Source organism: Mustela putorius, unplaced genomic scaffold (genome assembly GCF_011764305.1).
Source record: "Mustela putorius furo isolate JIRA1106 unplaced genomic scaffold, ASM1176430v1.1 tig00003845_pilon_pilon_pilon, whole genome shotgun sequence".
NCBI lineage: Eukaryota > Metazoa > Chordata > Mammalia > Carnivora > Mustelidae > Mustela > Mustela putorius.
In genome coordinates, this window is record NW_025421998.1 from 5,050,285 (window position 1) to 5,282,999 (window position 232,715).

At 40.8% G+C, this 232,715-nt stretch overlaps 3 protein-coding genes and 1 long non-coding RNA gene across 8 annotated transcripts; 3 read left to right on the top strand and 1 right to left on the bottom strand.

The window, feature by feature from the left end:
- Positions 1 to 3,153: 3,153 nt before the first annotated feature.
- LOC101684076 lies at positions 3,154 to 100,170 on the bottom strand. 3 transcript variants are annotated; one of them, XR_001180499.2, is made up of 7 exons: positions 100,023 to 100,170; positions 13,387 to 13,438; positions 11,407 to 11,499; positions 9,291 to 9,439; positions 7,289 to 7,365; positions 6,187 to 6,408; positions 3,154 to 5,069 (listed from the first exon to the last, which is right to left on the bottom strand). XR_001180499.2 is itself a non-coding variant. In XM_013059376.2 (6 exons), exons 1-6 carry the CDS (start codon positions 100,153 to 100,155, stop codon positions 6,340 to 6,342), a joined length of 573 nt encoding a protein of 190 aa, XP_012914830.1. In that variant the 5' UTR covers positions 100,156 to 100,170; the 3' UTR covers positions 5,180 to 6,339. The 3 variants fall into 3 exon arrangements, 2 of the variants coding, with proteins under 2 accessions (XP_012914830.1, XP_004739426.2); XM_013059376.2 differs by lacking the exon at positions 3,154 to 5,069 and having other exon boundaries at positions 5,180 to 6,408; XM_004739369.3 differs by lacking the exons at positions 3,154 to 5,069; positions 100,023 to 100,170 and adding an exon at positions 99,835 to 99,991 and having other exon boundaries at positions 5,180 to 6,408.
- LOC123394848 (group XIIA secretory phospholipase A2) lies at positions 33,400 to 34,234 on the top strand. Its single transcript, XM_045089536.1, has one exon. It carries the CDS (start codon positions 33,508 to 33,510, stop codon positions 34,078 to 34,080), a length of 573 nt encoding a protein of 190 aa, XP_044945471.1. The 5' UTR covers positions 33,400 to 33,507; the 3' UTR covers positions 34,081 to 34,234.
- On the top strand, positions 100,092 to 100,539 carry LOC123394849. The gene is made up of 2 exons (XR_006609562.1): positions 100,092 to 100,250; positions 100,413 to 100,539. It is a non-coding gene; the product is annotated as an uncharacterized LOC123394849 (long non-coding RNA).
- Positions 100,540 to 150,662: 50,123 nt separating this feature from the next.
- On the top strand, positions 150,663 to 188,774 carry BLVRA (biliverdin reductase A). Of its 3 annotated transcripts, none has more exons than XM_045089537.1 (8): positions 150,663 to 150,786; positions 157,620 to 157,652; positions 172,019 to 172,140; positions 173,892 to 174,011; positions 175,681 to 175,778; positions 180,325 to 180,432; positions 182,574 to 182,772; positions 188,428 to 188,774. In XM_045089537.1, exons 2-8 carry the CDS (start codon positions 157,641 to 157,643, stop codon positions 188,684 to 188,686), a joined length of 918 nt encoding a protein of 305 aa, XP_044945472.1. In that variant the 5' UTR covers positions 150,663 to 150,786; positions 157,620 to 157,640; the 3' UTR covers positions 188,687 to 188,774. The 3 variants fall into 3 exon arrangements, with proteins under 3 accessions (XP_044945472.1, XP_004739427.1, XP_044945473.1); XM_004739370.3 differs by having other exon boundaries at positions 182,601 to 182,772; XM_045089538.1 differs by lacking the exons at positions 150,663 to 150,786; positions 157,620 to 157,652 and having other exon boundaries at positions 172,051 to 172,189.
- Positions 188,775 to 232,715: the final 43,941 nt, after the last annotated feature.

Here is a 232,715-nt window from a genome sequence, read left to right on the forward strand (position 1 = left end):
GACATGCGTCTGTATTCTCTGTGCGGTGTTGCTGTGGCGTCTCTTCATGGGTCAGTGCTGCATTATTTATATTTTAATGTCTGGCAAGACAAGCCCTCCCTCCTTGACCTTGCTTTGCGGGGATTTCCTGGCTGCCTTTGCTTACTCTTCCAAACTAATTAGCTGATCTAACTTTTAAAAATCCCTAATGTTCTCTTTATTGGTATACATTAAATTGAACTCCAGGAGGACTGGCATCTTTCCGAAGAAGAATCTTGCTATCTATGAATGTGGAAATCTTTGTAGTTGTCCAGTCGTACTTTGTATCTGTTGGTAGTGTTTTAGCACTTCTCATACAAGTTTGGCAGATTTTTTGCTAAGTTTTTTTCCTAAATAATTTGTTTTCTGCTGCTGTAGATGGAGTCTGGTCTCCGTTATTTCTTCAAACTGGTTACTACTTGTATACGTGAAGATTTTTCTATATTAATCTTATACTCTCCACTAAGTACTCTGTAGTTTGCCACAGATTCTTTTGGGTTTTGCTGATACGTAGTCATATAATCTACCTAAACAGTAACTGCTTTCCTCTTCCTAGGTTTTAGGCCTCTTGCCTAACTACACTGGATATAACTCATCTTGTTTCTGACCTGAGTGGGAAAAATCTCTGGTAGTTTCCTCATTGAGTGAGCTGCTGGCTTTGGGGAATACAGGCATGTGCACACACTCCTCTCCTGTAAGGGGAACTGTGGATCCTGTATTAAAGTATCCTAATTTCGCCTCCTTAGATCTATTAATGATTGAGCCACCGAGCACTCCTGAAATAAACCTCTCTCAGTCGATGTGAACAATTACCAGAGGCTAGACTAGGCTGATGTAAAAATGGCCGCTGATCTTCGGGGCTTATTGCTGTTATTTCTCAAATGTGCTACATGGCCCATCGTGCTTCAGTGGTAAGCTCTGTCACATATCAACTTCGTTCCAGAACCTGAGTCCCCGGGGTAGCTACCATCTAGAATATTACTGATTTTAGGGAAGGGAGAAAAGAGGACATGGGGAACCAGACCTTGGTTCCCTGGCCCTTAAAACGTCTACTCAGAAGTCTTCCCTATCACTTCCACTCACAAATTCACTGGCCAAAACAAGCCACGGGGTGACACCTAAGTTCAAAGCAGGGCTATAGAGTCTTCCCATGGAGGGGGGCACTGCAAAGGAATAGGCAGCACAATATTTTGCGAAATACAATATACCACTAACTATATGTTGCTGGATTCAGTTGCTAAAATTTAGAATTTTGCAGCAACATTCATGGGAGAGATTGGTTTATAGTTTCTCACTTTATAAAACTAACTTGCAAGTAAAGTAAGACTGCAACGTAACTGACACTAACATGGTAGCTAATTTTAAAAGCTATTTTTAAAAAGTATTATGTGGTGGAGGAAAAGTAATTTCTGCCTCTAAGGCTTATTATTTAGTGATAAAAGACACTACACTGTATGTGATCTGTGATATAGACCTGTATCTGAGAGGCCTGTTTTTTTCATCTCCCACTTTCCTACCCTGGACTGTAAAATGCTATTTTTTCTTTTCCTGATTTTTTAAAATGTTATGTTAGCCACCATATAGTACATCATTAGTTTTTGATGTAGTATCCCAAGATCCATTGTTTACATATAACCCCCAGTGCTCCATGCAGTACGTGCCCTCCTCAATACCCATCACCAGGCTCACCCAAACCCCCACTCCCTCCCCTCTAAAACCCTCAGTTTGTTTCTCAGAGCCCACAGTCTCTCATGGTTCGTCTCCCCCTCTGATTTCCCTTCCTTCTCCTGTCCGCCATGCTATTCCTTATGTTCCACAAGTAAGTGAAACCATATAACTGACTTTCTCTGATTTCACTCAGCATAATCCCCTCCAGTCCCACCCAGGTTGATGCAAAAGTTGAGCATCCCTCCTTTCTGATGGCTGAGTAATATTCCATTGTATAGGTGGACCACATCTTCTTTATCCATTCATCTGTTGAAGGGCATCTTGGTTCTTTCCAGTTTGGAGACTGGGGCCATTGCTCCTATGAACATTAGGGTATATAGATGGCCCTTCTTTTCACTCCATCTGTATCTTTGGGGTAAATACCTAGTAGTGCAATTGCAGGGTCACAGGGAAGCTCTATTTGTAATTTCTTAAGGAATCTCCACACTGTTTTCCAAAGTGGCTGCACCAACTTGGCATTCCCACCAACCGTGTAGGCAGTTTCCCCTTTCTCCACATCCTCTCCAACACTTGTTTCCTGCCTGTTGATTTTGGCCATTCTAACTGGTGTAATGTGGTATCTCAGTGTGGTTTTGATTTGGGTCTCCCTAATGGCTAGTGATGAACATTTTTTCATGTGTCTGTTAGCCATTTGCATTTCTTATTTGGAGAAGTGTCTGTTCATGTCTTCTGCCCATTTTCTGATATAATTATCTGTTTTTTAAGTGTTGAGTTTGAGGAGTTCTTTACAGACAAAGGGCTGATATCCAAGATCTATAGTGTCATTTGTGAATATCTTCTCCCATTCCGTGGGTTGCCTCTTTGTCTTGTTGACTGTTTCCTTGGCTGTGCAGAAGCTTTTGATCTTGATGAAGTCCCAAAAGTTCATTTTTGTGTTTGCTTCCTTTGCCTTTGGAGACCTGTCTTGAAAGAAGCTGCTGTGGCTAGTGTTTTCTGTATATAGCTGTCCAATTCTTCCAGCACTCTTTACTGAAAAGACTCTTTTCCCATTGGATATTTTTTCTGCTTTGTTGAAGATGAGTTGACCATACAGTTGCGGGACCATATCTGGGCTCTCTACTCTGTTCCACTGGCTTGTGTGTCTGCTTTTGTCAGTACCGTGCTGTCTTGGTGATCACAGCTTTGTAATAAAGCTTGAAGTCAGGCAACATGACACTCCCAGCTTTTTTTTTTTCAACATTTCCTTGGTGATTCAGGGTCTTTTCTGGTTCCATACAAACTTTAGGACTGTTCCAGTACCTTGAAAAATGCCGATAGTATTTTGATCAGGATGGCATTGAAAGTATAGAGTGCTCTGGGCAGCACAGACATTTTACCAATATTTATTCTTCCGATCCATGAGCATGGAATGTTCTTCCATCTTTTTCTGTCATCTTCAGTTTCCTTCATGAGTGTTCTGTAGTTCTCAAGTACAGATCCTTTACCTCTTTGGTTAGGTTTATTCCTAGGTATCTTACAGTTCTTGGTGCTATTGTAAAAGGAATCAATTCTCTAATTTCCCTTTCCACAGTTTCACTGTTAGTATAAAAGAAAGCAACTGTGCATTGATTGTGCAGCCTACCACATTACTGAATTGCTGTATGGTTCTAGTCCTTTGGGGTGGAATCTTTTGGGTTTCCAAAAGATTTTGGGTTTTCCACATGAAGTATCATCGGTACATGTTCCTTACAGTACTTTCAAATGAATGACTCTGCAGTCGGCCAAAGTCAGGACCATGAGCAGGTTATTAAGGAGGTGAGAATCCTGTGGGTGGGCACTGGAGGTCTTCCCAACATCCTTCCGCCATCTCCATGACCCCTGCAGTCATCAGGTGTCCTGTGTGGACCAGCAGCTTTTGCCTAAGCAGCCTGACAAGCAGTGTAAACACTCTCACTTGTAAGGCAGGTGCTTGGGAAAGACGGAGTCCTATTTTTCATACAGACAAACTGAAAACAGCAGAGTCAAGCGGCCTAAGACCGGTTGCCTTCAGAAAATGCTGGCGCTGCTGCCTACTGAGCATTACCTCGCCCTTTCCACTACAGCGGAGGCCGCAGCTCACTATTTGCCAAGTTCTGGCTGTTTCATGTACAGAAAATTTATTTCAGCTTCACCTTTGCTGTAAGCAACTTTACCAAAACCAGGAGTAGTCACACCTTGTTTGCTCAGGTGGTGTTGAATCTCCAGACGGGGGGATGGTTGAAGGGAAGATAGGCAGAAGGAAGTCAATTCTCACACAATGGCATAAGGGACAGGACTACCAGCCCTGTCAGGACACATTCATCATGGTCGCTTAAACCTTCATTAACTGTAGAATCCAGTGCTTACGCCAAAATCTCTAATGGCCACCTGCAAAATGCCAACGCGGACACATGCTCTAGCTAGCTTACCTTTCCAGGGCTTTCTTTTACGAGGTCTTAAGCTAAGCTACACCCTGGCCAACTGGGTATCTTATTTCTGGGGCACAGTTCATACTCGTCCTGCTGAGGCCTTGCCCTGATTTGCTCTCTCCACTTGTGTGAAATCTCAGATCTCCAGGCCCATCAGAGCACCGCGCCTAGATTTCCTCCTGAACAGTAACTCACACTTTTACATCATTTTGACACCACTGCTGGAAACGCTCTTGGCACAGTATCCTAATACTCTGTAGCTCTCCAGTCCCTCCCCACACATGCAGCACGCCACCTGGTCAGCAACTTACAGGGGCGAGAACAAGCCACATCTTATAGAGGAGAGGCTCAGGGGAGTTCGTACTACCATTTGCTGGCCGTGACTTTGTTGGCTGTGTGCGCTCTCTTGCACGGTCCTTAGGATTCTTGTGATTCTAGTGAAGCCCCTTTTCCAGTCGCCAGGCTGTCCTGTCCATTACAGGGTATGCAAGGGGCACTTCCTCAAACTGCTTATGGGGAAGAGTTGCTTTTTCCTCTGATGACAATATGGATTACGAGATGTCCTCATGGGAGGCAACGGCTGAGGCACGGTGAGGACTGGATACACAGGGTGTCATGGGCTGCGGCTACACATCACTGCTCTGCTCAAAGCAAGGGAAGACAAGGTCTGTCTACTGCAAAGACCCAAGTTCTGGCCTGTTCACTATCATACAAGAAGGTAAGAAGTGCATACGTGGAAACAAACTTAACTGGGAAAAGCACCCAAGATGGTGACTTTGAATAGAAATCAAGGATCTTCTCCTGCTATGATAATATTTCCTGTCAGTTAGCTTAGAAAGTCTCTTAATTCAAGCTCTACACAAACAACAACTGGCACTTGCTTTGACTTCAGAACAGATGGTCCACCCAGGCCCGGGTTTCCTGTGATTTGGCAACAGCATGAAAAACAAGCAAACACTGAAAGGAACCAAAGTCAGAGAACAGTCAGATACTAAGCAACACACACCGACCCATAGCCAATCCACAGTATTAACTTTTAAAGAATAAAAGCAGCATAAAACTGTGTATCCAATGTTACCATTTACTTTGAAAGATTGTATAGATTGTGATGTTTATCAATAAACACAGGGCAAAAGCGCTCTCAGGGAAAGACTCACTTTTCACTCTAAAATCTATTCAAAGACTGTGTATTTTTAAAGAAACAAGCTCCAGAATAGACCTAACTTCCAACGATTAAAGGCCTCATGGTCCACCAGCGTGTTTAAGCTCAATATTCTGAAAGGCTTCCCTCAAGGAATATTAAGAATGTAGGAAAAGAGCTCATGAATGTCCTTTATTGTAGGCAATTATAACCACATTAAGCCTAACAACACCAAGGGGGTAAAACTGGCCTTTTCAAAGCAAAGGTATCAGATTTCTGGTTTTCATCAGCTCCGGTGCTCAGAGGGAAGGAAGATCTTTGACTTCCTAATACTGTTCCCTTATAAAACAAGTAAAACCTAAAGGTGTGCTTCTCGAATAGGGGGTTGTGTATGAAACAGAAGGATAAGGACCTGCTAGCTTTAAACTACCCATTCCTAACTTAGTTTTGCATGTGCTATGTACACATAAATAGTTTAAGCTTCCAAAATGTCTGGATTAAAGCAGTTATTTTGCAAATCTTCAATCAGGCACACAGTTGGTAACTAAAAGAGAAATAAGATAAAAACAACAGCAGTGAAGCCAAAAAAAAAAAAAAAAATGCCTAAGGGATTGAGAATGTTCACAAGCTACTTAGCAACATGAATTCAGGGTAGGGCATTCTAGTGTTAACAATTAAAGACCTCCTCGTTGCCAGTAAGTCCTGGTCTCACTGACGGAACTGAAAACCATGGGGGGGGGGGCGGGTGGGAGAGGAGAAAAGAGAGATGAGAACCAGCTGAAATTAACATCTTTTTAGTACAGATTCCTGGCATTCAGTACTTTGTTTTTAGACCACAAACTTTCAAACAGACTCTTACATATTTAGAGTACAATTTTCATTTCTAACTAAATTAAAAAATCCACACTACTTGTGGACGAATTAGAATCCTACCAGAATCCCAATTTGCCGGCACACACAAGCACCCCGGCGGCGGGACGCCTGGCTCACAGCCACGAGGGCACGCGGTGATGAGGTAAGACTGTCTGGAGGGAGCCAAGTCTTTTCGATCATCTCTACTCGTTTTCTACTTCATGACCCGTGTTCTCACTGAGCTTGAACACGGGAATCTGCTGCCCATCCTGAAGCTTTAAGAAGACCTCCTGAAGGCGCCACCTGAGAAAAACCAAAAGAAAAGTCTCTACTCACGCACACCAAGGCAAAAGACCTGGGCAGGAAAGGAAAAAAAAGTTTTTTGAATAATATCTTAAAAGTTTTAAACATTATTGTATACTGCAGCTATGTTACCATAACGCTTGAACATTGTCTGACGGACTCTGATTGTTTAACCAGCATCGCTGTTAAGGAAGTTCAGCAAAGAACTAATGACGGGTGAATGGAAGGGGCACACACCAGGGAAGAGATGGGGCGGCTTATTCCCCGTTTCCTAGTTCACATCCACCTTCAATGCTGCGCTGGGGCTCCGCCAGCTCCTTCATTAATCCCAGACTCAGGGGTCCATGAGCCCAGGGGGCACCAGGTGGGGGCTGCCCGAGGGCTGCCTGCTCTCTCGTCCTCGGGAATTCAAACCCATCTTGGCTCAATGGAAAGCTTCATGGAGGGAAGCTTCCCGAGGGGGAAATGAGCAAATGTAGCTACTGGCAACCAGACAAGAAAAGCCAATTAATGGGGTGGAGATTTAATATAAGGGATGGGATGAATAGTTCTGGAATAGGAACCCATGATTTTATTCATCTGCAGTGACCGAGGCTGGCGTGTGAGAAGCTATTGCACAGCAGCAATTACCAGAGATCTAGATACTGTAACTGTGAAGTTTTTCAAGGAGAGGCTCTTTGGGAGATTGTATTGGATAAAATGTCTGGACTCAGCTAAGAACCAGCACCCTGGCTTGGGGTCCAGGCTGTCAAACTTTCCAAGCTTTGAAAAACAAACTCCTATTACGGCAATCACTTTGCTACAAATGAAAATAGGAATCAGGATTGTTTCCGTCAGAAAGTTCTCCTGCTCCCCCATTCCCACCCACCTTCCCACACACCTCTGAAAGGGGCCGTCTCGGGATGAGTGGACGTGGAGAAGACCCTGGGATTTGGAGCCAGAGACCGGAATCTTCAGCTGGGGGTGAAAAATGTGAGATACAATTGGATTGTTGTCCTCTAAGGAAGTGAAAAAATGTTTTTAGAGTGAACCCTAAGAAGTCCAATGATCGTTCACAGAATCGGCTGTTTTCTGACTGAGCCTAGCTGCAGAATTTCCCCTGATTTTTCATCTGGCTCCATCCAAACATCCTACCCCTCTCCGAACAGTTTGGTGAGGTCAGTGGCAGGCCTCTCGCTGGCAAACCCAAGGCTCTGGGCACTTCCAGTGATACTCGGAAAGCCACTGCTACAAGAGAACAAACCGCAGCTCCATGCGGCAACACGGATGTCAAAGGCCCAGAAGTACGGAATGCACGATTTCCGGTTCTGGAACAGGCTAAACTATGTTGGAAAAAGTATCAGAAAAGTGACTGTCACTAGCGGGGCTGAGGGATGTGAGAGGACCTGCTGGGAAGAGCGTGCATATGCTGAAGCAAAGGGAACAGGCTACATCTAGGTGGGGGCCTGTGCTGCACAGGTGTATGCACTTATTAAAATTCATCAAATAAGACAGATTTATATCCTTTCCTAAAGGTAAGTTTTCCCTCAAAAAAAAAAAACAAAAAAAAAACACCCTCTGCTTAATGATATGTTGCTTATGAGTTTAGATGAAGCGTATGGATGTCTGAAAATAACGAGTTAATGGACAGATATCGGACTAGATGAACAGCTATGGGATAAAGCAAATCAAGTAAAATATTAACAGTTTACCCTTGAAGAAGATTTCAAAATCTGCATCTTAACTTCTGACTTCCCCAAAACTTAACGACTCATAGCCTACTGTTGCCTAGAAGCCTTACTGAGAACACGACAGTCGATTAACACATACTTTGTGTGTTACATGTATTCTACACTCTAGTCTTACAATAAAGTAAGAGGGAAAAAAAGCCAAGAAAAGCACACAGAAGAGCAAATGCATCTGCGGTGCCGCGCTGCACTGAAATGCGTGTTAAGTGGTGGGTGCCGGACAGTGTCAGGCAAGGATCAGCTCCACGCGTGGAATCCAGATAGCAGTTACCTGGGTGCCACGGTGTACATTCTTTTATCTTTTCTGTATGTTTGAAAGTTTTCATAATAAAAGAAAAAAAAAATCCCTGGTTTAAAAGGAAGAGCTATTACCAGCAAATCTTTTGGTTCACACTCTGACCTCTCAGGAGCTAAGCGATGGCACATCTCACCCGCTCCAAACTGCCACCAAGAAAGAACTGCGTGCGCTGGGCCCTGGCCCGGCAGCCCCTCCTCTGCGTGCAGCCCCCAGCCCATCAGCTGCTCCCTCCCGCACCGCCGGCCTGTGCTTCCCCATCTTCCTGGTAAATTTGACACTGTGGACCTTGAGCGCCATCGTCTCTGCATTCCGCATGCAGCTAGAATCGGTCCTTCACTCGCCGCGGACTCTAACGCGTTTGTTGGACAGACAGAGGAGCGCACTTTGCACTCAGGTGGGTTCATCAGGGGAACCAGAAAGGACGAGCCATGAAGAAAGCGGCCAGCATTCCATGGAGGCAATGCGAGAAAGGGAGAAAACTACCGTTTAAGGAGCCGCTTGGGCTCGCAGGAGCACCTACTGGCTGCGGACGCACTTCGCAACCCCAGCTGAAGCCGTGGTCCGCCACCATGGTCCCTTCCCGACAACGCTCAGTCCAAGGTGGCGACCCGAACCAGAACAACACCCTCCCCGCCCCCCTGGTCCCTCAGAAAGGAAGCCGGACATAGGACAATGAATAGATCCATATCACTCTTACAGAAGGTTCTCCACAATGCCCAGTCATGGCTAGATTTAGTGATTTTCTCACCCCGATCCCTTACTTCAGCCTTCTCCAAGACACCCCCTCCCCCCCGGCGGCAGTGGCCTCTCCTGGCCTCCCAGGTGTCCAGGCTGCAGCCCGCGGGGTAAGCCGTTACCCGGGCGCTGGTGATGTCCACGAAGTTGTCCCTGTCGGTGAGGTGGAGGTGGTGCACGCTGAGAGGAGCGCCCAGGGCTTCCAGGGCCTCGGGGCGGCTGTGCAGCTGCTCCAGGGCCAGCTGGTAATAGGAAGCCTTGGAGAAGGCCTCTAGAGGGGAAAGACAGTTGTCACATTTACTTTTCTTTTTGAGATTTGGTCACATAGACTCTCTATAGAAAGTTAGAGGATACAATTCACGTACAGCACAGAAACAGAACAAATGTGAAATTTCTGGATGGAAAAATAATGAGGGACCACTGACTCCAAGCGGTCCATTTCAGAGAAGACACCTGGGGGAACACGGCAGATGAACTTGGGCGAGGCACTGGATCCTTCTGTGCCTCCGTTTCTCCCTCTCTCATTTCCTGCCTCATGCATCACCTCGTTTCCTCATCTACAGGGTTGGCTTGGATCATCTCTAGCTTCCCTCTCGGTTCTAAAGTCCTACAACTCCATGACCTGCTCCAAGTGACATGGCTAATCTGGGGCGGAGCTGGGGCCCACATCTGTGACTCGGGACTCCTACACGCTGTCCCTTCCAATGAGATGAAGGTTCTGATCAACCAAAAAACAAGACCACAACTTCAATAGCAAAACCCTTAGGCCAAGAAACAGACACTGAAAGTGTTCATTTGTCAAAGTCTATAGGTTTAAGGCAACAGTTCCCATAGGTTAAGCTTTTAAACTTCTTTCAGTGTCAGGTGCATTCCTGGCCCAAAGGCTGCTGGTAACTCCAGGAAGCGTCGCCCTGGCGGTGCCAGGCAGACAAGCTGCCCTTGGGAAGGGGTAAAGGTCAGCCTCCCAAGCACTTCTTCAGTCTGGCACTGAGAAAGAGCTTTGCTCCTGTAGGCCCAATCCTGGTAACGGACGGGAAAGCGAGCCTGAGCCGGGAGAAGTCAGGGACAGTGCTCCTCCTGGGCCGCTTCCCAGGACTAGGCCTGCAGGGGCTGAGAGCAGAACAGGTGCCAGCCAAGGCAGGAAAAGAGGGAGCAGAAGCTGGCTCCGATTTCCGTGGTCAGACACTGTCTTCAGTATTTCAGAAAGCTTCCAATCCTCGATATCTTGTACAACGACCTCAGGCACCAGCACTTCTATCATCCCTCATCACACAGGTAACTGTGGGGAGAGACCCGTGCGGAGTCTCAGCTGTCTCTACTGGCAGACCCTGGCCTGCGAAGGGGGAAAGGCCGGCAGGCTCCCGGCCTATAAAATGCATCCATTCCTGTTGCGTCTGGCCCCATCCCTTAGGCAGGGGCAGTGGAGACTGAGGGATTCCTGTCTGACTTCTCTATCCCAGGTGGTGCTCCTCTCAGGCCACCTCGGAGACTCAGAGGCCTGAGGGCCAGCTCTGAAGGGAGGCGGGGCAGAGTGGACACCGAGGACACTGAGCTCCCTTTGCCGTCTGCTGGTGACACTCGCGTCCCGCCAGGAAGCGAAAATGGCACAGAGTCAGGGTGAGAAGCCAAGCTGGGCGGGCATAAAGGGTCTTCAAAGAAAGTCAGTCTAGAGAAAAACCGTGGCTGCTTTGCAACCAGCAGCACAGGAATGACGGTAACTGCCTTGGCCGCCAGAGTCACCACGGCCTGTCTTTACAAATTCAAATTTGGGGGCAGTGGGGCCGGAAGCGGTTTCTGTCCTGATTTTGCATCCTGGACTCTGCTTTTATTTTCTGCTCTCCCCAGAGTTCCCTCCTCCACTAAGTCAGCAGCAGAGAGGCTGATGGCACTTGAGAAACAGCCGGTTTCACCACCTGTGAACCAGCTGGTACTGCCTCTCCCTCCCTCCCCTCTTTACAGAGCCTCGGGAATCGGAAGGGCTCTCTGGCGCACGCACTTGCGAGCCGAGGGGCTGGCTTTCTCCATGGCCTCAGCTGCCCACGGTGCTGGGCCTTTATCTTCACTTGCAGGTCCAGGGAAACTGATCACGGGATGAGCAGGAAGCTACAGCCCATGGGAATGGCGGCCTGGCTTCTAAAAATAGCTCCCTCCCCCTCTCTCTGACCTGCCGGAAACTCTGAAGCTTTTCCCTCGGGTGGGAGAGGGGCAGGGAGCGGGCGGAGGCCTGGCAGTACTCACTCTGCGTCAGGTAATAGATGAGGGCGCAGCTGCCAGCGGCCAGCGCGCCCGAGGACAGGACCATTCGGCCCAACGCCCATGGCATGCTGCTTCCTGGAGACGCAAAAACAAGAGACACGGGTTTATTGTTACATTCAGGTTTATGCCAAGGCCTTCGCCTGAGTGGGGGCCCGCAGAGAAAGGAAAGCTGAAAAGGAAGTGAGGCGGCGAGGCCACCATGCCCTCTTGTGTCCTCTCAGAAAGCCCGCTGGCCCGGGAGCAAAGCTGGGGCACCCTCCCGAGAGTGGCCCGCATCCAGGCCCCAGGCCACGGGGGCGCCGCGGAGCACAGAGCAAGCATTCAGCGCCGCCGGCTCCCTGCCTGGCCAGGAAGCACAGCCGCTTTGTACCCGGCAGGGTGGTAAACAGGAAGCGGGTCCTTTTGTCCGAGAGCCGGTCTGATGAGCTTGCGAACGGGCTGGCGTGGTCACCGGCTGCTTTCTTTCATATTTTGAAAAATGTCCCACTGCCTGGATGATGCATGAGCAGATGGAGAGGGGCCTGCTCGGCCACTTCAGCGCGCACCCCCACCCTGGCCCTAGCTCCGGCTCCTGAAGCCCTGGCGGGGCCTGCTAGCGCCGCTGGCCTGCGTCCCCGCAGCCATTTAACCACTGCCCACACCTGGCCTGGGCCTTTCTGCGAGGCTGCGAGATACCCGGCCGTAAAACAGAGGAGGCCACTGGCTTCGATCCAGGCCACCACTCAATTGCCCACAGGACTACACAAGTCACACAAACGAGGACAGACACTGACAAGTGAGGCAGGCGCAGCCAAGGGACACCTTCCCCCTGGCTCCAGCCAACAAGACCCCTGTGAGTCAGATTCTCTGTGCCGGCTTCCAGTAGGCTGCGACCACGCACGCTGCAGGGGCCATATCCTCATCCTCTGTGAGATTTAGGTAAATTCCTTTATCTTGATATTTCTCCAAAAAGAAATGAGATTTTTGGACAGAGATGGAAATCCCAGTGTATATAAAGGGAAAGAGGAAAAGTGTTTATGTCCCCATTTGAAGATTTAACCTTAGAATTTACGCGCTTCTTTGGGACAAAGCCATTGATGTGACATAAAGGGGTCCAAGGCATTGTTGTGCAAGAGAACTGACCAGAATGCCAGTTCCTCCGCCGGCTGGACCTGTGAGTCAGGGTATCTATATCCTCACCACCCCTCTTTGACCTTCTAGAATACAGAGCATAGTAACAACAGTCTGCTTAACATTTCTGAAACCTGCAGGTACATGAATCCACGAAAAGGCCTGTTGGAGAAAGTTCCCCATGTGGATATTCTTTTTGGGAACCGAGAACTAAACACACCCCCAGGTAGGGCTAAAGTTGACCAGTTCAACACTAAAATAACATTAAATTGAGGTTTATATACGGAAAGGATTTTCATCAACATATCAAATTAGGGAGGAAGAAACTGTAGATCATCCTGGTATTCATTTACTTACATCCAGTTTTATTCAACTAAGAGAAAGCCACTAAAACCCCAGACCCACGTAGCAGGATTGCTGTGCCAGTACTGGCCGGTGCTGGGTAGCCTGTAAGAACATTCCCCAGAGCTGAGTGTAGGTCAGTGACAGCGATGCCATCTGGGAAAAGCCATTTAGTCTCATAATGCAAATGGTCAGAGCATCTCCGAAAAATGCATGAATCAGATCTTGCCTAATGCCAAGGGCAGTCAGGAGGGTGGGGCAGTGAGTATGAATCCCAGGGAACTCCCCACAAGGCTGTAGTTTCTAAAGCTGGCAGGAGGCCCGCGGTGGAAACCGTCCTGAAACAATGCGGAGAAGAGCCACCCATCTCTCACGGGAAGGTATGGTCCCAAGTGGACACTAGAGACCAGGAAAAACCCGCAACTCTTACGGGAGTAATTTACACATACTGTCTAACTTGACAGTACTCCACAGTTCTGATGGGGAATGCGGCCCCAGAGCGTTCATTACCTTCGCCAGTTCACAGCACAGCTTTCTTGAAGATCATCAAAGGAAAGGTGCGCTGCAATTAGATAAAGATTTTACATTAAAATCACTTTTCAAACCCAATTCTCTCTAATTTCCAGTTTTAGACAGCCAAAATTTATTACCAGTCCAAGCCTTGCAACATGAATAAGAAGTTAGGTTTAAATTTCAAAACAAGCCTGGTCTATAAAGGGCCCCAGATCCCCCCTTTCTCTTCTGCCCTACTAAGGAGAGACAACAAAACCTGCTGGTTTCCTGTGTGTGGGCTCTGTATCTCTTGCCATGATCAGAAAACCCGCGTGGGCGGGCAGGACCCGCAGCAGGTGTCTGACCACAGTTTGAGTAAGCCCGGGGCCAGGCAGCCGCCCATCAAAATGAGACGCTAGTAATGGAAGCTGTACACCGTAACTAAAGACAGTTTCTCAGGGTTAAAAAACAACAGTGTAGTGAGTGTATGCATAGGCATTAATATAATAAGTAACACATATCTCTCACTGTTAGGTGCTTGGCACCTATATTCTGAGCACTGCACACAGAATAATGCATTTAACTCTCCCAATCACCCCATGAAGCAGGAACTACTGTTATCATCCCCATTTTACAGACGAGTAACTGAGGCACAGAGAGGTGAAGCAGAGTGCCCAAAGTCACAGACATGCGTCCCTGCGGTAGCACTAGGATTCAGACCCCGGCAGGCCCAGGATCTGTGCTCTTAACCACCCTGTCACGCTGACTGTAAGATACCTGCTGATTTCAGAAATACTGAAACATTAAAAAAATAAATATGTCTGAATATAGCCATAATAATGTTCAGTGCAAGAAGGTCTTATCATATATGCCTTTCCTGCTATCTTTCGTGGTAAGAAAGTGGCAGGTACTGGGACTTCCACTCTTCTGTTTGGCGAATGGTTGCTGAGGGCCTGTTCTGGTCGGACAAGCAGCGCTGCGGATCCACAAAAGGGCCATCAAGTAAACTGCGCAGTTTGGCGCAGCACGATCCTCGCAGGCTGCTGTTTCCAGGTTACACGCCCTAGACTCCTGTTCATTAAGACGGTTTTCCAATAGTTGGAAGTGCTAGAAAGTGACGGAGGAAGGGGTGGGTGCCTTTTCCTAATTTCCACAAAGGCGCCTACAGGCCAGCCGCAGCCTGGTGAGTCAACCAGACGTGTGCACCAGGAGAGGAAGTGACACCCAGGAGCCGTGGACTCTGCCTGGAGGGCGTCAGCAGAGGTTTCACAGAGGAAATGGACTCAGCAGAGAAAGCAGCGAGACAGGCTTCCATCGGTGGGAACGGGGAGCAAAGGCCTAGCAGCAACCTCCACCCACCACCCCCAGCTACAGAAGTGCAAAAGTGAGTGTAGGGCCACAGGACAGTGGTAGGGAAACTGAGGCAGTTCCTGCTAAGGGAGGCCATCCACCCTGAGCTGCTGGGCTCTACTCCGCAGATGAGGGGCTGCAGACAGGGGGCAGGGGGGGGCAGCCACACAGCAGGACCAGTCAGATGACCTATGACAGAGAGTGAGACCAAGAGCTAACACCGAGGCAGGAAGAGTATATCAAAAAGGCAGTTTCTTAAAATATTTACTTACTAATTGGTACAAGAGCTTATTCTCAAAAGGATGACAGAGCTAAAAAGGCTGCGTATTTTTGGGGCACCTGGGTGGCTCAGTGGGTTAAGCCGCTGCCTTCGGCTCAGGTCATGATCTCAGGGTCCTGGGATTGAGTCCCGCATCGGGCTCTCTGCTCAGCAGGGAGCCTGCTTCCCTCTCTCTCTCTCTCTGCCTGCCTCTCCATCTACTTGTGATCTCTCTCTGTCAAATAAATAAATAAAATCTTTTAAAAAATAAATAAATAAAAGGCTGCATATTTTAGAAGAAAAGAAACAAACTGAAAGAAGACATGAAGCCAAACAGAAAATAATTTTAAGAAAAGAAACAGAGCTGAGGTAAAGTCAGTGCACGAAAATACATGCTCTCGTGCACTAGATATTTCTCTAAGGAAGCCAAAGATCTGACATTGAGTTTCCCATGTACTCGGCAGAAAGGGAAGTCTGGGCAGTTGCAAGCGCCAGAGTGTCCGCAGACCAGCAGCAGGGGAGGAACACACGTCCCAACACACAAAGCCCGAGAAAGCTCTCCCATACGCGCCCAGCACTGGAGTCTCTGAAGTGGCCAGCCCTGCAAATGACATCCCCAGAATTCCTTCCTAGAAGTTCACAGCTTCCGGGCGCCTGGGTGGCTCAGTTGGCTAAGCCTCTGCCTTTGGCTCAGGTCATGATCCTAGAGTCCCGGGATCGAGTCCCACGTCGGGCTCCCAGCTCCTTGGGGAGTTTGCTTCTCCCTCTGACCTTCTCCCCTCTCATGCTCTCTCTCACTCTCAAATAAATAAATACAATCTTTTTTTAAAATTTCACAACTTCCAAAGTACTTTTTTTTTTTTTTCAATATCCCAAATAAAAGCCACAATCACAGTCCACGGAAAAGCATAACCAAGTGGCCAGACAGGGAGGCCTGAGCGGGAAGCTCCGATGGGCCACCTTGACTCGAAGGAGACATGAGGTGGTTATGACTGACCTGCTCCCTGTGCGTGAAAGTGAGGGGAGGGTCTGGAAGCAGGGTTAGGGGCAGAGAACAGGGACTCAGAACCTGCTCCTTTTCAGTCCACTTCGGTTCACCTGTCTCATCAGCTGTTTTGAAGAAAGAACTCAGCAACCCCCAACCTCACACACAGAAAATAGAAAAAGCCTTGGTAGAGAACTAGAGATAGATGTTAGGCTAACCCCGGGATTGTTCATTTTAGAACTAAGCTTTTGAGAACTGAAATTTTTTTTTTCCAAAGATTTTATTTATTTATTTGACAGAGATCACAAGTAGGCAGAGAGAGAGGAGGAAGCAGGCCCCCCCGCCGAGCAGAGAGCCCGATGTGGGGCTCGATCTCAGGACCCTGAGATCATGACCTGAGCCGAAGGCAGAGGCTTTAACCCACTGAGCCACCCAGGCACCCCTTGAGAACTGAAATTTTTAAAATTTGATGTGAAAATCTGCAAGAAACTCAAATTCTGTTACTAATACACAGTTAAGGGAAGACTTTTTGCTTTACAGCTAAGTAAGAGGCAAGGCTTGCGGCACATTTTGAAAATTAAGTTGGTTAGCCACAAGGTAGAACAAAGTACAGGCAAGCTCTCTTCAGAAAGCAGTCCTAGTAGCTCTGCTCTGACACACAAAGGGTGACTTGAGTCCCTGAAGGCCAACAGCTTGCAAACTTTCTAGAAGCAAATGGCAATCTGTGAAACAGATGCTGGCAGAGCTGCTCAAGCCAGCACAGGGCTGGAGGGCGCTCCGGTCTGCCTTTCCCGAACCCCCAGCCAAATGAAGGTCTGCAGGAAGTACCATTAGAGGGATAAACAGAAGCAGCCAGAGGGTTCAAGCCACAGGCAGGATCTGACCAGGGAAGCATGAAAGCAGTCTGCTGGTACAACCTCAACCTGGGCTGCACATCATCTGAAAAGCTTCCCCCAAATCCCCCAAAATAAAAAACAGATGTCCAGGCCACCTCCCAGATCAATTAAAACAGAATCCATGGGAAAGGGTTCTAGGCACAGGCATTTTTTACCTCCTCAGAGGATGCTAATATGTAGCCACGCTTAGGAACCAGGGGTCTGCAGGACCAAAGCACAGAAAGTCAGCAATGGCCTGAAGTTCAACGGCTGGTCACGTGCTCCTGGGAAGTTAGAGACTGGAAACAGCTCTTCTCTCCAGGCCACAAACCCCGCCTACCCCCGTCACATCTTGAGAGACTTAGAGCCTACGGCAGTAAATGGAATGGACTCCTCTTGCCAAACATTCTGGCAAGACCGGACAAGAGGCAAACCAAGCTAGGGGGCCAGGTCAGATGGTGAGAACCTCAAGCAGAGATTTGCCAGTCCATGAGATAAAATCCCAAGCTTAATTAAAGTTGAGCTCAGGAGGCCCTCACATTGAGACAATCATCCCAAAACCCAGCTGAGGAAGATGGACCAATCTACAGATAAAAATCCTTGATTTTTAACAGGCATTTTTCTCACATTGTATATTTCTGAAAGTCCAGTTATGTCTTACCAACTGAATCTCTGTAGTAAAATGATTCTTTCCTCTATACCACCATCCCCAAATTGTTAAAACCATGACTACCTTAATCTGTGTGCATAACGTAAGGCAGCAGAAGTGGAGAAAGGCCAGAAGCCGACACATGAACCCAGAGTCATGTGACCTTCCCAGCAAGACTATTCACGTTCCATGGGCTCTAACTCCGGGCTTTGCTAGGGGAGCCCCACTTCAGGAATCATCTGCCTGCTCACTTACTTTCCTCCAGATCACATACGGCCGGCCTGGCTTGTCCCACATCTAGTGACTACTATGGGCCAGGCACAATGAACATTTTATACGCGCTACTAATATAATATCTGTGAAGGACAGATATTTTTGCCTTTTTGGAGCTAGACAAAAAGCCTCAGGAAAGGTTCTGAAACAGCTCATCTGTTCCACAGCAGAGCTATTACAGGCCTCTATCTGATCCCAGAGGCCACGGTTTTTTTTCCACTAAGTAATAAAACCCGTGTTACAGACCAGAGGTTTCAGAACAGTCAGTTTCCCATGTGGGTGATACATGCTGTCCAAAAGCCACTCCACAAGTTCCCAGGTGATCCCTGCAGGAAGCAAGCAAATCACCCCTATCCTGGGAAAGAGTTTAATCAATATATCCCCAAGTGATCATTTTAAGGCTCAAGACAAAACAAAGATGTAAAAGATCTATTTAGAGACAAGAGGCAGTGGAGGAGAGAGAGATCTTCCCCGTTTGTTGAATGACACTGTCCATTGCTACTACCCCCTGAGGATTACATATCCCTCAGCCTTTATAAAATCAAAACCATGAGGCATACGGGAATCAATGCCTAAGAAACGAGAGATGAAAAAAACTAAGTCAATAGGAACTTAAATTAGAATGAAAGGATAACAAACAAAAAGACAAAAATACAGAAAAAGAAAAGATTTTAAGAAAAAATAGGAATAGCAAAATTAAGAAATAAAAGAAGGTAAACTTTTAAAAAACAAACGTATTATATTTGAGATAAAGGAGACAAAATGGCTAATACCAAAGAACAAAAAGACAAAAGCACGGGAGTACATACATAAGATTAAGAAAAAATGAACTTAAATGTTCTCACACACACACACACACACACACACACACACACAAAGTGAGGTGATACATTTATTAATTAACTTGATGGAGGAATCCTTTCACAGTATATATGCATATAAAATCATAATGTACCTTGTAAGTATCTTGTAATTTTGTCAATCATACCTCAACAAAAAGAGGTCATGATGTTGACATGTGGCCGTTAGTGTAGAACACCCAATGCCCATTCCACCACGTGCCCTCCTTAATGTCCATCACCCAGTTACCCCCTCCCCCCACCCACCTCCCCTCCAGCAGCCCTGTTTGTTTCCCAGAGTTAAGAGTCTCTCATGGTTTGCCTCCTTCTCTGATTTCTTCCCATTCAGTCATCCCTCCCTTCCCCTATGGCTCTGTGCTGTTTCTTATATTCAACCTTGAGTGAAACCATATAATAATTGTCTTTCTCTGACTGACTTATTTCACTCAGCTCCAGTTCCATCCGTGTCGATATAAATGGTAAGATTTCATCATTTCTGATGGCTGAGTAATATTCCACTGTGTATATATGAACCACATCTTCTTTATCCATTCCTCTGTCAATGGATATCTGGGTTCTTTCCATCTGGCTATTGTGGACACTGCTGCTATAAACAATGGGGTACACGTGCTCCTTCAAATCACTACCTTTGTATCTTTGGGGTAAATACCTACTAGTGCAATTGCTGGGTCATAGGGTAGCTCTATTTTTAACTTTTTGAGAAACCCCCATACTGTTCCCATAACCTCTTATTTGTAACAGGCTGATCAACAGGCAAGGACCCTGGCATGAGTTAAGCATGTTAATAAGAGGCTGTCCATATTCTTTCTATCATAAGTATCTGTTAGTGATCAGAGGGAGACCATGATTACCTGGAGAGAGGGCCCAGTACCAATAAAAATAATTAACATTTGAAAAATATTAGTAAAATGTAAGATAAAAAAGACAACAACTAGTTTAAGAGAGCACCAGGTTACCACTTCCTGACCTGAATTTACAAATCCCATTTCAAACATCTGTAAAGGGGCACTTGGGTGGCTCAGTCGCTAAGCCTCTGACTTCAGCTCAGATCCCAGGGTCCTGGGATCGAGTCCCTCATTGGGCTCCCTGCTCAGTGGGAAGCCTGCTTCTCCCTCTCCCACTATCCCTGCTTGTGTTCCCTTTCCCCCTGTGTGTGTGTGTGTGTGTGTGTGTGTGTGTGCACGCGCGTGTGAAATAAATAAATAAATGAAAGAATAAAGAACTTTACAAGAGATACTATTATAAAAAAATAAAAATAAAAAGCCAAAACATCTGTAAAGAAATACAAAGGAAATGAGAGAAGGTAGAGCCTGCTTTGAGCATTAACAATTTGCTAGAGTCTGGGAGAAATTTCTAATAAGCACAATGTAAATACAGATCGAAAAACACACTCATGGCCTCTGAAGGGGAAGAACCAGGAAATATGTGGGAAGAGGTTTCAGCTCCCCACCTCTCTCCACCACTCCAGATCTGCTAGGTTGGCAGCAATCAGGAAATAGGCCAGCCTGTCTCATGCTAGGTAAGTCCTGAGCCACTCTCCTTTCCCCATTCAGAAGCTCTTTTTCTGCATCCATTTGGAGACTCCTGTCCTAGTAAGTACCACCCTGCAATAATTAGACGCAAGACTGGCAGCGGCAATAAGTGACTCCAAAAAGTAAAATAACGTGGAGAAAAATGATTTGGACAATTTCAGTTTATAGGAGACACCTCTGAAAACCGAGAGCAACGGGAATAAGGAGACATTGTTCTGAGAAAGAAATGGAAGAAATTTAGATAAGGAGAGATTTCAAGAAAACCTGAAAATGCAATAGCAGAAGTGACATGTAGCCCATGAGAAAAAGAGCAGAATTTACACGGTGGAAAAGCTGAATTCATAATAAGGAAGTTACAGTTAAGACTTGACAAGAGTGGGACAGACCAAAATGCAGGTCATGCTCCAGTTCCATTCACCAGACTTACTAGCAAAAATTTTATATTACAAGAAAGAAAAGCAAATAGAAATCAGTTCCCCAAAATTATACCTATAAAGAACAATGAATTCCCAAAGACAATGGAACAGCTACAATGACTTCGTGAGAAACAAAGACTGTGCTTCAAGAAATCCATGAACAGCCAAACTGTATAAACGCAGGAGGAGGCACTGTAAGTTTGGAGATTAAGTATTATTATATTACATGACCTACACAGCATTCCTGAAACATTATTTGAAGATACATTACACCTTATCAAAAAATAAACCCAAATTCCCTAGAAATAATGGTATATTTGGACTGACAGCATGCATGGAGATCAATTAAATTAGTTACATCTAAGTAACTATTATTTATACAGTTACCGAAAGAATGGAAACATCTAGTCTTTTTTTTTTTTTCATCTAGTCTTTTTTTAAAAGAATATATAAGGGCGCCTGGGTGGCTCAGGGGGTTAAAGCCTCTGCCTTCGGCTCAGGTCACGATCTCAGGGTCCTGGGGTCGAGCCTCGCATCGGGCTCTCTGCTCAGCAGGAGCCTGCTTCCCGCTCTCTCTCTATCTGCCTCTCTGACTACTTGTGATTTCTGTCTATCAAATAAATAAATAAAATCTTAAAAATGTGTATATATATAAAATATTTAAATTTATAATATGGACTAAAATTCCAGAAAACTAAACCTTAAATGTGTATAAAACCAAGCAGAGGGACTCACTCATCATAACTGAGGTAAAGATACTGTTTTTTGTCTTGATGTTGAGAGAAATCTGTAGAATTAAACAATCAAATTCACTAAGGAAAGTACATGCAAAAAGCCTTTGCCAAAGGAACAACAACATATCAACTAACACAATAAATGTGAAGGGTTTAGACTCTCATTGTGGTAGGCGGGCTCCAAAGATGGCCCTCAGTAAAACACCCCTCCACATTTTCACAGACATGTCCCTTGAATCCAGGCTGGCCCTGTGACACTTTTGAACCCGCCCAATGAGGCAGAACTCATGCGGGGGCAGTTACACGCCCCAGCTTTCAGTTTAGCACTCTGGGGAGCCTGATGCTGCCGAATCAGAAGTATGGTTACCCGCTGGGGAGACCTCATAAAACCACCAGGTGAAGTAACCACTCGGTGAAGGAGAGGTCTGAGACTAGATGGAGATAGACAGGGAGACAGAAAGACATAGATGCCCCATTGTCCCGACATCCCATTTGAGCCCAGCTGTCCCTACCAACACACTAGGCACGTGAATGAGCAACCACAGACCTTCTCGTCTAGGCGAGCCACCAGACGGCTGCAGTACCAGCAGAACACCATGGAGCGGAGGGACCACCCCTGAATCAAAAAGGACAATGAACGGTTCCAGTTTGAAGCCACTAGTTTGAGATGCTGTGTTATGCACCAACAGAAAACCAAAACATCCTTTAAAAAATTTTCTAAAAGTATTTTTAAAACTCTACAAAATATACCTTATTTTTAAGGACAACGATTTAAAAAGCAATAAAAGGCCTAAAAATAGAAGAAATGGCATATTCAAACAAAGACAAAGCAGAGTGGAAATATTTAAAGCGTAGATTTAAGGCAAAAAGACTTTAACGGACTCAAAGATAGACAAAAAACATAACAGCTATGATTAGTAGTAGCAAATAACCAACACTAAAATATATAAAGCCAATAACTACTAAAAAATAAAATTAAATTAAAAAGTACAATGTGAAATCAAAATGTCACTTTCCATCTTTAGCAAATCCAATGGGGAAAAAAAAGGCAATCAAGAACTGGGGCACTTGGGTGGCTCATTGGGTTAAGACACTGCCTTCGGCTCAGGTCATGATCTCAGGGTCCTGGGATCGAGCCCAACATCAGGCTCTCCCCTCAACAGGGAGTCTGCTTCCCGCTCTCTCTCTGCCTGCCTCTCTCTGTCAAATAATAAAATGTTGTGATCTCTCTGTCAAATAATAAAATGTTTAAAAAAATTTTTTTAAAAAGCCATCAAGAACCAAGAATTTTAATAACTTCTTACCTTACAAGGTTCAGGGTGTGTCCACACATATCTGTGAATACATATTTGAACATACCGATATTTTTCAGTGTCTAGCAAGTGGCATGCATTTCATAAGGCTTCATGAGACTGACATAAATGTTTTTCTGTTTCCACTGTCCAGGCCAGTGACTATCTCCTGGAGAATAAATCTGTACAACTCTTGAGAGGACAAAGCAAGTATAGATCAGCAATCATGTATCTTAAACCAATTCATATGAACCACAGCAGAAATTCACCCTACGCTATTGTAAGTGGCTATTATCCTTAATTTTGAAGACTGAGATGGTAAAATTTGAACTGGGTTTCAAATAAGATGGATGAACTTAAAATTAGCTTAATGCCATTTTTAATAAGAATAAAACTAACTGGGGGGACCTGGGTGGCTCAGTCAGTTAAGTGTCTGTCTTTGGCTCAGTTTATGATCCCACGGTCCTGGGATCAAGTGCTGCATGGGCGACCCCTGGTCGACAGGGCATCTGCTTCTTTCTTTTCCTCTGCTCTACCCCTCTGCTCCTTCTCTCTCTCTCAATAAATAAATAAAATCTTTTTTTTTTTTAAGATTTTATTTACTTATTTGACAGAGATCACAAGTAGCCAGAGAGGCAGGTGGGGGTGGGGGGAGGCTCCCTGCTGAGCAGAGAGCCTGATGCGGGACTCCATCCCAGAACCCTGAGATCATGACCTGAGCCGAAGGCAGAGGCTTAACCCACTAAGCCACCCAGGTGCTCCTAAAATCTTTTTTAAAAAGAATAAAATAAATTAAAAACGTTAGGTTGTTGTCCAATAACTTAATCAACATATATTTCCCAACTGCACTCAAAATACCAGGCACCAGGCTATGCGGATACAGCAGAGAACAACATAGAAAGGTGGTTTGTTGACTTTACATTGTAGTGGGAGGAGATAAATCATAATAATAATAATAAGATTATTTTAGTTAGTGGTAAATACATTGGGAAAAATAAGAGTGTCATGAGAATAGGAAGACAAGCCAAAGACTGGGAGAGAGTATTTGCAAAAAACATATCTGATAAAGGACTGCTACTCAAAATACACAAAGAACTCCTAAAAATCAACAATAGGAAAATAATCCTAATTAAAAGCTAGGAAAAAAATGTGAACAAATATCTCTCCAAAGAAGATGTACAGATAGCATATAAGCATATGCAAAGATAATGTCATCTGTCATCAGGGAACTACAAATGAGATAAAACAATGAGATATCATTATGCACCTACACTAACTACTAACTACAACTACAAAAATCCAAAACACGACCACCACCAAATGCTGGATGTGGAGCAACCACCAATGGTCAGAACGCAAAGTGGTACAAACACTTTGAAAAAAGCTTGGCAGTGGCTTGCAAAACTAACCCACCTAAACAAACAAACAAACAAACAAACAAACAAACAAACGTAGGTGACACGCGTGAAAAATCAGCGAAAGCTCTTCTGTCCTATCATCCTCAAATGCAAATCCAACCGGAAGTGGAGGACTTCACAGGTGGAGACTACTTTACCATCCCAGCAGGAAGAAGGTTTCCCTCACCACACCACCACCCGTCCCCGCCCACAACAGCCCAGCCAATGAGACAATCACCACTCAGCCAGTGAGGAGCCGCCGGACTTCCAGCCCCACCCACCCCCTTGCTGCAAGCACTCCTTGTTTGTAACTGCCTGCCCCAGTTCCCATCCACCGGTTCCTGCTATAAAAGAGTACACCTCTCCTTTGTTCTCCCAGCTTCCCTAAGGTTTTGACAGAGCTTACCCGGACGCAGACTTAAATACTTTGCTATTCCCCCGAAAAACTATCTATTGTTGGTAAAAAAAAAACTGGCAGTTTCTTTCTTTCTTTCTTTCTTTCTTTCTTTCTTTTAAGATTTTATTTATTTGACAGAGAGAGATCACAGTACACAGAGAGGCAGGCAGAGAGAGAGAGAGGGAAGCAGGCTCCCTGCTGAGCAGAGAGCCTGACGCGGGACTCAATCCCAGGACCCTGAGATCATGACCTGAGCCGAAGGCAGCGGCTTAACCCACTGAGCCACCCAGGCGCCCCTGGCAGTTTCTTTTTAAGATGAACACATGCTATAATATAAATGAAAGAAAGAGTAATTAATACTAGCTGTGCACTGACGGAAGGCCTGTCTGCCACGGCAACATCTGAGCTAAGACGGAAGGTGTGATGTGAACACCAGAGGAGGGACGAGTAAAGGTGGCTAAGGCCCTGAGGCAGCCACCAATTTGGTATGTTCAAGAAGCAGAAAGCAGGCTATTGTGTTAAATGAGGGCGGGCGGTCGGCAGGGTCTTCACCATATAGGTCTTTTTAGGGTATCCTAGAGAACGGATTTTGTTCCAAGTGTAGTAAGATGCTTCTAAAGACTTCAATTAGGGGATGCTATAGTCTGGCTGGCCTTTTCTTTCCTTTTTAAAGATTTCTCCAAAAGGGGTAGGAACAGAAGCATGAAACCCAGTTAAAAAGCTCCTGTGGTAGTCCGTGCTGACGATGACAGCCCCTTGGACTAGCTGTAGCAGTGATGATGCAAAGAAGTGAAAAGACACGGAAGTATGAAGCAGAACTAACAGGATTTGCTGATAAACTGGATATTGGAGGTCAGAGAAGGACAAGGCAGAGTGATTTCACAGAATTTATCACTACGATCCTTAAACCTCCTTATAAATACTTTGAGCATTCAAAATTTCCATGCAGTTAGCTTTAGAAATGATAAAGAGTCGTGGTAGAAAGCTTTAAATAGTAAACCATGATTTCTAAATTTGATTACTCATGAGGTCTCATCTGTCTGAAAAAGGAAAAAAAAAAGTTTCAAGGTCATTCTCTTACAGATTTGAAAACAAAACACAAAATAGTATTTTCTGGCAATGGACTCTGATTCATAACCATTGTGCAAGTGAATATGTAAAGCAAACCCTATTAAACGTTTACTTCAGCATTTCTATCAAAAGCCTCCATTTTAGAAAAAGAAAGTATATAGAAAACTAAAACAATTTGGTACCAGTGATTAGAAATGGAATCTGGGATAACTGTGGTTGAACGTCCTTCCCTGAAACTCTCCCATCATTTTCACAGACAACTCTCTACCTGTTTTCCTTTTACCTCCCTGGCCTGCCCTCTTAAGTTTTTTATTGAAATCTATACCCTCTATCTGTTCTATATTGTTTCTCAGTCTGTGTTATAGGACGAATTGTGTGCTCTGCCCCCCAGTCATATGTTGAAGCCCTAATGTCCAGTACCTCAGAATATAACCATATTTGAAGGTCTTTAAAGAGGTAATTATGGGGGCACCTGGGTCATTCAGTGGGTTAAGCCTCTGCCTTCAGCTCGGGTCATGCATGGTCTCAGGGTCCTGGGATCGAGCCCCGCATTGGGCTCTTTGCTTGGCAGGGAGTCTGTTTCCCTTCCACCCTCTGCCTGCATCTCTGCCTACTTGTGATCTCTGTCAAATAAATATATCTTACCAAAAAATAAAGAGGTAATTATGTTACAATAAGGTCTTTATGGTAGGCTCTAATCAGATAAGGACTCCCTTGTAAGAGGAAATTTGGGCAGACATGCAAACAGTAAATACCATGCAAAGACAAACAGAGAAGGTGTTCCATTTACAAGCAGAGAAGAGGACTCAAAGGAAACCAAACCTGATAACACCCTGATCTTGGATATCTACATATCTACCCTCTGGGATTGTGAGGGAATATATATATATATATATATATATATATATATATATATGTGTGTGTGTGTGTATACATATACACATATATATATATATATATGTTGTTGTTGCTCAAGCCATCCAGTCTCTTGCACTTTGTTATGACAGTCCTAGACTATGACTAGTCCTAATGCACTCCATATACTCTCTTCTGCCCCCACTCTGATCTTCACCTAAGATCATATACTCAAAGGCTTGAATTTGGACCAATCAAGATGATTCTCAAATCTCTATATGTTGGTCAGGCATCCCTTCTGTGCTTTAAACTAAATCTCTATTAAATACTTACATATGTGCCCAAGTAATCTCCTTCCCCCATCTTTCTCTGCTTTATGCCAGCTCTCCCCTTCCTGCATTCCCTACTGTGGTGGGTGGAACCAACCCAGGTGCCCAAGCAAGCTACCTGGGAAACATCTTTACAAAAACAAGAGGGAAAAAAAAGAAAAGACTACCATGTATTTATTAAACATGTAAGAGCTTTACATACATCTTAAAACAACTAGAACTTTTATATACTTCTGGTGGAATGTAAGTTAGTAAAAGCACCATAGACTGTTCAGCAGTCACCAGAGACTCCCAAACCCAGCGCTGCCACACACCCCTGCACTCAGCACCCCTGCACCACGAGACCCAGGTTCACAGCACACTCCAATGTGCCACCAACTGCAGGTGAAGGTCTTCCCTTCTGCAGTTAGTCCATAAAATGTGGAAGAAGTGACTGCTGCTTCAAATACACAGACAGCTACAGTGATCACAAAGAAACAAAGAAATCAGTTAAAAATGGGCAAAGGACATGAACAGACATTTTTCAAAAAAAACATACAGATGACCAACAGATACATGAACAGATGCTCAGTATCAGCCATCATCAGGGAACTACAAGTCAAAACTACAATGAGGTATCACTTCCTACCTATCAGAATGGCTAAAACTAAGAACACAGGAAACAACAGGTGTTGGCAGGGATGTGGAGAAAGGGGAACCATCTTACACTGCTGGGAACGCAAACTGCTGTGGCCACTTTAGAAAACAGCATGGAGATTCCTCAAAAAGTTAAAAATAGAACTACACTATGACCCAGAAATTACACTACTAGGTATTTACCCAAAGGATATAAAAATACTCATTTTTTTGAGAGAGAGAGCAAAAGCAAGAAAATCACAAGGGGAGAAGGAGAAGCAGACTTGCAGCTAGGAGAAGCAGACTTGCAGCTAGGAGAAGCAGACTTGTGGCTGAGCAGAGCGCCCAATACGGGGCTTGATCTCATGACCTTAAGATCATGACCTGACCTGAAGGCAGACACTTAACCAACTGAACAACCCAGGTGCCCCAAGAAACAGATTCGTAACTACAGAGAACAAACTGATGGTTACCAGAGAGGAGGTGGGGAGGGGATGGTTTAAATAGCTGATGGGAATTTAGGAGTGTATTTGTTATGAACACTAGGTGTTGTATTGAAGTGTTGAATCACTAAATTAGACTAAACTAATTTAAAATTAGTTAAAATTTAATTTAAATTAAACTAAAACTAATATTACACTGTATGTTAACTCACTGGAATTTAAATTAAAACTATTAAAATTAAAAAAAAAAAAAAGGAGACATGACACCATGATTATTGAAATCACAACTTCCAGTAACTGACCTCCTCAAAATGAAGATAAAGAAATTGTTTTACAAAACCTTTTTTAAAACTGTTATAGTCAGAGAGCTGAAAGGAGACACAGATAAACAGTTTAATAAAATCAGGAAAACAATACAAGAACAAAATGAGAACAGAGAGATGAAAAATATAAGAGAACCAAACAAAAATTTTGGAGCTTAAGAAGTGCTGAACTGACAAATTTAATACTTTCAGCAACAGACTCAGAGAGAAGAATCAGTTAACTCAATGACAAATCATTTGAAATTACTCAGAGGACTAAAAAGAAAAGGAAGTAAGAAAGAATGAAGAAAGCATGCAAAATTTATGGGACACCATTATGGTAAATAAATGATGCACAAGGGGACTCCTGGGTGGCTCAGTGTGTTAAGCACGTCCCTTTGGCTCAGGTCATGACCCCAGGGTCCCCATATCAGGCTCCCTGCTCAGCAGGGAGTCGGCTTCTCCCTCTCCCTCTCCCCTGACCCCCACTCATGCTCACATGCTGCCTCTCTCAAATAAAGACATAAATAAATGATGCATATGAAAGTTCAAAAAAGAAGAGAGGAAGAAAGGGCAGAAAGTTTTTTTTTAAAGATATAATAGCTGAAAACTTTCCAAAATGGAGAGACATTTGAACATCTAAGTTCTTAAAGCTCATAGATCTCTATACAATTCAATGCCAAGATTATCTTCTGGAAGACACTATAATACACTGTTCAAAATTTAGAGACAGAGAGAATCTTGAGGCCAGCAGAAAAAAGATGCTGATCATCAACCCCACGGGATATCAGTGGCTTTCTAAGCCGAAATTTTATAGTTTCAGCTTTGAAACTATGAGAGAGAGAATAGGATGATATATTCTAATTGTTGAAAGAAAAAAAAAACTGCCAACCAAGAACACTGTATCCAGCAAAGCCCTCCTTCAGAAATAAAGAAGAGGTAAAGATATTCTCAGACAAAAGAAAAGCTGGGGGAGTTATGCATCCAGAGATCAGAGAGAAGAATCAGTTAACTCAATGATGTTGAATAATATTTTCAAGCTAAAAAATCAGGATGCTGAGTAGTAGTAACATGAAACACAAGGTAAAGTTAAGTTCATAGTCAAATGCAGAAAACTCCCAAAGTGTAATATAGTGGTTAGTAAATCACTTAATTCCAGTATAAAAGACAGAAGTATTAAAAATAACTATAGGTATAATAATTGATATACACTATGAAAAAATAAAATGCAGGGGGAGTAAAAGGGTAGAGCTTTCTGTATGCAATTGAAATTATGTTGCAATGTTTAAAATAGACTTAAATATCTGTAAAATATTTTATGGAAGCCCAGATGTCCATCAACAGATGAATAAAGAAGAGGTTGTGTGTGTGTATACACACACACACACACACACACACACACACATATATACATACATATATATATACACACACAATGGAATATGACTCAGCCTTCCAAAAGAATGAAACCTTGACATTTACAATAATGTGGATGGAACTAGAGGGTATTACACTAAGTGAAATAAGTCAGTCAGAGAAAGACAAATACCATATGATTTCACTCATATGTGGAATTTAAGAAACAAAACAGATGAACATAGGGGAATGGAAAGAAAAATAAGATAAAAACAGGGAGGCAAACCATAAAACCCTTAACTACAGGGAAGAAACAGGGTTGCTGGAGGGGAGGGGAGTGGGGGATGGGGTAACTGGTGATGGGCTTTAAGGAGGGCATGTGATGCAATGAGCACTGGGTCTTATACACAACTGATGAATCACTAAACTCACCCCCTGAAATTAATAATACACTATATGTTAACTAAGTTCAATTTCTAAAGAATTACAGAAGGCTCATGGAAATAACAACCAAAAATCTACATAGGTACATAAAAGACTTAATAAAGGAAGCCAAGGTGTACCACTACAGAAAGTTATTACAAAAAAAAAAAAAAAACAGCAAGAAAGAAAAGAACAAAGGTACTACAAACAACCAGAAAAAAATTATAAGATGGTATTATTAAGTAGCCATCTACAAATACTACTTTAAATATAAATGGGTTAAATTCCCCAATCAAAGGAAAAGAGTGGCTATATGCATAAAAATAAGACACAACTATATGCTGCCTATAATACACTCTTTAATACTTAAAGACGCAAATGGAAACCAAAAAAGAACAGATAGCTAACCTTATTATCACACAAAATTAACTTTAAGTCAAAACTTAACAAGAAACAAAGGTCATTATATAATGATAAAGGGGTCATTTAATCAAGAGGATGTAACAATTGTAAATATATACGCACTCGACAGTGGAGTACCTAATATAGAATACATATAAAACAGATTTGAAGGATGAAGTAGACAACAGTGCAGTAATAGTAGAGGACTTTAAAATCCCACTTTACAATACACAGATGATCCAGACAGTAAATTAATTGGGAAACGGGACTCAAACTGTACTTTATACCAAATGGACCTACCAGACATACAGAACATACATTCAACAGCAGCAGCATATACCTTCTTTTCATAGGCACATAGGACATTCTCAAAAATGGATCATATATTAGATCACAAATCTTGTATTTTAAAAATATTTAAATCATACCAATCTGACCATAATGCTATGAAACTGGAAGTCAATAAAAGGAGGAAACCTAGAAAATTCACAAATGTGTGGAAATTAAATGACACACACCTGCAGAACAAATGTGTCAAAGAAATAAAAGATTAACTTGAAACAAATGAAAAAGTAAACATAACATACTAAATTTATGTAATGTAGCAAAAACAGTTGTAACATGGAGGTTTATAGCAATAAACATTATATTAAGAAAAAGCTCCCAAATAAACAACCTAACTGCATACCTCAAGGAATGACAAGAACAAAGTCCATGTTAGCAGATGGAAAGAAATAACAAAGAACAGAGCAGAAATAAATGAAACTGAAACAAATATAACAACAGAAAAGCACAAGAAAACTATAAGCTGGTTTCTCTAAGAGGTAAACAAAATTGATAAAACTTCAGCTAGAATAACCAACAAAAAGAGAAATTCAAATAATAAAATAGAAATGCAAAAAATAAAATAGAAATGCAAGAGGAAACATTACAACTGATACTACAGAAATATATATAATCATAAAGACTTCTGTTAACAGTTATATATACGAAAGAATAGATACTATAAAAGAAATAAAATTTCCTAGAAACACATATTCTACCAAGAATGAATCAGGAAAAAACAAAACTGAACTGACCCAGGCACCTCGGTGGCTCAGTCGTTAAGTGTCTGCCTTTGGTTCGGGTCATGATACCAAGGTCCTAGAATCAAGCCCCACATTGGCTCCCTGCTCAGAGCAAAGCCTGCTTCTCCCGCTCCCACTCCCTCTGCTTGTGTTCCCTCTCTCACTGTGTCTGTCAAATAAATAATTAAAATCTAAAACAACAACAACAACAACAAAAAAAAAAACTGAACAGACCCATTATGAGTAAAGAGACTGAATTAGCAATCAAATATCTCCCAACACAGAAAGCCCCAGGACCAGATGGCTTAACTGGCTAGTTCTATCAGAATGAAAGAAAATTTAATGCCAATCCCTCTCAAACACTTCCAAAAAACTGAAAAGGAGGGAACACTTCAAATCTCATTCTATAAAGCCACAGTAGTACTGTGATTCCAAAGCTATATAAGTGTACTACAAGAAAATTATAGACCAATGATCCAATGAATATAGATGCAAAAATTCTCAACAAAATATTAGCAAACTGAATTTAAGAGCACGTTAAGTGTCTTTTCTATGACGAAGAAGGATTTATTCCTGGATGCAAGGATGGTTCAGCATATGAAAAATCAGTAAGTGTAATAAATCACATTAATGGATGACAGATAAAACTCACATGATCATATCAAGAGATGCAGAAGAAGCATTTCACAAAATACAACATCCTTTCATGATTAAAAATGTTCAACAGATTGGTTATACAAAGAACACACCTCAATATAATAAAGGCCAGATACAACAAACCCACAGCTAACATCATATTCAAAAGTGAAAAATGGAAAGCTTTTCTTCTAACATCAGGAATAACACAAGGATGCCCACTATAACCAGTCATATTCCACATATTACTAGGAGACCCAGATGGACAATCAGTCAAGAAAAGTAAATAAAAAACAACCAAATCAAAAAAGAAGAAAAATTGGGCGCCTGGGTGGCTCAGTGGGTTAAGCCGCTGCCTTCGGCTCAGGTCATGATCTCAGGGTCCTGGGATCAAGTCCCACATCGGGCTCTCTGCTCAGCAGGGAGCCTGCTTCCCTCTCTCTCTCTGCCTGCCTCTCTGACTACTTGTGATTTCTGTCAAATAAATAAATAAAATCTTTAAAAAAATAAAATAAAATAAAGAAGAAAAATTATTGTTATTTTCAGGTAACATGATTTTTTTTATATAGAAAACTGCAAAGATTCAACGCTGGAACTAGTTAAAAATTCAGTAGTTTCAGGGTATAAAATCAACATAGAAAACCAGTTACATTTTGCACTAATACTGAAACAACAACAACAAAAAAGAAAGAAACCCCTATCCCATTAACAATAGCTTAAAAAAAAAAACCCAAATACCAAAAAAAAAAAAAAAAAGAAAGAAAGAAAAGAAAGGAAAAGAGCTAAAAATAAAAAGTGTAAGACTTTCTTAAAAGAAATCAAAATAGAAACAAATGGAAAGACATTCCATGTTCATGAACTAAAATAATATCATCAGCTGTCCATACTACTTAATCACTATGAAAATCCCAATGGCATTTTGCACAGAAGCAAGAAAAACAATCTTAAAATTTGTGTGGAAATGCAGAAGACCCTGAATAGCCAAAGCAATCCTGAGAAAGTACAAAAAAATGGAGAAATTGTATTTCCCGATTTCAAACTGTACTACAGATTTATAGTAACTACAACAATATGGTTTGGCATAAAAATAGACACATAGACCAAGACAACAAAATAGAGTGCCCAGAATTAATGCCCAACATATAGAATCAACTAATATACTGTAAGGGAGCCAAGAACACTCTACGGGGAAAGCAGAGTCTCTTCAATAAATGCTGCTAAGAAAACTGGATAAACACAAACAGAACAATGAAACTGGACTCCTAATTTATAAAACTCAAAAAAAAAAATTAACTCAAAATATATCAAAGACTGAAACATAAGGCTTGACACCACAAAACACCCAGAAGAAAACATAGGGAAATAGCTCCTTGGTGTGAGTCTTGGAAATGGTTTTTTGCATATGATACCAATAGCAAAGCAACAAAACCAAAAACAACAAGTTTAACAATAGCAAACTTGAAAGCTTTTGGACAGCCAAAGATACAATCAATAAAGTGAAAAGGAGAGCTCGGAAGGAGGCGTGGGCATGGAGGCGGCTGGGGACGCCGAGCCCGGGGCTGGCGCCGCTGCCTAGGGCGCCCTGTGGGTTCCGTGGGGGGCACGGCCCGGTGCTGCGCGGATGGCCCTGCTCCCGCGGCACGCGCTCGCCTTCGTCCTCCTCCTCTTCGTGCCTGCCGCTCTCAGGTGCCAGGAGCAGGCCCAGACTACCGACTGGCGGGCCACGCTGAAGACCATCCGGAACGGCGTTCACAAGATAGACACGTACCTGAACGCCGCCTTGGACCTCCTCGGAGGCGAGGATGGGCTCTGCCAGTACAAGTGCAATGACGGATCTAAGCCTTTCCCACGTTACGGTTATAAACCCTCCCCGCCGAATGGATGTGGCTCTCCACTGTTTGGTGTTCACCTTAATATTGGCATCCCTTCCCTGACAAAGTGCTGTAACCAACACGACAGGTGCTATGAGACCTGCGGCAAGAGCAAGAATGACTGCGATGAGGAATTCCAGTATTGCCTCTCTAAGATCTGCCGGGATGTGCAGAAGACACTAGGACTGGCTCAGCACGTTCAGGCCTGTGAAACCACAGTGGAGCTCTTGTTTGACAGTGTTATACATTTAGGCTGTAAACCGTATCTGGACAGCCAACGAGCCGCATGTAGGTGTCGCTACGAAGAGAAAAGTGATCTTTAAAGAAGATGCTGACAGTTGGTGACAGCAGATAAGGACAGAAGAATATAGCCCTTGACAAAGATCTACTGTTTTTATACCATAAAGCTGCCTTATTTTTGTGAAAGAATTATTTTAAGACTTTATTTTGACATTAAAAGTACAAACTAAAGAAAGATGTGGGGAGGTGATCTTCCTGGATGTTGCTGCCTTATTGTACCGTATTGTCTTGACCAGAAAGAGGTGCATGTTAAGGGGAGAATATTTTAAAAGGAGTCTGTATCTCAGTATTCACAACTGTATTTACCAAAACAATGAGGTCAAATGTAAAATTGATTACAAGGATCCAGTCTAGGATACCACAATGCATTTAGTCATCATGTCTGATAAGCCTCTGGTCTGCGATGGTTCCACAGGCTTGTTTTTCAATATCTTAACAGTTTTGAGGAGTACTGATCAGCAACAGATAAGGCTGTATTCATTTTACTGGTGGAGAAACTGAGGCACCAAGAAGCTCTAAGGAAGATAGAATTGAACTGTGAGGACAAAAGCAAATTAAACACATCTGGAGCAGGCTCTCTTTCAGTGAACCTGTAAACTATACTAATAATATTAATTAAAAGTTTTATTAGCTTCTAACTTAAAAAAAAAAAAAAAAAATAAAGTGAAAAGGAAACCTACAGAACGCTAGGATATTTTTGCAAATAGCAGAATACACATTATTCTCAAGAGCACATGGAACATTCTCAAGGACTGTATGTGAGGCCAAAATGAGTCTCAATAAATTTAAGAAGATTGATTGAAATCATATATCTTTTCCAACAATGATCTGAAACTAGAAATCAACTGCAAAGAAAAAACAAAAACATGTGGAAGCTAAACAACATGCTACAAAACAACCAACAGGTCAATGAAATCAAACAGGAAATTAAAAAAATATATTGAGACAAATGAAAATGAAAACACATTTCAAAATCTATGGAACAGAAAAAAGCAGTTCTAATGATGAAATTTATAATGATACAGGCCTTACTCAACTAAAGTAACAAGAAAATCTCTTAATAATTAAATTTATACCTAGAGAATGAAAAAAAAGGAGGGGGGAAGCACAAAGTTAGTAGAGGGAAAGAAATAATAAAGATTAGAGTGTAAATAAATTAAATAGAGACTAAAATACAACAGAGAAGATTGCTGAAACCAAGAACTGATTTTGTGAAAAGAAACAAAACTGATAACCCTTAGCCAACTCATCAAGAAAATGAGTGGTTCCAAATAAATAACATTAGAAAAGAAAATTATAATTGATACCACAGAAATACAAAGGATCAAAAGAGACTACTACGAAAAGTTATATGCCAACAATTTGGAAAACCTAGACAAAATGTCTGAATCATTAAGAATTAGAAAATATGAATACACCAGTAACTAAATTGAATCAGTAATTAAAAAACAAAACAAAACAAAAAAACCAAAAACCTCCTAGCAAACAGAAGTCTAGAACCAGACAGCTCCACAGGTAAATTCTACCAAACTTTTGAAGAAAAGTTATGACTATCCTTTTCAAACTATTCCAAAAAATTTAAGAAGGAATGCTTCTAAATACATTTAATGAGGCCAGCATTACCTTGCTACTAACACAAAGACACTACAAAAAAAGAAAATTACAGACCAATATCCCTGATGAACATAGATGCAAAAATCCTCAACTAAACATAAGCAAAATGAATTTTAAAAAATACATCAAACGGATTATACACCATGATCAAGTGGGATTTATTCCAGGGATGCAAGGATGGTTCAATATCCACAAATCAACGTGATTCACCACATTAACAAAATGAAAGACAAAAACCATACAAACATCTTAACAGATGGAGACAAAATAGAATCTGACAAAATTCCACATATATTTGTGATAAAAACTCTCCACAATGTGGGTATAGAGGAAACATGCCTCAACATAATAAAGACAATATATGTCAAACACACAGCAAACATCATACTCCTCAGTGAAAATCTAAACACTCTTCCTATAAGATGAGGTATAAGACAAGGACCCATTTTCACTTTTATTTAATAGCAATTAAGCAAAAAAAAGTTTAAAAAGAAGAAAGAGCATCCTCATTTGAAAGAAGCAAAATTTCACTATATCCAGATGACATGATACTAAGACCCTAAAGTCCCCACCAAAAAAGTGTTAAAATGAACAAATTTAGTAAAGTTGCAGGATACAAAAATTAATGTTACATTTTTATACACTAATAACAATCAGAAAGAGAAATTAAGAAAATAAAAACCATCCTAAAATTTCTATGGAGCCACAAAAGATCCCAAATAGCCAAAGCAATCTTGAGAAAGAAAACAGCTTTCGGTATCACAGTCCCTAGAGGAATCAGATTCTACTACAAAGCTACAATAATCAAAATGGTATGTTACAGGCACAAAACAGACAAATGGATCAACTAAAGTGAACAAGTAACTCAGGAATAAACCTACATATATACCATCAATTTATGCAAAAGGAGGCAAGAATATACAATGGGGAAGTCTCCTCAATAAATAGCATTAGGAAAACTGGACTGCTAAATGCGGAAGAATGAAACTGGACTGGTTTCTTACACTATATACATAAATAAACACCAAATGGATTAAAGGCCTGATGTCATAAAACTCTTAGAAGAAAATACAGGCAGTTAACTGACATTGATCTTAGGGACTATATTAAATTAAAGGGGGAGGGATTCTGTGGTGACAGACCAAATAGATAAAGAACATTAAGTGGTATAATATTCCAGTTATAAAATAAGTTAAACATAGGATGTAATGCACAGCACAGGAAATAGTTATTAGTATCATAAGAATTCTGTATAGTGACCAATGGTAATTAGACATTGTAGTGACCATTTTGTAATGTATATAAATACTGAATCACTGTTATACACTTGAACTAGTATAATATTGTACATCAACTATTCTTCAATTACAAAATCCTAAAAAATTAAATTTTAAAAAATAAGGTAAAATATTAAAAATTTAGAAGGCAAAAAAAAAAAAAAAAGATAAAATTGAGGACAGTAGTATTTCTAATGGGGAGGTAAAATTTTACCTCTGCCATCTTAGAGTGTTGGGCACAGCAAAGATGGCGCTGGCCTGCCTTCTCTTCCGGCTAGAAAAGGCGCCACCGTGGCAGTATTGGCGCCAACGTGGCGGTTTCGGTTCCACATATCTCTGATATTTCCTCCTCTCGCCCAACACACCCTACCCAGTTACTGACTACGTAACCAAACCCCATAGGCTCTCTCCCCACTGACCTCATTTCCCATCCCCTACCCAATATAAGCTGCAACCCCGCTCAATAAAGTGAGATCCTGCTTCGACAGATCCCCCGAGCCTGGTGTCGTCCGTTGGTGCGTCCGGGTTCGCGACACACGCCATCCCGCTCAGCCCCGGGAAGGGGCCTCCGGCTGGTCCGGTCGCCTCCACCCCTCCGAGGGAACCCCAACATTAGAGTATCCAGCTGGACCTGAGAACTAAACTGACTTAGGACATACTAACAGAAGAAAAGCATATAAATCTTGTTACATGTACGCAGAAGTCTTCAAAAGGAAATGAAGACCTAAAAACTGGCAAAACCCAAGTGTTTCTATAGTAGATTGAACAAGGACAATTGTGGAAAAAGTAAGATATACTGCAAACATAAAGGAAAATAGGAATTACTTTAACAAGGTCTCTTTGTACAGAATACTCAGTCTCAACTTCTGACTCTGGTGATAAGAATGTTTCCTCCCTGCATAGGGAGGGCATCTTTCACTTGGGAGGTCAGAGCACCCTCCTTTGTACCTCCTGTTTTTCAAGTGCCTTTAGCTAAAAATAATCCTTATGTCAAAGTGGCATATTCTTAGGTGACATATTCTGCTACTCTTCGATAGTATTCTAGGTTCTCATATTGTTCTTACATTAGGTGATCCATTCATAGAAATCCACAATTTACATATGTGATTCATAGGTTCTTTTGCATGTATTTTAATGTATATGAAAAAATATCTTTAAAATATAAAATAATATTAGCTCTGTGCCAAACATACAGTAAATGTCCAAGAAATATTAACTATTTTCAATGTGAGGGGAAAGTTCCTACTTAATAGTAGAATTCAATCATGGTCTCTATAAAATAGAACCTATTTTTTAAGGATAAAAAAGAACTCGATGAAATAGATAAAAATGTTCACAACTTCTAGGTGATGAGACGCAGTTAATTTTTTCTGGATCTCCGTATTTGTCTGTACTTTCAAATCTTCTCATTAAGCATGCTTAAATCACAAAGAGTACCAACAGAAATAAATGGACCAATGAATACAATGTCTCATGCACATTATGCACTTAAGTATCTGTCATAATATAAAGAAAAATATCTCATTTAAAAAAATATTATCAATAAACAATGAATCTTGGAACACTGTAAAAATAAAATAAAACCTAAAAAAATAATAAATAAATGTTATCAAACTGCTAAATGGCTTTGCTGCACCATTTTATCCTCACAAAGTCATCTGAAGACCAAGACAGGATATATTCTAAAGGAACCTTGTGCTCCCCTGCATGGCTTAATAATAGGTTAGCTAACTTCTTGGTTAGTTAGCATATCATGAAGATAGTGCAGAAACATAGCAGTGGGACTAAATATCTACTCCATTCTTCATTTAATCTCTCTGGGCCTATGAACCATAAAGCCCCTGCAGTTCTGCTGTAAAGAACAATGGAGATATTATAAAAACAATCTGTAATCTGTAAAGGTTAAGGCAATTGAGAGTTGCCTGTATCATCCTATATTTCTTCATCTTGGGGGGTATAATCAGGTTTGTAACCCCAGTGACTATCAAAGAGTTGCTGAATCAAAAAAGAGGTTCAATAATGGCTTCTTAAATAGAATTTCTTAATGTGTCTTCTTCCTCCACCACCCAATAGTAGCTCTAACACTTTTGTTTTATAGATTATAAACCTCCAATGACTAAGATGTTCTTTGATAAAAATCAAAACTATTCTTAAAATTCATCTCTGGGTAAGCTTTTCTTCTGTCCTTTGTGTGTTGTATCTTCCTAACAAATACTCTGTGTTTACCCACAAGTAGAAACTGTATGAACTTGTCTGGGTTCAGCATAATACAATGTTTGACAAATTAAGCATTTTAATACACAAAAGGGAATCTTTCTTTCTTGTTCCAAAAGTAAAATCTCAATAGCTTTCAGGAGTTGGGAGAAATTACCCTAAACACATAAAACTGCTGGTGATACTACCGTAGGCAAATCTGATGATAAGCCACTCTTTGTGTTATAAAAGAATGAACATAGCAACATGCTTTATTCATAATTTCAGCCTGATGTAATGCAAAAGTTGAAGTGCAGGATTTGTGACCAATGGACCTGAGTCAAGGACAAGATTTCCTTGATGAATAGGCTTTACTGAGTTAGTCACAGAGGCAGTAAATATACACAATTCAGTAATAGGGCTTATCTTCAGAATTTTAAGGGCAGGCTTCCCATGACCACTCTCATCCCAACCCAGTGTGTGCTTTCCATGCTGAACCATGGCATAAGGATTACGCATTTTTAAAACTGCTGATAAACTGATAGAGTTGCGTGGTTGAAGGCAATTTTAAAGGTTAAAGGTTATTAGCCAAGTTTATTTTTCAACAGATACTACACTTTGTTTTCCTTAGATACCATTAATACAAGAGTAGCCCTTCATGTTTTTTTTTCTTCTCAACACACATGCCACATGATATTTAAATTCACAAATACATGCCAGGCTATAGAATAAGTGCATTCACAGTAACACCATCTCCTTCTCCCACACTCAAGGAAATGAGTCAAAAACTATTATAAAATTAAGTGTAAGTCTACCTTAATTTGTATTGAAAAAGTAAATTAATGACAAACTTAATCCAATTCCTAGATTTAACAAATTACCTGCTGAATACCTCATGATCATTCACTACTCTGAATTATAAGGGGATGATGGCAAATAGGGAAAGTTAATTACACATTGCGGTGGGGGGCGGGAGGGGGCAGGAGTGCTACTGGTACATAGTTCAAGAGAATTTACATGAAAAATCTTATCAAGGAATCTTACAATGAATCTGAATAAAGCCAGATGCTAATCAGTGGCTCACTTGTACAACTGGAATAAAATAATGTACTGCTCTGTTGATTCCTTTACCATTAAAAGCCCTTTAACAGATTTCTAAAAATTGCTACCCATTAATATTTCATATTCATATTGGAACCTACAATTCTAAGAACAAGTTTCCAGAGCCTTTTTTGTGTGGGGGCTGGGAGGAGCCATTCAAAACAGATAGTAATTCTTTCTATCACATGTACTTTATCAAAACTTACTACTAATTCCTCTGCTGATTTCAAAGAGTTTGGAAAGACTAGAGTGGAATTGAGGGGACTAGAGAATCAGGCTAATCTAGAGACCCACCAATATTAAATCTTTCAGAATCAGCTCCTTGGCACAAAGCCAGACAAACACAAGGTGCAAAGAGACTCAGTGGACTAAACACCTCACCCTTCATTAGACACCAAGGAAGACTGATGTTTCAAAGTGGTAGAGTTATTACTTGGGTTATACACAAATACCTCCCCATTAACAGCTCCTTAGAATACTTGTAAAAACTTCTAGTTTAACCAAAGAATTTCCATTAAAACTGGTTATTTCTTGTTTAAAAAATAAATAAAATCAGTATCTTCAAAGAAGTGTTGGCTGATACGAAGGGAAATTAAGAATACTTTCTATTTTGTTTTATACACTAGGTGGAGGCATGAAAACAGAGCTATAATGTATTTATGATTTATTTAGAGAAATATTATGGTAAATTAACACAGCTAAGTGTTACTTATTTAGAAATACTGATATAATAGGGATTTTAAAAAACAAAAAATACTTTAAGAATTCAAGTCAAATTTTCATTCTGAATAAAATTTCAGTAACACAAACAACTTGGGCTAGAGTATTAAAACAACAAAACAGTATGGAGACATTTAATGAATAAACTTCCCTGTTAACACTTTGCGTAAGTAGACTTTTTCCAGAGATATTGTGTTCTGGCTACATGAGACTGGCTTTGTTCATTTCAATAAATTAGAAAAGGGAAAAAGGGGAAGGGAATGTGACAATCACACTTAATCCACACCAGGCTGCCATATGTCACTTTTTGTCCCTTGCTGGTTCATTAATTATTCATGAATTCACTACCTGAAAAGTGCTATATTTATCTTTACAGCCACAAAGCTGTCAATTCAGTTTGAAGCAAGCCTGTCTTTGTTTTCAATGAAATGCACAGTTTGCACCAAAAAAAAAAAAGGCCTTGTGTATATGACACCACTCTACACTATATACAAATATTAAATTAAAAAAAAACAAACCCACTGATATAAGTTGAGTTTCCATGTTGGTCCCAGCCTGAGTCTTATTATTATTTTTTTAAGACTGTTAAATCAAAAGAAAAATGAAGCAGTCTCAGCTTTTAGAGCCTTTGGCCTTTATGGATTTCCACAAAGGCCCTGAATCCTGCTCCCTGTATTTTGTTATCAATGGTCTTACTGTTTCCTTTTCTTTTATTCTTTTATACATGCTTGTTTCTGGCAAGTTTACTCTGCTATTAACTTACCTGCTTAAAGCTACCTGAGTTCCAAGCCCTGCTTCCCTGGGATTCATTACATCAGCTCTAGCTCAAAATCTATCCTAGCGTTTCCTTTTCCCACAGACAGTCATCTCCATGAAAGATTTCACAGGTCATTCAAATTCCAACTTGTTTGCCAGCATCTAAAGAAGACACATTTTTAAAAAGTTATATAAAGAGACACTCAGCTTTTATCACAACCCGACAAGAAGACAGGGAAAACAAGCTTGCCTAAAGATATTTTAAATGCTTCGTTGATGGCTATAAGCTTAAAACTATCACCAAGAATCCATCAAATTTTTATGGAGGGAGAAAGATCAGAGGGAGAAAATTGATTAAAAATAGATTAAAAACATACCTGCATCTTAAAAATTCCTTGACTAGCCTGAAGAATTAAAAAGCAAAGTGAATTCTACATTCCAAAATTATTATCATTTAAAAGTTTTGATAATAATGCCAAAAATGTAAATTGAATTTAATTTTCCTTAGGTGTGCTCAACAATAATTTTGACATGAAAGTTCAAAACATGTGATAAAGGTTAACAATTAGCAATGGAGGGAAAAGACCTAATCAGAAGTAAAAATAGCACTTTATAAATAGTTCCAACATATGATGCATTCCAACATGTTTTATTTCAATTTATCTTGTGAGGATACCTAAATTTAAAAATTTCTTTGTAATTCAAGAATGTGATTGAGGACTATACCTCCATTAACAAGAAAATGAAGCAGAAAGAGCCTTGATATTTCAGAACTCCACTACGATGTAGGATTAGTCATCAAATCCCTATAGTCATTAAAGCAGGAGATCAATGTTTATGCCTAAGAAAACAAAAGAAAAAAGATTCAAATACAGGATGAATGGTTTCATGATTTAAAAAAAAAATTAGGGAGAAGGTGGTTGGGTTATGGACATTGGGGAGGAGGGCATGTGCTATGGTGAGTGCTGTGAAGTATGTAAACCTGGCAATTCACAGACCCATACCCCTGGAGCTAATAATACATTATATGTTAATAAAAAATTAGAAAAGTTAAAAAAAATTTAATTGCAGAGACTTATCCATGTCAGTGTGTAATTGTTTTACAGGATTATCTATTTCCAAAAGTTCCTAGCTTATTTGTTCTTGACCCAATGCACCTCCCCCTTGTTTGGTCATCCAGGATAAAAACTTGGGCCTCTTCTAGCACCCTGCTTTCATTAGTCAGGACTAGGTACAGCTGCATATAATCATCTACAACAAGAACAAAAAGAGATATCCAGGGGCACCTGGGTGGCTCAGTGGGTTGAGCCTCTGCCTTCAGCTCAGGTCATGATCTCAGGGTTCTGGGGTCGAGCCCCACATTGGGTTCTCTGCTCAGCAGGGAGCCTGCTTCCCCCTCTCTCTGCCTGCCTCTCTGCCTACTTGAAATCTGTCAAATAAATAAATAAAATCTTAAAAAAAAAAACAGATATACAGACAAAACTAATGGCTTACATAAGATAGAAATTGACTTTATTCCTACATACACAAAAGAGAAGCCCTGATGTAGTCAGTTAAGCATATAGTAGTTCAGAGTGCTGGACTCTTTCCCATGTGATGATGTGCCATTCTCAGCATGTGCCTTCCACTTCAGGGTCCAGGACATCAAGATGGTTGGCTGCTTGAGCTCTTGCTATCACATGTACGTAATAGCCAATACGAAAGATGGGAAGCAGGAGTCAATACTAAGATTCTTCTAGAAGTTGCATACAGTACTTCTACTTTCATCTCATTACTCTGGATTTAGTGATTTAGTATATGGTCCTATCTACTTACTAACTGGAAAATGAATTCTTTACACTGAGGAAAAATATATCCAGCTAAAATTTAGGGTTCTCTTACACAAAAGAGAAAGAAACTGAAAGCTGGGACTGGCACAGTCACAGTCTCTGATACTGCTCTCAGTTCTTTATTTAGTTAAGTCAGCCTAATCAGCCTGGTTTTAATTCATCTCATCATTGCCTTTGCTTGAACTGCAACACCCTAAGTGATCTCCTTCAGCCAGGTGGAAATCAGCTATTCCATTTGGACACAGAAACTAAAGAACAATACCAACTATCATAAGTATGAGAAAAGCTCTCTGAGTGGGAGGAAGGAAGTTTACAGCAAAATAGGCCTACCCCAAGAAATAAAAATCTCAAATAAACAATCTAACCTCACACCTGAATAACTAAAAAAGAAAAAACAAAGCCCAAATTTAGTAGAAGGAAGAAAATAATAAAGATCAGAGTGGAACAGAGACTTAAAAGATCAGAGTGGAACAGAGACTTAAAAAAAAAAAACAACAGAAAAGATCAATAAGACTAAAAACAAAACTGATAAACATTTAGCCAGACTCAGCAAGAAAAAAAGACTCAATAAATAAAATCAGAAATGAAAGAGGAGAAATTACAACTGACACCAGGGACATACAAAGGATTATAAGAGATAACAATGAAAAATTACATGCCAATAAATTGGACTACCTAGAAGAAATGAATAACTTCCTAAAAACAAAAAAACTTCCAAGACGGAATCAGGAAGAAATAGAAAATCTGAACAGACCAATTACTACTAATGAAATTGAATCATTAATCAAAAAATTCCCAGGGCGTCTGGATGGCTCGATTGAGCGTCAGACTCTTGGTTTTAGCTCAGGTTGTGAGATCAGGCCCATATTGGACTCCATGCTAAGTGTGGAGCCTCCTTGTAATCTCTCTCCCCGCCCCCACTCCCCCGTCTCTTGCACATGCACTCTCTCTCAAAAAGAAAAACATTCCCAAGAAACTAAAGTCCATGAAACGGATTCACAGGTAAAGTCTACCAAACATTTAAAGAAGAGTTAATGCCTCTCTTTCAAAAATTATTCCAAAAAATTCAAGAGGCAGGAATGCTTTCCAATTCATTCTATGATACCAGCATTATGGAATACCAAAAACAAAGACACTAGCAAAAAAAGAAGAAAGCAAAGAAAGAAAAGAAGAAAGAAAGAAAAGAAAATTAAATTAAATTACAGGCCAACATCCCTGATGAACACAGATGCAAAAATCTCAACAAAATATTAGCATATTGAATTTAAAAACACATTAAATGGATCATTTGCCTCAAATAAGTGGGATTTCTTCCAGGGACACAAAGATGGTTCAATATACACAAATTAATAAATGTGAATAAATTAACAAAATGAAGGACAAAAAACATATGATCATCTCAACAGACGTAGAAGCATCTGACGAAGTTCAACATCCAATCATAATAAAAACACACAACAAAGTAGCTACAGAAGGAACATACAACATGGTGACGGCCCTATATCAAAACCACAGTTAACAGCATATGCAACAGTGAAAATTTGAAAGCTTTTCCTCCAAGATCAGGAACAAGACAAGGCAGTCCACCCTTACTTTTATTCCACATAGTACTGGAAGTCGTAGCTACAGCTATTAGACAAAAAAAGTGAATAAATAAATAAAAGGCATCTAAACTGGTAAGGAAGAAGTAAATCTGCAGATATTACCATGCACAGATGATATGTAATTATAATCAGAAAACCTTAAAGACTCTTTTCTACAGAAAAAGAAAAAGAAAAAAAAAGAACAAACGAATTCAGTAAAGTTGCAGAATACAAAACCAATATGCAGAGATACTGCATTTCTGTACACTAATAACCAGAAAGGAAAACTGAAAACAATCCAATTTACAATGGCATCAAAAAGAATAAAATACCTAGGAATAAAATTAGCCAAAGAGGTAAAAGAAGATATCTACAAATGATATATTTTATAAGGGATTAATATCCAAAATATATAAAGAACTCCTGTAACACCACCAAAATTCCAAAGAATCGGATTTTTAAATGGGCAGAGGACCTGAAAAGATACTTTTCCAAAAAAGACATCACAGATGGTCAAGAGACAAAAAGATGCTCAACCTCACTAATCACTGGAGTAATTCAAATCAAAACCATAGTAAGATGACACCTCACACCAGTCGGAATCACTATTATTGAAGAAATAACAAGTGTTGATGAGGATGTGGAGAAAAGGGAACCTTTATGCATCGTTGGTGGGGAATGTAAATTGGTACAGACACTCTGGAAAACAGTATGGAGGTTCCTCAAAAAACTAAAAATAGAAATACCATACAACCTCGTCATTCGGTTTCTGGGTATTTACTCCAAGAACACAAAAACACTAATTTGAAAAGATACATGTACCCTCATGCTTATGGAAGCATTATTTACAATAGCCAAGATAGGGAAACAACTTGAATGTCCACTAATAGATGAATGGATAAAGAAGATGTGGAGTGAGTGAGTGTGTGTGTCTACAATGGAATATTAGCCATAAAAATGGGTCAAATCTTGCCATTTGTGATAACATGGATGACCTCAAGGGTATTATGGTAATTTAAGTCAGATAGAGAAAGAAAAATACCATATGATTTCACTTATATGTGGAATCTAAAAAAAAAAAAAAAAAAAGGATAAACAAACAACAACAAAGAAAAGGAGTTTCATAGAGAACAAACTAGTGGTTACCAGAGGGGAAAGGGATGGGGATATAGGTGATAAATAAGTCAGAGATGAAAAGTACAGGATAGAAAATATAGTCAATAGTACTGTAATAATTCTGTAATGGTGACAGATAATAACCACATTATTGTGGTGAGCATATCATAATCTACATAATTGTCAAATCATACAAAGTACACCTGAAACTAATATGTTATTTCCACTTTAATTTTTAAAAAAATCTCATATCTGAATTACTGAAGAGAGTAAGAGGAACAGTTTCACTTGACCCACATTACTATTCCTCCAACATGACACAGCTCAGAGCCAGAAGACTCTCTCACCAGCAGTTTTTCCCACAAGGGGGAGAGAGAGCATTTAAGTGTGTGCCCAGCTTTCCCAACTGTATTGTAATCTTCCTAAAGGCCCACTTCTTTCTTTCCCCTCTGAGAATACGGAGATGAATTGCATAACTGAGGGGTAAGGAGGGGCTGACAGCAGAAAGAGCTAAAAATGCATTCCTCAAAAAATTAAAAATAGAGCTACCCTGTGACCCAGCAATTGCACTACTCGGTATTTACCCCAAAGATACAGATGTAGTGAAAAGAAGGGCCATATGAACCCCAATGTTCATTACAGCAATGTCCACAATTGCCAAAAATATGGAAAGAGCCAAGATGCCCTTCAACAGACAAATGGATAAAGAAGATGTGGTCCATATACACAATAGAGTATTACTCAGCCATCAGAAAGGATGAATACCCAACTTTTGCATCAACATGGATGGAACTAGAAGAGATAATGCTGAGTGAAATAAGGCAAACAGAGAAAGTCAATTAGCATATGGTTTCACTTATTTGTGGAACACAAGGAATAGCATGGAGGACAATAAGAGAAGGGAAAAACCAAAGGGGAGAAATCGGAGTGGGAGTCGAACCATGAGATTCCAGGAAACAAACTGAGGGTTTTAGAAGAGAGGGATGAAGGGATGGGTAAGCCTGGTGATGGGTATTAAGGAGGGAACAGTTTGCATGGAGCACTGGGTGTTATATGCCAACAACCATGCAACACTACATCAAAAATTAGTGATGTACTATATGGTAACTAACATAACACAATAAAAAAAAGTAAAGAGAATAAAAAGAGAGCTAAAAATGTATCAAAGACATGGATCCTACTAACCATTTCATGTACTGAATCAGGAAACCCATACCTGACGTGCTGGGGTGGCCTTGACTGCAATTCCTCCAACTGGCTCCCAACACCCCACATGCCTCACTCATACATACCCCTACCTCTGGCAGACTCCCAGCCCATCACCTGACCCACACTTAGAGTGAATGGATGGAACTGTGTTTAAAGAGATGCATCCTTAAGTATATACAATGAAATATTATTGAGCTATTTAAATGAAATGGAAATCCTCTATTTGCAAGAACATGAACAAACCTAAAGGACATTATGTTAAGTTAAAAAAGCCAGAGAAATGTGAATTCTGTATGATCTTCCTTATATCTGGAATCTTTAAAAAAAAAAAAAAAAAAAAAAGAAGGGTGCCTGGGTGACTCAGTGGGTTAAGTCACTGCCTTCAGCTCAGGTCATGATCTCAGAGTCCTGGGATCGAGCCCCACATCAAGCTTTCTGCTCATCAGGGAGCCTGCTTCCCTCTCTCTCTCTCTGCCTGCCTTTCTGTCTACCTGTGAACTCTCTCTGGCAAATAAAATCTTAAACAAGCAAACAAATAAATAAAAATAAAAGTAAAAGAAGAAGAAGAAGAAGAGGAGTAAGTCTAACTCATAGAAAAGTATAGAATGGTGGATGCCAGGGGTTTGGGTAAGGAAATGGGGAGAGACTAGCCAGAGGCTACAAGTTTTCAGTTAAAGTTTTGAGATCTACATACTCCATGGTGACTATAACATATATAGCAAAATGTATAGTATGGTGACTATATTGTATATTCCATAGCTGAAATTTACTAAGGAATATATTTTAAGGATTGTCTCACACATGCTGTGCAAAAGCTTTTTTTATCCTGATGAAGTCCCAACAGTTCATTGTTGCTTTTGTTTCCCATGCCTTTGGAGACGTGTCTAGTAAGAAATTACCGAGGTTAAAAAGGTTGCTGCCTGTGTTATCCTCTAGGATTTTTACAGTTTCCTGTCTCACATTTAGGTCTTTCATCCATTTGGAGTTTAATTTTGTGCATGGTATAAGAAAGTGCTCCAGTTTCATTCTTCTGCATGTGGTTGTCAAATAATCTCAACAGTCTTTACTGAAGAGACTTTTTTTTTTCCACTGTATAGTCTTTTCCTACTTTTTGAGGATTAGTTGACCATAACATTGAGGGTCCATTTTTGGGTCATATATTCTGTGCCATTCATCTATGTGTCTATATTTCTGCCAGTACCATACTGTCTTGATGATTACAGATTAATAAAGCTTGATGTCCAGAACTGTGAGGCCAACAGCTCTGTTTTTCTCTTTCAACATTCCTTTGGCTATTCGGGGTCTTTTTTGGTTCCATACGAATTTTAGAATTGTTTGTTCCAGTTCTGTGAAAAATGTTGATGGTTGATAGGGATTGCTTTGAATGTGCAGATTGCTTTGGGTAGCACAGTTTAAAAATATTTGTTCTTCCAATCCATAAGCATGGAATGTTTTTCCACTTCTTTGTGTCTTCCTAAATTTCTTTAAGTGTTCTATAGTCTTTAGAGTATGGATACATCACCTCTTTGGTTAGGTTTATTCCTAGGTATCTTACAGTTTGGGGTTCAATTGTAAACAGGATCAAGTCCTTAATTTTTCTTTCTTCAGTCACATTGTTAGTATATAGAAATGCAACTGATTTTTGTGAATTAATGTTATATCCTGCCACTTTGCTGAATTCCTGTTATCAATTCCAGCAATTTTTTTTTGCTGGAGTCTTTTGGACTTTCTACATTGAGTATCATGTCATCTATCAAGAGTGAAAGTTTTACTTTTTCCTTGCCAATATGGATACATTTATTTCTTTTTGTAGGCTGACTGCCAAGGGTAGAACTTCTAATACTTTGTTAAACAACAGTGGTCAAAGTGGACATCCCTGTCACGTTCCTGACCCTAGGAAAAGAGCTCTCAGTTTTTCCCCATTGAGGATGAAATTCCCTGTGGGCTTTTCATACATGGCTTTTATGGTATTGAGGGATGTTCCTTCTAGCCCTACATGGCAGAGAGTTTTTTCTTTTTTTTTTTTAAGATTTTTTTTTTTTTATTCATATGAGAGAGACAGCACAAGCACGGGGAGAGGCAGAGAGAGAGAGAGAAGCAGACTCCCCACTGAACTGGGAACCCAACATGGGGCTCGATCCCAGGACCTGGATATTGTGACCGGAGCCGAAGGCAGACACTTAACTGACTGAGCCACCCAGGCGCCCTGGCAGAGAATTTTAATCAAGAAAGGATGCTGTAGGGGCACCTGGGTGGCTCAGTGGGTTAAGCCGCTGCCTTCGGCTCGGGTCATGATCTCAGGGTCCTGGGATCAAGCCCCGCATCGGGCTCTCTGCTCAGCAGGGAGCCTGCTTCCCTCTATCTCTCTGTCTGCCTCTCCATCTACTTATGATTTCTCTCTGTCAAATAAATAAATAAAATCTTTAAAAAAAAAAAAAGGATGCTGTATTTTGTCAAATGCTTTTTCTGCATCTATTGAGAAAATCATATGGTTCTTGTTCTTCCTTTTAATAATGTTGTATAACACACTGATTTGTGAATGCTGAATCACCCTTGCAGCCCAGGAATAAATCCCACTTGGTCAAGGTGAATAATCCTTTTAATGTTGCATCCTATTAGCTAGCAACTTAGTGAGAACTTTTGCATCCATGTTCATCAGGGATAGTGGTCTGTAATTCTTTTTAGTGGGGTCTTTGTCTGGTTTGGGGATCAGGGTAATGCTGGCCTCATATAATGAGTTGGGAAGTTTTCCTTACTTCTCTGGGTTTTTGGGGGAACATTTCAGAAGAATAGGTATTAATTTTTCTTCAAATGTTTGGTAGAATTCTGCTGGTAAGTCATCTGTCTCTGGACTGTTTGCTGGGAGATTTTTGATTACTGATTCAATTTCTTTCCTGGTTATGTGTCTACTCAGGTATTCTATTATTTCCTGTTTCAATTCTGGTAGTTTGCTTTTCTAGGAATGTATCCATTTCTTCTATATTGCCTAATTTATTGACATATAATTACTCAAAATACTCTCTTATACTCTTTTCTATATTAGTGTTGATTGTGATCTCTCCACTATCATTTTTTATTTATTTGGGTCCTTTCTCTTTTCTTTTTGATAAGTCTGGCTAGTGGTTTATCAATCTTATTAATTCTTTAAAAGAATCAGGTCCAAGTTTCTTTGATCATTCTACTGTTTTTGTTTTTGTTTTTTCCCTTATTTCTCTATCACTGATTTCTGCTCTGATCTTTACTACTTCTCTTCTCCTGCTAGATTTAGGCTTTATTTGCTGTTATTTCTCCAGCTCCTTTAGGTATAGGTTAGGTTATGTATTTGACACTTTTCTTGGGTCTGGAGGAAGGCCTGTATTGCTATATATTCCCTCTTAAGACCTCCTTTGTTGCATCCCAAAGGTTTTGAACTGTTGTGATTTTATTTGCATTTGTTTCCATGTATTTTTAAAATTCTTCTTTAATGTCCTGACTGACCCATTCATTCTTCAGTAGGATGTCCTTTAACCTCCATTTATCTGTGGTCCTTCTAAATTTCTTTTTGTGGTTCACTTCGTTTTATACCACTGTAACCTGACAATATGCGTGGTATGATCTCAGTCTTGCTGTACCAGTTGAGACCCGATTTGTAACCTAGTTCATGATCTGTTCTGGAGAATGTTCTATGTGTACTCAAGGAGAATGTGTATTCTGCTGCTTCAGGATGAAATGCTCTAAATATATCTGTGAAGCCCATCTGCTCCAGTCTAGTCAAAGCCCTTGTGTTTCCTTACTGATGTTCTGCTTAGATGATCTGTCCATTGCCATGAGTGTTAAAGTCCCCTACTATTATTGTATTATTACCAGTCAGTTTAATTTTGTTATTAATTGGTTTATATATTTGACTGCTTCCAAGTCGGAGGCATAAATATTTAGTTGTTTGATCTTGTAGCATAGACCCTTTTATTGTGATATAGTGTCCTTCTTCATCTCTTATTAAATTACTCTTGGCTGCATTATTTTCCCATTCAACACACTGAATGTAACATGCCAGTCCTTTCTGGCCTGCCAGTCTCTGTGTATAGGTCTGTTGCCAGCCTTATATGTCTACCCTTGTAGATTAAGGCCCCCTTGTCCCAAGCTGCTTTCAGGATTTCTCTTTATCTTTGAAATGTGTAAGCTTCACTATTATAGTTCGAGTTGCTGACCTATTTTTATTGATTTTGAGGGGGCTTCTTTGTGCCTCCTGGACTTGAATGCCTGTTTCTTTCCCCAGAAAAAGGAAGTTCTCAGCTATCATTTTTTCAAATAAACTTTTTGCCCCTCTCACCCATGTCTCATCTTCTGGGACCCCTATTATCCACATGTTATTTTGCTTTATGGAATCGCTGGGGTCTCTATGTACCCCTTTGTGATCCAGTGATTTTCTTTCTCCCTTTTTTCAGCTTATTTTCTATCACTTTATCTTCTATATGTATGACTCGCTCTTCTGCTTCACTCATCTCTGTTTTTAAAGCCTCCACTTGGGATTGCATCTTCATAATAGCATTTCAAGTTTTGGCCTGGCTAGATTTTAGTACTTTTATTTCTCCAATAAGGGATTCTCTAGTGTCTTCTATGCTTTTTTTTTTTTTAAGCTTAGTTAGTATCTTTATACTCATTGTTCTAAAATTCTAGTTCAGAGGCACCTGAGTGGCTCAGCTGGTTAAGCATATGCCTTCAGCTCAGGTCACAATCCCAGAGTCCTGCGATCGAATACCCTGTCCGTCTCCTTGCTCAGTGGGGAGACTGCTTCTCCCTCTCCCTCTGCCTGCAGCCCACCCTGCTTGGGCATTCTGTCTATCTCTCTGTCAAAAACATAAAATCTTTAAAAATAAATAAAATTCTAGTTCAGACATCTTACTTATATCTGTATTGATTAAATCTCTGGCAGTGAATAATACATTTTGTTCTTTTTTGGGGGGGGGTGAATTTCTCCAGTTTGTTATTTTTCCAGAAACGAAAAGCGAAAAAGAGAAAGCAACAATAACAATGACAACAGAAAAAAGAAAACATAACAGAAAGAAACAAAAATCAAAACAGAACAAAACAAAAAACTGGATCCTGGGTGTGTTTTGGTCTGCTTGATAAAAGAAACTGGATCCCCGAATAAGAAAAAAAAAAAAACTTAAATATATATAAAAATAAAATAAAAATACATTGAAAGAAATAAAAAATATAGACAGAAGTATATTGTTTTAAGGCTCTTATACAAAATATTATTTAATAATAAGCTGCTAGAATTAAATATATATTGTAAACTTTAGAGTTACTGCTAAAAACTAAAATGATTGCTAATATGCCGATAATACAGATAAATGGAATCACAAAAAAATACTCTATTAATCCAAAAGAAAGCAGGAAATGGGGAATAGGGTGAAATGCAGAAAACAAAGAGCACAACGGCAGATTTAAACTTGATCATATTGATAAAAATTGTTTAAGGAATATGATTAGAAGACAAACATTACAATAACGGATTAAAAAAGAAAACAAGATTCAATGATATACCATCTGAAAAAATTAATTGGTCCATGACAATGGCTACTGTCCTTCAGGTTTACAAAAATATAGAATATCCTCCCCTCTTTCTGCCTGAGAAATGACTTCGTGCAAAAAGGAGGGCTCAGTAAGGTTCTCATTTTGCAATAGGTCAAGAAATTTTTCATCAGTTAAAAATTTCCTTGCCAATGAGTGAACAAATGCAGAAAGTCGGAATTATGAATTCTACCCTTCTGGTAGTGCTAACATAGAATGGGATTTCCTGAAAATACAGAACATTTGGGTGAATTCAAGCCTCCCAGCCACATAAAGAATTACATTAATTCGAAAAGGCTGGGGGATTCAGTTGTCCAAACTAATTCATATCACACTGACCCACTGAGGCTTTTGCAAAATTGAGCCCCCAACACCAGTTAATTTTACAACCCCCACTGGGCAATGAGAAAACCTGGTGCTGCATCAAGTCAAGGATTTTGCAGGAGTTAACACATGTGTTGGCCACATCTTGGCAAGTCAGGCTGTCAAATGTGCACTTGGATCTACTCATGTCAGCCTAATAAAACAGGTAACCAGGCTATGGCCCAGCATCTTCCTCCTCTGTCAAGTAAGAAAATATGCATCTCACTGAATCTCTTTCATATATAGCAAAGCCATAAGCAGTTTCATTTATAGCCGTAAAGGTAGTTTCACTAATAAACATCACAAGGTGACAAAATTAATCTCTTAAGAGTTAGGTCACGGTGGTTAGAAGTACTGGATCAGTATCTGACCTTGAATTCCTGAAAAGCAGCAGTCAATAGCAAAACAGTTTCACAATTTTAAATAGCCTCTTCCCACTGGTTGTGTTTTGTAAGCTAACGTTCAAATACCGAGAAGGTGTGTCCTAAGGACCTTTACAGTTGATTCAGAGTGAACAGTCTTATAACGGATTGTTTTATCCAAGTATCTAGATGGGAAACATGAAGCCAGGATGTGTAAGGGAAATCAAGGTAGCTAATGAAATAATCAGATGATGCAGGAAGAGGGAGAGCCAAAGTGAGTGACTTTTTCTAAGGAGCAGTATTAGTTATCTATGGCTGATATAACAAATTATCACAAACTTAGTGATGTAAAACAACACAAATTCATTATCTTACAGTTCTGTTAATCAGAAGTCTAACATAAATATTGCTGGGTTAAGATCAAGATATCTGTAGGATGCATTCTCTTCTGAGGGCTCTATAGGAGTTTGTTTTGCCTCATAGAGGTTGTCCACTTTCCTTGACTCATGGTCCCTTCCTCTATCTTCAAAGCTAGTGACACCAGGTCTAGTCTTTGTGCTACCATCACTGTAGTTCTCTCTTCTGCTTTCCTTTCCCAGACAACCCTGTGGTTACACTGGATTCACCAAGTTAATCCAAGATAATCTCCACATTTTACAGTCAGCAGACTAGCAACCTTAATTCCTTTTTACCATGTAACCAAACATTCAGAGGTTCCAAGGATTAGGACATGGATATCTTTGGGGAAGGAGGCATTATTCTGCATACCACAGTGCCCCTGGCAGCTTCCTTTTCTTCACTGGTTTGTAAGGATAAAGCAATATTGGTTAACAGGGGGAAACAGCACAGATTGAGGAAAATATGGGTAACCACTGTGGTTCCAAGTTCACACTTGCCAAGGAAACATCAACATTACTGCACAATGGATTGGCCCAAAATAGAGTGGCTGGGAAACATTAGCACCAGCTATCAGAAACAGAAAAGGGGGGGGGAGGGGAAGCAGAATAAGGGTCAAGGTTCAATACTAGAGTCCAAAGTCTGGAATTAGCTATAAGAACCTACTTAGACAAGCCACTTAACTTCCATGTTTTATTTTCCTCATTTATAAAATGAAAACGTTGATCTAAATTATCCTCTAAAATCTCTTTCATGTCAAAATACTATGATGTAATGAAATAGGGGAGAAAGGATAAAAAGACCAGAAGTTTACTTTCCTTAAATTTGAAACCAGGGCTGTGTAACACTTCATCTTCCACAAGGAATGAAGAATAGAAAAGTAGACTTTCAGATTTTGAGGCCAAACAAATGATACCTTGAAAACAGTAAGAATGTGGAAAAATCTGACTCTCCAAAGCACCTTTATGACTTTTCAATTTAATCCACTTAAGTAAAACAGCCAACAGATGACATATTTGGATGAGTCCGATAATCAAAATATATAAAATAATATTATGCCATTAAGAAAGGAAAGAAAATTTCAGAAGGTTAGCCATTCTTTAATGTTGGGCAGGGAGAAATGAGAAAAGTGGATAAACTAGTTTCTAGGAAGTAGAAAGTGTCATTCAGGAAGAATAACTTATGAGTAATGAAATGGTAACCAATTGATCAATAAATACCTCAGAACACAACCCTAAAAACAAACAAAATTAATCAAATGAACAGCAATTTCAAATGATCTCAGAATAATAAATTTAAAATGATAAAGTACTGAAATATATTATACAGTTAATCCTTATTACACAAGAATCTTGCCCATAATATGTGAAGTTTATTGATTGTGGCAATTTATTTAATATTACTAAATCCATAGAGATAGTACCTAGACTTTTTTTTCCAGAAAGAATTCAGTATAATTATTAACCATCCTACATAAACACTGAAAAGTATAAAAGATTACAGTCAACCTAAAAACAAAAGGAAATCCCCTCTAAAGTAATTATCTACATGTCTACTTTTGGGCCTCAATTAACACTTAAACATTAATAAAGTAGCTTTGAGAATGCAGAAATAGGTTTATCTGAGTAATTTATACATTAAGAAGAGAGCTACAGTTTTCTTATAAATGATTTTATGTTCTAAATAGTGAATATGTAAAAGAAAACTATGTGGAGCCAACACTTTAAGGACATTATAGCAAGAATTTAGGAACTGACTATTTATAGAGCGATCATGGCATAAAAGTTATGGTTCTGGTGACAGTGAATGAGACATTTAGAAACTGGAGCCCTAAATCCCCACAATCTTTGAAAGCCTAGATTTGCTCACCTGTAAAATAAAAGAGGCTAACATTTGAGAGGATGACAGTTATTTTTCATACTCATTGATGGCAAATATGAAAAAAAAGGCATATACTATCAAATAAAAGCCTTATGATGGATAAGGAAATAGATTTATGTTTAAAAGTATTGTTAAATATTATAACATCACAAAAATTCTGCAAATTATTTGTTTGTTTAGTAGTAAACTTTGTTTTTAGAGAAGTTTTAGTTTCACAGAAAAATTGAGCAAAAAGTAAAGGAAGATCCCATATGTCCCTGAATAACCCCCTCCACATATACCCTTCCCTACTATCAACATCCTGCACCACAGTGGGCCATTTATTACAATCAATACAGCTACAGTGACAAATCATCATCATCTAAAGTCCATAGTTAAACTGTTTACAATCTTGATGTTATACACTCTATGGGTTTTAACAAATGTATGACAATGTGTATCCACCATTACATTACATTTCACTACTGTAGAAGTCCTCTGAGCTTTGCCTCTTCATCCTTACTTCTCACTAACACCTGGCAAGCACTGATCTTTTTATTCAAATGACTTTTTTTTTAAAGGCCAAATGCTTACCTAGGACAGTGTAGCCCAGAGTTGGGAAGACCAGTTAACGGACCACTCAATGTCCTAGGCCATCTCCACTCACTGTCATACAACATCACAGGGCATTTGAACTGTCACTATTACAGAAGTAGTACAGGATAAAAAAACCTGAAAAGGGTAAGAAAATATTCCACCTATGAAACTTAATAAAATACTGATATATTTCTTTGTAACAATAATCTGATACTGTACTCTTCTAAACTTCAAAGAATTTTATTTTATTTTTAATATTTTATTTATTTATTTGACAGAGAGATCACAGTAGGAGAGAGGAAGGGAAGAGATCACAGAGAGAGAGGAAGGGAAGCAGGCCCCCTGCTGAGCAGAGAGCCCGATGTGGGACTCAATCCCAGGACCCTGAGATCATGACCTGAGCCGAAGGCAGCAGCTTAACCCACTGAGCCACCCAGGCGCCCCATAAACTTCAAAGAATTTTAGAGAATGTGATGCAATATAAAAATCAAGAAAGCAGTATTTTTAAACCTATTTTAAAGTAATCTCTACAGCCAGCGTGGGACTCGAACTCATAACTACAAGATCAAGAGTTACATGCTCTACCGACTGCGCCAGCCAAGCATCTCAAGCAAGGAGTATTTTGTCATCACCATTTTTTCCAGTAGTCTTTAATATTTGCAACGTTGCTTTCAATTAACTTTATTCTTCAACAGATGCTAAAGGAATAACTAAAATAAAAGAAACTGGTATTTCCTGCTCCTGGCAGTAATAAAAAGTCTTCATCATAATATCCAGCTTTTTGTTTCCTAGCTTTCTGTTAAGAAATGAAAAATTAAGTTCATTGTGTTGCAAATTCTACAGATCAAATGTCCAGTTTTTCTTCCTTTCTTCTTTCTTTCTTCTTGCAGCAAGGGTCAAAATACTGGAAATGAATAGTTGCAAATGCGAAAAGCAGATTCTGGTCATTTACATTTATTCAGTATGTTTTACAGCTAAGAAAAACCATAGTGACCACTCCTCATAGGTCTTCCCTGACTCAACCCTGACATACAGCTGTTTTGCAAACCCTGAACTCTACACTCAGAACAATCAGGTAGGTATGGAAGACCCAAACTGTCTGGGGCACCTGAGAGAGGCCCTATCACTTAGAGCATGTTTCCACTTGCCAAAACTACTCATTTCCAGTCAGAGGAAAAGAGCCGATGAAGAACCAGCACAAAAGACGATAGTATCTCCAACTACAATGCATAGCCCGGAGGTTTTCAGATGAAAAAGAGAAAGAAAATGTTTTCTTGGATTTTTGCAAGTCCTCTTCTACATATTCTCTGCACTTTAAGAAGCAAAGAGAAAAAGATCGTGGCTGGGACTATTTTGGTTTACTCTATAAACTAAGGGCAGTACACTTTTTTTTCCTAGTTTCTTTCTTTCTTTCTTTCTTTCTTTCTTTTTTTTAATTTTACTTACTTATTTGAGAGAGACAGCGAGAGAGGGAATGCAGGCAAGGGGAGTGGGACAGGCGGACTTCCCGCAGAGCAGGGGCTTGATCCCAGCCTGAGCAGAAGGCAGAAGCTTAACATCTGAGCCAAACAGGTACCCCAGGCCAGTATACTTTCATATGAAATCTTCTTTACTACTTAAGACAGGCAGCATAAGATCCTTTGTAATAAATAAATCTCCCCCAGTGGAGAGATGATTAATATAACAGGGGTAGAAGTATGGCTTCTAGATGCTAGTAATGTTCTGTTTCTTATTTGGGTGCTGGCTACTTTTCAGTATTCACGTGATACTTCAATATAAAGCTCGAACCGAAACAAAAATCAAAACATTTACCAACAGAAAAAAAGATTCCGGGTATGAACAAGTAATTCACAGAAATTCAAAGGGCCAATAAACTTTTTAAAATGCACCCCCCAAAAACACCCCTCTTGAACTCCCAAACCCTTTCCCTATGCCCTCAGAAACAGACCTATCATCCTCAATTACTCATCCTTTTCTCAGAACATTCCTGCTTAGGACACAACCCTGGCTGTACATACAATCACCTGGAAGTTAAAAAAATGTACTTAAGCCTGAGCTCCACCCCAGACTGGCTGAGTCAGGATCTCTGGGTGCTGGGACCAAGGAAATGGTATGATTATAAGCTCTCCCTGGTGATTTTAAGGCACAGTCAGGGTTTAAAGCCTCTGCCAACTGAAACCTGGCTCTCCCTGTAACCCCCTCCAGTCCTGACTGTCTATATTCTCATACTCCTCTTCCCATTATGTCTGGAGACAGTGTAGGTGTTCTTATTTCTTTTTGTTACTTCCAAATTACTCTCTCACCTGCCTCTCTAAAATTCTAGCTTTCAGTCTCAAATTATCAGACCTAATTATCATCACCATCCCTAATGCTGCCTGCAGTCATCGACAGAACACCTCTAACATCATTCCTTTTTTTTTTTTAAGATTTTATTGATTTATTTGACAGAAAGAGACACAGCGAGAAAGGGAACACAAGCAGGGAGACTGAGAGGAGAAGCTGGCTTCCTGCCTAGGAGGGAGTCTGATGTGAGCTTGATCCCAGGACCCCAGGATCATGACCTGAGCAGAAGGCAGATGCCTAACAACTGAGCAACCCAGACATCCCAACATCATTCCTTAAATATTTTAGTCCCTGGCCATGACTCTGTTCTTATCAAATGCATGATGATCTAAGAAGTCAAAAAAAATGCCTTGAGACAAATGAAAATAGAAAAATGACATGCTAAAATTTGTGGGATGCAGGGTGCCTGTGTGGCTTAGTTGGTTAAGTGTCTGACTCTTGGTTTCAGCTCATGTTATGATCTCAGAGTCCTAGAATCAAGCTTCATGCCGGGCTCCCTGCTCAGCAGGAAGTATGCTTGTCTCCCTCTCTCTTTGCCCCCCCCCCACCTGCTCATGCCCTCCCTCTCCCTCTCTCTCTCTCTCCAAAATATATAAATCTTTGAAAAAAAAATTTATGGGAAGCAGCAAAAGCAGTTCTAAGAGGGATGTTCATAGCAATAAACACTGTGCTCAAAATAAATAAATAAATAAATAAACCAATAAATAAATAAATAAATAAGCAAGCAAGTGACACACCTCAAAAAACTAGAAAAAGAAAACAAATGAATCCCAAATTTAGGAGATGGAAGGAAATGACAAAGATCCGAGCACAAATAAATGAGAAACTAAAAAGAAAATGGAAAAGACCAAGGAACTAGTAAGAGTTGGTTCTTTGAAAAGATCAACAAAACTGACAAACCTTTAGCTAAACTCATCAAGAATAAAAACAAGAGGACTCACATAAAATCAGAAACAAAAGAAACATTACAACTGATGCCACAGAAAAAACAAAGAATCGTAAGTGACTACTCTGCACAATTATATGTCAACAAATCTGACAACCTAGAAAAAATGGATAAATTCCTAGAAACAAAATGCACGATGATTTAAAGGTCCACACATAAATGATCCTTGACATCCTCTCTCCTCTCAGGGTCCACTCCTTCACTTGACCTCAGCTACTTCTTCTTAGTCATACTCTAGAATTTCTCACCAATAACTTGACCCCATGCACAATCTCAATTTCTAGCGTCCCACTACCCAGCCAACCTCTATCTTTTCAACTCACTTCTTCAAGTATCTTTAACATTTTTAAACCTCAGCTCTATAATCCATTGATCCTATCACTTTTGCACTGTCCTTCACCCAACTTAGAGTCCATGATCCACTATTATAATCTCCCTCTTTTGGATACACTCTCAACTGTCTTGCCCCACTTCCCATATCATGATCACCAGGCAAATCCCAATCCTAGATACATCCTATTCTCTACCTTATCAGCACAGTTGGTGTGGCCCTGTAATCACTGACCAGTTCTCTAGTCTCCTGAATGATTAGGTCATATATTTTCCTTCTAGATCTCCATCTCCCTCCTTGGGCTCAGCAGATAACCTTGCTTTCCAATTCATTGAAAAAATAAAAACAATCAGAATCTATCCATTTATCTACATTTGAGTCGAAGTACTCTTGCCTTCCCTTTGCCATTATGGATGAATGGTCTGTGTTCCTACTAAAACCAATTCCTCCACTGTATCCATCCATCTCCTTTAAACTACTCAATCTCATTCCAGAAATTCACCCCTCTCTCTTATGCAATGTTCCTTTATTATACTATTTTATTATACTATTCATATCAGCATCCAACACACTATAATAGCTCCTTATCTTTGAAAAAACTCTTAACCCCACATCTTCAGGCAATGGTCTCCTTTTTCTACTCCATTTAGGAAGAAATTCCTCAGCAGAGATATCTATTTTTGTTATCTTCCATTCCTGTCTTCCCATTCCTTCTTGAAAACACTCCATCCTATCCTTTACCTCCTTACTACTCCACAGAGACAGCTCCTATAAAAGTCATTAAAGCCTTCCATATTGTTAAAACCAAAAGTCAAGTCTCAGCACTTACCTTACTTGATCTGAGTATATTCAATATCACCAACCAATTCTTCTTTGAAACAGTTTCTACACTAAGCTTCCAGGACACTACTCACTCCTCCTCCTTACTGAGGTTCTCCTCCTCCTTACTGAGCACTCTCTCATTAGTAAACCTCATCCTTCCAACCTGTAAATGCTGGACTAGCCCAGGGATCTTCTTGGACTTCTATCTCTGCACTCATTTCTTTATCCAATCTCATAGCTAATACTATGCTGACATCCATACTTATTGCTTAGATTTCTTTGTATTGCAGACTCTTAGATCTACCTGCCTAGTCAACATCTTAACCAGAATGCTAAGGAAGTATCGACAACCTGCTTCTCAAAATCAAATTCCTGATTTCTCTTTCCTCCCTAAACTTGCTTCTCCCACAGTACCCTTTCAATGAATGGCAACTCTAGCCTTCCAATTGCCCGGCCCAAAACGCTGTTATTTTTTTCTCTCACACTCCACATCTAATATATCAGCATATTTCGTTCATTCTCTTTCACACTTTATATACACTGTGAACGCTCTTCACCACTTTCATTACACCCTGGACTAAGTCATCATCACCTCTTGCCTGAATTTTAGCAGCCTCCTAATTAGTCTCCTTGCTCCCTCCTTTAGCCTCTCTTAACTAGAGTGAACCTTTTAAAATCTAAATAAGACTACATCACTCCTCTATTAAAAACCTTCACTTTTCATATAGTAGTCACACTCAAGGTAAAAGACAAAGTCCTGACAATAGTCTATGAGCCTATTAATTCTCTCGCCTCATCTCGTTTTTCCCCCTTACTTGCAGCTGTCCTGGTTTCCTTGCAGTTTGTGACTGGGTATTTTATGCAACTAAAGAAACACTGAACATTACATCAAAAAACTAATGATGTACTATATGTTGGCTATTGAATTTAAAATTTAAAAAAAGATTGTTTTTAAAAATCTCAAATATGAAAACTGAGATATAATTCACAAATGCTGAAGCATAAACCCAGCTGACTGGTAAAAATGACAAACCTTTCAATGGTGTGGTTTCCTTACTTTAATACAATGGAAAAATACTTAATACTTGCCAACCACTAATATTTATATAAAAACTTTGAGAATCTCATGACAAAAAGCAATGGAAAACCTACTTTATAACCATAGCGAAGGTTAAAAGAGTTAATGCAGGAGGTAGCCATGAGCCAAAAATGATGACATCCAAATAGGAGCAGACCAATTCTATTATGCTATTTGTATAAATTGTGTTAGTGGCTGTAAGGTGTGAATCATCAGTAGTGTGTCATACTCGCACATGACCTTGGGTACCTCGTTTCCAAGGACATTAATCAATGTTTCAATGTGCTTTAAAGGCTCATTACCAGTTGTTACTGATTAAATAAACTTTACAATTAAATATGACTAGGAGGGCATACCAAGCATCTACTTCTATCACACATACGGTCCATCTGCAAAAGGACAGATATATCCACTCTTAAAAAGCATCTGCACATTTGAAAGCCACAGTCCTTACCACTACCACTTTATATTAGCATAAACAGTTTTGCGATGGTCAACCAGAAAGTTTGTAATTCCCCAGGGCTTTGTTTTAGCACTACAGAGACATCTAGAGCTTGGGAAAACCCAGAACAGGGTGGGTTAGGGAAGCTACAATTATACCTTGACTGCCTTCATCAAATTATAGGAGTGGGAGGTGAAGACATTAATGGAGAAAACTACTAAAAGAACACACCCTTAAAGGTGAATCTTGCATTCTGATAAACAAGGATCAATGCAGGAAAAAGGGATATACCCATCACTTGGCGAATTTTACAGGAAGTACAACAATGAGGAGTGCTTAGTTCATATGTCTCTAAGAAGAGAAATTCATGCTTTTGGCTATAACCAAAGTAGTTATTATGATTTAATTACAAGTTCTTATTCATTTTATTAATTACAGAGTTAATTATACCTGTTTAAAGTGAGCCACGGGATTTGCAGAGTCAATCTGTTATTTGTTTAAAAACAAACAAACAAGTGAACACTTTTTTCTAAGTACTAATCAGCATGGATGTATTTTATATTCACTCTAACACAGTCCAATCTTAAAAGACTGTCTGGACTTTCTCTTGACTCTCTTACTACAGGCACTGTCACATAGACACAAAAAAGGAAATGTTAAACAATTCTGTTAGGAAATGATTTAATTCATTCAATATGTCCTCTACCTCTATAGAAGCTTATTTGATACTTATAAATAAATAATACCACATATATTTAGAATGGTATTAATGTACCAAAGGGTAATTAGCATATCATAGACACTATCATTTCAGAATGAGAGCTACTTTAGAGGTTATAGGCACAGGTATCTGAGAAATATGTTGAAAGAAAAATTGGGCAGGAGGAGGAAAATTCTTGGGGCAAGACTAGAGTCAGCTTAACTTTTCAAATACACTACTTCCCGGGCTTGGGACTATTTTGGGTACATTTTCAGTCTCCATTTGATTTTTCACATAGTATATCTATGTTAAGTATATAAATAGAGTTAAGTATATATATAATATATATTATATATATATATATATATATTTAACACGGCTTTATAAGCATGTAAAGGACAAGGGAAGCCTTAATTTCTACCTCTTTAGTGGTCCTCATGAAACAAAAATCCAGACTATGCCAGCAAATCCAGGATGCTCTGTGATTTTGATGGATCTTATCCAAATTAGGCTCTAAATATTTAGTATCATTTGGGGGCAAATTTATCCTTTAAACTGGAGAATAAAGTATGGATCACAAAAAAATAATGTAAAACTTCAATCAGTAATAATATTCCACCATCACTACAAATTAAAGCTTTTGGTAACTGTTGAATTTGGGTCATAAATACATGGGTTTCTGTTAACCCTATGCTCTCCAATTTTCTGTATATATGAAATTTCCCATAAGGAATGAAAAAAGCAAGGCTCTGGAAGTAAGCAGATTTGTCTCACAGAAAATTCTTTAGACCCACATTTTATCTAATTTTGGACTCAATTTCTGGTAATTTATCACACACACGCACACACAAAAACTGGCAAAGCAGCACTGAACAGCTTCCTAAAAATATAGGAACATCCCTACACATATATATGTATGCATATACACATGTGTGTGTATATATATATCCGATATATATACATGTATATATGTAACTTCAACTTTAAATTTATCCTCTAATACTCAAGTTCACATTGACTTGCTGCATTTTGTAACAATAGTTCAATTTTTAAAAAAGAGATGGAAATATTCTTTACATTTACAAATAAAGTTAGTTAGGAAAAATGAAGCCATAGCAAGCCTGGCCTCTGTACCCAGACCACAGAGCTTCTTACTAGATGCTCTGGGAAAAAGTTAGGTATTCTCAGGCCATCAAAAGCTTAAATGAGTCCTTTGCCTCACAGAAATTGTAATATGGACTAAGATATCTTTTTATCGATAGCAATAATGAGTTTATGCTGACAACAGCCTATCTTGCCTGCTTTCATTCCCACGAAAGAAAGCTACAAATCCAAAAGTTTATGGAGACTTAGATCAATTATATTACTTTGAAAAACACTTTTTTATTAAAAAAAAACCCACTTCTCTAAATTATTTTTAAAGAATAAAATATAAAAAGCTCTTTTAGTAACTAATCAAAATCAAGAAGAAATTCATCTTTTATATCTTTTACTAGGGAAAAAAATCTCTTTTATAAATGCCTAGAGTATTTCAATTCAAAAGCTAAAAAGCTATGCACTATTATTAGAATCTTTGGTGATTTTCCTTTCTGGTTTATGCCTTGAATCTGTTTAAATTCTGGTTTGGGCCTTTTATTTTTTCTATGAGCTTTATTAACATTCAAAGGTTTATGCATAGTCTAGAAAAGAATGTCACTTAAATTTAGTGGAGAAAATACAGAGAAATTTTACTTATTTTTAAAAAAGTGTGTGTGTGGGCGCCTGGGTGGCTCAGTGGGTTAAGCCACTGCCTTCGGCTCGGGTCATGATCTCAGGGTCCTGGGATCGAGTCCCGCATCGGGCTCTCTGCTCTGCGGGGAGCCTGCTTCCTTCTCTCTCTCTCTCTGCCTGCCTCTCCATCTACTTGTGATTTCTCTCTGTAAATAAATAAATAAAATCTTTAAAAAAAAATGTGTGTGGAAGAAGGACTCAATAAAGATGACTTCAATCACCTTTTAATCATAACTAGGAATACTGGTTGAATCAAGTGTGGTGTAAATGATAACCATAAAAATCAACAATGCTCTTGCAAATACTTAACAATTAGAAAATATAAAATTCAAGACAATTTCCATTTGCAGTGAGAATAATATATATACTAAATTTTTTTAAATTTAACAGAGAATATATGTAACTTTTATAAAAGCATAAACCCCCTGGGTAAACTGAGGTTTAAAACAACAGGAAAAGGGCGCCTGGGTGGCTCAGTGGGTTAAGCCTCTGCCTTTGGCTCAGGTCATGATCACAGGGTCCTGGGACGGAGACCCGCATCGGGCTCTCTGCTCAGCAGGGAGCCTGCTTCCTCCTCTCTTTCTCTCTCTACCTGCATCTCTGCCTACTTGTGATCTCTGTCAAAATAAATAAATAAAATCTCTAAAAAAAAAAAAAAAGGAAAAAAGTACCCCCAAAATGATAGCTTTAACTACTTACAATTAGGACTTTCCGTCAATAAAAATTTACAACAACAAACGTGGGACAATAGTGTTTCATTACACTTCTATCATCCTTAAAAAAATTACACTGTTTAAAAAAAAAAATACTCTTTGTGTCTTCACACAAAAAGTTGGAGAAGCTGAATTTTCAAGGGCAAAGTTATCTTTTGTATGTGTGCTGGCTAACACTGCTCCTATCTAATCTTTAAAAAGAGTTTAAATTTTTTTTAATATTTTATTTTATCTTATTTTATTATTTTTTGTAATTTTTTATCTTTTAAAAACATGTATTTTTATCCCCAGGGGTAAAGGTCTGTGAATCATCAGTTTTACACACTTCACAGCACTCACTGAAGCACATACCCCTCCCCAATGTCCATAGCCCCACCCCCCTTCTCCCAACACCCCTCCCCCCAGCAACCCTCAGTTTGTTTTGTGAGATTAAGAATCACTTATGGTTAAATTTTTAAGTATAATATCAAGCCAAAAGTAATCATTAATTAAAGGACATAGGCTAGTATTCACAAATTAGATTGAGAGTTCAGAAGGAAAATCTCACAGTGAATATTTGCTGGGTATTATAAAGCTGGGTGGTTCTTTTTTCTTTTTTTTAAATATTTTATTTATTTATTTGACAGAGAGAGATCACAAGTAGGCAGAGAGGCAGGCGGGAGTTGGAGGGGGAAGCAGGCTCCCTGCAGAGCGGAGAAGCCCAATGCGGGACTAGATCCCAGGACACAGAGATCATGACCTAAGCCAAAAGCAGAGGCTTAACCCACTGAAAGCTTGGTGGTTCTTTCCTTATTTTTCTATTGAAGCTTAAGACTCAAAGAAACACAAAATATAAATATTCAGTTTACTACATTATGACAAAGCAAGTATCTATAACCAACATGAAGGGCTAGAAATAGAGCACTACCAGTACCCCAGCAGACCCTTCTTGTTTCTGCCTAATCATTAACCATTTCCTCCTCTTCAAGGGCAACTACCATGACTTCTAAACACTGGAATCATATAGTATGCATTCATTTGCACATGGGTTCTTTTGCACAACATTGTTTTTTAAATACACACATTTTGTCATAGGAATAGAGTTTGTTCATTTTCATGACAGTACAATATCCCAAGGTAGTACATATAATGACTTACTACCGATTATAATATTGATGCTCACCGCCCCCCCCCAACGGAGCTAGGCCAAATTATGCTGCCATAACATTTATATACATACCACTTGGTTATACACATATATAGCATATCTGTGGGGAGTAGAACTGCAGGGTCACAGAGTATATATACATTTAGCTTCTACAATGCCAGTTTACCAAAGTGGTACACTAATATGTATTCTACATGCTCCATATTCCCACAAATTATTATTAGTCTAGTAGATGTGTAGTAGCTGTATGCCATGATGGTTTTAGTCTGTATTCCTTTAACGACTTGTGGTCTCAAGTAACTTTTCTTATTTTTACTGGATATTTGGACATCCTTTTGGTGAAGTACCTATTCAAGCCTCTTTCTCATTTTTCTATTAGGCTGTCTTTTTCTCATCAATCTGTAGTTTTACTTATATCCTGTTCATAAGCTTCTTGTCAGAGAGTTACAAATATTTTTTCCTACTCTGTAGGAGTAGCTTGTCTTTCACTTTCTTAAGGTGACTTTGGGTAAATAGAAATCCTTCATTTTAATAAAATCCAATTTTTTATTTTTTCCTTTTAGGGTTAAAATCCTTTTTGAATCCCATTTAAGAGAACCTTTCATATTCTAATGTCACATGAATATTTAACTATATTATCTCCTAAAATATTTATTGTTTTGCCTTGTACATCCACAATAGATTGGGAATTTATCTTAGGTATGGTGTGATGTAAAACTTGATTCAGTTTGTTCCATATAAATATGATACTCTAACACCATTTGCTGAAATACCATGTTTCCACAGTTCCAACTTTCTCCTAAATCAAGTGTCTATATATACACATGTGCTTGTTTCTATAGTTATTTTGTTTGATCTACTGAACTAAGAACACCATCTTTATTAATCTACATTTATTAAAATCTTAATAGCTAGTCAAACAAACTATTCTACTTTGTCCTTGAAGAATGTCTTGACTCTTCTTACCCTTTTACATTTTCCATATAAATTCACCTATTTCAATGATTGTGACAACCCCGTGTGTAACTAAGCCTTACTAACCTACTTTAAAACTATGGTACAGCAACCCTACAAGAATTATACAACTTGTCTGAGGCTATAAAACTGCAAAGTCTAGATATGAACCCTGGAGTGTCTGTGTGAAAAGTGTACACTTTACAATACAAGATCCTTCATGCCTATAAACTCACACATACAGAAAATGTTGTCTAAAAATAAAATACATACAAACAAAAAGAACAAATTACTATTTTAATACCTACTTAACTTACTAAGGGTAATGTTAAGATAATTAGTCCTGTATGATAACAAATTTACGATGAAATTGGAACAGTACCAATTTTGCCAGTAGAAGTGAAAATTAGTACAATCCTTTTAGAATTCTGGAAAATGAATAATGTTTACTACTAACTAGGTGCAAGAGAACTTAGTGTCCTGAAAAATTTAGTTACTACCTGCTAATGTCCAATCATGGGTTATGACTAACACCCATTTGAAGGCCTATTAAGATGAAACAGATCTTTGGTAGGTAAAGGACAGAAAAGATTCATGGACGAATCTTAAATATTTGGCTCGAGCAAAGCCTGCTCACAGAACTAGTATACTATGAACAAATCTTTCTTTAGCAACTAGGCAATGTGGTAAGTGCTTGACATAAATGATCTCATTTGATATTTCTAACTCTAACAGATTATTACTGCTGCCTCAAATCACGAATGGGAAAGAAAGCACCAGATACCAGATCTTAAGACCTTCACATGCTAATAGCCTTTTCTATCATTGCAAACTGCTAATATTCATGTGGTGTTTGCTTCACAACTGAGCTGAAAGACCAGATTTTCTACTTGGGAATATGTAAGTGACACTAAAACAACAGCCAGTCAACTGTCAGGTTTTCCCTGTAAATGAATGCAGTAAGTCACACAGGAGACTTTTGACATTACTGCCCCAGCAAAGTCACCTTTGAAAACAATACTAGATTTGTTTGTTTGGTTTCCTTTGTTTCTTTATGTGTTTTGGTTTTTTGGTGGTTCCCCCTCCTAACCCACCTTGGCCTTGGTTTTAGTTTTGGGGATTTTTCGCTTTGTTTTGCTTTTTGCCTTTTTTCTCCCTTGAATTTTGGCACCTTTATGCTTAAAGGTGGGGAAAAAGATGTTTAGATCTTTAATATGTGAAGAAGACCATATAAAATCTCACAATATGCTTTTTACAATTCAATTTCAGTGACAGCAGAAACCCTGGGATTAGGTTTTTAACACGAATAGACACAAAGTAAAACTAAGTATTATAGGATCATGGAAAGATAAGGAGTTATTATGATGGTGGTGTAACTGGACAAAGAAAAACAACTTTCTTATATACATGAGAGCATGGGAACTACATTCATGGAAGACATAGATCAACTTCATTCCGTTCTCTTCAGGCCACATCAGTAATACCAGGCAATAACAACAGATCAACCAGACTAATGATTTTTTACCCATGAGTACAATTTTATTGTGAATTCCTGGAAATTACAAATTAAATGGGTTGCAGACAGGACTCTACTTTTTTACAAGTTTTTAGAGAGAGTCCAAGATGGCAGAGGAGTAGAAGACCTTAATTTCATCTGGTACCAGGAATTTGGCTAGATACCTATCAAACCATTCTGAATACCTGTGAACTCAACTGGAGATCAAAGGAATAGCTACAATTCTATGAACAGAGAAGTGGCCACTTTCTGCAAGGTAGGAGGTGTGGAGAAGTGAATCTCAGGTGACATATGGGAAGACAGACGAGGGGGAAGACGCCGGCTACCAGCAAGTGACAGAGCAGAGGAACACAAAATCAGAACTTTAAGAAGTCTGCTCCAAGGCACCTGGGTGACTCAGTGGGTTAAGCCTCCGCCTTCGGCTCAGGTCATGATCCCAGAGTCCTGGGATTGAGCCCCGAATCGGGCTCTACGCTCAGCAGGGAGCCTGCTTCCCCCTTTCTCTCTGTCTGCCTCCCTGCCTACTTGTGATCGATCTCTCTCTCTCTGTCAAATAAATAAATAAATAATCTTAAAAAGAAAAAAAAAGTCTGCTCCAGTGAGGGACATCACTCTGGCAGCTAAGTTGGGTAGAACCCTCGCTGGGACAGTGTGGTCTCAAAATCCTTGGGGTCACAGGAAGACTGGGGGTGACTTAGTGTGGCAAAGTTTCCAGGTATCAGAGCAGGGAAGCTGACTGCAAAGAGTAAGCCCAAGAGTGGGCTCTCGACTCAGGATTGCCATAAGCTATCATTCACAGCACAGTTGGGTCATTGCTCCTTGGGCAGGGGCCCAACAGGCAGCAAAACCAAGGAGACTCCCCTTCCTCCTCCAGTAAGAGCAGCAAGGGAGCACACCACAAAAATGTGCTGGGTTTGGAGACTCCAAAGGAAATCATGTGCCAGAGATAGAAACCCTTGGTCATAGGCGAGGTAAGCATGGACTATGGTGGGATAAGTGGGAGAAAGGAGTGACTGGCTGCTTTTCTCTAAGAGCTCACTGAGTAGTGGAGGCCCCCAGGCTTTTGGATCCAGGGCCAGAGACCAGGAGGTCACCATTTTCATTCTCATCCTCTAAAGCTATGCAGAAAGCCTTCAGGGAACAAATGCTAGTGAGGGCAAACTGGCACAGATTACTTAGCCTGGCCCTCAGGCAAGAGTGATGCATTTCTGCTTGGTGCAAAGACATTTGAGAATCACTGCAACAGGCCCCTCCCCAAGAAGATCAGCAAGAACATCTAGCCTAGATCAAGTTTACCAACTGATGAGAACTGCAAAACTTCAGCACTAAGGGAATACAGCACATAGAATTCATGGCTTTTCCCCCATGATTCTTTAGTCTTCCAACTTTAATTTTTAAAATTTTCTTTACTTTTTCCTTTTTTTAAAAAGTTTTCTTCTTTCCTTTTTCAAGCAACTTCTAATCATATCAATTCTTTTTTTAAAACTTTTTCATTTTCATTTTTATAGTAATATTTTATTCCTTCACCGTATTTAAACTCATTTTCTGTATATACATGTTTTTCTTTTTAAAAATTTTTTGAGATGCAGTTTCTTCTAATAGACCAAAATACAACCAAAACCTAGTATATGGCTCTATTCTATTCACCCACCTGATCATATTCTTTCTTCCCATCCCCCACTCCCCAGATTTCAGGTCTCTTCTGATTTGTTTAGTGTATATTTCTGTGGGGTCATTGTTGCCCTTTTAGTATTTTGTTCTCTTTTCACCTATTCTTCTCTGGACAGAATGACAAGATGGAAAGACTCATCTGAAAAAAAAAAAAAAAAGAACAAGAGACAGTATTGATTGCCAGAGACCTAATCAATATGGACATAAGTAGGATGTGAGAACTAGAGATCAGAATAATGATTATAAATATATTAGCTGGGCTTTTAAAAAAGCACAGAGCATACCTGAGAATACCTTTCTGAAGAAATAAAAGAACTAAAGTCTAAACAAGTCAAAATCAAAAAGGTTATTAATGAGATGCAATCAAAAGTGGAGGCTCTAACTACTAGGATAAATGAGGCAGAAGTGTGAATTAGTGATATAGAAGACCAAATAATAGAGAATAAAAGATAAACAACTACTGGATCACAAGAAGAATATGAGAGACAAGTGATAATACTAGAATTGGGATCCCAGATGAAGAGAGGGGCAAAATGTATACTGGAGCAAATTAAAGCAGAGAACTTCCCTAATTTGGCAAAGAAAATGGTCATCAAAATCCAGGAGGCACAGAGACCCCCCCCTTCAAAAATCAATAAAAAAAGGTCAACACGCCAACATCTAACAGTAAAGCTTACAAATCGCAGAGATAAAGAGAAAATCCTAAAAGCAGCTCAGAACAAGAGGTCTGTAACCTACAATGGTAGAAACATTAGATTGGAAGCAGACCTATACACAGAGACGTGGCAGGCCAGAAAGGACTTGCATGATATATTCAGAGCACTAAACAAGAAAAATCTGCAGCCAAGAATACTATATCCAGCTAGGCTGTCACTGAAAATAGAAGGAGAGATAAAAAGCTTCCAGGACAAAAACTAAAAGAATTTATGAACACCAAACCAGCCCTATAGGAAATATTGAAAGGGGTCCACTAAGCAAAGAGAGAGCCTGAAATTAACAGACCATAAAGGAACAGAGACAAGACACAGTAATAGTCGACCTATAGATTAATACAATGGCACTAAATTCATATCTTTCAATAGTTACCCTGAATGTAAATTGGCTAAATGCCCCAATCAAGAGACACAGGGTAAGGGGTACCTGGGTGGCTCAGTTATTAATTGTCTGCCTTTGGCTTGGGTCATGATCCCAAGGTCCGAGGATCGAGCCCCACATTGGACTCCCTGCTCAGCAGGAAGCCTGCTTCTCCCTCTCCCACTCTTCCTGCTTATGTTCCCTCTCTCGCTGTCAAATAATAAAATCTTTTTTTAAAAAAAGACACAGGGTATCAGACTGGATTAAAAAACAAGACCCATCGATATACTATCTGCAAGAGACTCATTTTAGGAGGGAGAGGAAAACCATTTACCATGCTAATGGACATCAAAAGAAACTGAACCAGGAAGAAATAGAAAACCTGAACAGACCCATCACTAGAAAGGAAATTGAAACAATCATCAAAAATCTCCCAACAGGGCGCCTGGGTGGTTCAGTGGGTTAAACCGCTGCCTTCGGCTCAGGTCATGATCTCAGGGTCCTGGGATCAAGTCCCACATCGGGCTCTCTCGGCTCAGCAGGGGGCCTGCTTTTCTTCCTCTCTCTCTGCCTGCTTCTCTGCCTACTTGTAATCTCTGTCAAATAAATAAATAAAATCTTTAAAAAAATCTCCCAACAAATAAGAGCCCAGGGCCAGACAGCTTCCCAGGGGAATTCTACCAAACATTTAAAGAGGAACTAATACCTATTCTTCTGAAACTGTTCCAAAAAAACAGAAATAGAAGGAAAACTTCCAAACTCGCACTATGAGGTCAGCATTACCTTGATCCCCAAACTACACAAAGACCCCATTGAAAAGGAGAATTACAGACAAATATACCTGATACACACAAATACAAATATTCTCACCAAAAATACTAGCCAATAGGATCCAACAGTACTTTAAAAGGATTATTTACCAGGACCAAGTGGGATTTATTCCTGGGCTGCAAGGTTGGTTCAACATATGCAAATCAATCAATGTGATATACTGCATTAGTAAAAGGACAAGAACCAAATTATCTTCTCAACAGATGCACAAAAATCATTTGACAAAGTACAGCATCCTTCTTTGATTAAAACTCCTCAAAATATAGGGATAGAGGGAACATACCTCAGTATCATCAAAGCTACCTATGAAAAACCCACAGAAAACATCATTCTCAATGGGGAAAAACTGAGAGCTTTTCCCTTAAGTTCAAGAACACAGTAGGCATGTTCGCTCTCACTACTGCTGTTCAACATAGTAATAGAAGTCCTAGTCTCAGCAATCAGATAGCAAAAAGAAATAAAAGACATCCAAATTGGCAAAGAAGAAGTCAAACTCTCACTCTTTGCAGATGATATGATACTTTGTGGAAAACCCAAACTGCTAGAACTCATACAGGAATTCAGTAAAGTGGCAGTATATAAAATCAATGCACAGAAATCAGTTGCATTTCTATACACCAACAATGAGACAAAAGACAGAGAAATTAAGGAGTCACTCCCATTTATAACTGTGGTAAACCATAAGACACCTAGGAATAAATTTAACCAAAGAGGCAGAGTATCTGTACTCAGAAAACTACAGAATACTCATGAAAGAAACTAAGGAAGACACAAAGATGGAAAAATGTTCCATGCTCATGGATTGGAAGAACAAATGTTAAAATGTCCATGCTATCTAGAGCAATCTACACATTCATTGCAATCCATATCAAAATATCACCAACTTTTTTCACAGAGCTGGAACAAACAATTCTAAAATTTGTATGAAACCAGAGAAGACCTGGAACAGCCAAAAGAATATTGGAAAAGAAATCCTTCTCCAGGATAAATCATATTTTAGGCCACAACCAGGTCTTTGGAAATGTAAGAAGACTGAAATCCTACCAAGCATCTTTTCCAGCCACAATGGTAAGAAGCTAAGTAGAAGTCAGTAACAAGAAAACTGCAAAATTCGCAGGTACGTAGAGAGAAAACAAGATGTTACTTAATAATCAACGTATCAGGGTGTCTGGGTGGCTCAGTTGGTTTGAGTGTCTGCCTTCGGCTTGGGTCATCATCCCGGGGTCTGGGATTGAGCCCCATATGGGGCTCCCTGCTTGGCGAGGGCCCTGCTTCTTCTCTCCCTCCGCTAATCTCCCTGCTTGTGTTCTCTCTCTCTCTCTCTCTCTCTATGTCAAGTAAATAAATAAAATCTTAAAAAAAAAATCAAAGTGTCAAAAAAAACCCAAGAGAGAATTCAAAAAATGTATGGAGACAAAAATGAAAATGGAAATACAGCTTAAATTAATGGGATGCAGCAAAAACGGTTCTAAATGGGAAATTCATAGCAATAAATGTCTGCATCAAGAAATCAGAAAAATCTCAAAAACTAAAAATTCACCTCAAACCACTAGAAAAAGAAAAAAAGGAAGCCCAAAGTTAGGAAGAAAGAAATTTTAAAAATCATAACAAAAGTAAGTGCATTAGGTATTAAAAAGTAGCAGAAATGATAAATAAAAAGCTTATCTAATAAGATATACAAATTTGATGAACATTAAACCAGACTCAAGGAAAAAGAGAGAGGAATCAAATAAAATTAAAAAATGAAAGAGAAGATGACACAATACCACAGAAATACCAAAAGGTCATAAGAGAATTCTATGAACAGTTACACACCAACGAACTGGACAACCAAGAAAAAATAGATAAATTCCAATAAATATATAATCCAGTAAGACTGAAAGATGAAGAAACAGAAAACTAAAATAAATTACTAGTCAAGAGATTAATCAGTCAACTAAAACTTCCAACAAACAGAAGAGTAGGACTTGATGGCTTCATTGGTGAATTTTACAACATGCTTAAGAAAAAAATAATACCCAAACCTTCTTAAAGTTTTCTAAAAAAACAGAAGAGGAGAGCACACTTCCAAACTCATTTTATGAGAACAAAATTGCCCTGCTGTAAAAAGCAGACAAGGATACCACAAGAAAAGAAAGAGGCCCAAATCCTTCATGAACACAGATGCATATATATTCAACAAGATATTAAAAACTGAATTCAACAATACATTAAAAATATCAGACACGGTGATCAAGTGGGATTTAGTTCAGGGATGCAAAGGGGGTTTAACATCCACAAATCAAACAATATGATACATCATATCATTTTTATCTTTCATTTTGTTGATGTAACAACAATAGATGAAGAAAAGGCATTTAACAAAATTCAGCATCCATTCATGATAAAAACTCTCAACAAAGTAGGAACAGAAAAATGTACCTCAATATAAAAAACACCATATATGGCAAGCCCACAGCTAACGTTATACTCAGTGAAACACTGAAAGTTTTCCTCCTAACATCAGGAACAAGATGAGGATATCTACCATAGCCACTTTAATTCAACATAGTATTGGAAGTACTAGCCAGAGCAATTAGGCAAAAGAAAAAAGTAAAAGGCATCCAAATGAGAAAGGAAGAACTAAAACTGTCACTATTTCGCATGATACTTGGCATGATACTATAGAAGAAAACCCTAAAAACTCTACTAAAAAAATTGTTAAAGCAAGTAAACAAATTCAGTAAAGCTGCAGGATACAAAATCAATACACAAAAATGTATTGCATATCTATATGCAAATATCAAACTATGAGGAAAAGAAAATAAAACAATCCAATTTACAATTCTATAAATAAGAATAAAATAATTAGAAGCACATTTAACCATAGGGGAGATAAACCTGTACACAAAAAACTGTAAGATATTGATGAAAGGAAGTGAAGATGACACAAATAAATGGAAAGTTATTCCATGCTCTGCGCTGGAAGAATATTGTTAAAATGTCCATACTCCCAAAGCAATCTACTGATTCAATGCAATCCCTATCAAAATACCAATGGTATTTTCACATAAAGAAAACAATCTTAAACTCTGTATGGAAACATAAAAGACTGAATAGCCAAAGCAATCTTGGGGGGGGGGGGATGAACAAAACGGAGGTTATGACAATTCCAGACCTCAAGTTATATTACACAATTATAGTAATCAAAAAAGAGTCTGGTACTGGCACAAAAACAGACACACAGATCAACAGAACAGAAAACCAGAAATAAACCCACAATCACATTTTCACTTAATTTTTGACAAAGAAGGCAAGAATACACAATGGGGAAAAGGCAAACTGTGTTGGGGAAACTTGACAGCTACATGCAAAAGAATGAAATTGGGCCACTTCCTTACATCATACACAAAAATAAATTCAAAATGGACTCATAAGGACATAAATGTGAGATCTGAAAACATAAAAGTCCTAGAAAAGAACACAGGCATTAATTTCTGATATCAGTTGTAACAAAATTTTTCAATGTGTGTCTTCTGAGGGACACAAGGAAAACAAAAGTAAAAATAAACTTATGGGACTACCTCAAAATAAAAAGCTTCTGCATAGCAAAGGAAAAAATCAACACAAGTAAAGGATAATCTATCAAATGGGAGGAAATATTGGCAAATGATATGTCTGATGAAGGATTAATATCCAAATATATAAAGATCTTATATAACTAAACACCAAAAAACCCCCAAATAATCCAATTTTTAAAAGGGCAGGGGACTTGAATAGACATTTTTCCAAAGAAAATGCACAAATAGCTAATAGGCACATGAACAGATGATCAACCTAGCAATCAAATGCAAATCAAAACCATAATGAAATAGTCACTATGGTTTCACCCTTTCTTTTCAAAAAAAGAAAAACAAGTGTCGTTGAAAATAACGATAAAGGAGAACCCTCATACACTGTTGGAATGTAATTCATGAAGCCATTATGGATCACGGTATGCGGTTTCCTCAAAAAAATTAAAAACAGAACTACCACACAATCCAGCAACTCCACTTCTGGATATTTGTTCAAAGAAAACACAACCCAAAGAAAAATAGATAGAGAAGTATACCATATATTACATATTGTGTATATTATATATGCACACATATACATAAATATGTACACATATATACACATCCTTATGGCCATTAAACATATTCTGAAATTGTCAAGATATGGAAGTAACTTAAATCCCCATTAATAAGTGGATTAAAAGTTGGAAAATATACATACAATGGAATATTACTCAGTCACAAGAAGGGACAAAATCTCGCTATTTGCGACAACATGGATGGACCTATGATACTCAGTGAAGTAGGCCAAAGACAAATACTGTATGAGTTTACACATATATAAAACCCACAACAAATGAACAGACTGATAGATAACAGAAAACATACTATTGGTAACCAGAGTAGGGAGGACAAAATAAATGAAGGCGATTAAAAAGGTACAAACTTCTAGTTATAAAATAAGCAAAGAGGATGAAAAGTATAGCATAGGGATACAGTCTATGACACTGCAATAACTTTGTACATTGACAGACAGTAACTGGGGTTTTTAGGGGAGATTTTGTAACATGAAAGTATCAAATCACTATTATGTACATGTGAAAGTAAAAGGATATTATATACTAATTGTTCTTCAATTAAAAAAAAAAAGAAGCATGTTCTCGAACTTCTGGGACTGCTTCACCTATAGATCCCTGCAACTAATCCAGGGGCATCTGCAGTGCTCCACATACCTCACATATAGAAACACACCACCATGGAGAGCACCCTGCATGCTCCCTATGGCAGTGAAAACAAGCTTTTGCAGGTGAGCATGCCAAGAAAGCCAGTCCTGGAGAAATCACAAATTTAAACATTCAACATCACCCTAGAGAAAGTAAAAGGGAACCTGTCATCTTCTAATCCAGCTTTGCAGGATTGAGAGAAGGCATAAAAGCTTAAGAATTCTGCCACAGGGCGCCTGGGTGGCTCAGTGGGTTAAGCCTCTGCTTTCGGCTCAGGTCATGATCCTAGGGTCCTGATCGAGCCCCGCATCAGGGCTCTCTGCTCAGCAGGGAGCCTGCTTCCTCCTCTCGCTCTCTCTGCCTGCCTCTGCCTACTAGTGATCTCTGTCAAATAAATAAATAAAATCTTAAAAAAAAAAAAGAATTCTGCCACAAAAGGAACAAGAAGTGTGGAGCAAATGTACTCACAGAAGAACTCTAAGAAAAACTAAATCCCTTACAGATATTTCTCTCCCCAAACCAGTGAATAAAGACTGGAGAAGCAAAGCAAGACATGAAGAAATATGAATATCAACATAAAACATAAAAACACAAAAAGAAATACACTAATTCTCCAGTACCTGAACCCAAAGAAACTGAGATCAGCAATTTACCTAATAAGAATATAGTTGTTTTGAAAGAAGCTCAGTGAACTACAAGAAAACACAATGAAACGAGGAAATGGACAAACAAATGAAAACTTTATAGAAAGGTAAAAAAGAACCAAATTAAAAAAGAACCAAATTCTGGAGCTGAAGAATACAGTAAATGCAATGAAAAGTACAACACAGAACATCAACAGGAGAATGACTCAAACAGAAGAAAGAATCCGTGAAAGAGTAAGCAGGACTTTTAAAATTATGAGTAGAAGTACAATAAATAAACAAAAAGAATGAGAGTGAGACCACCCATGTGAACTACAGGATACCAATAAGAGAAATTATCTAGGTACTACTATAGACCCAAAAGGAGATGAGAGTGGGGGAAAGGTCAGAAAGCTTAAAGAAATAATAGCTGAGAATTTCCCAAATCTGAGAAAAAAAATTAGACATCCAAATTCAATCCTAAATGACCTTCTGCAGGATACCTTAAAATAAATATCTCTCAAATTGAAGAAAAAGAACTGTAAAAGCAAAAGGAGGGGGAAAAAATCCTCACTTACAAGGGAAACTTTAAAAGGCTATCAGCAAATTTTTCAGCAGAAATCTTACAGGCCATGAAAAAGAAGTATGATGTATTCAAAGTGCTAAAAGGAAAAAACTTACAATCAAAAATATGTTATCCAGCAAAACTGTCCTTCAGAAATGGAGGAAATAAAGACATTTCCAGACAAACAAAAGCTGGGAGAGTTCAACACCACCACACCCGCCTTACAAAAATGTTGAAAGGAATTCTACAAATTGAAATGAAAGGATACTAATTAGTAAAATGAAAACATTTGCTGATAAAGTGAACATAACTCAAACTCAGAATATTGTAACGCTGTAATATGTGGATGTAATAAAGGTTAAATAAAGGCTAAAGGACAAAAATATTAAAAATAACTACAATTATAATAATTTTTAAGTTGGTTATAAATGATGACATCAGAAACAAAAGACAAAGGGATAAAATGCTAGTTTTTGTATGTGTTCGAAATTAAGTTATCAGCACAAAATAGACTGTTATAGCTATAAGATGTTTTATGTACATCTCATGGTAACCAAGAAGCAAAAACTTTTAGTAGAAAGACAAAATATAAATGGAAATCAAAGCTACAGAAAATCATCAATTCCCAAAGGAAGATAGCAAGAGAAGAATGAGAACACTGTAAAACAGCCAAAAAACAAGATCACATTAATATTCCTTACTTATTAATAATTACTTGGAATGTACTTAGATTAAATTCTCCATCCAAAAAGCATAGCATAGCAGAGCAGATAAAACAAGACCCAAATATGTGATATATACAAAAGACAGACTTCAGATTTTGGCACTTACATAGGCAAAAAATTAAGGAATAAAAAAAGATATTCCTTGCAAATAGAAATCAAGAGAGCAAGAGTAGCTATATTTATTTCAGAGAAGTGGATTTTCACTCAAAAGTTCAAACAAGAGGGGCACCTGGGTGGCTCAGTGGGTTAAGCCTCTGCCTTCGGCTCAGGTCATGATCCCAGGGTCCTGGGACCAAGCCCCACTTTGGGCTCTCTGCTCAGCAGGGAGCCTGCTTCCCCCCATCTCTCTACCCGCCTCTCCACCTACTTGTGATCTGTGTCAAATAAAATGTTAGAAAAAATAAAAGTTCAAACAAGAGACAAAAGCTTATAATAATAAAGGGATTAATTCACCAGATAATACATCAATCACAAACATGCCTATATCTGTATCTATCTATATATAGATATCTATCTATATATATAGATCTGTATCCATCTATCTATATATAGATAGATATCTATCTATCTATAGATCTGTATCTATCTATCTATATATAGATAGATAGATATGCCCAACACTGAAGCATCTACATATACCAAGCAAATACTAACACATATGAAGGGAGAATAAAAATACAGTAATAGCTGGGAACTTCAATACCTCACTTTCAAAAATGGATAGATTACTCAGAAATTGGTTAGGAAACCTTGGCTTTGAACTATACATTAGACTAAATGGACCTAACATTTATTGCCAGAACATTCCATTAAAAGGCATCAGAATACATATTATTTTCAAATACGTACAAAATATACTCCAAGCCAGATCATACAATTGGTCAAAAAGCAAGTCTTAGAAAATTTAACAAGACTGAAATCACACCAAATATCTTTTCTGACCAAAATGGCATGAAACCAGAAATCAATTACAGGAGAAAAATTGGAAAACTCACAAATGTGGGGGAATTAAACAACACATTCTTTTTTTTTTTTTTTAAGATTTTATTTATTTGACAAAGAGAGAGCACAAATAGGCAGAGAGGCAGGCGGGGAATGGGGGGATGGAAGCAGGCTCCCTGCTGAGCAGAAAGCCTGATGTTGGGCTCAATCCCAGGACCTTGAGATCATGACCTGAGCTGAAGGATGAGGTTTAACCCACTGAGCCACCCAGGTACCCCCTAAATAACACATTCCCCTAAACAACAAAAGAGTCCCAAAAGAAGTCAAAAGGGAAACCATAAAGTATCTTGAAACAAATGAAAAGGGAAACACAACATACCAAATTCATGAGATGTGATAAATGCATTTATAAATGGAGGTTATAGCAATAAAGGCCTACCTTAATAAAAAATAAAGATCTCAAAAATAAACAACCTAACCTTATACCTCAAGAAACCAGAATGAGATCAAACTAAGCCTAAAGTTGGCAGAAGGAAAGAAATAACAAAGATAAGACAGAACTGAGACCAGAGAAACAAAGAAAAGACCAACAAAACTGAGTTAGTTTTTTAAAAATATAAACAAAATCCACAATTCTTGAGCAGACTCAGGGGAAAAAAAAAAAACACCTTAAATAAAATCAGAAATTAAACGGGAGATATTAAATCTGACACCACATAAATATAAATGACCACAAGAAACTACAAAAGCAACAAAGTATACAACCAACAAATTATATGCCATCAAATTGAATAACTTGGATGAAATGGACAAATTCCTAGAACCATAAAACCTACTAAGCCTGAATCATGAGCAGAAAGAAAATCTCAACAGACTGAAAATGAGTAATAGAGATTGAATCATTAACCAAAAAACTCCTAACAAGAAGCCAGGATCAGCTGATTTCACTAATGAATTCTGCCAAACATCTGAAAAAGAATGACCACTCCTTCTTAAAGTCTTGCAAACAACAGAAAAGGCCACTTTATTTTAGGAGACCAGCATTATCCTGCTCATCTGGGGAGGCTAGCATTATCCTGACAACAAAGCCAGCTAAGGACACTTTAAGAAAAGAAGACTACAGGCCAGTATACCTGATAAATATGGATGCAAAAACTCTCAAAACAATACCAGTAAATCAAATTCAATAGCTCAGTAAAAGATCATATACCATGACCAAGTGCGAGTTATGAGATGCACGGATGGCTTAATCAATAACTGTGATTTAACAGAATGAGAGTTTAAAATCATATGATCATCATAATAAATGTAGAAAAAGCATATGACAAAAATTCCACATCCTTTCAAGACAAAAACATCTAATAAATGAGGTACAGAAGGAATGTACGCAACATAATAAAGGCTATATAAGACTATGCAAGAGCTAATAACATACTAACAGTGAAATACTGAAAGTTTTCCTCTAAGATCAGTAACAAGACAAGCAGCTCACTTTCATCATTTATATTCCATGTAATACTGGAAATCCTACCCAGAGCAATTAGGCAAGAAAAAGAAACAAAAGGTATTAAAGTCAGCAAGGAGGAAGCTAACTGACTCTCTGCAGATGATGTGATATATCTATATATCTATATATATATCCTAAAACTATACCAAAAAACTGTTAAAACTAATCAACAAATTCAGTAAAGTTACAAAATACAAAATCAACATATAGAGGTCAATTGCATGTCTACACACTCACAATGAAATATCTAAAAAAGAATTAATGAAAACAATCTCCTTTACAGGATGAAATTAAAAACTCAGAGCTACATTTAAACAAGAAGCTAAAAGATATGTATTCTAAAAACTATAAGGCTCTAATGGAGAATACAGAAGACACAAATAAATAGAAATATACCAAGTTCATGAACTGAAAGATCTATTATTGTTAAAACAACCACATTACCTAATGCCTTCTATAGTTTTAATGCAATCCCTATAAAAATTCCAATAGCATTTTGTACAGAAATGGAAAAACTTATAAAAATCGTATTAAACTGCAAAAGAACCAAAAAAATCTTCAGAACCAAAAAATTCTAAAAATCATATAAAATCACAAACCATCCTCAGAAGGAAAACCAAATCTGGAGGCATCAAATTTCCTGATGTCTAATTCTCTACAAAGTTATAGTAATCAAAACAACAGAATACTGGCATAGACCAGTGGAACAAAATAGAGAGCCCAGGAATAAACCCATGCATTTTTGGCCAATTAACATCTGACAAGGGAGCCAAGAATAAACAATGAGGAAAAGACAATCTCTTTAATAAATGTTGTTGGAAAATCATATTCATGAGCAAAAGAATGAAATCTGAACATTACCTTACATCACTCACAAAAATTAACCCAGAAATGGAGTAAAGACTTAAATGTAAGACTGTAAGCCATTTAACTCCTAGAAGAAACCATACGGCAAAAAGCTCCTTAACATTCATCTTGGCAATCACATTGAAAATATGACATCAAAAGCAACAAAAGAAAAAAAGATCACTAAATGGGGCTATATCAAACTAAAAAGCATCTGCACAGCAAACGAAACATGAAACAGAATCAAAAGGAAATCTACAGAATGGCAGAAAATATTTGCAAATGATACATCGGATAAGAATTAATATCCAAAATATATAAGGAACTCATAAAACTCAATAGCAAAAAGCAAGTAATCTGATTAAAAGCTGGGCAAAGGACCCGAATAGACATTGTTCCAAAGAAAACACAAATGGCTAACTAGTACATGAAAAGATACTCACCATCTCTAATCATAAAGAAATGGAAATCAAAACCACAATGAAATATAAGCTCACATCTGTTAGGATAGCTATTATCAAAAAATAAAAAGAGGCAAGTGCTGGGTAGGATGTGGAGAAAGGGAACCTTCAGGTACTTTCAGTAGAAATACAAACTGGTACAGAACTATGGGAAACAATATGGAGGTTCCTCAGAAAATTAAAAATAGGACTACCATACAATATAGCAATCTTACTTCTGGGTGTATACCCAATGGAAATAAAATAACCATGTCGAAGAGATACCCACACTCCCATGTTCATTAAAGTATTATTCACAATAGCCAAGACATACAAATAACTTATGTGTCTATCAAATGAATGAACGGATAAGGTGGATAAGGAAAATGTGATATATATTATACATACATGTGACATATGTGTGGTGTATACATGTGATGCTATATATATTACACATATTTCTGATGTGTCACATACCTATCATATGTATGTACCAAATTCTCAATGGACCTTGAAAGTATTATGAAGTGAAACAAGCTAGAGAAAAACACTGCACTGCATCACTAAATGTGGAATCTAAAAGAATCAAACTCATAGAAACAGAGTAGAATGTTGTTTGCCAGGGGCTGGGGAGTGGGTGAAATGGGGAGAGGTTAGTCAAGGGGTACAAACTTCCAGTTATAAATAAATTCTGGAGATCTTACGTACAGAACGGTGACTACAGTTAATAATACTGTATTATATACTTGGAAGTTGCTAAGAGAGTGGATCTCAAGTGTTCTTACCACACACCCATACATAATTGGTAATTATATTAGATGATGGAGGTATTAATCTTATCTTAGTAATCATTTCAAAATATATGTGTTCCATATCATGAACTTGATATATACCTTAAAGACATGTGTTGTATACATCACATCACATTATCTTAAACTTACAAAATGTTACCTGTCAACTATATTTCAATAAACCTTGAGGAAAAAAGTCAAAGACCTTAAAAAAGAAATAAAATAAATGCCAAATAAAAAAACCCTTGTAAAAATTGAAATACTATGAATTTTTAGAAGTTAACATTCTTCAAGTGCAATTTTAAAACATACCATGCATTACTGTCCTGTTCAGTAGTCTTTCATGATAAATATTTCAGTTGTCCAAAAAAAATTTTTTCCCAGATGCCAAAAGTTTTTCATTTTGACATTGGTGAAATTCAGAGTGTATCAAAAAGCATCAAATTGAGTGTTAGGGTACATGTTCCTAAATATAAACTCCTTCACTTTTTTAAATGATAAACTATTTTGTCTGCTTACTCTGATTTTGGTTTTGCCTTTGAAATCAATATTGCTTTTACTAATTCAGACTTTAGGTTAAGTTCTCATTTCATATTAGAGTATTCCACAAAAAATTCTTATCTCCTTTGCTTTGCAACTCCTTTGTATTTACCAAAAAAAAAAAAAAATCTATATGCTATGAATGGTCTAAAATTGAAAACACAAGCAAACATTACTAGATAATATTTATATACACAACATGGAGATTTCATAGCAAGGTTAACAGTACTACCCAGAAAAACATATTGTAACTGCCAATTTACAGATTTCTTTCGCTCCCTAACTTGTTATTCTTGGAACACTGCTCGTAGGCTTTACATGAAGTATACTATACATATAAACTTCTTAATATTTATTTTCTTGGAAGGAGTAATTGTTAGCAAGAGAGCATGAAAACATATTTATAGGATTTATACGATGAAAAAAAAGATTTATACTACGAGTAAAGCTGACAGATTAGATCATGACGCTTTCCTGCTAGAAGTTCCAGTCTCAATTCCCAGAAACACGTACCTTTACTTTGTACTCATTTTGTCACATATCCTGCTTTTCCTCTCCACTTGATATTAACAGAGCTTCTAGAATCAGTAGTATCCAATAATACTGCTTGCTGAGCTTTGATTCTCAGGCAAATCTAAAGTCTTTTCTGTTTTCCTGATTTTTTAAAGACTTCCTCAGGATCTGAGATTGAATAAATATACAAATTTCCTGACAAACATTAGAAATGCCTTCTCATATGGAAATGCTATTTTATCCAGAGGTTATCTGCTTTGAACCTCCAGAATTTGTCCCAAGGTAAACATCACCCCTTGGGAGAATTACCTCTCAGAAACAGTCACCCAATCTTCCTTATTTTGCCTCCCTTGTATTACCATTTCCAGACATACCTGGCATTACCAGTTCTTGAGGTGTCTGTGGATTTATAGGATATTTATGATAGGTTTCAGTTTTTCCTTCTGCTAACTTAGAATTCATGAGTCCTTGGTGTCTATGTTAATTTCCACCTATTCTTGGGCTTTTCACTTTTCCAAATTGTATTATTACTGCCTCCTTCCCTAATGTTCTTGTGCTTTGGGGCTTTACTACAGTTTTAGTGGGATTGTAATGAGGAACAAGATGAAAAGGTCAATCTACCATCAAAATCCCATAGAAAGCTCCATTATTAACAAGTATCTTAAGTGATTTTGAAGCACATGAACCCCAAGTCAAACTTGCAAACACTGACTTAGAGAATAATCAGTAGAAAGTGCCCAGAATAGTGAACACACTATAAATAACTGAAGAAGCAGAAGCTGTGGATGTTTTATATACATATATACACATATTTTTATATATACAGATACATATTACAGGTTCATTCACAACACTGGAGTGTTTATTCCTACCCTACATGAATGATTCAACACTGGAATGTTATGTGTATACACACACACACACACACACACACACACATTACAGGTTCATTCATAACACTGGAGTTATTCCTGCAACAAAAGACTGATGTTTAAAAAATAAAAAAAAGTTAACTCATGGGTCTCCAACTCATGACACCAAGATCAAGAGATGCATGCTCTTCTGACTGAGCCAGCTGGCACCCTGGCAGCCTGCTATTTTAAAGTTTAAATGAAAGTCACACAATTCGGGGCACCTGGGTGGCTCAGTAAGTTAAGCCTCTGCCTTCGGTTCAGGTCATGATCTCAGGGTCCTGGGATGGAGTCCCCCATTAGGCTCTCTGCTTAGCAGGGAGCCTGCTTCCCCTCTGTCTCTGCTTATTTGTGATCTCTCTGTCAAATAAATAAAATCTTTTTTCAAAAAAAATCACATTTCTACGTTGAGAACATCATGATCACTCTTCAATTTACAGTTTGCTTTGCCTCTCTTTGAGTTATACCTTGGGATTTTTTCCACCTCCTTTAAGTTACTGATAAAAATGATCTTGCTTTATATGTTCTGGATCTTGAAAGCGTCATAATTTTTGTTAAATATACGTTAGGAAATACATATAATGAAGAAGACAAGGAGGTAGAATAGTTGTAATTTTTAGGTCTGTAGATAAAGGCTTTTTTCAAGTTTGTTTCATTAATGTGAGCACGTTTCTTCTATGTACATAATCTTTCTACTTGGTATTTTGGAAAAATTCTGTTTTATTTTATTTTATTTTTGAAAGAAGGGGAAGAGTCATTTTGACTTTGAAACTCATCTTTTAAAAATGCCATTTTTTGTTTTGGTTTTTGATAATCAAGGATGATAATTTTAGGTTAAACATTCCAGATGCACTGATCTTTGGAAGGAAGACTGTCTCAAGTCCTACACTCACCATGAATATTGAAACTATATCATATTATATAGGGTTTTTTGGTTTATGTTTGATACAAATGAATCTGTTTACTATATGTTAACTTAGTAAGTATAAATCTCATGAACTGTGACAGAGCTATACTCGCTGAAATGATTTTTTTAATTAAAATTTATTCTACTTTTGAAGAAAAAATTGTGAACATAGAAATGACTGTAATTTAAATATTGACTGTTTTGGGGCGCCTGGGTGGCTCAGTGGGTTAAGCCGCTGCCTTCGGCTCAGGTCATCATCTCAGGGTCCTGGGATTGAGCCCCACATCGGGCTCTCTGCTCTGCGGGGAGCCTGCTTCCTCCTCTCTGCCTGCCTCTCTGCCTACTTGTGATCTCTGTCTGTCAAATAAATAAATAAAATCTTTTAAAAAATAAATAAATAAATAAATAAATATTGACTGTTTTAAGTGAAGACATAATTTAGACATTTTTAGTAACCTTAGAAATGTTTAATTTAATACCTTTTAAATCTGTAAAACTGAATAAAAGCTTAAATTATTTTTTAAAATTTAACTCACAACTCTGCAAACATTTTAAACATTTGAAAATAAATATACAAGTATGGAGGAATACTTTTATTCACAGACTGTTTTGCAAGGGATATTATAAGAGTAAGGTAAGTTCTAAAACCGATCCAAAAAAAATTTTTTAGAGCTAAATTTTAATTCTAAAGTTTTCCTACTTCCAAATTCATTCTATGAACCCAGCATTACCCGGATACCAAAGCCAGATAAAGAATCCACTAAAAAGGAGAACCAGAGGCCAATATCCCTGATGAACAAAGATGCAAAAATTCTCAACAAAATACTAGCAAACTGAATTAAAAAATACATTAAAAGATGTCATTATGGGGGCACCTGGGAGGCTCAGTTGGTTAAGCGTCTGCCTTCAGCTTAGGACGTGATCCCAGGGTCCTGGGATCAAGCCCCACAATGGGTTCCTTGCTCAGCGGGGAGCCTGCTTCTCCCTCTCCCTTGGGCTCCCTCTCCCTCACTCACTCTCTCTCTTAAATAAATAAATAAAAGCTTTTAAAAAATAAAGATATCATTATGCACCACGATCAAGTGGGATTTATTCCTGCCCTACAAGAATGATTCAATATAAACAAATCAATAAATGTGACATATCATATCAATAAGACAAAGGATAAGAAACATGATCATTTCAATAGACGCAGAAAAAAATTTGATAAAAAAACAACCTCCATTCATGACAAAAACTTTCAACAAAGTAGGTTTAGAGGGAACATACCTCAACATAATAAAGCCCACATATGAAAAACCTGCAGCAAACATCATCCTTAATGGGGAGTAACTAAGAGCTTTTCCTCTAAGGTTAGGAAGAAGACAAGGATGTCCACTCTCACCACTTTTATTCAACATAGTAGTGGAAATCCTTGCCACAGCAATCAAAACACAAATTAATCAATAAATAAAAGGAATTCAAATCAATAAGAAATCAAATTTCCAATCTTTGCAGATGACATGATACCATACAGAGAAAACTCTAAAGACTCTACCCACAAAAGTGCGAGAACTGATAAACGAACTCAGTAAAGCTGCAGGATACAAAATCAACGTACAGAAACCCGTTGCTTTTCTATACACCAATAATGAAACAGCAGAAGAAAAACTAACAATCTCATTTAACAATTGCATCAAAAATAATAAGATAACCTAGGAATAAACCTAGCCAAAGAGATAAAGAGATCTGTGGTCTGAAAACTATAAAATGCTGATGAAAAAATTTCAAGATGACAAAAAAAAAATGGAAAGACATTCTATGCTCATGGATTGGAAGAACAAATATTGTTAAAATGTCTATACTATCCAAAGCAATCTACATATTTAACACGATCCCTATCAAAATACCAAAAGCATTTTTCACAGAATTAGAACAAACAATCCTAAAATTTTTATGGAACCACAAAAGACCTCAAACAGCCAAAGCAAAGTAATCTTAAGAAAAACTGGAAGCATTACAACTCTGGACTTCAAGGTATACTTCAAAGCTGTAAGCAATCAAAACAGTATGGTACTGGCACACACACACAAAAAATATGCACAGATCAACAGAAAAGAAAATCCAGAAATAACCCACAAGTATATGTCAATTAATCTTCAACAATGCAGAAAAGAATGTCCAGTGGGAAAGAGTCTCTTTTGTTGTGAAAACTGGACAGCAACATGCAAAAGAATGAAACTGGACCACTTTCTTAAACCCTACACAAAAGTAGTAAATTCAAAGTGGATTAATGACCTAAAGGTGAGACCTGAAACCATAAAAATCCTAGAAGAGAACACAGTAGTGTTCACATTAGTAAATTCTTTGACACAGGTTTATAGCAATTTCTTTCTAGATAGGTCTCCTGAGGCAAGGGAAACAAAAGCAAAAATAAACTCAGCAGAGGGTCTGCTTCTCCCTCTACTCACCACTCGTGCTCTCTCTCTCCCTGTATGTCTTTCTCAAATAAACAAAACCTTAAAAAAGCATCACAATCTTTATTATTATGCCATACTATAGTACCACACTGCCACCTGTTGGAAAATATCACTAAGAAAATGTTTTTATTCCTAATAAAGTTTGTGAGAAAATTTGTGAATTTCTGAAAGAATATGAAAAGTAACCATGTTGATTTTACACTTTCTTGCCCACCACACTTGATAAAAACTATTAGTAAAGAGTCTGTTCCTTGATTTTGTATCTGACTCCCAGAGATACCTGTTGATTGCCCAGCTCCAGTGGCAATGGGAGCTTGCATTTCCTGGGTCCCATACTAATTATTATTAGTACCATAATAATTGGAAACATATCTTGGCAGGCCACCAACCCCAGGAAACTACCTAGAGAGTAAACTGAAACATGTCCCTTGCCTTTTCACAAAAGGCCTACTTGGCTTCAGATCTGGCACACATCTGAGGGCGACACAATTACTCCTTTTTTTTCTTTTTAAAGATATTATTTATTTATTTGACAGATCACAAGTAGGCAGAGAGGCAGGCAGAGAGAGAGAGAGGAAGAAGCAGGCTCCCCACTGAGCAGAGAGCCCAATGTGGGGCTCGATCCCAGAACCCTGGGATCATGACCTGAGCTGAAGGCAGAGGCTTTAACCCACTGGGCCACCCAGGCGCCCCAGTACTCTTAAGAAACAAGCTGGAGAACACCATTTCTACACTCTCCCTATGCCTTGCTACAGCTCACTAGTATTTCCCAGAAAGTTTACATTCAACTGACGCAAGGGGACACCTCCAGACTGGCTGGCTCTGGTAGCCAGCAGGGCTTAGATTAGTGGTCCCACAACTCTATGTATCTATATCTGCATACTTTTAAAGCTGTTGCCTGAAAGTCTGGCTTCAAAACAATCACCTGTCTAGGTACTAACTGAGGTCCTCCCCTTTGCCCACACTGGTCTTAGACACTCTCAACTATTGGGAGCTACTAAGAATAAAAAGGGCTACTTGGGCAATCACAATGGTTTGAGACAACTATGACCTAGGGTAAAGGCTGAACAACAAGGTTCATCTCATACACAAGGCTGACACTTCAAAACTGAGAAAAGTAGGTGGTTCACCTAATGTATAGAAACTAATCAGAGTTAAGCAAGCAGAAGGAAGAAACAGAGGAATATGCTCCAAATGAAAGAACATGACTGCAGAAAACAAAACTTAATAAAACAGATAAGTAATTCACCTGATAAAGGGTTCAAAGTAAGGCTCATAAATGTCATAAAGATGCTAATCAAATTCAGAAGAATGGACAAACAGTGAGATTTCAACTCAGAGGTAGAAAATATAGGAAAATCCCAAAAAGAAATCAAAGACTTAAAAAATACAATAATTAAACTGAAACATAACCTACAGGAGTTTAACAGCAAACTAAATGAAGCAGGAGAGAGGACCAGTCAACTTGCAGACAGGGCAGAGGAACTCACACACTAAAAGAAGCAAAAAGAAAAAAATAAATGAAAAAAAGGGATTAAGGGATTTATCAGACAACATCAAGTAGACTAGCATTTGCATTGTAAGAGTCCCAGAGAGAAAACAAAGTGAAAGGGGCAGAAAACTTACTTGAAGAAATAAGGGAAAATCTATATAAGCGGAGAAAAGAAACATTCAGATCCATGAAGCAGAGAGAGTTTCAAATAAAATAAACCCAAAGAGATACACATCAAGATATAATTAAATGTCAAAAGTTAACAAGAAGAGAATATAAAAGGAAGAAAAACAATTCATTATATAATAAGGAACACCCCCCACATAAGGTTATCAGCAGATTTTGCAGCGGGAACTTTGTAGGCCAGCAAAAAATGACACAATATGTTCAAAGTGCTAAAAGAAAAACACTTCCAATCAAGAATACTCTACCCAGCAAAGTCATCATTCAGAATTGAAGGAAAGATAAAAAGTCTTCCAGGCAAGCAAAAGCTAAAATAATCTACTGCCACTAAGCTGGCTTTACAACAAACATTAAAAAGATTTAAGTTGAAAACAAAGAGCATTAATTTAAAAAGAAAACACATGAAAGGATTAATCTCACTGAGAAAAGTAATATGTAGTAAAGGTAGAAGATTATTTATAAAGCTAGTACGAAAGCTAAAAGGAAAAATAGTAAAAATAGCCATAACTAAATAGTTAAGGAGTACACAAGATTAACAGATGTAAAATGTATAATCAAAAAAAAATAAATCACAGCAGAAAGAGTAAAAAATGTGGAGCTGTAGAATGCATTTAAACTTTTTAATCAACTTAAAATAGATGGTCATAAATAGAAATTTTTTCATGTAAGCTTCATGGTAACCACCAAGCAAAAATAGTAGACACACAGAAGATAAGCATCAAAGGGGCGCCTGGGTGGCTCAGTGGGTTACGCCGCTGCCTTCGGCTCAGGTCATGATCTCAGGGTCCTGGGATCGAGTCCCGCATCGGGCTCTCAGGTCAGCAGGGAGCCTGCTTCCTCCTCTCTCTCTCTGCCTGCCTCTCTGCCTACTTGTGGTCTCTCTCTGTCAAATAAATAAAATCTTTAAAAAAAAAAAGAAGAAGATAAGCATCAAAGCATACCACTAACAAAACTTACCAAATCATAAAAGAGAGCAGAGAAGAAAGGAGCAGAAGAACTATAAAACAGCCAGAAAACAATTAAAATAGCAAGAAGTACATACCTATCAATCATCACTTTAAATGTAAATGGTCTAAATTTTCCATTAAAACAAAGGGTGACTGAATGGATAAAAAACAAGAACCACATTTTCCAGGATAGATCATGCGTTATACCACAAAACAAACCTCAATATTTAAGAAGACTGAGATAACTCAGTATATTTCTTGACCACAACTGTATGAAAATAGAAACCAGTTATAAGAAGAAAACTGGAAAAAACACAAACACATGAAGGCTAAACATGGCATGAAACAACCAATAGGTCCTGAGGCAAATGAAAATGGAAACACAATGGTTCAAAATCTCAGGAATGCAGCAAAAGCAGTACCAAGAGGGAAGTTTATAGCAACATAGGTCTGGCCCATCTCAAGAAACAAGAAAAATTTCAACTGTACACATAAAGAACAGAAAAAAAAAGCCCAAAATTAATAAAAAGAAGGAAATAATAAAGATCAGATTGAAATAAATGAAGAAAAGAGTTTAAAAAATACTAATGAGATTGATACACCTTTAGCCAGACTCATCAAGAAAAAAGAACTAAAATAAAATCAGAAATAAAAAAAGTTATAAACCACACCACAGAAACACAAAGGATTATGAAATTACTATAAATAATAATGTGCCAAAAAACTGGACAACCTAGAAAAACATGTGTTTTTCCAAAATGGAATCAGGAAGAAATAGAAAATCTAAACAGACTGATTATTAGTAATGAAATTGAATCAGGACTCAAAAACTCCCAACAAGTGTCCCGGACAAGATGGCTTCTCTGTGAATTCCACTAAACATTTAAAGATCAAATTATTCCAAAAATTCAAAGAAATGGTTCCAAATTCATTTTTTAAGGCCAGCATTACCCTTATACCAAAACCAAAGGCAGCACAAAAAGAAAAAAAAAAGAAAGAAATTACAAATAATATCCTTAATGAACATGACAAAAACATCCTCAACAAAGTATTAGTATACTGAATTCAACAACACATTAAAAGGATTATTCACCATGATCAAATGGGATTTATGCCAGGGATTTAAGGATGGTCCAATATTCACAAATAAATCAAAAATGATAAATCACATTAAGAAAATAAGAGGCAAAAATCATACAGTCACCTCAATAGAAGCAAAAAAAAAAAAAAAAAAAAAAGAAAGAAAAAGAATGTGACATCCATTCATGATAAAAACCTAACAAAGTGGGTACAAAAGGGAACATGCCTTAACATAATAAAGTCCATTTCTACAAAACACACACCGCTAACACCATACTCCATGGTGAAAGCTGAAAGTTCTTTCTCTAAGATTGAGAACAAGACAAGGATGCCTACTCCATGGATGCCTACTCCAATGGATGCCATTTTTATATAACATAGTATTAGAAGTCCTAGCCACAGCAATTAGACAAGAAAAATCCATAAAAGGTATGCAAATTGGTAAAGAAGTAAAACTGTCACTATTTGCAATGGACATGATATTACATATAGAAAACCCTAATGACTATGCCAAAAAAAAAAAAACTATTAGAATAAAGTAATTCAGTAAAATTTCAGAACACAAAATATACAAAAATCTGTTGCATTTCTGTGCATTAATAAACAAGCACAAAGAGAAATTAAGAAAAATATCCCACTTACAATTCATCATAAAGATAAAATACCAAGGTCAAGGAATAAATTTGTCCAAAGGAGTGAAAGACCTGTATTCTATAAGAAATATACTATAAGAAACAGGTGAATGAAACTGAATATGACACAAATAAATGAAAAGATATTCCATGCTCATGGACTGGAAAAATTAATATTGTTAAAATGTCCATACTACCTAAAGCAATCCACAGATTCAACGCAATGTCATCAAAATACCAATTATATTTTTCACAGAACCAGAACAAATAATCCCAAAAGTTGTATGGAACCACAAAAGACCCTGAATATCCACAGAAATCTGGATAAAGAATAAAGCTGGAGCGGCACCTGTGTGGCTCCAGTGAGTTAACCCTCTGCCTTTGGCTCAGGTCAAGGTCTCAGGGTCCTGGGATTGAGCCCCACATTAGGCTCTCTGCTCAGTGGAAATCTGCTCCCCCCACCCCCTGCCTGCCTCTCTGCCTATTTGTGATCTCTATCAAATAAATAAATAAAATCTTTTTAAAAATCATTTATTAAGAATAAAGCAGGAGGTATCACAATCTCAGATTTCAAACTATATTACACAGCTAGAGTAATCAAAACAGTATGGTACTTGCACAAAAACAGAGACACGGGTCACTGCAACAGAAATGAGTGCAGAAATGAAGCCATACTTACATGGTAAATTAGTGTATGACAAAGGAGGCAAGAACACACCATGCAGAAAGAAGTCTCTTCAACAGAGAGGAAAGTGGTGCTGGGAAAATTGGACAGTCACATGGAAAAGAATGAAATAAATTATATGTATCAATGTACCATTATTTTTTCAAGTATTCCCCTAATGCTGAAACTGTACATTTTGTGGGTATTGAGATCCCTCTGAATAACTGGCCTCCCTGGGACCAATGGGGAAATGTAGAAAAAAAGACAACAGTATAGTTCAACCAAACCCTAGAGAACTGAAATTACCTGCTGCCTGCTAGACCCTCCCTAATATCTCCTCAATTGCAATGTCTTTCACAAACTCCTTAATATTCTCTCATCATTGTTACAGCCCATACCCCACAGTAAACAGTAACTTCCCATACTATGCTAATAAATATCATAGATACTCTTGGACATATCAAAAGCAGCAGTATTCACAGCATACCAGAGTAATTACCGAAGTATGCACCTAGAGCAACAGAGTAATAACAGAATAATCCAGATCTTTGGAACTATACAAGTACACAAAATCACCTCCATTTTAGAGTCTGACATGATGGATAACATTATGCTCCCAAACATTAAAAACAGAGTAAAGAAAAAAAAAAGAGCATGAACTATAAAGAAGTTTTGAATTTGAGAAACTGAGGTAAACCTTTCATTTAGTCTGAATTCTAATAATTTTAATAAGCTCACAGGTCCCATGTCATAAGACAAAAACTTCTATCCCTTCGATTAAGAGATGGCTCTTTGAATTTATATTTATAGAAAAGTAAACATGATCACATATGCCTAAATTATACCATTCTTTAAATTTCGTATTTTCTGTGAATGACAAAAACCACTGAAATGTGCAGTTGCTCAAAAAAACTAAACAGAGAATCATTCTATGATCCAGTAATTCCACAGATATCTATGTACCTGTGCTAATAACACCACTATTCACAAAAGCCAAAAGACAGAAACAACCCAAATGTCTATCAACTAATAGATAAACAAAATGTGATATACACATACAGTGGAACATTATTCAGCCATTAAAAGGAAGGAAATTCTGCAATATACGACAACATGGATGAACCTTAAAGACATTACACTATATGAAATAACCCAGATATAAAAGGACAAATACTGTATGATTCCATTTATATGAGGTACTTGGAATAAACTCAGACCAAAAAGTGATTGCCAACAACTGGAGAGGGGGCAATATAGAGTTATTTAATGAGAACAGGATTTCAGTTTGAAGATGAAAGTTCTGGAGAGGATGGTGGTGATGGTCGCACAATAACATAAATGTACCTAAGGTCACTGAATTGTACATGTAAAAATGTTTAGAATGCTAGATTTCATGATACGTATATATTTTCACCATTAAAAAAAAAAAAAAAAAACCTGAGGCAGGGAAATACAAATCAAAACCAAAATGAGATACCACCTCACACCAGTCAGAATGGCTAAACTTTACAAGTCAGGAAATGACAGATGCTGGCGAGGATGTGGAGAAAGGGGAACCCTCCTACACTGCTGGTGGGAATGCAAGCTTGTGCAGCCACTCTGGAAAACAGTGTGGAGGTTCCTCAAAAAGTTGAAAATACAGCTACCCTATGACCCAGCAATTGCAGTACTGGGTATTTACCCTAAAGATACAAATGTGGTGATCCAAAGGGGCACGTGCACCCAAATGTTTATAGCAGTAATGTCCTCAATAGCCAAACTATGGAAAGAACCTAGATGTCCAACAACAGATGAACAGATAAAGAAGATGTGGTATATATACCCAATGGAATACTATGCAGCCATCAAAAGAAATGAAATCTTGCCATTTGCGACAAGGTGGATGGAACTAGAGGGTATTATGCTTAGCGCAATAAGTCAGTCGGAGAAAGACAACTATCATATGATCTCCCTGATATGAGGGAAGTGGAGATGCAACGTGGGGGGCTTGAGGGGTAGGAAAAGAATAAAGGAAACAAGATGGGATCGGAAGGGAGACAAACCATAAGAGACCCTTAATCTCACAAAACAAAGGGAGGGTTGCTGGGGGGAGGGAGGGAGAGAGAGGGTTATGGACATTGGGGAGGGTATGTGCTATGGTGAGTGCTATGAAGTGTATAAACCTGGCAATTCACAGACCTATACCCCTGGGGCTAGTAATACATTATAAGTTAATAAAAAATAAATTTAAAAAAAAAAAACCTGAGGCAAACACTGAGTCAAAAAATAAAAGAGTCCTCCTAACAAATCAGGCCAAAGGTTAATAATTATGCCATGGACAGTGTATGTAAAATTGAGATACAACTTTTTCTATGGAACTTTGTTATATAGCTTTACTCAGTTTCTCAAAATGTTCAGAGATCCTAAAAATACTTTTTTACCACTACCTTTAATCCAATGAAATGAGAAAAATATGAAAACAATTTAATAGGATTTTATAAAACTACAATCACCAACATGCCCCAATCAATATAGAATCAGCATAGTTACATTCAAGCTCTGCATACACAAAATCTTTAAAAATACTTCTGCTAAGATGAAGTACCTACTATTTGATGACCAAGTGTCCAATATGGTTCTCACAAATCTAATGCAGTATTTTAACATGAATAAGAGAATATGGGAATAGCTTCTAGGAGTATGTTTGAAATACAAAATTAAATGAACGAATAAAACTAAAACAGATTATAGTGTATTTTTCATGGCAGAGAGATAGAGAGGCACCAGTGTCTAAAAGAATGAAAGTTATAACATTAAATACAGTACCAGGGGCTCAGACATCAAATTAACCAGTGTCAGTTTATAAAATCCCCATAATTTAAGAGAAGAGTATCCCAAACTGCCACCTAGAGGCCTTTTAAAGGAAAAGACTGACAATCCTGACAACACAAAAATGCAAAACATTAGTATAGTATTTGTATTAGTATTGTGATCTCTGTCTGTCAAATAAATAAAATCCTTTTAAAAAATCATTTATTAAGAATAAGAAGGTATAAAACAGAATTAACAGGCAAACAGACCAAAAACACCTGCCACATATCTAAACGTCAGTAAGAACAGTCAATTCTCTACAGAAAGAATTCCTATCAATCAATAAGGAAAAGACAAAACTCAATAAGGAATGGGCAAATTATGTAAACTGTTTCCCCCTGCTTCAGTTTTCAACTCTTAAGATGCTGCTCACAGGTTCTCGGCATCATGTTTTCCTGGGTCTGGTGTTCTACACATTAAAGTTGTTGTTCAAATGACTCTTTAATTACCCCCCACATACCTGTAACATGGTCTTCAGGAAGAGTGAAAATTAACCTCATGAACTTTTCATTTAAAGAAATTACATCGGGGCACCTGGGTGGCTCAGTGGGTTAAAGCCTCTGCCTTCGGCTCAGGTCATGATCTCAGGGTCCTGGGATTGAGCCTCACATCGGGCTTTCTGCTTAGCGGGGAGCCTGCTTCCCTTCCTCTCTGCCTACTTGTGATCTCTCTGTTGAACAAATAAATAAAATCTTAAAAAAAAAAAAATTATGTCATGACCTACAAGGCTGTTATAGGACTTGACCTGCAATATATAAAGAACTCTTACAGGGGCACCTGGCTGGCTCAGTCGTTGAAGCATGCGACTCTTCATTTTAGGGTTAGGAGTTCGAGCCTCAGCATTAGTTGTAGAGATTACTTAAAAATAAAACCTTAGGGCACCTGGGTGGCTCCGTTGATTAAGCCACTGCCTTCCGCTCAGGTCATGATCCCCGAGTCCCAGGATCAAGTTCCGCATTGGGCTCCCAGGTCCCCCGGAGTCTGCTGCTCCCTCTGACTTTCTCCCCTCTCATGCTCTCTCTCACCGTCTCTCATATAAATAAATAAAATCGTTTAAAAAAAAAATTCTCTCTCCTCTCCCTGTCTCTTCTGCTTGTACTCTACCTCTCAAATAAATAAATAAATCCTTAAAAAAAATCTTCTCTAAAAAAATTTTTTTAATCTTAAAAAAAAGGAACTCTACCAATTCCATGATGAAAAAACAAATAATCTAATTTTAAAAGTGGGCAAAGGATATGAATAGACATTTCTCCAAATATATACAAATAGCTGAGCACATGAGAAGACCTTGCTCAACATCATTACCCATCAAGAAAATGCAAATCAAAACGAGACACCATTCACACCCACTAGGAGGGCTAGAATTTTTTTCTTAACCACTGGAATTTTTTTTTTTAATTTAAACTCAATTAGCCAATATATAGTACATATTTAGTTTCAGATGTAGTGTTCAATAATTTATTAGTTGTGTACAACACCCAAGGTTATGTCACATAGGATGGCTAGAATTAAAAACAAAACAAAACAAAAAACAGGCAATGAGGGGCGCCTGGGTGGCTCAGTGGGTTAAGCCTCCACTTTCAGCCCAGGTCATGATCTCAGGGTCCTGGGATCGCGCCCCCCAACGGGCTCTCTGCTCAGTGAGGAGCCTCCTTCTCTCTCTCTCTGCCTACTTGTGATCTGTCAAAGAAATCTTTAAAAAAAAAAAAAAAAGGCAATGAAAAGTATTAGCAACGATATGAAATCAGAACCTTCATGTCCTGCTGATGGGAATATAACATGGTCCAGTTGCCTTGGGAAACAATCTGGCAGTTCCTCAAAATGGGAAACATACAATTACCCTATGACCCAGCAATTCTACTCTTAGGTATATACCTAAGCAGAGCTGACTGAGAAACTCAGCATTAGCAAGACCCTGAAAGAGCTGGAAGCCTGGCAGAAGAATTTGTATCATCGTCGCAGGTCAGGAAGCTTCTGAGCATGGGAATAACACAATCAGATCTGCGTTTCGTACGTGCAAAATTCAAGCGGACTCGTCACTTCTGTACAAAGGCGAAACGAGCAATAAAATGCCTTAAACGTATAGCAACACCCCACAGATAAGAGGGGGATTCAAGAAGAACCAAGTATTAAAATACAAGAATTTCTGTGGATTTTTACTATTATACACATCGCACCGACTGACACGCACACACGCACAGATGCCCTGTCCCTAACACGAAAAATGATTTCTACTGCCAGAGCCCTGCAGCGAGTGCAGGGGCGACGGCGACAAAAATCACGACGACCGTTATCAGGAAACCCTTTCCCAGTCGTCCTGACAGGGTCTCCCTCACGCTGGGGTAACTCAGCACCGCCCGCAAGGCGCCCAGTTCCGCCCCTCAGAGGGGACCCCCAGCTCCTCACAAACGCGCTCTTACAAACGCTGGACGCGGACGGCAGGGCAAGGTCACGGCTAGCTGCTGCCCACCGCCCCACAACCCCCGGGACGGAGGGAGGAAGCACCTCGCAGCGACCCAAGGCGCGGAACCCACCAAGGGCCCCCGACGCCAACCATACAGCGGGAAGGTCGCGACCGAGCGAAGGGGCGAGCCGCCGGGAGGTGACCCCTGAGGGCATTCCCCGGGCAGCAGCCCACAGGAAGCGCAAACGCAGCCTCCCACACCGCGGGAACAAACATTTCCAAAGAGACCGTGACGCTTGGAGCGACGCGGAACCTAACCTGCCGGGCTTCGGAGCAGCACGCAGCGGAACGCAAGCGCCCTCCTTCCGGACGCGGTAGAGAGGGCGGAAAAAGCCCCACCCCGGCACGCCGGCACGCCGGCAAAGAGCAGTCGAGACTTCCGGTGCGGCATCCTCGCAGGTGTAGAGCGTCAGGTCGCGCCGGCTGGGCTGGGCTCCGTACTCCGGTCTACCAAACACAGCCCCAGGCCGGGATTCCCAGGTGGAGGTGAGGGGAGGGGGTGCGCCTCAGCTTCTCAGACGCTCCCACTCGCACCCGCATGTCAGAACCTCTCTTTCCGCTTTCAGCGTCTCATTAGCCCTCAGCGTACATTCAGCCCGCAGCGCTAGTGGAGGGAATTTAAACCACCGGTTTATTTGCCTCCTGCAGGGTCTGGCGCTTTGGCTCACCTCCAAGGACATGAAACCACTGACCATCGGGGTCCCGCTCTGGCTGTAAAGTCCATCTTGCCCCATTCTGCTGAGAAATTTGGCAACATTAAATTTCCTTTTATTCACCAAATTTTTATTAAATGCCTACTGTGCTCCAGGGAATACAAGGGGGTAAGAAAAAACAATGTAACCTAAGTTAAGTAATAAAATGAGGGGCGCTTGGGTGGCTCAGTGGGTTAAAGCCTCTGCCTTCGGCTCAGGTCATGATCCCAGGATCCTGGGATCGAGCCCCGCATCGGGCTCTCTGCTCAGCGGAGCCTGCTTCTCTCTCTCTCTCTCTCTGCCTACTTGTGATCTCTCTCTGTGTCAAATAAATAAATAAAATTAAAAAAAATTAAGTAATAAAATGAATAATAACAATTTATCTGGTACATTTGTTATGAAGATCTAAAGTGCTTAGTTAAGTAGGGTCTGGCCCCGTGTAAGTCATCAATGAATGTTAGCTATCCTTATTTTCATTTTGATCATAACCCTGCAGTCATTGATTTAGGAAGGATGTTAGAGCTCGAAGTCAGCGGCCAAGAAAGAATTCTTGAGCGGTCTTTAGTGCAAAAAGCTGGTTTTATGAAAGTTCAGGGAGAGAACCTGTGCGCAGAAAACTGCAATGGGGTTGTTAAAGGGTGGTGATTAAATACCTTCAAGTCGGTAAGGGGTTAGGGTTAGCCTAAGTCTCTAAGGAATTTTGGAAACAAGGTTTCCAGAAGATTGAGGGAGTCACTCATTGTTGGGAAAAGGTCATTTAAAAGATCTTATAAAACCTCAGTCATGAGACCCTCCAGATGTATATCCGTGGGTCATATGCTTGGGGGATGATCGCTAACAGGTTTCTTGGGGAGTAAAGATAAAGGAGGTTTCCAAAGGAATTTCTATATGTTATAGAAGACCTACGGGGTCCTGGGGGTTAGGCTAAGATTGCATTTGGCCCTTAGCAAAGTGTCAACATCGAGGCAGCTGAGTCCCTAGAGGAATGTCACTCTGCCTGTTTTGTCAATGGGCAGCAAGCAGTAAGGAAATTTTTCTTCTGCCTTTGTTTCCCACGTCATCATCACCACTATTACTATCATTATTTACTTTTTTAATGTCAAATTTTAAGTTCAAGTACCTTTCCTCCAAAAAGTAGAGTCTCAGTATTTGTGGGTAATCTAAATTTGATATGTTCCATAACCAGACTAGTCAAGTTCAATGTCATTTCAAACCTGGAGTTCCCTGTGTTTCTGAAGGTCTTGTGGGGATATCTAATAAGTTTCCTTGTTTTCTGATAGAGCTAATATGAAGATTAAATGAGATTAGATAGCACTGATGATGTAAGTGCTCAAAAATATTGTTTATTACTTTTAAGTCTGCTTGAGACAGGGATTCTACCTCTCACCGCCACAAGTATCCTGTCTGATACTTTCTCTCTCCCCTATATATTTAAGGACAGGATCTGCTTTGCTGCCTCTTAACTTCCAAGGAGCCAGGGCAGGGGTAGGAGGTAGAGAGATGAGGAGGGGCTGACTGTAGTCCTGTCAATGAGGGGTAATAGTAAGTGGTGAAATGACAACTTCGAGAAATTCACTCAACAGCAACAGAGTCAAATCCACCAAATCTAGGGGCACCTGGGTGGCTCAGTGGGTTAAGTCTCTGCCTTCAGCCCAGGTCATGGTCTCAGGGTCCTAGGATCGAGCCCTGCATTGGGCTCTCTGCTCAGCGAGGAGCCTTTTACCCTTCTCTCTGCATGCCTCTCTGCCTACTTGTGATCTCTCTCTCTCTGTGTCAAATAAATAAATAAAGTCTTAAAAAGAAATTCCAGCATATCTAGTCTATCTCAGCAGCTGCCTAGAACTACCAAATCAGAATAGAATTACTACATATGGTAGTTGTTCATGTACATGGAAGAATCATTTTATGCATATTAATATTCTACTACTTTACTAAATTGTTTTATTGTTTGGAGCTGATTCTTTTAGATTTTCTTTTTCTTTTTTTTTTTTAAGAATTTATTTATTTGTTTGACAGACAGAGATCACAAGTAGACAGAGAGACAGGCAGAGAGAGAGGAGGAAGCAGGCTCCCTGCTGAGCAGAGAGCCCGATGTGGGGCTCGATCCCAGGACCCTGGGATCATATCCTGAGCCGAAGGCAGAGGCTTTAACCCACTGAGCCACCCAGGCACCCCTTCTTTTGGATTTTCTATGATAACGATCATGTCATTGAGATAAAGTTTTACCTTAATCCTTTCCAAATTTTATAACTCTAATTTCTCATATCTAATTGTATTGACTAGTTATTTCCAATAAAAATATTTAATAATAGTGAAGACAGTAGGCTTCTTTGTCTTATTTTACTTTTAATGGGCTTTCTCCAGAATGCTCCCATTAAGAATGCTGCTGGGGGGCACCTGCGTGGCTTAGTTGGTTGAGTGTCTGCCTTTGGTTCAGGTAATGATCCCAGAGTCCTAGGATCAAGCCCTGAGTCAGGCTCCCTGCTCGAGTTCCTTCTCTGTCTCTCTCAGTCAAATAAATAAATAAAATCTTTAAAATATAAAATAAATTTTTTCAAAAATATGCTGCTGTTTTGGGACACTGGGATAAATCTTTTATCATGTTAAGGAAGTATCCAGCTATTTAGAGAATAGGCAAAATTTTGACACAAAGCATTGAGCATCCCACTACATCTTGTCATAAAAGTACCTATAAACTAGACAATATTTGTCTCAAAGACACTAATAAAATTAACATTGGCTAAGTTGGAATCAATGTCCTTTCTTACCTAATCTTACATAATATCATCATGAAATTGAATCCTTACTAGGTTATTTACAAGTAATTCCCCTGTGACATTCTGATCTTTAACCCTGGAAAAGATATCTTTTTACAGATATCTTTTATTTTTTATTTACTCCAAAGTCTATGCTAGCTCTTCACTTTTGTTACAGGAAATTGCATGGATCTACTATAGTCTGGTTATAAAAGTTGTGTCTGTTCAAATATGCTGGTTGTAGAAAATAGGAACATTTTTACAATGATAAAGAGATTAAGTCATCAAGAGATATAACAATCCTAAATTTGCATGCACTTATAGCAAGAATTTTGATACCTGTGAAACAAACTAAACAGTGAATTAGAAAAACCAACAATAAAAAAAAAAAAGAAAAAGAAAGATCAACAATTATAGTGGGTTATTTTAACCTTCCTCTCTCAGGAATGAATAAAACAACTAGGCAAATAAAACAGTAAGTGTATAGAAGACTGGAGAACATTATCAACCAACTTGACCTATTGATATTTATAGAACACTTTGTAAAAAGCAAAATGTATCTTTAAGTGCATAGAATATTCACTTTTATGCTGATTCATAAAACAAATCTCAATAAATTTAAATAGATTGAATTCATGCAATATGTTATGTGGCTATTGTACAATTATATAATATAACAATTATATTAGAATAAAAAATTACATTTATAATATATAGAGCATATAACATAATTGAACTAGAAATTACTAACAGAAAAATATCAGGGAAAACTCCAAATATTTTGTAATTAAACAACATATTTTTAAATAGCCTATGGGTCAAAGACGAAATCATAATGACGCGATAAATATCTAAAACTGAATACAAATAAAAATGCATAGAAAAGTGTAGAACACAGAGCAATGGTACTTAGAAGGAAAAATCATTGCTTTGTATGTTTATATCAGAAAAAAAGGAAAATCTAAATTATTTAAGCTTCCACTTTAAGAAATTAAGGGAAAAGAAGAGTAGTAACAAATGAAATAAAGATACTTCTGGAAATTAATTGAATAGAAAACGTGCTTCTTTTAAGGGATAAATAAAATTAGTTAACATTTAGCTATAGATCTGATCAATCAAAAAAAGAAGTGGGGACACAAATTAACCAATATCAGGAATGAGAGAAAAGAAATCAGTGCAGATCCTGTAGATATTAGTAAAAAAAGAAGGAATTCTGCTGCTAGTAATAGCTGAGTACATCCATGGAGCAACCCTTCTACAGGTAAAAACTGCAAACTCTGGGCCAAGTAGAAAAAATAACTACTTGAAGATAATGGGAGAACAGCACAAGAAAGTATATATTGCAGAAGAGTTAATGTTTTTGTAAAAAAAAGAAAGAAAGAAAGAAAGAAAGAAAGAAAGAAAGAAAGAAAGAAAGAAAAAAGGAAGGAAGGAATGGGACACGGGAGTTTCCCATTTATATGGCTTTTTGCTTGAGGGCAAACCCTAGTTCTTCCTTTATTTTATTTTGCTTTGTTTTTTATTAAGTTCAATTAGCCAACATATAGGACATCATTAGTTTTTGACATAGTATTTAGTAATTCATTAGTTGTGTGTAACACCCGCTGCTCATCAGATCATGTGCCCTCCTTAATGCCCATCGCCCCACCCCCATCTCCCTTCTGCAATCCACAATCTGTTTCCTCGAATCCAGAGTCCCTCATTCTTTCTCTCCCTCCCTGATTTCTTCCCATTCAGTTTTCCCTTCCTTCCTCTATGACCCTCAGTGCTATTCCTTATATTCTGCGTATTAGTCAAACCATATGATAATGGCTTTCTCTGATTGACTTATTTCACTTAGCATAATTCCCTCCAGTTCCATCCATGTCAATGCAAATGGTTGGTATTCATCCCTTTTGATGGCTGAATAATATTCCATTATAGATATGAAACATATTTTCTTTTTAAGATTTTATTCATTTATTCATCAAAGAGAGAGAAAGTGAGAACAAGCAGGGAGAGCAGCAAGCAGAGGGAGAAACAGGTTCCTCGCTGAGCCAGGAGCCAGATGCAGGACCCTGGGATCAAGACCTGAGCTAAAGGCAGCTACTTAACTAACTGAGCCACCGAGGCATCCCTGAACCACATCTTCTTTATCCATTCATCTGTTGAAGGACATCTGGACTCCTTCCACAGTTTGGCTCTTATTGACATTGTTACTATGAACATTGGGGTACGGGTGTCCCTTCTTTTCACTAAATCTGTATTGTTGGGGTAAATACCCAGTAGTGCAATTGGTGGATCATAGGGTGGCTCTGTTTATAACATCCTGAGGAATATCCACAATGTTTTCCAGAGTGGCTGCACCAGCTTGCATTCCCACCAATAGGGTAAGAGTGTTCCCCTTTCCCCACATCTTCACCAACACCGTTGTTTCCTGTCTTGTTAATTTTGGCCATTCTAACTGGTGCAAGGTAGTATCTCATTGTGGTTTTGATTTGTATTTCCCTTATGGCTAATGATGTTGAACGTTTTTTCATGTGTCTGTTAGCCATTTGTATGTCTTCTGCCCATTTCTTGACTGGATTCTCTGTTTGTTGGGTGTGGAGTTTGATAAGTTCTTTATAGATCTTGGATACCAAATCCAAATCCATTATCTGTAATGTCATTTGCAAATATCTTTTCCCAGAGAATGATCCAGTTTCATACTGCATGTGGCTGTCCAATTTTCCCAGCACCATTTGGTAAAGAAACTGTCTTTTTTCCATTGCATATTCTTTCCTGATTTGTCAACAATTAGTTGACCATAGAGTTGAGGGTCCATTTCTGTGCTCTCTATTCTCTTCCATTGATCTCTGTGTTTGTTTTTGTGCCAGTACCAGGCTATCATGATGATCACAACATTGTAATATAGCTTGAAGTCAGGCATTGTGATCTTCCCGGCTTTGGTTTTCTTTTTCAACATTCCCCTGGCGATTTCGGGAGTCTTTCCCGGTTCCCTACGAATTTTAGGATTGTTTGTTTCAGTTCTATGAACTATGTTGGTAATATTTTGGGAGGGTTTTCATTGAATGTGTAGATTTCTCTGGCAGCACAGACATTTTAACAATGTTTATTCTTCTAATCCATGAGCATGGAATGTTTTTCCATCTCTTTGTGTCTTCCTCAATTTCTTTCATAAGTATTTTTTAATTTCTAAAATACAGATCCTTTACCTCTTTGGGTTGGGATTATTCCAAGGTGTCTTATGGGCTTTGGTGCAATTGTAAATGGGATCAATTACTTAATTTCTCTTTCTTCAGACACATTGTTAGTATAGAGAAAGGCAACTGATTTCTGTGCATCTATTTTATATCCTGCCACATTGCCGAATTCCTGTATGAGTTATAGCAATTTTGGGGTGGAGACTTTTGGATTTTCCACATAAAGTATCATGCCATCTGTGAAGAGGGAGAGTTTGAACTCTTCTTTGCCAATTTGAATGCCTTTTATTTTTGTTATCTGATTGCTGAGGCTAGGATTTCTGGCACTATTTGAGCAATAGTGGTGAGAGTGGGCATCCCTGTCATGTTCCTGACCTTAGGGGGAAAGCTCTCAGTTTTTTCCCATTGAGAATGATATTCTCTGTTGGCTTTTCATAGATGGCTTTTATGATATTGAGATACGTTCCCTCCAATCCAATGCTTTGAAAACTTTTAATCAAGAACGATGCTATATTTTGTCAAAGCTTTTTCTACATCAATTGAGAGGATCATATGTTTCCTATCCTTTGTTTTATTAATGTGACCTATTATGTTGATTGATTTGTGAAGGTTGAACCATCCTTGCATCCCAGGAATAAATTCCGCCTTGTCGTGGTGAATAATCTTTTTAATGTACTCTTGGATCCTATTGGTTACTATCTTGGTGAGTATTTTGGCACCCATGTTCATCAGGGATATAGGTCTGTAATTTTTTTGATGGGGTCTTTGGTCTTGGGATCAAGGTAATGCTGACCTCATAGAATGAAGTTGAAAGTTTTCCTTCCATTTCTATTTTTTGAAACAGCTTAAGTAGAATAGGTGTTATTTCTTCTTTAATGTTAGATAGAATTCCCCCTGGGAAGCCAGGTGGCCCTGGACTCTTGTTTTTTGGGAGGTTTTTGATTACTGCTTGAATTTCCTTGCAGGTTATGGGTCTATTCAGATGTTCTACCTCTTCCTGTTTCAGTCTTGGTAGTTTATAAGTTTCCAGAAATGCACCCATTTCTTCCAGATTGCCTAATTTGTTGGCATACAGTTGCTCATAATATGTTCTTAAAATTGTCTGTATTTCTTTGGTGTTTGTTGTGATCTCTCCCCTTTCATTCATGATTTTATTTAATTTGGGTCCTTTCTCTTTTCTTTTGAATAAGTCTGGCCAGAGATTTATATATATTTTTTCTTTTTTATATTTTTCTTATGTGTTTTCTTTTTTTTAAATTCTTTTCTTTTTTTTTTTCTTTTTTCTTTTTTTTTTTCTTTCTTCCTTTTTGAACCTCTTTTTATCCCCTTTCTCCCCCCTCATGATTTTGGATCTCTTCTAATTTGGTTAAAGCATATTTTCCTGAGGTTGTTGCCACCCTTTTAGTATTTTACTGGCCCCTTCATATACTCTTATCTGGACAAAATGACAAGACGGAAAAATTCAACACAAAAAAAAGAACAAGAGGCAGTACCGAAGGCTAGGGACCTAATCAATACAGACATTGGTAATATGTCAGATCTAGAGTTCAGAATGACAATTCTCAAGGTTCTAGCCGGGCTCGAAAAAGGCATGGAAGATATTAGAGAAACCCTCTCGAGAAATATAAAAGCCCTTTCTGGAGAAATAAAAGAACTAAAATCTAACCAAGTTGAAATCAAAAAAGCTATTAATGAGGTGCAATCAAAAATGGAGGCTCTCACTGCTAGGATAAATGAGGCAGAAGAAAGAATTAGTGATATAGAAGACCAAATGACAGAGAATAAAGAAGCTGAGCAAAAGAGGGACAAACAGCTACTGGACCACGAGGGGAGAATTCGAGAGATAAGTGACACCATAAGACGAAACAACATTAGAATAATTGGGATTCCAGAAGAAGAAGAAAGAGAGAGGGGAGCAGAAGGTATACTAGAGAGAATTATTGGGGAGAATTTCCCCAATATGGCAAAGGGAACGAGCATCAAAATTCAGGAGGTTCAGAGAATGCCCCTCAAAATCAATAAGAATAGGCCCACACCCCGTCACCTAATAGTAAAATTTATAAGTCTCAGTGACAAAGAGAAAATCCTGAAAGCAGCCCGGGAAAAGAAGTCTGTAACATACAATGGTAAAAATATTAGATTGGCAGCTGACTTGTCCACAGAGACCTGGCAGGCCAGAAAGAGCTGGCATGATATTTTCAGAGCACTAAATGAGAAAAACATGCAGCCCAGAATACTATATCCAGCTAGGCTATCATTGAAAATAGAAGGAGAGATTAAAAGCTTCCAGGACAAACAACAACTGAAAGAATTTGCAAACACCAAACCAGCTCTACAGGAAATCTTGAAAGGGGTCCTCTAAGCAAAGAGAGAGCCTACAAGTGGTAGATCAGAAAGGAACAGAGACCATATACAGTAACAGTCACCTTTCAGGCAATACAATGGCACTAAATTCATATCTCTCAATAGTTACCCTGAATGTTAATGGGCTAAATGCCCCTGTCAAAAGACACAGGGTATCAGAATGGATAAAAAAACAAAACCCATCTATATGTTGCCTCCAAGAAACTCATTTTAAGCCCAAAGACACCTCCAGATTTAAAGTGAGGGGGTGGAAAAGAATTTACCATGCTAATGGACATCAGAAGAAAGCAGGAGTGGCAATCCTTATATCAGATCAATTAGATTTTAAGCCAAAGACTATAATAAGAGATGAGGAAGGACACTATATCATACTCAAAGGGGTGTGTCCAACAAGAAGATTTAACAATTTTAAATATCTATGCCCCCAACGTGGGAGCAGCCAACTATATAAACCAATTAATAACAAAATCAAAGAAACACATCAACAATAATACAATAATAGTAGGGGACTTTAACACTCCCCTCACTGAAATGGACAGGTCATCCAAGCAAAAGATCAGCAAGGAAATAAAGGCCTTAAACAACACACTGGACCAGATGGACATCACAGATATATTCAGAACATTTCATCCCAAAGCAACAGAATACACATTCTTCTCTAGTGCACATGGAACATTCTCCAGAATAGATCACATCCTCGGTCCTAAATCAGGACTCAACTGGTATCAAAAGATTGGGGTCATTCCCTGCATATTTTCAGACCACAATGCTCTAAAGCTAGAACTCAACCACAAAAGGAAGTTTGAAAAGAACCAAAATACATGGAGACTAAACAGCATCCTTCTAAAGAATGAATGGGTCAACCGGGAAATTAAAGAAGAATTGAAAAAAATCATGGAAACAAATGATAATGAAAATACAACGGTTCAAAATCTGTGGGACACAACAAAGGCAGTCCTGAGAGGAAAATATATAGCGGTACAAGCCTTTCTCAAGAAACAAGAAAGGTCTCAGGTACACAATCTAACCCTACAACTAAAGGAGCTGGAGAAAGAACAAGAAAGAAACCCTAAGCCCAGCAGGAGAAGAGAAATAATAAAGATCAGAGCAGAAATCAATGAAATAGAAACCAAAAAAACAATAGAACAAATCAACGAAACTAGGAGCTGGTTCTTTGAAAGAATTAATAAAATTGATAAACCCCTGGCCCGACTTATCAAAAAGAAAAGAGAAAGGACCCAAATAAATAAAATCATGAATGAAAGAGGAGAGATCACAACTAACACCAAAGAAATACAAACTATTATAAGAACATACTATGAGCAACTCTACGCCAATAAATTTGACAGTCTGGAAGAAATGGATGCATTCCTAGAAACATATAAACTACCACAACTGAACCAGGAAGAAATAGAAAGCCTGAACAGACCCATAACCAGTAAGGAGATTGAAACAGTCATTAAAAAATCTCCAAACAAACAAAAGCCCAGGGCCAGATGGCTTCCCGGGGGAATTCTACCAAACATTTAAAGAAGAACTAATTCCTATTCTCCTAAAACTGTTCCAAAAAATAGAAATGGAAGGAAAACTTCCAAACTCATTTTATGAGGCCAGCATCACCTTGATCCCAAAACCAGACAAGGATCCCACCAAAAAAGAGAGCTATAGACCAATATCCTTGATGAACACAGATGCGAAAATACTCAACAAAATACTAGCCAATAGGATTCAACAGTACATTAAAAAGATTATTCACCACGACCAAGTGGGATTTATTCCAGGGCTGCAAGGTTGGTTCAACATCCGCAAATCAGTCAATGTGATACAACACATCAATACAAGAAAGAACAAGAACCATATGATACTCTCAATAGATGCTGAAAAAGCATTTGACAAAGTACAGCATCCCTTCCTGATCAAAACTCTTCAAAGTGTAGGGATAGAGGGCACATACCTCAATATCATCAAAGCCATCTATGAAAAACCCACCGCAAATATCATTCTCAATGGAGAAAAACTGAAAGCTTTTCCACTAAGGTCAGGGACATGGCAGGGATGTCCATTATCACCACTGCTATTCAACATAGTAGTAGAGGTCCTAGCTTCAGCAATCAGACAACAAAAGGAAATTAAAGGCATCCAAATCGGCAAAGAAGAAGTTAAATTATCACTCTTCGCAGATGATATGATACTATATGTGGAAAACCCAAAAGACTCCACTCCAAAACTGCTAGAACTTATACAGGAATTCAGTAAAGTGTCAAGATTTATTGATCTTATCAGTTCTTTCAAAGAACCGGCTTCTAGGTTTGTTGATATTTTCAGCTGTTCCAGTTTCCATTTCACTGATTTCTGCTCTAATCTTTATTATTTCTCTTCTTTGCTGGGTTTAAGCTTTATTTGCAGTTCTTTCTCCCGGTTCTTTAGATGTATGTTTAGCTTGTGTAATTGGAATTTTTCTAACTTTTTGAGGGAGGCTTGGATTGCTATGTCCTTCCCTCTTAGGACCGTCTTTGCTGTATCCCAGAGGTTTGAACTGATTTGTTTTCATTCCCATTAGTTTCAATGAATTATTTTAATTCTTCTTTAGTTTCCTAGTTGACCCATTTGTTCATTAGTAGGATGCTCTTTAACCTCCAAGGGTTTGAGTTCCTTCCAAATTTCCTCTTGTGATTGAGTTCCAGTTTCAAAGCATCATGGTTTGAAAATACATAGGGAATAATCTTAGTCTTTTTGGTATTGGTTGAGACCTGATTTGTGATGCAGTATGTGAGGAGAGAGAGAATATTAAGCGGATTCCATGCTCAGGTTGGAGACTGATGATAGGCTTGATCTCACGACCCTAAGATCATGATCTGAGCTGAAATCATGAGTCAGATGCTTAACCAACTGAGCCATCCAAGTACCCCCATCTGTTTTGTTTCTTAAATTTTGCAGAAGAGTGAAATCATATGATATTTATCTTTCTCGGATTTATTTCACTTAGCCTAATACAGTCTAATCCCAACAGCATCATTGCAAATGGCAAGATTTCATTCTTTTTGATGGCTTAGTAATATTTTATTACACACACACACACACGCATATGCATACCACATCTTCTTAATCCACTCATCAATCAATGGATATTAGGGCTCTTTCCATAATTTGGCTAATGTGAATAGTGCTTCTATAAACATTGGGGGTGTATATGCCCCCTTTGAATTAGTATTTTTGTGTCCTTTGGATAAATACCTAGTAGCACAATTGCTGGATTATAAGAGAGCTCTATTTTTAACTTTTTGAGGAACCTCCATACTGTTTCCAGAGTGGCTGCACTAGTTTGCATTTCTACCAACAATGTAAGACGATTCCCCTTTCTCTGCATCCTCGCCAACATCTGTTGTTTCCTCAGTTGTTAAACACAGCCATTCTGACTGGATGTGAGGTGGTACCTCACTGTGCTTTAGATTTGTATTTTCCTGATGTGGAGTGATGGTGAGCATTTTTTTCATTTGTCTATTAGCCATTTGTATGTCTCTTTGTAACTGGATTATTTATTTATTTTTATATTGAGTTTGATAAGTTCTTTACAGTCAACTTTTAGTTTTGTTGACTGTTTCCTCTGCTGTGTAGAAGATTTTATCTTGATGAAGTCTCAATAGTTCATTTTTTTCTTTTGTTTCCCTTGTCTTTGGAGATGTGTCTAGTAAGAAATCACTACAACTGAGGTTAAAGACATTGCTGACTAAGTTCTCCTTTCAGATTCTGATGGCTTCCTGTCACACATTTATGTCTTTCAATCATTTTGGATTTATTTTTTGTGTGGTGTAGGAAAGTGGTCCAGTTTCATTTTTCTGCATGTGGCTGTCCAATAGTACCAACACCATTTGTTGAAGAGACTGTCTTTTTTCCAATGGATTTCCTTTTTTAAAAGATTTTATTTATTTATTTCAGAGAAAGAGAAAATCTGAAGCAGAGTCCACACTGAGCATGGAGCCCAACATAGGGCTCGATCTCATGACCCCGGGATTGTGACATGAGCTGAAACTAAAAGTTGGAGGCTTAACTGCCTGAGCCACACATGCACCCCTTCACCAGATATTTTTTCCTTCTTTGATGAAGATTAGTTGACCATAGAATCGAGGGTTAATTTCCAGCTTCTCTATTCTGTTCCATCGATCTATGTGTCTGTTTTTATGCTAGTACCATACTATATTGATGATACAGCTTTGTAATACAGCTTGAGGTCCAGAATTGTGATGCCATCAGCTTTGATTTTTCTTTTTCAACATTCCTTTGGCTATTCGGCATCTTTTCTTTTTCCATACAAATTTTAGGATTATTTGTTCCAGCTCTGTGGAAAATATCGAAGGGGTATTCTGATAAGGATTACATTGATTGTGTAGCTTGCTTTGGGTAGCATAGATGTTTTAACAATATTTGTTCTTCAAATTCTTAAGCATGGAATGTTTTTCATTTTTTTGTGTCTTTTCCTCAATTTCTTGCATAAGTGTTCTATAATTTTTAGAGCACAGATCCTTTACCTCTTTGATTAGATTTATTCCTAGGTATTTTCTGGTTTTTGGTGCAACTGTTAATGGAATTGATGGCTTGATTTCTTTCTTCTGCCTCATTGTGAGTATACAGAAATGCAACTGAATTCTGTGCATTGATTTTATATCCTGCAAATTTGCTGAATTCCTGTATGAGTTCTAGCAATTTGGGGTAGTGTCTTTTTAGGTTTTCCATGTAAAGTATCTTGTTTGTGAAGAGTGAGAGTTTGACTTTTTTGCCAATTTGGATACCTTTAATTTCTTTTTGTGGTCTAATTGTTGAGGCTAGGACTTCCAGTTTTATGCTGACCAACATTGGTGAGAATTGACATCCCCATCATGTCCCTGACCTTGGGGGGAAAGCTCTGTTTTTCCCTGTTGAGGATATTTGCCGTGGGTCTTTTATATATGGCTTTTATGATATTGAGATATATCCCCCCTCTCCCTACAAGGTCAATGTTGTATTTTGTCAAGTGCTCTTTCTTCAACTATTGAGAGGATCATATGGTTCCTGTCCTTTCTTGTATTAATGTAGTGTATCACAATGACTAATTTGCAGATGTTGAAACACCCTTGTAGACCAGGAATAAACCCCACTTGGTCATGGTAAATAATTCTTTTAATGTACTGTTGTATCTAGTACTAGAATCTTGGCAAAACTTTTGTATCCATGTTCATCAGCAATGTTGGTCTGTAATTCTCCTTTTTGCTGGGGTCTTTGTCTGGTTTGGGTCCTCAAGATAATGTTGGCCTTGTAGAATGAGTTTAGAATTCTACTGGGAGGCCATCTAACCCTGGACTCTTGTTTTTTGGGAAATTTTTGATTATTGATTCAATTTCTTTGCTGGCTATGCATCTATTCAGGTTTTCTATTGCTTCCTGTTTCCATTTTGGTAGTTTATATGTTTCTAGGAATGCATCTATTTCTTCCAGAATACCTCCTTTGTTGGCATATAATTGCTCGTAATATTCTCTTATAATTATTTATATCTCTGCAGTGTTCGTTGTGATCCCTCCTCTTTCATTCATGATTTTATTTGTTTAGATCTTTTCTTCTTTTTGATAACTCTGGTTGGGGTTTGTCAATCTTACCAATTCTTTCAAAGAACTAGTTCCTAGTTTCGTTGATCTGTTCTACTGATTTTTTCTTTTTAATTTCTATATCATTGTTTTCTGCTCTAATCTTTACTCTTTCTCTTCTCCTGCTTGATTTAGGCTTTCTTTGCTATTCATTTTCCTGCTCCTTTAAGTGTAAGTTTGTTTATTTGAGACTTTTCTTGTTTATTGAGAAAGGCCTGTATTGCTAGGTATTTTCCTCTTAGGACAACCATCACTACATCCTAGATGTTTTGAACTGTTGTGTTTTCATCTTCACTTTGTTCCATGTGTTTTTTAAATTATTCTTTAATTTCCTGGTTGACCCAGTCATTCTTCAGTAGGATGTTCTTCAACCTCCATGTATTTGTGATCATTCCCAATTTTTTCTTGTAGTTAACTTCAAATTTAAACCATTGTGATCTGATGATAGGCATGGTATAATCTCAGTCTTTTTGTACTGGTTGAGACCTGATTTGTGACTCAGTATGTGATCTCTTCTGGAGAATATTCCATGTGCACTTGAAAAGAATGTGTATTCTGCAGCTTTAGGATGGAATGCTCTGGTCTGTGAGGTCCATCTGGCCCAAGTGGCATCAAAGCTCTTGTTTCCTTATTGATCTTCTGCTTAGATTATCTATCCATTGTTTTGACTGAGTGTTAAAATTTCCTACTATTATTCTATTATTGTCAATATGTTTCTTTGATTTTGTTATTAATTGATTTATATATTTGCTCCCAAGTTAGGGACATAAATACAACTGTTAGATTTTCTTGTTGGTTAGGCCCCTTTATTATGATATAATGTCTTTCTTCATTTCTTATTACTGTCTTTGTTTTAAAAATCTAGTTTGTCTGAAGTAAGAATGGCTACTCCAAGATTCTTTCAATGTCCCTTGTCATGATAAATCATTTCTCACCCCCTTTCAATCTGAGGGTGTCTTTGGATCTAAAACAAGTCTCTTGTAAACAGCATATCAATGAGTCTTGTTTTTTAATCCATTCTGATAATCTATATCTTTTTAAAAATTTTTTAAAGAAGATTTTATTTATTTATTTGACACAGAGAGAGAGAGAGAGATCACAAGTAGATAGAGACAGGCAGAGAAAGGCGGGGAAGAAGGCTTTCTGCTGAGCAGAGAGCCTGATGCTAGGCTCGATCCCAGGACCCTGAGATCACAACTCGAGCTGAAGACAGAGGCTCAACCCACTGAGCCACCCAGACACCCCATCAAAAGACATACTATGTCTTTTGATTAGAGCATTGGGGCCCTTTACATTTATAATAACTATTGAAAGATCTGACATTAGTGTCATTGTATTACCTGTAAAGTCACTGTTCCTGTAGATTGTCTCTTTTCCTTTCTGGTCTTTGTTACTTCTGGGCTCTCTCTTTGATTAAAAGATCGCCTTTAATATTTATTGCAGGGTTGGTTTAGTGTTCACAAAATCCTTTAGTTTTTGTTTGTCCTGGAAACTCTCTCTCCTTCTATTCTAAATGACAGTCTGTCTGGATAAAGTATTCAAGGCTGCATATTGTTCCCATTTAGCATGATGAATATATTGTACCGTTCTTGCATGCCAGGTCTCTATGGGCAGGTTGCTGCCAGCCTTATGTTTCTTACCTTGTAGCTTAAGGACCTCTTGTCCTGAGCCACTTTCAGGAATTTCTCCTTAACTTTGCTATTTACAATCTTCATTATTTTATGTTGAGTTGTTGCCCCTCCCTTTTAAAATTGATTTTGAGGGAGTTTCTCTGTGCCTCCTGGATTGAATGCCTGTTTCTTCCCCCAGATTAGGGAAATTCTCAACTACATTTTGTTCAAATAAATCTTCTGATCCTTTCTCCTATTCCTCATCTTCTGTGACCCCTTTTATCCACATATTATTTCTCTTTATGGAATCACTGAATTCTGTATGTTTCCCTTTGTGATCCAATACTTTTCTTTCTCTCTTCTTTTCAGCTTCCTTCTTCTCTATCATTTTATCTTCTTCATCTATGATTTGCTTCATTCATCTTGTTTTTATAGTCTCCACTTGGGACTGCATCTTGGTAATAGCATTTAAAATTTTGGCCTGACTAGAGTTTAGTTCATTTCTTCACTAAAGGATTTTCTAGTTTCTCCTATGCTTTTTTAAGCCCAGTGACTCTCTTTAAAATCACTCTTTCATATTCTAGTTCAGACACTTACTTATATTGTAAGGGCCTGGTTGGCCAGAGGGAGTCATTTTGTGTTTATGTAGTGAACTTAGATTGACCCTATGCAGTAAACTTAGATTGACTCCACCCCTCCCAGAGGAACTTACTTGCAAAGCCTAGATACAAGGGCAGGTCAGGCCAGGTGAAGATATCCAATCATTGGGGCACACATATATCTACTAGGGTAAATTGAAATTCAATTGGCCACCCGTGTGTTACCTAGCAGTTTTTTTCTGTGTGTGGCAGACTTAGCATGACTGTGCAGTGTTCTCTGCGTATTGCAATCTCATTGGCCACCTGTGTATAACCCGCCTAAACTACCTCTATAAAAGTTAGTATGTGAGGCGGGGAGGGGTCGCCTCTTTGCAAGAGATGGACCTGACTGGTCCGTATGATTCTCAATGCTTGGCACAAAATAAAGCTTTGCTTGACCTTTGCTTTGTATCAGTCTCACTCCTTTGATTATGGACCCTAACAATATCTGTATTGATGAAATCCTTGGTGGTGAGTACTACCTCCTTTCTTTTGGTGTGAATTTCTCCATCTCATCATTTTTGTCCATAAAAGAAAAGAAGAAAGAAAGTCAAATAACTACAATAACAAAATAACAGAAAAAAAACACATAAAACAAAACAAACAAACAAAAAACCCCACAAAAACAAAACTAAAACAAAAAACTAGATCCTGGGTGTGTTTTGGTTTGCTTGTTAAAAAGAAACTAGATCCCAAAGTAAAAAGGAAAGAATAGCACATATATAAGTAAAATAAAATATAATGAAAGGAAACAAAAATTAAAACTTATATTAAGTATATACAAAAATAAAATTTCAAAAAGAATTTAAAAATAAAATAACTAAAAATAAACCACGAAACACTGAAGATTAAAAATATAAGGATTGCTATATACTGTTCTCCCCAAGAGCTGAAACTTTGTACCCCTTTATGATCAGTAGTCTTTGCCAGAGTGGGCTGTATGTGCTGGTCTTCTGGGGGAGTGGCCTGTTGCTGCTGATTCTCCCGTGAACTTGACGAAGTGTACAGGGAGGCAGGGTTCTATATAAGTGGCTCCAGACCCGCTTTGGTGATGCTGTTTTTTTTCCCAAAGGCTTCAGCTCTGATGGGCGGGATGAATATGGCTGCTCCACCCCCATCCCCCACCCTCACGCCTTCCCCCCTCACCCCTAGAGCTGAAAACACACTCCCCCCACTCCTCAGTGAACCCTCAGAAAAAAGCAATCACTCTTATTTCCCTGGTTTCCACCAGAACTCTATTTACCGAGCCTGTGACCAAGCATTTGTTTTGTTTTGTTTTGTTTTTTTTTTTTCAGATGCTCCAGTGAGTTTCAAAATTCTAAATCTTAGGTACTCTCATGTCAGGGACCCATGCTGTTCCCCTTGGGGAAGGACGGGGATCTTGTCATACTTATGCCTTTTGCTGTCCCCATCTAGGAAAGCAGTCACATGACCGTGCAGCGGTTCAGTTTATGCCTTCACAGAGAAGAAAGCTGGCAGCCAGACTTGCTGTTCTCAGAGCTTCCTTGCGCCTATGACTGGGAATTCTGCCCCACTCAGGCACCACCTGTTCTTGGAACCCCAAAGATCCTCCAACCATGCTGTCCCACCCCAGATTCCACCCTGCTTCACCATCTGAGCACCTTTAAGCCAGGCACATCCCCCACTGAGGCAGGCTTCCAAAAGTTCCAGTTTTTCACTCTGCTGCTTCTAATACTTCGTGGCACTCTCCTTAAGCAAGCTCCCTCCTCTCCACCATAACTTCAGCTATATCACACTGGATTCAAGTCTCTGTACCTCTTACCTTCCAAATGGTATTTGTTTTTCTACTGGTAGACTTTACTGCATTTGTCTTTTTCAGATCTCCGATTGATTTCTCCACTGTTCAAGATGATTTGATAACTAACTAGTTGTATTCCAGGGATGAGACACATTTAGGGGTGCCCTGCTCCTTCGCCATCTTAACTCCTCCTCCTATATACTATTTTTTGTTTAAGCCATAGTAGTTTGGGTTTTCCTCACTTTCAAAAGAAAAATATCTAATACTTTTAGACACTTTAAATAAGTTGTATCATTTAATTTCACAAAATCACAACTATAATTTATTTTCACTACAATGCATCTCATTATACTATTATTTTCATTTTAAATGAGGTAACTAAAACTTAGAAATATTTTGTAGCTTGCACAAGATGCATGACTCATTGAACCAAGTTCAAGTTCATATCTAGTTTAAACCACCCACAATACAGTAGAAGCCCTCTTACTCATGTATTCTGCATATAAATGATTCATTAACCCAAAGAGCCGAGATGGAGAATTACTTTAAAATGATACACACATATTTCAGATACTTTAACTTAAAAAACATAAATGTGCATTTGTTTGCCAATCTTTTCTGTAGATTCAAGACATTTGTTAGTGTATAGCATTTCATATCATCTTTATTGCATAAATGACACCAAAAATCGTGAAAGATTTCTAGTTTTTATTTCTTTAAAGGAGGACTTTAAGATACTTGCAAAGCAATAAGAGTGCCAAGCCTCACATAGACCTTCTTCTTCTTCTTCTTCTCCTCCTCCTTCTTCTTCTCCTTCTCCTCCTCCTCCCTCCCCTTCTTCTTGTTCTTGTTCTTGATCTTGTTCTTGTTCTTCTTCTTTAAATTAAGTAAGGCTCCACACCCAACATGGGGCTTGAACTCATGACCCTGAGATCAAGAGTTATGTGTTCTACCAACTGAGCAATCCAGGTGCCCCTCACATATGTTCACTTCTATCAAGTTTTTCTAAGGCATTCAACTTAAATCTTAGAAACAGTAGCTTCTTTTTATATTAATTCTTTGTTATATTTATATATTTACTTAAAGGACATAATTATAATAACTACTACTGGCATTGGCATACATGGACTGTATTAGCTTTGTATGGCTGACATAACAAACTTCCACAAACTAGGTGACGTAGAACCACAAAAAGTTATTATCTCACTGCTCTGGTGGCTAGAAGTCTGAAATCAGGTATATAAGTGGGCCATGTTTTCTATGAAACCTGTAAAGGGTATATTTTTCCTTGTCCCTTCCTAGTTTCAGATAGTTTGCTGGAAATTGTTGATGTTCCTTGGCTTATAGATGCATTACTCCAATTCTTTGTCTCCACATGGCTGTTTTCTTCCTGTGTATGTCTATTTCTGTGTCCAAATTTCTCCTTTTCATAAGAACACCAGAAATATTGGATTAGAGCCTACCCTAATGACCTTGTTTTAACTTGAATACCTTTAAAGACTCTATCTCCAAATTAGGTCACATTCTGAGCTGCTGGGAGTTAGGACTCTTAACAGATCTTTTTTAGGGGACATAACATACACCCCCTTTTTAGGGGTTGAGACCCATAACAGTTCTCTCTTCTCTACTTGGCAATGCTACTTGGCAAGCATTACCCAGGTGGTGGGTACAAAAGTGGGCATGTCATACTGGGGCTATGAGTATTTAGCATTCGTCAATCCGTTTTGCAGAGAGTAAAGAAAATATAGGCTAATACAAGGAGTCACTACAGAAAGCCCACTGTCAGTTGTGGAAGAAACTAAAGGGGTAGAGAGGTGAATGATGAGACAGGGAGTGAAGCCATTTTTTCTGGGTAGGCAATTTAAACAGCATAAAATGGGGCAGTCTTCATAAGAAATATTCCCAGGAAAGGAGGAATCCCTCCAAATCTTAAAGGGGATCCCTATGTAACTCTTTGAAAGACACAAGGGTTTTACTGTTACAGTGGACAATGTGGTAATCCCTTCCCAGCTGTGTGTTCCTCACATTCAACATTTTTAGAACATACAGATATGTTTTTTATAACTCCAAATTTTTTCTGCTTCCTTCTATAAATAAAGTCACATTTTTATTTATTCCCCATGTTTTTCAAGATGATCATGCCTACCCACATATGCAGGTCCTTATGCAGTGCCCCCCTCCTCAGGTGGTATCTCAGAAGGTTCATAATCAGGCCAGTATACACTGGATACTGCACTCTCCAGACTTTGCCTGACATGCTTCCAAAACTACAACACTCTCAAAGCTCTATCATCCAGAACTATTTCTTTAACATATTTTCCCAGTGCCTTACACCAGTGCTCATAGTATATGCCCAGTCAATATTTGTAGAATGCTGGACTACATTATAGCCTTAGATGTCAGAGTAAGTATGACCTACTAGCCATTGCTTTTGGTCCCCTTTATTCTCCAGTCTATCCTGCAGTTAGATGGAACCAATGGGCTACAGAGCCTTAAAATTGCATTCAGATGACTTTGAAGGGAGAGAGCTGGAGCTTGGAGTTAATGTGTTTCAATCAGCTCTAAAATGAAGTTATCAAAGGTGGGGTTAAGTCTAGAGGAAATTTTTTATTGGGAGAGTCAAATCTGACATTCACCTCCAGCTTCTTGCTGAGGGGACCCATTTGTCCCTTCAGGAAGCTTTATTGGACTGGACCCAAGAGAACTGCATGACCCACAGCTGACCCATGGGAAAACACAAATGTGTCCTATGAACTACTGACCCTTCGTGCATGCTGACCAACTCCAGCACAGCAGCACATGGCTAGATTGTCTACCCCAGCTGTCTGAGACCTGTCTCTCCCTGGTGGGAGATAGATAACTGTCCAGAGAGTCCCCTAGCTGTACTGACTCTGGTACTCTGGTTCTGCAGCCTGACTCTGGTAGCCCATAAGTGTGATATGAGGGAAATAGGCCTGCTGCAGCATTTCTCAAATGGAAAGAAGGGGAAGTCACAGCACAAGGACTCATCAGAGATTTCTTCACCAAATCTTCTTTCCATTTTTGTTTTTTCTTGTATCCTTGGAGCTCTGATCCTAGAATTTTACACTTAGTGTATCCTGTTGTTTTAATAAAAATCTATATAAAATCTGTTGCTCATAGATGGGGGGAAATGTGCAGAGAATGATAGAGAAATGGCACTGGAGCTCTACCATAGCCCCTTATTTGTTTAATGATTTTTGAGTGGGGTTTTTCTGTTACTTGTGGATGAAGACAGTCTATTACTTGTCCCCACAACCTACCACAGAGTCCTTCAGGCCAAAGACAGTTACTACTTTGTACAATGGGAAGTTCTTAAAAAAAGGATTAGAAACTGAACATAAAATCAGACTTCACAAGGATTAAGTAAGCTAACACATTTGCAACACATCATTTCCAGAAAGTTAGAGTGTGAGTGGTTCCATCCTTACACTCTATATTCAAGGACACATGTGACACCTCTCACAGGCTTTTTCAAAGTTCCTCTGGGTATGCTACTATGACTCAGCAGTGAGTATCTGTGGGTTTTGCTTAGCCAGCTTCTCTCTTTCCAGTAACGGAGTTCAACATTCTATTTTGGGAAACTACCTCTTCCCTAATAGTTTACTTGAAGTGATCTTGCATTCAGATCCCTGAGGTTAGCTTATAACCTAGGCTTTGCTGGTGAAAATATGGCATCCTTTTTGTGCAGTTATTTTTTTTTTAAGAAAGGGCATATCATGACACAAGAGGAAGTATTAAGGTAGATAGAAGAGATAGAGATAGGCATAATAAATAATAGAAGACACTAAAAGGTGTAAGTGCTATGGGAAGAAATACAGCAAACCAAGAAAATCAGGAGCAGGGCAGGTGATAATTTTGAATAGAGTGGTCAGACTAGTTGTCACTGAAGTGGAATTTAAGCAAAGATCAGAAAGAGTGGGAATCAGCCATGCATTCCAGAGAGGGACCAGCCAGTGCAAAGGCCTCATGGCAGAAGCCTGCATTTCATGTTCAAGGAAGAGCATGAAGTCCAGAGTGACTGAACCAGAGTAACCCAAGGGGAGGGTCATAGTCAGTAGATGAGGCTGCAGACGCAATAGAGAAGCAGATCGTGTAGGGCCTTGTAGGGCCTCTTAAGTGTTTTGGCTTCTATTCTGAATTAAATGGGAAACCACTGGAGGGTTTGAGCAAAGAAGAGACATGATCTTTCATTTTTTCAAGGTCATTCTTTAAAAATTTATTTATTTATTTATTTGAAAGAAAGTAGGCAGAGCAGCAGCTGAGGGGTGAGGATGGGGGGATGCAGGTTCCCTACTGAGCAGAGAGCCCAATTCGGGCCTTGATCCCAGGACCCTGAGATCATGACCTGATCTGAAAGCAGAGGCTTAACCCATTGAGCCACCAAGGCGCCCTTTTCAAGGTCATTCTTGTCTCGCATGGGGATAAACTGCAGGAAGGCCAGAGAAGAGATCTCAGTGACTCAAGCAAGAGAAAGGTAATCAGATTCTAAATATGCTAGGAAGATCCAGGCAACAGAATTTACTCACACATGGATGTAGAATAAAAAGAAAGGTTAGTCAAGGATAACATCAAAGTTTTTGAACTGAATGACTGGAAGGCTGAAGTTGCCATTGATGTGGTGATAATATGGGAAGGATAAATTTAGGAGAAAAATTCAGGGCACAGATTAGGACATGTTATATTATTGACACATATTTGTGTTATATGCTATGTTATGTGTTATATGTCACACATGTTATATAATTTACACCAAGAAGTGATATTAAGTGGAGAGCTTGAGAGAAGAGTATGGAGTTCAGGAGACAGGTATGGGCTAGGGATAAAAATTTAAAGCTGATTAAAAAGCTTGCCTTCTCTTCCCATGCTGGACAAAAGCCTCATTTAGTTAAGCAGGCTTATTAGGTCATAGGAAAAAGGATAAGAATTCTTTGCTGAGGGAAAAAAACAGTCAACCTTAGGCCAGAGTCCTGATTCTTGGAAGACTGTAGAGTCTGAAAAATCAGAAATCAGTTTCTCGGACAATAAGTGCACTGGCAAAATCAGTCTGAGGCAACTATTTTTGGAATTCCTGAGTCTGATGAAAGCTTGTAACATACAGGGGAAGACAAGGATTTGGTAAATTGCTCTAATTTCAGCTCTTAGCATAGTAGAAGCTCCCCATCCCCTATCTCCAGCCCACGTGGCAGGCAGCTAGGCATGTGTTTCTGTAGCAGCTTACATGCAGCTTGCAGAAACCAGGAGTCTTTCTACAAAATATCCATACCCTGATCACTGATTGCTAATTAAAATCAAGTAAGTCTAGTCTAAGAAGTGGGTAGCCATTACTGTTGCAGTTCCCTTTGTTGTTGCAAGCCCTGTCCACCTCAACTGAATTGACTTTCAGGGGAATTATAGGGCCAATGCCTTCCTCCCCCATTAGGGTTTGTAATCAAAGGAGCGAGACTGATACAAATGAAGGTCAAGCAAAGCTTTATTTCGCACCAAGCATTGAGAATCAAACTGACTGGTCAGGGCCGTCTCTTACAAAGATGCGACAATGACGACGACGACCCCGACAACGATGACCCCAACGATGACGACCCTACCCCAGCCTCACAGAATAACTTTTATAGTGGTGGTTGAGCCTGGCATATACACAGGTGGCCAATGAGATTGCAGTACACAGGGAAAACTGCACAGTCATGCTAGGGTGGCAATATGGGTGGCCAATTGAATTTCAATGTACCATAGTAAATATATGTGTGCCCTACTGATTGGCTATCTCCTGGCCTGGCCTGCCCTTGTATCTGGGCCCTGCAAGTAAGTTCCTCTGGGAGGGGCAGGGTCAATCCAAGTTTACAATGAAATGGCTCCCTCTGGCTAACCAGGCCCCTACATTCCCCCCTTTCCTTTGGAAATTAGTCAAATCCTTGACTTTTCAGCCAGTTCTATGTTCTCCTGTTGTAAGGGGTTATATTGAGCATGTAAGACTAACATTTTTATCGCTCTAATTTTCTTTTGTACAAATGACATTACGGCGTTTATAATGCAGGGGCCAAAAGGTAACATTAGTGCACAGTTGGCTGATGCATTAGCCATTCTCTGCTTTGTATAACTTTTTCATTTTTCTTAATTCCATTTGTCTAATTTCCCACCTATACTTTTTTGACTTATGAGGTGACTCAGAAGCTCTTACACAAACAGGTAACAATAAGAACAACAATGAACTCAGTCTTTTGAGTCTTAGCTTTAATCCACGGTCAGTGGGGTCCATTGGCTGTAGCTTCCATCTCTGGGGGGTGTCCTCATCCTCGGCTCATTTGATATGACCTGTGTGAATCCAGGCCCTGATACCTTCTACTTTTATTGCCATGGGGGTGGTCAGGATGACAGTAAATGGTCCCTTCCAGCGAGGCTCCAAATTTCCCACTTGATGGTGACATATCCAAACCAAGTCCCCGGGTTGGTAAGGATGTGGTTCCACCTCTGTCTCCGTCTCAGTGTGGGCAGTTCGGATCCCTGTGTGGGCTCTTTTTAAGACAGACTGTAATGTCTGCAGTGACTGGAGTACAGGCTGATCAGTCATTTTTGCTAGGGCAACCTCTTGTACAAGCTGAGGGCAGAGCAGGGTGGGGGGGTCTCCCAAACATTATTTCAAATTGGGTCACCTTGTTTAAGTAGGGTGTACACTGTGCGCTGAGGAGAGCAAAAGGAAGGAGGTCCACTCATGCACCACCAGTCTCCAGAATTAGCTTTGTCAAGGTCTCTTTAAGAGAGCATGAATTTCATTCTCTCTACTTGCCCAGAACTCTGGGGCCAGTAGGCACAATGTAGTTTCCAATTAGTGCCCATGGCCTTGGCCAATGCCTGTGAGACTGAACTCACAAATGCAGGGTCATTGTCTGACCCGATCGCAAGAGGCAGCTCAAACCTAGGAATTATTTCTTCTAGTAGCTTTTTGGTTACCACTCCTGCCGTTTCAAGTTTGGTGGAAAAAGCCTCTAACCAGAATGAAAAGGTCACTCTTGGTTTACTGAGGAGGAGGGCCTGATACCTCGTCACTCAGGCGTTCATCATCCATCAGTCTGGTGGAGTCTGGAGAAGGCCCTCGATAGCATGGGTGGTGGTCAAGATGAGAGATTTTGACCCAAAGTCAATTTACTTGCATCCTTGACCAGGAGGGCTGTGGCAGCAATTATGCGGAGGCAAGGGGGGAACCCAGCTGCTACTGGATCTAGTTTCTTGCTAAGATAGGCTACTGGCCTTTGCCAAGGCCCCAGAGTCTGAGTCAAAACTCCCTTGGCCACCCCTGGTTTTTCATCCACATACAAGTGGAAGGGCTTCTGGGATGGCCAAGGCTGGGGCACTCAGTAACGCTGTTGATAATTCCCAAAATTCTCCTTCTGCCTCAGCTATCCACTCTATCATAGTGAAGCCCCCCTTTTGCCAGTTCGTAGAGAGGTCAGGCAATCTCCACAAACCACTGTATCCACAGCCTACAGTAGCCCACTATCCCAAGAAACTCCCTCACTTGTTAGGACATGGTGGGGCGGGAGTATCGGGTGATCACCAATTCCTGGACTCGGACTGTGAACGCACTCCCTTGTGGAAATCAAAGCCTAGATCTGGCTCTGACAGAGCTATGGTTTCTTTGCTGACAAGCGATACCCTTTTTCCTGAAGAGTCTGTAGGAGAGTTCTTGTCCCCTGCAAACATGATTCATAGTCCTCAGAGGCTATTAGCAAGTCATCAACATACTGTAACATGGGTGACTCCCGGGATGGAGGTTCTGTACTCACTCAAATCTTCGTGTAGGGCCTCATCGAAGAGAGTGGATGAAATCTTGAACCCTTGGGGAAGTCTTGTCCAGGTGAGCTGGCCTTGGAATCCTTCCTGTGGGTTGGGCCACTCAAAAGCAAAGAGGGGCTGAGACTCCCTTGCTAAAGATATGCAGGATGAAAATTGGGCTCCAGCGTCCACCAAAAAATCAATTGATTTCCCCTCCACTTTTTTTTTTAAGATTTTATCTATTTACTTGACAGAGAACACAAGTAGGCAGAGAGGCAGGCAGAGAGAGAGCGGGGGAAGCAGGCTCCCTGCCGATCAGAGAGCCCAATGTGGGGCTTAATCCCAGAACCCTGGAATCATGACCTGAGCTGAAGACAGAGGCCCCAATCCACTGAACCACCCAGGCACCCCTCCCCTCCACTTTAATTTTTACTCTGGTGGCCAACATTGCCATCTTCCTTTTGGGGCACTCCCTGGCCCAATGTCCTTTTTCCTTACAGTAAGTGCACTGATCTGAATCTAAGTCTTCCTGTCTGCCTTCTCTGTGCTTAGGCTTTTCCTTCCATTTATCATCCCCTACCTGCCTCATGCAATGCCAAAACCTTAACCAGTTTTTTTTGGTCTGTTTTTTATCCTCCTGTGCATTCCTGTTGGTAAAATACCTTTTCTGCTATTCCCACTAACTCAGTCAGATTCTTCCCTTCAAATCCTTCAATTTTCTGAAGTTTCCTCCTTATATCTGGGGCTGACTGAATGGCAAAAGCAAGATTCACTGCCCCCTGATTTTCGGGTGCCTCAGGGTCGATCGGGCTATGCATTTTATAGGCTTCAATAAGCCTTTCTAGGAAAGCTCCTGGAGACTCATTCTTACCTTGGGTCACCATACTAATTCTGGTTTAGTCCAGGTGCAGCTTTTACTTCTGGAAATTCTCACCCATTTCAGTTCCAGGATTTTAACATATCAAAGACCTGTATTTGTTCTGAAAGTCTCCCATATGAATTTCCTTTAAGGCAGAATCCATCTTACAAGAGAATTAAAACAATTACAAATGACAACAACTCAGAATAGATATGGTTAAATATCAAGTGATGACCCTTATCAAAACATCAAAACTTTAGGAAATGTATAAAACCTCTGAAGTAGTTACAGCATTTACAGTTCTGGGTGGGCAAAGAGAAAACCATTTACATTTTCTTAGAAACATCTCAATCCCTAGTGAAGACTAAATATTAACCAATTGTGAACTGTTGCAACAGCAGTTAAGCACAAACTATGTTTACCAACAGATTTCAAAAGCATAAACCCAGTTCCAGCAACCAGCGCCATAGCCTTTCATCCCATTTGTCATCCAAGCAAAACTTCAAAGCTTCAGGTTACCAAAGACTCTGAAAGCTACTTTAACAATTACCCATTAAAACCCTGAGATGGACAATTAACCATCAGTTCAGTCATCTCTTTGCTAACAGATTTCACGTTCCACATGGGACCACTCCACTTCAGAAGCCATGCTTTCCCGCCTGCAAGGGGGAGGGGCTAGGCAGTCACATTGGGCCAGAGAAGGCAAGGGATTCTCCAAAACAAAGGGAGTTTCGGCAGCTGCTTGGGAATATTCCTTAAAGTCTCTGTCCCGAGTTAGACTAACCCCAGTTGGCTCCAGTTATAGCTCTTAACACACGAAATGAGGGAGAAGCCCCACATCTATTATAAGGAATGGAGAGACAAAAGTCAGAGTCCTCTTACTCTCTGCCCCATTCCTTTAATCACAACAAACAACACAACAGACAACAAAAAGACAATACAAAGACAACCGCAGACCCAGCAGTCCTTACCCAGAACCTGCCACCAGTGGGAATTTTTCTCGGTCCCCAGTGACCACCTAGGGGGACTCGAACCACCTAGCCACTCAGGGGCACTTGAACCCCCTGGCCACCCAGGGGGACTCAAACCCCCATAGACTGCCTAGGAGGACTTGAATCCCCTGGCCACCCAGGGGGACTCGAGCCCCTGGTAACTGCCTAGGGGGACTCAAACCCCCGACTGCCCAGGGGGCTCGAACCCCCCATGGATCTACCAGCAGAGGGATGGGGCATCCCCCCATACACTCCAGCCCTGGGGAGCATGGCTGCGTCCAGCTTCTCCCTGGTGGGCTATACCCTGGAGCTCCACAACCAGACAGACAGACAGACAGGATCCCTAGATCTTACCTCTGGAGGCTTTTCCCAGAAATTCTGATGCTGGCTCAGTTCTCATCGTTTGATCCCAGATGAGCACCAATGTTAAGGTCTGCGATCAAAGGAATGAGACTGATACAAAGCAAAGGTCAAGCAAAGCTTTATTTCGCACCAAGTATCGAGAATCAAACTGACCAGTCAGGGTCATCTCTTACAAAGATGCGACAATGACGACGACGACCCCGACAACGATGACCCCAATGATGACGACCCTACCCCAGCCTCACAGAATAACTTTTATAGTGGTGGTTGAGCCTGGCATATACACAGGTGGCCAATGAGATTGCAGTACACAGGGAAAACTGCACAGTCATGCTAGGGTGGCAATATGGGTGGCCAATTGAATTTCAATTTACCATAGTAAATATATGTGTGGACTACTGATTGGATATCTCCACCCGGCCTGGCCCACCCTTGTATCTGGGCCCTGCAAGTAAGTTCCTCTGGGAGGGGCAGGGTCAATCCAAGTTTACAACAAAATGGTTCCCTCTGGCTAACCAGGCCCCTACACCCCCCATTCCTTTTTTGCCTTTTCCCTTTGAGGGGGCAGACATTAAATACTAGGACATAAACAACAGCATCTATGGGAAAAATTAGAACACGGTTGCACATTTCTATGAAAAGGCTCAAAAAAGATCTGAGAAGACCTTACATTTACACCTCAGGCTGATCTTCACCACAAAGCAACTAAAATCAGCAACTAAACAACTAAATTAAGCAAACCCTAGGCAAGGAGGAGGATCTGATTTCCAGCATTACCACACTATTAGATCCAAATGATCAGTGTTGCACAAACAACAACAACAACAACAAAAACACATAAGGCATACAAAGAAATTGGAAAGTATGGGTCACTCAAAGGAAAAAAATAACAGAATTGTCCTTAAAAAAGGTCGATACACTAGACAAATCTTTAAAACAATTGTCTTAAATATGTTCAGAGAACTAAAGGCAATAGATACAGTAAATGAAATGAGATGTGAACAAAATGGAAACACCAATAAAAAGATAGAAAACCTAAAAAGAAACCAAACTCTAGCTTTCAGTTTGAAAACTCCAAATTTGATGAAAGACATAAATATAAATTTCCAAGAAAGTCAATGAACTCTAAGTATGAGATAACACCGAGAAACATTGTAATCGAACTTTCAAAAGGCAATAAGAGAATCTTGAAAGAAGCAAGATAGAAATGAACCTTCATATACAAGGAATCCTCAATAAAATTACAAGCATATTTCACATCAAGAACTTTGGAAGCCAGAAGGTAGTGGGTGGCTATATACAAAATGCTAAAAGAAAAGAAACTCAACCAAGAATACTGAAAAATTGTCCGTAAAAAGTGAGAGAGAAAAAAATATGAAAGAGGAATTAATACTTTAGTCGTCCGCTAGTGTCTCCTTAGCAGCCAGGCTTCATTCTCTCTGCACAGGGAGACGGTGACACTTGGCTTGCCACCCGCCCGCTGTGCCGGCCATGGCAGGCTCTCCTGCTTAATGACCGTTTCGCGACAGCAAAGCCAAAAGCTCCTTCTCTTCTCCCGGAGCGGCGTGGTGTGTCTTCCCCAGATATACTCCTGGGGAGCGCAGTGACAGACGTGTCCCTTCCCTTAAGGCTCTTTGCACAGGCACAACCACTCTTCTCTCTCAGGCAGAGGGGATGCCCGGGCTAAGAGGATTTCGCTGCATACGGGTTTCTCCCACCGTGCTTCGGAGACTATGTTCAGGGAAGCGGCATCAGCATCCCACAGAACCGACACTGATTTCCCAGCGAATGCTTTGCTTTCCCAGAGGGGATGGCACGTACAAAGAGGCTTTTGCTCTATGCGGGTTTCTTCCAACGGCTGTGAATACTAGGTGAAGGCAAGCAGCAACAGCAGCCCACAGAAACGACTCTGATTTCCCAGAGCCTGCTATGCTTTCGAGGAGGCTTTGGGCTTGGCGCGAAACGCACTTTGCTGCTGCTTCCTGAGCAAGGCTTTGGGCGTTCGCTCTGTCGCGTGTTGGAAGAAGAGCTGCGGGGGAGAGCTGGTGCCTCTTGGGCCTTGCTTTCCCGGGCTCCATGTTCGTGCCCTGGGTTCACCCTGCCAAGACGAAATAAGCAGACACGGCCTCGAACCTACAGCAGCGTGCACGGCATAGGATGGCACTCTGCTCACAATGCCATCTCCTGGCGTAGGCAAGGCCTGCCCTTTTGCTCTGGCGTTCAGGTGGCCAAGGAGCTGCTGTCGCCTTGGGCCCAAAGGCCAGGATAGGCCTGCCTTCTTCCCTGACTCCTCCTCAGAGTGGAGTTCATGCCCCTGCGCTAGTCGTCCGCTCGTGTCTCCTTAGCAGCCAGGCTTCATTCTCTCTGCACAGGTAGAGGTTGACACTTCTCTTGCCACCTGCCCATTGTTCCTTCCATGGCAGGCTCTGCTGCTTCGCGACCGTTTCCGGACAACAAGGAAAATGGCTCCTTCTCATCTATCGAGGCGGCGTGCTGCGCCCTGGAAACTCGGTGACAGACCAGTCCCTTTCGTAAAGGCCCTTTCCAGATGTACAACCACGCATCTCTGTCAGGCAGAGGGGATGCTAGGGCAAAGAGAATTTCGCTCCATGCGGGTCTCTTCCACCGTGCTGCAGAGACTAGCTCAGGCAAGCAGCAGCAGCAGCAGCCCGCAAACCGACTCTGATTTCCCAACCAATGCTGTGCTTTCCCAGAGGAGATGCCCGGGCAAAGAGCCTTTCGCTGTATGCGGGTTTCTCCCACCTTGAGACTGGGCTCAGGCAAGCAGCAGCAGCAGCCCGCAAACCAACTCTGATTTCTCCGCGAATACTGTGCTTTTGCGGAGGCTTTGGGCTTGTAGCGAACCGCACTCTGCTGCTGCTTCCTCAGCAAGGCTTTGGGCGTTCGCTCTGTCGCGTGTTGGAAGAAGAGCTGCGGGGGAGAGCTGGTGCCTCTTGGGCCTTGCTTTCCCGGGCTCCATGTTCGTGCCCTGGGTTCACCCTGCCAAGACGAAATAAGCAGACACGGCCTCGACCCTGCAGCAGCGTGCACGGCATAGGATGGCACTCTGCTCACAATGCCATCTCCTGGCGTAGGCAAGGCCTGCCCTTTTGCTCTGGCGTTAGGGTGGCCAAGGAGCTGCTGTCGCCTTGGGCCCAAAGGCCAGGACAGGCCTGCCTTCTTCCCTGACTCCTTCCTCAGAGTGGAGCTCATGCCCCTGCGCTAGTCGTCCGCTCGTGTCTCCTTAGCAGCCAGGCTTCATTCCCTCTGCACAGGTAGAGGTTGACACTTCTCTTGCCACCTGCCCATTGTTCCTCCCATGGCAGGCTCTGCTGCTTCGCGACCGTTTCCGGACAACAAGGAAAATGGCTCCTTCTCATCTATCGAGGCGGCGTGCTGCGCCCTGGAAACTCGGTGACAGACGAGTCCCTTTCCTAAAGGCCCTTTCCAGATGTACAACCACGCATCTCTGTCAGGCAGAGGGGATGCTAGGGCAAAGAGAATTTCGCTCCATGCGGGTCTCTTCCACCGTGCTGCGGAGACTAGCTCAGGCAAGCAGCAGCAGCAGCCCGCAAACCGACTCTGATTTCCCAACCAATGCTGTGCTTTCCCAGAGGAGATGCCCGGGCAAAGAGCCTTTCGCTGTATGCGGGTTTCTCCCACCTTGAGACTGGGCTCAGGCAAGCAGCAGCAGCAGCCCGCAAACCGACTCTGATTTCTCCGCGAATACTGTGCTTTTGCGGAGGCTTTGGGCTTGTAGCGAACCGCACTCTGCTGCTGCTTCCTCAGCAAGGCTTTGGGCGTTCGCTCTGTCGCGTGTTGGAAGAAGAGCTTCGGGGGAGAGCTGGTGCCTCTTGGGCCTTGCTTTCCCGGGCTCCATGTTCGTGCCGTGGGTTCACCCTGCCAAGACGAAATAAGCAGACACGGCCTCGACCCTGCAGCAGCGTGCATGGCTTAGGATGGCACTCTGCTCACAATGCCATCTCCTGGCGTAGGCAAGGCCTGCCCTTTTGCTCTGGCGTTCAGGTGGACAGGGGACTAGGCCAGTGCCTTCCCCAGCTGAGAGGAGAGGCAAAAGGATCACTGAACACCGCCCGCGCTCTGGGATGGGGAGTAATGGGTAACTGTCCCTCCTTCCCCGGGACACCCTCTCCCTGCGCCAACGCTGCAACATCCTGGATGAAAACTGCATCTGACTGCCCGTTCGTCCAGGAGCTGTTTCTGCGAGTTCAGGGTCGGGCGCCTGGTGGCAAGCCCACTTCTGCCCTATGGACAAGCGGCCAAAGAGCTGGTGTCCCCTTGGGCCCAGAGTCACAGGACAGGCCTGCTTTCTGCCCAGACTCCTTCCTCAGAGTGGTGCACGCGCCCCTGTGCTAGTCGTCTGCTCCTTTAGCAGCCAGGCTTCATTCTCTCTGGACAGGCAGAGGGTAACACTTGGCTTGCCTCCCGCCCGCTGTGCCTGCCATGGCAGGCTCTCCTGCTTCATGACCGTTTCGCGACAGCAAAGCCAACAGCTCCTTCTCTTCTCCCGGAGCGGCGTGGTGTGTCTTCCCCAGATATACTCCTGGGGAGCGCAGTGACAGACGTGTCCCTTCCCTTAAGGCTCTTTGCACAGGCACAACCACGCTTCTCTCTCAGGCAGAGGGGATGCCCGGGCTAAGAGGATTTCGCTGCATACGGGTTTCTCCCACCGTGCTTCGGAGACTATGTTCAGGGAAGTGGCATCAGCATCCCACAGAACCGACACTGATTTTCCAGCGAATGCTGTGCTTTCCCAGAGGGGATGGCACGTACAAAGAGGCTTTTGCTCTATGCGGGTTTCTTCCAACGGCTGTGAATACTAGGTGAAGGCAAGCAGCAACAGCAGCCCACAGAAACGACTCTGATTTCCCAGAGCCTGCTATGGTTTCGAGGAGGCTTTGGGCTTGGCGCGAAACGCACTTCGCTGCTGCTTCCTCAGCAAGGCTTTGGGCGTTCGCTCTGTCGCGTGTTGGAAGAAGAGCTGCGGGGGAGAGCTGGTGTCTCTTGGGCCTTGCTTTCCCGGGCTCCATGTTCGTGCCCTGGGTTCACCCTGCCAAGACGAAATAAGCAGACACGGCCTCGACCCTGCAGCAGCGTGCATGGCATAGGATGGCACTCTGCTCACAATGCCATCTCCTGGCGTAGGCAAGGCCTGCCCTTTTGCTCTGGCGTTCAGGTGGACAGGGGACTAGGCCAGTGCCTTCCCCAGCTGAGAGGAGACGCAAAAGGATCACTGAACACCGCCCACGCTCTGGGATGGGGAGTAATGGGTAACTGTCCCTCCTTCCCCGGGACACCCTCTCCCTCCGCCAACGCTGCAACATCCTGGATGAAAACTGCATCTGACTGCCCGTTCGTCCAGGAGCTGTTTCTGCGAGTTCAGGGTCGGGCGCCTGGTGGCAAGCCCACGTCTGCCCTATGGACAGGTGGCCAAGGAGCTGCTGTCACCTTGCACACAGAGGCAAAGGACAGGCCTGCCTTCTGCACAGACTCCTTCCTCAGAGTGGAGCAAGGCGTCCCTACGCTAGTCGTCCGCTCGTGTCTCCTTAGCAGCCAGGCTTCCATCTCTCCGCACAGGGAGCGGGGGACACTTGGCTTGCCACCCGCCTGCTGTGCCTGCCACGGAAGGGTCTCCTGCGTCGCGTCCGTTTCCCGACAGCAAGGCCAACGGCTCCTCGTCTCGCGGGGTGGCGTGCTGCCTCTGGGGAGCGAGGTGACAGACGAGTCCCTTTCCGTAAGGCCCTTTCCAGATGTACAACCACGCATCTCTGTCAGGCAGAGGGGATGCTAGGGCAAAGAGAATTTCGCTCCATGCGGGTCTCTTCCACCGTGCTGCGGAGACTAGCTCAGGCAAGCAGCAGCAGCAGCCCGCAAACCGACTCTGATTTCCCAACCAATGCTGTGCTTTCCCAGAGGAGATGCCCGGGCAAAGAGCCTTTCGCTGTATGCGGGTTTCTCCCACCTTGAGACTGGGCTCAGGCAAGCAGCAGCAGCAGCCCGCAAACCGACTCTGATTTCTCCGCGAATACTGTGCTTTTGCGGAGGCTTTGGGCTTGTAGCGAACCGCACTCTGCTGCTGCTTCCTCAGCAAGGCTTTGGGCGTTCGCTCTGTCGCGTGTTGGAAGAAGAGCTGCGGGGGAGAGCTGGTGCCTCTTGGGCCATGTTTTCCCGGGATCCATGTTCGTGTCCTGGGTTCACCCTGCCAAGACGAAATAAGCAGACACGGCCTCGACCCTGCAGCAGCGTGCATGGCATAGGATGGCACTCTGCTCACAATGCCATCTCCTGGCGTAGGCAAGGCCTGCCCTTTTGCTCTGGTGTTCAGGTGGACAGGGGACTAGGCCAGTGCCTTCCCCAGCTGAGAGGAGAGGCAAAAGGATCACTGAACACCGCCCACGCTCTGGGATGGGGAGTAATGGGTAACTGTCCCTCCTTCCCCAGGACACCCTCTCCCTGCGCCAACGCTGCAACATCCTGGATGAAAACTGCATCTGACTGCCCGTTCGTCCAGGAGCTGTTTCTGCGAGTTCAGGGTCGGGCTCCTGGTGGCAAGCCCACGTCTGCCCTATGGACAGGTGGCCAAGGAGCTGCTGTCACCTTGCACACAGAGGCAAAGGACAGGCCTGCCTTCTGCACAGACTCCTTCCTCAGAGTGGAGCAAGGCGTCCCTACGCTAGTTGTCCGCTCGTGTCTCCTTAGCAGCCAGGCTTCCATCTCTCCGCACAGGGAGCGGGGGACACTTGGCTTGCCACCCGCCTGCTGTGCCTGCCACGGAAGGGTCTCCTGCTTCGCGTCCGTTTCCCGACAGCAAGGCCAACGGCTCCTCGTCTCGCGGGGTGGCGTGCTGCCTCTGGGGAGCGAGGTGACAGACGAGTCCCTTTCCGTAAGGCCCTTTCCAGATGTACAACCACGCATCTCTGTCAGGCAGAGGGGATGCTAGGGCAAAGAGAATTTCGCTCCATGCGGGTCTCTTCCACCGTGCTGCGGAGACTAGCTCAGGCAAGCAGCAGCAGCAGCCCGCAAACCGACTCTGATTTCCCAACCAATGCTGTGCTTTCCCAGAGGAGATGCCCGGGCAAAGAGCCTTTCGCTGTATGCGGGTTTCTCCCACCTTGAGACTGGGCTCAGGCAAGCAGCAGCAGCAGCCCGCAAACCGACTCTGATTTCTCCGCGAATACTGTGCTTTTGCGGAGGCTTTGGGCTTGTAGCGAACCGCACTCTGCTGCTGCTTCCTCAGCAAGGCTTTAGGCGTTCGCTCTGTCGCGTGTTGGAAGAAGAGCTGCGGGGGAGAGCTGGTGCCTCTTGGCCCTTGCTTTCCCGGGTCCATGTTCGTGCCGTGGGTTCACCCTGCCAAGACGAAATAAGCAGACACGGCCTCGACCCTGCAGCAGCGTGCATGGCATAGGATGGCACTCTGCTCACAATGCCATCTCCTGGCGTAGGCAAGGCCTGCCCTTTTGCTCTGGCGTTAGGGTGGCCAAGGAGCTGCTGTCCCCTTGGGCCCAAAGGCCAGGACAGGCCTGCCTTCTTCCCTGACTCCTTCCTCAGAGTGGAGCTCATGCCCCTGCGCTAGTCGTCCGCTCGTGTCTCCTTAGCAGCCAGGCTTCATTCCCTCTGCACAGGTAGAGGTTGACACTTCTCTTGCCACCTGCCCATTGTTCCTCCCATGGCAGGCTCTGCTGCTTCGCGACCGTTTCCGGACAACAAGGAAAATGGCTCCTTCTCATCTATCGAGGCGGCGTGCTGCGCCCTGGAAACTCGGTGACAGACGAGTCCCTTTCCTAAAGGCCCTTTCCAGATGTACAACCACGCATCTCTGTCAGGCAGAGGGGATGCTAGGGCAAAGAGAATTTCGCTCCATGTGGGTCTCTTCCACCGTGCTGCGGAGACTAGCTCAGGCAAGCAGCAGCAGCAGCCCGCAAACCGACTCTGATTTCCCAACCAATGCTGTGCTTTCCCCAGAGGAGATGCCCGGGCAAAGAGCCTTTCGCTGTATGCGGGTTTCTCCCACCTTGAGACTGGGCTCAGGCAAGCAGCAGCAGCAGCCCGCAAAAACCGACTCTGATTTCTCCGCGAATACTGTGCTTTTGCGGAGGCTTTGGGCTTGTAGCGAACCGCACTCTGCTGCTGCTTCCTCAGCAAGGCTTTGGGCGTTCGCTCTGTCGCGTGTTGGAAGAAGAGCTGCGGGGGAGAGCTGGTGCCTCTTGGGCCATGTTTTCCCGGGATCCATGTTCGTGTCCTGGGTTCACCCTGCCAAGACGAAATAAACAGACACGGCCTCGACCCTGCAGCAGCGTGCATGGCATAGGATGGCACTCTGCTCACAATGCCATCTCCTGGCGTAGGCAAGGCCTGCCCTTTTGCTCTGGCGTTCAGGTGGACAGGGGACTAGGCCAGTGCCTTCCCCAGCTGAGAGGAGAGGCAAAAGGATCACTGAACACCGCCCGCGCTCTGGGATGGGGAGTAATGGGTAACTGTCCCTCCTTCCCCGGGACACCCTCTCCCTGCGCCAACGCTGCAACATCCTGGATGAAAACTGCATCTGACTGCCCGTTCGTCCAGGAGCTGTTTCTGCGAGTTCAGGGTCGGGCGCCTGGTGGCAAGCCCACGTCTGCCCTATGGACAAGCGGCCAAAGAGCTGGTGTCCCCTTGGGCCCAGAGTCACAGGACAGGCCTGCTTTCTGCCCAGACTCCTTCCTCAGAGTGGTGCACGCGCCCCTGTGCTAGTCGTCTGCTCCTTTAGCAGCCAGGCTTCATTCTCTCTGCACAGGCAGAGGGTAACACTTGGCTTGCCTCCCGCCCGCTGTGCCTGTCATGGCAGCCTCTCCTGCTTCATGACCGTTTCGCGACAGCAAAGCCAACAGCTCCTTCTCTTCTCCCGGAGCGGCGTGGTGTGTCTTCCCCAGATATACTCCTGGGGAGCGCAGTGACAGACGTGTCCCTTCCCTTAAGGCTCTTTGCACAGGCACAACCACTCTTCTCTCTCAGGCAGAGGGGATGCCCGGGCTAAGAGGATTTCGCTGCATACGGGTTTCTCCCACCGTGCTTCGGAGACTATGTTCAGGGAAGTGGCATCAGCATCCCACAGAACCGACCCTGATTTTCCAGCGAATGCTGTGCTTTCCCAGAGGGGATGGCACGTACAAAGAGGCTTTTGCTCTATGCGGGTTTCTTCCAACGGCTGTGAATACTAGGTGAAGGCAAGCAGCAACAGCAGCCCACAGAAACGACTCTGATTTCCCAGAGCCTGCTATGCTTTCGAGGAGGCTTTGGGCTTGGCGCGAAACGCACTTCGCTGCTGCTTCCTCAGCAAGGCTTTGGGCGTTCGCTCTGTCGCGTGTTGGAAGAAGAGCTGCGGGGGAGAGCTGGTGCCTCTTGGCCCTTGCTTTCCGGGCTCCCTGTGCGGGCCCTGGATTCACCCTGCCAGTCCGAACTAAGCAGACACAGCCACAACCCTGCAGCAGCGTGCATGGCCTAGGATGGCCCCCTATGCACACTTCCATCTCCCGGTGTAGGCAACACTGGGCCTTTTGCTCTGGCGCTGAGGCGGACTCGCAATCTAGGCAGGTGCATTCCCCACAGGAGAGGAGAGGCGACAGGATTCCTGCACACCACCCGTGCACTGGGATGGAGAGCTGTGGTGGACTCTCCCCACTCTTTCCCCGGAAACCCCGTGTCTCCGCGAACGCTGCCACATCGTGGAGGACAACGGCATCTAACTGCCCATTCCTCCAGGAGCTGTTTCTGCAAGTTCAGGGTTGGGTGCTTGTTGGCAAGCCCACGTCTGCCCTATGGACAGTTGGCCAAGGAGCCTCTGTCCCCTTGGACCCTGAGGCCCAGGACAGGCCTGTCTCCTGCCCAAACTCCTTCCGCAGAGTGGAGTGCGCCCCTGCGCTAGTCGACCACTCCTTTCTCCTTAGCAGCCTGGCTTCATTCTCTCTGCACAGGGAGAAGGTGACACTTGGCTTGCCACCCGCCCGCTGTGCCTGCCATGGCAGGCTCTCCTGCTTCTCGACTATTTCCCGACAACAAAGTCAACGGCTCCTTCTCCTCTCCCGGGGCAGCATGCTGCGTCTGGGGAGCGAGGTGACAGACGATTCCCTTTCCTTAAGGCCCTTTCCAGTTGTGCAACCACACTTCTCTCTCAGGCAGAGGGGATGCTAGGGCAAAGAGAATTTCACTCCATGCGGGTCTTTTCCACCGTGCTGCGGAGACTCGCTCAGGCAAGCAGCATCAGCATCCCACAAACCCAACTCTGATTTCCCAACGAATGCTGTGTTTTCCCAGAGGAGATGCCTGGGCAAAGATCCTTTCGATGTATGCGGGTTTCTCCCACCGTGCGACTTGGCTAAGGCAAGCAGCAGCAGCAGCTGTCAGAACCGACTGTGATTTCCCAGTTCCTGCTACGCTTCTGCAGAGGCTTTGGGCTTGGCGCGAACCACAACTTCGCTGCTTCCTCAGTCAGTGTTTGGGCGTTCCCTCTGTCGTGTCAGGGAAGAAGAGCTGGGGGAGAGCTGGTTCCTCTTGGGTCTTGCTATCCCGGGATCTATGTTCGCGCCCTGGGTTCACCCTGCCAGGCCGAACTAAGCAGACACAGCCACAACCCTGCAGCAGCGTGCGTGGCCTAGGATTACACTCTCTGCACACTACCATCTCCTGGTGTAGGCAACACTTGGCCTTTTGCTTGGCGCTCAGGCGGACTCGGGGACTAGCTCAGTGCGTTCCCCACAGGAGAGGAGAGGCGACAGGATCCCTGCACACCACCCGTGCACTGGGATTGGGAGCTGTGGGGGACGGTCCCCACTCCTTCCCCGAAAACCCTGTGCCTCTGGAACGCTTCCACATCCTGGAGGACGGCATCTGACTGCCCGTTCCTCCACGAGCTGTTTCTGTGAATTCAGGTTCGGGTGCCTGGTGGCAAGCCCTCGTCTGCCATATGGACAGGTGGCCAAGGAGCTGCTGTCACCTTAGACCCAGAGGACCAGGACAGGCCTGCCTTCTGCCCAAACTCCTTCCTCAGAGTGGAGTACGCGCCCCTGCGCTAGTCGTCCGCTCATGTCTCCTTAGCAGCCAGGCTTCATTCTCTCTGCACAGGGAGAGGGTGACACTTGGCTTGCCACCCGCCAGCTGTTCCTGCAGTGGAAGGCTCTCCTGCTTCACGACCGTTTCCCGACAGCAAGGCCAAGGGCTCCTTCTCCTCTCCCTGGGCGGCGTGCTGCGCCTGGGGAGCGTGGTAACAGAAGAGTCCCTTTACTTAAGGCCCTTTCCAGATGTGCAACCATGCTTCTCTCTCAGGCAGAGGGGATGCTAGGGCAAAGAGAATTTCGCTCCATGCGGGTCTCTTCCACCGTGCTGGGGAGACTAGCTCAGGCAAGCAGCATCAGCATCCCACAAACCCGACTCTGATTTCCTAACTAATGCTGTGCTTTCCCAGAGGAGATGCCCGGGCAAAGATCCTTTTGCTGTATGCGGGTTTCTCCCACCGTGAGACTGGGCTCAGGCAAGCTGCAGCAACAGCCCGCAGAACCGACTCTGATATCCCAGGGCCTGCTATGCTTATGCAGAGGATTTGGTCTTGCTGCAATCCGCACTTCACCGCTGCTTCCTCAGCCAGGTTTTGGGCATTCGCTCTGTGGCGTCAGGGAAGAAAAGCTGGGGGAGAGCTGGTGCCTCTTGGGCCTTGCTATCCCGGGCTCCATGTTCGCGCCCTGGGTTCACCCTGCCAGGCGAACTAAGGAGACACAACCAGAACCCTGCAACAGCATGCATAGCCTAGGATGGCCCTCTAGGCACACTACCATCTTCCGGTATAGGCAACACTTGGCCTTTTGCTCTGGCGCTCAGGCGGACTCGCGGACTAGGCCAGTGCTTTCCCCACAGGAGAGGAGAGGCAACAGGATCCCTGCACACCACCCATGCACTGGGATGGGGAGCTGTGGGAGACTGTCCCCACTCTTTCCCCGGAAACCCCATGCCTCCGTGAACGCTGCCACATCCTGGAGGAAGACGGCATCTGACTGCCTGTTCCTCCAGGAGCTGTTTCTGCAAGTTCAAGGACGGGTGCCTGGTGGCAAGCCCACGTCTGCCCTATGGACAGGTGGCCAAGGAGCTGCTGTCACCTTGGACCCAGAGGCCCAGGACAGGCCTGCCTTCTGCCCAGACTCCTTCTTCAGAGTAGAGTACGCACCCCTGCGCTAGTCCTCTGTTCGTGTCTCCTTAGAAGCCAGGCTTCCATCTCTCCGCACAGGGAGCGGGGGACACTTGGCTTGCCACCCGCCTGCTGTGCCTGCCACGGAAGGGTCTCCTGCTTCGCGTCCGTTTCCCGACAGCAAGGCCAACGGCTCCTCGTCTCGCGGGGTGGCGTGCTGCATCTGGGGGGGAGCGAGGTGACAGACGAGTCCCTTTCCTTAAGGCCCTTTCTAGATGTACAACCACGCATCTCTGTCAGGCAGAGGGGATGCTAGGGCAAAGAGAATTTCGCTCCATGCGGGTCTCTTCCACCGTGCTGCGGAGACTAGCTCAGGCAAGCAGCAGCAGCATCCCACAAACCCGACTCTGATTTCCCAACGAATGCCGTGCTTTCCCAGAGGAGATACCCGAGCAAAGAGCCTTTCGCTGTATGCGGGTTTCTCCCACTGTGAGACTGGGCTCAGGAAGCAGCAGCAGCAGCCCGCAAACCGACTCTGATTTCTCCGGGAATGTTGTGCTTTTGCAGAGGCTTTGGGCTTGGAGTGAACCGCACTCTGCTGCTGCTTCCTCAGCAAGGCTTTGGGCGTTCGGTGTCGTGTCACGGAAGAAGAGCTGTGGGAGAGCTCTTGCCTCTTGGGCCTTTCTTTCCCAGGCTCCATGTTCGTGCCCTGGGTTCACCCTGCCAGGCGAACTAAGGAGACACAACCAGAACCCTGCAACAGCATGCATAGCCTAGGATGGCCCTCTAGGCACACTACCATCTTCCGGTATAGGCAACACTTGGCCTTTTGCTCTGGCGCTCAGGCGGACTCGCGGACTAGGCCAGTGCTTTCCCCACAGGAGAGGAGAGGCAACAGGATCCCTGCACACCACCCATGCACTGGGATGGGGAGCTGTGGGAGACTGTCCCCACTCTTTCCCCGGAAACCCCATGCCTCCGTGAACGCTGCCACATCCTGGAGGAAGACGGCATCTGACTGCCTGTTCCTCCAGGAGCTGTTTCTGCAAGTTCAAGGACGGGTGCCTGGTGGCAAGCCCACGTCTGCCCTATGGACAGGTGGCCAAGGAGCTGCTGTCACCTTGGACCCAGAGGCCCAGGACAGGCCTGCCTTCTGCCCAGACTCCTTCTTCAGAGTAGAGTACGCACCCCTGCGCTAGTCCTCTGTTCGTGTCTCCTTAGAAGCCAGGCTTCCATCTCTCCGCACAGGGAGCGGGGGACACTTGGCTTGCCACCCGCCTGCTGTGCCTGCCACGGAAGGGTCTCCTGCTTCGCGTCCGTTTCCCGACAGCAAGGCCAACGGCTCCTCGTCTCGCGGGGTGGCGTGCTGCATCTGGGGAGCGAGGTGACAGACGAGTCCCTTTCCTTAAGGCCCTTTCTAGATGTACAACCACGCATCTCTGTCAGGCAGAGGGGATGCTAGGGCAAAGAGAATTTCGCTCCATGCGGGTCTCTTCCACCGTGCTGCGGAGACTAGCTCAGGCAAGCAGCAGCAGCATCCCACAAACCCGACTCTGATTTCCCAACGAATGCCGTGCTTTCCCAGAGGAGATACCCGAGCAAAGAGCCTTTCGCTGTATGCGGGTTTCTCCCACTGTGAGACTGGGCTCAGGAAGCAGCAGCAGCAGCCCGCAAACCGACTCTGATTTCTCCGGGAATGTTGTGCTTTTGCAGAGGCTTTGGGCTTGGAGTGAACCGCACTCTGCTGCTGCTTCCTCAGCAAGGCTTTGGGCGTTCGGTGTCGTGTCACGGAAGAAGAGCTGTGGGAGAGCTCTTGCCTCTTGGGCCTTTCTTTCCCAGGCTCCATGTTCGTGCCCTGGGTTCACCCTGCCAAGACGAAATAAGCAGACATGGCCTCGATCCTGCAGTAGCGTGCGTGGCATAGGATGGCACTCTGTTCACAATGCCGTCTCCTGGCGTAGGCAAGGCCTGCCCTTTTGCTCTGGCGTTCAAGTGGACAGGGGACTAGGCCAGTGCCTTCCCTAGCTCAGAGGAGACGCGACAGGATCAGTGAACACTGCCCGCGCCCTGGGATGGAGAGTAATTGGTAACTGTCCCTCCTTCCCCAGGACACCCCCTGCCTCCGCCAACGCTGCCACATCCTGGAGGAAAACGGCATTTGACTGCCCGTTCCTCTCGGAGCTGTTTCAGCGACGTCAGGGTCGGGTGCCTGGTTGGAAGCCCATGTCTGCCCTATGGACAGGTGGCCAAGGAGCTGCTGTCCCCTTGGGCCCAGAGGCACAGGGCAGGCCTGCCTTTTGCCCAGACTCCTTCCTCGGAGTGGAGCACGCGTGCCTGCCATATTAACAAAAGCTGAGGGAGGTTGTAACCACCAAACGAACTCAGCAAGGAATGGTTAAGGGAGCCCTGCAAAGTGAAATAAAAGGACACTATATAGTAACATGAAGCCTTAGAGAGATATAATGATCAATAATGGTATATACATGCAAAATTATAGAAGTTACTATTAAATAACAATGGATTATAATTGTACTTTGTTTTCTATATGATTTAAGAGACTAAGATATTTAAAGAAAATATTATTGTGAAAATTAGTATTATTCTAACATTGGGTCCTTTTTTAAAATTAACTTGTAATGTATTTTTTGCCCCAGGGAAACAGGTCTGTGAATCATCAGGCTTACACACTCACCATAGCACATACCCTCCCCAGTGTCCATAATCCAGCCACCCTCTCCCTACCCCCCCCACTCCCAGAAATCCTCAGTTTGTTTTGTGAGATTAAGAGTCTCTTATGGTTTGTCTCCCTCTGATCCCATCTTGTTTCATTTTTTCCTTCCCTATCCCCCAAACCCCCACCTTGGCTCTCAAATTCCTCCTATCAGGGAGATCATATGATAATTGTCTTTCTCTGACTGACTTATTTCACTCAGGATAATACTCTCTAGTTCCATCCACATCATTGAAAATGGCAAGAGTTCATTTCTTTTGATGGCTGCATAGTATTCCATTGTATATATGTACCACATCTTATCCATCAACAAACATCTAGGTTTCTTGCATAGTTTGGCTATTGAGGACATTACTGCTATGAACATTCAGGTGCACGTGCCCCTTTGGATCACTACATTTGTATCTTTAGGGTAAATACCCAGTAGTGCAATTGCTAGGTCATAGGGTAGCTCTATTTTCAACTTTTTGAGGAACCTCCATGCTGTTTTCCAGAGTGGCTGCAACAGCTTGCATTCCCACCAACAGTGTAGGAGGGTTCCCCTTTCTCTGTATCCTTGTCAGCATTTGTCATTTCCTAATTTGTTAATTTTAGCCACTTACTGGTGTGAGGTGGTATCTCATTTTGGTTTTGATTTGTATTTCCCTGATGCCAAGTGACGTGGAGCACTTTGTCACGTGTCTGTTGGCCATCTGGATGTCTTCTTTGCAGAAATGTCTGTTCATGTCCTCTGCCCATTTCTTGATTAGATTATCTGTTCTTTGTTGAGTTTGATAAGTTCTTTATAGATCTTGGATACTTGCCCTTTATCTGAAATATCTTCTCCCATTCTGACAGTTATCTTTTGGCTTTGTTAACTGTTTCCTTTGCTGTGCAAAAGCTTTTTGATCTGATGAAATCCCAATAGTTCATTTTTGCCCTTGCTTCCCTTGCCTTTGGCGATGTTCCTAGGAAGAAGTTGCTGCTGCTGAGGTCAAAGAGGTTGCTACCTGTTCTCTCCTCAAGGATTTTGATGGATTCCTTTCTCACATTGTGGTTGTTCATCCATTTTGAGTCTATTTTTTGTGTGGTGTCAGAAAATGGTCCAATTTCATTTTTCTGCATGTGACTTTCTAATTTTCCCAACACCATTTGTTGAAGAGACTGTCTTTTTCCCATTGGACATTCTTTTCTGATTTGTTGAAGATTAGTTAACCTTAGAGTTGAGGGTTGATTTCTGGGCTCTCTATCCTGTTCCATTGATCTGTGTGTCTGTTTTTGTGCCAGTAACATGCTGTCTTGATGATGACAGCTTTGTAATAGAGCTTGAAGTCTGGAATTGTGATGCCACCAACTTTGGCTTTCTTTTTCAACATTCCTCTGGCTATTCAGGGTCTTTTCTGGTCCCATATAAATTTTAGGATTATTTGTTCCATTTCTTGAAAAAAATGGATGGGATTTTGATAGGGATTGCATTAAACGTGTAGATTGCTTTAGGCAGCATAGACATTTTCACAATATTTGTTCTTCCAATCCAGGAGCATGGAACACTTTTCCATTTCTTTGTGTCTTCCTCAATTTCTTTCATGAGTACTTTATAGTTTTCTGAGTATAGATTCTTAGCCTCTTTGGTTAGGTTTATTCCTAGGTATCTTCCGGTTTTGGTTGTAATTGTATATGGGATCCTTAATTTCTCTTTCTTCTGTCTTGTTGTTGGTGTATAGAAATGCAACTGACTTCTGTGCATTGATTTTATATCCTGACACTTAACTGAATTCCTGTACAAGTTCTAGCAGATTCGGAGTGGAATCTTTTGGGTTTTCCACATAAAGTATCATAACATCTGCAAAGAGTGATAGTTTGACTTCTTTGCCAATTTGGATGTCTTTTATTTCTTTTTGTTGTCTGATTGCTAAGGCTAGGACTTCTAGTACCATGTTGAATAGCAATGAACATCCTTCATCTAACCATCTAACATTGGTTTTTAAGTCCAAATTACATTTTCCAGATAATTTAAGACTAGTGGATTTTAAAAATCATTAGTTTATGTTTTAGGGCACACAAAGTATAAAGAAATAATTTTGTGACATCAACCAAAAGGAAAGGGGACAGAACGGTAAAGGAGAAGAGCTTTTTGTGTGTTATCAAACTTAAGCTGATAGCTTAACTCAAATTACAGTGTTATAATTTTAGGATATTAAATGTGATTCCCATGGTAACTAAAAGAAAATAGCTATAGAATATCTACAAAAGAAATGAGAATGGAACTTGAACTTTGCACTACAAAAAGTCAACTAATAAAAGACAGCAGAGATGAGGGACCAAAAAAAAGTTAGTGGGCATGTAGAAAACAAATAGCAAGTGACAGAAGTAAGTCCACATCAGTAATTACTTTAAATGTAAATGGATTAAACTCTCCAATCAAAAGACAGAGATTAGAAGAATGGATAAAAACACATGATTTCGGGGTGCCTGGGTGGCTCAGTGGGTTAAGCCGCTGCCTTTGGCTCAGGTCATGATCCCAGGGTCCTGGGATCGAGTCGTGCATCTGGCTCTCTGCTCAGCAAGGAGCCTGCTTCCCTCTCTCTCTCTCTCTGCCTACCTCTCTGTCTACTTGTGATCTCTCTCTGTAAAATAAATAAATAAAATCTTTAAAAAAAACAAAAACAAAAACACAGGATTTCTATTAAGACTCACAGGAGATCCAAAGACACAAACAGGTTGAAAGTAAATGGTTGGGAAAAGATATTCCATGCAAACAGTAATCAAAAGAAAGCCTGGGTGGCTCAGTTGGTTAAGCAGCTGCCTTCGGCTCAGGTCATGATCCCAGCATCCTGGGATCGAGTCCCACATCGGGCTCCTTGCCCCACGGGGAGCCTGCCTCTCCCTCTGACTCTGCCTGCCACTCTGCCTGTGCTCGCTCTCTCTCTGACAAATAAATAAATAAAATCTTAAAAAATAAAAAGAAAAGAAAGCAGAGGTAGGTGTACTAATATCAGACAAAAGAGACTTTAAGTCAAGAGAGTTTACAAGAGGCAAAGATGACATTATATATTAATGAAAGTTTCAATACAGCAAGAATATAGAATAATTATAAAAATTTCCTAGTGATAGACCATGAAAATATATGAACCAAAAACTCAGAGAATTGAAGGGGAAAACAAACAATTCTACAATAATTATTGAAGACTTTAATATCCCAATGACAATAATGGATAGGACATCCTAACAAAATATAAATAATGAACTAGAGAATTTCAAGAACACAGTAAACCAATTAGATATAATAGGCATACACAGAATACTCAACAATAACATTACACATTCTTCTTGGTTGCACACTGGACAATTCTCAGACCATGTTAGGTCACAAATTCAGTCTCAATATATTTAAAAGGATAGATATCATACAGCGTATTTTCTTTGTCTACAATGGGATGAAATTAAAAGTCAGTAACAAAAACAAAACTGGAATATTCACAAAATTATGGAAATTAAACAATGCATGTTTTAAATACCCAATGGATTAAAGAAGAAAATAGAAGGGGAATTAGAAAATACTCAAAGATTAATGAAAACAAAAACAAAACATTTATGGTACACAACAAAAAATGGTACTAAGGTGGAAATTTATAGCTAAAGAAACTTATATTTTAAAAAAGGAAAGAGGGGCACCTGGTGGCTCAGTTGTTTTAAGTGTGTGGCTTTGGCTTAGGTCATGATCCCAGGATCCAGGGATTCAGCCCCACATCGGGTACCCTGCTCAGTGGGGATCCTGCCTCTCTCTTTCCTTCTGCCTGCTGCTTTCCCTGCTTGTTCTGCCTGCATACTTTGCATCTCTCTAATAAATAAATAATATATAAAAATTTAAAAAAGAAATATTTTAAGTCAACAACCTAACTTTACAACCTAAGGAAATAGAAAAAAACAACAAACTAAATTCAAAGCTAGAAGAAAGAAGGAGATAATAAAAGATTAGAGCAGAAATAAATGAGAGAGAGGAAAAATAATAGAGGAAATGAATACCTAAAGTTTATTCTTTAAAAACATCAGCAAAGTGACAAACCTTTAGGTAGATGAACTAAGGAAAAAAATAAAAAAGATGCAAATAACTAAAATCAGAAATGAAAGTAGGGACATTACTATCTATTCTGCAGAAATAAAAAGGACTCTAAGACTAAGGGACAGCTGTACAGTAACAAATTGGATAACCTGGATGAAATGGACGGATTCTTAGAAACACAAAAGCTAAAAAGACTAAATCATGGAAAAATAGAAAATCTGAAGCGAACTATAACTAGTAAGGAGATTGAATTGAACCAATAATCAAAAATCCCCACAGAAAGAAAAACCATGGACTTGCTGGCTACACTTTGTGAATTCTACCAAACATTAAAAGAGGACTAGTACCAATCCTCAAATTTTTCAAAAATTGAAGAGGAGGGAATGTTTCCTGAGTCATTTTGAGGCCTATATTACCCTGATGCCAAAGCCACACATAGACACTATAAGAAAGGAAAATACAGATGAAAATCCCCATTAGCCTTGATGAAAAAATACTCACCCAAACACTAGAAAATAATTCAGCAGCATACTGAAAGCATATACACCATGATCAAGTAGGATGGTTCAACATAAAAATTGGTAAATTTAATGTACCAAATTAAGAGATTAAAGGAAAAAAACTATATGATCACTTCAAATTAATGTAGGAAAAGCATTTGACAAAATTCAAAACATTTTCATGATAAAAACTAGGAACAGAAGGAAACTACCTCGTCTTCATAAAGGTCATACATGAAAAATTCATAGCAAACATCATACTCAATGGTGAAAGACTGAAAGCTTTTCTTGTAAGATCAGGAGCAAGGCAATGATGCCTACTTTCACCACTTCTCTTTGAAATAGTACTGGAAGATCTAGCCAGTGCATTTATTTATATTTTATTTATTTATTTATTAGTTATTATTATTATTTTAAAATTTATTGTAGAGAGAGAGAGAGAGAGAAACAGAGGGAGAGGAAATCCCAAGCAGGTTCCACATCCAGCACAGAGTCCAAAGTGGCAGCCAATGCATTTAGACAAGGAAAAGAAATAAAAATCCAAATTGGAAAAGAAGAAGTAAAATTATCTCTGTTCATGGATGATATGATTAAATATGTAGAAAATTTTAAATCCTACAGAAAACTATGAGAACTAATAAGTGAATTCAGGAAGGTAGCAGGATAAAATCACTTTCTATACACTTTCTATACACACACAAAAAAATCACTTTCTATACACTAACAATGGATAATCTGCAAAGAATGACAAAAAATGTAATTTTACAGCAGCATTAAATAGAATAAAATACTTAGACTTTAACTTAACTACGGAGGTGAAAAACTTGCACAGTGAATACTATAAAACCTTGCCAAAAGAAATTAATGAAGACATAAATAAATAAAAATGCATCCCATGTTCATGTATTAGAAGACCTAATATCATTAAAAAACCCCCAAACTAATATACAGATTCAATTCGGTCCCCACAAAAATTCCAATGGCTTTTTTTTTTTTTTGGGAAATAACAAAACTCATCCTAAAATTCATAGATTTTCAAGGGACCATGAATTGCCAAAACAACCATAATTGCCAAAACAATAAGAATAAGAGAGGAGATGGACTAACACTTCCTGATTTCAAAACTCAATTACAAAGCTATAGGCAACTGAAACTGTGGTACTGGCCAAAAGACAGATATATCGACTGATGGAATAAAATAGGAACCCCAGAAATAAATCCTCACATATATGGTCAAATGATTTTTGGCAAAAATGCCAAGTCCATTCCATGGAGAAAGGATAGTCTGTTCAACAAATGGTGCTGGGAAAATGGGATATCCACATTAATTCAAAATGGGTCAAGGACCAAGACCTAATACAATAAAATTTCTAGAAGAAAATAGGAGAGAAGTTTTGTGATATCAGATTTGGCAATGATTTCTAATATGACATTACAGGTAAAGGTAACAAAAGGAAAATTAGAGAAATCGACTCCATGAAAATGTAAAAATATTTTGTTTCAGAAGACACTATTATCGGGTGCCTGGGTGGCTCAGTGGGTTAAGCTGCTGCCTTCGCTCAGGTTATGATCTCAGAGTCCTGGGATTGAGTCCCGCATCGGGCTCTCTGCTCAGCAGAGAGCCTGCTTCTCCCTCTCTTTCTCTGCCTGCCTCTCTGCCTACTTGTGATCTCTCTCTGTCAAATAAATAAATAAAATCTTTAAAAAAAAAAAGACACTATTATCAGGGTAAAAACGTAACTCACAGAATGGGACAAAATATTGCAAATCATATATCTAATAGCGGATTAATATCCAGAATATATAGAGAACTCCTAGAACTCAACACCATCCAATTTGATTCAAAATGACTTGAAGATTCTCCAAAAGAGATACAAATAACCAACATGGTCACAAAAAGGTGTCCAACATTATCAGGGAAATGCAAATTAAAGCTATTGTGAGATGCAACCTCATACCCATCGGGATGGTTACCATCAAGAAAAGGGAAAATGAGTGTAAGGAGTGTTTTCTCGGGGAAATGGGAACTCTTTGTGCGTTACTGGTGGAAATGTCAAGTGGTAGAGTCATGGAAAACAGTAGGGTCTCAGGTGTTTGCACACCCCTTTTCATAGCAATATTATTCACAACAGCTAAACTGTGGAAGCAATTCAAGTGTCCATCAGTGGATGAACAGATAAACCTTAAATGTTTAGCCTTTAAAAGGGAGGAAATTCTGCAACTAGGTGATATGGATGAATTTTGCCAGTCATTAAAATTAGCCAGTCATTAAAAGACATATACTGTGTGATTCCACTTATAGGAGGTCCTTAAGAGCAATGGGATCGTAAAGGAAAAAACTATACTTTGCCAGGGGATAAGGGGCACTTACTGTTTAACGAGTGGAGAGTTTCAGTTTCACAAAATGAACACGATGGAGGGATCGTGGTGATCAGTGCACAACAATGTGAATGTACTTGATATCACTGAACTGTGCGCTTAAAATTATTAAGATGGTAAATTTTATGTTATGTGTATTACCACACCGACAGAAAAAGAAATTAAAAACAAAAACAAAAAAATGTTTTGGCTGCTCTTTGATCTGGAGCCAAAGAGGACCGCGCGGATTCGCCTGTTGGGGGTGCGGCCCAGAAAAGGCGCAGAGCACAGAGGGCCCAACCACCTCGCCTCCCCGGACCCCAGCGCGGAGGCCTCACAAATCTGGGGCTACAGTCTTTCCCAGATTCCCCATGGGGGAGCAAGAAGAGTCCCTCCGCCTTCAGGCCGCTTCACAGCCAGCCCTGCGGCGCCGGACTCTGGGGCGGGGCTCTCCTCTCTCCACCCCCCACCTGCGCTCTCCCCGCCCCTCTGCGATTCTTCCTGCCTCGCGCGCCTCGCCCAATCGGAGCGCGCGCCTGCCTCAGGGGCCGGGCTGGCGGCAGCTCGGAGACTGCGGGGAGCCAAGCGTTGTGCCCAGCGGCAGGTAAGGCGCGCGGCGGAGGAGGGAATGGGGGTCGCGGGCAGCTTTTAAGAAAACCTTTGAGCAGGAGCTTGGAAAACTTGGCCAGCGAGAGATCGGGCTCCGCCCTGCGGTCTCGGGCCCAAGGCCCAAGGCCCAAACCCCCAGGCGCCTCCTGGGCGCCTCCTCTCCAGCTCCACTGGGTCCGGAGGGGAGCGGGCCGTCCCGAGGCTTGGCTGGCCGGGCATCGGGGCAAGCCCTCCCGGGAAGGGCCTCCCTCAAATAGCCAAAAAGCAGACTGTTCAAAAAAATTAAATCTATTTTATTTTAAAAGTGTTTATGGTTTCAGTTGCAATGTAGACGTAAGTCGGCCGGAGCTGTGTAAGTGCACAGCGTAGTCTAAAGGGCCAGGGCTGAGCCCGTGGTTCTGTCGCGGTAGCGCGAACGTGGGCTGACAGCTCGGTCCACGCGACTCGGCGTGGCCGGGGTTCTGCTCCTTGAGTACGAATCATGCGCAAGACCCTGAACCTCTCCTGGCCGCGCTTTCCTCTTGGGAAGCCGGAAAGTACGGGTATTTCATAGACCCTTGTGAGAGTTGCATGAATTAAGGACACTAAAAAACTAAGGCTGAGCTCCCAGCAACAGCAGGGTTAAATATATACAAAGATCTTTCCAGGTGCTGATAACCCTGAGTTGTTGGACGAAGGGATTAAGGAAGTTCACAACAAAACCGCGTAGAATAGTCAGAAATACATACATATACATATACCTGTCTAGTTACTGGGAACAGAGAATGTAAGAACAGAAAATAAGTCTGGGCGCAAAAAAGAGTAAGTGTGTCAGTGCTGTCCGACAGAACTTTCTGTGATAGTGGAAACGTTCTATATTTAATTAACTAGCATCCATAACCATATGTGTCTGTGGCTATCTGACAGCACAGCACAGGTTTCTATGGGTCTCATATTTGTTTTTAGGAAGGTAAACTTGGTTAGTTACATAGTTTGGTCATCTGGAAAGTAGGGCATGCTAGAGACTTCTCCCCACTTCCCCTCTGGCTACCGTCACTTTATTCTCTGTTTATAAGAGCTTTTAACATGTTAGAAACACAGGTTACTCCTACACATTCTTCTTGTGTGGAAGGTTTGTGTTCAGTTCTCCTCCCTGACTTGTTAGTCATGCTGTGGAGTTCATGGGTTCCTGTAGCTCTCCAGCAGGAAGAACCAGTCTTTCAGTAACAGGGAACCACGGGTTCCCGTCTTTCTGGGAGATCAATGTCTAACAACACCTATGGGCCCCAGAATGTTCTGATCTCAACCCAGTTTTGAAGCGGAGTTGCATACTGTTTGTAATTATTTGAATTAATTAAGTTGCTTTAAAAAAAACCCAGAAGCATACCCTTATAAATTTGAGTACACTAGAGATTTGTTCCTTAATAAGAATATTTTTGACTCCTGTTATCTCATTTTTTCCTATCATATCTATCAACATCAAGATCACTTTCTTTTTTTTTTTTTTTTCGGTAATTAATGCTTTATCATTTATCATGAATTCCAATAGAAAACAGAATTGCGGATCATAGAAAACCACAAATAAGGGCTCCTTGCTGGTCTGGTCAGTGGAACATGTGACTTGATCTTGGGATTGTGAGCCCAAGCTTCATGTTGGGTGTAAAGATGACTTAAAAATAAAATCTTAAAACACCACAAATAATCTGTATTAGTCATCATGACTACAATGTTGAAAAGTGGTACTTTCAAGAAAAGGGAGAATGTTTCAAAATGCTGATAAAGAGGAACAGAGCAAGTAGTAGTGGCAGGAAGGTTGGGAGGGGAAGAGAGTAGCTTAGATTTGGAGAGAGTATCCAGGAAAGCTTTCCCTCTTCAGCCCTTTTGTATGTTTTAGTTTCAATGGCAGCCGCTTCCCTGGCTCTGACAACTCCAGCCTTGTCCCAGTTTCCTTGTGTCGGTGCCCCTGAGAGAACCAGAAAAGTTAATAACCTCCAGTGAACCAAGATAAACACTGAGAAAGCTAAACCAAAGGAGAACAAAAAAGGAGAAGTAAAGTGGGTTAGAATTACAGCATGTCAGCACCAAAAAAGAGCCTAGGGGTCATCTAACTATGTCTAAGTTCATCTGTGCCCTTTCTTTTTTTTCTTTTTGTGGTGCAGAAACCAACGCATGTACCTTGGCCTTGGTCAGGTTGGTGGTGGGTGCCCATGCCAGGTATAGGATTCTGGGTTCTTGAGTCATGGGCAGGCTGTTATCTCCCAGAATGATAGCTTGTCTGAAGAGACCTTAGTGCATCATATTTTGGGGTCAAAGCTCAAACTCCAGTACTGTTTGGTAGATCTGCTGCAGTAGATGTGGGGAAAGGAGAAACCTACTTTAAATTGCTTTAAGCAGGGTTTTTATGCAAAAGTGTTGATTCTTTTTCTTTAGCTGTCTAGTGAACCACTGCAGCCTGAACTATCATTTGTCATTATGTGGTAATTCAGGAACTCACTCAAGATTCTTCTGGTTTTTTGTTTTTTGTTTTTCATTTTTTTACGTACTTGATCCTAGACAGAAATACCATATATTTCTGGATGGGAAGACCAATGAATTCACATTAATATACAAGTTTGATACAGTTATAGGCACAGTCCCAGTAAAACTGGATTTTTTTGCTTTTATTTTTTTTTAACTTGACAAAGATGTTCTAAAATTAATCTGGAAGCCCGAGCAAGCAAGAATAGATAGGAATACTCCACAAGTTAATGAAAGAACTTGAGCTACCGGAAAACAAAAACACATTGTTAAGCCATAGTCATATAAACAATGTATTATAGGCATGGGACTAAAGGTCAATGACACAGCAGAAAAAGTGAAAAAAAAAAAAGAATAAGATCATAAGATCTTATGAATGAGTCATGGGGGAAATGGTGAAATAGTCCATTAATGATTTGGGAACAACTCAACTATTTGAGGGAAAAGGGAAAAAAATACAGATGAAGTCTTATCTCATGCCATACACCAAAATACAACTTAGATGGATTAAAATACAAAAATAAAAAGGTTAAAAATCTAAAAAATAAAAGTGTATCTATAAATGTTTCTAAACATAATATCAACAGTCAGAAACGTAAAGGTTTTTAATGTTTGACCATTTAAATATTAAACCCTTGAAACAAACAAACCTAAATTTCTTGCTATAGGATTAGGTCTTAAATATTTAAATTAATTTTTTAAAAAGATTTTATTTATTTTTTGATGGAGATCACAAGCAGGCAGAGAGAGAGAGGAGGAAGCAGGCTCCCTGCTAAGCAGAGACCCCGACTCGAGGCTCAATCCCAGGACTCTGGGATCCTGAACTGAGCTGAAGGCAGAGGCTTTAAACCACTGAGCCACCCAGGTGCCCCAGGTCTTAGATATTTAAGAATATATTAAAATATAGAATAAAATTCTCCCTGGGTTCTTTTCAAACTTTAATTAGTCTTGGCAGGACAGTGGGGAGGAGGAGAACGGTGTGATGAGCTGGGAGAGTGTAGAAAGGCAGAGCCAGCTCTCTCCTGGCGGGGGTGGGGGGGTGAGGTGGGGGGGGTTGTACCTCTTGGCGGTGCCATCTTATTATAAGGGGAATTGAAAGCTGGAGGGGAAGGAGCATGGGAAGGATACCCCAGCTGAAGGATCTGGCCAGGATACCTCAGTTGAATGTGCTTTATACATGAGAGTAATTGATCCTAGGTAGTAGACCACTGATGCCTAATGAGATAGGATTTCTTTTTTTTTTTTATTTACTTTTAAAAATTATTTTTATTAACATATAATGTGTTATTTGCCCCAGGGAAACAGGTCTGTGAATCATCAGGCTTACACATTTCACAGCACTCACCATAGCACATACCCTCCCCAATGTCCCACCACCCAGCCACCCCATCCCTACCCCCCACCCCCCAGCAACCCTCAGTTTGTTTTGTGAGATTAAGTCTCTTATGGTTCGTCTCCCTCCCAATCCCATCTTGTTTCATTTTTCCCTTCCCTACCCCCCACAACCCCCCACCCACCTCTCAAATTCCTCATATCAGAGAGATCATATGATGATTGTGAGATAGGATTTCTCAGTGAGCTTCTGTCTCACACACGCGCATTTCTCCAGGTCATTCTGTGTCTTCTTTTGTTTCGCTTTCCCGGATTCTGTGGGGAAGCAGTTTATAAACAGTGTTTTGTAGACGTTTTTGATAGGAAAACTCTCCTGGAAGTTCTCATTTCAAAGGAAAGGCAAGTAGCAATGTTTCAACAAGGACAAAGGACTCAGGACAATTTAATGATTTCTCTTGAATGTGATGCGGGCACTGGAGATAATTGGAAGCAGCAGAATTGCTGGGTCAGGGGTTGTGTGCATTTGGAATTGTCATAGATGCAGACTGCCCTCTTACAGAGCCGATCCCCATCTGTAGGCTCCCAATAATGTCAGAGAGCGTGTTCTTCCCCACCCTTTCACCACCGCCGTACCGTGGCTAACATTTCGATCTCTGGAAGTCTGATGGGAGCGTCTTTGTGAAATAATAATTTGCATTCTGCGATCATAAATGAGGTTGAGCGTTGTTCTTGTTTTAAGAGTCTCCTGAATTCCCTTTTGTGGAAATCAGAGAACATTTTAGAGCTGAAACGGACCTTAGGGACAAAATCCAGTCATTCAGCCTACAGATGAGGAAGCAGTTTGGACTGGTCCCTTAGCAGGACCAACACCAGTTCTCCTGTTTGTCATAGTCACTGTCTGAGGGAGTGTAAGACAGGATCTGTAGAGGTCTCTGGAGTACTCGGGGGTTTGGCTCTAGAACCAGAAAGTCTGAAAAATCACAGTGCAGTGCTGCAGTGCTGAGACTGGAAGACCAAATGCTTTTACCCACGCTGAACTTCAGGGATCCCATCTGGAAAATAGAATTGGTGTTAGCTTTTTTGCAGAGGGTCTGTGGGTTAGTGTTGATATCAAGTAGTTTGATACAAGTAGGCTCACAGCTGTTATTATCCTCCTTGGATTTGTGCATTTTGTTACCTGACTTTACCACCCACATGTAAGCTCTAAGGGAAGCTTTAAGTTCTTAAGAATATGAGTAAAACACTATAGACTTTTGGGTAGGGCATCTGCAGGAGAGAGCAACCAGGGGGGTGTTTTTTGGGGACACCCTATAGTCCAGGCTGCTGCTTAACACACATCCTCACCTAGTTCTAGCTCCCCCCCCCAACTTTGCTATTAGTGTCTTCATTGTCCTTCTGAGATATTTAATGCATAGGAAGACATTACATGCATCCTGACTTCCTGAGATCTGAGAGGAAAGCTTACCTGCTTTGTAACTCCCTCCTTTTTAGGTCTGTCTTCTACAGGTTTCCTTTTCATGTTTTTCAGGAATCATGAAAAGGCTCTGGGTTATTAACGGAAAGACGGCATGCGTGCCGGGTCGGTTAGGTCATGAGGCCCCATCTCAAAGCACAAAGGAGGAACGAGAAGAGGGAAGGGAAGGGAATAACTGAAAATGGGTTATTTTCAACACACAGCCCAGGTGACCATCCCAAATGTTCCTAGGGCTGTCAGGAGTCAATTGCTTTGTTTGTTTGTGTTTGTTATTTTTAATAAAGGGTGTTCTTGATTTTGTTCTTCTCATTTGTGGTTATCATCAGGATGTCCAACCCTTTCTATATTTTGAAGCAGAATAAGATCAAATGCAAGGATAGGTCCAAGGACCGAGGCCACCACTGCCTTCCCTTCCCAGAGGACCTGGAGGGCCCTCTTCCCTCCCCTCCAGCTCTGGGCATCCTGTGTGTCGGCTTCCTAGACATCCCACTCTGATGGAGGGGCTGGAGAAGCTTTAGTTCTCTCTCTGTCACCTCTAGTCATGCAGTCACCCTGCCATTGCCTGCCCGAGTCTTAGTTGAAATAAAGGGGCAGTTCTAACAGCGCTGACAAGTGAATGAGAAGGCTCATTTTTATAGGCCTCTCAGTTCTACTCTGAGTTCTCATGTCTCTCCTATGTGCCTGTTTGCTCCTTCTTTCCTCCTTCTTCATGCTGTGGGTTCAAAGTAGCCTGTTAAACTGTTCTTTTAACATAATACATTTAAGTCCTCTGGAAAGTCAGCTAGGAGGAAGAAAAAGATGTTTTTCCTACTGCCTTTCTTGTATAGAGACAAGCAAGGCAGATCTGGGGCTCCTGGGTGGCTCAGTCAGTTAAACATTCAACTCTTGATCTCAGGGGTCATGAGTTTGAGCCTCATGGGGGGGAAAAAAAGAAAAGAAAGGCAGATCCAAAGCTATCCCTTCCAAGCACCAACTTTGGGACAAGCACCATTCTTTTAAGTACACATAGGCATTATAGTTACAGTCACTCTTCCAATATAGGGGACAGACCTTCAGGGTTGGAAATGTCCTTCTTTAGAAACATCATTGGCATATGACATCCCAGCCTCCACCAGCCTCAGAATCAGACACTGGCCTGGGTACCATTACTGGCGGGGTAAACGTGGTGGAGGCATTTGGGGACGATAGGGCCAGTGGGATGATAGGTAGTGTGGGAGATGGGCGCCTGAGTGGCTCAGTGGGTTAAGCGTCTAGCTCTTTGTTTTGGCTGGGGTCATGATCTCAGGGTCATGGGATCAAGCTCTATGGTAGGCTTTGTACTCAGTTGTGAGTCTGCTTGAGATTCTCCTTCTCTCCCTCTCTTTCCCCCTCCCCCTCCCACTCTTGCGCTCTTTTTCTCTCTAAAATAAATGAAATCTTAAAAAAAAAAAAAAAAAAAACAAGGTGTGGGAGAAAGTGGGATGGCAAAGGGAGTGTCTGCATGGAGTCTGGGGCAGGTGTCCTAACCTCTGCTTTTGTCTTCACAGCCACGGAAGTAGGAGAACAAGATGAATGCAGAGGTGAGTGCTTTCAAAGGACCGGTGTACGGAATGCTTTTCTTGCATTTTTCCTCTTCCTTCACTGAGTTTCTTCTCTCCCTACACAACTTTCAAAAACATTGGCACAGACTTGAAAACGTTTCCCTTCCCGCCTGCCAACGTGTACATGGCTCTGGGCGATATGGAAAAATTGGGCCCTTCTGCGTTCTTATCTGTGTCTGACCGGCTTCAGTTAGATTGGAATTTACTGATTGTACCTCAAGCTGAAATAACACTGAAGGGCTGGGGCTTGAGTGAGCAGCAGGGTATAAGGGTGCTGGGCCTAGAGCCTTACTTTGTGTTATTCTGGGGACATTTAACATCTGCTTACTACGACATTTCTCTGCATTGTCTCCTAGGGGCTCTCAGTTGTACTATCCCTGTTCTTTGATCTGCTGAGATTTCCAGTCACTTTGCCCTTCTGTTTTTCCCTGACTGATCAGCTCCTTCCTGCCTTTACTCCTCTCCAAGAGGAGAGGATCACCCTTGGTCCGATGTCCCCAACTGCTTTTCCTCTTCTGTTGAGCCACATGGCGGACCCAGGACAGTGGTCTTGGGTGAGTGGCACAGCTTCATGCTGTTGACAGCTGGTGAATGTGTCCAGACCCTCGTGGGGTGCTCAGCACAGCATCCCCGGCCTCCGCGGAGCTGCAGGCGGCCCCCTTTCCCATTGCCCTGAACGGCCAGCTCCTGTCTTCTCATTCCTCCCTGCTCCTTCCTCACTCTTAGTACCTGGACCACTTCCTACTTTACAGAGAAAAATGAGAACCATCAGACATCATCTCTCTCAATTCCTGCCTTCCCATTCGCCTTACTCCTCTTGTCACAGTGAAAGGGATGTTTATTAGTGAGAGAGCTCCAGGATGTGAGTGTAGAAAAACCCAACATCATGTGTTTTTCATCTGGGAAGTCCCAGTGGAGGGCAGGCTTCAGGGCCGGCTGATCCACTGGCCCGGCGATCCTCATGATCTAGGATCATGTCATCTCTCTGCTCTTCGTCCAGATGTTAGCTTTCCTCTGGAGACGATGCCCCTGATGGCTATAGGATGGCTGCCAGCCACAGTTGAGGCGACGTGCTTCCTCATTCACTTTGAGCAGGAGAAGAAGACAGCTTCCTGCAGCTCTCCCAGATAAGCAGGGACCTCTGTTTTGTGAAGTAACACCTACTGCCTCCTTAGGTCTTAGTGGCATAGGTCTTAGGGGCAAGAATTATGCCACATGCCCACTCCTGGACTAGTTATTGGGTTAGAGGAGCTAAGATTTTACCAATTGGCTTGGACTAATCAGGTTGCCCTTGAAGTACCTTACCCCCATGCCTGGGCTGGATAGAGGAAGAAGAAAGGAGAGTGGGCCTGTCGTATCCAGTGTCCCTAGAAACCCCTGTCCATACTCCGAATGGCAAATTCTGTTGCCTCTGCAGACCTCACCCTGCCTCCCTAATTATCTCCTTTACCAGCTGCATTGTTAGCCTCATTTTTGCGGACTCATTCTGACTCATATTTCCAAAGGCTTTATTTTCTTTTTTTTAAAGATTTATTTATTTATAGAGAGAGAGCACAGGTGGGGGAAGAGGGAGAGGGAGAATTCTCGAGCAGACTCCCCACTGAGCACAGAGCCGGACGTGGGGCTTGATCCCCGGACCCTGAGATCCTGACCTGAGCTAAAACCAAGAGTCGGCTGCTTAACCAACTGAGCCATGCAGGCTCCCCTCAAAATGCTTTAGTTCTTACTTTCTTCAGAAAAAAACCACACGTGACATTTTGTCAAGCTACTATAATCCTGTTTTTCTCGTGTCTTTCAAAGGGAGGCTTCTTGAAAGAGATGTCCGTAGTTACTTTCTCCATATCTTCCTCTCTCCAAGTCATTCTCAAACTACTGCAGTCAGGTATCTTTCTTAGTGAAATTCATCTTAAATAATAATTTTTTAAAAAATTATTTTTGTAATAATCTCAATACACATACATAGTACAAAGCTCAAAAGCCACAAAATGGTAAAAGTCCAAAGTGAGTCTCCTACTGACTGATCCAACTAGCCTACTGGCCTTCCCCACTTTAGGGCTGACTTCTTTTAAGCACTTTCTGGTGCCTCTGACCCCTTATGTGAAGGGCCTTGTGACTCACTCAAATTCTCATGGTCTTAGGAGTTCTGAAGAAAAATTAGAAACTTTGCATTGATAGAAGCTTATACAGCCTGGCCTGGTAACAGTCCCCCCACTCATCAGTTACCCCTTCTTTCCTGTCACTTTGACCCTTCCTTCTTGGATGGCTTTTTCCTCTCAACCTTTGAAAACGTCGCTAGGCCTTGGGTTCCCCTTTATCTGTCCCGACTCCTCTTCTGCCTTATACACCCATCCTTCAGTGTCTGAGACCACTTTCTCACTTCCCTTTTATGTCAGCTTCATTGCAGTCCGACTTGGTTCTCACTGTTCCACCAAAACTTTGCAAGGAAGGGTCACCAGTAGCATCCCTATTGCCATATTTGGTGGAAAGTTCCCTTTTGAAGCATTTGACCCTGTTGGCCGTGTTCTTCAAGTAGTTCCCATGTCGTCCCAGGGTTTCTGCCTAGCTCTCTACTCACTTCTCAGACTTTTAGGCTTGTGTTCTGTCTGCTTTTGAAAACTTTGTGTTTCCCAGGATACTCCTCCTCCTGCCCATCATCCCGGGCTGCTCATCTGATCCCACAGTTTTTGTTAGTCGTATGCTCAGGAATGTCCCCAGTGGATTTGTTCGACCACATCCTACTCCCCAACTCCAGATCTGCACATGAGAAGCCTGGATTGCTCGTCTCCACTGAGAGGTTCTCCAGGTGCTCCAACTCTTTCCAAAACAAGTAGACCTGCTATTTTTCGGCTGCCCCAAATAGGCTTCTCAGGAATGGCACCACAGTCACCTGTGTGCGTGGCCTGGAAGCTTGACCTCCTCCTCCCTCCTTTCCCAAGCTCCATGCTGTAAATCCTGTTTTCTTGATTTAGTCACTAAAGTGGAAGTGTAACAGTACACTGTACCAGACTTTAGACTCAGCTTGATGGCTTTAATGGCAAAAAAAATTATAGATACGGTACTTGTACTCATGGGATTTGCTTGTAAGTGAGACCATAATACCTTCCAAATTTTTCTTTTTCTTGCTTGACTTCCTGCCTCCTTGTCCCTTCTTCACTTCCAGTACTTACTCTCCTTTCCTTTCCTTACCCTCCTCTAGGTCATTCTCTCTCCCTCTTGGGGGGCAGAGGAGGACACCTCAAGCATAGAAGGTACTCCTCAGCCCCAATTTGTGACGTGTGGTCCTTGCTGGTGTGTGCAGGGCTCCTCTCTTGTATTTATTTTCTGATTCCTTGTGGTCTTTATCCTTGTTCTCCCCTTCCCAAGACAACTATGCTATTGTCCTATTGGATTAAATGATTACCTTCTTGTTTCCGTGTATTCATGAAAGTATATGTTACTGTTTTTGTACAAATACTCTTTACATTTACATTTCATAAAATGTGTTTTTTGTTTTTGTTTTTGTTTTTTTTGGTGCACAAGTTGTGTGAATTAAAGCACATGTATCAGTTTGCATAGCCATTACCACAATCAGCATTTAGACCCTCACTCTGAAATACTCCTTGCTTTTGTTGCTCCTCACCGTGAGCCCCTGGCAACCACGGTGTAGTATACTTTTAATTTCACTAATTGTATTACTGTGTTATGGTTTTAGCTTGTTCTCGTTCTTATTTTTTCCACTCAGGACTACATTTTCAAGATAAAACATAGAGTTAATCTGCTGCACAGTACCCCACGCTGTGCACAATTGAATCCTTACAAGACACCTATGAGCAAGATGCTATTATCACCTCTGTTTTGTAGGTGAAGGAAATGAGGGTTAAGTAGCTTGTTCAAGGCATGGGGTATTGGGGGCAGAATGGTCGTGTGAGCGCTGATGTCTGACTCTCTTAATGCCCGTCTTCTTGTGCATAAGAAGTTCAGCCAATCTTTTTTTTTTTTTTTAAGACTTTATTTATTAAAGAGAGAGAGTGAGAGAGAGAGCATGAGAGGGGAGACGGTCAGAGGGAGAAGCAGACTCCCCACAGAACTGGAAGCCCAATGCGGGACTCGATCCCAGGACTCCAGGATCATGACCTGAGCCAAAGGCAATGGCTTAACCAATGGAGCCACCCAGGTGCCCAGCTCAGCTAATGTTGTCAATGCAGTTCATTTCTAAGACATGAAAAGTTTCTCAGGTCTTTCTTTCTGGAAGTGATACCTCCTTCTCATTAACTCCTCTTTTTTTGTTACTTGCCATTCTCTGACATCTAATATAGCTCTCTCTGTATCTTACTCATCTTAGCATACCCGTAGCACCTGGTGTGATGCCTCATACCTTGTTTGTACTCAGCAAATGGTGGTCATCATTTAGTGAAGTGAGCGGATGGTTCAGAAACTGTTTAGTAGTCTTGTCATGCAATCCAGAACTTAGACGGACTAGTTAAAATACAGAGGAAGGAAATCACACACCAGAAAACTTCAGGGAAGACTTGCTGTGGGTCAGAGTCTAGCTGGAGTAGAAGGGTGGGGAGGGATTTTCAGCCTCAGCTAGTCTGATCTCAGAGGAAGTCTGTTGAATACATGAACGACTCCAAGGACTTCTAGCCTTTCAAGCTGGGTCCCTTAGGGATTTCGTGGAGCCACTGGCCTTTGCCCAGAAGATCAAAGCAGAGCCAGCCAGGTGGGGTGGATGGTTGGCACCTGGCACAGAAGATTGTGATCCAGGTCACAGTGAGATGGCCAGGTGGAAATTGAAAATGACCAGCTGGCATTTCTTCTTAGCTGGAGCTTGGAGGAAAGGATGGCTCACAGCTCGGGATTTTGGAGTCCTCAGCATAAAGGTGGTCATGGAAACCTTAGGAATGAAGGGATCCCCTGTCCCTGAAATCCAGGGATATGGGGAAGAGAAAAGAACAGAGGGACAAGGATTGATCCTGGGAAGTACGTACATCCAGAGGGCAGAGTGAAGAAGGAAAGTGGTGAAGTGTGAAAAGAAAACCTTGGGCGCCTGGGTGGCTCAGTGGGTTAAACATCTGTCAGCTCAGGTCATGATCCCAGGACCCTGAGATCGAGCCCCGCATTGGGCTCTCTGCTCAGCAGGGAGCCTGTTTCCCCCTCTCTCTCTGCCTGTCTCTCTGCCTACTTGTGACCTCTCTGTCAAATAAATAAATAAAATCTTTTAATTAAAAGAAAGAAAGAAAGAAAGAAAACCTCAGTATGAGATGAGAGAAGCCAAGAAAGGAGGGAAAGTCCAATTAAGTTTTAAATATGTCTGAGGTCCAGGGGAATGCGGCTGGGAAAAAGGCCTTGAATTTATCAATGAAAAGATGGTCTGTGATGAAGCAGAGAGTCGTGGCAGTGGAAACCGGATTATAGCTTGGCCAGAAAGTGGGAGTGGAAGCAGGAGTTGTAGCCTGGAGGGGTGAGGAGTCAAACGATTAGGGTCAGTGGACTGGACAGTCAGGGGCAGGAGGTCCTCAGGGTGGGGCAGCAGAAGATTCTGGGCACTGTAGAGAGACCCCCAGGTAGGGAGATAGGAGTAAGCAAAGAGTCCACAAGCTGTAGAGTTCCAGTCTGCTTGGAGCATCCCTTGGATATATGTATCTAGTTTAAGTGTTTTTATTTTGGATAACTAATATATCCACATGATTCAAAATTTTAAAGAATTTGGTGGTAGGGGAGAAGATTTCTGAAAAGTCCTCTTCCCTCCCAGCTATTCCGGTTCTCATGCTCCCAGGCAAACAGAGTTAACTAGTTTATTGGCTGTCCTTTTAGAGAGATTCTAAATGTATACCACAAATATTTCTTTTCTCTCCAGCTGTCCCCTCCTTCTTTTGCACAAACTGTGTTACACTGATCTGTGTCTTGCTTTTCTCACCTAACAAATCTATCTTGGAGCTCAGTCCCTTTAAATACATAAAGAACTTCCTTATTCTTTTCTATAGTGGTGTGATATTTCATTGTAAGGACATACCATAGTGTACATAGCCAGGCATTAACAATATGTATCTTATTTGCGATTTTCTGCTATTACAGGTAAGGCTGCAGTAAACCTAAGTCTTTTCATTGTGTATTTATGTAGGATGCATTCTAGAAACAGATTTACTAGACCACAGAGTATTTGCATAAGTACTTTCCAAGTTGTTCTCCACAAAAGTTGCCCGTTTTTCTCTCCCTCTTGCATTGTATGAATACACCTGTTTTTCCATACTCACCAATGTGTTGTTAAATTTTTTGATCCTTGTAAACAGTGGTTAAAAAACATTAGGTTATTCTTCCTATTTGGAATCTCCTTTTCCCCTCCCAGAGTGGTGGTCCATCACTCGTCCTCATGTCCTTACCCCCTGAAGTTCCTCCAAAATTATTTTATTTTATTTTTTAGTTTATTTAACTTATTTTATGTTTACTTTACTTAATTTATTTATTTTTATTTTTAAATTTAATTTTATTTTTTCAGTGTTCCAAGATTCATTGTTTATGCACCACACCCAGTGCTCCATGCAATACGTGCCTTCCTTAATATTCACCACCAGGCTCACCTAACTCCCCATGTCTCTGCCCTCCAAAATCCTCAGTTTGTTTCTCAGAGTCCACAGTCTCTCATGGTTTGTCTCCCTCTCCCATTTCCCCCACTTCACTTTTCCTTTCCTTCTCCTAATGTCTTCCATGTTATTCCTTATGTTCCATAAGTAAGTGAAACCGTGTGATAATTGACTCTCTCTGCTTGACTTATTTCACTCAGGATAATCTCCTTCAGTCCTGTCCATGTTGATACAAAAAGTTGGGTATTCATCCTTTCTGATGGAGGCATAATACTCCATTGTATATATGGACCATATCTTCTTTATCGATTCATCTGTTGAAGGGCATCTTGTTTCTATCCACAGTTTGGTGACTGTGGCCGTTGGTGCTATGAACATTGGGGTAAGAAAGATGGCCTTTCTTTTTACTACATCTGTTTCTTTGGGGTAAATACCCAGTAGTGCAATTGCAGGGTCACAGGGTAGCTCTATTTTTAATTTCTTAAGGAATCTCCACACTGTTTTCCAAAATGGCTGCACCAACTTGCATTCCCACCAACAGTGTAAAAGGGCTCCCCTTTCTCCACATCCTCTACAACACTTGCTGTTTACTGTCTTGTTGATTTTGGCGATTCTGACTGGTGTAAGGTGGTATCTCAATGTGGTTTTGATTTTAATCTCCCTGATGGCTAGTGATGATGAACATTTTTTCATGTGTCTGTTAGCCATTTGTATGTCTTCTTTGGAGAAGTGTCTGTTCCTGTCTTCTGCCCATTTTTTGACGTGATTTATCTGTTTTTTGAGTGTTGAGTTTGAGGAGTTCTTTATAGATCTTGGATATCAGCCCTTTGTCTTTAGTGTCATTTGCGAATATCTTCTCCCATTATGTGGATTGTCTCTTTGTGTTGTTGACTATTTCCTTTGCTGTGCAAAAGCTTTTGATCTTGATGAAGTCCCAAAAGTTCATTCTAGCTTTTGTTTCCTTTGCCTTTGGAGACACATCTTGAAAGAAGTTGCTGTGGCTGATGTAGAAGAGGTTACTGCGTATGTTCTTCTCTAGGGTTTTGATAGATTCTTGCCTCATGTTGAGGTGTTTCTTCCAGTTTGAGTTTATCTTTGCGCATGGTGTAAGAGAATGGTTGAGTCCAATTTTTCCCAGCATCATTTATTGAAGAGACTGTCTTTTTTCTGTTGGATATTTTTTCCTGCTTTATCGAACATTATTTTACCATAGAGTTGCAGGTCCATATCTGGGCTCTCTACTCTGTTCCACTGGTCTATGTGTGTGTTTTTGTGCCAGTACCATGCTGTCTTGGTGATCACAACTTTGTAGTAAAGCTTGAAATTAGGCAATGTGATGCCCCAGTTTTGTTTTTCTTTTTCAACATTTCCTTAGCAATTTGGGGTCCTTTCTGATTCCACACAAATTTTAGGATTGTTTGTTCTAGCACTTAGAAAAATGCCGGTGGAATTTTGATCAGGATGGCATTGAAAGTATAGATTGTTCTGGGCTGTATACACATTTTAACAATATTTATTCTTCCAATCCATGAGCATGGAATGCTCAATGTAGTGCCAGGGTGGCTCAGTCAGTTAAGGGTCTGCTTTCAGCTTGGTTCATGCTCTCAGGGTCCTGGGATCAAGTCCTGTATCAGACTCCCTGCTTAGTGAGGAGTCTCCTCCCTCTGCCTCTCCCCACTGCTTGAGCCTGCGTGCATGCGCTCTCTCTAGCAATAAAAATCTTAAAAAAAAAAGACAATACTTTTATAAAATTAGTTATGCTAGGAATCATTTCATATTATAAGAAAATTACCAATAACTTTCATGAGCATAAATGCAAACATTTTTAATAAGATTTTAGCAACTAGAATCATCAGTATATAAAAAAGATAATGCAAGGCCAAGTGAGGTTTATCCTAGGAATGAAAGGTATTACTGTATTAATAGAGTTTAAGAAAAGTTTAAATGATCACATCAGTAGACTCAGAAAAGGCATTTGATAAAACTAGACCTTTTATAATTTTTTAAAAATCTCAGCAAAATATGAATAGGAGAAAATATTCACATCCTGATAAAGGGTATCTGCAAAAAAAAATCTACATTTAACATCATTTTTCATATTAAAGACCCAGTGTTTTCTCCCTGAGATTAAAAATGAGGCAAGAATGTCTGTTCCCACTAATCTAAGTCAGAATCATAGCAGAAGACCTACCAGTGCAATAAGGCAAGGAAGTTGAATAAAGCACTTTAGATTGAGAAGGAAGAAGTGAAACCATCTCTATTTATGTTTGACTTATGGTCTATGTAGAAAATCTGACTCAATATACAAAAATCAATTATATATTTGCAATAAACAGTTTAAAAGTGGAAGCTAAAAAATAAATACTATTTACAGCAGCACAAAATACTTAGGTATAAATTTAACAAAACAAGATTCATACACTGAAAATGACAGAATAAAAGAAATCAAAGAATAACATGTGAAGATATATATCATGTTCATGAATGTGAAGATTCACTATCCCAAGTTGTTTCTTTTTTTCCCAAACTAATCTATAGAGTCAATGTAATCCCATTCAAAATCCTGGCAGATTTTTTCTTTTTGTTAGAAATTGACAAGTTTATGGTAAAACTTTTATGTAAAGGCAGAACTACAGTTTTGGAAAAGAAGGGAAAAAAGTTGGAAGGTTGACAGTAGCTGATTTTAAAACTTACTATAAAACTGCAACAATTGAGACAATATCACAAAGGTACAAAGGGATTTCAGTGGGAAAAAAAGTTATTCTCAATAAATTTTTGTTGGAACAATTGGATATCATACGCAAAGAGGGGGAAAAGCTCATTATGGCTTCCAGAGCAGATGGTACATTAGCTGGGCGTGAAGTCTGGGTATATTTACATACAAGCCTGGCATACCTCTGCCTCACTGTGGGCAATTGATTCAGCCTGTGGAATACACATTCGAGAGGCTGCCTCTCTACCTAAAAATGTTTTTAGAAGAACCTTGATTCATACCTTACACCATATACAAAAACTAATTCAAATGAGAACATAAAGTAACTGAAACTTTAAGCCTTCAACTGTTAAATCGCTGAGAGAACGCATAGGAGAAAGTCTTTGTGTCTTTGTGTTAGCCAGAAGAATGATACATTAAATTTTTTTGATAATTTGGACTTCATCAAAATTAAGACTTCAAGCTCCTAGAAAGACATTCTTAAGAAAATGAAAAGACGTGCTACAGACTGGAAATTACAAATTTGACAAATGAATTCAGTATCAAAAATATATGAAGAACTCTAAAAACTCACTATAAGAAAACAACCGAATAGAGGTTCGCAAATGATTTGGATAGACACAGCGCCAGTGTAGATATACAGATGGCAGATAAGCACATGAAACAGCCCTTAACATCACTAGTCATTATGGAAATGTAAGTAGAAGCCACAGATACCACAACATACCAGTTAAAATGGCTATAATGAAAAGGAGGAGAAAAACCTGATAGTACTAGATGTTGGTGAGAAGAAAACCTGATAGAACTAGATGTTGGTGGAACGCCATGAGAATGCACAATAGTACATAGAGTCATTCCAGGATTCACTGTGGTAAACAGTTTGGCAATTTCTCATAAAGTTAAATCTATGCGTGACATAAAACCCAGCAAACATAACATATGATTTACTGTAAGTCTCAAACAAATCACTTAAATATATGACCCAGCACTCATACCCAGGTATTTACCCAAGTTAAATAAGAACCATGTTTAATTTACACAAAAACTAGTCAATGACGACTATAGCAGCTTTATTCATAATAGAATAAATTATGAATTCATTCAAACTGGGAGCAGGAGAAATGCTCTTCATTTGTCAAATGGATAAACATATCTGTATATTCATACAGTAAACTACTGCTACTTAGTAAAAAAAGAAGAAGAAGAAGAAGAAGAAAGAAAGAAATTACTGGTACATGTAACAACGTAGATAAAAAAATGCATTTTTTATGCACTACATATTGTATGACTTCATTTATATGACTTTCTGGAAAAGCCAAAACTATTGAGAGAGTAAGCAAACAGCGGTTGCCTGGAGTGGGAGTCAGGTTTGACTACAAAGGAGCATAAGTAATTTTGGAGGAGGATGATAGAGCTATTTTATATCTTGATTTGTGGTGGTAATATGACTGTATGTTGGTCAAAACTCATAGACATTTACTAAAATGGGTGAATTTTAAAGGATGCAAAAAAAATAAATAATCTAACCAATAGCATCAGAAAGGACTTCATAAGATGCCCAGGTCTTCAAAGCTTTGAAGACTTACAGGTGGGCAGTAGGGAGGAGCTCAAGGGACACAGGATTTGCAAAGGCTTAAAGGTAGCAAACGTACAAAGTTTTACGTACTTTCCAGTTGTTTGGAAAGTTAGAAGTCTAAAGGTACGCAGTGGGAGAGGTGACCAGAAGTAGAGCCAAGTTTGGAAGTCCTCAATGTTTGGTGAAGAAGTCTTTGGTAAAGATTTTCCTACCCTCTTATTTATTTATTTATTAAATATCTGTTTTTAAATTTTATAGACAAAAGTGGTTTTAAAATATTTAAGTGATAAGTATTATAGAAGGAAGAAAAGTTTTAAGATAAGAGAGAGATGGGAGATACCAGACAGCTTTATGTTTTCTTCTTTTTTTTAATGCAGTCAACCAAAATGGTTGTTTTTATTTTAATACTTGGGCCTTTCTGCTTGCTTGTTTTTAAATTGCCTTTTTAAAAAAATTTAAATTCAATTAATTAACATATAATGTATTATTAGTTTCAGAGATGGAGTTCAGTGATTCATCAGTCTTATAACACCCAGTGCTCATTACATCCCCTGTCCTCCTTAATGTCCATCACCCAGTTACCCTAAGACTTTCATATTTAAGTACAAGACATATGTTGTTGCATGTTTTATGATTATATCCACTATTTCCAAGCCCTGCAGGTATCTGCCTCCCTTGAAGCCTTTGAAAGAATGCCTCCTTCTGCCTCATTTGCCCCCATGTAACTGTGTGGGTCATTTACTCAGTATATACAGGTCTTTGTTCAAAGCTGCCTCCTCAGAGAGGCCTTCCTTCACCACCCCTTCAAAACCAAAGCACCCCCTCCTATAATCTCCCTCTATGCCCTTTACCCCACTTCATTATCTTGGTAGTGCACACTATCACTTGACATTTATTCATGTGTTGACTTGTTTGCTCTCTTCCTTCTTTAAGATCTCTGTTAAGAGCAGGGTCTGTCGGGGCGCCTGGGTGGCTCAGTGGGTTAAGCCGCTGCTTTCGGCTCAGGTCATGATCTCGGAGTCCTGGGATCGAGTCCCACATCGGGCTCTCTGCTCAGCAGGGAGCCTGCTTCCTCCTCTCTGCCTGCCTCTCTGCCTGCTTGTGATCTCTCTCTGTCAAATAAATAAATAAAATCTTTAAAAAAAAAAAAAAGAGCAGGGTCTGTCCACAATACATCCCTGGAGTCTGATACTTTTTCAAAGTAAACCATACATGCAAAGGCCCTGAGGTGCAAACTGACGGTGACATGCTAAAAGAGGGCCTTTGCATGTATGGTTTACTTAAGACGGCCAATGTGACAAGAAGGAGAGGGCTAGGAGATGAGCTTAGAGAAATAGGCAGGGGCCAGATCACAAAGGCCTTTGTAGACCACAGCAAGTGGTTTGGGCTTAATTCTGAGTATAACAGGTGGCTTCCTGAGAATTGAAACCTGGGTGGGGAGGGGCAGATAATTAACTGATTATATTTAGTCTAAAGATCATTTTGCTCCTGTATGAAGAGTAGACAGAATAGGGCAAAGAGTAAAGCAAAGGAACCAGTTAGAAAGTTTGCTGGAACGTCGAATGGATGAGATTGTGACTTGGGAGAGGGAGTAGCAATGAAGATGGACAGAAGTAGATAGAAGGCTTATGGATGGATCTTGACAACTTGTTGATGAATTGGGTATGGAATGGGGGACAGAGGAAAAAAGCAAGGATAATTCCCAAGTTTAGGGACCCGAGCAGCTAAGTGAATGGTGTGGCATTTACCGAGATGGGAGAATCTGAGGGAACTACACCTTGGGTGAGGGGCTGGAGTAGAGAATGAAATATTTTTAATGTTTTTGTTCCATGAACACCCAGGGGCAGAGGGTTTTTTTTTTTTCTATCTTAAAGTATGTTTTTAATTGTGATTTAATTGACATAGAACAATATATTAGTTTCAGGTATACAGCATAATGATTCAGCATTTTTTTTTTTTTTTTAAGAACTTGGACTTAAGTATTTTTCTGTCTTTAGCCAGTATCTTAGTTTGGGCTGCTATCAAAGCCGATAAAGTACCATAGACCGGATGGCTTATAAAAAACAGAAATTTATTTCTTCCAGTTCCAGAGGCTGGAAGTCTGAGATCAGGTTCCATGGTCAAGTTCTGGTTGAGGGCTCTCTTCTGGTTACAGACTGCTGACACCTGGGCAGAGCACAGAGAGAAGCAGCAAGGTCTCTTGTGACTCGTCTAAGGGCACTAATCCCATTCATGAGGGCTTCTGCCTCGTGACCCCATTTAAACCCAGTTACCTCCCCAAAAGCCCCATCTCCTAATACCATCATACTAGGGATTAGGGTTTCAATATATGAATTTTGGGAGGATACCATCAGCCAGTAACAGCTGGGAAATGAAGGGCTTTAATCAGGGGAGGGACTGCAGTTTTATCTTAAGCAGCTGCTCTGGGAAGCCTGTGGGCGATGCGTGGGAAGGATGGGCTTGGAAGGAGTGAGACCAGGTGACTTAGGCCAAGAAATCCTGGGCCAGCCCTAGAGCTGCGGACACAGGGAGGGGCAGAATCAGTGGGAAATGGTGACAGACACATATCACGGGTGGCAGGAATGGGTGAATCCAAGATGACATTCCCATTTCTACACTCGGAGACACCCTAGGAGGACTGGGTTCGAGGTAGAGGTCATTTCTATCAGTTTGGATAAATTGAGAGGCTCTGTAACTTTAAGAATCGACTTGATTTTTCACTCTGGTACTATTTGCATACCGCCCTTCACAGTCCACCCCAATACTGGGTAAGCTTTCCCCGGAGAGTGGGAGTGAAATTGGCTGGAAGTCAGAAGCTGTAGTGGGGCATCTGAATAAGGTGACCGACCGCTCATGGCTTGCCCCGTGTCCTGGGTGGCAGCATCTCTCTAAGAATGAGCCCTCCTGTATCAGATTGCATGCCCCCTGGAGGAAGGATTCAGGGAGTACAGAGGTACGTCTTAAAGAGGGAAATCTCTCATAGTTGGAGAGGAGGTGGTGGAAATGGAACGCCAAGCGTGAGGAGCCTTCTCTGCGGATGACACCGTCAGAGCGTCTCTAGAAATATGTGCTGGGGGATGCCTGGTGGCTCAGTGGATTAAAGCCTCTGCCTTCGGCTCAGGTCATGATCTCAGGGTCCAGGGATGGAGCCCCGCGTTGGGCTCTCTGCTCAGCAGGGAGCCTGCTTCCTCCTCTCTCTCTGCCTGCCTCTCTGCCTACTTGTGATCTTTGTCTGTCAAATAAATAAATAAAATCTTAAAAAAAAAAAAAGGAAAGAAATATATGCTGGGTGGAGCTCACTGCTCCCCAGGCTCTCGGCTCAGGGAGTGTCTTAGTCCCCCCCCCTCATATGCTATGGCTTCATGTGTGTTCTGGGTCGGCTCCTTTTCTCCCTTGTCTGGACTCTACTGGTCCTGCTGATGTGTCTTTGTTTTGCTGCTCTCTGTTGGAGGCTTTGACTGTTTTTAAAAATCCTTCCTTGGTCCTTGTGTTTCAGCCTGAGAGGAAGTTCGGAGTGGTGGTGGTTGGCGTTGGCAGAGCCGGCTCTGTGCGGATCAGGGACTTGCGGAATCCGCATCCTTCCTCAGCATTCCTGAACCTGATTGGCTTCGTGTCCAGGTGGCTGGCATTTATCCTGTGCCTTGTAATTCGTGGCAAAACCAATGAGGTGAATTAGGGCTTGGGACATAGAGATTCTCCAGACCCAGGAAGAGAGAGAGCCAGCTCTGGGGTCATTCCAGGGAACCGTGCTCAGGGTCAACCCCACTAGATCGCAAGTTGGGATGAGTCTGGGAGCCGGAGTCCTGGACCTGCAGTGGGGATATACAGCGAAGACAAAGGCAGGGAAGATGAGAGTAGGGCCTGATGGTGACACAAGGGGCACAGTGAACACATGGTGGCTTGGCCTGAAAGAAGGCCATCGGTGTGTGCCATTTAATCATTGTATCAGTTATCGTCATAGCCATCCATGCAGTGGCCCTGGGCTTTACAAGCCTTACCAGCTATTTGATACAGATAGCATTATGAACCCCGCTTTACAGATAAAGAAACTGAGCCACAGAGAGGTTATGTAATTTGCCTATGGACACACAGCTAGAAAGTCTAAGGCCTAACTTTGAATACACGTCTGTTTGATTCCAAAGCCCATCATCTAAGCAACATGTATTCTTTTCCCTTTGGTAATTTTGAGCCTCACTTTTATCCCCTGTAACTCAGTCAAAACCAAACTTCTCACTGTGTTTCTTCTCTGACCCACACTCACGCAGTCCCTTCCTCCACCACTCACCACTTCCTTACATACGCCAGTCACCGAACTCACACGGTATAAGGTCATTTATGCGTGTTAATTGTGAACAAGATGTAGACACTGTGTTGGCTGAGGAGAGAGGATGGGGAGCAACCTAGATACCTCTCTCTGCTTTTTAATGCTTTAGAGAAATCGAACAAAGCGTGGTTAACTGCTGTGATGGTCCACACAGACCATCCAGGGCACTAGAGAGACCTGGAAGTGGTAGGAATCTGCCCTTGGTCAGTCTTCTCCCCTCAGTAAGAGTCGAAGGGACTTGCACATAAACGGGAGATCAAAATGACTATTCACCAGCACTGTAACTCCCATTACAGCCCTACCTGAAGCTGGATTGAACACAATAGTTGGGTTCAAGGCTGAAGTGGGGCCTCTCCTTGTCCCTGAAACCCCAGTCCTCTGCTAGCTGGCTGCCGTGCCTGATATAGTGACGACTTCTAAGCTACTCAAGTCATATGGGAAGATGGCCAGCTCACACCCCCTGCTTTACTGCACCCCTACCTTTATCACACTGTTCCCCTTCTCACATGCTCTGTTTCTCACATGCTACCTGCTAAGTCCTACCATCCCCCCAGGAAGCCTCCTCCAAAACCCTAGATTAGATGTTCCTCACCTTAATTGAACTTCCCACCTGAACCGCCAAGCACGACAGCTCTCATGTTCGTGTAGTGTTGAGCTTACATATTTACATGTGTGTCTTCCTTCTTCTCTTAGACTGTGAGTGAAGTCTGGTAGTCCTAATGCTTAGTGGTCCTCGAGACCACTTCTCCTGTGATAAAAGGAGAGCAGTTGTTTTCATTTTAGAGACGGACTAATTCAAAGACTGCCAGGTCCTACAAGCTGTTAGCAGTAGTGTCGGCACTCAATGCCAGGTGTCTTGACTTAAACCTGTATTTCTCACTCTGTGGCGGGTAATGTCCTGGAAGTGGGAGGGAGGGAGGGAATTAATTTCTTCATTTCCAAAAGCTGGTTACCAGGACATAGTTGGGAGGCAAGGAAAAGGATGGTGCTCACTTATCGGATATGCTGTGGACTTTTGGGTAGCATTTTTGTTATTCTCAAATAGACGAGAGCTTGGGAACATTGATGAAGTCCGGCAGATTTCCTTGGAAGATGCTCTTTCCAGTGAAGAGGTTGAGGTTGCTTTTATCTGCAGTGAGAGCTCTAGCCACGAAGACTATATCAGGTGGGTTTTCAATGTCGGTGGTCCTTACCTTGCACAGCAGAGCAGGAGCATAAAAATGACGGGGCAAACTGAAATCTCTTAAAGAAATTTTAATAACTGAAGGGGAAATTCACAGTGGAGCCATCACCTTTAAAAATTGTCAAAATGCTAGGGGCACCTGGGTGGCTCAGTAGGTTAAAGCCTCTTCCTTTGGCTCAGGTCATGGTCTCAGGGTCCTGGGATCGAGCCCCACATTGGACTCTCTGCTCAGCAGGGAGCCTGCTTCCTCCTCTCTCTCTGCCTGCCTCTCTGCCTACTTGTGATCTCTGTCTGTCAAATAAATATATAAAATCCATTTAAAAAAATGGTCAAAATGCTAAAAACTCTAACTATGAGTTACAAATGTGGAAGAAAATGAAAACTACGTCAAACTAATATTTATTTGGTATACTATAATTTAAAACAATACAAAGAATCGAAGGGTGTTCTTTATAAAAGAATTCATTGACAGCAGATTGAATAGTGCTTCCTCTTGTCATACTGGGAAGTGGAGCCAGTATCTTCATGGCACTTTGGCAAATTGTCGTAATCCTTTCTAAGTTTGGATCAGCTGTCACCATTGTATCCTTTGTTGCTTTTAACATTTTAAGTATCTCCAAGAGTTCCTTTAACAGGAACGGCTTTTGCCATGAGAGAGGGACAGAAAGAAGGTAGTGGTGACATCGGAGAGGGCAGATGACATTATAAAGCAAGAGAAGTGACACGTCCCCCTGCCGTACCTTCAGATGTGAAGCCTAGAGCCCTTCGAGCCTTTGGGGGGAATGCGCCTGGAAGGGGGAGCCCCACGCACGACCTGACAGCCACGCCCCTGAGTCTCACTTCCCTTTTCGGTCCTTACATTAAATCACAGCTGCCAGTGTGCTGTTCCCCAGGATAGGCTGCTCCCTCCTGGCCGCTTCAGCTCCAGTGTAGAAAGAAATACCTTTCCTTGGTTCCCTTTACCCTACTTTGGCACCAGAGTGTATTTCCTTAAAAAGGTGATTTTGTAGTTTATAAATGTTTGCACCTTAGGAGTATCTGGAGAATAAAATCCAAACTTCTGAGCAGAGCATTCTAGGTTCTGCACAGTCAGGCTCTCAGCTACTTTTATGACTTTGTTTCCCTCTCCCGCCAGTAGTCTACTCCCCAGCTGTGCTGAAACTCATGCCATGACCCCAGTGGACAAATCTCCGTACCCTCATCTTGTAGGTCACACCTGGAAAATCCCTCCTTACATGTCAGATGATTGAAGCCTTTTCATACTGACCAAGGCAGCGCTGGCTGTTCATGGGTGTGGTAGGCTGTGTGTATGGCTCCCACGGGATAATAGGCAATTTACAGGTTAATGTCATTTGTTTCTCCTTACACTGGCAGATAGTACCTAGTTGACTATATGAGTGTAGTCATGAATGATGAGTATAGTCAGTGAACAAATGAATGTTCAAATGAACACATAACCGGAATGCCTCTTCTAGCTTAGGAGAAAGGGACAGGAAGTACAGGTTAGGCTCTGGCCCCCACTCTCATCTGCATTCCTTCGTGACCCAGAGACTTACATGTATTTTTCACAGCCCGTTCTCTGTCATGCAGGGTGTTTTATTGACGCTTACTTGCAGTGTATTTTCTCTCTGTCTCTCTCTTTTTTCCAAAGGCAGTTCCTCAATGCTGGCAAGCATGTCCTTGTGGAATATCCCATGACGCTGTCTTGGGCAGCAGCTCGGGACCTGTGGAAGCTGGCAGAGCAGAAAGGTAATGTATAGTCTGTGGAACATGGACCCTCTTTTAGAGTTTCTGCAGGTAAAATGTCTTTGGTACCATCTTTATTATGCCTTCAAAACTCAACCCTATGCCAGCTATGTCCCATGGGCTCCCAGTCCCCTAGCCATCCCCTGTCCTGTGGACATAATGGATGTGTGTGGAGGGCTAAGAAGGTGGAGAGATGAGTGGGGATTTGCAAACTTTTGTCAGAGACTTACAGCTTTTACTCTAATGAGAAGCATGAATTAGCTTCGACTTACGCTAGTGTCATGATATTATTCCACTGTTATTCATGCGATATTTACATTGCTAATGGAAAAATGTCCAAATCAGAGTGATTGTCTTATCTGCATACTTTGTAGTTTGTGCTGTTTCTCAAGAGGAGTGTCATTTATTAAATACTTACTATATCCCAGCAACTTGGCACTCTGCTAGGCACTTTATAAGTCATTTTATTTAATTTTCCTAGAAACCCTTGGAGGTAGGTATTTTCTCAAGCTTATGTAAAGGAATGTTACATAATTCCTTAGGTAAATTTGTATCTTTAGTGTAAATACCCAGTAGTGTAATTGCAGGGTCATAGGGTAGCTCTGTTTTCAACTTTTTGAGGAACCTCCATACCATTTTCCAAAGTGGCTGCACCAACTTGCATTCCCACCAACAGTGTAAGAAGGTTCCCCTCTCTCCACATCCTCTCCAACATTTGTTGTTTCCTGCCTTGTTAATTTTTACCATTCTAACCAGTGTAAAGTGGTTCGAATCACTGTGTAAAGTGGTTTGAAACCCTGATGGCTGATGATGTTGAACATTTTTTCATGTGTCTGTTAGCCATTTGTATGTCTTCTTTGGATAAGTGTCTGTTCATGTCTTCTGCCCATTTTTGATGTGATTATGTTTTTTGAGTGTTGAGATTGAGTTCTTTATAAATCTTAGATACCAGCACTTTATCTGTAATGTCCTTTGTGAAGATCTTCTCCCATTCTGTGGGTTGCCTCTTTGTGTTGTTGACCTTTACTTTGCTGTGCAGAAGTATTTGATCTTCACAAAGTCCCAAAAGCTCATTTTCGCTTTTGTTTCCTTTGCCTTTGAAGACATGCCTTGAAAGAAGTTGCTGTGGCCAGTGTTGAAAAAGTTACTGCCTATGTTCTCCTCTAGGATTCTGATGGATTCCCATCTCACATTTGGATCTTTCACCCATTTAGAGTTTATCTTTTTATATGGAATAAGAGAATGGTCGATTTCATTCTTCTGTACATAGCTGTCCAGTTTGCCCAGCACTATTTATTGAAGAGACTGTCTTTTTTCCATTGGATATTTTTTCCTGCTTTGTCGAAGAGTAGTTGACAATAAAATTGAGGTTCCACATCTGGGCTCTCTATTCTGTTTCATTGATCTATGAGTTTGTTTTTGTGCCAGTACCAAGCTGTCTTGATGATCACAACTTTTTATTATAGCTTGAAGTCAGGCATTGTGATGCCCCCAGCTTTGGTTTTCTTTTTCAACATTTCCCTGACAATACAGTGTCTTTTCCAGTTCAATACAAATTTTAGGATTGTTTGATCCAGCTGTTCCAGTTGTTCCAATGAGATTGAAAAATCCCATTGGTATTTTGATCGGGATGGCATTGAAAGTATACATTGCTCTGGGTAGCATTGACATTTTAACAATGTTTTTTCTTCTACTCCGTGAGCATGGAATTTTTTTCCAAATTTTTGTGTCTTCTTCGATTTCTTTCATAAATATTCTGTAGTTTCTAGAGTATAGATTCTTTACCTCTTTGGTTAGGTTTATTCCTAGGTGTCTTATGGTTTACTATGTTGGACAATAATGGCCAGAGTGGACATCCTTGTCAGGTTTCTGATCTTAAGGAAAATGCTCTCAGCTTTTCCCTGTTGAGAATGACATTCACTGTGAGCTTTTCATAGATGGTTTTTATGAAATTGAGTAATGTTCCCTCTATCCCTACACTCGGAAGAGTTTTAATGAGGAAAGGATGTTGTATTTTGTCAAATGCCTTTTCTGCATCAATTGAGAGGATCATATGGTTCTTGTCTCTTCTTTTAATAATGTTTTTTGTCACATTGATTTGTGAATGTTGAACCACCCTTGCATCCCAGGAATAAATCCCACCTGGTCGTGATGGGAAATCCTGTGTGTTGGATCCTGTTAGCTAGGATCTTGTTGAGAATTTTGGCATCCATATTCATGAGGGATATTGGTCTGAAATTCTCCTTTTTGATGGGGTCTTTAGCTGGTTTGGTATCAGGGTACTGCTGGCCTCCTAGCACAAATTTGTAAATTTTCTTTCTCTTTCTGTTTTTTGAAACAGCTTCAGGAGGATAGGTATTATTTATTTTTTAAATGTTTGGTAGAATTCCCCTGGGAAATCCATCAGATCCTGGACTCTTGTTTTTTAGGAGGTTTTTGATCATTGCTTCAGTTTCCTTGCTGGTTATTGGTCTATTCAGATTGTCAATTTCTTCCTGTTTCAGTCTTGGTAGTTTATAGGTTTCCGGGAAGGCATCCATTTCTTCCAGGTTGCTTAATTTATTGGCATATAGTTGTTGATAATAATTTCTAATAATTGTTCTATTTCCTTGGTGTTAGTTGTGGTTAGTCATAGTCCCCCTTTCATTCATAATTATATTAATTTGGGTCCTTTCTCTTTTCTTTTGGATAAGTCTGGCCAGTGGTTTATCAATCTTCTTAATTCTTTCAGAAAACCAGCTTCTAGTTTTGTTGATCTGCTCTACTGTATTTCTGGTTTCTAATTCATTGATTTCTGCTCTAATCTTTATTATTTCTCTCATCCTGCATGGTTTAGGTTTTATTTGTTGTTCTTTCTCCAGTTCCTTTAAATGTAAGGTTAGCTTGTATATTCAGGATTTTTCTGCTTTTTTGCAGTCAAATGCTCTACCACTGAGCTATACCCCCTTTTCTGCTTTTTTGAGTGAGGCTTGGATGGCTATGTATTTCCCCTTTAGTACTGCCTTTGCTGTATCTCACAGGTTATGGACCGATGTGTTTTCATTCTCATTGGTTTTCATGAATGTTTCAGTTCTTCTTTAATTTCCTAGTTGACCCACACATTCTTTAGCAGATGGTCTTTAGCTTCCAAGTATTTGAATTCCTTCCATATTTTTTCTTGTGATTGAGTTCCAGTTTCAAAGCATTGTGGTCTGAAAATAGGCAGGGAATAATCTCAGTCTTTTGGTATCAATTGAGACCTGATTTGTGACTCAGTATGTGGTCTATTCTGAAGAAAGTTCCATGTCCATTTGAGAAGAATGACTATTCTATTGTTTTAGGGAGGAATATTCTCTCTATATATATCTATGAAGTCCATCTCGTCCAGTGTGTCATTCAAAGCTCTTGTTTCTTTGTTGATCTTCTGCTTAGATGATCTGCCCATTGCTGAGAGTGAGTGTTGTGGTTTCCTTCTGTGAAGGTAGTATTCTCAATATGTTTCTTTATTTTGGTTAACAGTTGGCTTATGTAGTTTGGCTGCTCCCATGTTGGGGGCATAGATATTTATAATTGTTATATCTTCTTGTTGGATCTCTTTAAGAATGACATAGTGTCTTTCTGTATCTCTTACTACAGTGATTAGCTTAAAATCTAAGATGTCTGATATGAGAATTGCTACCACAGCTTTCTTTTGAGGTCTGTTGTCATGAAAAATGGTTCTCCATCCCCTCACTTTCAGTCTTGATATATCATTAGGTTCAAAATGAGTCTGTGTAGACAGCATATAGATGGGTCATGTCCTTTTATTCAGGCTGCTAACCCTTACCTTTTCATGGAAGCATTTAGGTCATTCACTTTGAAAAATATGATTTTATTGCCATCATGTTGCCAGTGAAGTCATTGTTTCTATAGATAGTCTCTGCCCTCCCGTATTTATCACATTATTCCCAATAGCAACAGCTCAAATGCCCAGCAACAGATGAATATTTTACAAAGGTGTGGTCCGTGCACGAAATGGAATATTCAGTTACGGGAAAGAAGGATGTCCTGCCATTTACAATATTTGAGCAAAATATGCTACATAAGATAAGTTAGAGGAAGATAAGCACTATATGATATCACTATTTTGTGGAGCCCAGAGAGGCAAACCTGTAAAAAGACCCAGTGAAATGGTGATTAACAAGGGATAGGATGTGTGTGGGGTAATATTCAAGTTTCAGTGTACGAAGTTGCAACAAGTAGTAAATAAGCCAGATCCTAGTTGGCTCTGTGTTTCTTATATTTTTATGCTGTGCTGCCCCCTTCTGGCTAGAAGTGAAGTTAGTGCTTCCCGGATCTTAATCTTGCCTTTGGGACAGGTGGGTACCATCTTGGTTTCTTAGGTTGCCATTTTTGTGGCAAGCCTAGAACTTGCACCGCCTTCAGCTGGGGTATGTAAGGGTACCGGGGTCCCCCGGCTGGTTCTGCGGTCTCTGTGTCCTGCGCTGGGGAAAGACAGACCTAGAATCTGGGATGCACGTACGACAGCTGATGATGACTGCCTTTTTTACGCCCGTTCTTGTCATGACAGGGAAGGTCTTGCATGAGGAGCACGTTGAACTCTTGATGGAGGAGTTTGCGTTCCTGAAAAAAGAAGTGGTGGGGAAGGATCTGCTGAAAGGGTCTCTTCTCTTCACAGGTCAGTTCAAGGTGGGGTCACAGGTCATGTGGAACCGGTGAGGCCGGCAGGCTAACTGGGCTCTTACCTAGTTCTCTCTCGTGTTTGGATTCATTTTCGCTAAAGACTCTCTGACTGAAGGCCACTTAATGTTATCTGCCCACGTGGCCACAAACAATAGAAATACCTGTTTTTCTTCTTTCTTCAAATGAGACTGAAGTGCTTGGTAGGCCTTAGGTGAAAAAGTATGTTAGAAATCTTAAACTGACCAATGCTACCGTCCGAATCTATTAGGTGTAGAATTTTCCTTGTTAAATCCTAACGAATTGGAGGTGATTTTTCCATAGGAGGTTCAAAATGGACTGAGACAGGTTCTTGGGGAGGAGAACATTTTTATTCTCTCTGCAGAGCAATTAGAATATGCATGGCCCCTTTCTGCCTCTAATTTAAAGTTACAAGGACATTGGCTGCAGCCAGACTATGTGATCCACTGTATATTTGATTACATAAAGTTGGTCATTACTTGAGTAGCTCCATTAGCAATAGGAAATGAGCATCCTTGAGGCTCCTTTGTATGGACTCCTTATCTGGCTCTACCCTAAGGTAACAGGGCCACCTCTCCTGAGGGCTCTCCTTATGGAAGCAAAACCCTGATGTGGCCAGGCGTTAAGTGGTAAAACCATTCATCTCCTTATGAACATCCACATCCAGAAAATAACAGTGGGACATCATTTCGAAATCCACCTTCATTGTTTAACTAACAATAGAGTCGTAACAAATAATAACCATTCATCTATACAAGGCACTGTGCTAAGTATGTGATATGCATTAGTTCATGTTAATTCATATGAAAATCCTATAAAGGGGGTATTAATACCTGCATTATACAGGAAAAAAGGAAGATCAGAGATGTGAGTAGCTTCACAGAGTTGACAAGGGGAGCCTAGTGGTGGAGCCAGACCAGGGCTCAGGCCTCTGACTTCATGGCTCAGACATCTGACGGCTGCTCTCATCCTTTCCAAAGCATAAGACCAGAGAGTGACCCACTGAGGAGGAGAAGTCTTGCTTTTATGAGTTTGATGCTTACGTCCTCATGTTTTCAAACTGTGTTGTCTATGAAACAGATAAATTTGTTGGCTTTTACTTATAACTTACCTTTTTTAAAGCATAGTCATAATTAGAGATTTCAAGTCAGTTTCAAATTTATAAGAAATCAGTGGTTTGTAAGCAGCATAGCAGGTCTGTAGCCTTTTAGCTTTGGATTATGTTTAAAATTTGGGCCAGGGATAGTCAGGAACACTATCTTGGCCACACATATTTCTAACACAAATATTCTTTTTTTTTTTTTAAAGATTTTATTTATTTGACAGACAGAGGTCACAAGCAAGCAGAGAGGCAGGCAGAGAGAGAAGAAGGGAAGCGGGCTCCTTGCTGAGCAGAAAGCCCAATGTGGGACTCGATCCGAGGACCCTGGGATCATGACCTGAGCCGAAAGCAGAGGATTTAACCCACTGAGCCACCCAGGCGCCCCTCACACAAATATTCTTTTGAATGTACTTTTATATAGGAGATTATGAAGACTAAGGAAACACTTAACACTATATCAATTTTCTTGATTTTTGACATATTTATAAGTATTGCTGTTTTCTTCATAGGTATCTTGGTGCCTTTACCCTATTGTCATTTATACTGGTAGTTATATGGTATTTATAGGAATATAGACCTGGGCTAAAATACCTTGATTCCTCTTCTTTTACAAACCTTTAAGTCACTAACTGAAGAGGGTGTAGATGTTTGTAAATGTAAGTGTGTATATGTTCTGTCTGCAAGCTATACATCCATATCCATATCTGGAGATATCGAATATATATATATATATATATATATATATACATACACACACACATATATATATTAGAAGCCTGAAATATTTTTATTATCCTGTGGGCTAGATGAATGACTGTTTCCAATAAAATGTCTTCTCCTCCTAACACAATGGAGTTGAGTAAAGAAGGCAGAAGAGAGACGCTTCTAGGAAAGAGTTTTCATTTGGGCACTAAATATCAGTGGTCACGTTGTGCAGCACTCCGGGAGGTGAGGTTGCTTTGCCCCACTGCGGCCCCTGCCCACAAGCCCACTTTGCTGTCCACCTTCCTTCCCAGTCCCACGGTACCTGTCGTTCCCCACAGCTAGCCCGTTGGAAGAAGAGCGGTTTGGCTTCCCTGCATTCAGTGGCATTTCTCGCCTGACCTGGCTGGTCTCCCTCTTCGGGGAGCTTTCTCTCGTCTCTGCCACTTTGGAAGAACGAAAGGAAGATCAGTATATGAAAATGACTGTGTGCTTGGAGACAGAGAACAAACGGTAGGTTGTGGGAAACTGAGGGGCAGGAAACTTGTTGTGTGTCCACAAAGGTGAATCTAGACAAAGCCTGGGCGGGCCTAAGCCCCCGACCCCCGACTCCAGAAGGGCTGTCTGCATTTGTAGGTAGAACAGGTGCTGGGGTTTCACTTCGGTTGCCTCCTTTCATCCGCACAGCAGCCTTGTAAGTAAGGTAAGTAAGACAGACGTGAGCCCCTTTGCCAGGAAGGAACTAGAGGCTTACAGAGTTCGGGCAGGTTGTGTAAGCCACACAAGTAAGCAGTACTTGCCACACACAGCCAGTGGCAGAAATCCAGTGACCTCTGTGACCTGAACTTTTTTTTCCAACATCTTATTGTGAAAGTTTCAGACATATGGTGAAGTTGGACGAATTTTGCAGTGAATTCCCAAAACTACAACCTAGATCTTGCCCTTGACATTTTACCCTGCTTGCTTCCTATGGCATCCCTCAGTGTGACCAAAATTTAAAGTTTTGTTTCTCAGCTTTATATCATACTGCCATACTGTTCCCAAAATGTTCTAATTCTTTATTTTTTTTATACCAAGTGTTTTTTTTTTTTTAAAAAAAAAAAAGCACATTCATAGTTTTCCTTGAAAAGCATTGAGGCTTTGTAAAATATTTAAAACAGCACGTGTTTTGTACTGTTTCTAGTATGTGTTTCCAGGTAGCTGGGTCTCTTGGTAATAAGAGAAACAGGTGGGTTTTGACAAAATGAGAAAAGTATTTGAGTTCCTGAATGAAGTCTGATCTGTGTCCGTTTGAGGAGTTTCCTCTTGGCAAGGAAGGGAAAGGCAGAGGTCATAGATGCAAGTAAAGTAGGCAGAGCTTCGAAGTACCACATTTGGGGTAATCACACTGGTGGGGCCTGGCCCTGACGCCGACGTTGTGAGTGTTAGAATGGTGGCTGTGGTCTGAGCGTCCCCGCAGCAAGTGTAGCAAGAGCTAGAGGTCACATGGGTGCTGCAAGAACTCAGGAAAGGGGAACCTGGAGAGGCCAGGGGACGCTTCTCAGAGGAAAAGTTGCTTTGCTCAGCCTCGAAATCTGAGTAGGAGTCAGGGAATAAGATGTCATTATTGCAAAGGGAGGCAAGCATCATGCGAGGGCCTGGGGCAGAAGGCAAACGCCGTATTATAATAAATTCTTAGTTTCGTAGAATACTTTGTACTTCATGGACTGTACTTTTAATCTCACACCACCACAACTGCGGAGATAGAGTGATACGCTCCATATTCATGTTCACTGATTAGGAAATTATGGTGGAGGTAACATCTGAGGTTTTGTATTTCCTTAAACTTCACGTTATATGGAAGGACATAAGTTTTTGTAGGTGGATCAGAATGGTTTGAATATCTCTAATTTGTTTGTATCCAGTGTTAAAGCAGTAAATAAACAGCATTAATGTTAATTTTTGTCATCACACTATGAAATGTTTTAAAGCCTGTGTGCTTTTAAAACTAGCCATGGGCTGGGCGTCAGTGGGTTAAGTGTCTGCCTTTGGCTCAGGTTGTGATTCCAGGGTCCTGGGATGGAGACCCGGATTGGGCTCCCTGCTCAGTGGGGAACCTGCTTCTCCCTTTCCCTCTGTCTCTCCCCTGCTCACACACACTCTCTCTCTCAAATCAATAAATAAAACTCTTAAAAACAAAACAAAACAAAAAAAACAAGAACTAGCTGGGGGCTGAAACTCATATCATGTTAAATGTCAACCTCAGTTAAAACCAACAAAACTGGCCATGGAAATTAATGTTTAAAAAGGGAGACCAACTTTTTGTAAGAGTTTGTAATAATTATTTATTTTTAAAAGTCTGAGGCATAACCAAATTTTTTTTTTAAGATTTTATTTATTTATTTGACAGAGAGAGATCACAAGTAGGCAGAGAGGCAGGCAGAGAGAGAGAGAAGGAAGCAGGCTTCCCGCTGAGCAGAGAGCCTGATGCGGGACTTGATCCTAGGACCCCGAGATCATGACCCGAGCCGAAGGCAGCGGCTTAACCCACTGAGCCACCCAGGCGCCCCATAACCAAATTTTTTTTAGGTGAGCGGTTCAACACCTTAGTTTTAACTTAACACCTTAATTTAACTTCTGTCTCTTAGATTCTCTGTCTGACCTGAATATGAATTTTTGATTTATAGGCTATCATTGATTCATACGTGAATCATTTCAGTAACTTTCAGAATAGAAATCTCGGCTGACCTGCAGCTCTTCAAAGCACATGGGTTTCTGCTCAGCTTACATGGCCCTTGGTAGAGCGTGCCCTGTGACAAAGAGAAGCCGGCTTATCCCGTGAATGCGGTCTTGGCTGCTGACCGTACCTTGTCAAGTAAGCTTGTCCCAGTCTGCAGGCCAGAGCTTCCTAAAGCTGCAAAAAATGTCCTTCCAGGGTTGTTACTACACATTAGGAGATGAGGCATGATCTTGAAAAATTAAAGTAAAAGGACAGACAAGCAAGACAGATCATTACTTGAATCCCCATTGTGCCAGTGCTAGTGGATGTTTACTGTTTACAGCAGTTACTATATGTGTGAGGCACATGGCCCTTTAACAAAGAGTTTCTCATATAATCTTTATACCAACTCTCTGAAGTGGCCTTATTACTCACACCTGGGAAACTGAGTCTCAGAGCGGTTAAGAAACTTGCTAAGGGCACAGAACTAAGTGATTGTGTGAGAGTCACACTTAGGCAGCCTATCTCCTGTCCCCAAGTTGTCACACCTTCTCCCCAAAAATGCATGGGAAGGGCACAAGAAAGTTACACCCTACAAAACGTCATCAGACCTTGTCTTTCCCTTATGGCAGTCCTCACCCAGCAGCGGGGCAGATGTCACCGTCTTAGATCCCAAGGTCATCCAGGAAACCCCAGTGCAGCTGATTCTCAAGCCCATGTTCTTTCCATCTTGCCAGCGGTTTTCACACTTTGTAAAAAGACACAAAATACTTCTTTAATCCAAACCCTATGTGGATAGTCAGCGTACAGCAGTTACAGGTTTCATCTGTCCTGTCGAGACCAGCTGGCAGGAGTGCTATGGAAGCCGTGCATTTCCCTGCCTGCTCGTCCTTCCGGGCCTTGGGGGAGAGCACCGTTAAAAATCACCACCTCTGCTGGGCCGGCAGACCTGTGCTGATACTGGGGATGTGGATGTGGTTGAACACCTTCCTGGAGAGGGTGAGAAGTAGGAAGCATTTTTGTAGGGAGTCCATGCCCACGTTGACAAATGCAGATATTTGCAAATGAAGGTTTCACCGAGAGGAAGCATGGAGAAGCTGTCTGTGAGTTTAAAGCTTGCGTTTTTGTTTGGGATGTCTGGAGCTAACTGTTGTCTGTGCTCAGAGCTTGAGCGCACCACGTCCCATCCTCAGCTGGCAGTAAAGTGCCAACATTCAGTATTCTCACTTAAACGTGAGTAGGAGATTAGGAAACCAGGACTTTTCAAGTTCTTCACGGACAGGACCACAGAATAAGGAAGTTTTTCTGTCAACATCTCTCCTGATGTCTCCCTACATACATAGGTATTGGCTTGGCTCCCCCTTTATGTACTTCCTCTTAAACACACACCTCCACACTGTAGTGTAGGCCTTGGGCAGCTAGATTAGCTGAAGGGGAGGACCCCTTTTCCCAGCTCAAAGGCAGCCTTGAGTTCTGTCCAACACCCAAAACATTCTTGAGTGACCTGCTTGGGTCCTTTTCCTTTTCCTATAACCTCACACCTAAATCTTAAACTGTACCAGGGACCATCAGTCTGGAGGCAGAAAAACCCAAAAGGTAGCTTCCCTTCTTCCTTAGTGACACTGGTCTAATCTGCCCACCCCAGGCCTGACCTATTGCAGCGCAAAGGAAGGAGAGAGAGGACATCTGGGGAATGGTGACAGGAGAGGAAAAGGCTAGAGAACTTGAAGTGTACTCAAGATTTAACACCTTCCCTATTCACACTGAAAACTGTCAGCACAGTTGTCCAACAAAATTGCTTTGTCCTTCACCCTGACTCATTGCTTTAGGAAAAGAAAAGGGAGGGGAAAGCAAAAAGAAGTAGCCAGAGGCCAACCACAAGCCATCTCATTCCCAGAACTTTGTTCTAAGAAAAAGAGGGGAAAACTATATATGCATGTATATGTGCGACGATGTTGAATGCAGAGCGTTCGTGTTAATTTAAAATTGAAGAGGCTTAAATATTTGGCAGTATTAAAATATTATCAGTTGTGCATGATGTGCCGAAAAAATAATCAAAACACCACCATAGGATCATACAAATATTGTAAAACAAGTAGAAGCAGCATAATCAAAAAGTATTTTCACTTGATGATTTGTATGCCATCTGCATATAGGCAAAGATTTGGAAGGATTATCTCAAGTTGAAGATTGTTTTATTTAGGTGAAAGAACCATGAATTTTTTTTTCCATTCAAAATATCCCTAAATCAGTACCATATTGTTTTTAGAAATATATATATATATATATATATATATATATATATATTTTTTTTTTTTTAAACTTTATTTATTTATTTGGCAGAGATCACAAGTAGGCAGAGAGGCAGGCAGAGAGAGAGGGGGAAACAGACTCCCTGCTGAGCAGAGAGCCCGATGTAGGGCTCGATCCCAGAACTCTGGGATCATAACCCGAGTCGAAGGCAGAGGCTTAACCCACTGAGCCATCCAGGTGCCCCTAGAATATATTTTTAAAAAGCAGATTTTATGTCTTTTACTGTCATTTTATTCAGTGGAACTACTTTAGGTCAGAGCCTACCTAGGAGATTTCTCTGTGTTTCATTAAGCAGATAACACAGCTTTGATCTACTACAAAGACAGAAAGGTTAATCCTAGAGAAAGGAGGGACTTTGGAGAAGTGGAGTCTGTCCTATTTGGATTTTAGGTTTTGTGACTGCTGACCGTAGCAGGAAGCTGGGGGGAGGCAGATTTGAAACAGAAACAGGTGCTTTGTTAGTCAGCAGGCAGGTGCTTTCTGGAGTGTGCGCTGGGCTCATAGACTTCTTTGAGAATGTGACCAAAGCACTGCTTTCCATTAAAATGCACAAACACAGGGAGAAAACAGTTTTGCACACCATCTCAGGTGGTATATACATTTCCTGTAGCCCTTATCTGGATCCCTTTATGTATGAGATTCAGGATAAAGACAAATGAGAAAGAGAGAAAGGAAGGGAGAGCGAGCGAAGGGGAGGTGGGCGGGGGATGGGTGAAACAGGTGATGGGGATGAAGGCGCGAACCTGTGAGGGGCACGGGGTGATGTGCAGAATTGTTGAATCACTATATTGTACACGGAAGCTAATCTAATACTGTCGATTAGCTAACTGGAGTTAAAAACTGCCTTAAAGAGTTACGGATAAGCCAGTCACAAAAGGAAAAGCCAAAGTGATGTTCACACAGAAATCACTGAACGAATTCCCTTGCCTGGTGGCAAAATTCAGCGGAGGACGTTGGGCAGCAAAGTTGGGAACAATCGCCTGAGGCCTTGGGGAGGCCGGTGGAGGTCCAGATGCCCCCTGGGGCCACTCCGTCGAGCAGCAGCTCCCAGGTAGATGGGAGCAAAATGAAAGCCTGTCACCAGGGCCTCAGGTGCCCGTGAGCATCCGCTGGCTCTCCCTTGTGACCTGACGTTTGTGATTCTTTTTTCTTCACAGTCCACTCACCTGGATCGAGGAGAAAGGGCCTGGTCTAAAACGAAACCGACACTTGAGCTTCCATTTTAAATCTGGGTCTCTGGAGAATATGCCGAATGTCGGAGTCAATAAGAATATTTTTCTGAAAGATCAAAATATATTTGTCCAGAAACTCTTGGGCCAGTTCTCTGAAGAGGAGCTGGCGGCTGAGCAGAAGCGCATCCTGCACTGCCTCTGGCTCGCAGAAGAAATCCAGAAGCACTGCTCCTCCAAGAAGTGAGCCGAGGACACACGCGGGACCACAGTTTCCTCTTTACAAAGAGCTGGCCTTCATCTCGAGTCTGACAATTAAACGTGTCTTGGGTAAACAGGCTTTTTGTTTACTGTCCCGAGCTGTGTTGGGAGGGAGATTTGCAAGTTGGGGGCACGTGTTGGAGGGGTGAAGAAGGAACCATGCTTGGTCAAACTGGGCTAAATGCTTCACCTAATTTCATTCACTCTTCCCGACAGCCCTGCCAGATGGGTGTGGCCAGGTTTGTTTTCAGTAGTACCTTGGAAAACCTTGTCTGAAGTCACCCAGACAGGAAAAAGCAGAACCAGCCTTTCAACCCCACTCATGCCTGGAAACCACTGCAGAGGAGTGTGTTGGAGCCTCCCTGCTTGAAGGAATTTTATTTCCCCCAACAAACTTTCACTGGGTCAGTAAGGTAGGTGCTGGGGATCCTGAAAATGAGTAAGAGCTAGACGCTGCCCTCGATAACTCACAGTGTCTAAAGGAAACAAGTCATGCCAACCAGTCACTGTAAAGTCATGGGTCTAGGAAAGGAGATACGCCCCTCGTCATCTGCCTCCAAATCGATCTTGACAACTAGATTACGCGTAGGAGGGCTTTTCCGGCAGAGGACTGACCCGAGCAAAGTAAAGGATATGAGAGGCGGCCTGGTGAGTCCCTGGAGCAGTGTTGCCAGAGCATTGTGTCTGGAGGAGGGAGTCCAGAGGGGTCAGTCTGATCGTGGGATCCCAGGAAGCCAGCAGAAGGAGCTGGGGTCTTGTGCAGAGGCACTGAAGAGTGCTGTTTAAAAGGCGAGTGGTGGGTCAGGTTTCCAATGTAGGTAAAGCACTCAGAAGGCTGCCAGGAGGAAATGAAGTTGAGACCAAGGAGGAGGCAGCCAGTAGATACCCAACAAACGTGTTCATATTTGCAGTCCTTGGCTTGTCTACACTCATTGCTCCTGTTGTGAGACTGCTGACCTTGAGGCAGAGCTGATTCCCAAGAGGCTGCCTTTTCCTTTCAGTGGTGGTCCTGTTGCATTTCCTTCAAAGGTTGTGTTAGATTTCTTGCCTTTGTAAGTGTCTCCCTCTTGCTTTTTGCCTACTACCACCCCATTGTGAGGTTTGACTGGTTCCAGAGCTAGGCAGTCATTGATTTTCTACCTCGATCTCCATTATTCTCACCATATACCATAAGATAAAGCAGACATATATATATATATATATATACATATATATATATATATATACACATATTAATTTAAATGTAAAAAACCAAAAATCCTTTATGGTATTCCTTTCTTTGCCATGTAAAATAATTTGATGACTATTGGCCAATTAGTTCTCTTGTTTTATTATTCACATCAAATATTCCTTGAGGCCAGGAAATACTATATCTATTTTTGTGTGCTATATAGCATCTAGCATGAGGTAAACATCAAATATGATTAAAATGTAGTGCAATAGCAACTCCCCTTTGGGCCTGATAATTCTGCTGCTTCAAAAATGTTGGCCATATTTGATACTAGAGGTGGGGATGGGTGTCAAAACCAGAGCTTACAGGAGAGTGGTACAAGCTGGGTTTATTCAAGACTCCTGCAGTAGCGGAAAACAGACCCCAGTACAGAACCAGGCTCAGTTCCAAATACAACATGGGCAAGTGGGCCATAACATAGCCAAGGGGCAGGGTGGGGGTCAGGATGGAAAATTACTAAGAGGAAACATCAGGGGTAGGGGGATTCTGTCTAAATGAGCTTGATAAGGCTCTTGCTAAAGGCCAGCCGGCATGATCGGATTGCAGGGGGGGAGAATGAGGGATTCTTACAGAACTGACTTAGTAGGATTTCTGCTACATTAGGCACTACAAAGACAGACATGGAAGTCCGAAGGTCAAGGCCTCGTTGAGAAGAGGGTTCGGAGAAGCCTGACGGAAGTTTGCTCATAGTCTTTGTCACGGGATATGTGGTTACCAGTTGATGACAACTCATCTCAAGCTCGTTTCATGCATGGTCAAGAGATTGAAAATGGAAACAACCATCAGTGTTACGAATTGGCAAGGATGGCAGAAGGAGAAGGGAGGGAAGAGAGGAGAACGCCAGAGAGATGGTGCAGCCGTCCCTTAAAAAATTTTTTTTTAATTTAAATTCAACTTAGTTAACATCTACTGTATTATAGTTTCAGGGGTAGAATTTAGTGACTCACTGGTTGCATCTAACACCCAGTGCTCATCACATCAAGGGCCCTCCATTTTGTCTATTTGCCCACCGTCTCCCCTCCAGCAACCCTCAATTTGTTCCTTATATTTAAAAGTCTCTTCAGGTTTGCCTCCCTCTCTATTTTAATCTTATTTTCTTTTTCCTTCCCTTCCCCTATGTTTACCTGTTTTGTTTCTCACATTCCACATATAAGTGAAATATGGTACTTGGCTTTCTCCGACATATTTTGCTCAGCCTAATACCCTCTAGTTCCATCCATGTTGGGGATCAGCAGGCCTTCGTACTCTGCTGTTTACAACTGCCTTCGTCTTCCTTTGGGGCTACTGGGCCATCCTGGCTCTACTCCGAATACTCCTTCCTCCGGTCACCGCCCCCCCACCACATCTCCAAGCCTAACTCTCTTCCAGGGTTTCACTGAAGAAGCCACAAGCATCTGTTCCATTTGTATAAAGGACCCAAAAGTTGGTGACCTTCGCTTTCTCCTTTGCTTTAAGGGTATCTTGACTTCCTTGGAAGGTTAGTGGGAAAAAGGGGTTTTAGGGTCTGAGATTTCAGAACACATTTGGCTTTCTGTCCAACTAGAAAAAGCCCTTTATACCACTGTACTTGTATGTGCTAGGAGGTCTTGTACTGTACCTGTACTTGATCCCACTGTGTTTGTAAGTGTTAGGGGGTCTTCCAGGAAGAAAATAACAGTAGTGCCCTCAAGCCCTCTCTGCTCCTGACCCAGTTCTGTGGTAGGAGCAATCTGCCTTAGTGGTAAAGCTGAGAAAGAGACTAGGCAGCAAAACCCAGTCACCCTCTAGGTGCCCCTGAGTCTTGTTTGTCCATGTGGTAGATGACAGGGGTAGGCTCTTCCTCTGCAGTGGGGTGGCCTGATGCTTTAAAAGAAACTGAAGTTACTCTAAGAGAGGGCAGAGTAGCAAACTTTTCTGGCTATAGATCCCAGCCACATTGCCCAACCAGCTTTATCATAATAAAACTGGAAAAAAAATTACAACAGCATCTTTGTTCTGCATTTGTAACTGAATTGGTCCCCAGAACTGCAAGGGAGAATAAGGAATGTTCCTTGCTGGTCCCTTAAATCCCATGGTCCATTGCCTGAAGGAATCAAGTGGGAAAAGGAAAAAGAAAAAAAGAAAACATCTTAGTCAATGACACTAGAGTTCCTCAAGAGGAGGCTTCTTTTGGAAAAGTGCGCTAAGCCAGTCTATTAAGAATGTTGATTTTGCAGATGGAGGGGGATAGAAGGAGAGACTGTAATAGAAGAGAAAGCCTTGGGGACCTAGGTTGATGGGTAGAAAGGAAAAGAAAAAAATAGACACATCTCTCTGCAAAAGTAATTAACAGGAATTTAATGGGAAGAGGGGAATAAGGCCCAAGGCAACTAACTCCTTGATACTCAAAATGTGGGATGCTGACCAGCACCCTTGGCTTTGGCTTGGCCTAGAAACTTGTTAGAAATGCAAATCTCAGGCCCACCCACCTCAGACCTACTGAACCAGAATCTTCATTTTAATAGGATTCAATTTTAATAGTGATTCATGTGCATATCAGTCTCTTGGCGCTTGTGGACAAGTAAGGAAGAAAAATGTGACTCAGATAATAAATGTTAAAGCACAACAATGAAGAATGCTAAAAAGTGGATTTTAAAATCTTGTGCTAGGGAGAGTTTTTCTAGGCAAGAAGTTCGGAAAGCCTTCCCTAAAGAATGCACTGAAGGCCTGATCTACAGGTTTGTGAAAGGGCTTCTGAACTTTAAAAGACTAATCAAATGCAAGACATTAATATGAACTCAACTTCCTAAATTCCTTTGAAATCTTATAACATTTCTCTTCTTTCTTCAGCTGCATATAGACCTGATAACACTGCAAATTATACTTGCGAACATATAAAAATGTTTTGGCATAAACTGCCTTACACAGAAAAATTACTGTTATTTTCAAATAATAACATACTGCCCTGCTTTTTAATGTGACAAAGATAAGTTTAATAATTAAAAAATACAGATCTGAGGAAGGTGCAATGGCAGATAAGGGAACCTCATTCATCTGGTCCCTCAAATTTGGCTGGTTATCTATAAAACCATTCTGAATATCCACGGATTCACCCTGAGTTGTAAGAAAATATATCTGAAACTCTACAAGCAGAAAAATGACTGCTTTTTGCAAGGTAAGAGGTGCAGAATCATAAATCAGCGGGGAGATATTGGAAGATAAATGGAGGTGGGAGTGGCCGTCCATAAGCTGGCTACCAGAAAGTGATATAACACCAGAGTGCAATTTTGGAACCCTTAGAAATCTGCTCCAGTGAGAGTCGTCCCTTTCTGAAAAAGGTTCAGGGGATGAAAAGGGCAGAATTCTTGGTGGGTTATTGTGGTCTCAGGATTCTGGGAGACACAGAACAAATGGGGATGCCTGAACCGGTGTAGTGCCCAAGCAGTGGTGTGGGGAAACGGGTTATGTTCAGCAAGCCCAGGAGGGGACACTCTGCTTGGGTTGCCATAAACCATGAGCCAGGCCAGTAGGGAGACTGCTCTTTGCCTCAGCACCCTGAAAAGGACTTGAACATGCAGGCCATTTACCATCCACTGAGAGGGATGAAATGGCTGCACCCACTACTGGGCTGCAACTCTCAGGGTGGCAGTAGCCCTGGAAATGACAGTAGGGTGGCACCTAGCCAGGACCTGGGAGCAGTGGAGAAGGGTGCAAGTGCGAACCCACAACTGCACACAATCTCAAAGACCCAAAGCACAGTGACCTTTGCTGGTCTCTGGGACTCCCCCAGGAGGATTGCTGTGGACATGAACCACGGGAGTCTGCAGGGTTTGGTGCACACAGAAATAGAGACTGTTTGACCTGGAGGGTGTATTGCAGAGGGGAACTGTGATCTTGAGCCTCTGCGCTAGAGATACAGACACAAACCCTCAGAGTGTTTGCTCTGACCCTCTGAAGAGGCATGGAAAGCCTCCAGAGCAAAAGCCACACAGAGGAACCACTTACCTTGGGCCCATCCCCCTGACAAGGGGTGAAGCAACTCTGCCCAGGCAGAGACACTGAGAAGCAGCAGAGCAGACCCCTCCCTCAGAAGACAGACTGGAAGAACAGGTGAATGACAAACTTAGGCATCCCACAAGACTGCAAAACTCCAGCACCAGGGGAAAATAGTATATTGAGCTCCAGATGTTACCTCATGACTCATTTTCCTTCAGTCTCAAATTTTCCATTCCTTTTTTTTTAAAGCTTTTCCCCATTTCAACTGAATTCTTATTTTACCAACTTGTGATTTTGTTGCTTTTTAACTTTCATTTTTTTCACATCTACATTTTATAGATTTATGCTTCATCCTAGTCTTTTTCTTTTTCACTCTATTTAATTTTATAGATAGATAGGTAAGTTTTGCTTTCTTTGCAATTTTCAGATATAGTGTCTTTTAACACAGAGACCAAAATTCAATCAGGAATAAATGGATCACTCTGCTTTGTGAGATTATAATCTCTCTTTCCCAACCCCTTTTATTTTTTTTTTTTTTGTTGTTGTTGTTATTGTTTTGTTTTTGTTTTTTGGTTTGGTTTGGTGTGCTTTTCTGTTGTGGTTTCCAACTGCTTCAGATTGTATGGGGTGTATTTTGCTTGGTTTATGATTGATATTTTGGACTCTGCTCACCCACTCACACATCATTCTCTGGGCAGAATGACTAGAAGGAGGAATTCACAACAAAGGAAAGAACCAGAGGCGATGTTCTTTGCCACAGAGCTAATCTATATGGATAGAAGTATGATGTCAGAGATGGAATTCAGGATAGCAATTATAAAGTTAATAGCTGGGCTTGAAAAAACATAAGTGATAGTAGAGAATCTCTAAGGGTGGAAATAAGATCTACTCAGGCTGAACTTAAAAAGGCTATGGATGAGATGAAGTCTAAATTGGGTTCTCTAACAGCTAGGGTCAATAGGCAGAAGAAAGAATTAATGATCTAGAGTACAGGCTGATGTAAAGGAAGGAAGCTGAGGAAAAGAGAGAAAGACAACTCAGAGCCCATGAAGAAAGGCTTTGAGAGTTTAATGATGAAATTAAATGAAACAATTGAAATGAAACAATGTCAGAATTATTGGGATCCTAAAGGGAGTGGAGAGAGAGGGGGCTAGAAGGTGTATTTGAGCAAATCATGGCTGAGAACTTCCCTAATCTGGGGAAAGAAACAAGCATTCCTGTCCAACACCCCTCCCCAAATCAACAAAAATAGATCAACAACAGGCAAATATATAATAGTGAAGCTTGTAAATTTTAGAGAAAACAAGATAATACTGAGAGCAGCTCAAGACAGGAGGCTCCTTACCTACAGAGGGAGGAACATCAGACTAACATCAGACCTATCCAAAGAAACCTGCAGGCCAGAAAGTGCTGACATGATATTTTCAGGGTATTCTATGAGAAGAACATGCATCCAATAATACTTTATCCAGCAAGGCTGACATTCAGAGATAAAGAGCTTCCAGGACAGACAGAAATTGAAAGAATATAGGACAACAAAGCCCTGTAAGAAATACTAAGGAGGATCCTGTAAGTGAAGAGAGAGTCCAAGAGTCACATAGACCAGAAAGAAACAGAGACAATCTATAGGAACAGGGACTTTATAGGCAATACAATGGCACTAAAGTCATTACTCTCAATGTTACTCTGAATTTACATTCAGCTCATTTACATGGGCTTAATCTTCCTATCAAAAGACACAGGGTTTCGGATTGGATAAAAAGCAAGACCCATCCATATGCTGTCGAGAAGAGACTCATTTTAGACCTAAAGACACCTCCAGATCGAAAGTGAGGGGATAAAGAACCAGTTTACCATACTGATGGACCTCAAAAGAAAGCTAGGGTAACAATCCTCATATCAGACAAATTAGATATTAAGCCAAAGAGTGTAGTAAGGGATGAAGAGGGACAGCATATCATACTGGGTCTATCCAATTAGAAGATCTAAGAACTGTAAATACTTATGCCGAACTTAGGAGTAGCCAATTACATCCACTAATTAATAATAAAATTAAAGAAACACATTGATAATAATATAGCAATAGTAGAAGACTGTAATATACATGCACAGCAATGGACAAATGATCTAAGCTGAAGATGAACAAGGAGACAAGGGCTTTGAATAACACACTAGACCAGATGGACTCCCAGATATATTCAGAGCATTTCATCCTAAAGCAACAGAATATACATTCTTCTTGAGTGCACATGGAACATTCTCCAGGATAGGAGATCATATATTGGATCACAAATCAGGTCTCAGTTGGTACTAAAAGAGTGGATTATCCCCTGCATATTTGCAGATCACAATGCTTTAAAACTTGAACTTAATCACAAGAGGAAATTCAGAAGGAACTCAAACACTTGGAGGTTAAACAACACCCTGCTAAAGGATGAATGGGTCAACCAGGAAATCAAGGAAGAATTAAATTCATGGAAACAAATGAAAGTGGAAACATGACAATTCAACCACTGGGATGCAACAAAGCATATAGCAATACAAGCCTTTCTTAAGAACCAGGAAGAGTCTCAAAACATAACCTGACCTTAGAGGTCAGGGAGCTTCAGAAAGAACAGCAAATAAAGCCTCAGTCTTAGAGGAGAAGAGAAATAAAGATTAAAGCAGAAATTAATGAAATAGAAGCCAAAAGAACAATAGAACAGATCAATGAAACTAGGAACTGATTCTTTGAAAGAATTAATAAGATCCCTAAGTCCCTAGCTGGACTTATCAAAAAGAAAAGGGAAAGGACCCAAATAAATAAAATCATGAACAAAAGAGGAGAGATCGCAACCAACACCAAAGAAATTAAGCAATCTGGAACAAATAGATAAACTCTTAAATAAGATCCAACAGTACATTAAAAGGATTATTCATCATGACCAAGTGGGATTTATCCTTGTGATGCAAGAGTGGTTCAACATCCACAAATCAACCAATGTGATACACCAAATTGACAAAAGTGGTGTAACTGGTGATGAGCATTAAGGAGGCACATGATGGGAGCGCCTGGGTGGTTCAGGGCATTAAAGCCTCCGCCTTCGGCTCAGGTCATGATCCCAGGGTCCCAGGATTGAGCCCTGCATCAGGCTCTCTGCTCAGCAGGGACCCTGCTTCCTCCTCTCTCTCTCTGCCTACTTGTGATCTCTGTCTGTCAAATAAATAAATAAAATCTTAAAAAAAAAAAAAGGAGGCACATGATGTGATGAGCACTGGGTATTATACCCAACTAATGAATCATTGAACACTACATAAAAAATTATGATATAGTAGATGTTGGCTAGTTGAATTAAAAGTGTAAAATAACCTAAAAAGGACTAGAACCATAGTACCCTCTCAACTGATGTAGAAAAAGCATTTGACAAAATACATCCTTCTTTCTTGACTAATTCTCCACAGTGTAGGGATACAGGGAACATACTTCAATATCATAAAAGCCATCTATGAGAAGCCCACAGCCAATATCACTCTCAATGGGGAAAACCTGAGAACTTTTCCCCTAAGATCAGGAACATGACAGGAATGTCCACTGTGACCACTGTTGTTCAACATCGTACTAGAAATCCTAGCCTCGGCAATTAGACCAAAAAAAGATATCAGAGGCATCCAAATCAGTAAGAAGAAATCAAACTCTCACTTATTTGCTATCAAAGTGAATGACAGATGACATGATACTATGCTGAAAACCCTAAATATTCCATCCCAAAATTGCTAGAACTCATACAGGAATTCAGCAAAGTGGCAGGATATAAAATCAATGCACAGAAATCAGTTACACTTCTATACACTAACAGTGTGACTGAAGAAAGAGAAATTAAGGAATCAATCCTGTTTACAATTGCAACAAAAACCATAAGATACCTAGGAATAAACCTAACCAAAGAGGTAAAGGGTCCATACTCTAAAGACTATAGAACACTATAGAAAATGAGGAAGACACAAGGAAATGGAAAAAAACATTCCATGTTCATGAATTGGAAGAACAAACAATGCTAAAATATCTATGCTCCCTAGACAATCTACACATTCAGTGCAATACCCATCAAAATACCAACAAAATACCAACAACTTTTTCACAGAGCTAGTACAATAATCCTAAAATTTGTAGGCAACCAGAAAAGACCCTGAATAGCCAAAGGAATGTTGAAAAAGAAAACCAAAACTGGTGGCATCAGAATTTCAGACTTCAATGTATATTACAAGCTATAATCATCAAGAGAATATGGTAATGGCACAAAAACAGACACGTAGAGGAAAAGAACAGAATAGAGAACCCAGAAATGGACCCTCAATGCTATGGTCAACTAATCTTCAACAAAGCAGGAAAAATATCCAGAGGAAAAAAGACAGTCTCTTCAATAAATGGTGCTGGGAAAATTGGAAAGCCACATGCAGAAGAATTAATCTGTCCTTTGACAGATGAAGGTGGTATGTATGTGTGTGTATGTATGTATACACACACACACACACACACACACACACACACACACATATATATATATACATATATATATATATATATATATATACACACATGCACACATACATACAGTGGATTGTTACTCAGCCAATAAAAAAGACAAATATTTATACCAACATGGATGGAACTAGAGGGTATTGTGCTGAACACAATAAGTCAATCAGAGAAAGACAATTACCATATGGTTTCACTCATATGTGGAATATAAGAAACAGCTCAGAGGACAATAGGGGAAAGGAGGGAGGACTGAATGGAAAGTTGTTGGAAGGGGAAAAAACCATGAGAGACTCAAATATAGGGAACAAAACAAGGGTTGCTGTAGGTGAGGTTGGTGGAGGGATGGGGTAACTGAGTAATGGGCATTAGAGAGGGTATGTTGTGTGTTGAACACTGGATGTTATACAGAACTGATACATTATTAACACTACATCTGAAACTATGTACTATGTGTTGGCTAATTGGATTTTAAAATTATAAAAATAAAGAATGAAAATGGTCCACTTTCTTACACCATACACAGAAACAAACTCAAAATGGATGGCAGAGCTAAATGTGTCACAGGAATCTATCAAATTCCTTGGGATGAACACAAGCAGAGCCTCTGACCTGCAGAGACCTGCAGCAACTTCTTGCAAGACACGTTTCCAAAGGAAGAGAAACAAAAGCAAAATTGAACTATTTGGACTTCAGCAAGAGAAACAGCTTTTGTACAGCAAAGGAAAAAGTCAACAAAACTAAAAGGCAGCAATGGGATAAGATAGTTGCAAATATCTTATCAGATAAAGGGATAGTACTCAGCATCTATAAAGAACTTTTCAAACTCAACACCAAAAACGAAGCTCCAGTGAAGAAATGGATAGAGGACATGAACAGACATTTCTGCAAAAGAAAACATCCAAATGGCCAACAGAGACATGAAAAAGTGCTCAACATCACTCAGCATCAGGGAAATACAAATCAAAACCAGTGAGATACCACCTCTCACCAGTCAGAATGGATAAAATTAACCAGGCAGGAAACGACAGGTGTTGGCGAGGATATGGAGAAAGGGAAACACTCCTACACTGTTGGTGGGAATGCAAGCTGGTGCAGCCACTCTGGAAAACAGTATGAAGGTTCCTCAAAGAGTTGAAAATAGAGCTACCCTACAACCCAGCAATTGCACTATTTGGTATTTACCCTTAAGATACCCTAATGATCCGAAGGGGCATGGGCACCTGAATGTTTATAGCAGCTATGTCCACAATAGCCAAACTATGGAAAGAGCCTAGATGTTCATCAACAAATGAATGGATAAATATGTGGTATATATATATATATATATATATATATATATATATATATATATATACAATGGAATACTATAAAGCCATCAAAAAACCACAACCTTGCTTGGTTAAAGCATATTTTCCTGGGGTTGTTGCCACCCTTTTAGTATTTTACTTGCCCCTTCATTTACTCTTATCTGGACAAAATGACAAGACGTAAAAATTCAACACAAAAAAAAGAACAAGAGGCAGTACCGAAGGCTAGGGACCTAATCAATACAGACATTGGTAATATGTCAGATCTAGAGTTCAGAATGACAATTCTCAAGGTTCTAGCCGGGCTCGAAAAAGGCATGGAAGATATTAGAGAAACCCTCTCGAGAGATATAAAAGCCCTTTCTGGAGAAATAAAAGAACTAAAATCTAACCAAGGTGAAATCAAAAAAGCTATTAATGAGGTGCAATCAAAAATGGAGGCTCTAACTGCTAGGATAAATGAGGCAGAAGAAAGAATTAGTGATATAGAAGACCAAATGACAGAGAATAAAGAAGCTGAGCAAAAGAGGGACAAACAGCTACTGGACCACGAGGGGAGAATTCGAGAGATAAGTGACACCATAAGATGAAACAACATAAGAATAATTGGGATTCCAGAAGAAGAAGAAAGTGAGAGGGGAGCAGAAGGTATACTGGAGAGAATTATTGGGGAGAATTTCCCCAATATGGCAAAGGGAACGAGCATCAAAATTCAGGAGGTTCAGAGAATGCCCCTCAAAATCAATAAGAATAGGACCACACCCCGTCACCTAATAGTAAAATTTACAAGTCTCAATGACAAAGAGAAAATCCTGAAAGCAGCCCGGGAAAAGAAGTCTGTAACATACAATGGTAAAAATATTAGATTGGCAGCTGACTTATCCACAGAGACCTGGCAGGCCAGAAAGAGCTGGCATGATATTTTCAGAGCACTAAAAGAGAAAAACATGCAGCCAAGAATACTATATCCAGCTAGGCTATCATTGAAAATAGAAGGAGAGATTAAAAGCTTCCAGGACAAACAACAACTGAAAGAATTTGCAAATACCAAACCAGCTCTACAGGAAATATTGAAAGGGGTCCTCTAAGCAAAGAGAGAGCCTACAAGTGGTAGATCAGAAAAGAACAGAGACCATATACAGTAACAGTCACCTTACAGGCAATACAATGGCACTAAATTCATATCTCTCAATAGTTACCCTGAATGTGAATGGGCTAAATGCCCCTGTCAAAAGACACAGGGTATCAGAATGGATAAAAAAAACAAAACCCATCTATATGTTGCCTCCAAGAAACACATTTTAAGCCCGAAGACACCTCCAGATTTAAAGTGAGGGGGTGGAAAAGAATTTACCATGCTAATGGACATCAGAAGAAAGCAGGAGTGGCAATCCTTATATCAGATCAATTAGATTTTAAGCCAAAGACTATAATAAGAGATGAGGAAGGACACTATATCATACTCAAAGGGTCTGTCCAACAAGAAGATTTAACAATTTTAAATATCTATGCCCCCAATGTGGGAGCAGCCAACTATATAAACCAATTAATAACTAAATCAAAGAAACACATCAACAATAATACAATGATAGTAGGGGACTTTAACACTCCCCTCACTGAAATGGACAGGTCATCCAAGCAAAAGATCAGCAAGGAAATAAAGGCCTTAAATGACACACTGGACCAGATGGACATCACAGATATATTCAGAATATTTCATCCCAAAGCAACAGAATACACATTCTTCTCTAGTGCACATGGAACATTCTCCAGAATAGATCACATCCTCGGTCCTAAATCAGGACTCAACCGGTATCAAAAGATTGGGATCATTCCCTGCATATTTTCAGACCACAATGCTCTAAAGCTAGAACTCAACCACAAAAGGAAGTTTGGAAAGAACCCAAATACATGGAGACTAAACAGTATCCTTCTAAAGAATGAATGGGTCAACCGGGAAATTAAAGAAGAATTGAAAAAAAATCATGGAAACAAATGATAATGAAAATACAACGGTTCAAAATCTGTGGGACACAACAAAGGCAGTCCTGAGAGGAAAATATATAGCGGTACAAGCCTTTCTCAAGAAACAAGAAAGGTCTCAGGTACACAACCTAACCCTACACCTAAAGGAGCTGGAGAAAGAACAAGAAAGAAACCCTAAGCCCAGCAGGAGAAGAGAAATCATAAAGATCAGAGCAGAAATCAATGAAATAGAAACCAAAAAAACAATAGAACAAATCAACGAAACTAGGAGCTGGTTCTTTGAAAGAATTAATAAAATTGATAAACCCCTGGCCCGACTTATCAAAAAGAAAAGAGAAAGGACCCAAATAAATAAAATCATGAATGAAAGAGGAGAGATCACAACTAACACCAAAGAAATACAAACTATTATAAGAACATACTATGAGCAACTCTACGCCAATAAATTTGACAATCTGGAAGAAATGGATGCATTCCTAGAAACATATAAACTACCGCAACTGAACCAGGAAGAAATAGAAAGCCTGAACAGACCCATAACCAGTAAGGAGATTGAAACAGTCATTAAAAATCTCCAAACAAACAAAAGCCCAGGGCCAGACGGCTTCCCGGGGGAATTCTACCAAACATTTAAAGAAGAACTAATTCCTATTCTCCTGAAACTGTTCCAAAAAATAGAAATGGAAGGAAAACTTCCAAACTCATTTTATGAGGCCAGCATCACCTTGATCCCAAAACCAGACAAGGATCCCCACCAAAAAAGAGAGCTATAGACCGATATCCTTGATGAACACAGATGCGAAAATACTCAACAAAATACTAGCCAATAGGATTCAACAGTACATTAAAAAGATTATTCACCACGACCAAGTGGGATTTATTCCAGGGCTGCAAGGTTGGTTCAACATCCGCAAATCAGTCAATGTGCTACAACACATCAATAAAAGAAAGAACAAGAACCATATGATACTCTCAATAGATGCTGAAAAAGCATTTGACAAAGTACAGCATCCCTTCCTGATCAAAACTCTTCAAAGTGTAGGGATAGAGGGCACATACCTCAATATCATCAAAGCCATCTATGAAAAACCCACCGCAAATATCATTCTCAATGGAGAAAAACTGAAAGCTTTTCCGCTAAGGTCAGGAACACGGCAGGGATGTCCATTATCACCACTGCTATTCAACATCGTACTAGAGGTCCTAGCCTCAGCAATCAGACAACAAAAGGAAATTAAAGGCATCCAAATCGGCAAAGAAGAAGTCAAATTATCACTCTTCGCAGATGATATGATACTATATGTGGAAAACCCAAAAGACTCCACTCCAAAACTGCTAGAACTTATACAGGAATTCAGTAAAGTGTCAGGATATAAAATCAATGCACAGAAATCAGTTGCATTTCTCTACACCAACAGCAAGAGAGAAGAAAGAGATATTAAGGAGTCAATCCCATTTACAATTGCATCCAAAACCATAAGATACCTAGGAATAAACCTAACCAAAGAGACACAGAATCTATACTCAGAAAACTATAAAGTACTCATGAAAGAAATTGAGGAAGACACAAAGAAATGGAAAAATGTTCCATGCTCCTGGATTGGAAGAATAAATATTGTGAAAATGTCTATGCTACCTAAAGCAATCTACACATTTAATGCAATTCCTATCAAAGTACCATCCATCTTTTTCAAAGAAATGGAACAAATAATTCTAAAATTTATATGGAACCAGAAAAGACCTCGAATAGCCAAAGGGATATTGAAAAAGAAAGCCAACGTTGGTGTCATCACAATTCCGGACTTCAAGCTCTATTACAAAGCTGTCATCATCAAGACAGCATGGTACTGGCACAAAAACAGACACATAGATCAATGGAACAGAATAGAGAGCCCAGAAATAGACCCTCAAATCTATGGTCAACTAATCTTCGACAAAGCAGGAAAGAATGTCCAATGGAAAAAAGACAGCCTTTTCAATAAATGGTGCTGGGAAAATTGGACAGCCACATGCAGAAAAATGAAATTGGACCATTTCCTTACACCACACACAAAAATAGACTCAAAATGGATGAAGGACCTCAATGTACGAAAGGAATCCATCAAAATCCTTGAGGAGAACACGGGCAGCAACCTCTTCGACCTCTGCCGCAGCAACATCTTCCTAGGAACAACGCCAAAGGCAAGGGAAGCAAGGGCAAAAATGAACTACTGGGATTTCATCAAGATCAAAAGCTTTTGCACAGCAAAGGAAACAGTTAACAAAATCAAAAGACAACTGACAGAATGGGAGAAGATATTTGCAAACGACATATCAGATAAAGGACTAGTGTCCAGAATCTATAAAGAACTTAGCAAACTCAACACCCAAAGAACAAATAATCCAATCAAGAAATGGGCAGAAGACATGAACAGACATTTCTGCAAAGAAGACATCCAGATGGCGAACAGACACATGAAAAAGTGCTCCATATCACTCGGCATCAGGGAAATACAAATCAAAACCACAATGAGATATCACCTCACACCAGTCAGAATGGCTAAAATCAACAAGTCAGGAAATGACAGATGCTGGCGAGGATGCGGAGAAAGGGGAACCCTCCTACACTGTTGGTGGGAATGCAAGCTGGTGCAGCCACTCTGGAAACAGCATGGAGGTTCCTCAAAATGTTGAAAATAGAACTGCCCTATGACCCAGCAATTGCACTATTGGGTATTTACCCTAAAGATACAAATGTAGTAATCCAAAGGGACACATGCACCCGAATGTTTATAGCAGCAATGTCCACAATAGCCAAACTATGGAAAGAACCTAGATGTCCATCAACAGATGAATGGATCAAGAAGATGTGGTATATATACACAATGGAATACTATGCAGCCATCAAAAGAAATGAAATCTTGCCATTTGCAACAACATGGATGGAACTAGAGCATATCATGCTTAGCGAAATAAGTCAAGCAGAGAAAGACAACTATCATATGATCTCCCTGATATGAGGAAGTGGTGATGCAACATGGAGGCTTAAGTGGGTAGAAGAAGAATAAATGAAACAAGATGGGATTGGGAGGGAGACAAACCATAAGTGACTCTTAATCTCACAAAACAAACTGAGGGTTGCCGGGGGGAGGGGGTTTGGGAGAAGGGGGTGGGATTATGGACATTGGGGAGGGTATGTGATTTGGTGAGTGCTGTGAAGTGTGTAAACCTGGTGATTCACAGACCTGTACCCCTGGGGATAAAAATATATGTTTATAAAAAATAAAAAATTAAAAAAAAAAAAACCACAACCTTGCAATTGTGGTTTTGCAATGAAGTGGATGGAACTGGAGTGAAATAAATCAAAGAAAGACAATTATCATATAATCTCATTGATATGAGGTATTCAAGCAACAAGACAGAGGATCATAGGGGAAGGGAGGGGAAAATGAAACAAGATGAAACCAGAGAGGGAGACAAACCATAAGAGACTCTTAATCTCAGGAAACCGAGGGTGGCTGAAGGAGAGAGGGATGGGAGGGATAGGGTGGCTTCGTGATGGACTTTGGGGAGGGTATGTGCTATGACGAGTGCTGTGAATTGTGTAAGACTGATGAATCACATACCTGTACCCCTGAAAAAAATAATACATTTTATGTATTAATAAATAAAATGTATTATGTATTAATAAACAAAAATACATATGTTAAAATTTTAAAAAAATGATGGAAGTGATTTCTAATATACATATGGATTTTATTTATTTATTTATATTTAAAGATTTTATTTATTTATTTATTTGACAGACAGAAGTCACAAGTAGGCAAGAGAGGCAGGCAGAGAGAGAGGGGGAAGCAGGGTCTGTGCTGAGCAGAGAGCCCGATGTGGGGCTCAATCCCAGGACCCTGAGATCACTACCTGAGCTGAAGGCAGAGACTTTAATCCACGGAGCCACCCAGGTGCCCCTTATTTATTTATTTATTTGAGAGAGAGAGAGAGAGAACACAAAACAAGCCAGGTGAAGGGCAGAGGGAGGAGCAGACTCCCAGCTGAACCCCTGGATGCAGGGTTCAAAACTGGGACTCCCTATAATTAACTCAATGAAAGAACATCGTTTACAAAGCATCTCTCAACTAACATCTTGATGTTATGATGATAAATGTGTTTTTCAAAAGTTTATGTGTATGCAGAAGGAAAATGCTCTATACTCAGTGAAACAACACTGTGTAGGAAGGATCTTTCAACTAACCTATTCTCTCATGATATAGGTATGTTTTCACACACGTTCTTATATGAAGATACAGGTGTTTTCTAATGTATGCATGGAAACTAAAGGAAAATGCCCTATACTTAGTGAAACAATACTGTGTAAAAGCATCTTTCAACTAACATCTTCTTTCATGACGACCAAGTGTTCAAAGGTATGTGTGGATTCATAAGGAAAATGCCTTATACTCAATGAAACAACACTGTGTTGAAAGCATTTTTCAACTAAACCCAATGTTTATAGCATCAGTATGCAACTAAATTCTACCTCTGAAAATAATAACACAGTGTAGGTAAAGTAAATTGAAGTTAAATTTTAAAAACTGGAAAAAATAAATGGATTATGGGTATTAAGGCGGGTACTGGTGATGAACACTTGTTTTTATATATATAAGTGATGAATCACAGAATTTTACTCCTGAAACCAATATTACAGTATATGTTAAGTAACTACAATTTAAATTAAAACTTAAAAAAAGTACATTGTAAAGTAATAATTAATTTGAAATCTTTCAGTTTTTAAAAATTTTACTATGTTATGTTAGCCACCATACAGTATGTCATTAATTTTTGATGAGGTGTTCCATGATTCGTTGCTTACATATAATACCCAGTGCTCCATACAGTACGTGCCCTCCTTAATACGCATCTCTGGGCTCACCCATCACCCCACCACCCTCCCCTCTGAAGCCCTGAGTTTGTTTCCCAGAGTCCATAGTCTCTCATGGTTGGTCTCCCCTTCTGATCCCCCTCCTTCATTTTTCCCTTCCTTCTCCTAGTGTCTTCCATGCTATTCCTTTTGTTCCACATATGAGTGAAACGGTATGATAATTGTCTTTCTCTGCTTGACTTACTTCACTCAGCATAATCTCCTCTAGTTCCATCCATGTTGAAGCAGATGGTCAGTATTCACCCTTTCTGATGGCTGAGTAATATTCCATTGTGCGTATGGACCACGTCTTCTTTATCCATTCGTCTGCTGAAGGGCATCTAGGCTCTTTCCACAGTTTGGCTATTGTGGACATTGCTGCTATGAACACTGGGGTGCATATGGCCCTTCTTGGCTCTATATCTGTATCTTAGGGGTAAATACCCAGGAGTACAGTTGCTGGGTTGTAGGGTATCTCTATTTTCAACTTTTTGAGGGACTTCCTCACTGTTTTCCAAAGTGGCTACACCAGCTTGCATTCCCATCAACAGTGTGAGAGGGCTTCCTTTTCTCCACAACCTCGCCAACACTTGTTGTTTCTTGAAATCTTCCTTATTTACTTATTTTATATAGATTTATTTTTTTAATTTAAATTCAATTAGCCGACATATAATTCATTGTCAGTTCTTATTTATTAATATAAGCCTTATGGCTATAAAGTTCCCCTTGTCAGCAACACTGCTGCAACCATAAGTTCTGGTAATGTTCTGTTTTCCTTTTCATTTATCTCTAAGTCTATTCAAATTTCCCTTGTGATTTCTTCTTCATTCCTTCAATTATTTAAAAGTTTCTTGTCTAATTTCCAAAATTTTGTGAACATTCCATGGTTGGTTTTGTTGTTGTTGTTGTTGTTATTCATTTCTAACTCACCCCATCAATGTCAAAGATTTAATTTGTGACGTGGCATATGGCCTATCCTTGAGAACTTTTCAAGAGTGTCCCATTTGCAATATGAGAATGGCCACCATTAGCAGAGGGCAGGAAGAGGTCAAAGGAAGAGACAGGCCACTCCAGGTTGGTAGGTGGCTGTTTCAGTAAGCAAAGTGAACATATATATAAGGCTTGTCTCCAGTGGCAACAAGAAGAACGAATCCCCACACCTGTCTACCAAATTTTAGAAGTTAAAAAGAGGCCCTCCTAAACCTCAGTCCATATCCCACGCAGGTATTTTCAACACTGCATCACCGTTTCATGGCTATGTTCTGGAGTGGTCTCTAGGAGTGGTAAAAGTAGATGGAAGCCACACTTAGGGAGAGGAGATGGAATGAGAAGCCTGGGTCTGGCTCACTGGTCAGTTTTGTTATGTTCCCCAGAACGCCAGTCCTCACGACTGGCTCTTACCATCTCATCTGCTCTCTCTCTTACAATGCGTGCTGGCCAGGCTAGTGAAGATTGGCAAGCTTAACAAGATAAGAGGGATGGGCTCTGCCAGTCTGAGATGCCCATGTTCTCCCCTCTTTCTTTCAAGGTGTTTCTTCCATTTCAAGCATAGGTTATTTCAACAAGTCCAGCTTGCTGATGGGTGATGAGATCCAAGCGGAAGTTGAGTAGTTCTCCTCTACCCAAGGGTGCAAAGTAGCTTATCCATCCCAGAGAGATGTCCCATTGTAAATTTCAACAGATAATTCCTTTTCCAGGTGTGATAGGGCTGGGTATTCTCAACAGCATAACATGTTGATCATAAGTGAGAGTCAGGGTAAAGGCTGTTTCCCACAATTTTTACTCCTTTATTTGCTGGATATTTCATGGGAGGGGGGAAGTTTGGTCTATGGAGCAGTATGCCTTCCTGATTCATTCTCCAAATGTATTAAAGCCCAAAACGGTGCTTTAGCACACCAGCCAAGATCAGTGTTCTCATTAGTAATTTAATTTCTTACCTTAATATTCTTTTTTTTTTTTTTAAATTTTCTACCAACCCTGCCATTTGTGGGTTATAGGGGAGGTACAACATCCATTCAATGCCATGTTCTTTTGCCCATTCTTATATTATACCTTTGAAATGTGACCCTCCCCCATCACTGTCTATTTTGTGAAGGTATCGATATATAGCATTCAGTTTCTCTAATTCCCTAATGGTGGTCACCTGGATTGCACGACAGCAAGGGAAAGCTTGGGTTCGGCCAGATGCAGTAACCCCAGAAACCAGGGCCCATTTAGAACACTCACTCAGAGGACGATCAGTCTGCTCTGCAATCTCTTACCTGTTAGGAATTTCAGGGAATGGCTCCAGATGTTTTCAGCAGTTTCTTTGGGCATTGTTTAGAACTCAGGGGATAGGCCGGACAGACTGTTACTGCATTAAGCAAGTCCATGTACTTCAAGGGTAATTCAGCATGCCTGGCAAAATGCCATTTCATCTGGGTATTGGAGTGGCCATTCCTTCTATGTACCCAATCCGATGTACTACTGAAGGGTCAGTAGTTAAAGCTTGTAGCCAAGCTAGGGCATTAACTTTCTGATTGTCAGGAGATCTCAGTGTCTTATAATGAAATAAAAACAGCGAAGACTGCCTTAGGCTCCTGCAGACAGACCCAGATATCTTTCCACATATCTCGATTCCATAAGTGTTTATTAATAATCATCAGAACAGCTTTCCATTGTCTGAGCCATATCGTTCATCTCTTTAGGAAAGCCCAACTATCAGCGCAAAGGGTTAACAGCCAGAGGGCTGCTGTCCACTCTGTGCATTATGGTTTTTTCCTGTTTCCATCCAGATGGTGTCAGTAGTGGGCTGAGTAGTGGTTGCAGGCCTTGTAGGTGGCTTCCCTTGACTAGATCCATCAGTCTACCAAGGATCAGTGGAACTTTCCCCTACCCACTCTTTACAGGCTAGTAAAGGTCTAGGTGCGGGAACACTTGGAGGTTCTATATACTCCATAGGGCCTGGTGGTGCCTGTATGTCTAGAGAGAGTGGGCTGTGGGACAGGGTGCTCCTCTGCTGAGAATGGGCGTGCCACTTAGTCAAAATATGGATTGGTGGAACATATTTTTAGTCCTCTCCTTGAAAGTCATGGAAATTCTCATCCCAATGCATTTTTTAGTGAGAGACTCCATCTGGAGGAGTGCTGTGAACACTGCTAGAAACTGTTGCTCTATGGTGGTATGTAGGATTTTGACCAAAGTCCTAAAGGTACTCCTTCCTTATTCGTCCCCGCCACAACGCCCAACCCATGCCTTCTGGAGTCAAAGAAATATCTAACTCAAATAGAAGCATTGCTTGACAGAACCCAGAGCTTTACTATTATTTTTACTTTCTGAAATGTGGCTTGCTGGACTGATTCCCCATCCCATAATTTTTTTTTTTTTTTAAAGTCGGGTGATATAAAATATGGAGGCACTGTGCCAGGTGATGAATAAAACTCATCCAAAACCCCCAAATCCCTACAAAAGCTCATACCTCTTAGAGTTTGGGTAGGCTTGCATCTTATTAATTACATCTTCTGAAATAATATGAGTCTTGTCTAGCTAAAACCCTAATGTAGGGGCTGTGCCTTGAATTTTCCATGGATTTATTTTACATCCTTTCTCTTGCAGATGTTTCAGTCCACTGCAAGGTGTCCTGGAGGAGAGGTAAATCTTTGCATGTTAGAATTATATCATAAACATAATGGTCCCATCTCCCCGATGTGGGAAAGGAGAATAGAGATAGAACCCCAGACACCATCCACGACATATGCAGTTTGCTATTCAGGTTCCTTGGTGTGGGGAGAGAGGGGATTTGAAAGCTCATCATGGTCCCTTCCACATGAAGGCAGACTGATCTTAGCTATCAGACCTGTACTCACCAGAGTCTTTTCTATGGATGTCCTAAAAGATGAAGCAGTTTTGCAGAGAATTTTTTTTTTTTTTTAACCAAAGCATCAGAATAGCAACAGCAAACATTTCAGGGAAGACTTAAAAATGGCCAGAGTTAAAGATCTTATGAGACATCGTTATAATTCAATTGACAAGGCACAGTGTTAATGAGACTTCCTTTAACCCACTTTTATTTTCTTCAGTCTCAGTGCGCAATGTTGTGATTATCTGCTGGGGCATTTACATTTCAAAGATGTCACAAGATTTACAACTTCAAAATACATGTTCATATACCTTCTTTTTTTTTTTTTTTAAAGATTTTGTTTATTTATTTATTTGACAGACAGAGATCACAAGTAGACAGAGAGGCAGGCAGAAAGAGAAGAAGAAGCAAGCTCCCTGCTGAGCAGAGAGCCCAATGCGGGCCTCGATCCCAGGACCCTGAGATCATGACCTGAGCCGAAGGCAGAGGCTTAACCCACTGAGCCACCCAGGCGCCCCTATTCATATACTTTCTTATGAATTTTATTAACTGTCTTTCTGAGTTTACTTGTAGCTTGTTGAGTTTCTTCAGTCGCTCTTTTGAATTTTTTTTATCAGCTGGATCACAGATTTGTTGTTTTTCCAGTTGCCAGAGAAACACTGATAGCTTTCGACTATGGCACATTTTCTTAGTTTGAAATTCCTTGTGTTACTATATTGCTGTTTTCACATTTGAAGTATCTTTATTGGTTATCTTCAGGTAAGGAGCTATTTATTAATGTTGTTTCTATGGGGATCATAAGTTTATTATAGATAGACTTGCTCTATTGAATTGGAGAAAATATTTATAAATTATATATCTGAGGGGCACCTGCGTCTCAGGCAGTTAAGTGTGTCCAACTCTTGATTTCGGCTCAGGTTTTGATCTCAGGGTCATGAGAGCAAGCCCTGCATCAGGCTCTGTGCTCAGTGGGGAATCTACTTTGTTCCCTGTCCCTCTCTCTCCCTCTCTTTCCCTCCAACCCTTCCCCCACTCATGTGCTCTCTCTCTCTCTCTCTCTCCTTGGTATAAATGAGTAGGGGTAACTGGGTGAGGGGCATTAAGGAGGGCACATGATATAATGAGCACTGGGTGTTATACACAACTGATGAATCACAATAATATACTTTATGTTAATTAATTGAATTTAAATAAAAGAAAATATTTTTTAAATTACACATAAAAAATAAATTTAAAAAATCATATATCTGATAAAGGATTGATATCCAGAATATATAGAGCACTCCTAAAACTCCACACAACCTAATTAAAAAATGAACAAAACACTTGAATAAATGCTTCTAGGTAGATATACAAATGCCTAAGCACGTTAGAAGATGCTCAACATTACTAATTTTTAAGGAAGTGCCAATCAAAATAATAGTGAGGTCTCACCTCACACCTAGTACAATAAATATTATTGAGAAAAAATAGAGACATGCCTGGGCAGCTCAGTCAGTTAACCCTCTGACTCTGGTTTTGGGTCAGATTATGATTTCAGGGTCATGAGCTTGAGTCCTGGGTTGGGTTCCACCTCAGTGGGGAGTCTGCTTGAGACTCTCTCTCCCTCCCCACTGTCCCTCTCCCTGCTTTCTCATAGACTTTCTCTCTCTGTCTCAAATAAATAAATCTTTAAAAAAAAGAAGAGAAAAAATATAAAATAACAAGTGTGGCTATTGGAAGAAAGCAGAGAAATTGGAATATGTGTACAGTTGTTGGTAATGTAAAATGGTACAGCTTCTGTGAAATCAACCTAGCATTTTCTCAAAAAATTGAATATTACCATTTGATCTAGCAATTGCACTTCTAGGTATATATCTAAAAGAATTGGAAGCAGGTTCTCAAAAAGATATCTGTACAATTATGTTTATAACAGCATTATTCACAATATCTGTAATGTGGAAGTAACCCAAAGGTCCTCTGACAAACAGACAAACAAAATATGCTATATATGTATAGTGGAATATGATTTAGTTTTGAAAAAGCAGGGATTTTTGACATATAATATGGATAAACCTTGAGGGCATTATGCCAAGTGAAATAAGCCAGTCACAAAAAGATAATTACTTTGTGATTCCATTTATACAAAATACCAAGGATAGTTACATTCATAGAGATAAAAAGTAGAATGGTAGTTACCAGGTGTTGGGAGAAGAAGGGAATGGGGAGTCATTGTTTAATGAATACAGTTTCAGTTTTAAAAGATGAAAAGTGTTCTGGAGATGGATGGTGATGAAGGTTTCACCATATGAACATACATAATACCACCAGACTGTACACTTATAATGATTAAGATAGTAAAGTTACGTATATTTTACCAGGGTAAAAATATGTTACTTAAAGAAAATAAAAAGCAGGGGCACCTGGGTGGCTCAGTGGGTTAAAGCCTCTGCCTTCAGCTCACGTCATGGTCTCAGGGTCCAGGGATGGAGCCCTCATTGAGTTCTCTGCTCAGCAGGAAGCCTGCTTCCCCACCCCCTTCTGCCTCTCTGCCTAATTGTGATCTGTCAGTCAAATAAATAAATAAATAAAATCTTTTTTAAAAAATAAAGAAAATAAAAAGCAGTGGGAAAAAATTGGGGAGTTTTTAAGCAAAGGAGATTTTCTCCCCTTGTATTTTAGGAAGGTTATTTTATCAGTAACATGGAGAACAGATTAACAGCAAATAACAGAAAATATTGAGGGAAGATGTAAAGACCTGAACTAGAAACATTTTTTTTTTTGTAAGAAAGAGTAGAGGGCACACTCAAGATACTCTTATGTAATAAAATTAATAAGCAACTTGAGAGGTAAGAGACAGAGAAATAGATAAAAAGCTCTCAGGATTTGGTCTGGTGACCTTTACAGAGTGGAGAAAACAGGAAAGGGGGCTGACAAAGAAGATATAAAGTTCAGGGTTTTCCATGAGCTTGAAGATATGTTACCCAAATGAAACACTCTAGTAGGACACTGGATGTGGATATGTTTGTGTCATGCTCAGAAATACCATGGACTGATAAAGATTTAGGATCATGAGCATATCAATGGTAAAGATCTGAAAATGAAAGAAATCATCCACAGAGGCTCAATAATATCCTAGATATTCCAAAAAAGATAAAAGGAGTATATCATCCTTCCCAAAGTGCAAGTCCTTTACTAAAATTTTTCTTATATATTAATTTGAACTAAACCTTTAATTTGATGTGAAATAATGACTAATACTTTTCTAAAAATTATTTTCACACTTTAAATCTGCAAATAACTATAGTTTTTGATAAGAAAATGAATCTGATGCGGTAAGAATTGTAACCTTAATTTAAAATATATTCTCAGCACAAGAAACAACAGGTGTTGGTGAAGGTACTCTGTTGGTGGAAATTAGAATGGTGTAGCCACTCCAGAGAACAGTTTGGAGGGTCCTCAAAAAGGTAAAAATAGAACTACCCAAAGATCTAGCAATTGTACTACTAGATGTTTACCCAAAGGATACAAAAATACTGATTCAAAGAGATACTCGCGCCCCAAAATTTATAGCAGCATTATCAATAATCACCAAAATATGGAGAGAGCCCAAAGTCCATCAACTGGTGAATGGTTAAAGAAGATGTGAGATTTATAGATATAATTATATATAATGGAAATTTACTAAGCCATCAAAAAATTGAAATCTTCTTATTTGCAAGGACGTGGATGGAGCTATTATGCTAAGTGAAATAATTCAGATGGAGAAAGACAAATACCATATGATCCTACTTATGTGGAATTTAAGAAAGAAAACAGATGAACATATGGGAAGGGGGGACAAAAAAAAAAGGAGAGACGGAAACAAGCTATAAGAAACTCAATGGGGGAAAGACTGAAGGTTGGTGAAGGGGGGTGGGTAGGGGATGGGTTTAATGAGTGATCGATATAAAAAGGGGCACTTGTAATGAGCACTGGGTGTTGTATGTAAGTGATGAATCACTGAATTCTACTCCAGAAACAAATATTGCACTGTATGTTAACTAAAATTTAGATTTAAAGAAAAAGTCTGTTAATCTCTGTGGTATTGCATGTTTGGAAGCACTGCAATAATGTCATAGCACATATTCTTAAAAACATACACTTGTAATTTTTCTACTTAGTCCAGAATTTAATAGCTAATTATTCTAATTATTAAAAACATCTATTTTTATGAAAATGGTAGGAACTGGTAGAATATTAGCTGTATCTATGATGAGGAATTTAGGCAGCCTGAAGACAGAGTTACTGAGGAATACATTTTTTCTCCTAACAAAAACTTTGCAGAGCCAAACATTAAAATGTTTTGTTTTGTTTTTGCAGAAACTAATATATAGTAGGTGGTCAACAATTCTGCATGGAGGGTGTCAATATTGATAAAGGTTTCTTGTTGAACACCATGAAAATATAGTGATTCTCCTCCTTGGATAGGAGTTAACCATCAAGTAGCCAATAAATATTCTTTGAGTCAAATCTGTAGAAGGAAAGTGAGACACACCCATAACACTTTGGTCATCCATGGTTTAGAGAAGGCTATGTTAGTGGGGGGGAGAATTATCTTTGTTTTAGGATGCAGAAATTGGCAGTTTATGTTGGCAAATACTCTTGAAGGACTCCTCTCTGTAGTTACCCAAGATTTCATTCAGGGATAAATACCATATGGAACATGTTGGGCAGAGCTTTCCAGAGGGAAAGACTAGAGTGTCCAGAGGAAAACCTGATGGAACTTTGGAGGTTAAAAGTAGAATAAAACATCTTAAGGGTCTTCATATATCCAAATGCTGTCTGGAGAGAGAGTTCACAATGCATTAAAACTTGAACTCAATCACAAAAGGAAATTTGGAAGGAACTAAAACTCTTGGAGGGTAAAAACCATCCTATTAAAGAATGAATGTGTCAACCAAGAATTAAAGAAGAATTTTTAAAAATTCATGGAAGAAATGAAAATGAAACAACACTGTTAAAAACCTTTGGGATAGAGCAAAGGCAATTCAAAGAGGGAAGTACATAGCAATACAAACCTATCTCAAAAAATTAGAGAAGTCTCAAATATGCAAGCTAACCTGACACCTAAAGGACCTGCAGAAAACAAAACAACAAATAAAACCTAAACCAAGCAAGAGAAGGTAAATAACAAAGATTAGAGCAAAAATCAATGAAATAGAAACCAGTAGAACAGACCAACAAAACTAGAAGCTGGTTCTTTGAAAGAATTAATAAGATTGATAGTCTTCTGGCCTGAATTATCCAAAAGAAAAGAGGACGAACCCACATTAATAAAATCAAGAATGAAAAGGGAGAGATCACAGCAACACCAAGGAAATACAGATAATATTAAGAACATATTATGAGCCAACAATCTGGAAATCTGAAAGAAATGGATGCATTCCTGGGAACTTATAAACTACCAGGACTGAAACAGGAAGAAATAGGTGATCTGAACAGACCAAAAACCAGCAAGGAAATTGAAGCAGTAATCAAAAGCCACAAGAAAACAAGAGTCCAGGGCCAGATGGCTTCCCAAGGGAATTTTACCAAACATTTAAAAAAGAAATAATACCTATTCTCCTGAAGTTGTTCCAAAAATAGAAATGGAGGGAAAATTTCCAAACTGGTTCTCTGAAGGCAGCATTACCTTGATCCCAAAACTCGACAAAGTCCCCATCAAAAAAGAGAACTACAGACCAAATTCCCTGATGAACATGGATGCCAAAATACTCACCAAGATACTAAAAGACCCTGAATCACTAGGGGAATGTTGAAAAGAAAACCAAAATTGGGGGCATCACAATGTTTGATTCAAGCTGTATTACAAAGCTATGATCATCAAGACAGCATGGTACTGGCACAAAAGCAGACACACAGATCAGTGGGCCAGGATAGAGAGCCCAGAAATGGACCCTTAACTCTTTGGTCAACTAATTTTTGACAAAGCAGGAAAGAATATCCAATAGAAAAAAGACAGTCTCTTCAACAAATGGTGTTGGGAAAATTGGACAGCCACATGCAGAAGAATGAAACTGCACTGTTTGCTTACACTGCACACAAATACAAACACAAAATGGATGAAAGACCTCAGTGGAGACAGGAATCTATCAAAATCCTAGTAGAGAACACTGGCAGCAATCCCTTCGAATTCAGCCACAGCAATTTCTTGCTAAACATGTCTCCAAAGACAAAGGAAAGAAAAGCAAAAATTTACTATTGGGATCTTCATCAAGATAAAAAGCTTTTGCACAGCAAAGGAAAGACTTAATAAATCTAAAAGGTAACCTATGGAATGGGGTAAGATAACTGCAAAAGTCATATGAGGTAAAGAGCTGGTATCCAAGATCCATAAAGATCTTATCAACTCAACACCCATAAAACAAAGAATCTAGTCAAGAAATGGGCAGAAGACATGCACAGACATTTCTCCAAAGAAAACATACAAATGGCCAAAAGACACATGAAAAAAATGCTCCACATCACTTGTCATCAGGGAAATACAAATCAAAACCACAATGAGATACCACCTTATACCAGTTAGAATGGCTAAAATTAATAAGACAGAAAACAACAAATGTTGGAGAGGATGAGGAGAAAGGTGAATCCTCTTCACAGCTGGTGGGAATGGAAGCTGGTACAGCCACTTTGGAGATCAGTATGGAGGTTCCTCAAGATGTTAAAAATAGAGCTACCCTATGATCCAGCAGTAGCACTGGGTATTTACCCCAAAGATAGAGATGTAGTGAAAAGAAGGGGCACCTGCACCCGAATATTCATAGCAGCAATGTCCACAATAGCTAAACTGTGAAAGGAGATGAGATGTCCTTCAACAGATGAATGGATAAAGAAGATGTGGTCCATATATCCTAATGAAATATTACTCAGCCATCAGAAACGATGAATACCTACAATTTGCATCGACATGGATGGAACTGGATGGAACTGGAATTTATTTCAATTATACTAATTGAAATAAATCATAGAAAGACAATTATTATATGGTTCCACTCAGGTGGAACATAAGAAACAGTACAGAGTGTTATAGGGAAAGCAAGGGAAAACTGAATGGGAAGAAATCAGAAAGGGAGACAAACCATGAGAGACTCTGGACTCTGGGGAACAAACTTATGGTTATGGAAAGGAGGTAGGTGGGATGGGGGGATGACACAACTGGGTGATGGGTATTAAGGAGGGGGCGTGATGTGATGAGCACTAGGTGTGATGGGTCAATGACGAAATATTGAACACTACCTCACAAATAAGTGATGTAGTACATGTTGGTTCATTGAATTTAAATTTAAAAAAAGAAAAAAAAGAAAAGGGAGGCAGAGTGAAGTTATATGTCTGCCTGCACTTTTGCTCCAGCACTGCTATGAATTCACTGATAATCACCATGCTTTCCCCTCTGTGTATATAATTCTGTGTAGGACATGAAATCATTTTCCATACATGTCCACTGTCTCATTGCATACTACATCAAAGGATCCTTTTACTTGATGTATAAAAAGAGACCCAACTGATTAATGTTTAAGCATAACTTTGGAACATAAAAAAAGCTTCTCTCCAAGAAAAAAAACCTTTTTTAATAAAAAAACAAACAAACAAACAAAAAAACCAAAACCACTGTACTTGTTGACTATCTGTTTGGATATTCTGTCCTTGATGTAAATGGGGTGGTATGGTCCCCTAATACTATTGTATTACTATTAATTACTCCCTTTGTGCTATTTAGCTGCTTGATGTATTTGGGTACTCCCATGTTGGGTGCATAAATATTTACAATTATATCTTCTTATTGGATTGTTCCCTATACTGTCCTTTGTTTCTTGTTATAGTCTTTGTTTTAAAGACTAACTTGAACAATGTAAGTATGGCTACTTTGGCTTACTTATGACTTCCATTTGCATGAGAAATGCTTTTCTTTCCTTTTACTTTCCATCTACATGTGTCTAGGTCCGAAATGAGTCTTTTGTAGGCAGCATATAGATTTTTTTTTGTCCATTCTATCACCCTATTTCCTTTGATTGGAGTGTTCAGTCGATTTACATTCAAAGTAATTATTAATAGGTATTATAAGTATATATTTATGGCTATTTTGTTACTTCTTCTGTTTTTGTTTTTATAGTTCTTTGTTCCTTTCTTTTCTTGCTCTCTCCTCTCATGGTTTGTTGGCATTCTTTAACGATATACTTGGATTCCTTTCATTTTAATTTTTGCACATCTATTATCAGTTTTTGATTTGCAGTTACCATTAAGTTTGTATGTAACATCTTCTGCATGTAGTCCTTTAGCTTTTGTTTATCTGGGAAACTTTTTTTAAAAAGATTTTTATTTATTTATTTGACAGAGATAGATACAGTGAGAGAGGTAACAGAAGCAAGGGGAGTGGGAGAGGGAGAAGCAGGCTTCCCCCTGAGCAGGGAGCCTGATGTGGGGCTTGATCCCAGGACACTGGGATCATGACCTGAGCTGAAGGCAGACGCCTAATGACTGAGCCACCCAGGCGCTGCATCGGAAACTTAAAAAAAAAATTTTTTATTTTTTTCAGTGTTCCAAGATTCATTGCTTATGCACCACACCCAGTGCCCCATGCAGTACATGCCCTCCTTAATACCCACCACTAGGCTCACCCAACCCCCCACCTCCCTCCCCTCAAAACCCTCAGAGTCCACAGTCTCTCATGGTTCGTCTCCCCCTCCGATTTCCCCCAACTCGCTTCTCCTCTCCTTCTCTCAATGTCATCCATGTTATTTGTTATGCTCCACAAGTAGGTAAAACCATATGATAATTTATTCTCTCTGCTTGACTTATTTTACTCAGCATAATCTCCTCCAGTCCTGACCCTGTTGATACAAAAGTTGGGTATTCATCCTTTCTGATGGAGACACAATATTCCATTGTATATGTAGACTATATCTTCTTTATCCATTTGTCTGTTGAAGAGCATCTTGGTTCTTTCCACAGTCTGGCAATTGTGGCCATTGCTGCTATGAACATTGGGGGTTACAGGTGACCCTTCTTTTCACTACATCTGTATCTTTGGGGTAAATACCCAGTAGTGCAATTGCAGGGTCATAGGTTAGCTCTATTTTTAATTTCTTAAGCAATCACCACACTGCTTTCCAAAGTGGCTGCACAACTTGCATTCCCACCAACAGTATAAGAGAGTTCCCCTTTCTCCGCATTCTCTCCAACACTTGGTGTTTACTGTCTTGTTAATTTTGGCCATTCTAACTTGTGTAAGGTGATATCTCAATGTGGTTTTGATTTGAGTCTCCCTGATGACTAATGATGATGAATAGTTTTTCATGTGTCTGTTAGCCATTTGTATGTCTTCTTTGGAGAAGTGTCTGTTCATGTTTTCTGCCTATTTTTTGACGTGATTCTCTGTTTTTTAAGTGTTGAGTTTGAGGAGTTCTTTACAGATCTTGGATATCAGCCCTTTGTCTATAGTGTCATTTGCGAGTATCTTCTCCCATTCCGTGGGTTGCCTCTTCATCTTGTTGACTGTTTCCTTTGCTGTGTAGAAGCTTTTGATCTTGATGAAGTCTCAAAAGTTCATTTTCACTTTTGTTTCCTTTGCCTTTGGAGATGGAAACTCTTTTTTGTAATTTAAATTCAATTACCCCACACAGGGTACATCATTAGTTTCAGATGTAGTGTTCAACAATTGATAAGTTGTATATAAAACCCAGTGTTATTTGAGACATATCCCCCTATCTCCTCATTTTGTCTAACTCTCTGTGTCTGTTTCTGTATGTTGGGAAAGTCAGCTACATCTCCTGCTCTCAAGCAGTGGCCTCGTGAAGAAGTCCTGTGGTGCCCTGTATGATGTCCCCTCATCACCAGAACATGGTGCTTCAGAGATATCTCATGTGTGTGTTGCGTGCACCCTACTGTTGAGGCTGAGCTGTATTTGCCTTCATTCCAGTCATCTGCAATGGCTCTCTTTGCCTATTGTGGGCAGGCTTTGGGTCCTGTGCTGTTGTGAGCTTGTGTTGAGTCAGGCATTCACTAAAGCCACTATCACACTGAATTCCAAAGTGCTCTCCCTGTGTTGTCCCTTGAAAAACTTTCACTGGTAGGCAGGGCCTGCAATCAGACCAGATGTCTGCCCATGGCTTACTGTACTGCTGGGGCCACAGTGGAACTTGTGTGTATGATTATCCTCCCCTCTCCCCCAGGCAGAAGTAACTTTGGAGTTGTGCTAGACTTTGTCCAGGCTGCCATACTTGTGGCACCTCTTTGGATGGACTTCTGCTGAGGGTGTGTTGGGTAGGACAAGTCTGCAGGAAAACACGGAGCTGTGGTGTATACTGTTAGCAAGGTTTGCACAAGTCCACTATGGGATGGGATCTCTAGCTGCTTTGAAGAACTACCAGGGGTGCGTTCACAAGGGAATGCTGGTGTGGGTCACCCTGTTTGCAAGCTAGGTGGAGAATATTTTGAGTTTAATTTGTTCCCACAGGTGCCCATGTATCTAGTGGTGGGGTGGGTGGGGGGAGTGCTGTGGGCAGGAAGAAGAAAATGGCATCTACTAGCTTTTTTTGTTCTTGGTTAAGTCTCCTAACATTTTCTGCCCCTCCAGCACATGTTCTGAGATTAATAAATAAATATCTATCCCATATATCCCAGGCATTTTTCAAATTGCTGCTTCTATGTTGTATCTTAGTGGTACTGTTTCCTCTACTATTTCTTTAAGGGAGAAGACTCCATTTGGTCTCACCCTTCAGTTTTCACATAGCTGAGTTCACTGATTTTTAATGTTTCAGGTGTTAAGCCCCACCAATTGCCAAATGTTATGGGGATTCATCTTCCTAATGTGGGTCCTCAGTGCCTAGGGTGCCTGGTGCGGGATCTGCTCATCTCCCTTCTTTGTATGTATGGGGTCCCTACCTCCCACAGGCAGTCTCATGTGTCATTTTGGTTCCTGACCATGTGTCCACCTTTCCTACCCTCTTCAGTGAGGCTTCTTCCCTACATTTTGCTATGAAGAGTCTTTTCTATCAATCTTCAGGTTATTTTCTAGGGTGTTTACACTGATGTGGGTTTTTTTTCTAGGTGTATCCTAAAGGATACTCCTGGGAGGAGAGGAGCCTGGGATCCTTGTACTCTATTAGAAGTCAAATGTAAAATTTTTAATTCTATCATTCCTTATACAGTTATTAGCTGCTGCCAGGCCAGTTATCACATAAGGAAGATTCCTGGATGCTTACATTCTACTGGGTGTGTTATGGCTTTGTGTTCCCCCATGTGGAAATTCATATGTTGAAGCCCTAACTTTGAGTTACTCAGATTAACACTGTATTTGGAAATAAAGCCCTTTAAGGGAGATGATTAGGTTAAAACAAAACCATTAGAATCCAGTCCGGTTGGTGTCTCATAAGAAGAGAGAATTTGTAGATCTTGGATACCAGCCCTTTTTCTGATATGTCATTTACAACCACCTTCTCCCATCAAAGGTTGCCCTTTAGTTTGTTGATCTTGATGAGGTTCCAGTAGTTCAGTTTTGCTTGTTCTCCTGGCCTTTAGAGACGTGTCTTGCAAGCTTCCAGAGTGCAGCCACTCTGGAAAACAGTATGGAGGTTCCTCAAGAAGTAAAAATAGAGCTACTCTGCAGTCCAGCAATTGAACTTCTGGGTATTTACCCCAAAGATACAGATGTAATGAAACAAAGGGGCACCTGCACCCCAATGTTCATAGCTGTGCTGTCCACAATGGAATATTACTTAGCTATCAGAAAGGGTGAATACCTACTATCTACATCAACATGGTTAGAAATGTTGGAGATTATGCTAAGTGAAATAAGTCAATCAGAGAAAGACAATTATCATATGGTTTCACTCATATGTAGGAGGACATGGGATGTGATGAGGCCTGGGTGTTATATGCAACTGATGAATCATTGAACACTACATCTGAAACTAATGGTGTTAGTTATGTTGGCTAAATGAATTTAAATTTAAAAAAGAAGAGAGAATTTAGACAGAGAAGGAGACCTCAGGGCACAGAGAGACAACCATGTGGAAAGGCAGCAAAGAGTGAGGACTCAGTAAAACCAACCCTGCCAGCACTTGGATCTTGGACTGACTTCCAGCCTCCAGAATTGTTAGGAAATAAATTTCTGTTGTTTAAACCACATAGTCTGTGATACTTTGTTATAGCAGCCCTAGGGCACTAATGCAAATACTTTTGCTGTTGTAACACAAACCTAAAAAACATGGAAGTGGCTTTGGAACTGAATAATGGGTAAAGGCTAGAAGAGTTTTTTGGTGTTTTTTTTTTAAAGATTTTATTTATTTATTTGACAGATCATAAGCAGGCAGAGAGGCAGGCAGAGAGAGAGGAGGAAGCAGGCTCCCTGCTGAGCAGAGAGCCCGATGCATGGCTCGATCCCAGGACCCTGAGATCATGACCTGAGCCAAAGGCAGAAGCTTTAACCCACTGAGCCACTCAGGCACCCCAAGGCTAGAAGAGTTTTGAGGTACATATTAGGTAAGCCCTGGATTGCCTTGCAAAGATTGTTGGTAGAAATGCGGACATTGAAGTTCCTTCCAGTGAAGCTTCGTGTGGAAAGGAAGAACCTATGATTGGACTCTGCAAGAAAGATGGTCCTTATCACAAAGTTGCAAAGAACTTAGCTTAATGTGTTCTAGTGTTTTGTGGAAAGGAGAAATCATGAATGACAAACTTAGATATATAGTTACCTACTCATAGCCAGATAGCTCTATTGTCTTATCCTGAAGAATCCCAGAAGTCCAGAAAGCTTTTATCTCATTTCTGTCCCTTTGGTTCAATACAGCAATGTTTCTGCAAGTATAACCCTGTTTCTATCCCAGGCTAATGGTAAGATGGCTGATTAAATCCATGAGTCACACCTGTAATTCCTTCATGGCGTGATTGTCTGACCACTCTTGGGGCTCTCTCAAGAACACACGTTCTCATTGTTAGCAATATGGATAAGTGTCTGGTGGTGAACATGCATTATCCTTCATGAAAATGGAAGGATGACAGTAATGTTGGAAATAACTTCTCCTCTTCAGTTCCAGAGGATGGGGCCACCACCTAGGTTTCAGTGGGCCGGATGGCCACCACACAAGGCCTTAGTTGAGGAGTTGCAACCCGGGGCTGAGGAGGCAATTCTGCTCCCCAGAAATGGGCCCAAATTAGGACAGGGCTACCCAGAGGACAGAACATTGCACTAAAGAATTATTTTTATGGCTTAAGTTGTAAAGGATTTGCCTGGTTAAGATTTGAACTTGCTTAGAAACTGTCACTCATTTCTCCCATTTCCGCCTTTTGGAATGGGACTATCTATCCTATGCCTGCCCCACCATTGTATTTTGGAAACATATATGGTGTCTGGTTTCCCAGGCCCACAGCTAGAAAGAAATTTTGCCTGACGATGAATCACATTTTCACTCTTAACCACATCTGATTTAGAAGATGTTTAGGTGAGGGATGCCTGGGTGGCTCAGCTGAAGGCAGTTAAGCCACTGGCTTCAGCTCAGGCCATGATCCCAGAGTCCTGGGATCGAGTCCCGCATCAAGCTCCTTGCTCAGTGGGGAGCCTGCTTCTCTCTCTGCCTCTGCCTGCCACTTTGCCTGCTTGTGCTCTCTCTCTCTGACAAATAAATAAATAAAATCTTTTTTTTTTTTTTTTAAAGGATGTTTAGATGAGATGTGGGACTTAACATTTATACTGGAATGGGTTAAAATTTGGGGAGGCTGTTGGGATGGAAGTGAATGTATTTTGCATGTGACAAGGACATGAATTTTGGGGGCCCAATGGGTGGAGTATAATGAGCTCAATTTTGCCCACCCCCAATTCATATGTTGACGTTCTCAACACCTATACCTCAGAGTGTGACTGTGTTTGGAGATAAGGCCTTTAATGAGGTGATTAAATTAAAATGAAGCTACTAGTGCAGGCCATTAGAATTCACATTGACTGGTGATCTCATAAAACAAAATTTTCAAACAGAGAGGGACACCAGGGCCACAGGCACAAAGGTCAACCACATGAAGAGGCCATAAGAAGGCAGCTATCTGCAAACTAAGGAGAGAAGCTTCAGAGAAAACCAAACCCACTGACACCTTGACCTTGAATTTCCAGTCCTCAAAACTATGTGGAAATACATTGTTGAAGTCACCCAGACTGTGGCATTTTGTTATAGCAACCTGAAAACATTCGTACTGTAGGTTACCTGCAATTACCTAGCACAAGGGAGAACAAAATTATAATCTTCATTATTCTAAAAAGTGGAGATTTATTTTTATGGAAGCAGAGGAGAACTGATATGGTAGGGTTATCTCTTGGCCTCTCTCATAACCCCTGCAGAGGTTCTGGATGCTGAGAAGAACTTTTTCTTTTTAAAAAGGTTCATGTAATGCTGACAATTGAGAAACATTGAAGTAGAGTAACATCTGCAGTTAGGGGCTAAATTATTTTGTACTTACTTGATGAGTGCTTTAGCACCTTAAGAATGTGAGCTTGAAAGTCTTTCAATTGTTTAATTCAGAGCAATTGAGTGCCAACTCTGCCAGATAGGCTAGGCCTGAAGCAAACTGGATAAGGAAAGACTTGAACTACGCTGTGAAAGAGTCAAGAGTTGGGATGTATGGTGTGAATTTGGTAGAAGGACATTCCAAATTTTCCCTCATAGTTAGGACTTACTTAGGCCCAGCTTTGTATTATAGACCAAAGGTCACCAACTGAACGTAGCCCACAGTAATTGTAAATATGATTTATATAGCCAGATCAATGTTCTAAAAATAATTGGATGACCCTTTCGCTAGATACCTACTTTTTAATTTGGCCATAGTCCTCAACTCTCCCTATTGCTTTATACTAAACCTCTTCCTGCTTGAAGACTGACTCATGCCTCATCCATGCAGTCATTTACATTGGTTCTTCCTAGTGTGTACTCTATTACATGAGAACAAAATGTACAAGGCTAAAGGTTGTCTGAATTATCCCAGAGCTATTCTCTACCATTTATCTCTTCTCTATGCCAGCAAGAGATAGATACTGTCTTGAAATTGTATGATTTTAATCAGGAGAGTTTGCTTACACAGAAAAAGAATTAATCAGTGGCCCTCAACATAGTGACTTTTCGGTTATTTGGAGGAGACAGAAAGGAGGAAAATAGCTTTTAGGAACTGACAGGACAGAGTAGATATAAACTGGGAACTATCAAATCAAGGCAAGCAGCCAAAGATCACTTGGCTGAATGTGGACAGCTCACCTAGCAACCCTTTGTGCAGACCTGGGCTTTGAAAAGCGGTCAAGGGTATTTCTAGGGCACAATGGAATAAGCAAGGCTATGCTTAGGTTTAAGCTTGGGTTATGCTTAGCACAACTTTTAGTGGATTATGGAAGTGGATTTTATTTGCTAAATTGTTTCAAAGGTTCTGGCGACTAAAACTTTCCCAACTCTTTAAACTTTGACTCAGAATAATAATGTAGACATTTCACTAAGATTGCAAAATTTAGCAAAGAGATATCTCCAGGGGGGAACTTAGCAGGACTTTAAAACTCATATTTATAACACATACTTGCTACTCCTAACCACCTTCCTTTAACTTATCTAACATACTCTCCCTTACTTAAATATTTATTTAATGCCTATCATTGTCTTTGACATTGTACCAGTTTTTAAGGACACGGAAATGAATCTGATATATGCATGGACTCAAAGTAATCACAGGTTAGTTTTGAGGCAGGCAAAGAGGGGATTAAAGTTTACAAAATGATGTGTCAATTTTAGATCAAATCTAGGAAAGAGTGAGAGGCATCCACTAAACCTTTAGCTCTTTGTCTTTTGAAACATCTTAGAAGACCTCATCTGACTGAAATAGTCTAGAATTTGCTGTAGCTTGCTGCGAGCTAGAGGTTACTCTCATAACTCATCAGTAAAATTTAGGCTGGAAGCTCTACTATAGAAAGGGGATATGACCTGTTCGGTTTTTTTGTTTGTTTGTTTGTGTTTTGGGGGGGGGGATAAAGCAATAGAAGTTTATTAAGTGAAAATATAGAAAAAGCTCTCAAGAGTGAGAGGGGTTTTGAAGAGTTGCTCTTTTATTTTAATTTTTTTAAATTTATTCTTATTTTATCTTTATTTTTTAGGAATATGACCTGTTCTTGCCTGGTACTCAGAAGTCCCACCTTGTCTGGTCACTGTAAAACATGCGTCAGGCTTTTGGTGCCAAACAGAATCCAAGGACATTTACTCATGAAGCAAAACCGGAGTCCTACTGTAGCTTACTTTCAGTTTTTACTCAAGACTAGCTTTTGAGAATAGCTGTCAGTAGCCAACAAAGTAAGGGACAAGTATGGCTTTAATTCTCCCCTTTGGTTAATTGGATCAAAATAATTTAAGTCCGCCCTCAAATAATGAAACAAAGCATTAACAACTTGGGATCTCTGCCTGTCAAATAAATAAATAAATAAATAATCTTTAAAGAGAGTTTATTTATTTGACAGGCAGTTCACAACTAGGCAAAGAGCCAGGCAGAGAGAGAGAGAAGCAGGCTCCCTGCTGAGCAGAAAGCCTGATGCGGGGCTCGATCCCAGGACCCTGGGATCATGACTCGAGCTGAAGGCAGAAGCTTAACCCACTGAGCCACCCAGGCACCCCTGGAAATGTTGCTTTTTTTGTTGTTGTTGTTCTCTGCAGTAATTTTTTAAAAATTTATTTCTTTTCAGAGTAACAGAATTGGTTGTTTATGCACCACACACAGTGCTCCATGCAATACGTGCCCTCCATAATACCCATCACCCACCACCAGGTTCCCCTAACCTCCCACCCCCGCCCCTTCAAAACCCTCAGATCGTTTTTCAGAGTCCATGGTCTCTCATGATTCACCTCCCCTTCCAATTTCCCTCAACTCCCTTCTCCTCTCCAACTCCCCATGTCCTCCATGTTATTTGTTATGCTCCACAAATAAGTGAAACCATATAATTGATTCTCTCTGCTTGACTTATTTCACTCAGTGTAATCTCTTCCAGTCCCGTCCATGTTGATACAAAAGTTGGGTATTCATCCTTTCTGATGGAGGCATAATACTCCATAGTGTATATGGACCACATCTTCCTTATCCATTCGTCTGTTGAAGGGCATCTTGGTTCTTTCCACAGTTTGGTGACCATGGCCATTGGTGCTATGAACATTGGGGTACAGATGGCCCTTCTTTTCACTACATCTGTATATTTGGGGTAAATACCCAGTAGTGCAATTGCAGGGTCATAGGGAAGCTCTATTTTTAATTTGTTAAGGACTGTCTACACTGTTCTCCAACATGGCTGCACCCACTTGCATTCCCACCAACAGTGTAAGAGTGTTCCCCTTTCTCCACATCCTCTCCAACACACGTTGCTTCCTGTCTTGCTAATTTTGGCCATTCTAACATGTGTAAGGTGGTATCTCAATGTGGTTTTAATTTGAATCTCCCTGATGGCTAGTGATGATGAACATTTTTTCATGTGTCTGTTAGCCATTTGTATGTCTTCATTGGAGAAGTGTCTGTTCATGTCTTCTGCTCATTTTTTGACATGATTATCTGTTTTGTGTGTGTTGAGTTTGAGAAGTTCTTTATAGATCCTGGATGTCAACCTTTTGTCTGTACTGTCATTTGCAAATATCTTCTCCCATTCCGTGGGTTGCCTCTTCATTTTGTTGACTGTTTCCTTTGCTGTGCAGAAGCTTTTGATCTTGCTGAAGTCCCAAAAGTTCATTTTCGCTTTTGTTTCCTATGCCTTTGAAGACATATCTTGAAAGAAGTTGCTGTGGCCGATATCGAAGAGATTACTGCCTATGTTCTCCTCTAGGATTCTGATGGATTCCTGTCTCACATTGAGGTCTTTTATCCATTTCGAGTTTATCTTTGTGTACGGTGTAAGAGAATGGTTGAGTTTCATTCTTCTACATATAGCTGTCCAATTTTCCCAGAACCATTTATTGAAGAGACTGTCTTTTTTCCACTCTATATTTTTTCCTGCTTTGTTGAAGATTACTTGACCATAGAGTTGAGGGTTCATATCTGGGCTCTCTACTCTGTTCCACTGTCTATGTGTCTGTTTTTATGCCAGTACCATGCTGTCTTGGTGACCCCAGCTTTGTAATAAAGCTTGAAATCAGGTAACGTGATGCCCCCAGCTTTATTTTTGTTTTTCAACATTTCCTTAGCAATTCGGGGTCTCTTCTGATTCCATACAAATTTTAGGATTGTTTGCTCCATCTCTTTGAAAAATACTGGTGGAATTTTGATCGGAATGGCATTAAAAGTATAGATTGCTCTAGGCAGTATAGACATTTTAACAATGTTTATTCTTCCGATCCAAGAGCATGGAATGGTCTTCCATCTTTTTGTGTCTTCTTCAATTTCTTTCATGAGTGTTCTGTAGTTCCTTGAGTACAGATCCTTTACCTCTTTGGTTTATTCCCAGGTATCTTATGGTTCATAGCGTCAGACTGTCCACAGAAACCTGGCAAGCCAGAAAGGCCTGGCAAGATATATTCAGGGGACTAAGTGAGAAGAACATGCAGTCAAGAATACTTTATCCAGCAAGACTGACATTCAAAATGGATGTAGAGATAAAGAGTTTCCAGCAAGGCTTAAAAGAGTATATGACCACCAAGCCGATACTGCAGGAAATATTAAGGGGGGGTTCTATAAAAGAGGAAAAATCCTAAGAATATCATTGAACAGAGATATGGAGACAACAGAAAGAAAGACTTCAAAGATAACACGATGTCAATAAAAATGTATCTATCAATAGTCCCTCTTAATATTAATGGCCTAAATGTGCCCATAAAATGACATAGGGTTGCAGATTGGATAAAACAACAGGACCCACCCATATGTTGTCTACAAGAGTGCCATTTTGAACCTAAGGATACACCCAGACTGAAAATGAATTGATGGAGAAGCATCTCTCATGCCAATGGGCCTCAAAAGAAGGCCAGGGTAGCGATTCTCATATCAGATAAATTAGATTTTAGACCAAAGACTGTAGTCAGAGATACAGAAGGACACTACATAATTCTTAAAGGGACTATCTACCAAGACGATCTAACAATTGTAAATATCTATGCCCCCAATATGGGAGCAACCAATTACATAAGAAAGCTATTAATCAAGATAAAGAGTCATATTGATATGAATACATTAATAGTAGGAGATCTTGGTAATAGAGAGATAGTCCAAGCAGAAAATCAATAAAGAAACAAGAGCATTGAATGACACACTGGACCAGATGGACCTCATAGATATATACAGAACATTCCACCCTAAAACAACAGAATACTCATTCTTCTCAAGTGCACATGGAACCTTCTCCAGAATAGACCACATACTGGGTCACAAATCAGGGCTCAACCAATACCAAAAGACTGAGATTATTCCCTGCATATTCTCAGATCACAATGCTTTGAAATGGAGCTCAATCACAAGGAAAAGTTTAGAAGGAACTCAAACAACTGGAAGCTAAAGACCACCTTGCTTAAGAATGCTTGGATCAACCAGGAGATCAAAGAAGAACTGAAACAATTCATGGAAACCAATGAGAATGAAGACACTTTGGTCCAAAACCTATGGGATACAGCAAACGCGGTCCTAAGGGAGAGATACATAACCATCTAAGCCTCCCTCAAAAAAATAGAAAAATCCAGAATACACCAGCTGTCTCTATACCTTAAAGAACTGGAGAATCAACAACAAATTAAACCAACTCCACACACAAGAAGGGAAATAATCAAGAGTAGAGCAGAGATCAATGAGATAGAATCTAGAGACACAGTTGTAAGTATCAATGAAACTAGAAGCTGGTTTTTTGAAAGAATCAGTAAGATCGATAAACCATTGGCCACACTAATCCAAAAGAAAAGAGAGAAAGCTCAAATTAATAAAATTATGAATGAAAAGGGAGCGATCACAACTAACACCAAGGAAATAGAAACAATCTTCAGAAGTTATTATCAACATCTATATGCCAATAAGTTAAGCAACCTAGATGAAATGGATTCATTCCTGGAAAACTATAAACTCCCAAAATTGAACCAGGAAGAAATTGACAACCTGAATAGACTGATATCTAGTAACGAGATTGAAGCAGTGATCAAAAACCTCCCAAAAAACAAGAACCCAGGACCTGATGGATTCCCTGGGGAAGTCTATGAAACTTTGAAAGAAGAAACACCACCTATTCTCCTGAAGCTGTTTCAAAAAATTGAAGCAGAAGGAAAACTTCCAGACTGTTTTTATGAAGCCAGCATTACCCTGATTTCCAAACCAGGCAAAAACCACACAAAAAAAAAAAAAAAAAAAAAAAAAAAAAAAAAAAAAAAAAGAATTTCAGACCAATATCACTGATGAATATGAATGCTAAGATTCTCAACAAGATCCTAGCAAACAGGATCCAACAGCACATTAAAAAGATTATCCACCATGACCAGATGGGATTCATCCCAGGGTTACAAGGATGGTTCAACATTCGCAAATCAATGTGATAGAACAAATCAATAAGAGAAGAGATAAGAACCACATGGTCCTCTCAATTGATGCAGAAAAAGCATTTGACAAAATCCAGCATCTGTTCCTGATTAAAATGCTTCAAAGTATGGCGATAGAGGGAACTTTCCTGAACTTCATCAAATCTATCCATGGAAATGTTGCTCTTAAAGGAACTTTTCCTTTAGTGTAAAAAGGATGTATAGGCTTTGGAGCCAGATCAAGTTCAGGGCTAGTAACTTGCTATACTAGCTGACAGGTTTGGGAAGGTTACTTTTTGTCTCTGAATGGTAGTATCTAATCTGTGAAAAAGCCATAATGTTATCCGCTTTCCATACCTGTGAAAACATTAAATTCTATATTATATTCAATGGGTAAGTATAGCATAATATATGCCCAATTACTGCAAATTTCTTCCCTTGTCCTTAGTATTTAACAAATGATGTTGCTTTAATTTAAAGGAGATGCAAATGAAAACTACAATGAGATATCACCTCACACCTGTTAGAAGGCTAAAAAAAAAAAAAAAAACAAAACACAAAAAACCAAAAAACAAACCCACAGGAAATAGCAAGTGTTGGTGAGGATGTAAAACAATAAGTCTGGGTGCAAATTGTTACAGCCACTGTGGAAAGAAAACAGTATGGAGGTTCCTCAAAAAATTAAAATTAAAACCATGCTATTTTTTATTAGTCAATCAGAGAAAGACAATTATCATATGATATCCCTGATATGAGGAAGTTGAGAGGCAGTGCGGGGGGTTTGGGGGGTAGGAAGGTAGAAAATGAAACAAGATGAGATCAGGAGGGAGACAAACCATAAGAGACTCTTAATGTCCAAAACAAACTGAGGGTTGTGGGGGCGGGGGAAGGGGGTAGGGAGAGGGTGGTTGGATTATGGACATTGGGGAAGGTATGTGCTATGGTGAGTGCTGTGAGGTGTAAACCTGGCGATTCACAGACCTGTACCCCTGGGGCTAATAATACATTATATGTTTATAAAAAATTTTAAAAAATTATTTAAAAAAATCGTATGAAGGAACTGGTCGGATATGAAGATTCTTTGAAGGAGAATGCAGGCAACTGGTGTGTATACAGCCAACGAAGCAGTGGGGAGGCTGAGACTCGTGGGTTGAGAGTGTTAAATTGGCTTGGGTTGCTAAATTGTAAATTGTAAAATATTCCATCAAATGTACACACTTGAGTTATTAAAACTTGGTTATAGGGGCACCTGGGTGGCTCAGTGGGTTAAGCCTCTGCTTTCGGTTCAGGTCATGATCCCAGGGTCCTGGGATCGAGCCCCATATCGGACTCTTTGCTCAGTGGGGAGCCTGCTTCCTCCTCTGTCTCTCTGCCTGCCTGTCTGCCTACTTGTGATCTCTGTCAAATAAATAAATTAAAAATAAAAAATAGGTGGAGATAAACACATCAGCTTTAATGTAGATAGTATGCAATAAAAATGAAAAATCTACTTTGGGAAAGTTAACACAAATAGAAAAATTGATTAAAATTGTGTTCACTAAAAGTCCTGCCATTAGCATTTTTATTTAGTACAATATATGCTAGAATATAAATACATAACAATATACCTTTTCTTATCATTGGGAGTCCTTTATACAACTAAAATCAATGGCCAATATTTTATATGAAAAAGAAAAATAAACTAAACCTGCAAATTCTCAGAAAAGAAGCAAGGATATAGGAAAATAAAGTATTTTATATAAATTACAGAGGACAATTACAGTGAAAATCCATTACCTTCCTCTGACT

What these genes read in the sequence shown, in the direction of transcription:
- LOC123394848 (XM_045089536.1), top strand. Translation starts at nt 33,508, where the DNA reads ATGGCCCTGCTCCCGCGGCACGCGCTCGCCTTCGTCCTCCTCCTCTTC.
- LOC101684076 (XM_013059376.2), bottom strand. Translation starts at nt 100,155, where the DNA reads ATGCCGCACCGGAAGTCTCGACTGCTCTTTGCCGGCGTGCCGGCGTGC. An exon ending in CATCTATTACCTGACGCAGA is followed by an intron (nt 9,440 to 11,406) that starts GTGAGTACTGCC and finishes TTTCCCCTCTAG; the next exon opens with AGGCCTTCTCCAAGGCTTCC. An exon ending in CGAGACGGCCCCTTTCAGAG is followed by an intron (nt 6,409 to 7,288) that starts GTGTGTGGGAAG and finishes GGTTTTTCTCAG; the next exon opens with GTGGCGCCTTCAGGAGGTCT.
- BLVRA (XM_045089537.1), top strand. An exon ending in AGCCACGAAGACTATATCAG is followed by an intron (nt 174,012 to 175,680) that starts GTGGGTTTTCAA and finishes TTTTTTCCAAAG; the next exon opens with GCAGTTCCTCAATGCTGGCA. An exon ending in GAAGCTGGCAGAGCAGAAAG is followed by an intron (nt 175,779 to 180,324) that starts GTAATGTATAGT and finishes TTGTCATGACAG; the next exon opens with GGAAGGTCTTGCATGAGGAG.